The sequence below is a fragment of the Plectrocnemia conspersa genome, unplaced genomic scaffold (genome assembly GCF_051122295.1).
Source record: "Plectrocnemia conspersa isolate PC_06_02 unplaced genomic scaffold, ASM5112229v1 ptg000008l, whole genome shotgun sequence".
NCBI lineage: Eukaryota > Metazoa > Arthropoda > Insecta > Trichoptera > Polycentropodidae > Plectrocnemia > Plectrocnemia conspersa.
The window spans coordinates 7,975,582-8,248,856 of NW_028277172.1; the positions used below are offsets into that span (position 1 = coordinate 7,975,582).

General features: G+C 28.9%; 2 protein-coding genes and 1 long non-coding RNA gene across 3 annotated transcripts; 1 reads left to right on the forward strand and 2 right to left on the reverse strand.

Moving 5' to 3' along the window:
• The first annotated feature begins 19,704 nt into the window (after window positions 1–19,704).
• LOC148232886 (neural cell adhesion molecule 2-like) lies at window positions 19,705–198,163 on the forward strand. Its single transcript, XM_088190640.1, has 17 exons — window positions 19,705–19,988; window positions 30,902–31,181; window positions 69,266–69,392; window positions 131,160–131,368; window positions 131,821–131,931; window positions 132,000–132,206; window positions 141,336–141,490; window positions 141,575–141,719; window positions 144,075–144,205; window positions 173,967–174,126; window positions 181,068–181,219; window positions 181,297–181,447; window positions 188,894–189,087; window positions 189,646–189,826; window positions 194,774–194,987; window positions 196,010–196,596; window positions 197,450–198,163. Exons 2-17 carry the CDS (start codon window positions 31,097–31,099, stop codon window positions 197,497–197,499), a joined length of 2,859 nt encoding a protein of 952 aa, XP_088046766.1. The 5' UTR covers window positions 19,705–19,988; window positions 30,902–31,096; the 3' UTR covers window positions 197,500–198,163.
• Window positions 54,225–57,541, reverse strand: LOC148232887 (uncharacterized). Its single transcript, XR_015810346.1, has 3 exons — window positions 57,505–57,541; window positions 54,414–54,566; window positions 54,225–54,344 (listed from the first exon to the last, which is right to left on the reverse strand). It is a non-coding gene; the product is annotated as an uncharacterized LOC148232887 (long non-coding RNA).
• On the reverse strand, window positions 90,501–92,009 carry LOC148232888 (uncharacterized). Its single transcript, XM_088190643.1, has 4 exons — window positions 91,959–92,009; window positions 90,976–91,125; window positions 90,744–90,902; window positions 90,501–90,670 (listed from the first exon to the last, which is right to left on the reverse strand). The coding sequence occupies exons 1-4, from the start codon at window positions 92,007–92,009 to the stop codon at window positions 90,509–90,511; spliced, it is 522 nt and encodes a 173-aa protein (XP_088046769.1). The 3' UTR covers window positions 90,501–90,508.
• Window positions 198,164–273,275: the final 75,112 nt, after the last annotated feature.

A 273,275-nucleotide genomic window follows, 5' to 3' on the forward strand; every position in this document is an offset into this window, starting at 1 on the left:
GATCGAATATCTTCTCTAATAATCGACGCAGCAGCTTCCACTACGCGCAAGTGTTCTTCTTCCGAAGTGCCTTTTTTATTTTCATGCCAAGCTATGGATAAAATTTAAGCTTGAGCATCGCGAAAAGAAAAAATAGGGAATGATCCAATCTTCGTTGTTATTATAATGTCAGTTAAATATTTTTCTCTTAATTTGGAAATGATCTTCTTATCATCTGGTACATACTCCGTAAGGACATCTCTCAACTCTTTCAATTTTTTCGCACAAATTTCTAGTCGATTAATATTTCATTGATTTTCTCTAAGTATTTTTGCGCTCTTATGACGTGCTCTATTTTGTCAAACGCTCATATGGCTGTCTGCGCATTTGACGCACGCTATTTTGTTACAGCGCTACTTTGGTAAACGCTCTTATGACGCAGCGCTTATAATGCAGCGCTCTTTTGACGCACGCTCATTTGTCCGCGCTCATTTGTGCGTTGCCGTAAAAGAAACATCAAATGTTTGGGTGGACTCTTACCAAAATTACTTATAATTAATCGTACTACAATACTCATTTAATAACAAGTAATGAAAAGCATATTCATAGTTGCTCATCTTCTAATTATAATATGAAATAATCTATATTGTATGAAATACAAGTAGAAGAAGCACAATTATTTTACCATTTTAATTTGTTGTATCATCTTTTTTCTTGATAATCCTATATTCAACCAGTTTTTTTTTCTCGCCTAATTTCACAGATTATTTTGAATGTGTAATATGTATTTAAGTAAGATTTATGTGGCTCTAGTAAATTATCAACTAAACTATTATTAATACAAAAATTGTAAAAGCGTCCCAAACCACTAATTTCATCGGCGTCCGTGACGTTTCAGGCAAAATTTTGAAATATGCAACGTGTGGCCGTCGCCGTCGGTTATGGCCATTAAGGCCGGTCGTTATGGCCAACAGTTGTTGTCCACCTGCTAGCAAATCACACCTTGAATAATAAAGCGTTCATCTAGAACTGGACCTAATTACGCACTTACAATAAAATAGCCCGCGGCAAAATGTTTTAATCAAAACACAAATTGGGTCAATTAAACATTTACACAGAAGTTATCGTGGTGTAAAAAGAACATTCGCAAACGATTGGTAACTTAGTATCAACGAAGAATGGTTTCCTGTTGCTTTTTTACTCATTACTATTTTATAAACTACATTAAAAATAAGTAATTTTACACTTCATAATTTGAATAAACTATAAATTTTGTATGGGTGACATTACTAATTAAATAATTTATAGCTGCTGCTTTGTCCATGGTCTTGATCATAAGGTAAGACATTCTCTTTTAAATTAGTAAATCGATTGTATCTGCTTTTACTTTTTAAATTGGTAGGGGGTAAATTATTTAAGCTACTAATTCTGAGAATCATAACATAGAATTTAGCTCTACTCCAATTTATTATCCCATCAATAATTATGCACATTCGCACCGGCGTTAATGCACACAGTAGATCGTATCTCCTACTTAACAGTGTCGTGTCCCAAAATTATTCGTCGTACTTTATGGGCAGCAGTATACAATACAATGGTACACTACCAGCATTTGATATGTGGGCTTTTAATTATGATCGTTGCGCGCGTTTGTCGATCCACATCCGCAAACATTAATTTCGCTAATGCGCATTTCACTAAACGCATTACTACCACTATTTCGCGCGAGCTTCCGCCGCTGGGGCATTTCCAAAATGGATTGTTAGCCTTCAATATGGAAAATGGGGTTGCACTGGGGCTAAATAACCGACACATTCGCGTCATTCCTAATTTTAATTAAACTATCCGTCTGTTTAAAGAATGTGCTGCATTACACAAAATAACCATTCGATTGAGAATAAATTGCTGCAAATATGAGTATAATCGAAATTTTATTATCAATCAAAATAGATTGCTTTACATTTGAGGAGAACAAAATTTTTATTAGATAGTTGATGTGGTATTTTTTTTATTAAAATATTAAAATATAAAAATTAAATTATTATTTGATGTATATTTTAAATCTGTAAGCTTTTCAATTTTTATAAGATATCTCAATCGCACTAATTTGACCACATTAAACCGTCTGGCCTGGCAAAGGGTTAATTATTTCCAAGTATTTTCTCACCCCAAACAAATTGCTCGGGAAACTCAGTTACATCATCTCCCGACGTGCCAGTTCATGTTTAATGTGTACCGTTTAACGCCCATAAACCAGTGGGGTCCGTCTGCACCCATGGGCCGTAAATATTTAAACATTTCATCAGGAGCAGAAATCTATCGGCCGCTCCCGGGCATTCGGTACATTTTTAATGCCCTGATGAATTGGTTCTTGGGCCAAGATGGAATGAGGCTCCGGTGTCGGGCCTAATATAATTAAGTGCTCTGCTAGTTGCTCGAAAGGTCAAACAACTAGGGAGGCAGACGATCGAGCTTTTTTCTAAAGAAAAAGCTGACCTGCTTGTTTTTACTTTTCAGAGGGTCAAGTGACCTTTGTAAATGCATTACCGGCCCGAATACAGTTCGTTATGTACAATATAATATAGAGGTTACCCTGATTTGAACTCAAGTCGAAAAGTGAACGAGGTCAAACAGAAGCTTATCGAAGATTAATCGCAAGTTTGCTCAAGAAAGTTTTCAATTGTTATGTGTTTAAACTAATGTCTTATCTCCTCCAATTAAAAGAAAAATTTTGTCTGTTAGTCTTTGATGAAGTTTTCTGTATCGTATCGAAAATTATATATTCATATGGTAATAGTTAAAAAATAGATGTCAGTCAAGAAAATCATAAAATGTAGTTCAACAAACTATAACTATTTATATTATACAAAGAGATTGAAGAGGATATTCTAATGTACCACTTGAAAGTACAATAATCATCTCTTGATTAATGTAAAAAGTTGATCTTATTTTTATTTAATTTAACATGTGGTTTTTAGGCCTATAGCACATAAAAGGCACAAGAATCAGTAATTAAAAATATAGAAAATTAATTATTTTACTTATAAGTTAAACGTTGATTTTTAGCATTTAAAGTATCATAAGACTTTCATAGCTTATTTAAATGTTTTTTCGTAGTCCTAAAATACTAATAAGATACCTAAAAACCATACTTGTATCAACATATATTTATCTTTTAGCTTATTTTATAAAACACAATTAAACGGTAAAAAATGAGATGTTCAGGTAAGTAGATAAGTAGTATTTAAAATATTATAAAACAGCTAAACAATCATAACTAAAGTAAATATTTTAGATTAAAATCTGGGGTTCGTATTTGGTTTGTGTTAAACTAAATTTAAAAAATACATTTTTATATATTGTAGTAAATAAATAGAATAAATAACTTTTACTTTGGCAGAAAAATAATATTTGTTATTATAGTAAATTTATTTATAGGCAGTATTCAAAATTATAAATATTATCTTAAGTTATATAGAACAGTAAAACACAATTAAAATAAGTGGATACTAATTTTTATCTATTTTATTATTAAATTTATTAAAATCTCTGGTTCATATTTGGTTTGTGTTGTTTTATATTAAACATATATTTAATTTCATATATATATATATTTAACTGTATATGTTTTATATTTAACTAATTATTTATAAAAAATATATTAGTAGTTTCAGTAAAAAATCGATTATCTATTTAAAAAAAAAAAAAATACTTGCTTATTTAAAACAACATTGTAAGTAATAATTTATGAAAAAAAACTAACAATATAAAGTGATCAATATTTTAAAGAGTAAAATAAAGAATATACTGTAGATTATAAGATTAAGGGGAAAATATGGTATAGTACTGTCAAGTTATAAATCTCGTTTAGTAGTTCATTTAATTTTTTTGATTATTTTGATTTTTAGTTTTTTTTTAAATTTAATTTTGGGCTCAAAATACTCTTAGATTAAGAAAATATTATTTTGTAGTCTCCTTTTCCAAAAAGCAATTAGTTTTTGACTCAAATTTTTAAGCGTGTTTCGTGGGATATTGTAAATATAGGATATTAAAAACCTGTACTTCAAAAGAAAAATATTATTTTTTCTTTTGAAGTACAGGTTTTTAATATCCTATAATTACATCCTTTTCTTTCTATGAGATTTTAAGCTCAAATCCCTTGTAAAAGACTAAAAATTGGTAGAATTCAAAATATTTTTAATTTTTAATAAATGTAGATTATTCTAAGGAAAAAATCAAGAAAGTAAGAAAATAAAGATCTTTATAAATTTTTAACATTTCTTATGAGATTTTACTCTTTAATCACATGTAAAAGACTATAAATTTGTTTATTTAGACTTTTACAAATGTATAGCCTGTTTAGAAGTAAAATGAGATAAATCATAAATTTTAGGATTTTAAACTCAAATTACTTTTAAAAGGCTAAAAAAATTAGACTAAAAAATTAAAACCCAGATAAAAATAAAAATAAAATAAATGCTAAAAATTTGCATATTTGGAAAGATTACTGATTTTTCACATATGAATAACCTTTTATGATGAAAAACTTGAATAGTATTTTTATATGATTTTAAGCTTAATTTACTTATAAAAGGTTCAAAATTTAAATACTGAAAGATTTCTGATTTTTAACAAATGTTTAACCTATTTTTAAGAAATAATAAAAAATTGCAAAAAATATAATATTTCTGCCTTTTTATGATATTTCAAGCTAAAATTACATGTAAAGGCTGAAATTTCCTTATTTTTCATAAATTCACAACTTGTTTTGTATGAAAAATCTAATTTATTATTATTTTTCTATTTTTTTGACAGTTTTTTAAATAAGTTTTTTAGACTAAGAACTTGGAAAAAGACCATAATTAACGTGGGCTTTTTAATTAAAATTTTGCTTAGACACTTGTTAAGTGCTTCCAAAAAAATTTTTTTTCGATAAGAGACAAAGCTTTAAGTAGTTTTACGCCCTGCCCTGCTTTACAGTTAAATTTGCGTTTTTAATCAGAGTACAGAGGACGCTACACTTTTATTTTGTTTGTTCTAAGCCAAACATTTTTTGGTTCAAATCTTTGCTTTGTAGGACTGTCATTGAAGTCTTCAAAGCAGGCATACAATAGTCCTATTCGCCAAGCTTTCGTTCTTGGCTGGCCTCCTTTTGATTTGATGTCTTATTTTAAAGAGCACTTCTTAACAAAGCCTCACTAAGATTTTAGCCCCAACGCTGCACCCACAGAGCGAGATTTTTCTATAGATTCCTCCCGAGAGGGACTCCAAAACAGGTGGACTAAAAATAGGTGTAACTACTAAAGTTTCTACGCGTCAGTTTAAACACTTTTAGCACTTATTTGTATACCTTTTTATAACAATTGATTTTTATTTGAAGTTCACAATATACATTTTTTTAGCCAAGGAACTCATTTTTGTTATGTAAACTATTAATAAATTACTCCGCATAACTAAAAATTAATATCATGTTTTTTAAAATCAATAGACGTTCATTAAGCACATTGTTTAAACGCATTTTATCATTTCTTTTATTATCAGCGACAACTTAATCACAAAGACCTCGACAGGTTGACACGAATCAAATTAAATTTTTTAATTGTTTCATTTTCGAGCGGCTTAATAATCGGATTCGGGATGCAGCGCGTGTCTCGCTGTAATTTTTTTTAAATTGTGCAAATTTAATATTGCAGGCAGCAGATGTTTTAACGTGTACATTATTGCACACGGTAATAAAGCAAGGTTCTTTTAAGTGGCCGGAAAGAATTATGGCATATTCATAAAGACTGAAGACTGTGTCTAAGAGCGAAATTGGCTAATATATTACGAAAGTCTCGTTTATTGAGGTTTTTGTGGTTAAACGAGCAACGCTCCAAGATTTATTCGTACTTAGAGGCTAAAAAAATAGGCACTTTGATAAACGAATCGAGTATTAAAATGACAATATAATTGCTTTGAACGACGTTAGTTAAACGTAGAATAATAATATCAACGCAGAAATTTGCTGACGACATTTATCTATTCTTTGTATAGGAGAAGTAATAAATGCATAGGGGATCATATCAAATGATACGTACATTCTTACAGTATGTAATATTACAAAATATAAATATGTAGATAACAATGTAAATAAGTATGATTTATAAACTCTTCTTTTAAGATAAGAAATTTTATTAAATCTGTGAATTTTAAATAATTTTCTAACTATTTAATTAAATTCGTCGTTTTGCAATTTTCGTGAAAATCTAAAAAAATATGATCTATAGTAATATTTCGGTTAAATCTTCATTATCAAATAACTTTATTTTATGATGAAAGTTATTTATGAACTTTTGTAACTTTACATGCCTATATAAAAATTATAATACCCTCAAATAAACCGGCGCCGACATTGTTAAAAATTGTGCCAGCTACAACAATAAATAATATTTTTATAAAAATACTTACATAACTTTACATATAATATTCGTACACTTGCCGAATTTCGTTTTTAACAAATACGTTTTATAAATGTCATAGACATAATCTGATGTAGCGTTCAAAATGAAAGGCAGATTCTCAGTTTGATGTTTATTTAAACTTCACACAAATGGTTCATTGAGTGAAATATTCATTTTAAGTGAGGCATGTTTGTTTTGAATACTATTTTCAGAAGTATTTGCGTTAACTACTCACTACTAAAAATCTCAATATATTTAAATATTACAATGCTCACGTCATTTGGTATAGTATTGTAATAAAAATATATTGAGATTTATTTTAATTATTTATTGCATGTATTGCTTATTATGAATAAAATTATAAATGTTTCAATATTATAACGGTGTTGTCAATGCTTTTAATAAAAATAAACGATAAGAGTAAAATATCGTAAAAAAATTAGAGAAAAGTTTGCCTATATAAATTAACTTATGTATAATGCATTGAAATATAGCATGATAACCGTGCGTTCTTTGTTCCAATTTGTGACAATTCGAATCGTAATTTGTATTCGATTTCTTTACATTTTAATAATTAGGTATATGCATATATAAAAATAAATTAACCACTAACTAAATAAAATAAAGTGTTACAATTTTTCATTTCGCCTATGTCGTTTTTTCGAAGTGAAACCAAATTACATAAAAATAATTGTGTAACAGGAGTTATTAAGGTCGTGAAGTTTTCCAGACTCCCGGAAATATTCCACCCTTGGTGTTCTCCTAATATAATTAAAAACGGAACAATTTGGACGAAAGCAAACCTGAGCTGCAATTACTCGATTGTTTTTATTTTCCTTTTGTCTACGTTCTTCGAAACTGTTTCGTATTAATCTGGAATAATCTTGAGTTATTGGTTACAATCCGCATGTGCTACGTAATCCCAGTTTGAGAAACGTAAGTACATGATATTCTGAATCAAAGCTGCAGTTATTGTAAATCACTATTAAGCTCCGTGTTTAATTGAAATGGTGAATTATACAATATGTTGTATGTAAAATTTCGCAAACGTAAGGCTTTTAGATTTATAGGTATAATGGAAATTATTGTAATATGAAATTTTACTATTTATATAATAGGAACTGACGTATAAATGAGTATTAATATGATTTCTCAGATTTTATGATGATGGAATATATATACTAACCATATTATATTTTACACAAAGTCTTGCAAACTATGCTGGTATACTTGAGATGGCACTTATTTAAGATGATTGTAGGGATTTAACGTTGAAAAACGTTTTTGGTTGCGAAGTCAATAATTGAAATCAATGCGAATAGTTGTTCTATAGATATATATATATATAATATTTTTTCTGTTTTAAAAAAAATAAGAAAATACTTAACAGGTAATTTAATATAAAATAAATCAGTAAATAACTATTGAATGTCTTAATCATGATTTGATTATGCCCTATAATATTATAAAGTTGAAGCTATAAAATAATATATTATTAAAATTTTTAGTGCCTTATCACGCGTGTCGTGTTATTAAAGAATAAGAAAATTCCTCTAGATGACCCCTGTGGGAAAAGGGGTCCAAAAATCTAAAGAAAAATTACACAGGCCTACCACTATAAAGAACAAGGGCTCTTCGTCCTCCACCGATGTTAATTACAGGCTCAAAAAAATTACCCTCGTCTTTTCCCCGTTCTTTCCGCGGCTAATCTCATTATTAGAATGTTTTTCAAATTACATTACAGGACCGAAGAGAAGGTGGGAGGAAGGGGGGAGGGGTTAAGGGTGAGTTTAATGTCGAGACCTTAGGGCTGATTTCGGTGGTGGTTCCGTCTCGAAAAACGTTGTCTTGTCATGGTTAACGTCAAGGCATTTTGTTATTTTGCGAAAAAAGTGTTTAAATAAAATTGAGAAAAACAATATTGTTTCGAGGTAAGAAAAACTGTTACTTTTTTTAAGCTCAAAAGCAATTAACTTAATTTAATATAACGTCTTATGAAGTTTATGTATGTTTGAAATTAAATAATGATGAGATTAAATAATCTGTACAAATATTCAATCATTATTTATTTTATATAAATATAGCATAATACATATAAAATCATTATATATAATATTATTATTCAATAAACGTATTGTTTTTAAACAAAGACTATTCTTTGTTATTTTAAATATATTGATTTTAAAAATTTTATTCAACTTTAAATAAATTTACAAAATATAACACAACATATAAAATAATGATTTTCAATAAGGTGACAGACTCAGTTGCCTTTTAACTAAATTAACCCAGAAGCGACTGCTGGATGCATTGTAATGTCGTTAGTATGGAGAAGCTTTGAGGGAGACAAAATTACATGGTGTTCCATGATACAATTTATTTTTAATTAGCTTGCTAAACTTGTATGTTGAATCTTATAAATCGAATAACCGTTTGCAATTGTCATATGTCTGAACAATAAGTTTTTGTATTTGGAATGTTAGATCAAGAGGTGTTTATAAATTATTTAAAATATGATATTTTTAAGCAATTAGTCTGTGCAATTATTTTAATTTTATGCCGATCGTACATAGATAAAATAGTCAAAAACTTACTCTGTATATGTAAAAATTTTAATTTGACATTAAAATAATTTACTTAAATTAAATTTGCACGTTGTATCCAGATTGAAGAAAAAAGCTTAACTACGTAAGTCAAGGAACTTGTCCGGAATTGTTTACAATAATAAGATCAAAAAAAAAATATATACCAAGCGACTCTTGCGCAGATTTAAACAAAATGTAAAAGACTCACAGTTATCACATAAGTAATTACATTAAATTTCTTTAGAAAAAGAGCAAAAATAAAATCTCCTTTAATTATTATGTTCTTACATGAGTTCAAGGTCTATTTATAGCAAAACTTCTTTATGATTTACAAACCACCCCTTCTTTACGTGGATGTGGTCAAAATTATTAATGTTCCAAGGGCGAGAATGTATATTATTTCTCTAGCACGTTTATGAATTACGGCTATTTTGCTAAAGTAACTTCTTAATATGTTTAATCATAGAGAAGCTTTATATGTCAGTAGTAGTTGAATTAGATATAATAAATATAACAAACGGTCATTTCGAATGTTAGAGAATTTTTTTGGCTACTATTAGTATTTTCTGATTTAAATGAAAATCTCAATTAAGAACGAGATATTTAATTAATGATTTTGTTAAGTGGATTACTTCATCGTTAAGTTTAATAAATGTAATATAGATTTGTTATATATTTTAGAAATTCTGAATTTTAATTTTGTCTGAAATAGTGATATGACCTGTTTATCTATTGGCTCAAGTAATTGAGTGGTGTTGAGAGAAAAAAACTTGATTTAAATTAAATCGAATTTCTATATTCAGTCGTCTTTTAGGTCAAGAGAATATGCAGAAACATTATCTATAAGTAACAAGACTCCAACAGGTGTATTTTCATTGCAAGAAAAATTATTAACAGTCAAAAAAATCATCGACTTATCTGAGAAGAAAGTGATGCTATTCGTCATTATTGTATTGCAAGACATTTCTTGTTTAGTCGCATAAAAAACTTAAAAATTTTTGGAATTTGACGAAAGAAATATATTTTATATAAATAAAAATTACTAGAATGTTCCTGAATTATACAACAAACAATGGCTTTTAGATTTATGTTTCTATACAGACAGCACAATGAAATTAAACAAACTTAAGGAGCAGCTACAAGGTGAAAACAAATTGATCACAGGTTGTTATCAAAATATAAAAGCATTGATAGCAAAACTTAAACCTTATGAAACTTTGTTGAAATAAAAAATACAGTTAAAAGCATTAAAAAACAAATATGCAGATGAAGTTATTAGACCTTCAGTCAGCTTCTGAATTAAATAATAATTTATGGCCAATGACAAAGTGCAATTTTAATACTTCAAGAAATATGTCTGTAATTAAAATAATAATAAAAAAACTGGCGATGAGAACAATTTTTATTAATGCATATTTTTTCGCAAAATTAAATGTAATTAAATCTTAGAGACAGATGATAATTTAGGAAATCAATTACGGTATACAATGTCGAAAATACATGCGAATTTAAAACAATTAAATAAAAAAAATAAAAAACAAATTTTACAGTTAAAAAAATTTTCGATTATAAATCTTATATTTTGCTCCAAACTTGACCCTCAAACTTTTATTATAAAAAACATTTTTTACACAAATTTTATTGTGTTTCATACAGTATCCTTAAAAATGGACAAAAAACGATCTGTCAACCTTATAAGAGGTTTTTTTTGATGCTGTAGTAATATGGCAATAAAAATAAAATAAAATAAAAATATATCATCTTGCTTACATTTAATATAACGAATTTTCAGTATACCGAAATTTATTCATTGGTTTATTGGTTGAACTTTACTATACTGTGATTTCACTGTACAATGCTTAATTTATTATTATCTAGCTAAGTTTTAAACCTATTCATAAATGATATACAATATTTAGATTTATCATTAAATAGCTAAGTTTAAAATCTAACGTTAAATAATATAAAATGTTTTCTTCTGAAAGTATTTAGTTAAGTTGTAAACCAATTTGCAAATGAATTGAAAAGGTTAAGTAGTTTTTTATAGATTAAACCATTTTGACTATCATTGAAAATCCTAAATAATATTGTCTAATTTGAACCATTAAATTTTAAAATATATTTAAAAAAAATCAGAAAGAAGCAAAAATAATATTTAAAACCCAAAAAGTTGAGGGTCCGGTATTCGCATACTCGCTAGCTTCGGTACCTCACTATCGTGAGGTACCGACAGCTAGTACATTAATAAATATTAGAAGGTCACCGAAAACAATAACCACATTTAACCAGCTTTCACTAGAGCGAATGATTGATTTTAAAATTGTATTTAGACTCTAATGCGATTGACATTAAATTACCTGTCTCCTTTTCGTTCAAGCAAATGTGCGATACTCGATCATATCACCAATTGGGCAGACAATGACGACTACGGTACCTACTCTCCGACACTTGACGGACGACAATCACTCGATTCACTTACCAATAGAATGACTATTAATTAAAGGACCCGAATTCTTCATCACGATTCAAATCATCGACGACTATATATACAGTTACACATACATACATACTCCAGATTAGAATTAACCTCTAAATCACCTCTTTGGCATCAACGATAAAAAAATACATACACAGGGAATAAATATTGACCATTACTTCAAAAACACGATTTATTCATCACGAATCAAATCATTGACGACCATGACGAAGACTGGAACCGGCGACAACTCAACTACAAAATATTTTTTTAATATGGGATTTGGAGTTTCCTGCATTAAAATCCTTAGTTAAAGACATTGATTCTGTTTCATACTATATTAAATCTTATCATCCTATACAGCAAAAAATTATGAATGAATAAGCACTCACCAAATGCTTTCTTATCTTGGCTAGTCGCAAACATCAACGGCCTATTATATGTTCCCAATTAGGCGGCACTCGGGTCCCAATTTTAGCGACTTAATTATTTCAGGAGAGCGTCCTAGGCATGCGGCCGTAATCCTCACGCGATAGGTGCGGAAACATTTGCGTGCTCGAAATGCTTCGACACACATACACACACATATACATGTACAGAAGGCCTACCTCCAGATTATCCACCTCTCTGCTCGTCGGCGATAAGAAAACTTACACCCAGAGAATAAATATTCATCAAGTCGACGTCTTCCGTGCAGCATGCGACCCAGCAAATCGTCGGCTCAGCCAGAATCCGAATTAAGGGTCGTTCCGAAACGGGTCTGTGTATGTATGTATGTGTGCGCGCCCCACACTAGTGACCCCGCACTTGAAATTTGGCATTAATCCGTTATTAGATCAAGTCGAGTCGGTGTGCGATTAGCGCGGGCCGATTTGGCAAGAGCTCTTCTTTTCTAGGGTATTATGTCGGAGTGGGTTATTTAGATGTATGGAATCGGAGCACGTGATGTGTGGATTATTAGGTTTGTGCTTGTTTTGCTTACCTAATTATTTTTAATTACAATGCTAGTATATTTTAGGTAGTTTTTAAAACCATTTTGGTAAGTCTATACTGTATGATTATCCAATGAGGTTGTTCGTAGAATGCTAATTATAAAGAATCGTCACTTAAACATACAATAAACTCTTTAACTTAAAATAAAACTATCCTATTTTTTTATATAAATTTCAATAACACACATTTCATATTAGAAATAGAGTTTTCGAAGTAATTAGATTTAATAAGTATCAATAGATATTTAACTCAATTTGATTATTATTAAATTAAAATGGTTTGGTCTGTTGATAATTTTGTCTGCTCTTGTGGTGGTTCTCTGTACTTCTTTAATAACCCTAGATGTTTTAACTACTTATTTTTATTGTAAGCTTGCTAGGGGTAATTCAATTATATAGTTACATTATATTTATAATACATAGTTTTAGTGTCAAAAACCAACATCGCCCTGTAGTGCACTAATCGAATGCCAGTATGACCGCCGAACGACCCGACCCGCATCCGAGATGAAAGTGTGGTCATATGCATTGATTAGAGGTCCAAGCGTGGCGTGGGCCTTTTATTGAAACCGAGCGTGCTCATTGTTTTTAGGCAGACGTGAAATTTAACACTTTTTGTCGAGAAAGACATTCATCAAGAAGAAAATTTAAAACTCTTTGTTAGACCAATTAACACGCCTCGTTTTAGTTCCGATGGGAATTCGAACTTCAATTCAATTATCAGGTTCTTGAATGGAACAAAATTTAACATTCATAACAAAAAAAAGACAGACAGTATTGCACTTTTCTACCACAAATATTAAACGACGTGTCTTTTAATATGTTGAATTATAAGTATCTGTTTTTAGTTTAATTGATTTTATTTCCTAATTAATAAAAAAAAAAACTTAAAAATCAGTATCAGTTTATTGCTGTCATTTATTTATTTATTATTTATTTATTAATTTATTTAGCTTAATAGCTAATCTTTACATCAAACAACTCTAAGTATATAAACATATATAAAAAATATACAATAGAAAATAAAAATATACACTAATAAGACTTAATATTATAATTTATTTCTATATGTACGAAGGTGTTTTTTAATTCCATTTATGAAACCCGTTATATTTTTGCTTTTTCGGATTATTCTTGGAACACTATTATATAAATCAAAACCTCCGTACATAGCTCCCCTAGCCGTACTCGTTTTCTTATACTTATCTATCTTTAAATTTTCTTTATTTCTAGTATTATATTTATGTACATCTCTATTTCTTATTAAATACTTATTAAAATATTCTGGTAACATATTATTTTCTAACTTATATATACATATTAAAACATTCATACTCAATATTTCTTGAACATTCAACCAATCTAATCTATCAATCATACTTTTACAACTAGTTAAACTATTTTTATTCAAGATTACTCTCATTGCCCTATTTTGTAATTTTTGCAACATTTGTTTGTCTAATTTATTTAACATATTTAATATTGTTGCACAATAATTAAAATGGGGCAATATTATACTATTGTAATTTTTTTTTTGTATTTATATATTTTTTGTATATATTTCTTAATCTAGATAATCAACCTATTTTTTACTATTTTTTTTAATATGTAATTACAATGTTCTTTAAAATTTAATTTTGTATCAACAATTACTCCTAAATATTTTATATTATCCACTATTTCTATACTAGAGTTATTTATTACTATTTTGGTACTATTATCTAACACATTTTTATAATTAATAAACATACATTTAGTTTTATTCTCATTTAATTTAAGTACATTATTCTTTAACCATATTTCTAATATACTTAATTTATTATTTAAATTATTTACAATTTCTTTAATGTTATCACCTATGCAATACATTAATGTGTCATCCGCAAATAGATGAATTTTACATTTTTTCACGTTATTAACTATATCATTAATATATAAAACAAATAACAATGGTCCTAATTTAGACCCTTGTGGTACTCCATAAGACACTAATTTTTCTTCAGAATATACATTATTTATCTTAACTTTTTGTTTTCTTTTATGTAAGTAATTATTAAACCATCTTAAAACTATCACTTATACCTATACTCTCCAATTATTTAGTAAAATATTAAAAAAATATTACTTATACGTTTAAAATAATCTCTAGGGACTAAAATTATTAACAGTTTGGTTTCTGCAAAAATCATTCAACACATTAAATTAATAGTATAGCTGAGCATTCACAGTGACATATACTAATTATAAGCTGTAATAATAGTATAAATAAAATCTAATCAGTAAGATGTCTTATTATTTATTTAGTTATATTTTATTATAATCATTTATTTAAGAAAACAATGGTTTTGGAAATTTCTTATAAAGTTCATTGTAGTTAAACGTTTGTCACTTTTATAAGGAATTTAAAATTATTTATCGATTATTAGCAACACTTGCTATCGAGTAGCTTCTCTCTTTACTCAAAATAAAGGGATTAATAAAGAAACGATACATTTCAAGAACTTTTACGGTAAATTAAATCACACTGCTACCATTGTTATAACTGAGTAAAAATAATTTCATACCTTACCACATATAATTTTTTATATATGTTGCATCACGTGTATTTTTTTATGTCTATTTATATATTAATCAGTAAAAATTTCAATAATAAATTCATAGTCATTATTAAAGAGAAAACTATCTGCATAAGAAATTATAATTTAAGTCTTGAAGCACATGTTTCTAAGCAAAAACTCGCGGGTGGTCTAGACTTACCTAATTAGTAAAGGGTGCCATCTTCGCTAGCCCCAAGGGACACTGTACCTAATTTGTACACATACGCTTTTTCAATACAAACCAAAAATGGACAACGAAATATCTACTTCGTAGGACTAAATGAATAACCGCAACTAATTGTCATTAATTTTAATAAGCCCGTTGTCAGGGTGCATGACACATGGGGTCTTGATTCGACTAATTGCGTGATGGAGTATGGGAATGTTTATGGTGGCAGATACATCCTTTTTGGGAATCGTAAAATTCGCATTAAAATTTGTGTCCGTTTTCTATCAGTCTATCACACGCGTTTGTAAATTGTTAATTTGCCGAAATTCCATACGCAGCCGAAACAACTGCACACTACATGGTAATTATTCAAATTGGACAACGACGGTACATAGTTTGACACGACTTCGTTTCGTTTACACGTTCTCAAAATTTATTAAAAAGTATCCGTCTGGTTATTTTTAAGTTTGATTTTAATGAATCACACGTGAAATTAAGCAGAGTCATTAAAAACTAACTTGTTTTACGACCATCCGGCTAATCTATTTTAGAACTCCTGAATTTCAGATGATCTAATGCAGAGATCTTTAGCATTTGTTTGGTAAAAAAATATTGTATTAAAAAAATACAACGAAAAATTTATTTAACATAGTACATAATATGTTTTTATGTAGCATTTAATTTACTATTAAAAAAGTTAACAAAAACAGATTATTTCGTGATGTGTTGGACTATTCATTTGAATAGGGTAGTACGTAATATGTTGGACTATTTATTTGAAGCGTGTAAGTTCCAGTCTCACAGCATACTCAAATTTATTTCTATAAAAATGTGTGAAAAGATATATATTGGCTGTAAATAATTACTAAAATATATGTCATTGCTTCCCAAGCTTTGATTTCTGTTTTATGTCTTATATACTTATTTGTTGGTTTTAATTGTATACCTATTGATTTACCCCGTTGTAACGCATTATGCTTATGATTTTTATTTTAAAATAAAAGAATAAGAAAAATAGCATAACATTTTAAATAAAAATTATGAGTATTTTTTTGTATTCAGTATAGAAATTATTTAAAAAATATGTATTTGTATAAAAAAATCATTGAAGCAGAAGATAAAGAAAATTTTTTTTTTTTGTGGACTTACATTTTTTATATTATATTTAGGAGAAAAAACATCATTACAAAGACTAATATAGAAGTTTTATAAAAAAATCAAAGTATACAATCTTTATATACGACATCTGGCAGCCAACGAATAATTAGTTAAAGAATAAATCGCATTCTTATATATATGCAAATTATGGAACGATAATAAAAAACTAAGCTAAATATATTACAGGTTAATGAATCGATAATAAGGATGCATATATGAATTGTGATCATAAACTTATTTATCGTATACATATAAAAGAGAATATTTATTTTTTACTCTTTTCCGGTAAATAGCATATATATTTGTTAAAAAACTGGCTTTTAACACAGCCATCCGACGCAATATAACTGAAAAACTATACAAAAACATATTTTTATATGCCAAAAAAATAATTTGGCATCTTAAGAGGAACTAGTGCCAAGCATATTCGAAAATTAGGTCAGAAACCTCTCTTAAGCGTTGCTGTTTGTCAAGCAAATTTATATAGTCAACTATTAAAATTACAAATTAATCCTACAATGGAATAACAAGGATTATGGCCCAAAGCATATGCAATTGGTCCTTTAAAATGAGGAAGAGAAATATCAGTGCCACTCTAACCCAAATACTGCATCATCGATAATATAATAAAAATATTAAGCAGCCTCCTAGAATTGATCCCCATTATTTTTAAAAAATAGCAATCATTTTTCAGATGGCTTGAATTGTGTGTGATTAATTTTTATAATATATATATAACCCTCGAAACATATAATACATATGTATTATGACTGTTTTTTTTATTAGTATTTAAAAAAAATAGAAGCGTATAAGTAAAAGATACACTTATACATATTTAAATATGTTTCGCAATTCTTACAATAATACTCTGGAAATTATTCTTGCAGGTTTTTTTGTTAGTTTGTCAATGTGTTGTTATCGATATATAATAAAATACAGTTAAGATGCTGCAGAAAATTGATGTGTTGGTAAAAATATATGGTTAAGATCGGAGGGTAACGTTTTGCCGTCACGTTGCCAAGAAAGTTTCGCTGCTGCGTGTTTTCGAAATCAAAATCGGACCCTTACTGTAAATTTTATACAGTAGAACTTCGACTTTAGGGTGACTGGACTTGAAATATAAGCAAATTTTTTTAAAATCTACTCGACATACGAGCAAAAAAAGCGTATTTTGTAACTTTATAATTAATTTAGGTAATATGTATTTACCATTTTAATTTTAATCATTAAAATGGATTAATGACATTTAAATTTATTTCAAGAAGAAAATTGATTTGACATACGAGTAATTTGAGTTACGAGCTCCGTCATGGAACGAATTAAACTCGTAAGTCAAAGCATCACTGTGTAATAATATTATCCATGTAAAGGATTTAGTTGGTTGGAATATTAATGACTAATATAAGCATATGAAGAAAAGAATGGGCTAAAATAATAGTTTTTTTTTCACGTAATACGGTTTCAAGAGCAACAAATTAAATTAACGCACTGCAAAAGTCTGTTTTATTTATATTTAATATATAAAAAGAAGAAATACATGGATTGAAAATATATTTATTTAATTGATTAGTATCATTATAATTTTCAAAATAAACATATATTCTTAGCATATTAATTTTGGAGGTCGTGAAGAAGTAGAAGTATGTGCGTTTGGCTACCGTTGAATTTAAATAATTACACACTAAAATAGAAGCTGTAGAATGTAATACGATGTGACGCGGTCCATGCGTCAATTAGGAATTCGTTCCTGAGGACTCGAGAAAAGCAAAGATTTTCCTCGGAGAACAAAGGTTACCATGGTGTTCCATTTGCTATTTGCATGCGCAATGTGAGCGACATTCCACGCAACGTTGATCGACAACAACTACAAAAAATAACGTTCTGTTAAACTCTTTTGTAAAAGTTTGTCACAAAACATAACAAGACAAATAAATGAGTTCGAGGTTTATGCATATTCATGAAATCGGCGGAGACAATCGGATCTGTTGGAAATATTGTGTTTTGTTTCGAGTGATTGATGATTTTTTTACACATGTCGTTTAGTATATGCATATGTACGTTACTGTACATGGAAGTTAATTGCAGTAAGAATCTTGTTAAATATTACAACAAAAAAATAATTTACAAAGGTAAAATAATATACATAAATAATACATTGTATTTAAAACCAATTTATAAACATTTATTTTTGTAATATTTTAATAAAAAAAATATACGAAAGTTCAAAGAGATATGGCCAGCTTGATACATGTCTGACCTTATGTAAATAACATCAAATATATCGCTGATTTTGCGATATTGAGAATGTGAAATTTATTATCTCAAATAAAAGATTGGGAAATATAAATAAATGTAAAAATAACAGTATTGTATTTTATACTATGAGTTACCTTTAAAAATAAATGGTAAAAATCATTTTGTATTTCTTTGAACGATTAAAGAATCACTAGTACCCATATTAGAATTAATAATACACAGATAATTAAGCTTTAAAAAATAACCTAAGTCTATCAAATATAATTAACAATCATCGCTTCGATTAGTATTTCATTCATTTTGGATTACCACAGGGATTCAAACTGTGTCCTCTGTTCTTTTTGTTTTCTGTTAATGACATACATGTGACAATGAATATCTTTTATATACTGATAACCTAAAGAGTATTCGCAAAAATTCGGATGTTCTTTCTTTACTGAAAGACCTGGAGTCGCTCAAGACACAATTTTTATATTTGAAAAAACATTGTAATAAAATTAAAAAATTGATTTACCACAGGTGCAGTTTTGATTTTTATATATATTGTATTTACAATTTTATTAATATTAATATAATATTAAAAACTAGATTTATTATTAAATTTTTCATTTACATTTACAATTACAGTTTTAAATACGAAAGAATTCATTCAAAAGTAAGGAAAAAGCTCACATTAAATCTATAACTGTTTTTCAAAGATAAAGATACATATGTTTATTTACACATAATATTGCGGAGGCAGATTGTTTGAAACGCTGTTTAACATCGCAGGTAAATGATAAATTTTACAGGAACTCACAGAGAGTATTTCTAAGATATTAATATACTTCTTAGTCAAATTTCCGTTTTTAGTAATTACCTCAAAATTCTTTGAAATGCCATCACAAAACTTATAACCACCCAACATAGTAAATATCATACCTATTTTCATAAAACGTCCACGATATATTCGTCGACATCCGTTTTAATAATAGACGCAGAGGGTCACACAGCGAGTAGCGGTAGTAGGAGAAAAGAGGCGTCTTCTCGACGAATTCTCGATCGCCAGCAGTGTTACTTAGTTCTTAGCGCGCGCGCGCGACGTGCCCGCGCGTGCTCGATGCGCGTCGCGCGAATTTACAATTTAGCACGCGGCTCGATCTAAAATGTAAATAAGACATGTGCCGATCGTTATAAATCAACAAGTATAACGTTAACCGGATCTGATCAGTGTTTGTTGTGCTTCTTTCGAATTGGAGTTTTGTGTGTTGTGCTGAAATCTGAAAATTTGTGACTTTTTTTGTATTATTTGTATGAAAACTATTATTTATTTTAGGAAAGGATTACTTTTAATAAGGTACGTTTTAAGTTATTTTACAATATTATATTATACAAACATATTTTATACATATAATGTAGAAGAATAGTAATTATATAAACGGTTTTGCTAAAATATATTTGATCTAAATTCAACTATTATTTTTTTACTGTTATTGCAATACAATATTTAGACTAAGATATTAGTTATTTAGCAAGTATTATTAGTATTTAAATTGTACTAAATAAAACAACATAACAGTTTTCAGTTGATATGCTGCTTGCTACCGTTTTTATTTATAGTATATTAAACTTATACATAAATTACAATGTTGTTGAGTGGATAGTGCCAAGGACTTTCAACTATCAGTTCAGAACCTTAAATACACGTCATTTTTTTATTTTTATTATAAAAAATATACATTTAAAATGATGCGAATATAGCAAATCGTAATTTGTTGATAAATTGTTTAATGTATTCTACTGCGTAGCAAAAAAAGCTCAAAACAAATATTATAAATTTACCTAAAGGGTATATTAAGGCACAAAACATTTTTTTGACAGTCTTGGACTTTTCATTTATAAAATCTTGACGTAAATTCAAAGCTTATAATTGGTAATTTAAGCTTCCTTATTTGATCGCCTTTTCCGCGTATTATTTGAGCGGGCTTTGATGATATACAAATTAATTAATAAATGTCAAATTACGATTCTTATTAAATTGTGTATTAACTTAAAATACAAATATATAATATTGTTTAAATTTAAAATTTAATTTATTACTTATTTTTATATTAAATATTTTATAACGCAAATCAAAATTCTTTAAGTCACACCCTAAAACCTTGAAAAATTAAATTAAACCTCTCCCCGCCACCACTGAAGAAATATGTATTACTCTCAAAATTTCCATGCATCAAGATAAAAAATAATTTAGAGGAAATATTTATTAGATTAAAAAAAATTATTCTACAATTTATGTTTTAATTTGTAGAATACACTGTTAAATGAGATTGAGATTTATTTATTCTTTCTGGAAAAGTTTTGATCAAATTTTTTATTTACAACAAAAATTGCTGGCTGTAATTAATCAAAAGTTTTTTGGTTCTAATTTTAGACCATTATAATCAAATTTTGATTAAGATATAACTTATTATTTATTTGTTATGTTTTGTTAGTAATATCTTGTATTTTAATATTTTTAAAGGCAATTTAAATACATTTTATAAATATAAAAACAGGCAAAGCACAACTCAATTAAACATCATAGATCTTTATATCTTCTGATCTTAGTGTTAAGTGCTATAATATTTTTACTGCCGTTTCAGTGAAGTCATAGCCAAATACTTTTTTTATCAATAGATATATATTTTCTCTTGAAAAAAAAATAGTGTAATTAATTGCCACAAGTAGAAATATATGCTGCTTTTAAGTATCTATAAAACTTAATTCGACAGTTGCGAAACGTCTATTTGCTATTCGAACGCTAAACTAACCTAAACGAATAAACCAAAACACAAATTGATAAAATTTTAAGAAGCTCATTTTGACAGTTGCAAAACGTCCATTTGCTGTTCGAACGCAAACATAATCTAAACGAATTATCTTGAGATAACTTTCACTGAAAAATTTATTTACACTGTAACACATATTACGTACATATAGTCCTCGTAACCTTATCTGCGTCTTGATAATCCAGTCTTTTCTGAAGATCGTGGTAAATTCTAGATTCTGGACATCGTAGCTAGAACAAAGTTACCGTGAAGAGGGAAGCAGCTGTCGATAGTCGGCGTACTTTGGTGCGAGCTTAGATATTTCTTGTTGACATTGAAAACGTTGCAAAATAATTAAGCTGTAGTTTTATTTAAGTTATCAAGCAAATATACATGTGTAAATTAAAAAAATCATCAATATATTTATATTTCATTATCGATATATTGAAATTCAAATTATTTCTTAAACTAATATTAATATTTTAAGGATTATTCATCATTATCCGGCCAACGTTCGATTAGCTACGAACATGACGGCAACACGCCCACCGAAGCGTCCGTTCGTTCGCTCATCAAGGATGCTGTGACCGCGTTAAATTGCACGAGTGTCACTTCAGTGTCCAGAAGTGTGCGAGTTGTAAATTTAGTTCGACCACAAGTGCCGTCGGTAATTGTCGGTTTCCCGTGCACATAAACACACACAAAAACATCGAACGGAAGTTGGTCGAGTCTTCCTTTTTTCCCTTCCGTTCAGGTTTTGGCGAAATACAGTTTTAAATTAACGTGCCTCAGGGAATGTAATGAGAGATGTTCCTGATTGACCTTTTCTGTAAGAAACTTTTCATTATATTTTGAAGAATAAATTTAAAGATAATATATAGTACATAGCGCAATTTAAAAAGCTTCATATTATATATTTTTTTTTGGTTCAAGCTACCTCAAACATACATACTTTTTGTATTGATAAAGATTTGTTGTAAATTATTCTGACGATATATATAAATTATTAAAAAAATATTATTAAAGAGAGACTATAAATCCCAGAGCAACAATGATCCTAAGATCCTAAGATCCTCATCCCTTTTCCTTAAAAATACAATACATGATACAAGTGAAAATGTCAGTAAGGTAACCTAATATCGCACCCCTAAGTAATATCTTGCATCCCTTGTAGGATACCTTTGTTCTAGGAGAAAACGAAAGAATTTGTTGGGACGGTGAAATTCCTAGAATAGACGCTGTATAACGATTGAGGCAACTATGTATCTAGTGGTTGGATAAAGTCGAGCCAGTAAAGTTGAACAAGTGGAGGGGTAGAGTGAAAGGGAATGTGACGGAAGTTGTTAAACAAATCTTTTTTTGATTTTTGAAAAAGCATCGATCGTTTTTTTTTTTTAAAAGACCTAGGATACTGGAGATGCTGTATGATGTTTGTGTATCTGACACCTATGTATAAACACCGTAAACACTCGCAGCTACGTTTTAATTTGAAATTCAATACGTGAGCTTTCGGATGGTTCATTACGAATTTCGCAAATGTACGTTTTTCCTTAACTCTAAGCCGCTACGAGTGCGAGAAGTTAAATTATTTCGGCAACACTTCTTTACGGTTAATATGCAAAGTTTGCTCCGAAAAATGTTTGCAGCCTTTTTTAGCTCTCTCTGCCGTGAAAAAATACGCCATATCTTGAATATTGTTTCTTTTTTGTTAGTTAATTTATGACATTGTAAAATAATTTGCTACACAAAAACGTACGCATAACTAAAACAAAGTCCCGCGAGTCCGTTTCTATTTTTTTCTTACCGTTATTCGCATTGTACCGTATTATACGAAACGCGTATTTATTTTTCATAATCTGAAATGTTTTTTCTTACCTCTTATAATTTATAATATAATTATTTGATTAATTTAATAAATTTAAAATTACATTTTAAATATAAATAATGTCCTAATTATAAACTATTTTTTATATACAGCAGTTTATATTTGGTTATTTAAAAAATCATTAAAAAATGTGAAAATATATTAAATCACTAATCGTAAAATTGACATCATAATTTATTCTCGGACAAGTAACGTAACAATCAAAAGTGTTTATTTATACGTCTTATCCACAATGCTAAGCAATATATAGTAAACACTATTAAATTTGCATCCGGATTTAAACACGTCTGCCAGATGCCGACTCGGATCTGTTGAATTCCTGTGTTCCAGAGCATAGGAAACTTTGGTCCACACATTGATCCTCCAGCGAAAACCAAAATAGCTATGGGCGACGACGAAAAAAGAATACATTAAAAGCACAGAATGTTTCACGAAAACTCGCCTGATTCGACAAATAATGGCAACACGACGCTGCCGTCAGGAAAAAAAACGTACGTACATATACTAGTCTGGTGAAAGATATACGAGCCTTCGGTGGTCGGATTCCTAAATAAATTTGTCGATAGAATGGGAGATTTAATTGACAAATAATGAGACGCGTTTGACATTGAGTCGGTTAAAATTGTTGTCGGTTAATAAACGAGTAGTCGAGGTATAAGTTATGTGTTAATTATATAAGGGTGATTGTTTTTATTCTCGTTTCTATCATAAATATTAGTTAAGCGCTTGATGGAGGCGGCTAATTGAATAATGATGAGTACTTTGGTTAAAGTTTATGCTGCGCTAGGGAATTATGTTAAAAATGTATTTTAAAAATAACCATAATTTTAATAAGATTAAATTTAATTTTATGCATGAGATATATTCAAAAAGAAAAGTTATTTATTTGAGAAAATATTTATGAGTTAACTTACAATACGCAATTGATCTCAATGCATTTGGAAGTTCTTAAGTATAGCATCATTCTAATTTCGCGACTGCTTTGTTTTTTGAATTCTTTCAGTAATCATTCCATAAAATATATATTAACATTGATTAATAGTAGACGTCTATAATTCATGCTTTTTGTGTCACCTATTCTTGCTTAAAATTTACGAGTGTTTAACCGAGTGTAAAATCACTTTCATATTTACTAGCCTTGTAGATATATTTACATAGATATATGAGTAGTAACTATTTATATCGATTAATTTACAGCAATAATTATAAATAAAATACTTTAATAGACAAACAAATATGCTAACGTTAAAATATGTATTTTATTCCATACTACTCCACCTTATTATATTAACAAAACATTGTGGCTCACATAAAAGTAGCCCAATGATATTACTCGAATGTAGGTCAGCAGTGCTTTTATCCAAAAATTTTACATCTGGAACGAATGTAAATATATACTACATGTTTGTATATATTGTTCATATGGTAAAAAATACATTGTTCATCATTCAGTCCGTTTAAAGCCAAATTTTCGGTAATGCTCGTTGTGAATTATGTCGACTTGTGGTCTTTACTAACGTTTTTTCCATTAACTTTGGCAGCTCTTCTATAATCTATGGCCAGATCTTGTCTCGGCGTCTCCTGCGACTTTTTTCACAAGAGTCTGAATTTGCACTAGCGAAAACCACATAAATTTTCCGCGAACGCTGTCTATAGAATTTTTTTGCGTGTTTACGTACAGATTGTTTTATAAAAAATATAAACAATATCGCAGAGGCTTATTAAGTAGTTTGAATATATTGGCGAGATAATGAGTAATATATAAAAATCGCCTCTATATTAAATTATTTAATTTATAGATTACAGTAAAAGTCTCATGCATTTTTATAATTAGATTACTATTAGGTAAATACATGTATTATCTAATTTTAGTATGATACGATACCCTTTATTATTATAAACCATACACAGAAAATTCCTTTATGCTTGTATCTCAAGTAACATGAATATGTCTGAATGTCCATGTATTTCAAAAGCATTTGGATATAATTCACTGAATTCCCATATAAACGTACTATTAAACTCGCCTTTAGCGAGAGTAATCTGACTCTTTAACAACATATCTTTAGATATATGTATGTATGTATAATACATACATATAATATTTATTTTTTCCTATAGATTGCTAGAGAACTTAAATTAATTGCTTTGTTGAATTATTATTATTTTAATATTCCATAAATTAATAATTATATTATGAAATTAACGTAAAGTTATTAACAATTGTTTTATATTTATGTACAGGTACACATATACAGATAGGTGCAAAAATATTTATATTAAAAAAAAATTATACTTACTAAAATTTTTTAATATTGTATTAAAAGTTCGGTTTGTTATAGTCTTATAGTAAAATTATTTAATATAACCATTGTTATTAAATTGTTTATCTTATAAATCTAAAAACAACTGTGTTAGAAACGTTCTTTAGCATAAAAAAGGCGAATACTACTTCATATTTCTAAGAATCTTGTGACTTATTTACAATCAAATGCATTTTTAATATTTAATTTTAGCACACTACTAAATTAATAAAAAATGTAAGCATATTTTTAATAGATTGTGCAAGCAGCATTAATCGATTTTTTTAACATAGAATATTAAAATGTTGGTTTTAATGTACGTAAAAGTCAGCATTTTAATTAAATTTTATTGATAGTGAAGTCCAATTTCCCACAATTTTTTTTTATATTTAAAGAACTTAAGTTTTTGATAAATCGAATAATTCTAATATTTCTTCAATTTTCAAATATCTAGTAACGAAATAATTTTAATAATAAAAGCGATTGTATATGTAATCACAATATTAATTAAAATATTTTATAGCTAGTATTATACCTGTAGAAAATTACCGGAGAAATTATTAAAAAATAATATATTTTTTTAAGTAAGTTAAGTTGGAAGTTGAGATTGGAATAGTGTAGTCCGAACAGTTTTGTCTAATAATCTGAAGGCCGCGGGTTCTTGCCACAGCAGCGGACTAAAAGCGTTCTTAATATTAACAATTTTGCTGCAAAGTTAGATTAATTAATTATATTAAATTGTGTATAAAAATTATATGTAATGATATATAGTCACCATATACCATACTTTCAGCATGGTGTTTTAAATATATACTTAGTAGTAGGCAGAGCTTTTTTTAAACAAAAAAGGTGCTGAAACTCATTTCTTGTCAAGCGTTTTACTAAAAAAAATATATTAAATTTAAAGCAGCTTTTAAAGCAGTAATGGACATAAGACGGTGAAGGTACAGTAAATATTACCAGATTAGTATTTCAACGATAAAAATCGATTTAGTAAGACTTAGACTTTTGAAAAAAATATATATTATACAAGAAGCTATAAAGCTAATTTTATATTTTTACAAGAAGCTATGAAGCTAATTTTATAATTAAAAAAACAATTCAGTATAATTATATACTGCACATTAGTTGCACTAATATAATAATTTAACTTTCTTAATTTAATGCGTTTTATGCGAATTAAAATACTTGTAATCTTTATTTGCCATACGTGAAAAGAGTTTACCAAAATACTGATAACATTTAGGTAGCCGACTGATACTGAGAATATTTTTTTTTTTATGTAATTACTGGTAAACTTTTGAAACTACCGGTATATATGTATATATGAAGAATTGACATATACATACATTGTATATGCATATATGTATGTATGTGCCGAAATGGAAATTCTGGCAAAATTGCTTAAAACGTAGTAAGAAGAAGCCAAAAATGAGTAAAAAAAACAAAACGAGACGCGAAGACGTCTGCTTATTGATGTCTCCGCATAAGAAATAGGCATTTTTTCGCGATGAACGTAAATATTTGCTTGAAAAGTTGGCAAAAAGAAATTGCACATGGCCGTTGAGTTGTATTCGCGTTTATTGGGCGTTAGGATTTTCCCTTTTTGTGTTTTCGAAAAATCTGCTCATACTTCTTTGAGTCTGTATTTGAGATCATAACACCTGTTACATATAAAACATCATAATATTTTAAAAAATGCGTCAAAATTTGCGTATTTATAAATAGATAAAAGTCTGTTATTGTTATCAATGTAGTTTTTAAACAATGTTACTAAAAATAGCAATTATAGAAATAAAATAATATATGAACTAATGCAGGAATCATAATTCAAATGACTCATCATAGCGCCGTTTTAAGTGCTTTAGATATTATATTACCAATCTTGAAATATAAATAAATTAAATATAAATCACCATACGACTGAATCTAAAAAAATAAGCCTACTTCTTACAATCTATTATTTTAGATGCATTAAAAATTTTATTTGTACAATTAATGTGAAAACCATTTTTAACTGATTTTGTTAATCAATAGTGCATAATGGTTAAAAAAAAACATTTAAATCTTATATTTGTATCTAGCTAAAAAAAATATTTTTTTTTACCTTAGCTCATGGTTTTAATTTTTTTTGCTCATATATGTTTAATTAGTACATCTGCTACGACATCTTTCAGATTAGCTCAGTATTTGTAGATTTTAATAGTAGATATTAGCACAGAAATTTTACATTATATTTTCTGTCATCAAAAAATTAAATACTTTTATATCAGATATAAATTGGTAAAATAAACACGTGACAAAAAATCACGTTTTCGTATCTATCAAGATCACGTTGAATCACTAAACGCCTACATTTTCAGGATATGATCCTGGCCTTCCACAATTATCGTGTTCAATTGCTTAAACGGTTGTGCAGTACCACGCTCAATAAAAAGAGAGATAAGCCAATTCGTTTCGTAACGCATTCTTTTCTACAAAAAAATCACTATTTAAAACGATGCAATTCAATCGGTTTTCTATGTAAATATTTGTAAAGAAAGTTCTAAAGCGAACCATCCAAAATAATCGTTGCTCGATTCCGATTGTTAAGGTTAACCGAAACCGTAAATATTATTACTGGAGCCGCTATTTATATTCACGTTCGTACGTGTGGATATAAATATGAAATATTCAGAGAAAATATGCTCGATTTAGACGAAAAGTTAAATTTAAATAATTTAACATGCAATATTTCAGCTAGTTTAAGATAAGGAAAATCTCGATATTTAGTTTGCCTCCATTCAGCGGTACGGCTGATAGAAACGCTCGTATGGTTGGTTTAAATTTTAGATTTTCTCTTTGTATTCCTTCCAGAGCGGCGTATGTGAAATTAAATCAGATCCCAAAAGTAAAATCTAAGAATTGTGCAGTGCTGTTATATATAATACTTATATATTATTGTATAGTATGTTCTGTGAATCATAGGAGATTTAAATTTATTGATCATCATATAGAAAAAAAGGCAATTAAATACCGCATGAATTTGTGTCTTATATTCTATTTTTTTTAAGAATCTAAATGTATTATTTTTAATAAATATTAGTCATGATTTGCAAAATATTTTTAAATATGCAATATAAAATACAATACTTTCTTTAAAGTTAATTTTACATTCAAGCAGTGACTATTTTATTTCTAGTATTTACACAACAATGCTGATATTATTTTTTTATAATAAAATACGTCATTCTTAAGCCTCGAATTTACTTTGCGATTAAGATTATAAACACACTACTGTTTATCTACTTGAACGACGGAGTATTTCAAGCTTTTAATCTTTATTTTTGGATTCTTGTCGCCGATGCCAAATCCAGTTAAGTCTCAGTGAATGTTAGGAACGGAGAAATCTCAATGTTTGATCTGAAGCAGCATTCAAAGAGCATCCTTAAAATAAATCAGTTTTTTCAAGATATAAATTAAGATTATATTTTTAATGATCAATTTCTATTAAACGCATTTTTTATTAATTATTTTCATAATATGGTAATAAAAATATTTATTAATAATAATTTGTGTAAAACATATACATTTAGGCAAAATTTTATTTTTTTAGGATATTTCAATGTAATATATCTTCACAGAAATGAGTATATGCATATTTTATGATATGTACACGTGATACTTCATTCACGCATCCATCCTGTTTACTTGAGAGGCTCATTTTACTATGTAAATGTTTTCATGCCATTGACCTTAATATTAATACACATTGATATACATGTATATGTATTTATATTTAGTAATTCGTCTTAGCATTTATTTCATCAAAACATAAAATTGATTAATAAATATTTTTTATTATTGTCAGTACCAATGATGGACTTAATCTCACACAAATCTTTTAATAGTAAATAAATTGTTGAGGAAAACAAACATGGTATTGAAATGATGCCGACACATCCACGTGTTGTAAACATGTGTGAAACACGCATTTTGATGTTTCATATGTTTTCGGTACTGTCTTTGTGGACGATGGTGTATTTCATTTTTTTTATTTTGAGTGCGCAATGTCTTTGTGAGGCAATCGCCCGTTACTATATTTTATTTTTAGATAAGACATTAGGGTAAGTTTAGAAGTGAAGAATAATAAATTGTCAAGGATCATTAATGAAAATGTATATTTAAGAATATTTTGTATGGTGTAGAAAGTTAAACACATTGTAAAAAAATAAATGTTTGCTCGATACTATTTTTATGGTGTTTGTTTTATAATGATTTTTATTTAAGGATGGTACATTGTTATTATGAAAATAAAAAATAATATTAATGAAAACGTTTTGAGGCCAAATGGTATGACTTATTGAGCCAATTAGGCAACGGAAGAGCTGTTTGATATATGGTGTTATAGTTGCAATATAAATTATACCAAAATACAGTTAAAATTCGTGTATTAGTATCTGGAGGCGGTGTCAAATAAGAAAGATATAAGTTCTCGCAGTGGGATGTGGTGGAAGTATCTGATTTTTTTCTGGTGTGTCCATTCGTTCTCTTCAAATGTCGAATGTCGAATATTTTATACATGTCCATGGACAAGGCTTAAATAAATTAAATAGAATACTTATTTGTACTAATCACTGAATATTAGGCAATTAAGGACCAATTGCATTAGCAACTCACAACATCCCCTGGTATAAAAAAAATAAATTAAACCGTAAGTGACCGCTAATAATTACCAAAAGGGTCCGTGTACTAATCTTGTATTGTATTGAGATATGTGTCTCAAAACTTATGTATAGGGGGTGAGTTTTATATGCTGCGGTAATTGATAATTGATGTGTAGTTTTATTGGCTATTGTGCAATAATAGGTGATCTGCACGTTTTTTAATATTCATTAGTAAAAACCACACCATTGTTATTTTTGAATTTTCTAATGTTTTGTTAAAATTTTTACGGTTCTATTTAGTATTTGTCGGCCATTATGTATTATTTTTACTACAAAATATTAAATTCATCACGTCTAAAAATACAACATATATGTAGATGTTAGCACAAAACTTTCGAAACATAAAGTCAGAATATCCATATATTTTCGCATAACATTTTTAATGGACGTAATTAATCATCCCTATCGCGACACGGCGACTAAATTTTTTTCGCAATTCATACGCCTCAGAGACACCTAGGTACCATTTTTCCTCCACAGATACACATTCTATAAATTATGCGATACACACGATACCCACTATCACTTTTCGCCATAAAATTAACTCATACCTATTTTGATTCCAGGAGCTACACGCATTATGATTCACCACCCTATCGTCGCGGACATGTTTCATTCGCATCGGGAGTGTCCTTGTGGTACAATGTGCTTGTGAACGTGGTTTGTGTAAGTGAGTGTTGTTATGGAAGTGCCTACGACCAATCCCGGTGACCTGGTGCCGACTAATGGCCTGAGAGGTATCTAAAGAGCACTCGTCAAACATGAGACTGGTATTCCTTGTTGGGATGCTTGTCGGCGTCCTGCGGGCGTCCGGGATGGACGATTCAAGAGAAATCGATAAAAATCGTAAGATTATAGTTATATATTTTATTTATCTTACCTATTACTGTATAAAGATGTTATTTAATGAAGCTTCAATAGAGGCAACTACTGTATAAATGGCAACAACTAGCTAGACATTGGAAAAAATCTATATACTAATTTAATTTGTTAAGTGATATCATTGCTACCAATTTAAATTTGACATTTTCTTCAATAAAAATAAGAGTTTCTAGGTAAATCATTCTGATTTAACATGCTAAACTTAATTTTAATTAAAGAAAATAATAGCTTATTATTACAACATTAAATTACTATATAATACATAAACAATTTTTACTTCAGATTTTGAGTTTATTTTATAATTAAGTATGCCTTTAAATTATTTACACGTTTGTTCACTAGGGGTGTATTAAACATTTTAAAATACTTGTCACGATAACTATTCGTCTTGCATATGTAAAACAAAAACCGACCATTTATAGCAGTGCAACGTTTAGTGTGGAGCAATAACGAGAAAAGTCACAAGCATGGAATGTGTATCATCTTATTAGATATACTTCTACAATTTCATCAGTTTTGTTGGGTTAAATTTTCATTATCTTGTCTTTACATTGTTTAAATATATTATAATTCTTACAATTCTGATTTAAGGCGTAGAATATATTAATATAAGTTTCTTTCGTTAAATGGGATACCACTGTGAGAAACCTTTTAGCAACCTTAAGTCACAAGATACGCATTATAAATAAAAAAGTATTAAAATATCAGTCGCTTTGAGAAAAGATAATAAATGCATTGGTGTTTTCCCTCAAAACGGCCGTTTGTAATCGGTTAATCGGCCAAAAAAACTTCTGTAATTGGTCTTTCTATCGAAAAAGGGGCGGATAACAAAATTTACTATGGAGGAGGAAAGAGCCATGAATACGAGAAGATGAGCAATAAATAATTACGCCCTCTTAGTTGTCGAAGGGCTTTTTACCAAAACTTGCTCTCAGACACTTAATCTGAAAACTTGAGATTCTGAGACTTTCTCAAAGATATTTTTACTAGCTTTTACACTTGAAAAATCCACGTTAAAGTCCTGATCTTCAAGGCATTAAATCTTTGGCAAAAGCTGCCGTTAATCTATTCGACGTCCGGAATTCATTCCTAGAGAAATTAAATTCATGGAGACTCTATACGTACTATAATATTTATATTTAAAAACCATGACAATGAACATTTAAATGCCATTTAGATTACGAGTAATTATCTGCATTAAATTAAAGTAGATTTAAGGTATGAATTTTGGATTAGTTGTTAATTTTTATTTAATTAAAATACAAAAAATCAGTAATATTTATAATTAATTAGCGAATAAAGGTTAAAAGCAATTATAAAAGTTATTTTTTTTAAAAAGTGTGGTATAAAAAGCTACTTGAGTTTTACAAAATATAAACGATTTATTTGCGTGAATATTATTTAAAATCTTCTTAGTTAATATTGAATAGAAAAATAAGCATCACTTTTAAAATAATATTCGGTTCAGGATATTTTTATAAACATCCACTATTATCTCTTGACATTGCTCCCTTTTCCGTATACTAGCTTAGTCTAATAAAAATATTTATAAATAACAAAAAATAAATAAAATCGCTTTTCTCATTATTGCATAATATTTTATACTGGAAGGAATAAAACAATATTTAAATATAGTATTCAATAAAACTATTAATATATTTTTCTAAAAAAATCTTAGCATTTGCATTAGGTAGCTTTTATAGATATAAGCATAATATTTTTTTTATTATAATAGTTACCGCTAATAACATTACTTTACAAATGCATTATTACTGACACATTTGCTTTTTTATTCTAAAATTATATAATTTTATAATAATAATTGAACTTGAGTTATTTATTTAGCTCTCATTATAGTTCAGCATAACAGTCAAGTCATATAGTTGTCTGTCCTTATAGTTTTTTTATACACTTTTATATGAACGCTCATGGTGATAAGAATAATCTTTCAGAGAAAAACATTTTTCTAGACATATCGCAATATATATTTTTCCAAATTTCTAAGAAGTTATAGATGACCTGTTGCGGCTTGTAGTTTACTCTTTATCATATTCTTGGAACTATTCCAAAAAAATTGAAAGGCGATGAAAAAATAACTTCTCCTCGCATTAGATATTTTTTGGACGCTCACACTCATAAGTCACTCACTATCGTGTCAAATTATCGATTTTTAACCCTAACTGTTCTCTTAAATTAAAATAAATTGTTAACGATGATACTTAAGACCTGTAAAATAAACCAACAGTGAAATGAAATAACAAGGATACAGTAGTTTACTGAGAATTTTCATTTAACCATGTCGTTAATGGCGGATCTTTTGCAAACGTTTGATTCGAATACCCCGTCGGTAATTTGTCTCTCCTCTTCATGGTATTCCTTTTTATTCTCTCCGTGGCTTTTATACGTATTTCAAAAGAGCCAGGACCACCGACGTTGACTTTGGTATATTTTTGTATTGCTCTAGTGTTTTTAGCTTATTTTTTGATACTTGATCAACAACTGATTAAATCTTGCGGACAGCTTTTTTGAAAATTACGTATTGAAAGTTATATATGGAGACGAAATCTCATTAAATGATGAAGATCTTTAAACTTAAGTTAAATATAAAAGAACATATTCTTAATAAGACATAACTTATTGAGTTTAATTGCGCTATGTATTATTTGGATATTTAAAATATTTAAGTATATCTCGATAACTATTTTCTTATATTAATTAATTATTGAATATATATGTTTATAACGAATCATATTTGTGTATGGTAGATAGTACGATCATTTCTTTATTTGAAGTTCACATAGCTCCGTGTTCACAAGCACTTTGTCGACACGTGTAGACTAAAAAAGCAGGAAAATCATAAGCAATAGTGAGAAGGGAATGGGCCAGCGCGTGATTGATATACGTACGAGAAAAAAATCCTTTGCTCTCCTTTCCTTCTTCTGATCTCGTTCCGTTCCCATAGGGAGATTGGTTGTGATGTTTTCGGAACCATGTGAGCGTGATGCATCATGTGTGACTAATAAAATTGTGGATATGATGATGAGAAAAAATAACACAACAACCGAAAAGACAACCTATAAATATTTAGATTCACGCTTATGAAATGCTTCTGGTATTACGCATATGAGAAGATTTTTTTATTCGGTTTGACGCATACGGAATTTAATCTTATGAATAAAGGATTATTATATAAAACTCTGTACAGTAATGTTTTTGTAATAAATATAAAATAATATAATAATACACAGTAATTCAATTTTCGAAAAATAATAATATTCTATTTGATTTTAGTTACCCAAATTTTCTGCGAATATTCAAGAAGGAGTTCACCATAAGGGAGATTTAATACATGTAAGGACATTGCTCGTCCGCCATAGGGCATTAAAGCATGTGATGATTGACACAAAAGGGCCGGTCGTTGCAATTTTCCGAGAAAAATGGGCGTTTATGAGTAATAACGCGGTCATAAACGAGCTCGTTGGGTGTGTTATAGAAAAGTCTGCGTTAATTGAGACCATGTGTTGGATATTCGAGAATGAATCACGGCACGTGTTATCGGTTTTAGTAGATTTTAAAAGTGCCAATAACATCACTGAGCTGAAAATAAAAACGTGTCGTTAAAGAATCAGTTAAAATTAAGGGCGTTCGCATGGTGTGATGAAAGAGAAAATAATAACAGTCATGTAAGTGTATACAAGTCTTAAAGTAAATGCAAAAAAATAAAAAAAAATCTTTTCACAGGTACGCAGGAGAGGATAAATTTATTTATTTCAAAACATATTTATTGTAGAAATTTGTTAAAATTAATTTTGAAACATTTGCTTTGTCATTAAAATATTTCTAATTAAATTTGTCTCGTTGTTTAAATATAAAATGATACAAAACGCACATAGAATTTATTCTAAACTATGTGTTTCACTTGAGGTAATAATTATGAAATTTAGTTATCAGTGAAATTTAAATTATAGCCTAGTTCAATATTCAAAAGTAAGATCAGAATGTGTCACAAGTACTCGCTAAAAGTGTTAAAAAAAATATTTGAGACTTTCAGAATAAGTTAATTCGTTACGGCGACGCACATGACGATCGGAGATCGAACTGATTTCTTGAACAAAGGACGATTGATGTATATATAAATACACAGCGACCAACACAATTGCAAATATAGTTATAGAAGTGTGCTTTAGCTTAGTTCTATACGAATATTAAATAATGAACAATAAAATATTAAAATATATTCAAAGTTATTAAAAAATACAATATATAATAGACTGTAATAAATATATGAGGTGTTGATCGCGCCGATCAATATCTAGTTACAATATTTCGAAAAACAATTGAATAAACAAAAAAGATTTTCATTTATTTTAATGCGCATTGTTTTATTCGTTTAGTGTCTATCAAAATTGGAATCGTAACAATAAAATCATATTAAAAGATATTATTTTCGATAAGGCTAAAAAAAGAATTCAGTGGAATCTATCGATTCTAAGGACATTTCATCATTGTCTACATCTTGCCGTGCCCGTGCTGTCGATCCACCAGAAAGGCTTTCGGATAAGCTGAAAAACCATCAGTCAATAAAAATAAAAAGTGGTGAGAAATATGTGGGAAGAAAATGTCGTATTTGTTCTGTACTTGGAATAATTAAAGATGCAGTATACATGTGTAGAAGTTGTGAAATTCAACCTCATATTGATGAATGTTTTTATACGTATCAAAAAATGTAAAAAGTGCAAATAAAAAAAGTGCTAACAATAAAAATAAATATAAATAGGGATATAGTGTGGTTTATAAGTGTAATGATAAAAATAAATGTGTCCGTGATAGTTGTAAGCAGAAAAATGACGCCGAAAAATTTGGTGAGTGCAAATTATATTATATTATAAACGGATATTTTTTATAAAGCGTTTATACAAAATTTTTTAGAAGCATTACATTAAACATACATATTATTAAATTATAAATAACTGGTTTGTAACAATTCTAACCATTTTCAATTTCATTAGGAATGAAATATGTATTTATTCATTCATGATTTTATTCCTCAGAGATTCCTTTAAGTGCAGTATTATTTTTAAAAATTATTTTACAATAAACTACTACGGCTATAATTTATCTTAATTGTAGCTCTTTTTTTCTGATTTATTAATCTGTAAATTATTGCGGTTTTCAAAATGGTGAGGAAAATTTAAAAGAACAAAACATTTAAAGTAAAGACGACTCTTTTTAAAAAAATTTGCGACAGTGTGGTTGCTTACTCGAAGTCGTAGTTCTCGGCCGACTTCAGTTGTAACTTAGGTTCGGACAACATCCAGAGAGTGTAGTGCAGGCATAAGGATTAACTCAAAAACTATTATTTTATTCAAAATGTATAATACGTTTGCATTGCTGAAAATCTGAAATGGAGTTATTATTTAATATATTCATATGAATTTGCTATCCATAATCCACCTGGTTGTTCATTATTTATTTGAACTTTTTTTTACTATACATAAATAGTACAGAAATATCAATTTGTCACCATTTTATATTGTTACATAGCGTGTTAATACAGATTTTACCAATCATTGTAATCAATATTTTCACTACATGCAATTAGCACACAATGATTGAGTCTTCGATCGGATCGGATTGTGGTTAATTACCAATGCGCCGCGTCATACATCACGTTTGTGCGATGATAATTCAAATTTATGACTGTTTTGTTTGATTAATGCACACACATACGTGTCATGTCAACTGATTAATCAAACACTAACGACTACCATTCAAAGTTGACCTCGTTCCCTTGCATGCACTGGTGTAGTCAACTTCTCCTTGCAAAATATTTACACGTCCAAGATTTTGGTCAAAGTCGATTTTATATTTTTTAAGTTGATGAAAAGCTGTCTTTGGTGACAAAATATGCATTTCCTATACCACTCGTCGGCGATAAACTAAATTAGAACACGTCCTTTGATGTGTATTCTTAGAAGAGTCGCAATTAAACACGAATTTTAAGGAGCCGTAATTTTTGGCTCGTTAAAACGCCTCGAATGCGTTAGACGATGGGAATGCCAAAAAAGCCGCTAAAAATTAAATGATATCGTAAATTTTGTAATTAGCTAGACAGTTTATGCAGTTTATGAATAAAGATGTGTTAAAGTGTGTCTAATAAAATTAAGTAAAATGGAGTAAGATAAGGCTTCGTTTTATTATCTCTATATATAAGTATAAACTCTTCTTCAATGAGTCTTAATTTTGTCAAGAATCAACCTACTTTTAATTACCTTTATATTATATAAAAAATATGTGTAAAGAATTTTTTTAAGGGTGAAAAAATCGATTATATTGATCTGAAAAACTGTTCTTTTATTATAATAACTTTTTATTAATTTCTGTCTTTTTTTTTAAATTTCACTGGAAAGTGAATTTAAAACATATTATGAATTATTTTTTATAATTACGGAAAATAAACAAACTGAGCCAAATGCTTTTTGTGTAAGGGATTTATTGCTTTATTTTAATACATCTGAAATATCGTATTACCAAACAAAAACATATGTAAAAGTTTTTTGCAGACTGTCTTGACTTTGTATTTATTGTTGGTTTTTAAAATGCATTTTTGGTTTTTAATTGATGTGCAATAATTGTGATCGTCACGTGCAGTTTGTATATGTTAGTTATACGTTTTACGTAAAGTTTTTCGTTGGTGCGTTTGTAGGCTTCAGACGTCACCGAACTCCAGATTCTGGAAGTCGAACGTCGGTGGATTTTATGATCTTTGATGATCTGAAATTTTGTCGGTCTCCTTTTGAATACAGTTTGTATGAACTTAGTTAGTCGTAGTTGGAGAGCTCTCGAAGTTCTGATGCCTTGAACTCTAAAATGGATGTTCAAGTGTGAATGTCAGTATAAGCGTCAGAAAAAGTCTCTAAGGGAGGGTCTGAAAAAGTGAATTTATTTATTTTTACTTATTGACCCTTTTATAAGAGAGCTAATTTTTCATCCCTTTTTGTAGAACAACTAGTTACAAAAATGTGGCGAGTTTTGGAACAAATTCTCGTGGGACACTAGAGTAAATTACAAACGACAATACTAAATACATGCGTTATTTTTTTCAAGACGACAAATATTTTTAATCCTTACTGTGTTATGGCAAGTACTTTGCAACTCAATCTAGTGAAAGGCTTCTCACTTTAATGTTTCATTTTAATGTAGATATTCATAGATATTTTTATGAGACACGGGAAATTGGCATTTTTTATTATTAAATTGCTGAAATCACCAATTGTAAATAAAAGAGTAGTTGAAAGTTTAAATTATGAAGGGTCTAACCAGATGCAATGTTAACTTTGAGGGCATGAAAACGTATTATATTTTAACTATTTTAAATAGCATAAAAGTTATACCAGACAAAATAACAATTGAAGAAATATTAGAACTTTCATAGACCACCTACCTGCATATTTACCACTCGTAAGCACAAAAAACTATCTTTTCGTGCGTAAACTATGCGTTATAGACAGTGCGTCTACCTGCGTAAAAACCACTATTGTCATATATCCCTTGCGTTAACAATATTCGAAAGTTTCACTTTAGAATATAGTTATTTATTCAACATAAGTACTTTTTGTAATACTTTTTTGCTGATTTTACACAATATTTTGATTAAAATTAAAATTTTAGTATCAAAAATTCTGAAACATATCAGTCTATATTTATATATATTATTATAATAATAAAAATGAATTTCTAAGTAGTACATATAAAATATATAGGCCAGTTTTTATTTAAAATAAAATATAAAATATATTTAAACAATAATACAAATGCTATTAAAAGAAAAATTCATGTAACCTAACATATAGTATCAATCTCGCTTAATATTTTGGATACTATATTATATACATGTCCATGTTTCTATATTTTTCAATGTCTATTTTTAATAATATTTCAAGAGAATCATTGATATATTATATTATATATTAACAACTGTTTTTGATTGCGAATATTATAGAACATTTTATTAATATCTCTACTTATTTTTTCATAGTATAAAGTCGTATTTAAAAAAACATAATTACTTACTTTGAATACACATATTTGCTCCTTTGTATCGCCGCTAAAAGCAAAAATAAAAAATAAATACAAGCCATTAGTATTAAATTAAGTGAAGCCATTACATACATCAGACTTTTCTTTCAACGAACATGCTGTTGTACGTAAAACTTTAAATACTTAACATATTTTATAAATATCGTTGAAATGACTCTTCACATATGTGCACAATTGGTAAAATGTTACACTCCAAATATATTTATAATATGAATTATTATTAATACAAGCATAAGATATCGCTTCGCAGTGTTATTAAATCATAAATAAGGCTTCCGAAATATTCTATTTTAAATTATAATACGCATAAATTTCAATTTAATTCCACATCAGGTACATCAAAAGCATATTTAGCGGATAATCCGTCACGCGAGAATTTCTAGGATTTTTTATGTACCCGTCTCGTATGGTTTATGGTTCAAATTTTCTATTCGAAAAGCGGATGAGTGATTCCCACATTCTAAAAATTGAGTTTAAAAATAAATGCGTGTAGCTGAATTGGCTTACCATGTCAATAGCGTAGGAATTTTTGACTCATGCGGATGATTAGCAAGTCGTCGACTCGCGAATTAATTACGAGTAATAAAAATTAATTTGCCCTTATGTAAAAATATTGTGTGTGTACATATGCATGGCGCCGATGAATGCTACGAAATTTCATAATGTCACATCAAAAGAACAGATCCGATTGAATGATATTAAAGATTCTAATCTGATAAACAGAAAACATTTCGCTGGAAGTCTTTATTTAAATTAGGTTAATATCTATGTTGGATTAGTCAACTATTTGTAATGTTTAAAAAATATAAAACTAATTTATTAAAAGAAGTCTTGTTACTGATTTTAATAAAAATAAATGATGGTTTTAACCACATTAAGATTAATTGGGAAAATTGAAGCGGCATTTAATTTAATATTCATTACAAAAATTGTTTTAATAACAGTCGGTGAATTCGCATCATTTAGATTAGATAATTAAAAAATATAATCTAATTATTTAGGAGCTTACTAATAAAGTAATAAAATGCTTATAATTCTACTATACTTAAAAACAATTTAAGTTGCTATTATATGTAGGTGTAACTCTTATTAAATCGATATCAGCATATAGACGCGAAACATAAATAAAAGCGTTTATTTAGTAACAAAAATATTCTAAAAGAGCAACATTAACTTATCAATAATATTTTAAAATATACGATAAGCAACGATTAACTTTGTTTTAGGATCGCATGCCACGCAAAGAGTGATCTGATCCTGCTTGCCAGGTGAAAGCGGTAAACGTTTTCTTTATCTTTTAAACTTTTTATGTGAATGGCTTTACCAAACTTGTACTGCTGATCGAACTTAGAAAAGTGTATATGTTGCTGCAGTTCCGCAGCCCTTTGAATGAGTTTCCACTGATTACACCTACACTAAATTCATGATTCACAATTAGCTCATACATCACAATAGTATGCCTCGAGTTTTAGCACGGCTTGAACGTATTAAACCCCAAACGAGCTCTCGTGGGGGAGTGCTTAGCTTTAAAATCGCAAATGCACGAAGCATTTTATAAGCGACTGCAGCTGGTAATTGCGCCTCGTGTGCCACATACAACAACGATCCGTCTTCGTAAATGGTGGCGGTCCCTCGTGTACATTATGCTAATTAATATCAAACCTGGCTGTATATCAAGTTGAACACGTTTCGCTACTCGGATATCAATCTCTAAAGGGATATTTCAAACACTTATTGCGCGATAAAGCTGATTTGTCGATTTGAAGCACACCATCGAGTGTATGTAACTTTTAATATATGTATATGCTTAAAATTATTACTTCTTGCTGTACAAGGTATTCATAAACATTAAGCAAAGATTTTACATGTTTCAGTTTTACTTTAAAACATCTAGAATTGCAATATTTTATATATAGTTTTTACCTATATTTTTGTGGAAAATAATAACGCGGTATTAATTCAAAACCACGTAGATTTTCTTGGTTGTTTTAGATAGTGTCATAAATTGCTAAGATATAGTTGGTTAAAAATTGAAGATAAAATAGTCGTCTCAAGGGGCTAGGGTGGACTTGAGGTAAGCTCTGAGCTGGCTTGTCTCTAGATGAATGCTGGCACAGTATCAAGTTTTGACTGTATTCTGAGCAATTAAAACTCGGTAGAGATCTCTCAAAGATTATTGACTAAAACATTTTTTTTATTTACCAATTTATTTACTTTTCTGTGAATTTATCATTGGCGCAATTGTAAATTGATTGTGTGTTTTTTCTCAAATCTTTAATAACTGTGTTCTGCCCTTTGAGACAGGAATTTATTTTTGTTAAGTCATAAGATGCAACAATTGAGCAAAGTTTTCACTGGGTGCGTTAGTAGGCTGCGAGGGTTTTCAAAATAGGTTAGCTCTGGATTAGTAGATGTGAAGAGAGAAGCGGCGGATCTTCACTGATCTGAATTTGAGCTTCTCTTGGTTGCTGTCCAAGTTAGAGGGCATTTGAATTTTGGGTGTTTTGAACTTCGAAGTGGATGTTCAAGTGTGAGTGTCAATAAAATAAGTGTCTGAGAAAGTCTCAGAGGAATTCTAAGATGAAGTGTCTGAGGGATAGTAATAGATCTCTGGCCCCTCTATTAGATATTTTGTTGTCCGCCATTTTGGATGAGAATACCAATTACTTAAGGATAACAAGATTTTTTGAAGTAAATTACACGCGTTATTTTTTCTTAACGCGACGAATACTTTAATCCATTCTGATTTATAGTATGTACTTTGTAAATTAAGCTGTTAATAGGTCTCCTACGGTAGTGTCTTATTTTAACGAATAAATCTGTTTTTTTGGAACGTCGCGTCTTGTTGAATTAGATTCTTTATGATATAATCCCTCCAATTGTAAATATAAAAGTAGTGAAATTAATGAATCCAACAACTGCTATAAATTTATAGAGCTTTGGCGGTAATTGTAGCTTTCTATATGTAATTTCTTTCTTTTACAAGACAGAAGCATTATCACATATTCACGCGATTAAAGCGTTTATTTAGCTTTATGCGTATCTACTATTTTATTTAAAAAAATCATTTTAACGTATTGTACGTAATTATAATATTATGTTGCTACCGAAATTTTAAAAATATCAAATAAAATTAAAAAGACTGTCTCGGAAATTTCTGTTAGTAAAGAATAAAGAAGTTGCTATGGGACCTAAAAAAATGTCATCACGAAAAATTTTGTTCAAAATCTGAGATTGCCGCGGGAACTAAAAAAATAAAAAAGGACAAATTGAAAATTTTCGTTCAAAGGGCATCACCGTAATTTTTTTAAAGAGTAGAAATTCTTACGAGAGTTAAAAAAATCGTTTTAATGGATTTTTTCTTCTAGAAAATAAAAACAAAAGATGGACAAGGATAGACGTAATTTTTGAGGAGAACGTTTGGTCACCTTACAATGGTTAATTATTTGAAAAAATCTTGAATGCGTAGCCCTAGGGGTAGTTGACCTCGCGGCCATTGAAACTCTTTGGTGAATCGTATAAGATTGTTTATTAGTTATAATTACAATGTTGACTATGGACGATTACGGCGTGACGTGTCTTGCGATGAAGGTGTGCAGGTGATGATGTCTCAGGGCTCTGTGGCTGCGTGCGGCGAGTGTCAGGAGTGATCTGCAGGTCTGTCGATGAGGGCGCGTGGCTGGTTTCTCTGGATGGCGGCTGGTAGATCTTGGCTCTCTGGTAGTGACGTCTCTTGTCTCGTGCCTCAGTCGTCTCGTATCTCGGATCGTCTGCCTTGAGCCGTCTCTTGACCGTCTGCCTTGGGTCAACTCCTGACCGTCTTGTCACAAAAGGGATTCTCTTAACGACCCGTGTTGTGTGGTCAAAAGAAATCCCTCTTGTGCCATGATGTTTGTCTCATTGTTAATGAATAAACGTTTTTGGTCACGGTCATTAACAATGAGACAATCGCCCTTCAATTGTGCCTAAATAGGTGGTCGCCACAAATGCAATATTTTGAGCAACCAATAAGTTTTATACAATTTATTTGGTTTAGTTAATCTATTAAAAGGTTTATATAATATTAACTATTTATTAGTTGGCTTTTTAAAAGACAAGTTGTCCACCAGGATGGGTCAAAAAAAGCAATTTTTATAGTATAGAATTTCTATAAGGCTCAAAAGTTGCGTATTTGCATGATAATCTGGGGAAAAATATAAAAAATCTTAAATTAAAAAGGACAGTTTGGAAATAATGGTAAAAATACCAAAATGTAACCTTTACGTTCATAATATATAAGTAACGTTTTTTGTATTTTAAAGCATCTAAAAACCTTTTTTTAGTTGCTTGATAACAAAAAAATATATTTAAAAACCATGCGCTACATTTTGAGTTTGCGAAAAAACTTTAAATTTTTAGAATTTAGGTGAAAAATTAGGGTTTTTACGGTTTTTAAACAGTCGCACTGTGATATTTTAAAGTATAAAAGACAATCTGTCTAAATAATTCGTTAATGTGAGTGTTTTCATACCTTTTTTTCGATACGAGTACATTATTCTTTAGCTTTTTGCCTATTGCAAATTTTAGAAAATCATCACGAGGAGTTGGCTGCAATTTAAGTTTCACCAACCATCCAACCAATTAGGGTGTATTAATTCATGTTGATTAAGTCAAAAACGTTGTTTTAAATTCAGATTGCTAATCAAATTTTGTCATTGTGGATCTCAAAAGTTTTGTGTGTCATAAGCTGCTCTAATGTAGCATCTCTGTTTTTTATCTGAAACTTTTTCTGTAGACTCTGAAAAGTCTGAGGCTTGGATAAGGCATACAAAAATATTAATCAAACTCAGGCAGTGTCTTAACTTGCAAAAATAAAGAAATAGTCTTTGTTGTCAAGCTTATCATCATTAGTGGTGGCGAGCTTAGATTATGCCCAATCTCATTGTAGTCCATGGCGCTAAAATTTATTAAAGGAGTCATAAAATTGTAACAAGCTTTCCTTTCGGATTTTAAGTTTTTGCCTTTAGTAAACTCCTGTAACACAATTTTTGTATGTGTTGTCTCTCATCCACTATCATAGCCAACAACATGATGTGATGAAAGACAACATAAAGACTATTTCAACAGCTATATTTATCTTGAAAAGCAGTCTTCATTTGGTTTTAATTAACGCTGTTGTCTTACTTGTTATAGTATCGCTTGCCATTAAAATAAGGTATATTTCTTTTACTCTTAAAAATATTTTGGAAAATCAGAATTAGATTGCGTTTGTGATCAACTGTTAATGATTCTGGCATCCACTTTATCAATGACTTTTCTAGTCAAAAGATTCTTGTTGGAAATGCCTACAGCTTTTTAAATTTCATATACTTTAAATCAGTGTTTTCCGAAACAATTTGATGAAATTGTCAAGTTAGGATATTTTTGGGGCAAAAACGATGGTGCTATTTTCTGTGATCATTTAATTATGTTTACATGCCACAACTTATTTTTAATAAGTCGTATATTAAGATACAATAAAACCTATGTATGTAATATCAAAAAATCAGAGCAGATGCTAAATTAATCTTTTTTTAAACTTAATCAAGATAGCTATTTTTTGAACAACCTTTTACAAAATAAACTACTTGTTTAATTGACTTAACATTTTATGCGACAGAAAATTTCAATTTATTTTTACATGTTCTTTTTTGCTTTTGTAGTAAAGGCTAGTTTTCAGCGTTATGTAGAATATAAATACAATATTTTATTAAACGTTATTTTTCAGTGAATTTATACATATGTTTAAACTCTCTTTAAAATTCTAAGCGTTTAATAGTTAATACGCTTAAAAACATAATTCAATGAAACGTATTTTTAAATTAAAAATATATGTAGTCATAATACATATTTATGAGTCACAAAAACCTGCATTTAAGGGTTAACACGTTCAAAAAACACACACGGCCAGTACGTCAACCCCTTTGTCGCCGTTTATCTGATAACATTCGAACGTGCGCGCTCATCTCGTACATCTAAACGACAACAAAAATTCTGATCTCGTTTAGGTAAATCGGATACGCGACGTACTCTCCCCTTATCCACTTTCAGCACAATTCAATTTTTGCGCCAGACAAAATTGCAGACTGTCTTTATTTTTGTACGGAGAATCAGACAAAGGATCTGTGCCGGCTCCTGTCTGCTGCCGCCGTCAAAGAGCAAAACACAATGGAGTTTTGTTTTTATCCGTCGATGCTGATGAAAAAATAATAATGATCTTTAGGAATTATTAATAATACACAGAAAGGGCCACAAAGAAAAAACAACATTTTAATTAACATGTCTCTTTATCAGATAATAATAAATATATAAAATAAAAGCATTTTATAAAAACCCATTTTAGCAATAGTTTTTGATCATTGATTTATTTTAACATTTTAAGATAACTGTTTTGAATTAAATTTTTTTGGCTGATAAAGTAACGTAAAAATAAAATAGATACGCATATAATTAATTATTGGTTTACAAATAAATTATCAATTATAATGCCATATAATAAACATCTAAAAACATAAGCAGAAGCTGTGTTTTTATTATTGATTGACTTTAATAAGCAGTATTTATTATGAATAAATAATACAAAGTAAATTTACATATTTATGTTATATGTATATAAAATAAAAAAATCAACATGAAATATTTACATATTGTGGCAAAATGTGGAGTGAAATTGATTTGGTAGTCCCCCGAGTATTTTTTATGTAAAAATTGAAATGTTTTTTCCTAATGAAATTTGACAGATTAGTACTTACGAGCGTATATTAAAAACCTTGTAATCGAGCACAGTTGGAATTTAAAAACATCTTACATTATTTTTCAACATCGATGATGTAATATAATATAGATCTGATAAAATAATTTGTCATGGTCTGAAAAATGCTTCGTTTCGGCGGCTATAACTTCTTTGGTATACAAAAATCTTTGCGTCTTTTCGTATTTTTGAGGTTCGACTGGTACTTTAATTCAGACTGATAGTGTTGAACATATGCCCCATAAGTAGTAACAATTATTTTCATAAAATATTGAAATTAGTTTCATAAAAGAGTAAGTCGGACGACGCCTAAAAACGAACACGTTTCAGATCAACTGTCAGTAGTAAGCTTCGATTATTACTTTCATTTAGACTGATAGTAATGAATCTATTTCTTATTTTCAATAACATTTTGATAAAAGTAGCAAAATTAGTTTCATAACAGAGCAGCATGTTGTATAACGTCAGATAATGTATACGTTACTGATCAACTGTCAGTAGATATATTTGCCAGACCTGACTCATTGTTCACAAGGTTTTGATCCTGATCAATCATGAAATATTTCTACAGCTACTTCTCTAACCTTGATTCGCTGATCTGTTATGACTATATTATTAATTAAACCGAAATTTTCTACAGTCGCAGCATTTTTAACTCTTCCATTGCGATGATCATTTTCGATACTTAGTTTACCATTTTTTGTTTATTGTGTACGATGAACAAAATGTTTCCAAAGTATTTTCCATATCTTTATGAAATTATTTCGATGTTTCACTTTTTTTTGTGCAATGTTTATTCATTGACATTTTTATACAAGTTGATAAAGTTTTTATCTAAGAAAATGAACTTATTTAATTAACTTAAACTTTGCAGAGACACTAATGATAATTAACATAACCTTATAAAAAAAAAATTGTGCATAGAATATTACCCTTTCTATGTTCGTCCGCATATTTTTAATCTACTTTCGTAGGTTATAATTGAAATAAGTTGCTACTGTAGTTCTAAGTATAAAGAAAGTCTATTGGACATATAAAATAAGAGTCACTGCTTCATTTTATTATATTATGTAGATGATTAGGATTATTCGACGGGTGTATAGTTAAAAATTAAATATGGAAGCTGTCATCTGAATTTAAGTCACCTCCGTTTTTTGAATCCTATATAATTGTACCAGTTTTTAAAAAATAGTTTATTTTGTAATTAGACAATAGTGATTTAGAAAAGTATAAAACTCAAAAAATTGTATATATATATACTATATATTATTGTATTTCGAGTTTTTTGATTTACTGAATAAATTAATTAGTCAAAAGTAATTTACAAAAAAGCAATTAGAACTATATTATATATTGTTTCAAAACTTTAATAAAAAACATATTGCTGAAGCTCAATAGTCACTCATTACTATTTAATGAAAAAAAAATACATATATATTTTTAGTAGTACTTCTAAACCCAAATAAACCTAGACATATTTTATTATTGTGATACGCTATTTTTTTGATTATTTTACTTTTTTAGACCAATAAGTAATTGAAAAAGCTCCAAAGTTTTTTTAATATCCACTTTTTATATATTTTTTTAAAAAGTTTGTTATGTTTTTCTTACAATAAATTATTATATACAGTATAAATAATGCAAGCATTTATTTTTAATAATTTAAGGTATATATATTGTGACTTTATCTCCAATTATTAATACATAGTACAAAGTTTTTAATATTGTCAATAGATGGCATAAATTTATCATATCACACAAAGTTTAATATTATACATATTGGTCCTCAGTTCATAACTATTTTTTTTAACAAATTATTAGGTTTTTTTATATTTAAATTATAATGATTTTTTTTATAAATAATTTTCACGTTAAGATTATTTATTTAAAATTTATTGTAAAATAATTTAATTTTGGAAGTAAAAGTTAAAAAAACCAACTACTTAAACCAATTTAATATTATTTGTCTAGTATATTTGTAAAATTAGTAAACTAGAAACATAATACATGTATTTGTTTATAGGCTGGGATTTCGGATTTATGGATAAGCCTTTCGGATAATCGGCTTTTCAGATAATATTATACACATTATTTTAAAACATATTTTGCGACTATGTGATTAACCTTTTGACTTAACTTTTACAATTTTATATTATTTTGATTATTTATTAACATTATTAACTGCTAAATTTTACTTATAAAAGTCTGTTCTGTAGTAAAGAAAAACAGTAAAGCAAATCGCTTTGATTCTGAACATTTTTCATTGCAAAATTCAATTTACTTACTAACAACTAAATTAACAATCGTACCTTCTAATGCAAATTTGGACTGCCTGATATATTAGTTAATAAACTAATATTTATTACATTTAATTAATGTAAAAATCGAGGTCAAAGTAGCAACTTTTATTAATAATAAAAATAACTACAATTTATATGGTGTGTTTCAAATCCAGTGATGGCTTTGCTATTTAAAATAATGTTAAAATAAAAAAGCTAGAATTGATTTTTGTATGTTTTTTTAATTATTCATATATCAGACAAATATTTTAATAATAACCAGTTTTCTTAGGATCACACTTAATGTAAATTCGTACACACGAAAATGTTTGTCCTTTTTTTATTAATAAAACATCAGTTCTAAAATATCCATACATTACAGGAACATTGAACTGCTTATCAAAAATATACTTTTCAATTATATATTTACCCTTAAAATGAACAAAATTATTAAAGACCAATTGTCAATAACAACTCAATAAATCAATACTTACAGCTTTTATTGGACATACGTTAGGATGTCCTGCCATTTTAAAGATGTTAGCTGAGTCCTTAAAATACTTTTTAAAAGCTTCACAAGTATCGTTTTCAGAAACATCAGCTGCGTTTGGTTTCCAGCCACCGTCACCCCATTTTGCAAATGTAATATTCACCTAAAAACATAGACAATTGTACATACTATATATGATTTTTGAATTAATTTTATGAAATCATACAGAAACTGTTTCATCTATATTAAAAGGTAATTCTCCATAAATATTAATGCAGTTGTGCGATCTGTTTAATTTTTCCATGTTGACATCTATTTTAACACCCATAAGGTCATCTCCGCATTTTTCTATCCTTTCAATAGTTATATCTGCTGGACCCTAAGTAATAAAAATAAGTTGTTTTATATTGTAACATAACACTGCTAAACAATATATTTGCAACAAATATAAGGTAATTCAATTTTAATCTAAAAATTAAATATATCTTCACGTTTTTTTTTAATAAGTAATTATGTATTTTTATCTAATTTTAATATTTTAATATAAAAATATGTAGGTATATTAATTAATACAAAAGTTTTAGCAATGTATTTTTTTAGTACCTACCCTAATTTTAAACAATAATTTATTATAAACATTACTCTTTAAAAGGTAAAACAATGTATGAGTAAGTAAATTTTATATAAATATACTTACAAGAAAATCACAATTCACAAAATTTACAATAAAAATTAATACAATGGTATATAGAATCATTTTGAACGTTTTGTGTAAGCTTTGGTGCTATAACTGATACGCCGTTGGATTGTTTGAGTTTATTTATAAAAATTATATGTGTACAAAATAAAACAATAGGTTCTCTGCTATTACATATTTGTTTAGATTAACAATGAATAATGCCGGTATATTGTGTTATTTAGTATAATTATTGCTCATGTTCATTTTCAATGCATTTTTAGTGACAGTAATTATATGTAATAGCTTTTATTAGTTAAATATTAATACATGCCATTTATAACTAAAATTTCATTGTTCTCTTGCATGATTATTTTTGCTATTGCTACTTTTTTGTAACAATTTCAATAGTAAAATGTTAAATTCATTAAAAGGTTTTTTTATCTGATAATATCTGATTGATTTAACAGTATTTTTATTTATAAAATCTCATTTCAAATTCCCTGTTTAAACAGCCCTGCTTTTTAACGAGTCCTTGATCGAGATTTTTGATTTCTTGAGTTATTAAAATAAATCTATGCTAATATATTTAAGGACTATAATTATAGTTTTAAAGTTTTAGGGAGCGTAACCTTAGGGGTGGTTGACCTCGCGGCCAATGAGACTCCTGGTCGAATCCTATTAGACTGTTTATTATTTTATATTTACAAGTTTGTTAATGGACGAATATGGCGTGACGTTTCTCGTGATGTCGGAGTTCGTGCAGTTGATGATGCTCAGGATGACTCAAGCTGCATGCGACAGGTGTCAGGAGTGTCAGGTGGGGGCGCGTAGCTGGTTCCTCAGGAAGGCTGCTGGTCGTCGTTTGCCGCTGATTCCGCTCTCTGGCGTCTCGTGCCTCTCGTCTCTCGTGGATTGTCCTTGGGCTTTCTGTCAAGGTCTTGTGTCCACTGCGGATCAACTCGGATCAACTGCCGTCTCCTCGTCGGAGTCCGGGCTTATATTCTTTTAGGGGATGCACCCTTGCTGGCCAATCACGCTTGTGCGTCGATCTCCTAGCCAATCGCTGGAGTCGCTTCGTAGAATTCGAGAAATCGGATGTTGCATATTTGGAAGCGAGTTTTTGCTTGCTCCGACTTTCGAATTCTACGGAAAGGGTTTGCTGTTGTGATGATTAATTGCATCCGCACCGTTTAGTCACAAAAGGGATACTCTTAACGACCCGTGTGGTGTGGTCAAAAGAAATCCCTCTTGTGCCATGATGTTTGTCTCATTATTAACAGTGAACATTCTTGGTTACGGGCATTAACAATGAGACAATTGCCCTTTTTTTGTCCGTTACTATTCATGGTGGTCGACAGTCGCCACAAAGTCAAGAAATTGCCTATTAATATAATTTTTTTTTCGATTTATTTTCTAATAATTTTGCCGCAGTTTGTCCTTCAATAAATTTATTGAAACTGACAAAAGCATCTCCTCTTAAATAGAATCCCTAAACAAACCTCGCACTAGACTAGATTAATGTCTGATATGGTCATTTTAAACACGCATTTCAAGCCTAACGTTGCAGCAACTATTTAATCCTGAACATATCTGTCACGTTACGTGGATCCTAGTGGAAACAGTAATGTATAAAAATATTACTTATCTCTTTAATAGTATCTTTACTTTATGAATATTGACAATTAAATTAATAATACATTCACAAAAACAGAATAAGTTAACTTTCCAGTCATATGATCTTCAAAGATTGTTTAACTTTTAAAAAGCCATATTTCTACTTGTATTGTTTTATTATTTTACAAACTGACTTTTAACAGTAAGGTAATGCTTGCTTATTTTAATGAAACTTTGCCAAAAATCCAGAGGTGTATTAGATCGCTATTTTTATTTTTATATTATACTTAAAATTTGTATTAAAAAAAAATGTAATATTCAATTGATTATGTTATACAAATATTTGTGAATTTCACTTATAAAATATAATTAAATGCTAGAAATAAAATGGTTATTTCCACTTACCAAAATAACCATGTGGTTGTTGAAGCTTATATAATAGCAATATTTTCAGATGCTAAGATGTATGTTTAAATTATTTACACATATTTTGGAAATATTCATTCATTATAGTGAAATCGTTAATCAGTGATATATATTTTATTATTATAACTTATTTTCAGTCAATGTCATAATGAACTACTCTACTCGATTGTATTTCAATTATTCAACACAATATCTGTAATGACCGATCAGAATTATAATTATATAATAATAATTCATTCCGATCGTCCAAACACAAAAAAAATAAAAAAAATACTTACCTGCTTATCTATTTTCAGTGAAAGTTTGTATCGACAAAAATTAACTCTTTTATAATGTTTAATTTTTTTATAGATTTTTTATTATAAAATATATAATCTGTTTATATTTTTATTTTTTGTATTAGAAAAACAATTATTATTTTTCATAGTTGTATTTTTTTTATTGTTGCGTTTTTATCAGATTTAATTCGCTTGCAGTGTTTAGTTAGGTTACCTATTTATGAAGTATAGTGTATCATTGAGTTAGGAATAAATTTGACGCGATTCTTAACTAACGGGATATTTTGTTGTGACCAAGGTCTTATTAGTTATTTACTAGAATTAATTATGTATCTTCAAACCGGGAAAGCGGACGAAATTGCAAGTATTATTATAGATTAAAAACAATTTTATTAATTTTTTATATTTAATTTTATTTTGTGACAAAGGAGATGGTATAAATTTGTTCTGATTATTTAAGTTCTTAAACCTAGTTTATCTATATAGGATTTACGCAAAAGTTTAGAATCAAAGGGGAAACCTAGGTACTTTGAGAATTTTGCCAGTCTAAAAAATAGTTTACTTTTTAAATTTTATTAATTTATCGACAGTAAAGGTTTTTAATTTTTACGATAAATCATTACTGCGATGCTTTTTATTGAATTTGCGCGAACTATTTCAAAATATATTTTCTGTTTTAAAGTCTATACTGCTCGATGGAGATTTTTGTACGAACCTAAAATACCCGTGTTGTCAGCAAATAGTGAATAATATGGTTCCTAAAATTAAAATTCGGGTGGCTCTAGCAGATAAGGGTCTGAAAGTTGACAAATAATTTTCAATTTTAATTCAAAAGCTTCTACCACTTAAAAACGAGTTTATTAATTTAACTAAAGTTATTATTAATTTAAATGTAATTAATTTATATATAATGCCTGCGTGTCAAATGCGATCGAAAGCTTTAGTAATGTACAAAAGCACTGCTTCTGTAGTCATTTTTCTGTCAAAGCTTTTTGTATATATTACATTACTCGATGTAGTTGATCCGTGGTGGAATGATAGCATCCGAAGCCAAATTTCTTATCAGGCAAAATAATATGTTCTAAAACTATATTTTTCGTGAATTTTACTCACGACGGCTGGTAATTTAAAAAAAAATAGTTTGAAGGAACTTGGTTTAGTACTTAGAACTTAGATTCGTACTTGGTTTTTTAATATCGTCAACCTGCTTCCACAAGAATTGAAAGTTTAGACAAGTAAGTGACGAATCTGTAAAATTTGTAAAGTAATCGATAGAAATCAGTAGAAGTATTTAAAAGGCTCGGTTTGGTTTGGATTTGCGATTAGGAAGTCCTTAAATATTTTTTAAATATTTTTTTCTTATGATATTAATATTCAAACATTTAAATTTTTCTAGAATCAACTATGCAATGGTTTTGTAGACCATCTACAATAGTGTGAGTTTTTTCTTCAAATAGTGAATATTATGGTTCATTAAATTTATGCAGGTTTGCGACGTAACATTTTTGAGATCTTCCACAAATAATTGTAGTCTGGATAAAGGTCGTTAAGTTTATTTTCCAAGGTTGATTTTTATGCTTGGCAATGGCTATTTTAATATCGTTCTGTAATTTTTTAAGCAGTTTTTTATTTATAATATTGTTTGATCGAATCGATCAGTGACTTATATAAGTTGTTTATAGTTTTAATATTTAATTTATACGTCATCCTTATTATTTAAATATTTGCTAAAATATATTTTTTATTGCTTGATATTTTAGAGACAATGACATATAAGAGAAAGATTAAAAATTGATACTTTTTATGTTAATTAGTTTTCTCCCACTATTCTGATATATTTATTATTATTTAACACATCAATAAATCACGTTTTTAAAATCTGCTTCAAGAAAATTTAGTGAAAGCAACAGAAAAGTATTGTAAATGACATACATTTTTTTCGGACCTATCACAAAATCATTTATGTATAAATAATAAAATAAATTTTTATTTGGAAATCATATTTTGTTCCCATGTTCTCAGTCCTTGCTTTTATCTAAATATTTTTTCACTTTTATTTGAGGAATTAGTAAAATAAATAAATTTGAACAAAATCATTACAACCAATCTTTTAACCCATATTTATTCTCTTAGGATCAGACTTAGCGTAAACTCGTATACACGTTAATATCACACCATCTTTAATTAAAATCAAATCACCTCTAAAATATCCATACATTACAGGGTAATCTAGATGCTTGTCAAATATATACTTTTTAATGACATATTCGCCCTAAAATAAAACATATAAATAAAAAAAATAATCAATAATATATAAACTAATAAATACCTACAGCTTTAATAGGGCATGACTTAATATGGTCCATATGAGTAAAAATTGTTTCCGAGTCCTTAAAATACATAATAAATGCCTTACAAAAATCTTTTTCCGAGAAATCAGCTGCATTTGGTTTCCAACCACCATCGCCCCATTTTGCAAATGTGACATTTGCCTAATAATTTATTATATGTTATATAATACTTTTTATATCATATATATATATTTTTTTTTTATAACTTACCGAAACTTTTTCATCCAAGTCGAAAGGTGACGATATATGTAAATTAATGCAGTTATGAGTTCTATTTATAATCTCGATATTTGCATCTACTTTAACACCCATTTGATCATCTCCACATTTCTCAAACCTTTCAATAGTGATGTCTGCTGGACCCTTAAAATAAAATATATAATATATGTTTAATTATATTTAAATCATTCATATTACTAGCCTTTAATACAAAGTTATATTATTACTGTTATAGACAGAATAATAATATTAAGCCTAAAACTTAATTCTTATATAATTTAATATACAATATGTATGATACTTTAGTGTCATAAATAATTAAATTATATGAAAATCAATAGTTAACTAATTACAAATTAAAATTACAAATTTGTGTACTATGGATTATACTAGATTTATATTTGTGAAAATTTAAATTTTAGAAATTAATATAATTTAAAAGTTTATGACAAAGATTATAATACATAATTATTATACTTACAAGAAAGTCACAATTCACAATATTTATAATAAAAAATATTACAACGCTGTGTAAAATCATTGCAACGATATATGTATAACAATTTTATTTTTATCACTGGTTAAAAAATTGAATGTTCGTGTTTATTTATAATACTACAATAGTATGTGAACAGGAAAAACTATAGATTACCTCATAAAAACACATAGATTTACAATGAAAATTATGTTTTGTATTGAGTTAATTATTTAATTAAATAAGCGATTAAATATTTTTGTTATACATAAAATGTAAAATAAATATGTCTAATAGACACATACAATAGAACGATGGTATAGTCGATGACTTTAAAGAGCTGGGTTTATATCCCATATTAACCCATTGTTTTTAAATATCTATAGTGTTTGATTTTTATTTTTATTTATGATTTTGATAGATCATCTCTTTCTCATTTTAGAAAACTAAGAAAATCTGAAGCTAGGTAGTGCATAGTTATACTTATTGATCAAAAGCCATAGTAATAGTTTATAAAAAATAAAATATATGTTTAAGAAAGTGACATAAAATCGACTGATTTTGGACTAATTCCAGATAAAAGTCTCACTGCTTATTTAGAGTCATTGATTGTGTTTATCCAGTTGTAACTTTTGGGTTAACGCATGTCATGTTACAATGAAATATCTATAATTAATGAATGAATAAATTAGGATGGAACACTTTTATAATAATTATTTTTCTGTTTCCTGAAAGACCGCCCCCTTAAGACAATGCGAAAGAGTCGCAATATTTGTAATAAAGTAAATAAAATAGGCGCGCACAAATGTCGCAATGCTAACTAACTATAAAAAACAAAGTAATATTAATTGTTAACCCGTTGCGATTTTGACGCAGCGTTTGGACTTGGAAGTTCAGTGATGTTAACTAAAAATCCCAATGTTAGAAAAATGCATTGGGTATTTTTGGCTCAAATAAATCCACGATAATGCTTTTTAACTATTTACATGAAACATAAATGATTTTAAACTATTTTATAAATTGCGTTCGCTACGTATGATGCTCAGATTTCACACATGCAATGAATCCAAGGTCTGTCCTTAGATCAACTTTCTGTATTTTTATACTGGAGGTGTAAGTTATCTTTAAGATTGTCTTTGCCTGTAACAATCCTGGTTGGATGGATTTCAAGAATACTGTCAATAATTATTTTAAGAATATCAATCCCGCCTAGTTCAGTAATAGAATTGTACACTATCTGGAATTAAAATAATTTACTATAATATTATTTTTTTAACAAACTATAATATTTCAGTCATGCGTAAGAATATACATTTTATATTTTACTTCGATATCCATTGATTAAAAAATAAAATAAAATTAAAAATCCACCACTAAAACACTAATAATAATCGCGATATAACAGGGATAATTAGAAATAAAACGTATTTGTGTAAACTAAAAACTAAAACCAACAGATAATTTATTGTGAAAAATAACTAAATCACTAAAAAACTGCTTACATAGATATCTTTACTATATCGTATGAACTCACTAAAATTACAATATAAAACTGGAATCAAAGTAAATAGATTGATAAAAAAAAACAGAAACACCCATGGTATTTAATAATTCGATTTGCAAGTTAATTTGGGTGTGATTCAGTGTGAATAATTTTTTTTTTAATAAAAAAAAGTTTTAGAATTGCCTATTGCCTGAAATTTGCATTCATTATTTAATAACATCTTTAATGGTTGCCTTGATTTAGGATATTTCCCTACCATTTGGAAATATTCATCAAATAAAAAGCACGATAAGAATCCTAAAACTCTTCCCCAATTAATCAATACGATATATAAAAAAAAATTTTAAGTAAATATTATTAAATATTTTTATAAATATCGATGAAATATTATTTTTACAAGCCCACATCTTCACAACGCTGTAGTTCATGAAACAATGACGCAACTAATGCCCATGTGAAATAATAATGGATTTTTAAAACTATAGTTATTTTAAATAATTATTATCATTAGTAAAGTATTATTAAATTTTGTATACATATATTATAAAGAATTATAATACACTATTTTAAAACGTTCTTTTATTGTTGTTTGTTAGTAAGCATTAAAAATATTAAATTTATTTTAAGTGCATTTTCATATAATATGAATTAAAAATTTTGCACGTTATTAAAGCAATATATGTTCTTGATAACAATATTTTCTTTAGAGAAAATACATTTACACGACACGTTTGCAAAAGATCTTGCAATAGCAATATACTTTAGACAGATTATGTCTCTTTATTTAGGGTTTCTGAAGATTGAGTAATAAAAATTGTGTATAATTAACATACAAAAAAATGGCACTCGCTTTACAAAATTATCGTTGTTGATTTAAACAATGTTAGTACAATAATAGTTTGAGGGATATATTTTCACTCCTAGATTTCTCATTAATCAATTATCGAAACATCTATTTTAAACATTTATTATAGCGATATATATTGAGTAAATAAAAATTAGCCAGAACAGATTTTCTGTTTTGGATTACTTGAAAAAATACAGCCATTAAACAGTGCCGCATGCGACGATCAAAAATTCGTTAATGAAAGCACATGCTTCACCTGTCAGCTGCACAAAAAAGCGTCTTGCTTGACAGAGAACTTGAGACACAGAGAGGGTGGAGAGTCATTCATACTGATCTGATCTGATGCATATCTATTTTTGCTTCGTACGAGTCGCATCCGAATATCACACATTCATTCGAACAAGTGACAACGGTGACGCCGAGAGCAGGAATAGATCAAGCTTTGAGTTGTAAGTTGTTGTTTTTTTGTCTTTTTATGCAGCATCCGGACGATCTGCATCTCGGAAACGAATTAGTGACTTCCTGACATTGTACCGGCGCGGAAGACGTATGCATGCAAATATAAACGTGTTTGTCTACTCGATGATATACGACCGGCTTGTATTATGATATAACCGGAAATTTACCGTCAACGTTTCGAAACATTCTTGGAAATATATGCAACACAAAGGCTTAAAACTGTCCCAAAAGAGTTTTATTTGATCATACAGAGAAACAACTTTAATAAAACAATGAATTATATTGTAAAACAATATTAAAAGTAGTATAAATTAACTCACAGATTTATTATCGATGTAAAATACAGTTCGTTTATAATATAATGGTTATTCAAAAGCAGAGTTACAAAGCAAAAAAATAAAGACCAAATGTATTTTATATGGTTGGTACACCGTGTTAGGGTTTATATGGCATGGTAGTCGCAATATTATTGTGATTGTAATATTTATAATTAGTGTCACAAATTTATAATTTATTTGCAACAAGTCAATAAAATTACTATTTGTAAATTTGAATCCGAAAGCATGCAACGTGAAGTGGGTTGAGATTTTTTAATCATCCCCTGGATAGGTCTTTGTTCTTCCGGAGTCTTCCTCTCGTTTAATTTCCGCTTCCGCAGCATTGTCAATATCTCTTGCCGGATCAACCGTTATCTAAGCTAGACGCTATTATATATATAATAAAAATAAAAATAACAGCGTACAAAATAGTATTGACTTATAAAAATAACCATACCTGATTTATTAATAAAAAATTTAATTAAAACCATACATGCATAAATTCCAAGTCGAGAATGTTTGGTTCTATGTAATATAATACAAAAAATGTCTCTGGGGAAATTAGTTAGTTTTCAGTTTCGATGCGAAAAAATATTGTTTATCAATATTCGGTTGAGCGTCTGAATAAATTCAATAATATATTTGCACCATTGTTTATTAAATTGGATTTGCTTAGTAATGCGTTTTGAAATAATTTGTGTTTTAATAGCGTAAATAGTACTAATGATCTGTATAGTTAATGTCTGTTGTTTCTTTCGTAAGTTGCTTGTAAAACGTTGAACGTTTGCCAAAACCGCCGACTTTTTTATGTTAAAATATTATCTCATCTAAATAATGTTTGTATAATAAATGAATATTGTGATTATGAAAATTATGATTCATGGAACGGAAACTATTAAACGAAATGATCAAATAAATATAACTATTCTCTGTTGAAGGTTGATAATTAAATAAAAATACATTTTAACTCAAAATTTTATTTATATTATGCAGTCGATTCAATTTAGTCTATTTTGGCAAAAACATTATTTGTGGCATACTTTAGAGCAATACTTCTTAAACTTTTTTTATTCACGACCCTTTTTTATTCACATTTATGATTGTGAGTTTCTTCGCGACCCCAGATAAATATAAAATATTTTGTGCTGATTTATTCATTATGTAATAATATACATATTACATACATATGAAAAAATATAGTTTTAGAATTTGCTCAGAAGCATACAAAAATATAAAATTAAAAACTGCACAAAGAGTTGTAAAATTATATTTATTATAGTTAAAAAAAATTATATGCCCTATTTTTCATCAAAACTGCATTTTTTTCAATAACATAAATTTAAGAGAATATTGAGCAAAATATATCGTCGCTGGTATATATTATAAGTACATAAAAATTAATGGTAAAAATCGTTTTTTAATGTGCTTGTTTTTTACTGCATAACAAATAAAATTTTGGTGCAATATTTGACACTGCTGGACGTAAAATCTCTTTAACATTTTTTATTGATGAACAATACTGGGATTTAATATGTGTTAAAGCTTAAAAAATAATTTCACATAAATATGTGGTGTTGAATCGCAGAAGAACACTTAATGCCATATCAGAGATTGTGGGAAATTCAGTTCTAGTTCCGATCCAGAATTCAGTCACAAGCTTTTTTGGAAAATCTTGTTTTAAGTTTAAGTCACTCGAAAGCTTAGCAAACTTCTCTTGAGCTTTATATGCCAGGTGATCAATCTCACTCAAGCTAATCAAAAATGTTTTTTTGAATCCAAGATAACTTTTTGAAATCAATATTTGATATAAAATATTTACGAAACTGTGTTTCTAGCGCTTTTAAGTGACCTATACTAATTTTTGCGGTGAAAATTTTACAATGATTTTTCTCAATTATAAAATTGTCGATACTGAAAAATATTTCAAACGAATCCTTTTCTACCCTATTTTTCCAAATGTTAATCTTTCTTAATAAAACTTTCAATTTTATGATTCGAAGTAAATACATTGCAATTGCTTCCTTGAAGAGACAAGTTGAGATCGTTTGATTTCTCAAAAATATCTGACAGATTACGCAGCTTGGATAGCCATAGGTCATTTTGAAAAAAAACAGCAAGATCACATTTTTGTTCGGGTAAAAATATTTAGATTTCATCCTTTAATAATAATAATCTTTAAATTTTGACCTTTTGATATCCACCTTACTTCTGCATGTAATAATAAATTTGTATAGTGGCAATCCGTATTCTTACAGAGATTTGAAAATAAGCGGCTGTTAAGGGCATAGATCTTAATACAATTTATATTCTTAACAGCATCCTGAAGTACATCGTTCAATTCTGGTATTATTTTTTTTGCTGCAAGGGCCTCCCGATAAATAAGGCAGTGAGTAAAAATTATATGATCATAATGAGCAGCTTGAAAAAAACATTTAATTTAAATTCATGTATTTAAATATTTTACATTAAAATCTCGCGACCCCCTTCGGGGTCGCGACCCATAGTTTAAGAAGCCTTGCTTTAGAGTAATACTAGAAAATACTCATGATATTATACTCAGTATATTATCATATTATTTGAAAAAAAAGTGGCGTACAAATTGTAAATAAATTTATTAAAATAAGGACTATCCAATGACACATTTAATTATACAATAAATCACTGATTTTTTCATTTTCAATTTTAAACAGTAATACGGTAACAAAATCTCTTGATGTGGGATTTCAATAAGACGTCGTATATATAGATTTTGAGAAGGCATTTGACAAGGTTTATCATGGGATATTGCTAAAAAAAATTGTCGGAATTCGGATCCTCGGATTTTTTTTTTTTATAAAAGTTTATTTCTTAAATAGACATAGGTAAAATAGCATACAGATATATTAAATGCAAATACTGGTTTATAACCATTTACATTGTTTACAAATTGTTAAGTTATACAATAACATAAAAAAAAATAATAAATTATACGAGAGTATACTAAATTAAAGGAAAAAATACATAAAACCTTTTACAAATTTAAAAAATCCAAAAAAAAAAAAAAAATTTTGGAAAAGAATGAAGCAGATGAAAAAACAAATTATACATAATATACAAAATAAAACACATACAAAGGTAAATAAACCTAGCCCTGTAGACCTGAAACTGATGACACTGCGATGAGCTTAACTGCATCAAAGCAATATGTGCTTAGGCATTTTATGTTTGTATTTAAATTTAAGTTTTGCTTTGTCGTAATCACCGATTCTTGAAATTAGTGGGTTTGCGTGGTCTCGCGAGATTTTTTTATAGTATTTTTCGGTTTGATAATAACAGTATTCTTTAATGGTAGGAATTAAATGTTTGGTGTGGAGTTTTTTAAGGTTAGTATAAAACGGTGTATTATAAATTATTTTTATGGCTTTATTTTGGATAACTTGAAGTTTATTAAAATTACTATTACTCGCGTTACTCCACACTGAACAAGCGTAAGTTAAAACAGGTCTGATTAATTGTCTATAGACTAGAATTTTATTTTTTATTGTAAGCGCACTTTTTCTATTAAATATTGATTTTAGAGCCGCAATGGCGGCGAGCCCTTTCGACCGGAGTTCAGTTATATGTTTATTGAATTTTAGTCTGGAGTCTAGGTGTATACCCAGGTATTTAACGCTCGCTCTCCATTCAATGTTAAAATACTCGGATGATTTAATTCGGTTATTCTTGAGTCGGTGACTAATTGTCGAAAGAGTATTTCAACCCTTCAGGGGTACTCCAAGGATCCAACCTGATCTCTCTTACTTTACGTTATTTACTTAAGTTACAAATTCAAGTCTATTCTGTATGTAGAAAAAAAATTAAAATTGTTAAAATGCATCTGATCTGTTTAGTGTCAGATTCCTCCAGGAGCTGGTCCGGTTTGTATAATTAAATTTTATTATTACATATTATTTTTTCTTTCTTACAATGCATTTTTTTATTCCACTTGTATTTTTTTTACCGTTATGACTCATTGGAGTAACATCTCACAATGTCACAATGGTCATAATTTGATTTTAATATATAAATAATTGGTTTAGCTCAGTATGTCAGGCCAGATCTTGTTTTTATCAATGTTTATGAAATGTTTACTAATGTGTAAACCCAAATTTTAAACTTTGCAGTGAAATGGTAATATATACTAACCATACTATTTTTTCTCAAACCAGAACAATTCTGGAAATTTGCTTAAAACAGAAATTAACGTCACCTAGATACTTTTACCGGGACTAATGACAAACTGGCTGGGTCTAGAACAGTCTCCCCCACACTGGAACGTATGATAAGTCTAGTAATGTATATACATGTTTACAATTTAAAAACCATGTTTCCACAACTTCCATTTGCTCATCCTTAATATAATACATGCTTTTGGCGAGCTGACTGCACCAGGGCGTGTTTTCAAAGTACAAATTTGTAGAAGCGCACCGATCATAGAGAGCATTGTCTTCATTGAAACGCAGTTATACTCCGGCTTTTGTTTATTGATATATCCATTATTTGATCAGATAGATACCGGTGTTTGCCTTCGGCATAACAAGTGCGCACACCAGGTACCGAAATGCTGCTGGCGAAATTGCATTTTCGTAATACAACACTAGGAAAATTTCGGATTCGGAACACTCGATTCAGGACTGTGCTACACATTATTTCCACATACTTAGGTATGCATATATTATTTGGATGAATAATAATTCAATCCGTGTATATCAAGTTCTTAACTCAACTGTAAAAAAAAGAATAAAATATATATTACAATGCATCTAAATTTAGTATTATTCAAGTGCTATCAATAAATAGTATATCAATGAAAAACTTGACTTTTTTTATGGAAATATATATACTTTATATCAAGAAAAAATAAAACTTTTATTGTAAAAGGTCTGATCGAAAATATTATAGGCTCAGCGGGCCAGACAACAAAACTTAAGTTAGCGAAACAAATCGTATTTTTCCTAAGATTTACGATTTTTAAATATATTTGCATAGTTTATCTATTTAGGTCTAATAGAATTTTGCCATCTATCAAAAACTGCTCAAAATAAGTATCTCTAGTAATAAGTTTTACTTATAAAATGATGTAATTGCCTTTTTGAGATTTCATCAATCTGAAGTTAAAAGCTCGTCACTTTCAATAAATTCCAATTTATTGAAAATAGTTATTTGTTAATTCTGATCTGAAATTGCGATCTTCTCATTTAACATAGATGCTGCCAAATACAAATATAAATCTCTAAGAATATAATTGTAATTGATCATATTAGTTACCTAAAAGATACATTTAGAAAATTTTGATAGTCTATCACTTTGTATAAAACTTACTTCTAATTAAAGTTATAGTAAAAATTTCACAATTATACAGTCAAATAGATTTTTAAAAATCGAAATTTATTCTGCACTTACATCAAAATTCGAATATTTCTGTTGGAACTGTAGTTTGAGTTCAGACAATGTATCTGCCACAATTTTGTGTTAAGTAGAGATTTAATTTATTTTAAAATTCTTAGTACGATTGAAAATATGTAAAGCAAATTTGCATTATTATCAAGCAACGACTGTTGTCGTAGAAATTACTTTATCACAGTGTAAGTTTTATATATGAGAACTATTTTTCCTTGTATTTCCAAATTCCGCATAATATTTGCAGCAAAAAGCATTTAGTATTTCACGGTTTTTTTAGTAGAGAAACATTTCAATCGCTCCTCTCAACAAAACATTACTACGACTGAGCCTTTAAACTACTGTACGGTAAAGTCAGGATATTTGGCTTTCATTTCTGATTTCCTAAAAAAAGTTAAAGAACTTACAACGTTTACGTTGACACACGATGGGTTAAGATTATTTTTCAACTAAATCTTTACCTGTTCAGCATATACTTTAACCATCTTCATATGTGGCATATTTTTGTCGATTTCAATTTTATTTTGTCAAAAAAGTACGTCCCTCACAGAGGCGCTGCAATAACAAATTTTTATTTTACATAAGTTGATAATGTTTATTTTAAATTAAATATAATGCAAACCAGTAACTAACTTCATAAATATATAAAAATGGTGATTTACTATTACTTTTACTTAGCCATTTTATTATACAAAATATTTGCTATTTTGCACAGTGTACTTGTTATACTTTGACATAGCGCACCTTGAAAAACCTAGCATCAACAAAGGCATAGTTAAAAAAGTTTAAAAAAAAGCCGGAATTTTTTACAAAATAAATTGGCTATTGATGTCACTCACAATGTGCTCAAAACTTCTAGCAACTGTTTTCACCAAAATCCTGATACAACAATCATACACGTTTTTAATAATTTACTATCAGTAAATGACTTAATTTTATTAGTTTATAAACTGACTTTAGATACGGACTCATTTTTTTATTATATTTTATCGCAAAACACGCGTTTTGATAAAAAACATCGTTTTTCTGCAAGTTGTGAATATCGTGTCGAGTTCTAAATCTAGTAATGACGAAGTATATTGTATTCTTTCAGTACATATCTAATTTGATAACAAAATAATTAACACTCTACTCTCGTTTAAAAGCACGACATTTGAAATCCACTAGTTTATTTTTTTCTGAATTTGAATGTACAAATATCTAAAAGTAATAGAATTAGTTCAAATATCGCAATAAGCATTACACGAGGCATTGAAGACTGCGTTACACAGCAGAGTGCGAAGCAATAGGAGCACCACATACGGTCATATCTCGTAACTTTTTATAGCGTTACTTTGAAATCTTAAAAAGTTTGAAAATCTAAAATATATTTTTAGCTCGTGGGCCAGATTTAACTTGCGGTTTGTAGTTTAGCGATAGTGTTTTGCGTATATCTGCTATTCACTTATCATACTATGCTAGTTTCTAGAAGTTTTTTTGTAAAGCTTCTCAGGCTATAAAAACTATAGAAAAAAGGTCAAATGAAGGATAATCTCACTAAAACGAATAAAGTGAAAGTCACGAAGGTGATATTGATGTTTGACTGTTATCAGTTAAAAGTGGGTGCTCAACATCTAGATTATAAATTACAATTGTGATGGCAATAGTTTATTTTTAAAATGGTTTTCATCCTCAATTTTACATTTATTTTTACAAATCTGAATCTTTGTAATGCGGAACCGTGCAAGATTGGCATGCCACACTCGTTTGCGTGCCAGTACAATTTTGTGTCGAACTTTTAAATGCTGATAGAGCGTGCAAAAACAAAAAAACAAAAGGAATACTCATTGTTCTCTAATTCAAGGTCGTCACAAGACTTGTATTGTTATATCATTGTCACAGTGTTCACGATTGTGTCGTTTGTATAGAGATAGAGGTAATATATTAAATACATGTGTACATACATATTTTTAATAGTCATTCGACTTATATATCTAAATATTGCGTTCTTCTGTTGTATTTAGATCAAGCACAATATGTACATACATACATATCTAACAACCATGTTTTTAAATCATATTATACAATAATATTGAAACAAGCAGAATAGACCGTGAATAAGAAGCGTTGTCAACTATAAATACTTGTTTAAGAAGCAAAATTCTAAGAAAAAGGACGAGATGAAAGTTTACTGCATAATGTTTCGGACTTCCCGTACAAAATAATCGAATCTAAGGCGCGTGAGAACTGTGAGATTTACTTAATTTTTAATTCATGGACTACAAACTATACAAAGATCTACAGCTCGGTCGGTCGACGAGAAAATAAACTTTTCGTCGACCCACCTTAAGAATCAGCTGATCCAGTTCTGTTATATACCACAACACAGCTGATATTATTAGACAAAATATCTTCATTTAACTTTATAAAGTCCTTTAAAGTATTGCTGCTGTATAATTGTAGAAATTGGGCAATGGTTTGATTTTTTATTTGTAATATATTACTTTTATTATAGTTCGCCACTTGTACTATATGAAGGATAAGAGCCAAATTATTGCAGTGTCATCTCTGAATCATATGTTTATTATCAATCACATATTTTTATACATCCGTTGATTCCCTCATTATAAAGTACATATCTATATATGTACGTAGAATTGATATAGAGATAACATAAAACCCACTCTGCAACCTTTATCAACTTGGAAGGATTCGATATCACGCATACAATAAAAGATACATTATATCATCATATTTCAACCTATGGATGAAAATATTGATATTTCAAATTGTTGCTTTTTAACGGAAGTAAATGGAAACTTACGTCCACATCAGTGGGTGGTTTAACATTAGGGTGGGATTTCTGATACTGGATACTATTACGGGAGGAACGAGACCGCTAAAGACATTTTGATGACATGGTAATATTTTTACCTAATCAAATGGCAACGGTTTTAAATGAAAATATATTTTGAGAATCAATACAAAATGTCGTATTATATGAATATGTAGCATACATGTTGAAATATTAGAATTACGTCAATATAACACGAGTTGCTATATTGAGAGCATAGTCACAATTCCTAGAACAATCTAAGAATTTTCTTATATTAAACATATTACGTTGACATAATAAAAATATATTTATACATAATACTAGTTTAAATACAATGTAATATCGAATGTATATATTTATTCAGAGACGCTTTATGGTTTAAGCTTGTTTTGTATGAAATTATTATATATTCAATTATGTTTAACATTTTGACAGGGGCTTACAGATTTTTGCATAATGTAACCTATCTGTATAATCTGTTACATTAATAAAACAAGGTTACACTAATTTAGTTTATATGTTAATAGAATAAAATAAAATAGAAGCTTTAATATTTTTTATAAATATATCTAATATATACAATTATAAAAACGTATATTTTATACTCAAGTATTGAGGATAATTTATTTTAAATAATAAGATACTTATTGTTACATCGTGTGAAGAAAAACTTTTGGATATATTTTGATTAATTTTAGAAAAATGTTGATGTGTATTTCATATTTTTTTCATGAACTTAAAATTCAATAATTTGTTTTGATTCAGGAGTATGCAATTTTTTTGTTGGCCGCTTGTTGTCAACCAACGTCTTATCTCATCGCTCTGAGCTAAAATATATTACTCATTTGCTCACAAATAAATTAAAAACACGAGAAAATTATACAATTACATTCTTCTTGCTAATCCGTCAGCGTGTGTGTGGACAATGTAACTTTCCTAACGTGTGGGGGTGTCTTTGGCGAAGAGCCAATTACTAGGGGCGGTTCACGCGTAAAATACGTTTATCATGCCCCCCTAATCATCTTAATTAGAATTGTTGTCACATTTAGGGCAGAGTGTAGAACGTGGGAGCCGCCCAGGGGAGTAAGTGAAATTCAAAGCTCTTTGTGACTAAATGTGATTAAAGTGGAATATTCCTCTTGTGTACGTATGGTGCGCTGCTCGTGTGACGACGACACACGCGTGTGTCTGCACATTGCTCTTTGCATTCATTCACACACGTACGAGTGAGCGGCTTGTGTCGTATTATAATCTCATCTGGAAATAAAACTTGCAGGGAAAATGTATGCCGGCGCTTAATATCGACGTCAGAGCTCCAGTGGGATTTAGTAGAAATAAGTATCAAAAATAAGAATGATATTTATTTTACACTACTTACTAGGGGGGCGGATTCCTCGACGTATCTCTGCGGCATATCTATAAATCATCGAAGTAGAGCACTGTTACGTATTTAGCTCGTAGTTGATTGTAAAGTCCTATTACTTAAGCGTGTTAAACGATTTTACTAATAAAGAATCGTGTTCGCTTCCTTTATTCCTGACTGTCAAGACTAGGACGTCACCGCTTAAGAACGCTCCTCTTGCACGAGCCGTCAAGCAGTAATAGTTATAAGGAGCTGTAAAAACATGTGTGATATTTCTCATATATTTTGAGTGTGCATCATATTTTTATTTTTATTAAATATTTCGATGTTCAATTATTATTTGTATAATGATCATTATGACGCATTGGAAAAGCCTGTTACAATGGTCAGATTTGTAATATAAAATATATAATAATATGTTATAATATACCAGAGCTCTTACGTATAAATGATTTATATAGCAAACGTATTTTTGCTACTTAGATCATTTCTGGAGCTATAGTTAAAACTACTCCGTTTTTTTTGGTTAGATGGATTCCATTGTATTATTTTTTAATTCTCAAAAAAATGAGAGTAAAGTAAAGACTAAGGTATTTGAGTTCTCCTAGAAGATCGCCTCACTATGTATCTTAATACGTAATAGAGATTTGCTCTATGAGTATACATAATAATCTTTGCCTATTTTAAATTTTATATAGGAAATACGCAGATGATCACGCAAATTTTGCAGAATCGAAGCGTATTGATGACTAAAGATAAAAAATTGAGGGTTGAGGATGCTGCCTTGCGGGATAACTTTCCTCTAAATAAAGTTTAAGTCAGATTACGACCATACGCGTTCTTCTTTCGCATCGCTCCTTCACTGCTGTAGATCATGACTGTAAAATAATTGGCAATTATGCAAAGAAATATTAGTGGGGTAGCATTTAAGAGACAGTATAAAAAGCTTTCTTAATGTCTGTATCTTTACGAATGTTATTCTTTTTTAAAATAAATCATTAATTGGAATGAGAAACTGTTTTATCAAGTATGGGTTATTTATTTAATAACGATATGAATGACTTTCCTGTTGTTGTGTATATTTTTGTATATCGATTTAAGAAGTTGATTCAATTCGTATAAATAAATATATAGTCAGAATAGGGTTGACGGTATGGTCTGCAAACTGTCTTTTCAATGGTAAGATAATGTCATAGTATAAGATTACTACCCTTTTTATAATTATTAGTATAACTAACTTTTAAAAATGCGTTACGAAAAAATCCGTATATATTTTCTGAAAAACAACACACTTCTGCTGCATTATTCATATTGCAACGTGGCTCCACCTGAACGTGTTTTGTTCTAATTAAAGCACCGAGTGGCGCAATTAAAATGCAATTATTCCTGATGCAGTTGTCGAGATGCTGCCACCGGACCACTGGAAGACACTTGTGGCACCGAGAGCGACTGATGACTGTTACCTACCCCCGTCGCTAACTACTCCTAACTCCAACCCTCGACCCCCATCCGCCTCTCCTCAGCCGAGCTGTTGTTTTAATTGCGGCTCGTTGACGTTTCGGTTTTAAAACGCGATTTATACGCCATTTGGACGGGGGTTAAATGTCGCTGGGACTTCAATTAGTAATTGTGTATTTTTTTGCAGTTCAAGTGGTTTGGGCTACAGCTGGTGGTGAAGCAGCTTTACCATGCGACGTGAGCGTGCCGAAGCAAAACGATGGTGTCAGCACAGTGTTGTGGTTCAAAGACTCGACGGGAATGCCACTTTACAGGTTAGTACAAAACAATCAATTGCTATAATTAAAATATTTTATAAGTTAAAACTACACAGCTTAATAAGATACACGAGGGTTAAAAATATGAGATTTTAACAAAGGATGATTGATGAAATGATTTTTTTTAAAATTTTATTTGGGCCCATTGGGCCCTATTAAAAACATGTTTTATGTTTAAATACCACGAATATAATTATTGCATATGACATTTTGATGAAAGAAGACCGTAAATATTATAAAATAAATCTATTATTGCTTACTAATATTTTAAAATCAGTTCAAACGCAAAGCATTAATTATCCAACAATAACATAATATGGACTTGCCCCAGTTTCAAAATCATCGGCTCATATGTTTAAAAAAATAATTATGTATATAATACTACCATATATATAGTTAATTTTTTGATGAAATTTTATTCGTTTTATTAATAAATTACGCTTGCAATTTATAAGCAATTTCAGACTGTTTCTCCTTATACAATATTTTTTAGTCTTTATACAATTGTGGTTATATATTATTATTAAATCTATATACATATATGTACTTCTATTAAATCTCATGATAACAAACCACAAATTAATTTGTATTTATTTATCTACATCTTTCAGATGATCAAAGTCTAGCAAACCTTTTGATGGATAATCTAACAGCTTTTATATACGTTAAGGTGGATTTTATGCCAAGTAGCATTATGTGTGTAATGTTTTGGTCCATTACACATATTTGGTGGGGAAGATATAAATAATATTATTTCAACTTATGTGTACTTATTTAAAAAACACTTATCTTTATAAAAATAAATAATATGATACCTAAAAATATTATCTGTATTTTTTTGATAAAATAATATTCCAATACAAGGCGTAAGTTTTTTTTTGATATATACGTTTTTACATAAGCTGTATATTGAACATATTATTATAAACCAAATAAATGTAATTAGGTTTAGTATCTGTCTATATCAAAAAGGTTTTTAAGCACATTTAAACTGGAAAGATAATTCGGTAGTTTATATATAGATGACTAGCACCTCAAAAACCCGGAATCGAAACCATACTGAACCCTATTTTTTCATGTCATGGAGATCATAATTAATGCTAATTATAATTTTAATTTTTAATCACATATTAGTTTTTTACAAGCTTTTTCTTATGATAATTAAATAAAGTTAAATAATATAGGTCATGCATATATGCTATAAAAATAACGTGAACATATGTCGCATTCGTTTAATGACCGGTAGTACTGCAATCTTGACGTTTTTTGTGATTGAACAGCGAAAAGAGATGTATTATTCACATACAGACTCGTAAGAGCAGCTCGTGTTATTCAGTGTTTTAAATTATTAAGCAAAGAAATCTTCTTTAATACGTAGAAAAATTGCTTAAATTAGATTCGAGCTTATCTGGGCTTAATTAAGTAGGTCATGATAGTGTTGAAGTTTTTTTTCAAAAATATCTTTTCTCAATTAAGTCCTAATGAATCTGACTCATACTAGTTATATGATCTCACTATTATTTTAAATATGTATGTATATTAAAATCTGATTTGATTGTACTAAAAAACTATAACTACTGATTTTAATTTAGAATAAACAAGTATTAAATTTATCGTACAGTTTAGTATTTAATATGACGCATAATACTTATTATAATAATGAAAAATATATAAAATCAATTCTAATATTAAAAAATGTTTTATATTAATGGTTGTTTCTCGTTTAAAACAATATGAATACAATTTTTTTTTTAATATGGTTTTAATGAAAATAATTAAATATGTTTTATAGTATTGTTTCTTGAAATAAATATACGTGGTTCTTATTCAATTATCTTGGTTTTGACCGATGGTTTTGGAATTAATTTTGCCACATCTTTTAGATCCTAGACTAAACAAAATGTTAAATTCCTTAAACTTTTTTCTTTCTTGCCTTTAATAAATAAGAAAATTCCAGTTTCTATTTAAGACACATAGCACCCTTTGCGTGATGAAACAGAACTTCTTAGTGGAATATTTTAAAGAATTTGTGATGCAATTTCCAAAACTGTATAAAGTTCATGTCTTGGATAATGATAATCATAGCTGATTAGTTTTTAAAAAAGTGTGTACCAGTGTAAAATCACTACTTTTGTGACCGGATTTTTTTTTTGTATTTCACAAAGAACAATATTTGGCAGTATTTATCCGTACATGCATCTTATTGAAGGTTAGTGTGAGTTTCTTCATCAATTGATTAAAAACATTTTTGACATAGCGCTAATTCTAGAATGCATTACGTCATTTGACAGATGTATTTTAGCAATGTATTTTCTATGTTAGTACCTGAGAATAACTTAAACAATTTTTAAGGCATTGTTTAACCAAATATGTGTGAATTTTTGTTCTTTATGACTATATAATATTACAATTAGTGGTCTGACAGATTTTTTACTAATTACATGTTGTCATGTTGTAAATATTATTTAAAATATTGACAATTAAATAAAATATACTCAAATCTTAACCTTACATATACACATTATTTTTTAATCTATTTATGTTTATTAAATGTATCTTAGAACAAATCCCTAAAGCAGAACAGCAATGTTGCAAAGTATTCAGATTATTTTAATATTTATTTTGAGACCTCTAAACATAAAATAAATTCAGTTTATAGAGAGCTTTTTATAAACAAAAATATTAGTTTTTATATTTATGTAATGCTTATGTTTATTTTGCGTTTAATACATATCACATTATTTATTTTTTAGGATCAATGTCAATAAAGTACCTAATACACGTCAGTGTTTGATCTCCCTTCATATGCATGCTCTCCATTTTGTACTTTCCATACACCATATGCATTTGCGCATTGCCGTCGAACGGATAGTTTTTCACCTCATAAACACCCTGAAAACCACAAAAAAGTTAAACTATAGCCATAGCACTTCCGAGATTATACGACACACATTTTCTATTTTTACACCGATGGAACCGAGCCAATGACCGATGTGACAAACAACTCTTAGGCAAACGGTCGTTAGAAACTGTGATTAATTACGCGATATAATGCTATTTTGAGAAAACCTTTTTCACTGGACAGGTGCCAGGTTGTCCTAAATCTTTGAGAACCTTCCTGAATCCATCCCCTAAGTTTCTCATGAAGAACATACAGGCGTAAGGATCGCGAATTTCAAAGACTCTAGGCTTCCATTCATCGTCTATCCATTTTGAAACAGTGACAAATAACTAAAAATATATACAATTAATTTAAAATAAATAGTAATCATTAACAAATTTATATAAATAAAACCTGAATTTTTTCATCGTAGTCTTCAGCCAAATCTAGCATAACATCAAATCCCATGTGAGTTTCATTGATTTCTTTATAGTTGACTTCCACTTTATAACCAGGTGCTTCTTCAGCGCATTTTTCAATACTTGTTATTGATATTTTAGCTGGGCCCTTTCAATATTAAATATTTATTGTATTATTTATTAAGATCTTAACTTATTTAAATAAACCTTACCATAATCTGTCCCAAAACGATGGGAAGAAATAAAATCGTAAAAGTCAAACCGTTTCCACTCATGATTCTTGATTAAATGTTACAATTGCATAAACTGGTTGTTCTTTTATTAAAAACTTTAATATACTATAATGATCATAACGCTTGTATATTGTTTTATATTGCGTGTTTATGTCTTTGTTATAATAAAGCATAACATTGATAATACAATGAGTTAATAATTATCATATCGCACGGTATGTTAATTAAAATAATTATTGTCATAGTAATGTTATCTTTATAATAATATAATTTAATAATGGTAGAATTATTTTAATAGCATATTGTTATTAAATTTGATTTGTATTAAAATTTATAATAATATTTGGCATTTATTTTTTATTAATTCCTGTTAAATATTATACATATATTAAAATCACAGATTATATTATTAAGTATTTTTTTTTGGTTATTTAATGTGATTCTTTATATAAGTGTATTTCTCTATAAAATATACTTAATGGTAATGTCATAGTCACTCTAATATTAACGAGTCGAAGCACAGTGTGACATCATTAATGCTTAAAATGAGGCCACTAAGCGTGCGGACGTAAACCTAAGCAATGTTTATCAATCTTTCATGCCTAAATTTGTAACATAAAAATGTAATTTGAAGCCTATCAATTTATCTGTTATACAGTTTATAACTGATTTATTGTTTAGATAAAGTTAAGTAATTTATAGTTATAGTGTTTTTGTCATTTATTCAACGTAATGATAAAATTTTGTTTTATTATTTCAACCATAAGCAAGCTTACGATTTTTTATACCAGTTTTGACTCTTAGGTTGCACAATAAAATATTTTTAACGTTTAAACATTATATTTATTAACACAAAAGTTGTACATATTTTTAAGTAATTTATCCCTTTATTATACCTTTCGGTTCAACTTTAATAAATAAAAGTATACATGTAAATGCTATATCATCTTTCAATAGCTCAGCTTCCAGTTTCCAATTTCCAGGCATTATAGGAAGATTGAGCCCTCTATTGAAAAGATAGTTTGTTAATTTATAAGTACCCTAAAAAAATAAAACATATTAGAATTGTGCAAACGCCGTTTTTTCTATTGAATGGTGTAACACAATATTATTTTTTGGTTCAACAAAAAAAAAAACAATTTAATATTTTTACTATAATTAGAGATAAAAATATAAAATTAAAAGAGAATCTTGAAATAGAATGACGGGAGTGTTTTTTATATAGTTATGTACCAGCTGCAAAGTAACAAAGTCACTTGCTATATTTGGAAAATGGGCAAGGAATAAAAATATTAATTAGGTTTGGCACTATCTGATTTGGTTGTTGAGCTTATGGACATTAAGAGGTATAGTTAGTAAAAAAAAGGGTTAAAATATTTTTTATAAAAATTTCACGAGCAAGAGTAGTTTCTTTGAGAGCGAAATAATAAAAGATAATTTGTATATGAAACAAACTTTTTTAATTAAATAAGTAGCAAGTTTTCTCACATAAGAGATAAAAAGTTACTTGATCATAGCAATTATCATGTAGATGTTTTATAAATACATTCTCTTACAAATCTACAGTGTTTTTTAAATCAATAATATAGGGACATGATTAAGATTTTCAAATTTATAATAAAGGTTAATTTTTTTTAAAGACGGTTAAGATTGATATAGATCATATCACTAAAAAAACAAGGATCCTCAGGGTTATATAATCTCCTCTCATATCTGATCAAATATGTAAAGTCACAGGCCAGCAGAGAGAGGGTAAGATATAGGGATAATAATAACAATTACCTCTTTTATCGGACATGAAGCAGGTTGACCTAAAGAAGTAAGAATATTTCCAAATTTTTCTGGTGAACTTCTTTGTAATAAGTTACAAGCATTGTCGTCGGTTATTACCATTGGGTTACCTTTCGATCCACCTTCACCCCATTTTGTGGTTGTAAATTTACCCTATATATTTTTATATAATTTGTTTAAATAAAATAATGATAAACATATTATGAATAATACAAAGTAAAATAAATACCGCTACAGTGTCGTCAAGTGGAAACGGCATCTCAGCGAGCAAATCAAACGCATAATGGGTTCTATTCATCTTATGCATATTTAAATCCATAGAAAACCCCATCAGGTCAGTACTATCACATTTAGTGATTCTTTCGATTGTGATGTCTGATTGAGGCTATAGATAAATATATGATTTATTTACATTTTGATTATATTTGCCTTAATTGACTTACTATAATTTGGCAGTAAAATAGTGGTAAGCATAAAATGAGCAAAGGAACGATCATTGTGCCTAGAGTCTATATTAGTAATGTGCATTTACAATATAAAACCTGTTTTATTTGTTTTATATAATTGTTCGTTTGATGCTTTATAGATATACTTTTATATTGTCTTTGTATAATTACACTGACATTGAAAAAGTTACAATGCAATATCAAAACAAAAAAAAAGGTTTCTAATTGTTTATCTAATTATTTTATTTATTAAGTTATTTAGATAATTTGGTATTTTGTTAACATTTAGATTTTATGAATTAAGTAATCATTACGAAATGCAAAGAGAAAATATTACATTATTAAAAATACCTTGATACAAAATACACAAATAAAAATGTAGATAATTTTTTACTTACGTGCTTATTTCTTGTTAACTGATTTTTAGCCTAGGATAAAAATATTTAATTTTTCACGCATTGGTGCATATATTTTAATCTAATGTGTCATATTTTGTCCATTATGTTGTGACCTGTATAATATTATTTTTTCAAACAAATTAAATCCTTAATTTATATAGCATTTATAGGTTATTTTCAACTTCTGTTATGCCTATTACAATTAAGATTTTGCCATGAAATCCTACATTGATAAATTAAGCATAAACGTTTGATTTGTGTTTCTATTTTAGTTTTACAATTATTATTAATTTAATTAGTAGATTTATTTATTTTTAATTATTTTATTACTGCATAATTTATTTTATAATCTTTTTATGTTTAGTCATTGCTTTAATATATTAAAGAAATATTTTTAAAATAATGTAGAAACCTATTTAATAAATATTTAGCGATGAAAAAATACTTATGCGAAATATTTACTATTTACCTTTATTTTTATATACTTAAAAAAATAGTTTAATAGTTTCTAAAAAAAAACTTTGACTTTTATATAAAATTTTAAATATACGTAATTTAATAGATAGCTTTAAACAGTATCAAATATATTTTTAGCTGTCATGAAAAATTAAAATAAAATTAAGATTGTAAAATTTCATACAAATATAAAAATACAATTTTTATTTAACAGTGCTTCGAATAATCTGATTCTGTACATCTTTACGAAAATTGGGTTACTGTATTTGGTTAGGTATTGGACTACTAAAATGTTGTAGTAAAAATATGTATTTTAGGATCAAATCTAACAGATTTATTACTCATATTATAAACAATAGGACAGAAATCGTTGTCCAACTCAAAAAAAAATCAGCCACAATCTCAATCTCGTTTTTTTGAACATCTGGTACCATTGCTATTATTATAATTTAATCAAATAGTGCGATAATCATTAATGCGATAGTGATTGGGCTTATTTTTTATTTATATAATAATTGGTTTGAAAAAATAGTTTTTAATAGTTTGGACAAAAACTAGTTTAGAGCGAAGTCCAAAATAGTTTTTATTTATGCATATATAGTCAAGGTATTTTTGCAAGTAGTTTATGTACGGTAGATATACACAATAAAATGTGTTGTGTATTAACAGCAGATTTAAAAATAGCCAGGAGACTTACATCTCTTTAATGGCGAATTTTTAAATTCCGATTAGACAAAAAATAACCAGACTTGATTTTTATATTAAAAGCGAAGCAGGTTTTTGCAAAGATTGCGAAATTTATTGTACGAGAACATTAATTTTCTTGTAGCAAAAGAAAAATATCACTAGTGCTGAAACTGAAAGACAGCGTCCTTAACTAATTTCACAGTAAAACTAAGTAATGTAATTGGTGGTATGATTATAACCTCAAAGATAAATGTTATTGATAGATTCCAAAACGTCAGGGAGCATTTACAACAAAAAAATGTAATGTGCAATACCTTCAATTTTTAAAAATGTATATTGCAAACTGCTTGTTTTGTTAAATAAAATTATTAATTATTATATTATAAAAATGCTGATAATAAAAAATATACTCTTTTGTACTATTTTAATCAACAAATGGAAAAAGCGACATTACCAAATAAATAATAAATGACATGTATGTTGTTTTCATTGGTTTTATTCAAAGCACATATTTAACATATTTCAACTATTAAATTTTCAATATCTATTTTATAAAGAGTTTTTTTAGTCAATTCACACTAAATACTTGAACAAATTCAACGAATGGCTAGAAAAATTTTTTAATTACCATCACCATTTGCATAATAAGATTAAATAATAGCTAAAGTAATTGCAAACAAAACCTTATAAACTATCATCATATTTACTTATTCTTAATTTTTTTATTACGCATTATCGTTACTTTTATATTTGTTGTGATTTATAATATTGAAAATGGTTCTTACTTTACATTATATTTTTGATTACATTTTGTATTGATTACAATGTTTTTATTTTTTTATTCATAATAATAGTAAAGTACCTATAAAATATTAAGTTCAAAATACATACAAATAATATTTGATTAGCTATTAAAATCAATTTATTGTGAAAAATAGTTATTTATTAACCAACTAGATTCTTCTTTTTTTCAATCTTCATATATACACGTATACATGAAACTACGACGCCGTCTTTGATTATTGTCATATCCATTCTATAATATCCGTGAACCACTGGATATTGAAAATCTTTATCGTAAATATAGTTATTAATCACCCACCTCCCCTAAAAAATGACAGTAAAATAAAATATAAATTCATTACAATACCCTTAATAAATATAAAATACTTACTTTTTTTATTGGACAAGACGTCGGATGTCCTGCTGATTCGAGTATACCATCAATATTGTCTTTCAAATATTTCTTAAGAGCTCCACAAAAATAGGGTTCTGCAAGATTGGCTGAATTCGGTTTCCAACCACCATCGCCCCATATCGCAAACGTAATGTTGGACTTGAAATTCATATTTTAGATATTAGTAAACGTGAATACTATTATAGCTAAATTAATTGAACTAACAGAAACAGTTTCGTCCAAATCAAATGATAGATCTAATATTAAATTCATGCAGTTATGAGTTCTATTTAATTTTTGCATAGTTATATCTATTTTGGTGTCCATCAAGTTGTCTCCGCATTTTTCTATTCTTTCTAATGTAACATCGGCTGGTCCCTAAAAAAATACAAAATAAAATATGTTTATTAAAAGAATTTTCAAAAAATAACATTGCTACAAGTTTCAACTAATAATTTAATTAAAAAATATTTTTTATCACCATGTTTATGTGTTTACTTACAGAAATAATATACAATAGATTCTATCTTCGAGTCTTTTGGATATTATAATTACGTTTTTTGTCCAAGCATAGTACAGTTTATGGGTTTGGCAGTATTTTACAATAATAAATAAACATTTACATTATTATTATGTTATTTGCGATTTGGTTTTTGATTGGAAGTCACCAAAAATGTATTTAATTTGTAAATTTTAGATTACAATGCTACTGGAAAAAGCCACGATAGTTTGTTAACATTACAGAACAAAATAAATAAGTTTAATTTCATTGTTTTAATAGAAAGTTTTCCTTTAATAATGAAACTATTTGCTATATTTTATGTATACATACATATCAAATGATGTATGTTATTAGCAAGATATAAATATATACTACAAAGTATTATCAGTAACCTATTTCATTCGCAACTAATCGATTTTTTACAGCAATAGGAAATTTAAACTGATTTATTAACCAAAATCTATTGTTATAAATTCTGCTACAATAAAATATCTGATAGCAAAGCATTTAATAGTATTTACAACATGAAAAAAAGTTATTATTGACAAAAGTTATAATATTTTTTGCAAGATAGCAAAAACAAATTAGAAATTGTTATTAAGATCTTAAGCATTAAAATATACTTACAATAAAATCGCATTTACTACGAATAGCAAAAGTTAACATTAAAAATGTAAATATCAACATTATTTTTTGTATAGCAAGCACCGAAGTATAATGCCTATAAAACCTTAATCGTGTTTATTTATACTGTTATTTCTAAATAAAAAATAATTATATGCTTCTTTGATTATATTAATTGTTATAAATTTATAATAGAAATAATAGTATCACGTTTTACATTATGTATTTGTTCTAAATTATTGTATAGATATTCTGTATAAGCAAATAATGCAATTGATGCAAGTTTTAAATGAAATATAAAATACGAAATAAACTCTTACCGATAAATTAAATTAAATGTTTTTAAAAAAACCAAAATACTGAATGTAGTATTAAAACATTGTATTTTTTAAAACAAAATGTTTTAACACTACTATTTGTACTATTTTTTTAAATAATAAGAAGTTACCCAAAAAATACTCCTAGTTTTCCTTTTGCAGGAATAGCCTTCTTTAAATTGATATATTTTTTTTCTATGTCATATTTAATTAAAAGCTCTTTATTGACATGTGAAGGTATTTAAAAAATCGTTCTTCGTCTTTAAGTAATTCAGAAAAAAAAATTTTTTGCTTGTTCTTCTCGCTTCGTGTTAGGATACATCTAGTACTTTCGTTTTACACAAAAGTAAAGCTTTATCTTCTCTTAATCTTCTTATTTTGTATAATTTTTGTTTTATATTGTATTATTTTTTTATATTAAATTTTTTGTTTGTTTTATATTGTATTCTTTGTTTTTTTTTTATATTATTTCATGAATTCATTTTTAATTAAATTCGAAGACATTTTTTCATACATCTAAATTTTAGTTGTATAATAAAATCATGTATTACCAATACGTATATATTTTTAATTAAATAAATCGAGCGTATAATATTTATATATTTAATTTAGTAAACAAAAATAAAATACATATTTTATTATGAGTTACATTTTAAAGTAGTTATTACCCTACAATATTCTTTTTTTTTTCAACCTTCACAAATACACGTAAACACGAAAATATAATGCCGTCTTTGATTGATGTAAGATCCATTCTAAAATATCCGTAAGTCACTGGATATTGCATATCTTTATCAAATATATAATTTTTAATCTCCCATCTTCCCTAAGAAATGATAATAATATAAAATAAGGATCATAAATAAACATAAAAACACACTTACTTTTTGTATCGGACATTCATCTCGATGTCCCGCTGCTTCAAATATCTTAGCAGTGTTTTCTTTTAAATATTTCTTAAGAGCTCCACAAAAAGTAGGTTCTGCAAGATTAGCTGCATTCGGTTTCCAACCACCATCGCCCCATACCGCAAACGTAATATTAGCCTTAAATATGTAAATATGATAATAACGAACATAAATGATATTAACATTATAAATCAACTTACAGAAACAGTATCATCCAAATCGAAAGGTACATCGATTAAAAAATTCATGCAGTTATGAGTTCTATTTAATTTTTGCATAGTTATATCTATTTCAGTGCCCATCAAGTCCTCTCCGCATTTTTCTACTCTTTCTATTGTAACATCAGCTGGTCCCTTGAAATATCACAAAATAAATTATACTATGCTATACAATTTCTATAATAGGCTTGTACACTTGATTTAGTAAAAATCTGTATAACTATCAATGTATCTTTCTAATCGTTATTTTTTATATTACATTTAAGAAAAACAATACAGTTCTGAAAGTGAGTATACAATATAAAAAATAACAATATTTTTTTGCAGTACATTACTAAATTTTAAATTAATTAAAACACAAAAATAAAGTGTTATTTATATATATTTAATTAGAATTACAATTTATTATTCTTTAAAAAATGCACAACAATATTTTCGATAATGAACTGCTATATTTAATAATATTTATTCTATTATATTTATGTGTTTTATTTGCTATATATAAAAATAATTAAATTTTAACCTTATCATATTTGAAATTGAAAGTTTTGCCTAAATATCATGCATTTTAAACGGATGTATATATAGCAATCTATTGTTACAAGTTACAAAAAAACATTGGTTTTAAAATGAGATACAAGAAATTTACTTACAATAAAATCGCAATTACATTTTGTTGCTAAAGTTAGTATTACAGATAATAATATAAACACTATTATTTTCATCGTGAGTAGTAACTGTACAACAAGTAGCATATGAACTATTTTTCAATTAATCATTCTTATATACAGTATATATTAATTGCTCTTAATGGCTGCGATTAAAAAAGATAATAATTGATTAGTAACAAATAATAGATATCGTGTTTATACAAATAGGTTGCATAGTTTTATTCAAATTAGTTATACAAGTTGTCGGTCTCTCGCTGTTGTGAGGTACCGCAGCTAATAGCGTCCGGGTACTGGACGCTCTACTGTTTTTTATCAATTCAGTAGATATTGAAACTAGAGCGTCTTAATTGAAATATAATTTTTACAATTTATACGAGTAACATGTTTAACATTATGTAAATTTTATTTCAGAAATCCCTTTTGAATTTATTACATAAATTTCTATATATAGTATTTTTTGAATAATATATAGTCGAAATTTTAGAAAAAATCGTTAAATTTATTGTTACACAGTTTATAACGCTTTCATGATAATAATGTCAAAAAAACTTGTTCATTAGATAATAACACATATTTTATTAAGTATGTCATATTTACAACCAAATTTTATTTTATTAAAAAATCTAGGATTCATTTTAAATACTGAGCATAATTAAATTGTTATTCAAAAAACGTATGAATTATTACATAATTATGACTACACAGCAAAAAATATGTACAAAAACCTAGACGATTATAAATTAAACAATATTTTTTCCATAAGCGTTACAATTAAAACCTAAGTATTGAGATTAAAACTGAATTCAGGGAATAGCTGACATATACAAATATAAAATTTTACAAATGTACAAATGTTGCTAATTTTTCTTAAAAGCGTATTTTCATAAATAAAAAAAAAAACATTTACCTACGAAGAATCTGAGCTACGGTCCTTTATTATTTACGTTATTTTAGATTTAATTTTCATATACATATTTTCATTAATTAAGTTTTGTTAGAATGTTGTCTATAAATAGCTTACCATAATAAACTTATAACATTGATTTACAATTTACAGGATTAAAAATTGACGGTTGTTTTAAATATATCAATACATTAATCCTTTTTAGGTTCGAAATTTAAATATGCCCTGATACACAAAAATGTAACTCCATTTTTTATAATTTTCACGTCGACTCTGTAATAACCCATTATCATCGGTATTTGTGCATATTTGCCAAATACGTAGTTGGTCATGTTATAAGTTCCCTATTAACAATTACAAAAAATAAATATTAGAAATATGATTAAAACCAATCTATACATACTACAGCTCTTTAATAAATCATGTATCTTAAGGTAAATGTAAAAGTGTTTTAATAAAGATTGTTGAAATGGCCCTTTATTAATAAACAATAAAAAAATAGAATATCATGCCTTACCTCCATATACATTATATTTGTAAATTCTAATGTCTACAATAATATTTTACCATTCTTAAAGGACAGGAAGGGGGAGCTCCCAAAGATATAAGAATTGCGTGAAATCTCTTTTGAATAACTTGCTCAATGAAGGAGCAAGCTTTTTTCTTATTTAATTTAATAGCATTTGGTTTCCAGCCACCGTCTCCCCATTTTTCGGCTACTAAATTAAGCTAGAAAATATTAAATTTATTATATATTATACTTGGACTGTAAAAATAATTTTAATTTCATTAATCTAGTAGCGAAGAAATACGAATCAGTATAATTAAAGTTTTATTAAATTAGTGACTTTTCTAAAAACATATATTATTTGTAGAAATCAATTACTAAATAAAATATTAATATCAATTATAATTACTTCTAATGCATCATCAAGATCAAAAGGCAATAAAAAATACGCATCAATTGCCAGATCAGTCCTGTTTATCCTTCTCATAAATAATTCTAATTGAACACCCAACTGATCTTCGGAGCATTTTTCGATCCTTTTTAAGTCTATAGAAACTGCACCCTTAAAATAAGTTAATATTTTAAACAATAATAATACAATTTAAAATAAAAAAAATATAATAGTAACTATAAATCCATTGCTAGCCGAAGCGCTTGCAACTAACGTTATTATCAACAGTAACATTTTAAAAAATGTAAAAAAACTTCTAGAGTTGATTTATATATATAGTAATTATAGTATATGTCTATCGTATTATTATATCTAAGATTTAATCCTTTAACTAGATTTTCATTATTGTAAACTATATACAATAGTAAGATGTTATGATAAAATTAAAAATGCAATACAATTTATTAATATGATATATCTGATGTAAACGTTATATGAAATCATTGTTTTATATTTTTTTCTTATCGAACTTGATAATTTAATTTTATATAAAATAAAATTACAGTACAGTGGCAATTCAATTATGTTTTTATTGCTTCTGTTTTTCTTTCGTATATTTATTTTTATCGTTGTAGATAATATGTTAAAAAATATTTTTTGTAAATCTCAACGAATATATTTAAAATAATATACATTTGACGTTTAGAAAAAGAATACTATATATTTTTCTGCAAATATATAGGCTTAAAGTTTATTATATCTTTAAAGTTTAAATCTAGTAAATACAATTTTAAAAGATTTACAATTTTAATCCAGTAAATATAATTTCAGAATATTTCATATAAATAAATAAATAAATGTAAAATAAATTAAAAAGTCAAAATATGAATAATACTCTTTATTTGCATGATTTCTAATTAAACTAAGATAAAATGTTTGGTCCACAAATAAGAAAAAAAATCGATTACACAACGCAACGAGCAAACACAAACTTTTAAAAAACTTTTAGCAAAAAAAAGAAGCGATCTATAACGAACTCGTAGAGTCGTTGATTAATTCCATGTTTTTTTTTGTGCTTATTCGGTAGTAAAGATTAATAATTTCTATTTTACTTAATTATTATTTATTAGTAGTAATACAATATTTTTAAATAATTTTTACAACTTGGTGTTTAATACGTATAAAATAAAGACTTTTATTCTCAATAATAAACATACAATTAAAACTACTTTATTTAAAATCTGATTTTAATATGATAATAAAAAAACATATCTTTAGTTATATACGAAATATTCTTAAACATTTAAATTAATTAAGCAAACTTTTAAAAGAATTAATCCTTTATTAACGTACTTATTGAATACTGCTTTTATAAATTCTGCGTTTTTGGAAAAAGTGTATTACATACTTCATGAAAAATGAAAAAAACACAATACAAAGTCCAATAAAAGACATTAAAAAAATGTTTTAGTAAGTCAATCATCACGTTTCTACGTAAATAAGTAAAAACACTAGGTGGGTGTATGAAAATCATGTCATTTTTCATCAACCTCTGTATAGTTTCAAAAGTAAATAATATCCTAATGCTTATATTCAGTTGTACAAGTATATATGTCCCAAATAATTTTAATGATTCTGCTCTTATTTTAATTTAATATGGTTGAACTAATATATAAATAAATTATAAAACACCACTGTTTCACAAATACTTTATTAGGTTTGTGCATATTTTTTATGTATTTTTCAACCAAAAACTGATTTTTTTGGTTCAGAATGCGAGAACACTCTCATACAAGTAAATTGTTTTCCATCTTTAATCAAGGACATGTCTATCTTAAATTTTCCATACAAAACAGGCATATTTAGGTTTGTGTCCAAGACGAAATTTTTTATTTCATATTCACCCTGCAATAAACGTAAATTCGTAATGTACATTATTTTATATAATACTAAAATTAAATATTAAATTATTTTATTACCTTTTTGATAGGACATTTTTCTGGATGATTTAAAAGCCTTGCCAATTCTATTAATCTATCTCTGGTATTCTGCATTAAAAATGAGCAAACATCTTTTTGGTACATATCAAGAGCGTTGGGTTTCCAACCACCATCGCCCCATTTCATATGAGTCATGTTTACCTAAATATATAAAATATATTTAGATTTATAAAAAATAATAATTAAAATAAATAATTACCGCAACATCTTCGTCAATATCAAAGGGTAGTTTTAGATATACGTCAAAACCATAATGACTCCTATTGACTTTATGAAACTCTAGATTGATCATAAATCCCATTTCATCACTTCCGCATTTTTCAAATCGCTCCAAGGTTATATCAGCTATGCCCTAAATTATAAACATGTTTTGGAATTGTATTAAAAGGTATTGATTAATATTATACATACAATAAAATCTCCTTTGACTGTGCTTAGTGTTCCAATAAAAATAATTATTAAATACATCGTGTGTTATTATGATGAGTAACTAAAGCGTAATGTAATATTTAAATTATTTATCAAGCAATGCTATTGACCATACTTATCTTCAGCAATTAAATTATGACAATGTACGTACACGTACTAGTATATAAACAATCACGTAGTATTTTACACGCAAAGTACAATCAAAGGTCATAACAATGTCATAAAAATTGTATTTTCTATTTTTTTATTATTATACGTATTTTTAATGATTATTACGCGAAAAATATTTGTAGGATTTGTAAAATGCAAAAGACACAAAATCTTTGTCTTATTTTAACATCTTTTAACATATACAGTCAGTTTTTGAGTTACGACGGGGTTCCGTTCCACCACCTTGATCGTAACTCGAAAAGGTCGTAAGTCGAAAATCATACAAAAAATAATTAAAAAACAATGCATACATGCGAAATACAAAACCCCTTTTATTCCTGACTTCAAGTTGTTAACTAAATACTTTTTAGCAAATATCTGCATCAATAATTTATTTACAAGAATTGATCTAGAGTATTTTTATCATCCGTGCTACTGATATCCATTGTTAATTCTTGAGATTTTTCAGCGAGTGCAGTGATAGTGCTTGTTTTTCTTAAAAAACGTCCATGTTTGTTTGTACAGTTTGTTGTTTCTTTTCTCTATAAATTTCATAATAGCACGCAAGTGCTTGCTGAATAAGGCCGTGTACCCTCAAAGATCTATCGATGTCTTTGTCCATATTTTCAAATTTTTTAATAGCTTCATTGATTTGGCTAAAAGCTGCAGCCATGTCTTTTAACACAAATGTTTTTGGTGGTTCTTCGATTTTATCTAATTCTTTTAGCTCTATTACATTTTTTTCTGCAACTCCTTGTTCCTCAATCTCAATCAAATCTTGGTTTGTGAGTTCGTCAACATCATTTTACAAAAGATTAATTATATCTTCATTATCAACTTCCAGATTAAGTTGTTGAGCACATTTTACAATAATATTTGCTATCTCATCTATTTCCCCTTCTTTATTTAAATACATATTGTCATTATATATTTTTAAGAGTTTGTTCCATATGCCGTTCATACAATTCGTCGTTACTTTGGACCATCCTTTTGAGATATTGTTTATTGCATGAAAGATGTTGTAATTTTTCCAAAATTCTCTCAATGTCTGATGTTTGTCTGTTCCTGCGATTGCTTAAGCAAAAGTGATTCTTAAATAATGGGCTTTGAAGTTAGCAATACCCCCTTGATCCATCGGCTGTAGAATACTGGTGGTGTTTGGAGGTAAATAAACCACTTTTATATTTGGATGTGATTCCCCTAAGTGTGGAGGATGGCCTGGAGCATTATCAAGAATCAATAAAATGTTAAAGGCTATGTCGTTTTCATCACAGTTCTTCCTTACTTCTGGAATGAAACAGTTATCAAACCAGTCTTGAAATTATGTATATGACATAAAAAAAATTTTTTTTACAACTTTTTTTGTACAATGGGTTTTTGCGATATGCAGCACTTACACAGAATCTTTAGCATATGTGTTAGATATTATATTTTTAGTTAATATCAACCAGAGTAGTCAAATAATTCACCTTTGACATACTTCTATTTTATAATCTAAAATTACGAGTGAATTTAAATATAGGTGTTACAGTAGTCGACACATAAATTAAATACTCTAAATTTTTAAATCAGTTTTATATTATTGACTACATACAATTATAGTATGTTTTAAAATATATTAAATTTATTATTAAATAACATCAAGTCTTACTTGTTTGGAACACACCGTAAATGGAAATACTTCATCCTTGGTAGATCCTTCTATACAGATATTACTCTTTGGAAGGTATATATTTTCTAATGCTCATATTAATGAAATTCAAACAAAAAATTTGTATTTATTTTTTTACTGTACCTTTTTCTTTAAAATATATTTAATCAATTTTAAACATACATTTATATAATTAAAATATATTTATCACAAAACAGAAAAAGCGTATTTTAAAAAAAGTTTTTTATATTACACCATGTTTAATTTATCAAGTAAAACAAGTATAATTTTAAACGTAAAGTGTATATTTTATACAGTTATAATAATTTACACAATATATATAAATTTATTGTAAACAAGTCATTAAATCACCTTTTTAGGATCTTGAATCGTATACAATCTGACACACATGAATTCTACGCCATCTCTAAGTAGGTATAATTCGTATTTAAATTTTCCATATAATATTGGTATACCAAAATTTGTGTCATACGGATAATCCTTAACTTCATAAGTACCCTAAAATAAATATTTTTGGGTTTTAAATTATACACACATTAAAAACTAAGCATACCGTGGAAATTGGACAGGAATCTTTATGTTTAAATAATTTTGTGATAGTCTTGAATTTTTCCATGAATTTTTTTTCAAAAAACCCGCACACGTCCTCATTGTAGTGGTTGATAGCGTTTGGTTTCCAACCGCCATCTCCCCATTTAGAACCGGTAATGTTAATCTATTGTTTATTATTAAAAATGATTAATTTATATGAAAGCATATAGACTTATTTAATTAAAATTAATTACTTACTGCAACTTTTTCGTCTACTTCAAACGGTAACATCAGTTTTACATCGATTGCCATGTTAGTCCTGTTTATTTTTTTCAAGATGAAATCAGAAGAAAATCCCATTGCGTCTTCTCCGCATTTTTCCGCTCGTTCCAAAGTTATTTCACCTAGGCCCTGTTAATTTGAGTAATTGATTATATATTTAGATTTTCTTAAATATTTCTTCCTATAGAAACTTACGGCAACATTGCCTAAAACTTCAGGCAAATAAATATAAAATACTGGCAACAATAAAACAAAGAGCATTGGAGCCATTTTTAAGAAGAATAAGCTAGACTTGTTTATAATCGAGATTATATTAAAAATCATGATCGATTGTATTTGTACAAACAATAGCTTTGTTCGAACTTAAATTATATATTATTGCCATGATGATAATAAAAATTACTAGTAAATGATATATTGCATGTGATATTTACATGTAAAAATGTTTTATCTTCTTATGAAAAGAATAATTGCAGTAGCAAGCTGTTATTTTGAATTCAACAAACGGGTTATTTTAGTTACAATTTTAATGCAGGTTAACTGTAAAAAGAACTTACAAATTGTAAAAAAAATTTTAAGTACTTTTTTTAATTTTGGCAAGCAAAATTTGTGCCAAAATGATTGAATTGATTAGTACAGTGTTTCCGTGCTGAATGTGTAATCTTGTAATTTATATATCCACTGAAATATAAAGTATTATTTTATTAAAAATATTTTAATTTTAATTATTACAATATGCGATATAAAAATCACAAGCCATACATTTTTAATTGGGCAACTTTCGTCCACTCCAACCATTCTCCAAACTTCATAAACTTGAATTTAGCATACTTGACTGTCATAACACAAGCGTTATTATCGTAGACGTAAACTATATTTGACTATTAACCAGAATCTTTGTAAATAGTATTATATAATGTTGTACAAATTAAACATTGTGATAATCATGTATTTAAAATTTTATTCAATCATATCAGATTTAAATTTGTTAGATTTTTTAATATAATGGATAAATATTGCAATAAATAAATTAAATTAAATAGAGCTAGGGTTCGCATATAGACTTATATTTTATTATAACATGTATTTAGACAATATTTTATATTGCCGTTTCTCTTTTATACACTAATAATACAGCATAGTTTTCTATATTATGAAAAAAACATTATTATTTTGGTTAAAACGTCAATTTTTTTTAAGTAATCAAAAAGTGATTTTCATGTTTCATTTTTTTTAATAGACACGCTTAAGAATGTACAATATCGCAGTTTTCTACAGAATTTTAGTTAGTTATGAATTTTGGATTAGGAGATATTTAAAAACTCTGGATTTGAAATATTATTTTTAGAAAATATTTGTACTAAAACATTATGATTTTGATTATTACGATAATTTACTTATTATTTAAAAGTTCTCAAAAAGTATTTTCAATGTTGAATTTCTTTAATCACAAGTCATAGTAATACATAATATATACTTCAATGGTTATGTATATTAGTAAAACATCATACGAGTAGTGATGGAGTATTAGATAATTGATTAATATGATTGATTATTAACAAAATATTAAAAATAAAAGTTAAATAAAAGCAAATATAAAAACATATAGACGATATAAGAAAGTTTTGAAATGTAATAATGAATAAATATGAAATATATGTAATTTATAGACACCTAAAAATTATTTTTTAAGCAAAAAATCTGTAATAAAAGTTTTGCAGAACAAAAAAAAAATTATAATGAGAATGAAAAAATCTTATAATAAAAAAATGTGTAAATTTGGTGAACTGAATAATAATTTTCTTGTAAATAGTAACTATATTTTTACAAAGTATAAAGATACATATATGTAATACAAGAAAACCAAACTTTAACTAAACAGAATGAAATATTATCGAAACAACCATATTTTAAATATGAGCTAAAGATTTAAACAATATTTTTATATATTTTTAATCGATATTTAACTATTAAATTTACCACCACATATTCTTTCAAATCATCTGGTGTAACGTTATCTTCGACTGCAATTTGTAATTTATTCACTTTTTCTACCTTTTTGGAACATGACCTGTTTTCATCGCATTTCTCAGATCTTTCTTTCGTTGAATATGAATATTTTTTTATGTATATATAAATTAACTATACTATATATTAAGGCACAATGAACTTTTCAGTAATATACTCTATGACTATATGAATTTACATTTTAGATTTTATTTAATATATATTAGCATAATCTAAATCGTGTGTTTAATCATAAGACAATAGAGTTAATATATGTCAACTGATATTAGGAAATAAAAATCATAAGTTTAATTGTATAAGCATACTAAAAATCATTATTTGTCATTCGTACCATAGATAAGTATTGTTATTATTTTATTTTGAGTTGGATTGAAACATAAAATAGTATTTAAAGCATGAAAATAATTGTTTTATTTATTAAAAAAATTTTATAATATGAAGATTTTTGTAATGGAAGAAGAGGTATCAAATATTGCAAATGCCTTGTTAATCATCCAAGCAACGTAGATTTTGGATCTGAAGATCCATATATTGTATGACAAGTAATCGTTTCGCCATTCCTCAATAAAGTCATATCGATTTTAAATTTTCCATACAACATAGGAAACGAAAGTTCTCCGTCGTACACATAATTTTTCAGTTTGTAATTACCCTTTTGAAAAATATTTAATTTTAATAAAATAATACGTGATATAAAGTATTATATTCAGAAATAAAACACTTACCTCTTCTATGGGACATATGGGAGGTTTATTCATTTTTATTAAAATCTCCTCTACTTTTTTTTTGGCATATTTATTGAAGAACGAACACATCTCCTCATAAACGTCAAACATGTGAGGCTTCCATCCACCATCTCCCCATTTAGAAACTGTTGCATTGAGCTATATACATTTAGCATACATGTATGTAATAAAAAAATATTGATCTATTCACAACAAATTAAAAAAAACTTACTATAATTCCCTTTAAACTGAACGGTACATTAAATTCAGAATTGACAGCTTGGTGTGTCCTATTCACCTTATTAATTGTAAAGTTTAACGAGTATCCAGATATTTCACTTCCACATTTTTCTATTCTTTGTAAAGTCAAGATAGCGGGTCCCTGAACATAAAATATATATGAATAAAAATATATTTTAAAACGAAAATATTTCTAAACTCACAATAAATTTTTCTGCATTTAGAGATTTTAAATAAACGCAACTCAGTATTATGAATATTTTATACATATTTTCCTTATATTCACACTACACAATAAGATATCAATGTGCTGAAATATAAAGTGCAGATTCTATTTATACACATGTCTATTAAATAGAAAAATATTGGGTAAAACATAATTATATAATATTAAGTGTAATATATCTGTTATTAAACTATATTATATATTGTAGAACCAGCAATAAATTTTGCAATAGTGTTATTGTATTCAACTTTTCATCAATGACACTGTATTGTTTAACAATTGATAATAAATGTATAATATATCTAAGTATGTCACAAAATTATATTTTATATAAGAGAAACCTAAATCTATTCAATCTTCTGAAACTATGAATTTTTCAAATTTTGATTTTCAGTGCATTATTGCATACTAGTGATTAATAATAAAGTAGGCTTATTTTACGCCATTTTATTTGCTGTATCACATTTATATAAAATAAAAAAATTGTGATAAAACTACATTTAATAATAAAACAAGTAAAATAGATTTCAATGAATAAAAATCCGTTATCATGCTTGGAATCATTGGAAAGCATTAGCTTTAAACTATTTTTTATTAAATTATATTATATAGCCTTTCTAGTTATACTAAACATTAGTTCAGTTTTATGCGATCCTCTTGTCACGTATAGGTCGAGACGTAAAACCGGTTCCTGTTTAGCGCTAATAAAAATCCACGTTCGGACTGTTTAACTGTCAGTGGACATTAACTGTTTGCGCTGAACTTTTAGACGATATGCGTTCGTTAAACTTTATCCCCATCTCGTGACTTACAGGGGCGTACTGAGGGTAATAAAGGGTTGTTCGGACCCGAAAATAAATTTAACCTAAAAAACGCATTTTAAATGCATGCCGCGTAATTACGGCTAACCTATAACTGTCATGCAAGATAAGCCTGCAGGTACTTACTTATAAGAAATCGGAAAAATTGCAACAAGGTATCTTGGTTATAATACCGTACATAAAACAATTAAAAATCTCTGAAGAGTTTAAAAATTCGCATAAGAAACAAACTTTATTTTATATTTATGTTGTGTGGCATATAAAGGGTTAAATGACCGAAATATTTTTTTAAGTTAAAATTAAATTGTGTTGTTAAGTTAATGGCGGTGGGCTTGTGTTCCATTGGGTGTTCAGTGTGTTTTCTGTGAATTGCTGTCATATTTCTACCCTAGTCTCGTTACGCCACTGCGGGAATGCTACGAGGCTTTAGGGTGAGGTAATTGATATACTAACCGGACTTTATTGGGGTTTATTACAGTTTTGATGACAAAATGATTACAGTCGCTGGTTTTCTTAATTGCAATAACATTTTGTTTGTCGATCTTTAATGTGGTACATATACAACAAAAATAAATCTATTTCTAATTCAGAATGTATACTATAAATAATAAATTAATATTAATATTCGTAACATTTATTAATTTGGGAAACTCCACGAATAAAATATAATCACATCTAATAAAACAATAAAATGCATTATTTTATATACATTGCTAGGATAGCAAAATAAGTATTACACCAAAGAGAAAAAAAAACATAAAACTCAGTTTGCATTTAATACACTTTGTGTAAAAATATTCAAAATACAAGTTTGAGTAAAAAAATCATTATTTCAAAAAATAATATTGTGAAATTCACGAAAAATGATAAAAAAATATAACTGTCACAAAAAAATCATTCCGGAAAAGCGCAAGAATCAGGTTTATTTATGTATATTAACTATATTGCAAGTCTTATGAGCGTATGTATAGTGGGTCGATCGACTCATAGCACTAAACGTGTTTTGGAAAAAAAAACTTTTTTTTTTAATTTTTTTTTTTTTACAGTATCGTAAGTATATTTAAAAGCTCTAATTCGTATCAAAAAATTTAAGTCTATATCTTTAAAATAAACCAAATACGAGCGTTAACTATATGCCAAGTCGCATAAAAGCTCGTTCGGGGGCCCGGTCAATTTACAGTAAGACTCTTTTTTTATTAAAAAAAATAATTAAAAATTGTTTTTAAAAGAAAATATTAAGCTTCTAAACATTTTTACATACCACATTTTTCAGTAGGATTTTATTTTGCAAAGTTATGACACTTTTAATTTTTACATTGGCCGCCATTTTGTAAAAAAATTTAATATATTTTATTCATACAAAACGTATAGGGGGTGCTCGGTAGTTCTATAGGATACTAAAATTTAATTTTTAATCTTTAAAACCAAGCAGTTAAGAGCGTTAACTTTTCTGAAAGTCTCAAAATGGCTCGTATGGGGGTCCGATCGAACTGATACATCGCTTGTTTTGAAGCAAAAAACTATTTTTCTTATATTTTATTTGGATGTAGTTCAGGCTTCTAAACGTTTTATGTACAGCAATCTTTTAGTTAAAATTTTAACCTACTGAGTTACGAGTGTTTAAATTTTTATACTAGTCGCCATTTTGCAAAAAATTAACACATTGGATTTTGCTAACAAGTATACACATATTGTCACAAAAATTCAACTTTAAATATGTATAAATAAGCTCACACTGACCTTAAAATGTGTAAAATACTTTTTATTATTAATTTTTATATTATATAATTTTATTATTAATTCAACAATATTTTTGACTCTTTTTGCTGTTTTTGGTTAGGATTATCTTATTTACAATTATTCAATTTTTTAATTTACAATTTAGCTACCGCACCATTAGTTACAAATTAGAGGTCACCATAACGGCTACTTTAACAACGACAAAAAAATCCATACTACATAATTATCAAACCCGTTACGAGTTGATATAACAGAAAAGAGATCTCCATACCACAGACTAGCGTCAAGAATAGGAAATATTTCAGACACCAAAAAGCACAACAAAAACTGTATTTATTGTAACGTTACAAAAGTCGCTCGTAGTATCAGCGCTATCTAAGTGTGTATACCTAATTTTTTTAATAAGGTCTTAACATATGATTTTCAGTGGTAGTTCTAAATTTGAACGTCCAGTGAATTTTATTAGCGATTAGTATTGAACATTTTTTAAAGGAGAACAGCTTGATCGTCTAAATTATATTGAAAAATAGCAAAAAGTTGGTGTATAGATCTCTCAATGGCTCAGCTAAAAAAATAAAAATAGCACTTCGTTGCACTGCTTGATCAACATGGACAATTTTTTTTAATTTTCACCGAAATTTTTTATTGGAAATGCCTTTTTGTAAACATAAAACATCAATGATAATGATTAAGGGAATATTAGCACGAATATCCGGGTGACAAACAGAATTTTCAGCCTCGCAAGACATTGCTAAATGTTCACTGGGGAAGAAAAAATATCTATACAAAAAACTTCTTGATAAGAACCACACAACAGCAACACGCTGTCAGAAGTAATAAGACGATCAAATCATTACACATCGTTTATCTCACAAGAAGTTCAGACGTGTTTCAGCATTCACTGTATTGCTCCTTAAAATTTTAACTTTTGCGTTCGCTTCAAAACAATGTAGTAGATGATAATGATATGCAAAACTGGCCAACAATGAATTTAAAAACTATCGGAACTTTGCCAGAAAGTCATTAAAAATAAAGTAGATTATATAATTCACCATTTTATTTGTCATATAAATAAATAAAAAAATGTAAAATTCACAAAAAGTAGTATAGTTTGTGTGAATCTTATTATTACATTTTACACATGTTTATTCTCGCCTTTCCTTGCATTACATCTATGCCACTTTAAGAATATAAATTTAAACATCGAGTTCACCGTACTACTTAGGGTAGAAAATTTATGCAAAATCATGAACATGCTTTTTTAACAGTCATAAAAGCGAAATTATTCTCCAAGAAACATTACCGGCATTCACTCATTACACGTTTACATCGTCTACGTGGATAATCCGGTGTGCTTCACGTGCCCGATGCATTCAGATACGTCACGGACTGCACAAAGAATCATAGTACGTGACGGCGTTTCGCACGTCCCGCTCATCTGCGCGTCAAAAAGCTTAATCGGCGCACGAGCTTCCGTTACCTACCTGATAAAATTTGCAATTAATCACGCCGAATGCAGCAAAACTTTCGTTTAGTTCTCCCAAAGGCGGTAATCCGAAACTTTGCGACAATGCGCTGCTCTCTGCGGTCCGTTTGTGTGTGGCGAACGTTATTCGGGCACTAAGCTCGTCACTGCCTTTGGAAAATTTGCTTGCGGTCAAGTAGTACGGATTTTGTATTACGTAGGGATACAGAAATTTTGCATTTATGTGAAATACGAAATGTATGCAATAATCTAATATTTTGCATATATTATAGACATTCAGGGGTACTTAGCTAGTGATATTAAAAAAAAAAACATTTCAATTTTCAAACAGCGCTCCGTCACTATTTAATTTAACACTATAACAATGATTAAGATAACCTATTGGTATATGGGGTCTTGATAGTCTTATTCCAAATTAATAAATATATGTTTCATTAAATTTATACACATTTTGGTGGCTTAGTGTAGCAACAAAATTAATTTCCATTATACTTACATTTTATTAAAGCATAAATAGTATATGTGAATATAATCCAATTGGATATTTGAAGATGTTTCCCATCAAAACAATATTTTTGGTCACAATCGCCATAATGTGGCATTTATAACGTTGTAACAGACAACGCCAGGTGCACAATTCGAAAACGTCGGGTTTTAAGAGTGGGTTTAAAAATAAAACCACCCTTGCCACACCCCTTATTAATGGTTAACGGAGACTCGTCCGTAAATTACCAACGGCACTTATCGCCGTTAATGCTGTTTGCTATGTCTCCACACTTTTTGTTTACGATTGTTTGCTTTCGTGCTTTATGGTGATTTTAATTCCGTTCAACGATAAAATTTAACGCGCGCGGGCCGTAACACATTTTAATAATGCGGCCCGCAGACCCCAGGTGTATTTTTTATTATTATCGGAAGCCAACGGAAAATTCCTCACTATCAGGGGTGATCTAAATTATTTTTCACATGATTAAATTTATAGGCAATTTTGGAAACATTGATTAATGTCAGCGATGGAATGTTGAGATTAAAGTATAATATAATGCATTATATTTAATTTTGTAACTAAGACGTTAACTATTATTCATGTAAGACTAATCTGATACACGAGGGTGAACATGGATATTGTTAAAATAAGAATTTCTTCACAATGGAATTGTGTTTGGTATTTAGTTCAAACTTAAGCTAATTGTGGTTTGTGTTCGTGTTATTTGTCGAAGTATGTGGCTGTTTCTGGAATTCAATGCTTAAAATAGGTAATATAACATAGAAAAATCGATAATTAGTGACCAGGGCTTTCAAAGCTCAAGTATTACAAAATGTCTGAAAATTAATATAAGTAATAAATAATATTAGTTGATTTATGTACTATTAATATTTATTTAAACTCTAAAAAATTGTGAAAACATAATCGTAAATTTTTTTAGTTAATAACAATCTTATTTTGATGTTACTATTTTTTGCAAAATAAGCGTTTATAAATAAGTTTAAGGATTAAAATATTGTTTTTTAATTTTAAAACATATTTATGGCTGTGTAATTTTTATTTGAAGAAAAGTTTTTAACCTTGTAGTATTGTGTCATAGTTCCTTTAATTTCGATTGATGTTAAGAAAGGTAATAAAAAAGCTTTGTTGTGCTTTTACTATTTTGATAAAAACACGAGACACATATGTATCTATCTATATAAGGATGAGTTATCTTAGATATAAATTTACCAATACAAACTATTTTTAAAATACACCATATAATGTAAAAATTGGAAATAGCCATATATCTGTTCTTAAAATAATATTACACTCGCGGTTAACGAGATTTTTAATATTTAAAATGATAAAATTACAAATACAAATATACTGGTGTTTTTTCTAGTATTTTTTCCAAACCATTAGATTTTTATTATTATAACAGAAAGCTTTATACAGAAACATGTTATATTGATTTATTAAAAACAATTAATGTTATTTTTAAAACAAAAATATTGATATTAAGATTAGATATCTCATATTAAAAATAAAATATAACATTGATTTTCAATCTGTTTTGTCTTTGCTTTTAATTTATATTATTAAAATTCAAAGATTGAATTTTTTATTTCATTGAAGTTTCGGCATAGCATCTATTCAATTAAGCATAGAATTTTATGATGGATGGTATCGACAATCCGTCAACGCTCCGCGACTTTTAGCTGCGAGCTTTAGAGTTGCGATCGCGTCCATTATTCTTGAACTTCGCGGCCAGGACGTCTGTGCTTGAGAATACTTCTCTTGCACGAGTCATCCAGCATTTTAACGAGCTTACCAAGCACAATGTCTTTGGCGAAAACTACGAGGAACTGGAAAAAATATGCTTAAGAGTGCACTGTAATGTTTTTTTTATTATTAATTAATGGTATACATATTGGCCATTATGATAAACTGAGAAAATAGTTTTCGAATATACTTACGATACTGTTTAAAAAAATTTAAAATAAAAAAAAAAGTTTTTTTTTTCCAAAACACGTTTAGTGTTATGAGTCGATCGACCCACCATACATACGCTCATAAGTCTTGCAATATAGTTAAGGTCAGTGTGAGCTTATTTATACATATTTAAAGTGCAATTTTTGTGAAGGTATAAAATTCTTAAGCACTCTGTGTATGTTTGTTAGCAAAATCCAATATGTCAATTTTTTGCAAAATTGCGACAAGTATAAAATTTTAAACACTCGTAACTTAGTAGGTTTGAATTTAAACAAAAAGATCGCTATACATAAAACGCTTAGAAGCCTAAACTACAACCAAATGAAATATAAAAAAAATAGTTTTTTGCTTCAAAACAAGCGATGTATCAGTTCGATCGGACCCCCATACTAGTCATTTTGAAACTTTCAGAAGAGTTAACGCTCTTAACTGCTTGGTTTTAAAGAATAAAAATTATTTTTTAGTATTGTATAGAACTACCGAGCACCCCCCTATACATTTTGTATGAAAAAAATATATAATTTTTTTTTACAAAATGGCGGCTAATGTAAAAATTAAAAGTGTCATAACTTTGCAAAATATAATTCTACTGAAAAATGTCGTATACAAAAAGTGTTTAGAAACTTAATTTTCATTTAAAAACAATTTTTAATTGTTTTTTTTTAAAAATAAAAAACGAGTCTTACGGTATATTGACCGGGCCCCCAAACGAGCTTTTATGCGACTTGGCATATGGTTAACGCTCGTATTTGGTTCCTTTTAAAGATATAGACTGGAATTTTTGATGCAAAATAAAGCTTTATAATATACTTACGATACTGTTTAAAAAAATTAAAAAAAAAAAATTTGTCTTAAAGTAATTTTCTATAAGATTTGGCTGCCAATAATATATTAATATTGCAGATATATATTTAAATTTTTTTTGCATAGTGATTATATTGAATTTTTTTAATATTACATATAATTAATTTCAAAAGTGCCACAAAGTATCGGTTTGTAACATTTGTAACGATTTGCACGTGCGATCTTTGTAAAGCACGATCTGGTGCTCAGCAGTTACCCAATAACACTTGCTATATAAATCTTTTAAACTACTCTTTACGCTACATTAACCATAAAGCGAAAAATATGTAATCATATTAATTTGTAATATAATAGTTATGACGGTTGGGGGTAATGAATTATCTTTATTAGGATTATATTTATTAAGATATAATAATATTTACTGAATATTATAGCAAAGTATGTATATACGTTAAAAAATAATACAAAGGAATGACTGAATTTATGTACCTTTTAATTTCAATAAGCTATAAATTAATGTTTATTATTTTATATTTTGCTTAAGAAGTCACAGTTAAATAAAATACAAGTGAATTAAAAAACACAAGTTTTCTAATGAATGTAGCTTTTTAAAGTTATGTATAATATAATCAAAAAAATACATTGATTTTTTTCTAAGTTTTATGAATTTTATATTTTTATTCGGACCGTATTTTTTTTATTCTTTTAAGATTTATATATAAAAATATCGCCATTGTTGCAGCTTGAGCGTTGAAATGGTATCAACTTTGGCAAGCTTTGGAGTCGAGTTTGAAAGAACAAAATCCGAGCGTGTCCTTTTTCGGTCCAAACACCACGTGCTCATAAGTCTTTCACGAGAAATACGTGTATTAAATTTACCCCGGCGCCTACTGAAAAATTCTTGAACGGCTGCCAACGAAAATACAACCGAAACATAACGAATTGACACGCGCTCTGACTGGTAAACCTTGCGGCAAACGCGCACCGGAACACCCTGTGTTGACCGGAATTGCGACGATTCTCAAATGTTTTATGCGCAAAAAATATTTATTTGGCAATAAAAAGAAGTGTACTTTCTTTAAAAATACCTCATTTGTAACTTACCTATTTTAATTAAGCTTAAAAAATAATGCTTATTTAATTTTAAGTTATTCATAATGATATATTCTAATATTTCTGGTAAAAGTTACAAATGAGTAGAAATTAAAACATCAAAGCCAACACCCACTGCTTTACCATGCTAATGCACCGGTAAACACAGTAATTTTATAGATTTACTACTAAATATATCAAACAGCATCTACCGATTAAAAAAAATATAATGAGCTCGAAGACTCTTTCTACTTTTATTTTAACCATGTTTGAAGTGACTACTTTACATTTAAATGACAATGAAAATTATACATTGCAATAATAAGTTTCACCAGCTAAGATCTATTTAATTAGCACACCTATTGACATGAGAAAAGAGTATACACATATATATACACACTCAGTTTTAAAAGTAAACATGTCAGTTTTGATTTCGACGATTCGAATCGGGCAACAGATATTTAAAAGACGTCCTTAAATCAGGACGACGCTTAAAATTTCACTATGATATGTTAAAATCTCTGTTGAAATCAGATCCTTGCTAAACTATCGAAGGATTATCACAGAGACTTGCATTTCCATGGTTCACAGTACAGGAATATTTAAAATTAATTGGCGGAAAAATCCGATCGTGTGTGGTGAGAAAAGACATAGATTTGTCTGTCTGCCGTCTGTCCGTTTTCTGTGCTCAAAACGAACGGATTGTGTACAATAATATGACACGAAAAAAACTATGGATTTTAAAAAACCACGTATCTTTTCCAACCCTTAAACTATGAATGACACTGTAAATTTATTTTGTGGTTCCGGTAAACCGGGCTCAACAATTACTACAGAAGTTTATTATCAATAATTGACAAGATTGAACGAGAAATTTCAAAATAAAGGTCTGATTTTTCTGCACGACAATGCACGCCCTCACAATGCAAAAATGATACGTGATAAAATGATGAGATGGTTTGAGAGGTTTTGAAACATCCTGCAAAAGATAAATTAGCTTGGTTTAAACCGGCAACGAAGTATATATACATAAAAGTGTTTTCCCGTCATCTCATTTAATAGGTGCTATTCAAAAAAAATATATTATAATTGCTTTTATGTAACTATATGAAACCATACACCTGATACGAAACCAATTATTACAACGTATTGCATATATAATGAAATTTATATGTAGGACTTGTACGCGGCATATCTTCATCATAGTAATTTTTAATGAAATTCCGAAAAGGTGATTCATTATTAAACTTATTTTAGATATTTTTATACGCTGTGCGTTGCTTTGAAATATTGATAGCGCTTTTGACACAGCGCTGATGTAATTGAATCAACCTTTTCTGCAAGATCTTACGCGCCGCCCCTGCTTCGTCTTCCAATAAAAACGTCATTCTTTGGATTTAGGGTCCGGAACGAGTATCAGATGGCCAACTCTTTGGCGACTTTGATGTCGGAGCCATCATTTCGAGTCGGCTATCTCGATCTCCGCATCTTTACGGCGGCACACGTAACTCTCGAACGCCGAGCCAGATAAACGGATAAGGCCCCACTTAAAACTGATTTAAACTCTCTCGCCCCACACCCACTTTAGAGTCTTGTTTTAATTACCCGAATAAAAGGAGTCCCGGAGTCCGATTTATGGCGGCGTCGTAGATTTGTCCGTTTCCCGGGGCACGTGCCCGATCGGAAGCGGACGTTACGGCTCTTTGGCGAATTATGGCCCGATTTTATATTGGTTGGAAAACGGGCAAAAATCCGATGCTAATGTTCGCGATAACGCCGCTCAAGCTTCGCCCGAAATGTTTATTAATAATATCGGATTGTTATTGGGGTTCGTGCTGGGGCGCAAAACGATTGGGCACGTAAGAATTTAATGACAGAGTTCAGGAATTTATTACGAAGATATCGAGTCGATTCTGTGATTTTTGGGCGGTGGTTTTTTTAAATGAAATGCATAAATTTAACAAATCGATTGCTTAAAGTATAAACTACAATGTTAGATGAAAATTACTTAATATTGTTTCCTACTATAATATATTTTTTAATACATACACTATAAAATTCTCACAATAAGAATATTTTAAAACTAATATTATTATATTTTATCGTATTTATATAAAAGTAATTTAAAAATGCTTTTGAAATACTTAAAAAAAATCTGTTCACGTGTATTTTAACCATATTTCACTCGTTAACTACAAAATGCGTTTTGAGATTAAAACAAAATATTGTGCTCACACCAAAATCGACACACGCAGTGAGCACGAAATGAAAGCTAGCATAATAATTATTACGCGCGAGCTTTTGCTAAGTTTTCATATCGTTTCACCGGCCAAAGTTCGCTGGCGACTGGCCAACTTGGCTCACGTGGACTTTAGATACTATTACGTTACGATTTTTCTCTGAACTCCAGTCGAAATTGCTGCGTTCGCAAAATACCTGACAAGAGAAAGGCATGAAATATTATTCGTGTTCATTTAATATATTTACCTGTTTATTTATATTTAAGATGGGAAAAAAGTGATGATACACGTTTAAGTTTATTAAGAGTTAACTCTTCCCCTAGATCTAGAAATAAAGTAAGCAGTAGAAAATAAACTCGCATCACTCTTCTAAGTTTAGACGTTTTAATTACTCAAACATAAAACTGATTATATTTTTTATAAATATTGTGAAACTAAATGGGTGTTAAAACTTTGACGTCTTTCTAACATTCATTTAAAATTTTAAATAACATAAATGTGTTACAAATATAATAAAATATGAACCTAAATCAGTTTAATTTAAAGTAGATAATAGTATCATAAAATGTCAATATAATTCATCAAAATCTCTTCTATTGATTTGAGAGATGTGTAAGCGTCAAAGAACTCTAACATTAAATATTTTATTTTAATAAATTGTAATCTACCAAAAAAGATTATCGAAATAAATAAAAATATAGGATTTATATTGTTTCGCCAAATCAACCCCTCTTAACTAACATTATATAAATCAATGTACATAGTATATTAAGGAGCTGAATTGTGACAGTCATAGATAAGTAATGCTGATGTTCTGACTCTAACGGGCATCAGAAAAGGGCGCGGTTGGTACTCTCGAAAAAAATCCGGAATCAAATACAGGAATTATTAAAAAATAGTTAGATTATCAACACCATAGTTTAGTAAATTAAATAAATGCTTTGTACGTAAATCGTGTTAAAACGATCTTAAAATTAAGGCGCTAGAATACGAAAACGGATAACAATAAAATAGTCTTATATAAAAGTATCTCAAAAACCTTTTCTATTTTTTTTAGTAAAAAGAGATTAAAAAGTAGCTCAGGAACTTCAAAATATAAATCTTGATTCAAGAATGCTGCAAATTAAGGTGTCATTGACTCTATGATTAAATTCATTAGATTTGTTGCAGACTCTTTTACTTTACAATGAAAATGGGCCTTAATCAACCGCCTGCATTATAGTGTCGAATACTGCCATATTGTGTCATTTTTTGTTCTTATTTGCTATTAGATTATTTCTACGGTCTCAGTTGAAACGTCCTGGCTAAAATAAATTTCACTAAAGATCTCGAAATGTAGGCTCTACAGATACTAAATGTCTGCGAATTTTTTCTAAGATGTTCAATATTGTTACAAGGAACGCGTTTTACTCTGACAGTTATTCATATCCTTTATGACATATAAAACACACATATTCATAGATATTTAGTACAAGTTTTTCTAGCCTGAGCGTTTCTAACAAGATCATAAAAATATTCCGGTGGTTAATGCTATCGGAAAAATGACACTTAAAGGCAGACGCTTGATGAAAGTTCATCTCCACAGGGAATTTCCACACTTTCTATACAAAATTTTCCGTGTTTATGTAATAGATGAATAGCAAGAAGATTAAATGGCAGAGGTTTGATCCTTGAGAAACTCCCAAAGGGATAAAATATTATTTCAATATTCGGCCGCCATTGGTTGCAGACTGTCTACGATTGTTCGAAATGGATCATCCAAGAAATCGACCATTTTATTATTTTGTAAAATATTGTGGAACATATTTGTATCAAGAGATTTTGTTACTGTTTTAATGGACTGTTAGTGACCTGAAACAGGCAGAATGAAAATCATGCTGTGAAAATAAAGACCTAACTAAAGATTTTTATTTAAAGTCTAGTCAACAGTTATTGATGATCAGTTTGTCACCCTTTTTATAAAAAGGTATTTTTTATAAATATTTTAGTGTATTTCTAAAGAACAGGCAAGCAAGACTGATTTCGCAACCTTTCGAAATGAAATCAGGTTTTGTTGATCACAGATTTTCCTAATAACACTGATAAATAGGTAAAATACCATTAAACTTGATTGTGCATAAGTGACATTAATTGATTGTTATTAGAAAAATAATAGGTTTTAATAAAAAAAAATGGATAAATATTCACTGATTTATATACCGCTATAACACAACAGACTACAGGTGTATAATAATGTAAAATTTACAATAAATAAATATGTGGGACCTGAACACATATTTTTCAACGATAGTGGTTTTTGTAAAAAAATATAAATTTATATATTAAGTTTAATAATTTAAAATGAAATTTTCTAACTATTTTTTTAATTTTATGTTGCAGGTAAACACATCTTTGGTTGCGATTGTAAAATGCAAGTATAATTATATTTTATTTCAAATTGCACCTAAGGCAATTTTGCATAATTTTAGTAAACATATATTTTTTTGGTCGCCCTTTATTTTTATAAATTAATTTGATTAACAAATTTATTTATTTTATTTGTTAGAATCTGAATCAAATTTAAAAGTATCAAATCTAAAATTATATATAAAACATTTATCCTTAAAGCTCCCAAAAAAAAACATTGTTTTTTTTTAAAAAAAAACATACGCCTACGCACAGTAAGGCTAATTAATGTAATCGCTTTTTCAGGCGCCTGCTCTGAAATATTCGAACGTCACAGTTTGTGACGTATTTACAAATGGGACAATGGGATCAAAACACGGGGTACTGGGAAACACGATAATACAAATTATTCGGCCGTTTCGGCTCTGCTCCCTGAGCCATCGTTTATTGATGTTCTCCACCCCGGGCACCATCGCACAATGGGATATTTGAAATAAAATCTGGTCATATTAATTGTAATTACACTTTCTAAATAAATAGTAAAATTAGAAAATTCAAAAATCAGAAATTATTCACACACAGAAAAAAATAATACTTTTTTTAATCACGCTATAATTTAATTTAATTTAATTACTTCACTATTATTAAACTGTTTAATAAAAGCAGATACAATATTTCAATAACGTTGAAATCAAGAACTATTAAAATACTCATTTTAAATATTTAATGCCATAATTAGAGTAAAAATGTATTTTTATCATATTGATATATTTCTTACTCTTTTTTTTGTAAGTAAACTATATGTTTAATTTAAACTCTTTTAATATAATTGTTAAGAAAATGCACAACCGTGCGTTGGATAGATCGAATAGGGGATTGTAAAAAGTCGGTCAGGGGATGGTTATTAGGGTTGTTTTAAATGTAAAACAATGGTGGGCCGTCTCAATTTTCCGAGTTTTCCCAGCGTTGTTTTTCCAGGGAACACACACAATAGGCACGGGACTTGTTGATGGCGCGATACAAATGAATTGTCTGGTTTCGCAGCAGCAAATTACTTCGAAATGACAAATGGCACTTGAGGTCGCATACAATGGCCGGTAATACAATATGGCGACATCGGTCGAAGGACGGCGAGGTTTCACAATGCCATGTGACTCTCAGAGGGGGTTTGGGTGGTAGCAAAAAATAAATAATAATACTGCTATAATATTATATTATAAAACATGATACAGCTCTACTGTGATGTTATCGATAGCAGCTATGTGATACTTTTCTTATAAATATATAGAAATACACTTCAATTATTTTGATAATAAAAATATTGCTTCTATTATTATCATTTTTATTAATTTAATATATTATAACTTCTTAACTCTACTTTTTAACCCTTAAATAATGTAATGCGTTTCGATCTATTTTAAAATCAAACTGAATGTTTATTTTCAATTTATAATTTGTTACTTCTTTACCATACTTTTTAACCCTATGTTGAATCATTAATCTTAAAAAAATAAATTAATACTGAAATATATGTTTCACTTGAGGTTTCTATTCATATATTTAAATTTTGTTTACGCATGGATATTTACGAACCACTGATCAAAAACATCGCAATATATTATTTGGCACAACACCGATCTGCATAAGAGAGTTTGAACGCCAAGCTTTGGGGGCAGAGTTTCCGGTCGAAATATGATTTTCGGCAAGGGGGTAGTTCAGAGTATACTTCCTTTTTTTAATCGGAAGTTTTGCGCATTTATTTTTTTTCTTGATCTTTTCGACATCATTCGAATTGTGCTTAATCTAAACATCCCGGCTTTGGCTGCTAAGGAACGCCAACGTTTCCCTTATTGAATTAGTCAAGTTTTCCTCGTTCTCTTATTATATTAGACGGTCGAGTTTGAACCTCCCGAGAGAGGTCCCACAAGACACGGCATAGACGGCAACTTCTTCAGTGGTGCCCATATAATATATCATCCCCGGTGCATGTACGTAGCTTATCCCAACGAATGCCATTAATGGATTACCAAACGAAAAGTTCGACTCGTGATTTATGGTATGGGAATTGGGTGCAAAATTTGTAACCGACATTAAAAAGTAACGCAGTCTCGTTACATAATACCAGGTGATGTGCATACTTAATATAAGTAATATAATAATATAGAAATTATAGTAAAACAGTGTTGATTTAAAACCTAAGATACAGAATTATGAACAAAATTCAAAATCAGTTTTTAAAACAATGATAAGCATATAAACATGTTTTTATAGTAAAAGATGTATGTTTCAAATGTATTTTATATGTGCGTATACTTTATGTATTGAATTTAATTATAAGTAGAATTTGGCCGTTGCGACATTTAAAGTCAAGAAAAGGTCAACAGATTTTAGTAAAAAAAATAAATACTAATTGCATATGATCAATTTAATTTATTTAATTGAAAGATGATTTTTTTTCAATTTAAATTAAAGAAGTAGAAATCTGAGTATTTTCTACTTTGAAATATTCGTTATGTTATTATAACGATATATATATATATATATATATATATATATATATATATATATATATATATATATATATATATATATATATATATATATATATATATATATATATATATATATATATATATATATATATATATATATATATATATATATATATATATATATATATATATATATATATATATATATATATATATATATATATATATATATATATATATATATATATATATATATATATATATATATATATATATATATATATATATATATATATATATATATATATATATATATATATATATATATATATATGTTACATAAATGTGTTTTATTCAGTAAAATTATAGGTTTATGTGAAATTACATTTTTAATAGTAAAATAAAAAAAATATAGAAACATAATTTCGGTAAATATGCTAGTAAAAATGTTAAAAAAACAATTTATAGTTTCGCTGGTCAAATCAGTAAAATTTTTTGCCTTAACAGGTGTTGTCCAACTGTCATTATGATTTGAGAAAGTTGCGAAACGTTTATTTGCTGTTCAAACCCAAACCTAACCTAAGGAAATCAACGAAACCCAACTTATGACCTAATGGAAGTTCAAAAATTTAAGTTAGTCGTATAACTTTAATTAGGTCAAGTTTGTTTGATTTGTTGTAAAAGGAAATAAGCATTTGAAGTGAATGTGTATTTTTTTAGTAAAGGTATATATTCTCGCTAGTTTAGAAATTTAAGAAATAGATTTATTTAAAATGTCCAATTTTTAAATTTTATGTATATATATATTTGTTACAGTGAATATGTATTTTTTAGTAAAATAATATTTTTACTATTAGAAATATAACTTTACTTATAAAGCTAGTTAAAATACATCTAACAATTGTTCTATACATTTACTGAGAAATATCAGTGAAACTGTATTTATTTATTGCGCGATCCGGTACACGTACGTTCTGAACATTTTAGCTTTAACACACTACATCTATTTCTTGAAACAAAATTCACTAGTGTCGTACTGGATTTAAATGATAAATAGAAAAAACATTTATATTGGAAAAAATATTTCGATAACTCGAATTAAGTACTTTTATACACAGGGTACTTTTATTGCCAGGGTATTTTAAAGTTTCATAATTTTCAAAAGGGCGACAAACTCTTATCTGGCTCTTTATTTATATAAAGCCTTACTATGTGAAGACAACTTAAAAATTGACTCAGTGAATGGCACGGTTATGGTCTTGAAAGATGCGGAGTCTTAAATAAGGTCAGCCCTCTGCAGTGATAACCTGTTAGAGTGCCTGCAATGGCAGCCCAACTAATCAAGAAACTCAAACATGATGGCAAGAAAAATGATAATGCTCTGTTATCCTCAGTCGACGATCCAAGATCAATTGTATAGCGTAGCTCAAAAACTTTGCTATCCCTGGCACCTTACAAGAAGAGGAAGATTTTTAAAATCACTCAGAAATGTTTTTATTGTTCTTAAAAAGTCGTATTACGCTTAGTTATTTATTTTAAAAAATAGTTAAAAAATAGTTTTTGAAAGATCGTACAAAATTTAATTCCAAAAAAAATAAATATTAAGCGAACGGTAGCCACTCAGACTATAATATATTTTACTCGCACAATACATCATACATCTATAAAATTCCTAAATTAGCATTTTGTTATAGTGTTTGAAGAAATAAACTAATGATACGTATGTATGCAATGTTCAGTCTATTTTATTTTTAGGATAAAAATCTTTCCTTTACGACAATTCATACGAAAACAGTACGATTCGGCGCTATCTCAAAACACGTCTCCGTCTAACCATGCTTGATATCGAAAACGACTCCGTTGTCCACGATTTATACAAGGGGTCGTCGTAGACTTACGTCCCCATCCCTTGCGGTCCGTGCAGCATCCCTGCGTCTCGGCCACCGACCACTAAATCTGCTTGATGTATTTAAATTGCATCGCGATTTGTGTTGCGGGCGCACGTACTCGAAAAAGACCCTGTTTCGCATTGCCACTCGCGCCAACAATGAAAAGAAGATAAAGAGCGTCGATAGATAGACGACTGCCGCTGGCTGAAAAGGACTTCCACGAAGAAAGGGAGAAAATAAGAGAGAGAAAATATCGTGTCCAATTTGTGACGGGAAATGTAAACGTGTTGTTTTTTTTTTGAGAACATTCTAAAGGAGAGAATTATGCGCAACGAGTTCGAATAATGAAATGCGTTTTTCATTTATGTAATCGAAAACCAACTAAGTGCTTCTGAGACAGAGAAAATATTAGTTTTAGAACATCAGCATTAAAGCACTTACTGGGTTTCAAACTTTAAATGTTTTTATTTAAATAAAAATGATGAGGCAATAATAAATATTTTTATTTTAAGAAATACTTTCCATTACTAAGTAAATGCTAGGCATATCATTTATTTAAGCATGTTAATATTTTACGGTATATTATTTTATACAAGTTTTCATAAAAGCAAAAGCTAAGCTCACCAAAATTGTATATTGTTTTTTAAACCATTTCTCATCATGATCATTGTAATAAACTAATTTATTGTCAAATATTAAATAGGTAATTAAATATAATAATAATTAGAGAGCTCAATTCTGGTTAATCAACGTCAGTATATCCCCCTTAAATTTAAAAATCTGTTTTGCCCTTGCAATGAATGCTAGTGACTTGACTGTAAACTTTTTCTGCATTGCTTATATTTTGTATTAAAAAATCTATTCTTGTTTCAAAGTAAAATATAACGATCTAAATTTTAACTTTATATTTAATCTTGTACCTTATAAATATTTTTAGATCTTCTGGAGAATATGTTTTTAAATATTTAAATGACCTAAATACTTTTCTAAATAAAACATATCTGTTATTATTGTATTTTGTTCTAGTATAAACGTACCACTCGATTTCCGATTCGTGCAGTATCGCCAATTTAGCGCGGTCCATTGTCGTCTCTCTTCTCATTTATAAACCTCACCTTGCGTCCTCGTCCTCTTCGTACTCTACGACGGCATCTTCCTGCTCCCGGCTGGCAAGAAGACAGGAAGTTGGAATTTTTTTGGCCCGAGTCCAAAACCGAAAACAGCGTCTTTCGGTGTATAAGGCGAGGCATAAATAGTGCAGTGTTCCCCGAATGCGGACAACTTAAATCACGTGTGCCCTGCCGTGTTTCAACGCTGCTTAAATTACCGACGGAAATGTGTAACGTGGATTATAACGCGAATATTACATTTTATTTATGACTTTAAACGAGGAAATTCTGCGGTTAAATAGCAAAGTAAACGCTACGAGGCCAATACGTTTGATGCACGAGAAATGAAATGTCAAGAATGAATTAAATTAGAATTATGGCAATATTCTTTTAATGATGGAATAGTATAATTTAAGTAATATTTTGTGATGTGTTATGTGTAATCGAATGCATTACATTCTAATAAGAAAATTTCCTTAACACACACCAATCGTAGTAACTGAATTTAGTGCAAATGTGAAACAATATTTAGAAAAGGAAATGTTTATAAAAAATAGTTTCTTAAATATATCTTTTTATTTATAAATATATATGTATTTAAACATTAAATTTTTTTATAGCAATCTTTAGATTTTTAGAGGAAAAAAAATTGTAACACCAGAAAAAAACGCCCATCGCCCACAATAAAAGCTTGAATCATCTACTAATGGATGGTACAGACCAGGTTGATGACCATTGATTGTATATTCAGGCATAATTTTAGAATGTGTATTTTTGTTCATTATCATTTTTATATTAAAGCATTTATCTCAATATGTAGAGTTCGTCCTTAATAATATAAACGCCTAATTTTATTTAACTTGTGAAAAATGTAATTTTAACTAATTATATTTAAAGATTACCGTAATTTCTTATTATTAAATTCAACAACTTTACTCTACGACTTGTTTCGAGCAAATTTGTCCGTGTCTAAATATCAAAATTTGCAAGTCAGCGTTTGAGTTTGAGCCGGTCGGGGGTCGATTAATAAAATAATTATGTTACGAGCGATAACTTCAGGGTCCACCCTCTTATCCTTGTATTAATTAAAAACAAACAATGTCGAGCGGTTATTGTCGTCAGAATAAACACGCGTAAAAGCTGCGGAATTTGAATGGTTCAATTTTTCGTTAAAGGGCGCAAAAGAAAAGTTTTTGATAAATTTGGAGCGAGGGTTGTTTTGATGTAGGTTAGGGTATGTCGAGGTCGATTTGGCTTCCTTCCGAATGATCACGCGCCGGGGATCGATCACTCATTAAAAACTTCCAAAAGTCCGTTAAAATCGGTCAGACGCAGTTTGGAAATTGTTGGCATGTCTTTTGGTCGGCAAATCGTTAAAAATACGTTCAGCTGAATTTTAATCAACGAAAGTTTTAGACTCCGAAAAAGTGCTTCAAAGCAGAAATAAAATAAAACCTTGTTGAAAAAAATACAATCTTTATTTTACACAAGTTCACATATATTTTAAGCAACTTGTCTAATTATTGAGTAATCAACATAACTTATTTTTCACATAAATTTAATTTGCCATTTTTAATGTTTGTTTAAAGAAAAAAATAAAACTGTAAATAAATATATTATTACTAATTTATTTTAATACTATATACATATATTATATATAGCATTAAATACAAAAAATATTTATTTTATTCTTAAGCAAGTATTTAGTAATCCTACAATTAATTGAGAGTTGCTTAAATAATTAAAAAAAATATATTGCCGAAGTGGCGACAATTCCTGTGCTATAATCATTGAACTTATCGGTCGTTTTTTTAGCTAAGTTTACACTGGGCTTAATTAAATCTCACTGTAATACATATCAATACTAATTTACAAAATAATGCCGGATGGCTTTAGCTAACAGCGGATGTGCCTACATAAAGCTAAAAATCCCCAACGGGTCAGGTTGTTTCTTGCACCTACTCCAACAATATTTTAGGAAAATTTATGTTTATTTTAAGAATTTAGTTTAATTATTGCTAATAAATAAAGTTTTTTATATAACCATTAAAATTTTTAAATTTTATGGATACGATAATTGGTTAAAAAATGTGTCTTGTAAAGATTTGATTATTTAAATTAGTATTATATTTTTATTACCATGTACCATGGAATATTTATATATATATATTTTTGTAATTCTAGCTTCTAAAAACGTTTATAAAATTATTCTAAAGGGTTTTCAACATTATTCACTAATTTCAAATAAAGTTTTTCTGGCTGAAAGATAACATTACAAATTAATTAGCCGAGATATTTTCACGAGCTATTCCTAACTCTTTGAACTTCTAAGTAAAGGTATACTTGATATCGGTTTTTAACCAGAAAATACATTTTTAAGTACTGTATATTTTTTTTATATAATTAATGGGTAAAAAAGAGAAAAATTTAGCATAATAGGAAAAAACCGGTATTCATAAAAGGGTCTATTTAGGTTTGCTCGGATGATAAAGCGGGTGATTGATACTATTTTGTGTTTCGGTAAAAATTTATTCTTAATGGACTGTATGTTTGAATGGTTTTATATATTTTTATTGAATTATATAATATATTTAGAGTCCAGAAAAATATTGTAAACTATTAAAAATGAATTTTAATATTTTAAGCAAAGCTTTAGAGCAATTTAAAATATTTTGATATGTTACTGATGTAACTGATCTTACTTTACCATTATCTACAGCATGGTTTCCCAAACTATGTTCTGCGAAACACTAGTGTTCCACGGATCCAAAATAGATATTTCACAAAAATTTGAAGTACATTAAAAAAATTTAACATAATCTACTTTATAATAAAAGGCGAGCGACGGTTAAATTTCATTGAGGCTTATGACGTCAAGAGAAGGCGAAGAATCTTAGTACCCAGAAGTTTGAAAAGAGCTAATATTTTTATGCGAATTTTATTTATGTGATTTCATTTTTACGCAATTTTTTTGGTGCCACGAATGCCACTTTTTACACTTTTCTTTCAAAAATTCAAAATCAGTCAAATTTACAAAAGGTTATTGCGGATAATTTTTCACGCGTTTTTATTCTACGTCTTAATTCCTGAAACTAATTTATTGCGTTAAAACAGGATTGGGAGTATACTTTTGGAAATATAAACGAATTAAATAAAATTTTTATAAAAATAATTTCGTTTTCTACTACATTAATTTAGTCTGATTGCTTACAATACAGATTTTTTTTGCATTTTGCCAAAAAAATATATTACAGAATTTACATATTATTTAAAAACTACCCATGGATCTTTGGTTGAAAACAGGAAATTTGACGCAAGAAAGGCCAAATACTTCTACTGATACATCTATCATCGAAGAAGAAAATAATCCAAAAACTGTGATTTCTTCAAAATCAAATATTAAAGAACAAGTGTCATCTATGAACAGACCAAAACGGAAGTACGATGAAAGTTATTTAAATTTTGGATTTACGTTTATTGGCAATTCAGGTGCTCCTGATGCAATGTGTTTTTTGTGTCAAAAAATACTCGCAAACAGTTCTTTGGCTCCAGCTAAATTTCGCAGCCTCTTCGAAACGACGCACTCTGATTACATAGGAAAAGATATGTAATTTTTTAAGAGACAACGTGACTCTCTAGAAAAGTCCAAATTTCAAATGATTACAATGGCTAATACTGAAAATGAATATGCAACAGAAGCTTCTTTTCGCGTGAGTTGTCGTATTGCACTTGGAGAGACACTCATTAAGCCATGTGAGAAAGACATGGTGTCATGTGTTCTTAATGAGCAGGCTAATAAAAAATATGGAATAATACTGTTTCACGACGCATTAAAGACATTTCTACTAGCATAGAGAAAGAGTTAATTTGTCGACTTTGACTTTGCAGTGAATATCCATTGCAAATGGATGAATCTACAGATGTCGCAGGACTAGCTGTGCTATTGGTATTTGTTCGTTACACATATGATAAAAGTATTGAAGAAGATTTACTCATGTGTGCATATCTACATGGGAAAACTACAGGAGAAGATATATTCAACTGTATTAATGATTACATTACAAAACAAGAAATAGGCTGGGAAAAGTGTATTGATATTTGTACAGATGGTGCTCGTGCAATGGTAGTAAAAATGAAAGGTGTTGTATCACGTATCCTGAAAGTAGCTAGAAGAGCTACTAACAGTCACTGTATTTTGCATAGGCACGCACTGTTGACTAAAAAAATTTCCACAAATTTTAAAAATGTTATGGATGAAGCCGTGAAAATGATAAACTATGTAAAATCTAGACCACTTCAATCCAGATTATTTAAAATTTTGTGCGATGAAATGGGTGGTAAACATAAAGCACTTTTATTACATACTGAAGTGAGATGACTAACTAGAGGAAAAACACTATTAACACTTTATGAACTTCGAAATGAATTATTAGTCTTCTTGAAGCCACAAAATAATTTGCAGCATCATTTTAACAAATTTTTACAAATCCTTCCTGGTTGATACATCTTGCATATCTGGCGGATATTTTTACAAAGTGCAATGATGTTAACTTATCATTACAAGGAAAAAGTACTACAATTTTTAATATAAGAGATAAAATTGAATCTTTTGATAAAAAAATACAATTTCAGATTTTATCGGTTGAAACTAATAATTTTGATTGTTTTCCTGTCTTAGATAAATGTTTAAATGAATTGAATTTTCAAGTTGATAAAGAAGTTTTACAAGTGTTTTTAGAACACCTTTTTAACTTGAAAACAACTCTTTCGGAATATTTTTTGTAAACTAGTAAGGACGATTCCTGGGTTCGGAATCCATTTTCCGTGACAGTTAAACCAGTGGGCTTAAACGCAAAGGATTATGAAAATTTAATTGATTTAATTAATGACTCTGATTTGAAACAAAAATATAAAGATCAGCCATTAAATAATTTCTGGGCGAGTCTGACTGAAGAGTTCCCCAATGTGTCAAAACAAGCTCTGGTTTGTTTACTTCCGTTTTCCACGACGTATTTATGCGAAGTGGGATTTTATAAATATATTGCAACAAAAACTAAATACAGAAATAGACTTGACACCACGGCAGATATGAGAATACAACTGACCAATATTGTGCCTGATATAAAAAAAAATTGTAATTTAAGAACCCAAAATCATCAGATTTATTAAGAGTTTTATTTATTTGTATTTTTATGTTTATTAAATACATGATATTTCTTTAATACCATTTTTTATTTTTTATTTTACATTTAAATTTGTTAGAAATGTAACAAAATTTGAGTACACGATTACTGTCGTAGTTTAATTAATTTCGACATGAAACTTGTTCTAAATAGATCTGAAATATTGTAAATATATCAGTTTAGTTCAGTAATAAATCTAGTTTGATAATTTTTGCTAACTACATTAAAAAAATCTTAGAGGAAAATCTCATAATAAAAATATTTTTTTATAAACGTATATAGCAAAAAAATGTATCGCAGCTCTTTAAAAATAATAGGCAATAAAATAATATTAAAAATAAAGCAAAAACTTTCTATTTACACACTTTATATGCATAAATATTGCAGCCGTTGCAGAATAAACATTTTTATGGTTTTATTCTGGTGAAAGAGATAATTGTCTAGTTAATTTAAGATATTTATAATTTATCCTAGGTAATCAAAATATTCCAGAAAAACATCTTTAACTTAAAAAGTTTCAAATTTGAGGTCAATTTTTTCAGCTCAATGGCTTCTCAGCTTCGAAAGCTTCGTCCATCGCAGCTGCATACCGCAACACCGCGTAGCAAGATCCTCACTATCTGGATGCACCCTTAGTACTAAGCAGATTTATATATGAGGTTTTTAGGGTCCGTCGCCGCTCTGGGCTGATAACGAGTTATGGGCTTTGCGGTTTATCGAGCACGACACGAAACCCATTACAAACTTGGGCCATTGTACGGCGCTCGCTTCTTATTTCTCGGCGACGACTTATGAAAGTGATTCTCGGCTGAACTTTCCCGCGGGACAACTTCGTCTATCATATATGCGTATCGTCTAGTTCCGATACGGCACATGTGCACGTGTGCAAAATGTGACGCGAGAGCTGAATCGCCAAAACATCGCTGGGGAACACTTTGGTTTTTGTTCAAATCAGATATAACCTAGTTAAGTTTTAAGAATAGTAAAAACGTAGTATTTTAGCTTATATAGTTTTTTTATATGTGGGTCAATAATATACAGCTGACTCAAAAAGTATGGCTATCATGATGGTATGATTAAAAAAAAAATACTTGGTGTTCTACTATATTGTTTTTACATTTGCACATATTTTTGATGATTGTTTTAGAATATCAAAAATATGAGTTTAAAACATAATTATTTTCTTTACTTTTTCAGTCATGGTGCAGAATTACCTACTTCTTTATAGACCGTACATCAGATGTGTTTGTATATATTAACAACTATAAAATTTCCATATACGAGTACCAACGCCATCTCTGTCCGAACTCTTAAAAAAATAGAATTTTCTATATATTATATTATATTGCTATAACACTTATTAGCGTTATTTTTTATTTATTGTAAACAAATCATTTAGTCTATAGTTTTCTATACAAATAAAAAAGCGAATGATCCTTAAACAAAACACAGTTCAATATCTAAGTGAAAAATAATACTTGTGTAAAAATATTTATTTACAAAGATGTCATTTTATAAGATCTCCAGGATAATTTTTTGGGAACAAAATAAAAATTGTGGGTTAATTTTGAGGTTTAAAAAACAAAGTTTGTAGAATTTTTAATATATTAAAAAATACAATTAGGATTGCTCATGAAATAAGTTGCTGAAGAATTATCTGGATATTTAAATACGAGAAATTGACGAGGCAGTTTAATGTTGTGAAAAGTATTTTTTCACAAAGTTAATAATTATTAAATGTAGATATTTTACATATTGCTTTTAAGTACAATATATTTTTATATTAATTCATTGAAAAAATATTTTTCACAATATTTAAATTTATTTTTCAATATCATTTAAGAACACAAAAAACAATTTTACAAAATTTTAATAAAGAACAATATTTCAAGAAAAAAATAGTATTTTTATCATCTATAAATTTTATTTTTTCATGACTATTATTATTCAGAATAATATTTGCTTGTAATTAAGTTCTTATGTGTAAAATTTCAATGAATCACAATTTTGATAGTTTTATATCGTATAATGTGAATCGATCACATCTCTTATGCTACCTAAGTTTTTTAAATTCTCATGAATGAACATATTAATGACTGATTAAAAATAACGAAGTTATAATAATTTATTATTTGCAAATCTGCAAAAGCAGTAAATAAACATGGCTACTACTAAATATGCAGTGAAAAATCGGACTAATATCAAAGTTTATAAATATTTATTTGACACTAAGCTACACTATAAAATATTTTTATTCAGTTAAAATGAAAGCATGTCGCAATAAAAAGAAAATGTAATTAAGGTTTCATATAATGTAATAAGAAATTTCATGAATAATAAACTAAAAGAGCAAATTTTATGAAAAAAAAAAAAATAAACATTATAAAAACTAATTCACAATTAATATGTATATATGGGAATCATATAAAATATGTAAGTGTTTTTGAGACATACAATTTAATAATGTATTTATTGCAACATGACACGTGCTACATGCGTAACAACGGTGTTAACATAATCATCAACTGAGATGAACTGTCTGCATATTTGCGGCCTTTTAAATATTCATCATTTAAAAACCTGATAAATGAAAATCGATTAGAAATTAAATTATATATTATTTACTAATTCCAATCTCTCAGACATTATAAAAAATTACAAAAAACATACGTAAGTCTATGTGAGATTTGATATCACCGACTTAGTTTATAATTATACTTAACACGCTAGTGACCCATCACGAGATTAAAAAATAATATCCTGTATTTTAATCATAAATCTAAAAGTGTCGCATGCACTTTGTTTATATAATAAACAAAGGTTATTGTGATGCAACCAAATGGCCCTTTTCAGCACTCTTGTATTCTTTAGAGATAATTATAAACGGTGCATCTTGGAATACTTTTTCGTCTTACAACAATGGCACGGTCTTTCTCTAACGCTTTCGTTAAAAATGGTTTGTTTAACTCTTATTTTTGCACTTAAGTTTTTCTTAAAGTAACTCGTAATGGTATATATACATATAAAAACACATTAAATTATTTTTGTATCAACTTAAAAAAATGCAAATAATGAAATAAATGACTAGAAAATATTTATATAAACAACCATACACAATTATTGATTCAAGAAGCTCTTTATATTTATATTACATGCTATTGAATTGTATTATCATTGTTAATTTGTAAAAGCTCTCATGTTGTACTAAAAACAATAGATAAAATACTACTATTCAAGTAAATGTGTATAAAAACTCTCAATACATTAACAAGATTTGCGTATATTGCATATTCTTTAAAAATACATATATTAAAATTTATATTTAAATGTATACGGAAACTCTATTAAAACTATTTTTTTTTTTGATATTAGAGTTTTTTAATAAACATTTAATATTCAACTGTGAATTCAGATGCTAATTTGATTTAACGAAACTATACGCAAAAAGATGTATGATATTTTTCTAACAATATGTTTTAATTATTGCAATATTAAAGCTAATTTTAGTAATTAATTTTGCACATATTTAAAAAATATGGATTTTTCCCACATAATTAAATATTGCTTGTGATTATTCCTAGTTTATAACTAAACTTAAAATATATCTAAAATAAACATTTTATACGCATATAGGTATTGTTTCATTGGGATTTAAAATTCAGGAATATAATTTTTGTGTTCGTTCAACAAAAAAAAGGAATAAAGAGGAAGGAGTAGCGAACCACTGAAAGACAAGATTTTGAACGTAAAATTAATTTTGAATAATGTAACATGGATATTTTATCAGAGATGTTATTATAAATACTAAAAATAAAAATTCTATTTTCATATAAAAAACTCAAGAGCAAAATTCAATCATTAAATTGATATTATCATTGAATATCTTTCTGCGAAATATACGATCAAAGAAATGTTCTATAAACATTGCGAATATATTGACCTGAAATACATTAGCTGTTTTATTACACACATGTTGCTTTCACTTATGTTTTATAATGTATCGATACATAAATATGTATTTAACTACCCAATCTACGCTCGATAGAAACCGTTTAATATTTACACAAAATAAAAATTACTGGATATATTTAATATAATTTATAAAGCAAATTTAAAGTGAAATAATATAGTATCTTATGAATTAGTATGGCACATTTAAGCTAAGATTCGTGTAGTTGCAAATGGCTTTGCGCTATCAATTTTATTTTTTATTAAAAATAAAAATAGCTATGCCTTTTTAAATCTTAATTTAACTATTTAAATGCAAGTGCGTGAGTTTCAAGCTATTTTTTAATTAAGTCAAAGTAGAGTAACTTAATCAGACTGGCATAGTAAAGGGCACGCCGTGTTGGCTGCTTGATATGCCCCGAACCAAAGTACCTCAGGTGTAAAGTGGAAACTCAATTTTGTCAGGGAATTAACGTCTACCAAGAGTTAGCGTCTGTGGTACTCTAAGCCTTAATGAGAATAAATGCGGTAACTTCAAGGAGTTTCTATATATATTTTTTTACGCTTGTCGTTCTACGTTTATGTTTCAATGGATGACGTCAATTTTTAACATGTTACACTTGACTTTATTTAAAAGTGCGCTGATAATTTCAACTTAAACGAAAAATACCTTAGGTTAAATTTGATTCTATGTATAGTATACATTCATTTAATATCTTTTACTATTTACAAAAATGCTTTTATTATTTTTATGTAAATAGTAAAAATTCTAAGCCCCAAAATCAATTGCTTTATGTAATTTATTTGCAATTATCTTATTCATTATGATTATTCAATAGGAGTCATATATAAAAATCTACATATGATGTATAAATATATTATGTCTAAAAATGTCTACGTGTTATTAATACACCTGCCTTAAAAAAACTGACGAATGTCACATTGATTGATCGAGTAGTTTACTGTAAAAAGTTGTTCATTTAAAGTCGATTTAGTTCGGATTGAAAGTTTGAAAATTGTAACACCTAGCTATGATCAAAAAAAATTTAACGCAAACGTATATTTACAACTGATATCATAAAATCTAAAACTTTGGTCTTTCAAGTAATAATTATTAACTTATACTACTGGTCTATCGAGCTAATAAATTATTATTAAAAATTAAAATTTCAATGCTTTTTGCAAAAACATTGCCTAGTAGATTTCTAGATAATATTTATTATATTGAGTTACAAAGAATGTCACCTTAAATTAATCATGTTTGAATATTAATAAATATATGTTCATTTTCGTGGCAAGATCGTGAGCCAAAAAATATCATGTAACACCATATTTATTTTTTACAGAAAAACTCTTTTGCAATTTTTCCAATTATATACGCTATATGTCAAAACAGAGCTTTGTTCGCCGCTGGAATTGGTAAGGCACAACATTGCGAGTCATAAAACTGCTGTAGAACGAGACAGGAACAAGTCTACCTTAATAATGTGCGGGATTGTTAAGAGTCCTTTATATATTCAAAATACAGAGTGATTCAGCGTGATATATTTAACAAAATGTAATATAAATTATTTTATAAACTAATATATATATGTATATATATTATAAATAAGCTAGTAATCAACGATACTTTATTTACAAAGTTTTTACCCTTGACTTTTACTAATTAACAAGACGGCCCCAAGCACAGTTCAGTCTATACACGCCATGCTTACTATAGATTTTATAAATATTTTAAGAGCTAAACAAACTTTTATAAAAATCGTTAAAATTAACTGTGTTGATGAAATAATAATAACACTTTCTGAGCCATTACAAAAACAAGTAAAACCGGCTTATATAATATTCTAATACTTTAAAGAATAATTAGATACGAAGAAAAATATGACATTATTAAATTTATATGAAAATCTGCTATGTAAATTATAAGTTAGGACATTTATTTTTTAACTATTGAGTCTACGCAATAACTGTCAAACTGATTAAAATAAATTTTGACTAATTATTATTTAAATATTTTTAAGAAACATTTTCGTATAAATACAACCGGTGCTTCATAGAACTTTTCAAGTTAACGCTAAGTACAGCGTTAACTTCAAAAGTATTAAAAAAAAATATTCATAATAAAATTAAAATATTACTTATTAATGACTATGTGTATACACATAGATACATTTTTAATAATACTACCACTGAATAAATATTTTACATATGTATAATATAATACATACATATAATTAGAAACACATTTTTTTTACATTTATTCATTGATAAATCAATGTTGTCAAGTTATTTAATTAAATTTATTAATTTAATATTAATTTAAACTATAGTTGTATTATAAATAATTAAAATTTGTATGTTTGTTGGTTTTTCGTTGCAGGTTCGTTTATGTTACACATTGTTTTGCTTTAGGCTATTACCTAATATATTACAGCAGTAAATTTACATCAATAATTAATTAAGTTGAACATACGAATATATTGTAGGTACTTTTATTAAGTGGGTTGATAATTTAATTACACTTTGGAAACTAAGCATATAAGAAATATTTGATTAAATTGTAATAAATTAAATAGAGTGTTTTAACTGTAAAATGTTTTACTATAGTATACGTAATTAATTGTCGACTTACATGATAAAGTCAAAAAGTGAAATTTTATATTTAATATTGATAGTTTTAAAATATTAGTACAAACTAAATACGCCTTGAATATAATTTATAAGTACAACAAAAAAAAAACATAGCATACTAATATTGCAATTTCTTCGAATACCAATTTACACGAATGTACTGCTCAAGTCAAATTCCTCGGCTTGGTATTTTACCGTGATTTTATTTTATATTTTTATTTTTTATAATTAATTAATTGTGTTTTAAAATATGTATTTTTTCTGTATATGTATTTATTAAATATATGTAATTAGTATCACTATATAAAAAAAATATTTTTTTAATTTTTGAAATGTTTTTAATTTCATTTTTTAAATAATATATCTATCATACGTGTAAAATTGTTATCGACCTCAGCATAAACTTGCCGAAGTATTGCCGAAGTATACGCTGCAGTTTCCTGATAATAACCGTTATTGCAGCACAGGTAGAAACAAAAACAACACACAAACGTATTTTTGTGCGCTCTATACGACTCTAGCACGCGCGAATGTATGTTTGTAAAAATTGAAAGCCTTGGCGCTCACTAATCTAGTGCATTATCAACCCACAATAAAAATTATTAATGATATGTCACTATCGTTGCAATATTTGCACAAAAAAATGATAAAATCTGTATTTAAAAATATCTTCTGTTATCCATGCTCTTTGATTAGATTTCCATAATACATATAGTAATATTTAAAAAATATTTTCTACATATTTCCACAGGTCCCTTCTCTGTTTTTCGTCGTTTAAACAAAATTAAATTTAAATTTTTTGTAAGTCAAAGCAATGTGTAATCATTTTATACCACAGCGTTTTATAAATTAAATAAATTTAAAAATAAAAAATAAATTCTTCAGTGACAAGAGTTTTTCATGAACATGTTTATTCAGATTTAAATTCAACACTTGAATATTTGTATGGTCATTATGCTTAGGAACGAGACTGTTTTAAAGAGGTACAACATTATTTTGACTGAAGCCTAATAAATTTTGCTGCCATGGCATAGTAGTGTTACAAACCGAGTAAAAAATTCGCTTCTATTGGTATTATACTAGACTTGTATATTTACATGACGAATATTTTTTTGCAATTTATTAAGATCTACACTTTTGTGTTACAATTTTGTCTGCAAACTTCCGCTCTGATTCCGAATTTGAAAATACTTTACATTATAAATGCATTTTTAACAACAGCCAAATAACACCGAGGGGTGCGATTTCCATTTAAATATGCAAAACGTCGGCGCGTCACCATTGTCGCGCGCGATTTTCGTAGTGCCTGAAAACGAGCCGGTTTTCGTGTTGCCTGTAAATTATTCCGAACACACACACACAGCCCGCGGGGCAAGTTCTAATTTTTCGTTTGCAAACATGCCTTTCGTCGCGCACAGTTTGCAACAACACGTCGTACGACGCGTTGCATGTTCCAGAAAAGCAGAAAATCGTAACGTCATCCGCCCGGAAGGGCACGGAGCCCTCTCTCTCGCTTCTGTTCTCTTTCCCTAACCCATGGGTTGGCAAACTTTTGCGACAGAAGAGCCAAACATGAAGATCACAGCAATTGGGTATTTTTTGAAAGACATGAATATACTTTTAATAGTTAAATATAATTAAAGCACAATGAGAATATGTTTTCAAGATACTTTTAAGCAATAAAAATAAGTGTGGACTACTATTATTTTTTAGTGATTATCCGAAATCTGCGCGCGTTTGATGCGGAAAAACCCGAATCAAAAACTCGTTTTCAGGTTCAATATATTGAAACACATGTTGTCTATCTTGAAAAGTAAATAAAAATATGTTTATTTCTGTCAAAAAAATAAAATATTTAAAAATAGTTTCGTGCGTTCCTAAAGAGCCGCTTGCGGCTCGCGAGCCGCGATTTGCCAGCCCCTGCTGTAGCTGTAAGTGGCACCCGGGTTTGAGTTTTTGGGGAATGGGTGTGTGGGTCGAGAAGTCGCGAGTTGGCAAGTCGTACTTTTATTGGTACACTGCTCTCGGGAGTGTCGTCATCTGCGAGTTTAAAATGTGCTCCCCGTTATGGCACGCGCTCTAACTTTTGCTAAGTCAGCATAATATTATGTTCATGACAATTGTGTGAATTATATATGAGCGGCGGCGGCGAAATAAACTTGCCGCTAGGTAAATATTGAATGGATTGCGACTAAGCCTTAGTCGCCGAGCGGTCGTTCCGATTAATTTTTCATCATTTTATGCGAGCCCGATTGCTTCGGCGCGTTGCGTGTTTATCTCTCGTTATGTAAGCGATCCTTATGTAAAGAGAAGCTGGCTTGGAAATATGAAGGACGGCCTACCGCATCAAATTTTAACTTTATAAAGAGAGCAGCAGTGCTAAAAAGACAATGTTAATACATAATAAGAACATGATATTGTATCACATGTTAGGTTAAAATACGCGTTTTTAACAATTATCAGATAGTCACAAAATAAATGTCGTTTTTTTAAATTTATTTTTAACAGGCAATCGCGTTTTGTTATATATGTGTTGATGCATATATAGACTCCAAAAACCGATATTGAAAAAATGCTCCTAAAATTTGCGATGAATGTATGAATTTCTTCAAAAAAATTGACAACTACGGCCACTTAAAACATTTTTTAAATAGCAGGTTAATCATTAGATATCTATAAATATCAAAGATGGTTTAAAAATATTTTTAACGGAAAATTACGATTGCAAGAATAGTCCTGGATATGAAAGATCAGCAAAAATAGAAAAATAAGTCATAACTACATAAATAGATACAAATTCTACTCAAAATATTCATTGGCTGACCAAGCAACTAAACCAGACCGATTCAATAGTGCATAGATACATCAAGAAAATTGGGAAGACTTATGTATAAGTTTCACACAAAATGAGCTAAGCAAACAAGAAGAGGCGTATTTGCTTATTAGAAAAGCTTCAGGAAATTGAAGCTAAATAGCCTTTTTAATTGATTACTTGATAAACGTACTGTATGATGACAATCAGACAGTGGTTATTAAACGATCAGTTAGCAAAACCTATAGCGAAGCCCGGGAGCAATAAAAAAAGTTTTTTTTTAGCTTTCAGTGGTATACATCTTTGATTCAAATATAAACAATAATTAAAATGCAATTATTAGCAAATATGCAATTATGCAAAATATACATTAAATTCAATAATATAAATTATTGAATTTATATATATATATATTTATAATTTAAGAACAAATCAAGTAAAGTTTTAAATGTTTTTTTTTTTGAGTAATTTGCTTTGACATATGAGCACGTTTCAGATCAAATTATTCTCGTGAACTAGGTAACATTAAACTGATTTTTAATCGCGAAATGCTATTATATTGGTTTGACTCTTATTTATAAGGAAAGAACTATTAAAAAGGGTTAAGGAATATTGATCTATATGATTAAATAATTTTCACAGCTATAAAAGTTATTTTTCTACGATTAAACTTGAGTATATATTTTTCTTATGGTTTTTGGAATAAATAGTTTTTTTTTCTATAATATTTGCTACAAATTTTTAAGACTCTTAATTTAATAAAAACGTTATTTAGCTTAATTATATTTTGGCAATCCATACATATAAAATAAAAATGTTCACATTATACCAAAAAACTTTTTTCATAAAAATCTATACAATATATTATACAATTATAACTCTATTGTTTTTTTTTATATTAAAGTTTAATTTCAGATAATAGATATAGCGAAAATTTAAAAATTTAACTATAATTACAGTATGTATTATAATATAAAATACAAATTTAGGCTAAATTTAATTTTAAATATTTAAACAATGTAAAATTAAAGCAATTTTAACAAATATAAATCAACGATAACTAAAAATTTATTATTTTTAGAATCTATGATTAAAATTGAAATCTTTGTGGCCAAATATTGTTGTTTATATAATATTTATTGTTTATATCTGCGGAATTTCAGTCTAATTTATTAAGTGTTTCCATTGATAATGTTTAAGAGCACTTGGAGCATAATACCTTCAATAATCAATGTTATTGAATAGCAATCACGAATACATTTAAATGGTCTTTAATTATAATAATTACCATTATAAGCTAGCTTTTTATTGTTTAAAATAATAAAAAAATTTACTTGTAATATGTAAGTGCTATTTTAAATTGTGCTCATATCATAAATGTTATTATTTAAAATTACCAATAAGTAATCATCTGATAAGCAAAGCTCATGTATAGAAATGCCTTTTAAATAGTTGAAGAATCAGAGTATGATTTACATTTATTACAATAAAAAAGCCTTTCGCTTAAAACTGATATTTTCTTTACAATCATTTCTAGTAATAAACATGTAGCTTCTTATGCATTTAGACAATAAAGTCAGATTCAAGGACGCTTCGAACTAATAAAAGTATGAATTGGATGGCGCAAAATTTTAGAACACTAATTTATAAATCATATTTTATAGAACGGTTAAATTATTATTTTTAGTCTTAAATTAACTTTCTTCGGGTAAATGTCAACCTTGTAACCCGACATCTACATTTTATCAACGTCGTACGTGCGAATGTTACGTCGGAGCCTTTGAAAATCCGCCTGGGTAATCTTACTAGGAAAAATGAATTAAAAAAGCTATGATGAATTAAAAGTGCTTTGAGCTTTACTCGCAGCTTCCGCTATCTGACGTGCACGTAAAAAGTTTCATTTGCTACTAACCGTTAACGAAGACTTTTCGTTTATTTCATTTAAAATTCTCTTAAACTACCGTTAGTCATCCATTTGATACATTCCGAAATAGGATGCTGTCAAATTTTCGATAAATGCATTACGTGAGCTATGCGTAAATATCATTATATGTCATTAACGTACAAGCTATGAAGGGGTATTATTTATTTAAATTAAATTAGAACCATTGTGACCTAACACGTCACCTAGCACAAAATGCGTCACGATAGTCAAAGAAAATACTATACATTGTATTATTTCAATACACGTAAAATACACAGAAATCATAATTCATAGTAAGAAAGAAAAAAAATCATATAAAAATATACTTAAAGCAGCGCTGCAAGCAACTCTGGTACTTAGTGATCATACATACAAGGAAAAACGGTATACAGTTGTGAGAAAATGCCAGCATCTCAAGTATTATTATTATAAAGATATTCCAGAACAAATATCTAAGAATGATTATAGACGTAGTATGGTATGTGCCTAATGATATCATAGCATTGGCTCAGTGAAAGTTGAAATTCGTAGATGTCACTTTAAATTATTGTTTTCAAAATTCTAAGGGAGCACTTCTGATAAGAAGAGTTTCCATCTCATTTATTTTAAACAAATTAGCTTGATTCAACAAGAACAAAAACTTGAACACGCGCACAAGACGTGCAGCCACACTTACACATCTCTCACAGAGAATTAAAAGACAGCGGAGCGCGACCTGCCTACTGGCTTACCTACCCCACATATTTTCTTCCTCCGTCTCTAACAAAAGATAGTGATGCCGGGAGACCATCAGCAGCTTCGGACCGGGATACCAACTGTAGCCGTCCACCGTGGACGGCTCAGGTTGAGATTTGGCAGTGGACCATCGTCACTGATGGGAAGCAATTGTGCTCAAGTAAGGGTCGCTAGTGAGCCGATAGGTAAGGGCTTACACACGACCTGCGGAAGTGGGCGGAAGCACCAAGCCCCGCGTCAAAAAAAATAAAAAAAATATGTCACGTTAAATATATAAATAGGCTGGAGAATAAGCTGTAAGATTTGCTAAACCTAAGAATTTAAGCCTGCTTATTGTCCTTGCTGGAGACAGATTGCAGATAAAGAGAGAAAAAATAAATAATATATGTTAATTTCTTAATTGATCACCCTGTGATAAAATCTAGATAAGTGCCTGTCTATAGATCTAACCATTGATCTTCAACCTTAAACAAATGTTAGCTATACATTTGAAATATGATTTCCATTTCCTCTTGACCCGATACAGAGAATCTCGAATCGAGGATTTGTTTATCAATTCTTCGTTCATTATTGACGAGCAGCAGCAGCAGCAGCAGCAGCGAAAAAATGATACAAAAGGCCCTAGAGTCTCCTTGGTTTGAGAAGCACTCGTTTCGAATTGCTCCCGCGTACAGTAAATTCAGCCGAAAGTGGCACGTGAAAATTGGAACGCTGTACGTGTTCGGATACAATAAGCCCCCGGCCAGGATATTTGCCTTTCGGAAAATGTGCGGAATGTGTTATGAAGTGGGTAACAGCGTGTGTCCTCCTAATAAAGTCGAGATGAAATATCACACACACAGACACACACCGAGGTTATAACTATACAAAAGCGATATCACTTTGCGCTTTCTTCTTCTGGTAGGGCTTCTTCGTCGGGGGTAAGAAGCGAGTTTTATTAGCCGCACGCCTCGTTCAAATGCGGCCACTTGCTTGTTCGAACACGTTCGGGCCGCACTACGCCTACTCTCGACTGAGATTTTATAAATAAAATAAAGTGTTATACGCTCTGTGTTACAATTTCATTAATAAATCTCGCTGATTTCTCGCTACAGCGAGAGAAAGAGAGAATTGGAAAGAAAACCTTACGAGAATGGAGAGTAAAAAGTTGATTGTTTGAACTGTTAACTTTTGAATGGGATTATTGGAATCGCTGAAGTTATACATTTTTGTATTAATCTGGACTATGCGTGTTCGATATAATTAGTAGTTCACAGTGTGATAGAATCGATTATTAAAAAGATCTAAATTAAACATATTATAGTACAAAATATGTATAAATTAAACATATTTAAGTACCTAGCCCAATTAAATAATTTAAGGTATATAATTGAATTAATATTATAAATTAGTAGATGTATTTTTTTAAATTTATGCTTTTGATTCTTAATATTAGAAAAGAAATCTCTAAATATAACTAGAGATAAATGCAAAATTACGCAAAATTAAAGCAAAATGGCGACAAGTATAAAAACTCGTAACTCAGTAGATTTAAATTATAACAAAAATATCGCTATATATGAAACGTTTAAAAGCCTAAACTTCATCTAAATAAAATATAAAAAAAAAGTTTTTTGCTTCAAAACAAGCTATGTATCAGTTCGATCGGACCCCCATACGAGCTATTTTGAGACTTTTAGAAGAGTTATCGCTCTTAACTATTTCGTTTTTAAGATTAAAAATAAAAATTTTAGTATCGCATAGAACTGAGCTACCCCTATACGTTCTGTATGAAAAAAAATTTTTTTTTTCATAAAATGTAAAAATTAAAAGTGTCATAACTTTGCAAAATAAAATCTTACTGAAAAATGTCGTAAGCAAAAAGTGCTTAGAAGCTTAATTTGCATTTGGTGAGTAAAATTACGTTGGTGAGTTATCAAAAGAAACTAAAACCAGATTACAACATTTTTTGTAATAAATAAAATCTAATATTTGACATTTCTATTCTATTCCGGTATTCTATCACCGCAGTAATCACATGGATGCAGATTATCATACTTATTGAACGCTTCGTCTCTTAGGATATGCTTAGATAACATATGTTAACACTCAAACATGTGATAGCATTCAAACATACCATTGCACAAGTAAACCTTTTAAAGGTTTGTTCTAAGCTCAAATTTTAAAGCTATTCTTAAATATTTATTTTACTGCTTACTATTTTTACATTAGGAACTGTATAATATGTTGCAAAGGTCGTAGAGAGCAAGGACTTATATTGTAAAAGTTTTTTTACTAAGGAATATTCGAGCTACATATAAAATTTAAATTTTTATCTAATAGTTTCCGTTTTCTCCTTAAGATTTAATAGAGCCTAAGAAAACTTCAAGTTATTTTATCCAACTTGCATAAAAACCTATTTTTCATTTTGTTTGATCTTTTTTTAAATTTAATAAAAGTTGCTAATGCTGCGTAGCTAGAATCTTGTGTATTATTTAAAATATGATTCCGAAGATGCTACCTTGCGGGACTCTTATTGTGACTTGTGACTGTGAAGGTCCTGCCACTTTTAAATTATTTTTAGATTTAATTTTTATTTTTAGCTCATTATTCAAGAATTTTACTGACACAATATGTATAGCCTAACTCGTATTAAATTAATTATTACGATATTTATCCGTGAGATTAGAAAAAGATAATCTATTAACATCGATTAAAATTATAATTATATGTACAATATTGACTAATTCCAATCTCCCAGACACCATATCTTTCGGGTTTAGTCACGGACTATACTATTAGTTTATCGTATTGGTCGTTAAATTAGTCGTTAATTATGCGATCGAGTAAAGGTAAGGTTTGATAGATTAAGTCATTCTACTAAACAGTATCAAAAGCCCTTTTAGTAATCAAATGAGATAATTTTATGTCTTTACAAATTCTGAGCTACTAGTTTGGCTGAATTTGAAGCTCAATAAAAATAAGGAATCGTTGTTTTATTTTTAGGAAGCATGCAAGGCTGATGGTAATTTAAAGACAGAATCAGATTTTATTTGAATTAGGAAATCAGAAAACTGTGGTAGATATCCCTGTTTCAAGATATTTGCTTTTTGAGGCAAATGGTTTATAAAGAAAATCAGATTGCTCGAAATTTATATTTAAATACATTTTTTATAGTTAATAAATAATTTTATCAATCAAAGTAAGCTTAAAAAGAATCGATAAATTTATTCTACTAAATTTAATTATTATGATATTAAATCAATTTGATAAAATTTCAGCCGCTGTATAATTCTGGTTTAAGGTGATAATTTAAATTTAAACATTATTCAGACCCTAATATGTTTTTTTAAATGAGTTTTTTTCAGTCACACCTCACAATGCCATTGACAAATGGATCGTTTATGTTGCATAAAAAAGTGCGGAATATACAATTTTATTTTATGCGTGCGGTACCCATTTGCCAAGCTATTATGATTGGCACATCAAGGTTATGCAAGCTCTCGTCTACATTACGATTTTTTAAAACACCATTTCACTATAGGGTTTTCTTAAATTATAGCGCTTTCAATGAAAACATAGGTACATATTGATATTTAAAATTAAAATGCTTGATCAAAAAATATATTTGTTAAAAAAATGAGATTATATTTATTATAATATGATTAAAATTATTTAAAAAAAATGTTATTGTAATATATGTATAAGTATTATATGGGTTCTTATATTTAATGAAAACCCACGTTTATACTTGCGAAGAAGCTCATGAATTCCAAAGAAATTACAATGTCCATCGATTGGCGCGCGCTATACAAAACACAAACCGTGCGGAAAATTTTCGGGAAATTTCTCTCGCCATAATGGAAAAACTCCACAATCGACCAATAAAACACAACCGTTTGATAAGATCAAACGCCATTTTATTCATGGTCCCTGCGGAGCTACCGGGCACAATAAATTTTCACATCATAAAACGCCGTTATTTATGGCTTTGCGAATCCCCATAAAGTTCCATTGATACACGCGGATATGGAATTTTATTTTTGAAATTTGTTTTATGAAATTTACGACATGTTTTTTTTCTTCTTTATTGTGTATTATTATTATACATATATTCGTACACACAATAATCATGTTATATTTTTATCATATGAGGGAAAACGTATTGTGTTATTGAGAGACTGCTAACAAAGGTTCTTTTGTGTTTTATTTTCAGTTTGGACTTTCGAGGAGGACCTTTGGTACATTTGGCAACCACCGATGATATAGGCACCAGGACACACTTTGTCCTAGAAGAATCTAAGCCACAAGCTGCTTACTTGAACATCAAATCGATAATGAGATCCGACGAGGGTATATTTAGATGCAGAGTCGACTTTTTCGATTCCCCCACGAGAAATCAAAAAGTGAACCTTTCAATAATAGGTAAATTAGTCTATAAATTTATTTGTATTTTTATATTCAATAGAATAACGCTTGTCTGTTTATAATTGAATATATAAATCACCGTTTTAAAATAATAGGCAATTGATATTTATGTCAAGTAAATTGTAACTATATAAAGGCAGATGACGGCACTCTAAGAAGAGGAAATAAAAATACCAAATCCTTACTGATGCTTTTTATACAATATTTTACTAAGAAATAATGTTTAACAAAGCGATTGAGACTTGAAAATGTGGAATATAGTACATCGCAAAGCGTAGTGGTCCAGCCAGTATAATATTATATAAGACAGTATCCAAGCATTTTATTTTTTAAAAGTGTATGCGTATTTCATACACTAACACTAATGGTTTTATATTGTTTCTTAATATGGATTGATAAAAAAATGGTGAAGTTTATAGATTAAAAATACATATTAATATTTCATACAGTTCCTTCAAACGAACCAAAGATATTCGACGGAGAAGGCAGGGAGATTACAGGTATCGCAGGTCCTTTTCGAGAGGAATATGATCTTTTCCTATCATGTCAAGTCACAGGAGGTATTTATTACCATACTTTATAATATACTGTAACACGTTATTAGCATTGTTTTATTATCTATTTGCAGGTAAACCAATACCAGAAGTTACATGGTGGCATAATTCAATATTGTTGGACAGCATTGAAGATCCCACTAGTCGTCAAGGCACCATAGTTAAGCAGCTCTTTATCAACACTGTGACTAGGTCTTTGTTGAGTGCAAAATTTCAATGCAAAGCTCAAGTGTCGCAGTCGCTGCCGCCCGTTGTGAAAGAGATACAGATACAAGTCTATCGTGAGTGGTTCATATTAATTAGATGGTTTCAAAGGCATGGTAGTATAATGAAGTCAACTGTATTTAGTTTGTGTTATACTGAAAACCTTCTTATATAAAGTTTTATAACCACAACTTATTTTCATTTCTAATGAATTATATTTAAATTATACATAAAAACATTTATGTTTGAAAAAAATATTTTAATACTGTTTACTAGTATTTTTTTGTAAGTCGCTGAATTATAATAATAATAATGCTTCGTGTACGTGATTTAAAATTATCTATGTAAAAAGAATTTATAATGTATGCCTCAAATTATGTTTTTTAACAGCTTAACGCATGAGGACTCGTATGTAAGTCTTGCAAGAGCAATGAGTCTTGCGTCATGCGTTTGCTTTTATTAAAAATACAGGGGTTACCATCAATTTTGCATCTATATGCTAATCAAAGGTGATAGTATACTATCTCTACGTATTTTATTCTACTACAAATTTTTGTAAAAATCGTCGTCTTATCTCATTACAACGCAATGCAATGAGATGAAGTTTTTTTGGGGCACACGATTTTTTTACTATGAAATATATGAACCACAATTATTTATTTTATATAAATAATAATATTTTATGTTACACTTCTTGAACAGAAATAAATTTCAGTGGCAAGCTATATGGCTAGGTAAACAGAAAACTAATCCAATCAAAAGAAATCGAAACATCCCAGTTGATAGTACATCAATTAACAAAGTTTTTCAACCTGAAATTCAGTATGTTATTGCAAAATTGAATAGTAAAATCGTTACACTATATGTAGATAAATTAGATAACGCAGTAATCAAAGAACCTCCATAAAATATCATTAATTAGCTTACGAGCATTTTTCCCGGTGTATGTTATTTTGAAATTTCCTCACCATTTGAAAGACCGCAATGATTCACAGATTAAAAAACCAGGGGGAAAAAAAGCTATAATTCGGATAAATTATGGCCGTATTATTTTGTTGTAAAATAATAAAAAAAAATAGATTATTGCACATAAAAGAATATTTGAGGAATAAAATCATGAACGAATAAATATGTTTTTTTCATTCCTAATATTTTATGAAATGATTAAAAAATAATTAAAAAAATGATTAAAAAATATCCGTTTATAATATAATATAATTTTCACTCACCAAATTTTTTGGCGTCCTTTTTCTGCTTACAACTGTCACAGACACATTTATTTTTATCATTACACTTATAAACCACATTATATCTCTATTGATATTTATTTTTATAATTTACACTTTTTTTATTTGCACTATTCACACTTTTTGATACGTATAAAAACATTCGTCAATATGAAGAGGAATTTCACAACTTCTGCACGTGTATGCTGTATCTTTTCTTATTCGATGTGCAGAACAAACTCGACATTTTGGCTGATGATTTTTCAGCTTATCCAAAAGCCATCCTGGTGGATCGACAGCACAGGCACGGCAAGATGTGGTAGAAACTGATGAAATGTCTTCAGAATCGATATATTCCACTGAATTATGCATCCATCCTTTAGCCTTACTCAAAAGAAAATCTTTGAGTTAAATTTCGCCGTTACGATTCAAATTTTGATAGACACTGAACGAATAAAACAATGCGCATTGAAATAAAAACCATAACAACCTCTTTTGTTTATTCCATTGTTTTTTGAAATATTAGTATTGATCGTCGCGATTCACACCTCATATATTGATTACAGTCCATTATACATAGAGGCTTATATAATATATAGTGTAAGGCCGGTCGTTCTGTTTTTTTCTTGTGTCTATAATTTGGCTGTTATGAAAGGTATGTAGATATTATTCTAAAATCTCTTTTCTTATTTGTTTTCCAAATTTCGATAAGCGTTTTACCTTTTATGCCGTGTTTCTTCTGAAGGGGTCTTAATTTTATATTTTTGCAATTCTGTCAGACACCTATTTTTACGGATGTTCCACAAAGTCTTGTTTTTCGTAAAAATAAATATTTTGCGAATAAAATGCAATTTTTAAAATTGTCAGCATAAACATGGTGTCACTTGTCCAGATATGGGTTTACTAATCTTCCTGCATTTCCGATGTATAATTTAAAACTACAAAAATAACTGGTATCTGATTCGCAAACCATTCAATTCTACATTCCATATTTGGTTGAGGAATAAATACCTGAAAAATAAGTCTACCTAACCATTCAATCATTCCCTCATCAAGGGAAAGGTTTTGCTTTGACTAGTAAACATTATTGAATTTGCCTAAAAAGTAATTTGAAATTGTTGCATTTTTAACAAAATTCGAAAAAGTTAAAATTTGCCTAAGTATATTTCTTGTCATAGTTTTTCGAAATATTTGCGTCTCGATTATGGTTTTTTTTAACGTATGAACTATACTCATTATAAAAAAAATAATTAAACCACTTTTTCAGTTCACTTACTGCCACATGGTTCCATTTGCGTTTTTTTAATATATCTTTGTATTTGTGCGATGATTGCCGATGATTTAAATTTATTTCCGAAACTATTATTTCAATAAATAAATTAGCCATTTATTCGATGCTTTCACTGTTATTAAGAAAAACTTGTTCCACTGGAATACCCTCGAAATCTTGATAATCGCTTGTTGGATTAAATTCACTTCAGTATTATATGATAAAATCACTATCACACTCATCATCACTGAATGAAAGTAAATTCATCACACGCGGTTTATGTTCACAAACACTTAAATTAGAATCACTTTCCCACATATCGCTATATTCACAATTACTGGGGGTGTTGGACAACGCGTCTTGAAATTTTTCCAAAAAGGCTTCATCTCTTTCGTCTGTTTTGGTGTGATTTAGAATATTTTTTAAAATTAAAAACACAAATTTTCGCGATCAGTTTTGGTGAATAGTTCAGAAGAGACTAAATTACTTCGATTATAAAATGCATTTTGTGTGGAATTCTCGAATTTGGGGGCCATCATATAATCTAATAGATGATTTAATGTACTAAAAATGCACTCATGTTAAGTGGCATAAATGTACAGATAGTATTTATTATTATCTAAAAATGTTTCGTTACATCTTAGAGTAAATTCCCAAACTAAAAATAGCTTTAGATACGGCAAGCAAGCAAACCCATTATGACTAAAGTTAGAATATAACACGTTTAATCATCATTATTCCGTAATGTATTCCTGTTTTCTTATTACAGCGTTATTGTTTGTTTTGCGAAACTTTTTCGCAAAACCATTAAACAGCACCGCTTGCCGAACAAAATTATTCAGCGTCATGTTTCGCGAACTTATCCTCCGCACGGCAAGCAGCGTCGAGGTATTATTACATACCTAGGTATCATAGTATAGCCGGGGCTAGTTCGGCGGTCCAATCTCAGCTCATTACCCAACCGACCGGCCCAGTGTACAAACAAATCATGTAAACACACGCCCTCGTAATAATTTCTGCGGAAAGTCCAAAACTTGTTCTAGACTAAACTAGATACTACCTAAACTAGAGGCTTTGTGGGCAACGCGCTCTCGCCTCTCTGCCATTCAGCAGTTTAAGAAGGCTAGGCAACTTCCAGGGACACCGAGAGTGCAATTCCATTCGACCGGAACTGTGGCGGTGTGGGGATTGGTCTCATTGTTTGACCGAAATTAACCTAGTATGTGAGGGGCAATTGGATATATATTTTAGTTATTCATACAGATGCATCAGATTCGAATCGCTGATGCTTTTTCTCGAAAAGCATATACTTGTGATGCTGTTATGTCAATTGCGAGTTATAGTACTATATTTTAACGTATATGTGTCTCGATTTCTCCACTTGATTTAGGAACATCGCATTTTCAATAATTAAAAAAATTGTGGTTCTTTAATTATAAAATCCATGTAGAATTTTTTTAAAAGCATTTGATTAGGTTTGTCATGAGCACTTTTTCGAACAATCGTGTTGGCTTTTTTTTGAGTTATTTGAGTGGCCACCATCAATATGTGAGCAATGACTCTGGTTAGTATATTGCTCATTCTGAAGTACGACAAAAATCTAATCTAAGTCCTTTAATATTTTCGCTCTTTATTAAAAACATACATGCCGAAATTAAAAACTAACAATAGTACACTAAAATACAGCCACGTCACGTGTACCCTAACGAAAACAAAATGAAGTCAACTAAACTGAATACAGTACTAGCTTTTTATCTTTTCTTTAAGAATATATCTCGTAAACTTTATTAATTCGAAGGAAACTATATAATTATAGCAGACGCAGATTAACAAACTATTGCGCAATCATTTAACACCATTAGCATAAAAAAAATAAGTATAATGAAATCTATAATTATAAATTTACGATTGTTGCACATATATCCGCTTCAAACGCACGAAGTAAGTAACGAGTAAAATATGTATTTTATATATGGTTTTAAGCTTAGCTAAATAAATTTACTATTTTTTGCTGAAAGATGTCGATATATGTTTAAAAATATTGTTTAAAATTAATCTCAAGTTTTTTAGATAGTTTATAGTAATGACTTTACAATATTTGTTTTTATGCATCTGATATTAATTTGAACTAAATTAGAAAATTTTTACATTTGGAAAATTTTCGGTTATCGTATATTATTTTTATGTACTTTAAGTGAGCTTAAATATTCTATTTATTATTATTATTTTATATTATTAAATACATTTATATGCGTGTAATACTATTATTGCACGTCAGTTAGTTAAATATTATGAAGATCAATAGGTTTATTTTATTATTAGTTGTTTCATACAATAATAGAATCAATCATGAATTATAAATATTAGGTTTTGCCTTATACTTATTTAGTTGAAAATACAGCTTGAATTTATTTTATAAATAATAACATTTATGTTGAATTTTGATTTATGGCAATTCGTTTTAAGTAACATAATACTATCGATAACATCGTCAATGATTTTATATAAGCAATAATTTAAGAGAAACCATAACATTGTATTGTTAAAATAACATATAAATAAATATAGTAATATAATGTTTCACTCAATAAGAGCTGTATAAATATTTTGATTTAATATTGTATTACACATGAATATGAAAGTTGTTTATAAATATAAAATTACACAATTATTGAGCATGATGAAAATATCAAATTGACTTTAATGTTTTGGCTTGATATTAGTAGTTAAATATTTCTTTGTAATAAAATACATTATTATGTGTAATAACAGTACAAGTAATATTACATATTTTTTAATTATGCATTGATTGTATTAAAGTAGTATTAAAATACATTTATAATTGTTACTCATAGTGACAATAAAATATCATAAAATCATTACGATAATAAAATAATTTATTAAAAAATATTAAAGTATACATTGTAGTGAGTAATTTTTATATAATTAATTTATCAATACAGCAAGTTTATTGTATATTTTTATATAAATTATTTAATAAAACAGTAGGCCAAATTAATTTTTTTTGAGAGCGACATAAATGTTACTCGCTTATTTTTTGCTCTCTAAGGGGAATAAAATGGTTTCAAACAATTGTTCTCTTTGTTTTTCCGAAATTTGATTTTTTGCAAAACTTCGATATCAGTTTTACAACTTAATTTCGACAATATACTTTTTTCTCTCTCACTCTCGATATAATATTTGTTGCCGGCCGTGGGCGGGTGCCTTTTTTCCATCTCCCCCGCCGTTCGTTTTCTTTCTTATTCGCATTATGATACCAACTTTCAACTCAATTAAACATAGTCCGAGTCAGGAATGAAGTTAATAAAGAAATCCTAATGGAAGCTCTCCGCTATCTTTGTCTAATCAAGAAAACTCCCCGCCAAGCGATGAATGTACTCAAAGTTTTCTCTTGCTCGCGCGCCAACGCTTGGGACTCTTTTTTCCAGTTCCTTGACTATAATTAATGTTTTTTGTCTCCTGAAAGTTGCCTTTTTTGTTTGATTAAGCAAAATTCGCGACGAAAAGAAAGATAGGGGGCGGTTATGTGCTCCTTCGGACTGAGTAATTGCCGACGGAGCGATTTTCGCGACGCTTCTGTAATCTTGCAAATTGGACTCTTTATTTATTGAATTTAGTGATAAACGTTTAAATACTTAAATATTTTATTTTATTTTACTGCATCTGCAATACAAAATTTTTTAACAAGTACTGCATCAATTTAATAGTTCAATACAATCATGAAAATACTACTGAACGATATCTGAAAACGAGCCTTTATAGTTAACATAAAATAGTATTTTTATATGAAACATGTTATTTTATCTCGGCTTTTTTATAAATTCGTAGTGAATCTATAATAAATGATTGTATTGTATTTGTGCAGTATTATTTATATAAAATAAAAATATTTGCGTCACGCTTTGTGTGACGCAGTTAAACGGTTAAACGCGTACGTTATCATATATTACAGTAAACACAAAATTCTAAATAGATCGAAAGCCAAAGCCGCAAATCCCAATCGCATTACGGTGCGTCGTACAATTCCTGGGTGTATCGTAAAATTTATGCGTATGAAAAGAAAAAATTCGCGAGCACAAATTTCACGCGTGCTCTCCCTCTCACTCTTGATCTTTACGACACTCTTGAGACTTTTGAAAATTCATACAAGACATTCCTTTTATGTATAATTGTTCTTGCGAGAAGTTAGTCTACTGTGTTACTGGTAGAGTGTAATCGTTGACATTTATAAATAGCTTTTTAAATATTTGCAATAAACATTAGTTACTTTGGAACAATGTTGAATGCAGCTAAGAAGTAATTTTTTTTGATCTAGACTAGTGGTGTCCAACCTCTTGGATCTTCTGGGCTGCACTTCTCAACAAAAATAATTGAAGAGCCGCATATAAAACTTAGTATTTATTTTTGATTACACTGTAACTCATATTACCAATCAAATTACAACTCTAATTTTCACACAAAAAACAATATTATATTATTCGTAATGTTTGAAACACTGAGCTTGTGTTTCAGTATCAGTGCATTAATATCTGGTTTTTTAATGAAAGTAACGATGTAAATAGTGTTTTAAAGATGCTCGTCTTAATTTTATATTTTAGATAAATTTTATATGATTCATAAAGAAAGCATACACATAAACATACAAAAAATAAAAAAAACGCACTCTTCAAATGCAAAGTCATAAACAGGGCATATTCTTAGAGTGTATGATATTTTTTACTATACAGTTTAAGGCTCATGAAAGTCTAATAAAATATAATTTGTTTACGTGGCTTTATTTAGAAAGTGTTTCGAAGTGTATTTTTTATTGTTGCTATTCTGAAATATTTACAATTTCGGTTAAATTTCAAATGTTAACACTGTTAGAAACATTCAATTTATTAACTGATTTTCATTCTACTATTTCTAAAATTAAATCTAAGTCTTCCTTTAGAGTTTATGAATTATTCACTTTAATGCAGTAAAATGCACAGTATCTCTGTAGTTAGTTTTTAGCGGACTTGGAAACTTGAAATTGATGGTGACTTTTGATTTTTATTGCATTTATTTTGTTGTGGACGACGTTTATAATGTTTTACATTTTTACAATTGAATGCAGTGATATTTAGTGATATAGAGATTATCGTTTTTTTGCATTGTCATTTACTAGTTTGGCCAATCTTTCCATCAGTCTTTATATTAAACATATGATGGTTTAGTGGAATCTTGCTAATGTTGTCTTTTCTGCTTTTTATAAAAATGTAAAAAAACCTGCTCCTTTAGTGAAACTGTAAAGGCCAGTTAAAATAAAATTCGTTGTTAATTCCTCGAAAGAAGTTTAAACTATATCTGTACCATTAGTGCTATGGAAATAAACTTAAGTTCTTAGGACAGATTATTTTTACTACGCTTTCAAAACATACTTTAAAAAATTTATTGTCAGTCAACGAATTTTTATTTGTGTAAAAATTAAATTTGCTACCACATACTTATAAATGAAAAGTTATTTTCCGAAATAATTGTTGTTCAGACGTAAGATTTTTTCCAGATCTTTAATTTTATGTATATGATACATTCTTTGCAGTTTATTGAATTTAAAAAATAAAATATAATGCATTTTAAATGAAATTTTGTTTCGTTAAAAAAAATGCTTAATTTTTTAAAAAAAAAAATAGTCAGTCTTTTTTTTATGAAATAAATTTTTATTTCAATAGTTTTATTAAGAGTTAATGTAAAAATCATAATAAAAAATATTATATTTTCTTAAATCATATAAACAATTTATTTTTAATAATATTAATATATGTAAGTGTTGTGAGCCGCATGCGGCTCTCGAGCTACGGAAGAGACACCCAAATCTATTCGGTCGCGTTGTTTAAAGCAGCAATATTCAAATTAGGGGCGCAAGCTAGTTCAAAATGGCGTGCAAAAAGTTTAAGCTATATAAATTTATTCCTAACTTTTTTAAATAAATGTTTATTTATTTGACTAGTTACAAAAAAAAAATCCACTTATATTAAACATATTGATGCTGATATAAGACAGTGAGAATAAAACGAGAAAATAGAAACCCTAAAGCATGAAAATACGATTTATCCTATTTATCTTTAGGAAATAATAACTCAGTTTTATGGTAGTACTTGAGTAGTACTTTCTCACAATACAATTTGTGTTGATAGACAGGTTATTTATCACATATACGAGTACATATACGTCAACCTTATTGACATTATACTGTGATTTACGTTTTATTTGATTTTTAAAATAAAAAAATATTTTACTATTTAAAAATGCCTGGATTATTTAATCAAATCAGGGGAAGGCGACAATATTTTTTTTAATATGAGAAGTAGTAACGTATTTAGACACTACTGCTTTAGAGGTTAATTTTTCTTATATTTTACTGATTGAGTATAAAGTATTTTTCACTACAAGCTTTTTATTAGTGTCCAATAAACTTCTTATAACAAGTTTTTATTCTGTTTTCACAACGTAAAGTATCATAGAAGTATCACGTTATCACCGCTAGAGATTTATAAAAGAGGGAAAGCTATTACAAATATACTTACAGAAATCACACTAATTCGAATTGAATGCAAAGAAAAAAATTATTATTTTTTTCCCTGATATATTTAACATAAATTACAGTTAAGGGTATATATTTTAATTTAATGTATTATTTATTTATAATTACTATTTTATATTTTCAGTAAAACCTTTATTCGTCCACATCGTGACCCCTAACGAGCTCCTATCAGCCGGAAAACCTCAAGCGTTGAGATGTGAAACCCAAGGTTCTTATCCCGCGGCGAGGCTATCATGGTTACTCGACGGTGAAACCATCAGATCTCACCACACAGTCACAGTAAGTGAATCTCATAATCAAGTCTCTTTCAACGATCGTGCAAGAACATCTCGGTTCTAATTTTTTTGCTTATTTAATTCCCAGGCAACCAACACAGGAAACTCCACTTCGAGCATAGCCACTCTAATATTGTCGGCTTCCGACGACGGAAAAGACTTGACATGCAGAGCGTCCAATCCTTGGTTCCCAGGAGGGATGATAGAAGAAACAAGGACAATTCATGTCGCATGTAAGTATTTTTTATAATAATATTAGGTGTTGGCCTTTCTAATTAAAAAAATAAAATTATATTTATGACAAATAAACGAATATTTAAAATTTATTCCTTTAATACTTATCATAATTTAATTTTATTGTATTGTATTTACATTTAAATATATTTTATGTATTTTTCTTTGCAAATTCTATAAATTTTTGCTTAAAATATATTTTTTCACACGCTTATTATTTGTTACTAATATTTTATAAAATTAATATAATATTATATAATTTATAAAAAAAATATTTTTAAATTTAAACATTTATCTATCTTTTGTGTTTATTAAAAAATATTATTATACTTATTTTGGGAAAAATTTATTATATTAATAATACGCATACAAATTTATTTAATAAAATTATTTTTTTAGGTTCTGATTGTTCTTTAAGTAAAATATATGTTTCTTGAAATATTATTTTCATTATTTATATTCAATTTGATATTAAATTCAAATGCGAAATATAGAATGCGCAGCCCTTTTATTTAATTTTATTATTTTTACATTAATATACCGCCGACTGCGCATACGCGCGCACAAAAAAGAATAGCTTATTAGATTTTGCTTTGCACGATTTTTTAGTACGCGTCGCCGCCTCTATTAATTTCATTACTCTACGGTGTAACCTAACTTGTGGGCAGGTTTCTCTTTTCACTGTGATGGTTATTAATATAAATTTTGTTTCATTTACTTTAATTCTTCATGTTTAAGGCCAATTTTGGTCTTTGTTTTTATGAAAACATTTGAAAGCTGCGTAGTTTCGTGTAAATAAATTATCGCTGTGTCATTCGCATCTCATAGAAAAACAAAGAGACATTAAGAAATGTAGCAGAGCCATATTTTGTTACTTTAAAATTTTAATTGATTATCTGAACGATTCTACAAAATAAGATCTCCTTCTAATTAAAATTAACAACGCTTCATATAGTCTTGCTCCGCTCTCAATATTTGCACTTTAACTATATTATTATTATTGTGGTGTAATGCAGTGCCATACATTGTACAGTGAAAGGAAATTGTCGTTACGGGGGCACAGAGTTCCCCCGGATCCGCCGTCAAACTCTCGTGCAAGCCCTCAAGCCGGGCGTGTAATTCTCAATTATCCGCTTGCATTCTCGCACATGCTAAAAGGGAAATTGCAACCCAAACACTCGTTACAAGGCCTTCCCCAGGCGCATGGTAAACTCTGAGGACCTGAAAGGTTCCGAAGCGATATAGACATCATAACGATTCACCAGCAACTTGATAAAGCTCGTGCAAAGTCGCAGCATGCGAGGCTATAGGTATCACAACTTGTACTGGGTCAGTCCATAAATTTAATTTAAATGAATTCTGTATTAAAAATTAATTAAGTTTAAAAAAACCCTTTGACCATAAGTTAGACCTGTATTTTATACGCTTACTAAATAAATACATTATTTTAATGGCAGTAATTTCAGTATTGTGAAAAAATGCTATAATTACTTAAAAAGCTTAACTTTAAATAAATTTAATGTATATATTATTAGCATAATAAATTATAAAATTATTATTAAAATTATTAGAAGTTCACATATATATGTATATATATCGTTTGCTAATAAACATATGATTGAAATATTATAATTTTAACAATATTCAGATACACGAAGACTTACGGACTGACTTACAATAACACTTCACAATGTATACTATACAAAAACCAACTGAAATATTCACACGCCAATTATCCATAGAAGCTTTTGCGTTACAGTGGCTTCGAGAAAGTATACAGAAACGGCGTTATTCCCTATGGAAATGAATTGCCATGTGAAATATCGTTCTTATAGTATTTCTGTTTTGAATTAGAAATATAAAAAATATAAAAAAACATTTTACATTTATGGAATTGTATTATAGTAATTGATAAGTTGAAGTTTTGCAATTAAATGTAGCTAGGTAAGTTCGGGCATTTTTTTCCTACTATCACTGAAATGAAATGTTTTAATAAATTTTTCTTACACAAGCAATGTGAACGGTTGAACTGAAAATTTAATTTATATCCTAGTTTACTGCGTGTTTTTTTAATTTAAAACGTTACGTTGGAATAGTAACAGAAAAATAACTTGTGTGAAACATTTTTGAAAGCAGCTAACATTTAATTTAACGGTATCGTCTTATATCGAGTTAATAATTTAATTGCTATGTTAAATATGCGATAATTTATAATTAGTCATATATTTTGCTAAAATTTCTGAGTTTGTTGAAAAAATCTGATAATACTTCGCCGAGAAAAAATTCCAAGCTTATTAAATTATTGATAAATATTTGTTATTAAAAAATATTTATAAATATTATTATTTTATTAGATCCACCACGAGTCACAATAAGCATCGGCTCCAGCGAAGATCCATCGTCTCTTAAAGAAGGCGAAGAAGTCCAGCTGATCTGCAATACAGAATCAAGACCACCAGCTGACAAATACGCCTGGTTCAAAGAGGTACACCAATTAATATTTTCTAGTAATAATTATGAAACTGAAGGAATACCACAAAGTTTAAGCGATTTTTTCTCATTCTCTTATACCATTTCACCAGTATTAACGTCCTACGATTCTCAATGACTAATCGCCGATTCTCAATTGGTGCCGGTTGAATTTATGGCGAATAGTTGCCGCTCGGGCAAGCGTTCTCCTCGGTCCATTGTTCGAAGTTGGAAATAATTCGAATATAATCGCAGTTATCCGTGGTAGTGGTGGTTATATAGCGTCGAGATTTATTTCGCGGGGTCGAAGTTTGTGCGTAAGTTGGAGGACTCCCAAGAATGGGCATAAATTAATAAGTTTCCGCAGGGTTAGAGTGTGCCAACTTATTATGAATGCAGTCGCTTAATGGGTATACGACTAGACGCTCAAGTGTGATTGAATAAAAATTAACTCGGATTCAGTTAATCCGGAGCAGTTATTTTAGGAAATATTGATATATAATCCAATCAATTGAAGGTAAACCAATACTAGAGCTTTTAATGCCAGATCTTAAATTATTTAAAAAAAAATTATATTTATTTAATACTACTAGTATTTATAAATACGTGTATTGTATTTATTTTAATTATGATACAATTAAAAAATAAAAAAATATATTTTATTGAATATTATTTTACAACAAAGGCTGGATTGCTTGTGCAAGAGGTGCGTTCTCTAGAATTAAAATCATGGCGGCGGCATGTATGAATAAGGGACGCGATCGTGACTCTCTATCACACTATAATGCTTGCAGTTAAAAGTCGCCAAGCATTGAAAGGTTGTTGACACCACCCTTTTAGCAATTTTGAAAGGTGCTTTATTTAATGGACGCTACGTCAATAATGCAATAAAATTGTATTCCAACGCTTCTAGCTTCTTGTAGATATATTATTTTATTTGAATTTTCTCAAACAACAAAGAGTACTTTGCTTCACTTGGATTCCAGATAATGAAGGCATATTCGAGAACGGTACAAACTAGCTAAAAACTAGTCTAAGTGACAGGCGCTCCGCATAACGAAGCCGAGCATCTTTAACGCCTTAGGCAAAACTGGCAATATACATACAAAATCCATATCTCTACTTGAATGTCACTTCAAAGTTATCTCTTAAAACACCTTTGCCTAAACTATTAAAGAATTTTGTTGTGCAAAGGGATCTGGAAAATGTGATAACGTGACATTGACGATTCTGAATAGCAGTCCATTGTCAATCGACTACATCCAAAGCGACTCCAGATCTCTATGTAAAAAGAGCGACTTTGAATTTGTGAAAATACTCTGAACCATTTTAGGGGATCAGCATATAATAAATATTTCGAGTTCCTACTTACAGTATCTATATAGTTGATTAAGAGGATCCTTGTGGTACTCTATAATGAGCGAAATACTTTTCGGATTGACATTTATATACATATATTATTAATTATTTTATTAAATGTTAAATTTATGTGTGAAGGTGTTCGTTCGCCCTTGGTTAACCCCCATACACCTTTAAATGGGCGTTCGGTTACAACGAGACATATACCTTGTAATTCTAAGGTGGATAGCTAACTAAACCTCGGAAGAGACCGCAATCAATTGGTTTCGGGGTGGTTCAACGGAGCCGGTCTTGATAAATCGTTTACCATAAGGGTGGCAAGGGTGAATTATAAGGCGACAAAGGTCACCGATAACGTTCCGTCTTGGTCACTTTCACAACCCACAAAATGACGTCAAAGTTTACTACAAATGTATAATAGCAAACCTTATTAGCTTATCTACAAGTTTGTATTTATATTTGGTTCATAAAATTTAAATTTACAAATAAATAAATATAAATGAACTAAGCTCAGAAGCGAAAACGCTAACCGTCCGGTGGCTCGGGCCTTATCTACCCCATGGGCATGAGGCACGCGCGGCACATTCATCTTTTCCGCGCCATAGAAGTCCGCTTGATTTTGGTTTCTGGTATATAAGACTAATGTATATTTATACGTGGGTATACAATATCTATAGGGAGACTCAAAGCTGTCTTATATTATACAAATTCACATGCAATATATTTTTGAAAGTAAGACTAAAAGATATTAAGATGATTCAAATTTGGAAATTTGTTGATAGTAGAAAACTTCAGAAAAGTGTTGAAAATACTTTATTATCAATTTTAATTTATATTTTTTAGAAAAAACAAAAATAAATATATTTAAGGGTAATTTGATGACTTTTTTCATTAATGCTTAAAACATAATATTGAAAAAATATTTTAAGCTTTGACTTTAAGCATAAAGTAAAAAAAATTATGCAAGCAGTGATTCATTATTATATGATATAAATCTGAATGAGTAAAATATTACAAACAAGTCTTAAATGTAATTTTTTTGTAAAGTTAAACTTTACTATTATATTTGTAATTAATGTGACATTTTTAAAAATCATTATATGCTTATTTAAAATCATAAGTTAAGCATTATTAAGTCATTTATTAAAATTTTTATTATAATTCACTAAGTAATGTATATAATATAATTTATTCTGCGTTTGGTAAAATTCTAATTCTGTGTTGCGATTCTTGGGAAAATTGGGAAAAATACTTAAAAATAATCTTACATTAAAGAATAAGTATATATTTTTAAACTATCACGATTGTAATTTAATAGTTGTGAGCCATATTAAACGTATATACAAATATGCTCCTACTAAAGTTGTAGATTATATACTAAATATTGAAAAAAGATATTACATTTGAAATAAATATGTATAATACTTATTAATAGATGTATGATCCTATTAATGTGATATTTTTAATTAAAAAACATAAAGTTAAACAAAATTTATTAAAGTATTGCAGACCTTAAAAACCTTAACTTATAATTTATATAAATATAATTAAAAAAAATATGTTTAATATTATTTGTTATATTAATATTTTACAGTTATCTAAATAGCATAACTAAACATTCAAAGCTTAAATATTCTTTTTAAAAAACGTTTTGCGGGTTGATTGATTAAAGAAGTAATCATTGAAAATATTAAATGTAATGTTACATATTTATCTATCAATAATTTATTTTTAATGCTTATTAGAGCTTAATGAATTAAACAACAATATTTTCCGTAAAATTTCAATAGGCTTAAACGTATTTATGTTCAATAGGAACTTTTTAATAAGCTTATATAATAAAAGTCAGTAATTCTTTGTTCTTCTATTGCTAAAATGATTGCTCTGTTTGTAATTATTTTTAATCTATAATTTAAATATAGTTAATATTAACTGATGTTATTTTTTTTTTTTTATTATTATTAATTTTAACGATCATTTTTAATCATAATAGGAACAATGGAAAATCATAAACCAGTAAAATAAGTTGATAATTAATGTAAGGCAGATTGAAATAAATTAAAAAGATTTATTAAATTTTTTAAGGTTTGAGGACCCTAAGGGGTTACTTCGTAGCTAGTGAGACGCTTAGTGGAATCTAGTAAGAGTTTTATTACATTATAGTTACATATGTTGCAACAGACGGTAAATGGCTAGGTGTTTTTCCAGAGCAGTGGTAGAGAAGCTAGCGGAAGGATAGTGTCATGTGTGGCAGCAGCCGTATATTCTCCGAGCGGTGCGGTGATGGTGATGCTGGCGGCGGGATGTGTGGATCCATGATCGTAAATTGGTCGCGGGCATCTGGCGTCTGCTGGTGGTCTTTGAGTGTCTGCTGGTGTCCTTCTCATCAGAGTCCATGCTTAAGTATTTAGGGCTGCAACGCTTGCTGACTATCGCAATTATGCAGCGAGCATCTAGCCAACCGCTGCAGTCGCTTCTTAGAAAGGCGAAATAGGTATACGCCTTTAAAAAGCGACGTTCGCTTGATGGGAATTCTCCAAGCTCGTATTGCATTGCAACGGAAATCTTGTGGATCTGGTGATTTATATTATTCGTGACCGTTTCGCAACATTCTCTAAATGTCGGAGAATATTTATAGTAAGAACAACACTCGTGTTATTTATGGGATTTTTTCTTGTCGTAACGAGGGCTTTTGTATGTGTTACAGTCTTTACTTTTGTCTTGTTTCCTTGTTGATGGATGAGCATTTATAATCACAGTAAATTAACGCAAGTTTTGAGACAAAGACCCTGTCAAATGTGGTCATCTGTGTGAAATCGCTACACGTTGAAATACTTTTTTTCCCATAAATACATTTAGGACATTTATTTTTTAATTCTGGCCAACATTCTTTAAGTTTGAATTGTGGCAGACTTTGCAGAATTGTGTCACCATTTATCCACTAAGAGCTTTGTGACGACCGTGAAATTAATATGTATATATACGTATGAATTTAACCCAAAAAACAATTTTACAGCCAGAATAACATAATAATAATTCGTAATTTATATTTAGCACGCATCGATATAATATAAAGTAAGAAATATCAATGTGTATTGAATTAAAATAAAAAAATCCTTTAAATTTTCACTATAAGTCGATTCCTAAGAATGTATACAATATAATAAATTACCAATAATCAAAAGCTCTAATACTGATGATTTAAATAATATTTACTTTTAACTCACTACGCCATTGTCCATTAAATGTATTTGCACCACAAATCACATTTTGGAATTAAATGCGGCATTTCTCTAATGTGTGTATGTCTGTATGTACATGTGTGAACGAACACCGTCGTGTGCAAAAGCTCAACGCTTCACAGAAGCTCTCGATTCGCGAGCAAAAGTTGAGAAGTTAGTCCCGTAAGCTGGCTAGCAACTTCTGGACAGAAGTGGAAACAATCGCTTTGGCATGCACAAAAGCGTCGGACAAAAGGTTTTGTGTATTGGGACTTTGTCTTTGGCTCTGTCTTTCTTTAACGTATGAAGGTCAATTCACGGTGCTTACCTTGCCATCAATATACCTTTAAGTGACAGCGACGACTGGCAAAAATTCAAGCTCGTACATCCGCATATGTACACGTGTATATATGTTGCATTTTCCTTGAAAATACTACGTATATTTTCATTCCTATTTTTATTTTAAAATACCTTTAACCAAAGCGCTCTTTTCTTATACACTTTTCAGTAACTTTCAAATTTAATTTGTTGACCGCGCAAGGAGTAGTTAATTATACTAGTAAACAGAATAACTGTTTTAATGAATAAAATAATAATTTAAATATGCTTGGAAATGTTAATCTTAAAATAAATATTTAAATTTTATAATTGCTAGTACTATTGCTATGAAATTTACAAATTTAATATTATATGTATATATTATAAAAATGTTTCGGACCTGTCGCTCAAAATAATTATGCTTTAATTTTTATTAAAGCTATGTATACATAGAAGTTTAGGCTTAAAAATATATTATGCACTTTAGTTTACACTTACATTATGCAATTTATAGATTTAATTCGAAAGACTATTTAATTAATTTTATTAGCCAATAAAAAAATGATTTCTACGTATCTTTTAAAAGATAAATTCATCGTACAAAATAAAGAACTTTTTAAACCATAGTACATATAATTAGGTTAATAATTAATTTAACACTATATGTCTAAGTTTACATATGAATCTACACATTTAGCACATGATGTATAATACCCATGTATTTGTAGATACAAAGGCTCCTTTGAAAACAGGCCCTTGACCCCCGGAGCGAGCCGCAAGCGGCGACCATCTTCCCTTGACTAATATTTGTTTTCAATCCCAATTTCATTACGATTCCGCATTCGAACCACCCACCCACAATTGACTAATTACCACCGAGCACACAGATTTGCCCCCGTCTCCGTCATTCGTGAGTAATGTCGGTTCCTGACCCTTCATTATTAAAGAAGAAAACCGTCCTCTAGTTACCGTATTAATAATATATTGCCATTAATTACCAAAAGGCGTCGACGTGTCAGGGGTTCTGAACTATCGGAGAGCATTGAGCAACTGTAGGTTGTAATAATGCTAGATTTTCAATTAAACTTTTGCAGTGTTTCACTGCGCGACCTTACGAAAATTTAACATTTAGTTCAAATTCAATTGAAAGTTTATGTTTTTCAATTGAGTTTTGTTATAGGATCGGTAATGAATGAAGCACATAGTTGTAAAAATAAATTATTGACACTACTAACATAAATATAGTACACTATTTTTTAATATAAATGTACAGTTAAGCCATTTGAACATTTTTAGCTTTCGAAATCATATTTTAATGGATTTCACGGAACTTTTGATTCTTAATTTAGGGTTATGCTACTATAGTTTTTATGTCACGTAGCTAATTTACTGTTAGCTTACGTAGTTCAAATATTATTATAAAAATATGCCTTATCATTCACGATTAATTTAAAGTAAAAATGCGATATTATTTTTGTGTATTCGTCAATGGGGTTTAATGAAAATGAATTATAATCTTTCGGTAATCATCAAAAAGTTTTAAAGTATTTTTTTTAAAAATGTCTGTGTAAAAATAAAATAATATGAATAAAAAAATTAGAAATAAATATACGATTAGACAAACAATCTTAAATTAAATAGATAAAAAAAATTAAAAAATCATTATTTTATAACATATTTGACAAAATAAAAGGCATCGCATTTGCCATGTTTTTTGACTCACTATATGTATGAGTCGCTACAGAACTTAATCTACAAGATCTCATTGCCAGTTTCTTTCTCTACTCTTAAATGGTTTTTCTCTTGTATGCTAAGTGTTTTAAAGCTTACTCTCTTTATGTCACTTTACATAGCCACAAAAATACTCCTTCAACAACCTTCTTACACTTAAAACGATCACCGCAATGTGCGAAAAAGTTTACATATTTTTTTAATTAAAATCCAAATTGCAAATTTGTCCCGGGCGAAAGTTTGCATAATGCGACCGGGCGGCGCTTTTCTTCGCCATTTTTTTTTACTTTTCTCTCTCTCTCTCTCTATTTTTTTGGCGTAGTGTATTAGGGGCGTATAAACTAGATTTTAATGATCGCCCCCAGGCTGAAATTTCCAAAGTATTTAAAAGCGAACTGCGGCCCTGTTGCGCGGTTACGGCCCGATCCGAATATTTGAGGTCGGCCGAGGAAAAAAATTACATTATGCAAAACTTGGAGTTAATACACGCCCCCGGCAATCGGGGGCGCTGGCTCCTCGGGCCCCAACTGGGCCCGTGGGACCCCTAAACCAGCGGCTGAGGCGAAAGCGAATTTAACTCGCGGCCGGTTATCGCCGCGCGTACGTGGGCCGCAACCGGAACGATTGCTAAAACATGCCGAGTCGGAAACAATTATATCTGTCAGATAACACACACACATGTATCCACATTTAAGAGTAGAAGATAATTCTGTATGTTTATTTTTTACATATAGTGTATTGAAAAGCAGTGTCTAGATTATTATTAATAACTAAAACTAGGACTATGTGATTTAATGCGTAGGGAATATTTCGATTTTAATACTGAAAGCGTCTTAAAAACGTATGGTTCCTCTGCCCCACTTTTAACGGTATAAAAAAATCCCCATTATTATTTATTTTATTTTATTAATTTATTTAGCTTAATAGATAATCTTTACATCTAACAAATTTAGTAAACATATATAAAAAATATATAAAAAATACATAACAGAAAGAAAAAATAAAAATATACAATAATAAAGACTTAATATTATAATTTATTTCTATATGTACGAAAGTGTTTTTTTATTCCATTTAAGAAACCCGTTATATTTTTGCTGATTCGGATTTCTCTTGGAAGACTATTATATAAATCAAAACCTCCGTACATAACTCCCCTAGCCGTACTCGTTTTCTTATACTTAATTATCTTTAAATTTTCTCTATTTCTAGTATTATATTTATGTACATCTTTATTTCCTATTAAATACTTATTAAAATATTCTGGTAACATATTATTTTCTAACTTATATATAAATACTAAAACATTCATACTCAATATTTCTTGAACATTCAACCATTCTAATCTATCAATCATACTTCTACAATTAGTTAATCTATTTTTATTTAAGAAAACTCTCATTGCCCTATTTTGTAATTTTTGCAACATTTGTTTGTCTAATTTATTTAACATATTTAATAGTGTTGCACAATAATTAAAATGGGGCAATATTATACTATTGTAAATTATTTTTTTTGTATTTATACTTAATATATTTCTTAATCTAGATAATAAACCTATTTTTCTACTAATTTTTTTTAATATGTAATTACAATGTTCTTTAAATTTAATTTTGTATCAACAATTACTCCTAAATATTTTATATTATCCATTATTTCTATACTAGAGTTATTTATTACTATTTTGGTACTATTATCTAACACATTTTTATAATTAATAAACATTCATTTAGTTTTATTCTCATTTAATTTAAGTACATTATTCTGTAACCATATTTCTAATATACTTAATTCATTATTTAAATTATTTACAATTTCTTTAATGTTATCACCTATGCAATACATTAATGTGTCATCCGCAAATAGATGAATTTTACATTTTTTCACGTTATTAACTATATCATTAATATACAAAACAAATAACAATGGTCCCAATTTAGACCATTGTGGTACTCCATAAGACACTAATTTCTCTTCAGAATATACATTATTTATTTTAACTTTTTGTTTTCTTTTATATAAGTAATTATTAAACCATCTTAAAACTATATCACTTATACCTATACTCTCCAATTTCTTTAACATTATTTTTCTGTCTATTGTTTCGAAGGCTCTCTTGAAATCCAAGAAAACTGCTCCAATGATTTTGTTTGTATCCTTAGCCAACAGCCAATCATTTATCACTACTTGTAATGCAGTTTCAGTGGAATGCTTTTCTCTGAATCCCGAGTGTTGTTCACATATTATGTTTTGAGAAGTAATAAATTCCTTTAATTGTTTGATTACTACTGCTTCTATTATTTTTTTCTATACACGGTAGCATGTTGATTGGTCTCATTTCTTCAACTTTTTTTACTATTTTTTATTTTAGGTATAGGTACAATAGTAGCAATCTTTAAATTTTCAGGCATTTCTCCTAAGGAGAGTGCTTTATTTATTAAATAATTTAAATTAGTTCCTATTATTTCCCATGTTTCCTTAATTATATTTATATCTAGTTCATCAGTACTAGTTCCTTTTTTAAATTTACATATTATGTTATGAATTTCATCTAATGATACTGATTTAAATTTACTTAATTTTACAATTATTGCTTTATTATTATATTGTACTAAATTACTAATCCTTGGTATTGAATTCACAATTTCTTCTATGCTCTCAATGTAATATGTATTCATTTTTTCTGCTATTATATAAGGATCTTGATATATATTTCCATTAATTTCCATTTTTATTATGTCGTTTTTCTGAGTTGGATTAATTAATTGTTTTATTGATTTCCACATCTTATTTGGATCATTTTGTATTTCATCTATCAATTTTTCATACCATTTCTTTTTAGCCATTCTTAATACTTTGACTGCCATATTTCTACATTGCGTGTATGTTTTCCATTTTTCATTAAAGACTTTATATTCTATTTGTTCTGTTTTTAATATTTGAAAAATTTTGTATGACTCATCTCTTTTCTTTATAACATTTTTAACATCATCATTAAACCACGGTTTTGGTTTGTAACGATATTCCTTTTTAAAATTATATTGACTTTTTGTTTTACAATCTACTATATTCTTATACATTTTGTTCCATATCATAATAACATCCATATTATCTACATTCCAGTCACATTTTTGTAATTCTAATCTTAATTTATTAATTTTTTTTTTTTTAATTATATCATTTTTTTTGTTTTTTTAACCTTAAGTTTATTATTGCTGCATACTCGCCAATAAAACACCCGAAATCTCATGAAAACATTTTTTCTAACACGACCAAAGCATCCGTAAACAAGATGCGTTCAAACACCTCCTCTCGCTCTCCATCCATCATCGCGCATTTTGGCTGTAAACGAGGGGGCGTTATCAAAACGATGTTCCGGTCGAGTAGGTGATGGTAAGCCGGCGCCGTAAGCCGGTAAAGTGAAATATTGACTAACTTTTAGGTAAAACTCGACCGCAGAACAAAAGGGGATTAACGAATATTTATACTTGGAGCATGCTCCGCTTGCATTTTCCACTACGGCCACCGGCGAACGCTCTCCGAACGAACGGTTAAGCCGCGGATTATTGCTGAATAATTAATTAATCTTTCCCGATTACGCCAGCAATCCGATTCGACGCTAATCTTCCCGACGATGTACTTAAATCTGTGTTTGTGTATCAAATGTGTTTGTATGTATAAAGGCAGGTTCAAGAGTAACCAGACTAAGTATGATACAGATGCAAAGTAATTAAGGATTCTGATTCTCAGCATTTTTTGAAATCCCGGAAATCGACTTTTGAGATTTTTATATAAAAATCCCAGACTTAGAGATGTTTTGTATTTAAATGTATCCCTTAAAGCATGGCTTCTTAAACGTTGAGTCGCGACCCCAAATGGGGTCGCTTAGCGAAATCTTGGGGTCGCGAGATTTTAATGTAAAATATTTAAATACATGAATTGAAATTAAATGTTTTTTTCAAGCTGCTCATTATGATCATATAATTTTTACTCACTGCCTTATTCATCGGGAGGCCCTTCAGTAAAATAATTAGCACCAGAATTGAACGATGTGCTTCAGGATGCTGTTAAGATTATACATTTTATTAAGAGCCATGCCCTTAACAGCCGCTTATTTTCAAATCTCTGTGAGGATACAGATTGCCACTATACAAATTTATTATTACATGCAGAAGTAAGATGGATATCAAAAGGTCAAAGTTTAAAGAGATTATTATTATTAAAGGTTGAAATCGAAATATTTTTAACCAAACAAAAATGTGACCTTGCTGTTTTTTTTCAAAATGACCTATGGATATCCAAGCTGCGTTATTTGTCAGATATTTTTGAGAAATTTAACGATCTCAACTTGTCTCTTCAAGGAAACAATTGCGATATCGAATGATAAAATTGAAAGTTTAATTAAAAAGTTCAACATTTGGGAAAGCAGGGTAAAAAAGGATTCGTTCGAAATGTTTTCCAGTATCGACAATTTTATAATCATGAAAAATCATTGTAAAAATTTTATCGCAAAAATTATTATAGGTCACTTAAAAGCTCTAGAAACACAGTTTCGTAAACATTTTATATTAAATATTGATTTCAAAAAGTTATCTTGGATTCAAAAAACTATTTTTGATTGTCTTGAGTGAGATTGATCACCTGCCATATAAAGCTCAAAAGGAATTTGCTGAGCAAGTGACTCAAACTTAAAACTAGATTTTCCAAAAAAGCCCTTGAATGAATTCTGGATTGGAACTAGAACTGAATTTCCCACAATCTCTGATATGCTATGTGTTCTGCGATTCAACACTACATATTTATGTGAAATTGCTTTTTTAGCTTTAACACATATTAAATCCCAATATCGTTCATCGCTAAAAAATGTTAAAGAGATTTTACATCCAGCAGTGTCAAATATTGCACCAAAATTTAATTTGTTATGCAGTAAAAAACAAGCACATTAAAAAACGATTTTTACTACTAATTTTTGTGTATTTATAATATATACCAGCGACGATATATTTTGCTCAATATTGTCTTTTATTTATATTATTGCAAAAAATGCAGTTTTGATGAAAAATAGGACATATAATTTTTGTAGCTATATTAAATACAATTTTACAATTTTTCATGCAATTTTTAATTTTATATTTTTGTATGTTTCTAAGCAAATTCTAAGACTATATTTTTCATATTTATGTATTATGTATATTATTACATAATCAATAAATCAGCTTAAAATATTTATATATCTTTATTTTATATTTATCTGGGGTCGCGAAGAAACTCACAATCATAAATCGGGTCGTGAATGAAAAATGTTTAAGAAGTCCTGCCTTAAAGTATTCATTTGTATGTGTATTTATTTCTTAAGTTTAGGATGGTACGTATGGTACGTTGTGTAATTTTTATTTAAAAAAAACATTTAGGATTATTTAATTCTACTCATTTTAATGTAAATAAAATAAACTTTTATCGAACCCTGAAAATTAACATAAATAGCATACACATTTACATTTGGCGTTGCGTTGGCGGTAAATAAATTTTTAATACTGCAGTAAAAATAGGAATTATTTTTATTTTTATTCCAAGAAATTGCGTGTTATATAATATTATTGGAAATATTTCACACAATACTGTTTTAAGACAAAATATATAAATACAGGTCTATAGATATATATTTTTTTCTTTAATATAAAGCGAATTGAAAATGCTATAACTAATATTAAATGAAAAATTTAGAAGTCTAATAAATTTATAGCAAATACCTCTTATTTTTAGTCTAGATTTAGAGTTCTATTGCCAGTATTTTTATTAGCAACTTCTACAAATACACTTAATCCCATTTTCAGTAATTAAAGGTTCGATAAAATACATTAAAACATGAACTTAATAAAAAACTATTTGATTTTTTATACATATCAGAACTCTTCTGACATGTTTTGATTCAAAGGTTATAATAATTATATGCAGAGTCTGCTTTTATTTCATATAAATAATTTTAGCGTCCCTGTTTAAGCATATATAAAAAGGGTGACAAAATTTTCAGACAACACAATAACTTTCTTCAGAAATTAGTGTTGGCGATCTATCTTAATTTTTGACATCCAATCCAAAAACTATAAAAAGAAATAGAATAGTTTTATTTTACCACCATTTAAAAAACGCTGTATTAACCCTATGTTTTTGGCTCCATTTTCTAAACAAATAATAAATAAACTAAATAAATGAGAAAATCCAAAATTAACCGTTTGATAAAAACTCTCAAACGCTCCAAAACAATTCCTCTAATCTTTATTGCTCGCGTCCGGTAGTATGAAGTAGCAAAAAACATCATGTAGCGCCCGAATCCATATCCAGCAATTGCAGTGCTGGTTTTAATATCGCCACCCTGGGTGCTTGTACGTAGGGGTGCATAATCCTGAGAATAAATTAGCAAAAAAATCCGCGCGTCTGACAAACGCGCCGCGGTACATTTTATATGTATATATTGAATTCGAGTGCTCTTTTTTACGAGTGCTTTAGCCCAGCATCCACCTCTTTATTTGCCGCGGAACAGCTATCCGTTATGGCGGATTCACTTTTTTTTATTCACTTTATGTTTACTTTTATGCCGATATTTCCATTTCACCCCATATTGGAGGGCGGCTCTCGCGGAAAAAATATACCCCCGATACACATGCGAGGCCTTATTTATACAACTATGTATGCACAAACATACCTATAGAAATAGAAGTATAACACTTCAACTGACGTTTCTATTATTTGTGGGTGTGTCGTATGTATATGTCTGCAAAAAAATGTAAATTCAATAGTGAAGATGCTGACTGGCTCAAAATAGAATAAAACATATAGTCGCATAAACTCATAGTGGCGCTTGTTACTGCTATTTTTCAATGCTCAATATGATAAAGATATAGTAATTTTACGTTTAAAAAACAATACAAAATAAGTGCTAAACGTTTTATAAATTTCTGTGAAATAAAATTTGTCGTTGAAATGTCTACATTTCAGCTGTAAAATATAATCCATTGCAGTCATAATACGTGACTAACCCAAAAAGAGAGATTTTGTACCTTTTTTATTTTGTATGTTTTTTTGATTAAATGAAATAGAATGTCTATTTTATGATATTCAGAAATTTCATAAGTTTAGTTATAATTTTTGAAAGTTCCCATCAATATTTGTAATTAATTGGTTACTACAAAGTAAAAGGTGATACGGTTCGATAAAAGTTTCTTATAAGGTTAATATTAAACTGTAAGAATTCCTTTTGAAGCTCAAACATTTTAAAATACCTTAATCTTTCAAAGCTGTTGTTAAAATATTAGTATTAACATTCACAAATATTTGTTTAAAATATTTAACCCTTTTAATCCTTTTCAACCCAAAAAACATGTAACTTTAAATTGCTTTTGTTTCTATTGTTTATATGCCTGTATGATTTCACACCTTTAATTTATTTTATTTAGATTGCAATAAATCCAAGTAATCACAAGTAAAAAAATGGTTTTATATATAAAATTCTATAGTTTTACAAATAATTCAATAAATTCGATTATTATTAAAAATTAATCTTTGATTCATATGCGAAATATTATTTTAAACTCTATATCTAAACTCGGACATTTTATTATTAAAAATAAGTTCAAAGACTTGTTTAGAATTTTATAAATATTTTTTCAGTTAAAAATTTGTAAATCGTCTAAAATCATTTAGCGAAAAAATATTATAACAGAAATATTAATACAATATTTTTCATTTATATACATCATGCCTAACCATTTTGTGTTATAAAGACTTTTGCCAAATTTTATTTACGTGAAAATACTAGATTAGTTTTTCATTTTATCCAAATAATTCGATCTTTCGCAAACAATTTTTTTAAATATTTTAATATATAAAAATTTATTTATAAAATATAAACATCAAACACACAACCATTGATTCTCAAATATAATACGCATTGAAGTCGCTCTCTTAATCATTGATTCACAGATTCTGTGCAAAGAGCAGTCGTTTTGGGAACTTTCGCATGGTAGACACAAACAAAAGGATGCGTCATAATGGGACAGGATGGGGGAGGATAAGAAAAAGGTAAGAATAAGAAAGGAAAACCAAGGGAGCATAGAGGAAAAGCGGAAAAACGCGCGAGTTTTTCGCGGATGGAAGCTCGCACTCTATTGGCCGTGAAGATAACTAATGCTCCGGCATTCTCAGACACTTGTAGGTGCTGTTTTTTATATACTACGTATATCTATCCATCTCTTTGCGCTTTCTTGTTCTATTCTGTGTATGAAGGGCGGCTTTTCCGCGTATGTAAAGTTTGAAGCCGGCAGGGAAAATTGAGACTTTTGACAAATTGGCACAGGCATTAGCGTCGCTCAAGGCCACGGTGTGATAAAATGCGGTAATTTATTTTTAATTTTTAAATAAGTTAAATTTTAAAGATATGTAAGATTAGTCAACTTAAAACAAAATGTGAATATGTATTTATGTACATACATACACGATAATATCATTTTTTAAACATATACATTTTTATGTAAAGCAACTATGGCTGTTTTTATCGCACTTTTGTCATTGAGATAATAAAAGTTTAAAAGTTTCTAAAAAAGACAATTTCAAAGATAAGCCATTTTTTCACCTAAAGTTGAACGTAATTGCAAAGGAAAAAAAGTTTTATCAGCAGCACAGATGTACACATACTGTATAAGTGTATACTTTATTAACGTAAATTATTAAAATACATTTATTTAATCCATATTTAAAATAAATATATGAAAAAAACACCAGGTCATAATGGTTAAACGTAATATTGAATAAAATGCGTATTTATTTGCGCGAAGATGCATAAATCGAAGTCTGAAATTCACATATATTTCCCGTGAAATATTCTCGTTTGCCCCTTGGAAGTATTAGCTTATTCCCTTATGCAAATACATTCCGTTTGGTCCGATCAGAGTTTCCCAAACACGAGGTCGGGTGGCTCCTCGTATTCGTACCAAAAACTTTACTACGTATGATATATTCAAACCATTTATATCGGAACGATATTCAATTTATCAACAGGCATTTGAGAGAAACGGACAAGGTAGGAAAAACATGGAAAATCTTACGTACGCGTCTTGTATGACATAGGTTCTCTCAAAATAAAAATAATAGTGTATACAGAAAACATAGACACTTTTCATAATTTTATTCGATTTAAGCATTTCGTATTTCCAAAATTAATGTCAATTTTTTACCGAAGTCAAAAAAAATTTTTTTTTAAATTATTTTTACTCTAGTATATATATTATTTACCTCTGGGTCATTTTTTTAATTCTATTAAAATAACATGTTAAAAAATATGTTTGCAAAATATGCTTTATATACGTAAAAATATACGTCTGAAAAATAAAGTAGATAAAATAACACCTTCTAGCCAAGTACAATGAATTTTTCGAGAGTAAATTTCACCACATGGGGACGCGCATTGTCGTGTTGTAGAACTATTCGATTTCTGTTTACAAGTTCAAGCCTATTTTTTAAAAATTTTTAAGTTTGGCTGGGTTTAAAAAACATCATAATGCACAATCCTTTTGCAATCCCACCATACAAAAAAAATATATTTTTTATAGTGAGCACGGGCTTTGCTACATTACCTTTGGATAACCACCGTCTTTTACGAAGGTTGTTGTCGTATGACATGCATTTCTTATCTCTAGTTATCAAATGATGAAGAAAAAGCGACCAGCTTCAAGATACAAAAGTTGTTGCAATATGCGGATTATTTTCTTCCCTCAATTTGTGTGGAATCCATACACCTTTTCTCCATAGCTTTTCAATCTTCTTAATGTATAGCTTTTCGGCTTGCTGATAGATAGTTTAAGTAGGAATTTTATTTATTTTTACAGTCTTTTCTGGTCTTCCACATCAATATTTATTCTTGATGTCGTAATTTTGCAATTCGATTTTTTTTAAACCATCTTTGACATTAACGGATATTTAAGAAAGCATCAACATTTAATTTCATATATCATGTTTACATAGTGAAAATTTTACCATTTTAAGCTTTGGAGGTGATTTTTTTTAATATCAATATATGGAATCTAGTTTTGCAGCAATACAGATATAATAAATTATGTGCTCAGATTTCAACAGGCAAAACATGACTAACTGTTAAAATTTTAAACAATATTTATTTTGGGAATACCTGATATATCAGTATTCGAGATTAAGCGATACGATGCATATTGTCACTGTTTAGGTTCATTTTATTTTGTGATAAGAAGCTTTATATTTTTGCTGCAAATGATCTGAAGAAACAGATGGGTTTAGTGTTATTCCGATTTAATTGTTATAATGTATTTTAAGAAATTCATTAGTAGTGAATAAACAGTGCTAATTATTGGTTTCAATTTTGCTACTAACGAAAATTTAATTCAAGGACCTGTTGTTCAAAAACATGAGCATATATCTGCGTTATTGCCGACCCATTAAGTAAAACAGACAAACAGTAAGACTAACTTTGAGAATTATGGTATAAAATGGATTATATTATTATCTTTCATTAATTTAAACTTTTTTGGTTTTTTCTGTTTCATGGACTACTTTGTGCACACGATTTAAAGAAAAATGGATATGCTAATAAAACTTAGGTCGCAAAAAATCGTAAAAATACAAAGAGAGATTCTGGGCGTGATAAAGCATTATCCAAGTCATTTCAAAGCGTATATGCCGCTAGTTTTTCCCGTTGTTCGGCATTGTTTTGCAAACGGAAGATAAATACGGGACATTTGTCCGTCTGTCCGGACAGACGCCCGCGGGGGCGTTCTGGACCCCAGGCGAAAGACGGCAAAACGTTCACATTTGCACACTCGGCGCTTCGATGTGCCCGTTATTTATGGAGATTCGTGGAAAATCGTATTATTATGGTAATGTGAGAGTCATAAGCATACGGCCATTTTTAACAATGGCGCCGGCCGTGGGGGCCCGAAAGGAAATCTTCATTAGGGAAATAGGAAAGCATTTTTCTTGTACACACATATACAACATGTGGTATATCTATACAAAATACACTATAAACGACGACTAGAAATAAAAATTGTTTGTAAAGTGACGAACGTAAATTCTTTAGTTACACGTGGATGACGATTTTTTATAACTAAACAGAAATAAAAAAATAAATACATTATGGTGACAGTGACAGTCATGTAGTGATATTTTCGATCTATTATTATTACTCTTAGCGGACAAAAGATAGAAACGCGTTGTCCTAACAGGGGTTCTTTCTGGACCCCAATGCTATATGCCAAATTAACATACTTTTTGCAGAAAATTTTATAAAAAACATTGGGTGTTTATGCATTTTTATGAATTTATTTCAATTAAATATATATATATTTTTGGGTATATTATTGTAATTTTTTTCCCGTAATATAAATATAAGACAGACAGACATCAGCATTAAAGTATTGGCATTCCCGTACTATTGCAGGGAAATTTTCATTGTAGTGATGCCAGCATATCTTCACTATAACATTGTTTTTAAAAGTATTGCAGTTTCAAAAACTTTTTTATAAAAATATCAATATTTCATAATAAAGTAAAAAACTATACGTATAATCTTATGTTCTAATAAAAATACAGGTCAAGAAATAAAAAAGCTTTAATTAATAATTATTAAACCTAAGTAGTGTAAAATAAAAAAAATTGTAGATATTCTTAAAATTATTTATAATATTATAAAGTCTTGAAAAACCCTTCTCCTAAACATTTAGTGACCATTTAGCTATGAAACAGCTGCAAAGTAGGCCATATGAATTTTTTCTTGTATATCATTTGATACAGGTCTGTATGAGACAAAAGTGCTTTTTCTGGACCTTTGTCTCATGTATATGTATTTATAAAAGTGCAAAAATTTATTTTTAGGTAAATATCTGTTGGATATGTTTTCATCAATAGTTCAAGGCCTTGCTGAATTTTTTACTTCGATAATGTCAGATTGGCAAGAAGAGATCAAATTATTATATATAGCAAGTCTTCTTCTTAAATTTGTTTCAAGTGATTCTAGTATAGGAGTAAATGATTTTATCCTGAATCTTTTGAAGAGAGTTCATCGATGCTATGGTATCAGGACCAGATACATTTTCGTCACTTCTTTGCTATTTTCTTATTATTTTAATTCTTCTAACAATTTAGTAATCAACATTTATCAAGCTTCTTTTAGCTTGTTCCTTAAGCTCTTTAAAATCTTCTCTGATTTTTTGTAAAAAGTGATTGGTACAAACTTGCACAAGTACTCAATAAAAAATATCTGATTTTTGAATAAAGTTCCAAATATACAGCATTAACACAAATTTTAATTTTTTATTTTTTGCACAAGATTTTTACCTTTAAATCAAGTATCAACTTTCACATTACCATCTGAGTACAAGTGTCTGATCGTATCTGTGATGAGATAATAACTTCTCAAAATAGCTTTTGTGGCTTTTATACCTCTTATCTAGTGTCATTCGACTAGGGTTCCAGTGCATAAAATAGATCTTGCAAAGCTCAGTAGTGAGATGGTTAGACAATAAATCAGCCATAATTTCCCCGAGTGATCCTTTAAGTCAAGGAAAGTTAAAAATCTCTTATTAAGGGATCCGTTTTCAGGTGCTACATATCTAATAATCAGTATGTAATATGCCAATAGTGAAATCTATTAATAAACTCGAATATTTAGAATTTTTATAGTCAGCTACAATTACGTTTACAGATTTATTTGCCATATACCAAAATACAAAGGATTAATGTTGCATATAAAATTCTGAAATACAGTAAGACTAATCGCAATCTGTATAACAAATTGGTCTTTTGAAATTACCTAATTAATATGTTTTAAACACGTTCGTTGAAGTTTAACTTGTCGCCAAACAAAATACTAAGATTCATAGCCGTCATTTCCTTCTTGAACGTGTTCTCACGACGATTGTAGTATACTCTCATACGTTCCAGTTTTCATGCCATTTGTAAACGTTAAATGACAGTCGATTTACCAAAGTCTCCTTAAAGAAAAGTCGTATAAATATAAGTTATTTTATAGTGACTTAATCTTATTAATTATCATTATATATTATTCAATCAAAACAATCATTAATTTCGTTCCTCGTAATACATATTCTAGTCCATTTATTTACTCTCAACCATTGCAATATGAATCACGCCCCTATTGTTTAGCCAGACACCACCTACTACATGCCTTCACGCGAATTACGAAAATATTGTGGATTTCAATCATCCCTTAATGCTTTGGCCAGCAATATAGTGATAAAGACTTGAGGCATGGCTCTTTATAGGGAGCGTCTATTATTTATCGTACCTACACTAGGATACTTTACGATCGACTTTTGACTTTCCTTAGATGCAGACGTTTGTTCATAGCTTTCGTTCGTTTCTACACCCTTTTTATTCCGTCTCAGAATAGACAATCTATTAAATATTCAACTGCTCCTATGCCACTTTCATCCCCGGAAAAAAACTTCTCCGTCAATCGTAATAAAATGATAGGATTTGGATCCGTCCGGGCCATAAAGGAGGCTTTCATTTTTTATAAGGCTTTCCACGAAAGTTGTGCAATAAATTATTGAAGAGACCAAATTGAAAAAAAATGACCGCAAGGTTTTCTTTTTTTTTTGAATAGTAGTACATACGTTATGGTGAACGGTGAATGACAGGGGACAAGAGTGGAGTTATGTCGTTTTTGCAAGTTGCCCGGGCGGGTTTCGACAATGAATCTTGAATGAATGGCCCCCGAGAAAGAAACCCTCGAAATAATTGATGGGGTGATAAGGGGGCGAGGGGGTCGGATCCTTTATGCTGCATTAATGAAAGCAAAACAATGGCCGGTTGAAGGTAACAAATTAAGGTCAGTTCTGACTTATGGCGAAGACGGACTCGTGCAGGGGAGTTTTGACCTAGGATACTTTTAGATATGGTATATGATATACGTATTTTAGCAAATAAATAATGTAGTGGAAGATCTTGCTGGACACAAAAGGATATACTTGAGCCGTAAGCCACAATTTATAACTATGGGGCGTAGTTTTATTACCAGGAATTTTATAAAAACACCTTGAATAAAAAATATTAGGATTTATTTTAAAATTATTATTTTATTACACGTTTTTTAATAAATGGCATTGGATTACTTAATCTATCCTAAATTTCTAATAATGGGTTTTATAATTTAGAGTTTCAATACAGAATCATATTTTTAATAGAATACTTTGCTGATTTCAAAATGCAACAGCAATATACTAGTATTATATTTTCCTAATTATGTTAAATAAAAAATACGCGTTAAATATTACCAAACTTATTATTACATAGAGATTTGTTTCCAGATAGTTATTTTGTAGTAGTGTGCCCTAATCATTAATGATTCATTCGATACGACTTTTCAACGACGTTCTCTGATCTTCAGATAAAAGATTATCTCATGGTTGCAGAAAGTCGCTATTTTTCAGAACTTCTTTAAGTTAGACGTTCTAGCTAATATATTGTATTTTGTGACAAATCCATTATTTGCTGTCGAAGCACCAAATTAAATTTGCATCTTCGTTCTTGAAATATGTTTATGTGGAAACGGTTCACGATTTAACAAAAAACAAACAATTTATCAAGCATCATACTTCATCAAACAATAATAATTTCAATCAGTCAAATATCGACATTTGGCCGATGGGAACAAAAGGGTTAAAGCTACGTATATGATAAATAATAAAATATACGATAGCTATACTAAACTTTAATATTATTTAATGCGGCCAATATTTTACTATCTGTCATTTAATTCTATAGATTTTTTTGAAAAAATAAAACACAACACAGCATATTACATAAGTATTCAATACCATAGATTTGTAGAAAACGTAGAACAAAACACAACAATATGTAACAATAAAGATTCACCCTTTATATTAAAAATGTTCTCGCGGATGGAAAAGAGCATTGACTATCCTGAACACTAGATACCAATTTATAAAAAGTCTTATGCCTAGGAAAACATATATAAATCACTATACAAATTTATAAGACATATAGGTTCAAGTTAGTTTATGATCTTCATAGCCCGTGAGAGCTGCCGTTCCTGAGAATATTTTTAATGGTAAACATTTATGTTTCATTGAATATTTTCTATGCGTGATAAAATGTTTTTGTAAAGGACATTACATACATTTTATTTTTAAGAATCTCTTTTTTTAAATTTATGATGAATTCAACAATTAAAAATTTTATTCGGTAAAATGTCCGCTCAGCAAAATATCCGGCCACTGATAATTAGGCTAATTACATATTCAACCCACTAGAAATTTTGAGTTATGTAAGAAAATAATGCATAAAAAACTCTCCTATTATTGGCTTTCACTACTGATCAATATGTTTAAAGTATATATCAATTGTCTGAAAATTAGACAAAATTCACACTATTCAAAAACCCGAAATGTAAGATTGCATTCTAATAAAAAAACATATCTTTGCTTAGTGAGGTATTTGAAAAAATATCTTATCGTGCTCAAAATAATCTCTCGGTGGTAAAATTATAAACGAACAATTTGGCATTTGCGAAATATATTCTATGATTTCCCAGAATATATACTATGATTTAAAAAAATTTAAAAAAAGTTAGCATTAAAAAAGTACGAGATTTTAATTGCTAGACATTTTGTACGATGGCTCAACCTATACATTATTTAAATATGTATCTTCTGATTGTTTTATATATATAATACGCTTACACCTGAATGTTTCACTTTTCTGTTTCGCTAAAGAACTCTCCATACTGCATAAAATTCCAGCTGGAGACCCACAGGGTGGTTTGCTTGAGCCGTTACCCCTTATTCTATATACATATAACATTTATTTTCTGAAAAATAGTAATTTATGCATGTGCGCTGATGACATAACCATCATTACTAATTTGTATGATCTTAAACATTAAATAATTATTTTATTATATACAAAAAGCATATGAATCGTGAGATTAACAGACAACCATTGCCTCTACCTTTAAAAATTAAACAAGGAAACTGCATTAAATAAAGCGCAATAGTTAAACATCTAAACTAAAAATTAAAATTCACCAAACATATTGCGGAGCTTAGGTACAAAGGGCTTGCTGCCATTGTGATTCTAAACCGATATTTAGGAAAAAATTGCAATAACTTAATAACTTAATTACAAGTCATTTAAAATATTTTATAACACGTCTTTTTAAATTTACCTTATAATTTTTATAGTGGATTTCTTATAGTAACAATTGATAATATTATAACGAAAAATAACATTAATATATCACGCCAAATCATTTTAATCCTCAAATTATGTTTCTGTCTTTGTTACGCAATGGACCAACTCTTGTCTTATTGCAACAAAATATTTACAATAAATAAATAAATATAAATTTAATTTATAAATTCGTACTAAAAAGAGTTAAATTTATTTATTTAAATCGATTACTAATATACAGTAATCATCAGAAACTTAGCATAAACAATGAAGAGAAATGCCTTAAGAAAACTTTTGTGAAGTACTAATGTTGGATAATTACGCGGTAATGAGTGTTTATTATCTAGGTGAATCCCATAATAGCTTCTATCTCTAAGGAGCTAGTTCAAAAGGGGACGAGAAAATTTCGAACTTAATTATAAATTAATTCCTAAAATTCAAAAAATATATAATTTTTTTACTAGGTACAAGATAGTAAAAATATAATAAGAAAATAAATAAATCTTATTTTTCATAGAATTCACAAGTGTTTGGTGTGTACAAAAGTTTTGGGTAGAGTTAGTATGAAACCATGAAACACTATACATTCTTATTCAATTAGTATCTTAATATTCCTAATAATTTATTTTATAACTTTAACAATTGTAAGCAATGGAAATAATGCATTTATTATGTTTATATGTTTTCGTATACATGTATGTTTTTAAAATAAACTTTTAAAAAGAAAATGCTTTACAGAGAAGCTCTTTTGTCAAAATTGTGAGCAATGATCTTATCAATATTTTTACCAAAGTTATAAATTATATTAAAACATAACTTTATGGGCTAGGTCCTTTGAAAAGTTTTGTAAAGATATGAGAGCTAAATACCCCACTTATATATTATTGTAGTGTGTTGGCTGTCTCGGACAGAAGTGATTCTAAAGGCTTGCAAAGTTAAACGGGAAATTACGATTTTTCTTAATAAAAATCACAAGAATCATACATGCATTCATTGATTCATAAAGACAAAGTGAAATTGAAAAAAAAATATGTTCCTCTTCTACTGCACCATGCATGATATTAAAGTATATTTTTAATTTTTACTGAGCCTTTGTATTGGTTTGAAAATACACTATTTACATTATTTCAATGAACTAGATTTCACAAAGCATTGTGCACAAAATCTATTTGTCGATGAACAACATGATTCATTTCGATTGACAACTTATGAAAACTAATAACTGATATAATCATTATGTGATTATAACAGAATAAATCGAAAATGAAACTCTAATTTGATTTTGCATCATAAATATTTTTCGAGTGCCATTCGTGACATATTATTTATGCAAAACTGCAATTTCCGTAATATCTGCTAATAAATCGAAATAAACAATTATTCAAAAGCAGTACTTTTATCAATAACATCTAAATTTGATGAAGTAATGTAATAAAAAATATGCGATGATTAATACAAATAATATTATGTAACACATGTATAATTTTTAACATTGTCCCATTAATGTCATTATAGCACACATTCTACATTTTCTCCAAGTAAAACGTGAAAACATTCCACTTGTTAGACATTCTAATTAGGCAAATTTGAAGCACAAAATCGAATTTGCAACTATCGAATCGCGACTTTACCGTGCAAGTTTCGCCAGCTTTGCTCGGAGGCATCAGGTGTGTGGGTTTGCGTCTCTTGTATCTTGTACAATGCAACAAATTGCATCAAACTATGCACAAGACGAGCTTCCATTATTCCGATATGCACTTCGACACATAGCACGACGCAAAAGAGAATATAAAAGGAAGAAAAAAATTCAATCATAAAATATCTGGCGCACATAACGCGAGAGTGGCGATAACTCGTTTACGGTTCTCGCTATACAAATTACGACTAGCCAATGTAACAACCCTGCCTTGTTGCATAGCTTGTAGCAATTTGGATCGAGTTAAGACATGCAAATTAAGGAATATTGAGATCTGAGATGATTGGGTTTTAACATTAAAAATTATTGTAGTTGTATGAGTGGAAAATATGTATATACAAAAACACCTACAATATATAACAATTTATTAAAAGATCTTTTCACGAATTATATTAATAAATCTTTTTGTTTTATGTTTTCATGTTCTATTTTTATATTTGGCTTTTATATATAGGAGCAAAATATAATTTCTTTATGCTCATATTACAATACGTATTAAGATAAATGAATTTTTTTTATCAGTATCATTTTACCCATTGTGCTATAAGATGTATATGGAATAACTACAAGTAATAAAAATATTTTTGTTTAATATGTATATATAATATGTAGTTTAAACTTTCAGTTAAAAATATTTTTCAATTTGTATCCCTTCACTGCTAAAAAAATATTTATTACTAAATACACTAAGACCTGATAATTATTATATGTTCACAATCTCCAATATCAATATATTCGGCGTAATTCGATATAGGCACCGATTATCACAGGCAAATGGAAGCAATTGAATTATTCTGCGAAATTGGCGAAGTTTGTAACGGGCGCCAGTTAAATGTTGACGGTGACGTTTCCACACAATCTGGAGCTAATTAGATCTTATGAATATCAGAAATTCCCTTCACAATATATATATACATATATACAAACAGTTGATTAGTAGAAGCAGAATTTGATGCAGAATATTTGCAAAATGCACTAAAATAGTAATATTAATCCCTTATTTTAAGAATATTATAATTAATACGAAAATAAATTTGCTTATAATTTACAATTGAACTACATAATATTTTTTTGCGGTAAATTTTAGTGAATTTTTATATTCTTACTTATAATTCAAATCAAAAACTCCCTTCATCCATTACATTTTTGATACATCTGTCTATTGAAATAAAACTTTTCTCAAAATTTATTAATACTGGTTAGCATTCTTGGCAACCAAATAGTCAATTATTATTTGTCACTACTTTTAGTTTAGTATAACTATAATGCTTCCCTGTATAACCAGGTCATTGCTATTGCTTAAATACGATACTATATATTCTTTGTAGAGAAACGCACATAATATAAGTATATATGTATAAATGTAAGATGGATGTTTTAATTCCCACTGATCTATCCGACTCTCATCTCTGAACTGAAACAGTTAAGAAACGAAAAAGAGAAAAGATTTATATCTTATCCGAGAGAAAACAGAATGGAGCGGCAAAATTAACCGATCCCCAAAGAATTGTCGGGTGTGATTTAGTATTGGGAAGTGTTTATTTAAAGAGCCGCAGAGCCTTGTTTTTCAACTTGTGTGCCGAAAATTAATTTGACCAATTACCTCCTTCATTGAACTGGATCGTTTGGGCTATCTTGTTCTAAATTCACTCTAAAATAAAATTAATCAACTCGCTGGTTCATCTGAGTTTAATTAAAATTTTCTATAGTGTGAACTACTAATATTTTCGTGACAGCGCGTGGCAATTAGGCAAATGTACGAGATTAGACCCTTTTCTGCCTTTGTAAAATTACATACTTTGGTTCATCAATTATTGCATTAGTTAATGTTGAACGTTAATCCATACAAATTATGGTCGTGGATTTTCGTGTCATTTAAATCCGGGGTCGCGAAAGGACAGAGGTCCGGCTGGACCCCCTTTCGTTGAGGGTTAACAGCCCGACAGGGTCGCACGATGATGATACTATAAAATACAATAATCCCGAGTTGTAAACTTACTATTTTTTATGTATATAATATATAAAAATATATATTTGATCAGATTGTAAATTTGTGCGAATGTTAAAATGCAAAAATGTATACTGATTTTGTACAACATATATTTATTTGTTAGTAAAACATCGCTTTTTCTTAGTGTTTTTCAATTAAGCTGTCATTTTAATTAAACAGGTTGTGATCAAATAGTTTCAACGTTTTCTATAAAATTTTAAACCTTTGAGAAAAATAATGATGTTTTTCTAATAATATGTTTTTTACTACTGAGAAGATAAAAACGCCTCGCAAAAAAAATGCTAAAAATAATTTATTGTATAGCGTACGTATATTTAACTAAAATTTATAAAGTCATTTTTACTATCAGTTTTAACTCAATTGCTACGCTCTATTTTTACATTTGATTTTTTTATCTCATATTATGCAACTTTAAAAAGGTTGTGTTTCCATGTATGCTTGAAAGCTCAACGTCTTCATTGTTTATTGAATTCGTTCGCCTTGTCGCTTTTTCACAGTACTGAAAATGTTTTAAAACAACGTCTGTAAATTTTTCTTGTCTTGTCAATTTATTTTCAAGCGCAAATTAGTTCTAGATTTACTCCCCAAAATATTAAACAGTCACGATTACGTGACAAACTCGAGCGAAAAGCGGGTGATATTTTTTTTATACGTCCTCACTTTGTCATTTTGGGGTCATTTTTCCCCGGTTGTGTACTTTGACGAAATAAATACGGCGATATTGTAAACACGTCCGGCTGTAAACATCCCATCCGTTGTAAGCAACAAAGGAGAGCGAAGTATTCCCGCGACGGGCCACCCCGAAAAGAATTCGCCGAGGGTGGTTTTGGAAATATTCAAAATGTACCCTGAAACCGCCCTCTCTTTATATATATTTTATACGCGCGTCAGGTGGTGCGGTTATAAACTATCTGTCTACAAAATTACAGAGAAAGCAGTTTCATTGAACTAGGTATGTAAACCCTAATCGGAGCAAACTATTATAATAAAACTGTTAAGGTCAATTAGGATGCAAGCAACGAAATCTTTATGTGTGTGGTTTTAGTAATATAAAATAAGTACAATATTAAATTTTGATGTGCAAGAAATGTTACCGTTTTACTTATTATTTTTGTTAATGTATTATATATGTATGTATGTAATAATATTTTTTTAAAAAGCATTGAACCTTAACCAAGATCCTAAATTAAAAACTGATGAAAAATGTTATTCACAAGTTTTGTTTTTATATATGATATAAAAAGCTGATGATATTAAAAATAAAATAGATTGCTTGGTGTGGAGTAGCAAAATAATTTAAATTATTATATTATATATTCAGGTTTAAAATATATATTATAAGCACTAATGTGTTAAGGTGCTTTACATTTCGAATTATTTTTAGCGTTAAATTTAAAAAAATATTTTTTTTAAATATGCTTTTACATTTTATTTACCATTAAAGAACTTTTTAACACAAAATTGAAGCACGCTCATGAGCTTAATTTTTAAACTGAATGTATATAACGGTAAGTTTAGCGTTTACAACTCATTCTGTATTTACTCAGGTATTTCGCGTTAAATTATTTAGGGTCGTTGTTTAAATAAGAAATTTTTCAAAGAGCTTGTTTATCAAATACATCAAGCTACGCCGAGGGAGTTCAGTTTTTTGGTTCGGCACAGTAGTTGTGGCGGCGTCCCCTCAGGAGTGGAAATGTGTCAATTCTCATGGCCCGTTAAGGATTATGTGGGTACACGTCTGGGGGTGGTTTAGAAATCTGGCCCAAACCGGACACTATCTTTTTATCTCGATCCAAAGGGTGCTCCATGTACTCTATGCGTCGGTCAAACGGGAAAGATCTCCGTTAAATTATTACAGCCGGGGTTTGCTCGAGCTTTATTGAATCAACCGTCCGAGAAGGGATGTTGTCGATCTTAGAATGATAGTATACATTTTTTCTTCCTTCTAATGCCATATTCAAAAGTTCTGTTTCGACTTTAGATTTTGCCACTTAGACACAGATTACTTACTTTATATTTGATTATTTATTAAAATTAAATGTCACGATGGTCAAAAAAATATATAAAAGCAAGACACAAAAAATAATAAAAAATGACAGATACGTCCCGCTAGCAATTTTACCATTATAGCTATAAAGATATATGCCCACGGTTTTCTGATCCTTACCAATATACATAGTAGGGATACGGCAGTCCCGCACGATTGCGTATATAATAAAGTAAAGTAGTAGTCTGAGACTACTACTTCACTTAAATGAATTCGGCCTTGCTTGCTGTTGAGCACGACTTTCAGGATACTTCAAGAAGTATACCTATATTCGAAGGCCTATTATAGAAACAAATACGACATGTACGCTCAAAAAATAAATATAAATAATTAGGATTGACTTTTAGCGTTTTTCAATGTTAATTAGTAAATAAATTACATATTAGAAAAAAATCAGGTGTGATGATATTAGGATCAATAAATTATCAGGCTCATTGAATGCATTGAAATATATGGTGCTTTGATACAACAAAGATTTTCCTCGCTTTCTACTGGAAATGCATTAAAAATGTATCTTTGCTATCTTAAAATATTATATTCAAGCAAAGTTCTCAAATAAAACCTATCTTCATACTGTTAGATAGTGGTTTTAAAATTGAGCCAAAACCGAAAACTTTATTTTTACCGTAATTTAAAGGAATTCACTGTGCTGCGTGTATTAGTCAAACGAGAAAGATCTCCGTTGAATTATTACAGCTTGGGTTTGCTCCAGCTTTATTGAATCAACCGTCCAAAAAGGGATGTTGGCTATTTTTTGCTTTAATTATGCGCGGGTGCTAACGTGTTGAATTATTGCGCGTGTATGTCTTTTATGTGGTATGTATGTGTACTCATCCGATGGTAAAAAAGGATTCGTAGTATTCGGATGTTATTCCAAAAATGCTGGGTATTTCATTTCGGGTTTGATGTGAAATGTATTCCATAAGTTGGAATATGTTAAAGGTAATTTATTATTATTTTAAAATAAACTTCAGTGTTTTGTGAATTGTAAGGACCAGTAAACCAAGTACACATTAAGCCTATAAAATAAAACTTTAATTATATGTAAGATACAGAAAAAATATTTATATAAATAAGATACGGTTATGACATTTAATATCTGTACCATTTTATTGAATACATTACATTAATAACTTATGTTATTGTTTGTTTCAGAGTGACCAACTCAACCATAATCCTGGCGAAGGGCTAGTAGTTCTTGGGAGAACCATGAGGATCAGAAACTTGACGAGAGATGACTCTGGAAATTATTCATGTAAAGCCGCAAACTCCGAGGGTCACACGAGAAGTCAAACCCTGCCGCTCAAAGTTCTCTGTGAGTAACTTCTCCTATCTTAGCGTTTTTTTATATTTCCTTTTTTTATTTTTATCGTCAACACCCACCTCCTCGTTGCTCCCACTATCTGTGATTAGAACAAAATTTATAAGGGGACATCGCGAAAAAGTTCTGAAACTCGGAGGGTCGCGCGAAGGGTTCGTTTTCTCTTTCTCTCATTCCGAATGACTTCACAATCGCGCGACTTTGTTATCGCTAAACAATACGGCAACAATTTTAAAACTTATCCAAAAAGAAGTAATATTTTCTCAACTGTCCGGACCAATCTAGGGGCTCGTGCTAGGGGTGGGTGTGAAACGCTCCGGGGGATGGCGAGTAACGAGAGGGGTCCAAAATTAAGCAACGAGAAAAATATATTTTCTAAATAATGAAATTATTATGTAGTTGATTGCGTTGAATAAATATAAGCGTTAAAATATAGCACAGAGAGGTCTATATAGTATATTTATTTGTATTATACAGGTTTGAGCAAAAAGCAAAATAATTTACGCAGTAATCAGAAATAATATTCGCTTGGGTTAACCTTATTACATTTTTAGCTACAAATAATAAAAAGTAAAAACGTTTGATTTATTATGTTGCGTTTAATTATTATTTTACAGTGATAATATTATATATTCATACATATATCAAAAAGTATGTATGTATACAAATATAAAAAAATACTTAAAAAATGAAAATAAAATTGATTTGTGCCTCTAGAGTTAAACTTTTAGAATTTATTGTTTGATCTGAGTTTAAAATTTGAAAGCTCCATTGGGACTAAAACTTGGAACACACATTGATAAGATTTTGTTCTTAACAAAATATTTCTTACAATACTTACATAAATATGAAAATGTAACACTAATAAAAACATAAATGAAACATAGGTTGTTACACTCGAAATTTATCTTCAGTAAAACACTACATATATGTATTAGTTCATCATTCCTATGGGTTTATTTATTATTTTTTACGTTGCTTTATTATTGCAAAGATTTTATAGAGCTTTGTATACTACAATATTTATATGTTTATAATATTTATAGACTTTTTGCTCGATGGTCTCTCATAATAAAAGAAAATAAGTATCACATATTATACTTATAAACGAAAATAAATTTCGCATAATGCTTGTTTTATATTTATATTATTTATATATTAGGATATTTCTCAGACATAATTCACAACAATTGCCGACCTTGAACATTTCATACATGTAAATGTATATTATAATATAATTTAGGTATCATATGTATTTAAGTCGAAATCTACCCTCATTAAAATTGAAATATGTTTAAATGATATTTATTTATTTATTTTATGTTAAAGATATTTAAAGTAAAGAATTGTTTTAAAGTGTGACAAATAATATATTTAATCTTAAAAAAAATAGTAATCCCTTGTGCCTTTTTTCTCTTATAAAATTAAAAAAAAATGTGAACTGTGAAAAATTGTTGTGTATTTAATTTGTACATATGTTTGTTACCGTATTTATTTCAATAGATTAAATGTTAAATAATATAATTTACCATGAGTAAACTATATACATATGTATATATATATATTTATTAAAAAATACTTTCTAGTGCTAGTATTTCACTTTTTTTTTTTTTAATGCTACATATTTTAAATTAAAATAGAAACTTTTTTTTTTATCAACTGTTAAACTTATATTGATTAAAACGTCATGTGTTTTATCAATTATTTTATACAAGTATGAAACCTTTAAAATTTGTAAAGAAAAAATCATTTGCAAAATTTTCGGTACGATGTTTACTAATCCTGCAATTCATATACATCGTAAATCATCCAAGATTGATTTTTATCTTGTTCTTACATTTACGGAGCACAATGAATAAAGTTTTTACCCACTTCAAAGTAGTATATTTCAATCTGAAAAGTTTTTCGAGCCTATGTTTCCATAACATTAATATTTTATTTATTCATTGCAGTTTAAGGTAGACCATTGAATTCATTGTCTTAAAACAGCAGCTTTCAAACTAATGTGCACAATTTTTTTTACCTTTATTCCTTTACTACAAAAATTTAAAAAAATTAAGTATTAATTAAAAAGATTTTTCGAATCAATATAATCACCAAAAGTAGCCTTTTTGAATCAATTTGCAGAAATAACTTTAGAAAACGACATTACAAACCAAATGATCAATATCTTTAATTAATACTAAGGATGTTACAACTCGTCCCGCTAATCTGAGCATGCCAATTAAAATCCAGAACAATTTTTCGATCTTAGAATTACTTACTTATTCTACTATTAATTATATTTTGATATGATTTATATGAATTGTTTAATATTTATAATTCTTGGCATTAAAATAAAACGGAAAAAACCCGTCGCCCAAAAAACCACTTCTCCCTCACATACATAGGTAATTAGCGTGTTGTAAGCAAAAAAGCAGGTGTCGCAAACGGCAGCTTCCGGGCGTTTGCCAGATAAGGCTAATATGAGACACGGCCGCGGGCCGCGACCCCCCGCGGCTGTCGTACTAAATTGCGGCTCCCGCTTGAGGTGCCCTGGCCGTACATCTCACACCCCGGACCTCTGGTCGCCTCGCGTTTATTGACTCCCAGACACCAGACATGCTTCTTATCTGAAGATGAGGTTACTCTTGTGCACCACTTAGGGATATCCGATTTCCACGGAGACATAAGGAAAATTATTACAATAATCGCGTTTGTTACGTGACATCGGCAAACGTAGTTACGTATTCTTAGCGTAGAACAACAAGCGGCGCCTTCTAACGTTACTAATTTTATCAATTTGATGCCTCTGTGTACGTACTTTGTGACATATTTTCGAAGCGGGTAATACGATGCGTTTGCCTCTTTGAGCTTGTGTGAGTTTTGCATCGGGCTCTAGTTAATATTAACGAGAAAATACACATAAACAGCAATATAAATATTTATAGGTTGTCCAATAAACTTGTTTGGACTTTTTACTAACTCTTCACAATTTTTTATTTATATACTATTTGAGGCCATTCTGACATTTACTCCATAATAACGTTGCTAAAGTAGCTCATATCCATTAATTATTATTTTAGGAATTCAGTCAATAATTTAATACTGCCTAGAAATTGTTTAATCGCCTTTGAGAAGACAATTTTAGCCTAAATGAGTCCTAGGTATGGATGTAAGACTTAGACTGTTATCATCTGAATTCAGTGAAAAGTCCAAAAGTTTAATATATTAACTGATTTGATAATCTTATTTTAAATTGCCTCTTAGCAATAGTGCAAAAAAATTAAATAAGTCAGTTACGTTTATAAGTAAAATAATATTTTTTTTTTTACTTTTATCGATCGTAATTATAGAAAAACTTTTTTTTACATGTATATTGATAATAAATTAATATAATTTTTTTCACTATATATATGAATATATATTAATTTAAAATATCAAATTGCAAATAAAACTGACGAAATATATTGTGTGACAAACGGTCCAACGTTATTTTTGACAGTCGATTAATAACTTATAATTACAAATTTAAACGTTAAAAATATCAAGAGATCAATCACGGAAATTTCAAAAGCTTCATAAAGTATGACAATACATTTTTTGTGTAACCGTCTATATAAAATATGTTAATTAAATAAATGATCTATATTTACTTTAATACGCTCATTTCACTACACCAGTTAATTTTTATTTAAAAAATAAAAATATAAGGGAAAAGTTGACCAGACCTGCGCATGAGGATAATAAAGAGTTTTTTCCCTGCAAACCGACAGATTAGGACGGCTACAAGTTTGAAACGCAATTTTGAAGGACAAACTCAGTTTGAAAAAGTTTAAAGTGTAATTTCGCCAAACCACTACGCGATAAGACGTTTTTTCGTGCATATAACTTTCAAAGTTTGTTTTTTTTTCGATTGTCTATCAGATTTTATGCTAATTTAACCGCTTAAAAGCACTTCTCATTTAAAAATAATTTATAAACACTAATATTTATAAACATTTTTTATTTTGCTTTTAAATAATAAAAATAAAACACCTCAAAACAATTTCGCAGTTCGTCAAAAATCTGATAGAAATTATCTTCCAAATTCTTTTTAAATTTCTGTATTAATTTTATATATTATAAACATGTATATACAGTTTAGGATCTTAATATTATAGATATAAATTTTTACAAATGTAATTAATAATAGGTATTTACATTTTTTTAAATTAAATATCATATTTTTGTAATGAAAAGCAAAAAAAAAATATATTAATTTTAGCGTATATATTTATAATAAAAATAAAAATAGTAAATAATTAACACATAAATTTTTATTTGCCAATTAGCTCTTGCATTTCTTACATTTAAATTTTTATTCTTAATAACAGGATGCGTATCAGAAAATGTGTATTTTTTAGTGAAGTTATATTTTCACTAATAGAAATATAATTTCAATAAAAAATACACATTCTCATTAGTGAAATCATACCGAAGTTCGTTTTCAATTGCATGTATATATTTCCTAGTAAAATTATATGCTGCTCTAAAATGACTATGAAACTAAATTTGCTACTTTAAAGTAACAATTAGCTAAATTTTAAATGTGTGTTATGTAATATGTTACAGTAAATTGTATTATTGAAAAGATAAGATAAGTTATATTTTTAGTGTTAAGTGAAATATATATAATATTATTTATCTACCGGTAGAAATTTATTTCGATATTATTTCACTGAAATGCCAGTGAAAATATATTCTCACTGGTAATGCACATACAATGTATAATATTTAAAATTTTATAATAAATTTATAATTTATTAATAAAATAAAATTAAAAATTATTATAAAAAATTAAAAAATATAATTATTAAAAAAATAATATTGTTATAATTATTTTAATAATAAATTTAATATGTTTAAATTAAATAGTATAGTTAAATAATATTGTTGTAGATTTTCTAAAAAAAAATTAATTAAAATTGCTACATTTTCTTCTTATCGTTTTAATTAATTATTTCGTTAGTATTTTTCGTTTTATTTAAGTTAAGCATAACTTAAGTCACGGTTATTGATATTTCGTAAAATCAATTTTTAACATTTTTTCAATACATAATGCCTTATTAAAATGAATTGTTTTGCATTATTTAATTTATTAATTAATAATATAATATTATATAACAAAAAAATCTAGCACTAATTTGTTGTTAAGAACAATTTATATTACTGCAATAAGCTTGTTAATATTATAAAATTGATAGTAAAATTTATGCAATACAAATAACCATTTTCAAATTGACACATCATTTTAGAAGTTAATTATTAAATGGCAAAAAATATAATCTTAAAAATTGCGCTGTCAAAATGTATTAAAATATATAATAAAGAATATTATTTATACTTGCAAAAAGTGTTTACACTAGTAGATCTAATTGTATAAGATTGCTGTATTATTTTGTCAGAAAAACAAAGTATTTTTGTGAAATGTAGCAATTTTTATACTTAAATGCAAATCTTATATTTGAGGATTGTTATCTATATTTATTGGTTTAGAATCTTAAAATTTATTATTTTGCAAGAAAGAAACAAAGATTTATTTTATAGATTAAAAATCGTTGATGTAAGAAAATGCCAATTTAGTTTTATTGAAATATTAAAAAAAATTTAAACTATTTTACTTTCGCTATTACCGCATAGTTATATGTAATTTCTGGTCTTTGTGATCAATTTTTCTCATAATTAAAAATATTTCTTACGATTATTTTGGACAACACAAGCTTCAAAGTTATTTTTTATGAACTTTGTTTTATCCTTTTAAAGTAAATATATATTAAAAAATCAATTTGTCACCTTTTATAGTATGTGAAAATACTATATTATTTGATTGAATAAAATATTAATAATTCAATAATACTTTCTAAGTAAAAGCCATATTTTAAATTTCTAAGAACATAATTTCTAATTTGTGGATTAGAATGTTTTAGATTAAATAAAAGTTTAATATCGTACAATTTCGTTGATTAAAATTATTACACATACATACGTATACGCGTTATGTGAGATACGGTTAGCATTGTGTAATTAGAAAGCTCCGTTTCTTCAAAAGCTCCCGCTTTCCAATTAAACAAATTAACAATTATTATTTAATTCACGATAAACGTACGCGTGAGGCGAAATAATTACATTTGGCTCAAGTCGTCGTTGAGTTTAAACATTTCCAAGATATTAAATTATTGTCCCCGCGTTAGACCGCAGGCGATATAAATCTAATGCGATTTCTCAAATGTAATGAATTCGAAACAGGCGGGATTTAGCGGTCGACAGGGCCGGATTTGAACTTTTTTTCTGTCTCGCCCCTTCTCTGTCGCGAGCGGGTATTAAAAAATGAGAAAGCCGCAGTAAACCGCAATGAATCACCCTAATAAATAATTAACGCTGATAATTTTATTTACGCCGCTATTTGCAATCATAACAATAGAACGATTCCCTTTGAATATATAAATAAACTTTATTTAAAAAAGCGCAAAATGTAAGTCAGTGTATTCAAATAATGATATGAGCTTTGTGTATGGTGTTTAAGTAGTCTATTGAATCTTTTAGCTTCGTCTTAAAACCATATAAATCAGCTTTTATTAATAAATGTTAAGCCTTAACAAAGATTAGTGATATTGAATTATAAAAATGAAATTTCATAGCCACCTAAATATTATATTATTTCACTATTTTATCCAAATCATGTTTTTTTCTTCCATGTTTAAAATTTTCATAGAACTTCTGACAACCAAATGCAAATTTAAACAAACGTATCTCTAATACGATTTACTAGCAGAGAAGTCTCCAATGCCTTATCACATTACTCCCGTCCCTTTTTTCCGTCTACGCGACATTTTTATTTGATTCAACTTTCCGAATACACATATTTTTTAACCACTGAATGCACAGTATGAAATAGCTGAAATAATACTTTCTAGACGTACCTGTGTGCAAGGATGGCACCGAGCCAAAAGAAGTGGCCGCTCTGCGGCATTCATCGCTGAACCTGCGATGCGAAGTCGATTCACCCCCCGAGGCGGGTCAAATAAAATTTTCATGGACTTATAATAAAACAAGGGACGTATTACCGGTGAGTTTGTCACAACATTGCCCCGCAAAAGACCTTAGTCAGTTTTATAACAAGTGCTCGTTTATTCTTTCTTTCAGGTTCCCGCCTCCAGAACCACTAGTCATGGATTGGCGAGCGAGTTGGCTTATACCCCTTTGGCGCCAGCAGATTTTGGTACTCTGGCTTGCTGGGCGACTAATGGAGTTGGACATCAAAAATACCCGTGTCTGTTTAATATCATACCTGCTAGTAAGTATTTGAATAGGTAAAAAAAATATTTTTCACAATCCACGTGAGACCAAATAAATAATCAAACTGACTTCAATTTAGATTTAATTACAAACATAACCCGAAGTTAATCTACAAATATTTTCTAATAAAAGTATCTCAAGAGTTTTTGGTTATTTTAGAATATTAAATTATAGAACATAATTTAAAACTTCTTTGAACTAACTGATTTATCGCAGAGGTCGTTCACTTGTAAAAAGAAGCTACATTTGCACTTAAAAGTAATTCCAAGTTCTTTAGCAAAATTTATCTAACCTGAACTTTCTCAGCAAGATCATGGAAATATTCTGACCTTGAATGAGATTAATAAAATGCCTGGTTATGTAATTTTCCGACATTAAAATATACATAGAAAATCTAAATTACTATTTATAAAGAAGCAGTTTGTAATAGATCGAATGCATCTAATCAATTTTAATTTATCTGAATCTAACAGAAAACTGAATCTTATAACTGGCATATTCATGTCGTTCAATAATGAAGATCTCTAAGGAACTCCCAATGTAATAGAATAAGGCTCCATTTGCGATTAAAAGTGATTGCAAGATCTTTAATAAAATTTTACTTTACCAGAACGTTCCCAGCAAGGTCATGGAAATATTCTGACCGTGAATGAGATTAGTAAAATGCCAGGTAATGTAATTTTCTGACACTAAAATAGGCGAACGGAAGCCAACATCCATAGAGAATCTAAATCAGTATATATAAGGAAGGAGTTTGAAATAAATTTAATGAATCTAATAAATTTTAAATAATCAACATTTAGCAGAAAAATATTTTTTTTAATTGCTATATTTAAGTCATTAAATAACGCGAAGAGTAGAGGGCCCTAGTTAGATCCCTTAGAAACCCCTAAAGGAGTGAAATATATTTTCAACAATCGGTCATTATGAATTACTCAAATAATGACGTGAAAAGGGCAAGATGAAAACAATGTTACTGGTCCAAGAAAACTTCTCGAAAGGTATTTAAGATGTAACTATGTACGTCAAATAATTTATAAAAAGTTTTTACTGAAACTGGACTATATTTCTTAATTAGTGTTTCTTGTCGAAAACTATTTTTAGAGTTTGAAAAAAAAAATGCTAAATCGAGAATTTTCATTTAAAATTACCAATATTCTCAAAAATATTTTTAAAGATATTTTTTTTAATAAATGTTTAGGAGTATTTTAAAATGTTTTACAATCACTGCATATTTTTACTGCTGCGTTTATTAAAAAATATATATACTTTTTTGAAAGCTTTTGATTGAAGTCGGAAGTATTTTAATGCATTAACCCGTATGTCCATACTGGTTTATTAATTGGCTTGTACATTTGTAGGTATCTTGTTTTCTGGTATCATCTGGGATCTTCTTTCCATCATCCAGTGCATTTTCGAAGTTGAATTCCAAGTTGTTCTCTTTTAGTAAAGATACGTTTTGGCCATATAAGCATACAGTCCAGATTATTTGATCAATTAGCAAAGCATTTGGGGAGATCTTTTTTATTTGATGTGAATGTTACATGCATTAATTTAATCCCTATTTCTAATGCATAATTTGTCATCCATTTACTAAAAATATGTGACTTTTGTATATTTATTAAGACAGTAGAAGGATAATAAAATCAAATAAATAATACACATAAGAGGAGCGACGAAAATGATTATAACATTTAAAAATGAAATTGGAAACCAAAATAGGCCTAGAAGAAATTATGACATGACCTGATATTATATCAAATGATGATTTCAACTTCGCAAAAATTTATTACCCAACGGCACTCCGCCTTGACATCTTGCAGATTGATCTGTGTAGCGTACTTTAATAACTATAAAATAATAGGAATTAAAAGATCCTAATTCGATCTCACCTGTTGGCATTACACACAGCAACACACTGCATCGCGACGCGATAACGATGCGGGCCGCAATCAATGCGGCCCGCAGTTAATAACGCGGAACATGGATAATTTGCATCGCATTACCCCGGTATAAATTACAAAGAACATCCAACCCCTGTCGGTGTATATAGTTGCGGGACAAAAGGACCGAGCGTTGCGTTGCATGAATATTAATCACTGTTCGGGCATTGTCGATTTTGCCGTCGGCGGCTGATATTGCGGAAAAACTAGCACTGCGGGCCAAAAGCGGGATTCAAGCGATTAGAATCCAATTACCCTTTTTCGAGATAGGTATTAGCGCCAGGATTACCTGCTGTGCGATTCTGAATCGGTGGCACGTGACGGAAACGTTGATTTTTCTCGGTTGATGTCATAATATAAACGCTTAAAGGCTTGACATTATTAAATGAATTTAAAGTAAGTTTATCGTACTCCTTCTCCTTTGTATACTATGCTAGTGTTTGAGAGCCAGCAGTTTATGATTCAGCAACTCTCACGACACTCATCTTAGATCGATTTAAGCGCTTATGTAAATGGTAAGCCTGTTAAATTTACCTCTATACTTGTTCCGTCTCTTAGGGAAGATATTTCTCTTCTCCGTGTTTATTCGACTCGCAGCAAGTCTTTACGTCGTTGCTTCACTCCGCAATAAGTTTCTAAGAATCTGAAAATTAATCATGTTTTTATATTTTTTATTATTAGGTTTTTATTAAATATTAATTTATTTTATTAGTAAATAATTACATTTATTAATCGAAATTAGCTTTATAAGTATCGACACATTTTGTCATCAATTTTCTACAGCAGCATCATTGTTGAAAACTTTATCATATAATTAGTGACATGATAGTGAGATTAAAATAACCCAAATGTAAATAAGAAAAGTGCATTAACCCTTTGAGTAGTGAGTTAATTTAAACACACTTGTTAATTTGTTAGAATACACATAGAGTGAGCTAATTTTACATATTATTTATTTATTTATTATTATTTATATTGTATTTATTATAAATTGTAGTAAAAATCGGTGTTTCTTACCGTTTAATTGCTTTGATTAATTTTACTACTGTGTGTTTAAATAATTTATTTAGACATTTATCTGATATTAAATTTTTTAAATTTATTTTAAACGTTTTTATATATTTTTCGGCTTATTCAAATATTTTATAAAATTATTATAACATATTTTTTGTTATGCCATTTATGTACTCTTTAATTTACAAAAAAATATTATATAAATATAATGTTTTTTATTTATTATTTCTTCAGATATATATGTAAATATATAACTATGTAGGGTACACCAAAACGGTGAAATATTGACCGCCGTACATGTACGGCGAAAAAAGGGTTAAAAAGCGGGCGAGCGCCAAATACACTGGTTAACATCAAAACTTCAAGCTTAAATTCAATTGAGGTGGCCCTTAAACCGTTATTTAATAATAAAAGGAAACTAGCAATATTTTTTTTACTATTTAAACCATTATGTATTTTCCAATATTTTTTTAAAAATACATTTATATAAAAAAATAACTCTTTAAGTCATCGCCACTCATTGCATTATAAATAAATAGGGGCATTGCATTATAAATAGATAGGGGCTGAAAACAAAGCTTTTAAAACAAACTGGAGGACAGAAAAATTTACTTTTTTATCTTAAGTTGTATTATTAGCTAAATATTTTTTCACAATCTTTCTTTTTATGTTAATGAATTTAATATTATGAATGCAATTTAAAAAAAACAAGATTTCTTAGCTACTTACCAATCTAGAAAAAACAGATTAGAGGTTTCATCTTGGTCAAGCACTTTCTCTTAAATTTCGCAATTTAAGTAAAAGTGCTTGATCAAGATAATGCTGGATTACAAAATTCACTTGAACGCATTACATAATTAATTTTTAAGTCAATTTAGATCATATGAGAACTAAGGTATATATTCGCGATTCCTTTAATTTTAATATAAGTCTATCAAATATTCTGACCAAACAAAAAATAACCAACTTAATTTTTTTTAATAAATTTTAATAGAACAAGCACACATTTTTTATTATACATAAGTTAGTTAAATTTATATTGCAATAAATTGCATAACCAGCAAGTTAAATTATACTGTAATAAAGTATAAAAATTAATATGTGCTACATCTCGATGTAAAAACTGATTAAAGCAACCAATACAAAAAATGCTTATGCCTTCAAAAACAACCTGAGTAAACTCCAGCGTAATTAATTTAAAAAAAAAATCAAAATTGTCTATGACAAAACATAAAAAATTTTTTAGTTTTTATATAAGTTTTAAAAGTTATAAAATTAAAACTTAAGACAAAACCTAATTTTAATATAGACATAAGAAAAAGTGTTTTATTTGTTAGTTTATAAATCCACAGTTTATTTTCTTAGTTATAATTTTTAAGGTACTGCAATTTTTAATAAAACATTTTATAAAAATTATTTAAACTTTTATTGTAATATGCCATTTATGTAAAACTAGAAAGTTTATATTACATATTCATCGCCCGCCGTTCAACAACCGTTCACATATGTTGTTCACAAGCCTTACAACTCATTCGACATTATATCTAAACATATTAATGTCTCAATTTCACTACATAAACTTTGAGACAGACGTATATACATATACTTATATTATGCATAAAACGGAGAGCTTTCACCTATTCAAACCTCAAGACACTAAGATTGTTTGAGAAGCCACAAATAATTTCCAAACCACTTGCCGGCACGAAACTGTTATCTCCGACTTTAAACCGTTAAAAGACCGTCTAGCTTTTTATACCCGCAAAACGGTAATTATGAAAAGAGGGTAATTAGATGCGCTCAAGTATACGTTAATTTTTAACCGATCCAGTGCCGAAAGCAGGCTAGCGTACTGTTAAGATTAAAATACTTAATGTCATAAAAAAAGCAAAAATAAATGGATTTAATTACACAGATAATGGTTCTCAATTTCACTGACTATCGAACTGTAATAATATCGTACGATTATCTCTGATTATTACAATATAACATATATAATTTATTCCTAAACTCAGGCTAAAAAAAAAATTTTGAGTATCACATTCGGAAATCTCTTCTTTATTTTTAAAAATAATCACCATGGTTATTAATGCATTTTATAAGACTTTTACCGAATTATTTTATACTAACTATTTACAAAGTATTTTTGCTAGACTTATATTTTAGTAACCGTTATTGCCATTGGTAATGAAGTTAATCGATTAATAAACGATTATGAAAATATTTTTTAAATTATTTTATCAGTAAAAACCCTTTGTCTTTTATTTCTCTCTTTAAAACAAATGTCATCTACTCTAACTTATATAGTCATAAGTAGGAGCAAGCTAACGATAAATTACAGTATCAGTTTTGCAACGCTCAGATTAATATATTATGCAATAACTGTAATAACAACGTCACGCCGTTCCTAGCAAAAATGGTAATACTGCGAGTATTGAGTAGAAATAGCTTTCATTTTAACTAATCTAGCAAAAAGCTGTAGTCTAACCAATGCATTTTTTAAAAAATAATATTCTATTTGGCTATATGGTTTAAATGTATCCAAATATGTATACAAACAAATTGTTCTGTATAAATGAAGCATATCCAAAATATTTTAACATGACCTATATAATATGAATACGTAATACGTCATATTTTACTGGCTTGCATTTAAATTTTCAATCATCGGCGTTTTATAATATTAACACGCTTTTGATGTGATTTATATAGCTTTATTTTATTACTGAAAAATTTATTACCGCGTTATGCTCTTTAAATTTATGCAACCAGTTTAATTTTTGTATAAAACTACCATTTTGCACAAGCCGTGCTATGTCGATAGGAAGAAATTAAAATTATGATTGAGAATAATTAAAATTCTATTTTTTTACAATTAAATAAATGTATTTTTACACACAATAAAACACAACAAATTAGTATCTAAATAATGTTACTAAAAAACATACATTAAATATAAGTAACAGGCCCTCGAAAGCCAATTTGATATCTAAGGTGCCTGGGGGAGATAGGGGGTTTCTCGTAACCGCTGATAAACGTGTGACTAGTCAAAATTTCAATAAATAAGCGTTTAATTTATATATTAAAAAAAAATTATATTTTTATGATTTATAATATATTAAAGTTGCACCTTTGAATTGTAATTTAAAAGACAAACGGTCGCCACATAATGTTCATGAAAGTACATTGAAGTTATTACATTAGACTCAACAATAATTACATTGAAAATAAACTTAAAAATGTAAAATTTCACTTACGTTTTTATAAAAACAAATTTAGAAAATAATTTTATATATTCTAATGATCCAACATCTTATGTCATAAAATGATAATATTTATTAAAATACACACGCAATATGTAAAATATGTATTATTAATATCAATTATTTGTTATGCATGTAAACAATATTATTTTATATAAAAAGCTCATAAATGTACTGACTTCATTTTGTTTTAATATAAATTTAAACAATCCAATAATAGGATATGTACGATTTGTACGATAGTGAAGAAAAAAATAAATTATTTTAATAAAAAAGCAATCAAAACATTTTATTTATTCTTTACTTTTAATTTTTACGTGCACAATTTATTTGCATTTTATTTTAAGAATCTAGTTTTATGCTTTTTAAAGGCAAAGTTATCAGTGTGCTTGAACATTCTAATAATGATACATTATTAAGGTATTATTTTATTAAAAATGTTTATTAGTGTATTATATAAAAAAAAACTTAAAGCGACATAGTAAATAGCATATAATATAGCAAAACTTCAGAATAATATAAACTGGTTATGCAAAATATGTTGTTTTAATAATTGCTATTTACAAAAAAAAAACCAACAATAAAATATTTACTTACATATTTATATTTTTTATTAAAATATATGTTTGCACATTTATTTATCGTCATTGATCTGACTATCAGGGAGCATTAAAAAAGGTAAAAAAGCAATCAGAATTCATTCAATATTGCAAATTAGCAACTATAACAATTTCACTGGTAAATATTTAAAAAATATTCAATTATTTCTAAATGAGTCACAGCAAAAATACTGTATACATAAAAACAACATTAAATGCATTTTAAATAAAAATAACTGATTAAGTGAAAGCAACTAATATATTTTTATTACCTAAACAAATTATAATTACATATGTTTTTTTTGTTTTTCTTTGGATTTTCAGTCTCTATATTTCGCCAAAAATATTTTTGGCATCATCAGGAGATTTCAATTTTTTGATATACACTTTTTATTATTATTAATAGATTGTTTTGCTCATTGAAACAAGCTCTTATCCGTATTAGTAGCACGTATGATTCAAAGTCTCGCAATAATAAATGTGTACTTAATATAAAATCTGAGTTAATAAACCTTCTGGATTCCGATATCTAGGGTCAGATATCCGACAAAAGTAGACGACTTGAGTTAAGGGCTGAGTAATTATTCTCCGTATGACATTATTGATATTATTTTTCATTTTGCAGAAGTTCCGGAGTCTCCGCGAGAATGCAATTTAATAAACGGAAGTCGAAGTCTGGAAGTAGTATGCAAGGAGGGTGGCAACGGAGGGATTCCTCAGCACTTCCTCTTGGAAGTTTTGGACGGAGTTCACGCACCGATGCCTCCACTTCCGCCGGTTAACAATGAAGAAAACGAAATTTCGACAATGAACGATCAGGTATAGTGCCTCCATGACTACCGTCGCGCGGAAAACAATATTCAAAGTTGGACTGCGAAATTACAACTATTAAAGAACACGCTTCAATTACTTCCAACGGAGCGGCGCAGCACGACAGCGGTAGGTACGGGAGGCAAACACGAAATGAAGTGTCCTAATTGAAATTCATTACTTTTTATGTAAGATTAAAAAAGTTAAATTATTTTTTCTAATTTTTTATTGGAAAACTTATTTCTGTAACTTTAGTAAATTCATTATGCATTTTATTAATTTAAGTTTGTAAAAGTTTAGTACAATTGTAGTGTGATGACGGCTGCGAATTTGAATTGATATTGAAAATTCTTAAGCATTCTTTATTATTAGAATATACATAATATAAAGGCATTTCTAGTAAGAAAATATATCAATAATAACTTAATTAGGTATATTAATAAAATACACATTGACTTTAAAAAAATAAAAGTATATTATTTGCCTTCAAGAAGTAAATGTCAGAGTTACATATGAGCTGTATATATATTACTTTAAAATACGATTACAAATTTTATTATTTTTTAGGGTTCCTGGTCAGCGCCCCTTCCAATTCCAGTGCACAGAGAGTCTGGAGAAAGTCCGAGGTTCATCCTGCGTGGCCTAAGACCAGGCCGCAAATATGGCCTCCTAGTCTACGCGGTCAACGCCAAGGGTAGATCCTCTCCGGCTTCAATTTTGGATGTGACAATTCCAGAATCACTAGCAGGTAAGACGACCCATCTGTCAATCTTATAATGACAATATGGCGACGCCGCAAGATGGCGGTTCGAAGCCATACTGGCATGAAATGGCGGCACATGTCGCTGCGGCTTTACATTGTGGACCACAATGCACACAATACGATGTACTATGTATGTTCCATATGTTCAAATGTTCGCCTACAGTAGTGATTGCATATAAAGCGAGGATGCGTTTTACCGCTGGTTTCATATGCGCTTTCTACAAATCGGCGTAAAACCTGAAAACGATAGTAGCGAGTTAAAACTCCAGTCAAATATGAATTGGATTAAAATATTTAGTTATTAAATTGAACCAATCTAAACTGGTGCAATTTAAAAAACAAATATTTCAGATGATTTTAAGTTAAATGTATCATTTGGTACTATAATATTTAGAAGACAATTTAAGATGAATTTTAGTAGTATTCAACTTTATTTGGAAATATAAACGCAACATATCTGAATTATGGATAACAGTATTTTTAAATATAAATATTTATTCCTCATTATATTTGTATAAAAATTGTTGAATTGTAGTTTAACTGCTATATATCAAAAAATAATTATCATTTGCCATTTTTTAGGGTTTCACTATCTAGATATATCGGTCTAATAATATGTTTTAGCCTATTTTGCAAAATACTTCGTTGCAGCTGCTACAATTTATTCTGTGTATGTAAGTCGTTGCTTTTTTTAAATTTAATAGAAGTCTGTTGGAGCTAAATCTAGTGAATAAGTCGGATGATGTATCAATTCAAAACTGCACCTGCTATAGCATTATTCTCTCGTTATTATTTGAGTTCGTGATATCCTTATTAAGCTAATGAAAAATATATAGTTTAGTATTGTAGTGTCAAAGTTTGACTTCCTTAACCCTTTCAACGCAATGCACACCATATGACGAGGAACCGAGCCGAGTCACCAGCGCAAAATCATATGATGAGCTCGAAAAAGCGCTTGTTTTTTACCATTGACCATTCGAGCTTTGAAAATTCTTAGATTTATTGGTAAAGGATTATATTTTAATTATTATAATTTGAGGTAGGATGATAGACAATATAAATGTAAGGTAAAGCAGGATTTTTGTGTGAGATAAGTTTGCGTCACTGTATTGCAACTGTATAGGGCTGCCACTATCAAATTGTAAAAAATATTTTTTTTAAACAATTTAATGGTGATTATTAAGTAATAATTTATTCACGTTACATTTTTTTATATTAAATAATTTTTCATTTGCCGGTAGATATTTTGCCAACTCTAATTTTTTTTTATATTTTGAAGAAGTTGATTGAAATCGCAGAATCGCTCATATAACGTTATTCAATCAAAATCGCAATTCAGACAACCTTATTCGTGTCGCATATTAAATTATAAACAAGTTGCCGATACATATTTTATTTTTATTGTGACAACCCTGATTTGAAAGAGAAAAAAATATTGTATTTTTCTTGGTAAGGGACGGTAAAAATTACACATTGTATATTATATTTATTTTATATGTCATCATATTATACCATCAATACATTTTCGAAAAAAAAGTTTCAATACATTTTGTTTTTACTGAAAAGTTCCCGACTTTTAGTGTATGGCCGTACTAATTGTTTGTGGCATTTAATGGGTTAGACAAGATATTAGTTTGTTCCAGCATTAAGCATTTTCGTCATGTGTGAGTTCATGTTTATATGTGTATGGCGCTACAACAGACATTGATTTACTTGCGTTATATTATTTATAATATACGATCAAAAAAGTTTGCTTGGGATTCGCGCGAAGATATTTTTGACATTATTAACAAGTCGTTCAAAACTCATTATTATGAAATGCCCAAAACGCTTTTATTGGGGAAAGCTCCTGTCATTACCATATAGTAAATAAAATCGATATTTTTTTAGTGATAGCCGTCGCGTGATTTACTGTGAATAATTTTCCTTTTATATTTAAATTCAGCCACAAGATATTTAAAAAAATTATGTCTTTAGGTATTTGATTTAATATTGAGCCTATTTTATGCTAATATAAAAGCTTGGTGTTTTATATATTCCTTTTTTAAAATAGTTGACTTCACGAAGCGTAAATTTTTGTAGGCATACCTATGATAGTACTGCTTTCCTTTAAATTTTGGTAATAAATTAGGTTTATTTTATTATTTTTTCTGCGTTTACCGGTATTTTTGTTTATATGTAACTATATAATACGATGACTTATAGTAAATTTTGCATTTAAATTCCACATTTATATTTTCCTTGGTTATCTTATTTAAACACGTAAGATGGCGGTTGCTGCCACGTTGAGGTCTCATAACTTTTGAGTAACATAGCTTTCCGTCCTGAGACACACACATAGAACTTATGTACACGATTTACAACAGTCTTTTGCCTAATTTTAGAAATTATAAATACATTAGCTTATTAAGCATTTTATAAAAAAATGTACAATTAGTATATTATTCTAATAATTTTAATAAATAAATTAAAAATATACAGAAATAATTTAACAATATTTAAAAATATCGCTGCTTTGGAAAATGTTGAATAAAAAATTTTAAGTAAAAAATCATACCAAAATTTCAAGACAAGCAAAGAAAAAATAAATTCGTCAACTAGATAGGTGGTAGGTAATATTCAATATTAGTTTTAATCATTCTGATAATAAATTAGGCATATAAATAACTAACTCTATTTAAATAGAAGCTGTGTCTACTAACATTATTATTATAAATTGTAAATAAACCTTTGGGCTTATTGCTCAACTTACTAGATAGTAAAAAAGAACGTTACAAAGCAAATCTCACAGAAAAATCTTGAATTTCAAGTGTGAGAAACGCTTACAAATGTCTCAAAGTAAAAAAGTATTCATACAATTAAAAGGGTGTTAACATTTGGTTTTGCCACCAATTTTATGTTAATGTATCGGTTTGGAACTCTAGCTATTCAAGGATTGAAAACATTTGCCGGTAAAGAGTCTATTATATTATAATATAAAAAAACATAAATTAAATATATAGCTTAAGGTTATACATAATTTATAAATATGATAATACCGTTTGAGAAGGGTCGTAGGTAAATGAGCTCAAGATAGCTTAGGAGAACTACCTGTCTGCAAATTCTCTTACCCAACCATAAGAGATCGCTTAGCTAAACATTCCATTGGTCATACCCCTAAGTCTTCGAGAATCGAAACAATACTAACTTTTAGCGTTCAGATCAACTGTCTTTTATGCGGTTTCTTACGGAATTAAAATATGGATATCTGTGACATATATATAAATAGTTATTAATTATTATTTACATTTTTATTTAAATCAATACATGGTACTTTGCAATTAGAGCCGGTTTTTATTATTAGCGCATTTTTTTATAAATAAAAATGTAACGGGATCCGAACCCGTGTCCATGGGCTATCAGTCTATGCCACCGTTATTCCAATATATAACACATCAGTAAAAGCTTAATAAAAATTAATACAAACGTCTATTATAAAGATTTTACTCAGTCATATTTGATCCACCACATCTTTATCACATTCACAGCCATTTAAACAATATCGTATTCCCCCAAAACATTCCACTCGATCAAACCCTAACGTCCGCGAAACACTCATCTGAAATGCCCCAGAGCGCAGAAAAACTCAATTGCCCGAAAGGAGCAATATTGAAAGTGTCATTTTCAGGTACTTTTCTACATCCGCTCCATCATCCCTCTTATGCCTGCGTAAAGCTCACCAAAGCAATACGTCAATGCAAAGTGAGCTCGTTTCCATAGTCGCGGCTGAGCTTTTTCGGATCTTTGTTCGGCGACTAACTTTTCATTCACGCCGGCTTTTTTTCTTGCTCCTCTCTTGCTGCTATATAACGTATTATATGAACGAGCTACTTCTTCTTTTTCTCCTGAGGCTTTTGTGGGCCTTTTCAAGTTTATTTTGTTTGCGGGCGACCCGATTTTTCGCCCTCTCTCGCGAGACGATTTTTTCACGTTGTTATATGTATAATATATATAGCTGACGTAATAATGAGTGACACCTCAAAAGATTTTTGTTGTGGTTGTAAGGCTCCGTTCGATTAATATTTACGACATAAATGTGTATTTCTCTCTTGAAAACAAGAAATAAAAATAATCCTATTTAGAATTGCTTGACATGTTGAAGACATCATATAATAAATAATAACATTTAATTATATTTTTTTACAAGTCCTGTTTTAATACACGTTAATTTTGTATTCATTTTTTGTGACACAACGTAATCGTCACATTCCAAATAATAAGTAAATAACTAAATAAAAATTATAAAAAAATTTAAGTACAAAGTTAGTAATAGTGAATTTTTTCGGTAACACTGCTATTTTCGTTGGTGTTTGCGTGACGTTTCAGCGCAATTTTTAAATACATATATTAGAGATTGAGTTATTGAACTTTTTGGAAAAAATGTTCAATAACTCAATTTAATTTAAAAAAACATACCTTTTAGTTTTTTCTCATTTTCACATTTTTTAACCATATTTCTATTATACTTAATTTATTATTTAAATTATCTACAACTTCTTAAATATTATCAGCTATTTAATACACTAATGTGTCGTCCGCAAATCGTACTGTACTTTTATTATAAAAAAAATATATTATTGTTATAAATTATTATTTATAATTTATTATTGTAATACATATATCTTTTCTTTTATATTATTTTCTTTAATTATATTATTTTTTTATTATATCTTCTGCCCTTAAAACTACTGTCCCAAAAAAGTTCTGCTGTGCTTTTAATAATTTTTTTAACAAGTTTTTCTTGCGATCCATTGCATGTCTTTTTTTTTAATAAAAGCTGAAGGCCTACAACATATAAATGTGCCTCTACCTATCTTATTTTATCTGATATTTGCCCCCTGTTTCACATTAATGTAGTTTATATAATTTAATTCAAATTCCATTTAATTTCAGACCAATACCCTCAGAGTGGTGAAATTGCTGAAACGGACGAATTTACTTTATCAAACAGCCACTCAATGGCAATGATCTTCGGTGCTCTAATAGCCGCCGCATTCCTGATTATATTGGCAATTATCAGCGCCAGTGCCGTTGTCCTTTGCAAAAGGAATGCAAACAACAATTCTACATCTTGCTGCGGTTCAGACAGGAACAAGAGAGAATCGGGGTGAGTTTTCCTTTCGACACTACAAAACGACCATCGTAATATATTAGTACATCGAGCTTTCAAGAAGCTTTCAATCTTAATTATAACTTGTATTGACAATTTTTAAATATCATATCTATGGAAAACATATCTAATGGATTCTTGTAGTTTTTACAAATTAAATTTTTATCTTAAAATAATTTTTACCTTAAATTTTTGGCCATTGAGCAAATATTTTTTTATTTCTCGATAATTATACATGAACTAGTGTTTCTAGTCAGTCAAATAATTTATTGTAATACGGTTAATAATATAAACAAATCTGAAGAAGCAATATCTGGAGAATACGGTTGATGCTAAAAAACTTCTAAATAACAATTTTTGTGTAAGCAAACCTTGTTGTTCTCTATAATTTATGTTTTGATTGTATATCAATGCATTACAACTGAATAAACACAATCAGAATCTACAAGTAAGTAGTGAGAAACTAGACTAAAGGTAATCTGAAAATTAGTGACATATCTTTTTATAAGTATAAACTATAATTACATTTTACAATCAATGAATTTATGCACGACCGAACTTGATTTTTTCTTATATTATTTATTACGATATTAATTTGCGAGTTTATGGAAATTTAGGATATCTTAATCTGTAATGAATAATCGGAATTATAATTATATAATCATCATTATTTCTGATAACAATTAAAAAATTATAACTCTGTTATGAAAAGATTAGTCATTGTTCGTCTTATATCAACAGGTTGCTCCTTTATGACTGATTCCGCTACCTGTTATTTTGTGATTTTTTAAAGTAGTTTCTATTATAATATTTATTTATTTTTTACCTCATCAAATACAAAGCATTGTCTTGCAAGGATAAACATATTTTTTGATCATTTTCGTTGTTTCCAAAGGTTTTAATTTGGAACTACATGAGATATTACTATCTACTATATTTACAAATTTTATTTATTTCAACAATAACTTAACTACTTGGTCCGGTATTAAATAAATGTATATTTTAAAATATAATTTCAGGGGGCCTTCTATGTACGCTGCTCCTGACGATGAAAGCGGATTCGGTCTGCACTTCGCATCCCCAAACGTGATGATCAGACCCTGTGCCGATATTAGAAGAGATAGCAGAAGAGCTTCCAGGACCCTTTCCGCTTTAATAGCGTCCCAGGAAGACCCTTTGGTCTCCCAAATACCCACCATTCACGAGGGTCTATCCGAGATTGGCCACCTCGCGGAAATCGACATCCCCGGGTCGAGACTCTCTCAAGAAATAGGTACTTATGTGGACCACCAGGGCTTCCAATACGTACCTTATTCGGAAACAAACCAGAACTACAACACGTACACCAGGACTGAGTACAATCCGCAGAGGATTTTCATAGACGGCATGCCAAGAATTGGAAGCGAACAAGTCATTAATCCGAGATATTCGATTGTCGGAAGCACAGATCAAGTATATCAGAGGATAAAGACTGCTTCTCCGACAAGTACTGTGAGTTTTGGAGAACAGGGTGATCAGGTTTTGAGATTTCCAGAGAATAACATAGCTCGAGTGGAAATCTCAAACAAGAGCGATGTTGGAACTGTAGTTCGGTTTGAATTAAGTAGTGAGTATATTATTTAAATATTTACATTATTAACTTATTTGTTGTTAAATTGATTGAAAATCACCGATGAAAAGAAATACTTATATCTTAAGAACATGTGATTCAATAAACAAATCTTCATATTTATAAATAAATTAAAAACCATAGAAAAATTATTTAAGCCCTGAAGAAGATTCCAATGCAATAATTTATTTGTTGAATATTTAATGTCGACTATAAAACTTCAGATAATTAAAGTAATTGTAAATAAAGAAATAAAAAATAAACATTCGATTTACTAAAATAAAAAAATATTAAAATATATACCCGAACAAATTTTAAGCTTTAAACATTAAAATAATTAAAAAATTAAAAACAAATTATCTTTTGCTGCTCTTTTAAATTAAAATTAATACCATTTCTTGATTTAGAACAGGGTGTATATAAAGCCTTTAATTTTATAATATAAAACAGAAACATTTTCATTAAATAAAGTATTATTAAATTGGCACATAATTATTTTGTACAAGCCTGTATTAATTAAATTAAGTCCAAATCATTTAAACAGAATTTATACACACATTTGAATGAAATAGTTTTTTGTACAATATTTTATTATTCAATCAATATACAAAAAATATTATTATTGAAGTTTTATATCAACGATCTTGTATGTAAATATATTCGAAATTTTTTGTGTGTATTTTTATGGTGCATGGTTATCATGATGTATTGATTATCCTTTATTATTTTATTCAATACCATTATTATATAAAAGAAAAAGTACTTTCAATATAATATATAGTAATTTTATTCAATGTAGTTTTATCCTTTAAATTTATTTTTCTTGCTAACGAGTAATAATTTTTTTCAGAACCAGATCTTATATCGCAACAGACAGAATTTACAATACAGCAATCTTGAGTGTTCCAAATATAATAATACAATTATTGGAGTCTGATATAATATAAATTTATTATAAAACATCATATTCTTAAAATCTTTTATGAAAAACAATGTATGATTAATGTCAATATGTATAAAATGGCATATTAAGCAATTATATATTATATAAAAAAATAACAATATCTAAGTTCCTTTGTGCGAGTCGAAGAAAAGTATATAATTTTAAGTAAGCGTACATTTATAAAATAACAACAGGTACAAAAGTAGTATGCCAGTGTTTTGTTACGTAAGAAAGAGGTCATTTTTTATTTATAAAACACAGAATCACGTAATGGTATGAACATAATATAGATTAAGTGAACTACAAAAATGTTTATATATCTATATTTAGGTAAAAAGTAATTAATTTACCAGCAATAAGTATCTTATTAGTTCTCTATAATATTTAATAAGCATTCTGACAATACCTCATTTGATTATTAAGTGTACTTTAACTACTGATATGATCGATATTATTTAGATATTAATTCAATAATTAAATTAATAATAGACGTAGTGCATCTATAGTAGTTTGTGAGTAATTTTTTTATAGATTATACTTATTTATTGATATTGTAGAGGCGAAAAATATTTTTGTAAAATGTATTCGTGTGCAAATTAAATAATAAATTTTTATAAAATTTTAATGACTTTTAATATTACATCGTGAAGAATTCTGCGTAGTATCGATAAGCAGTAAAACATAATTAAGAAGAATATCAAATGGAAGTGCATTTTCAGGCAAATTATTTTTTTTTATTTAAAATTAATAATGTGAATCTCTTCTTTATTGTAGCAGTTATTATATTATATGCGTAAGTATACAAGATTAAAATCTATGTCTGAGACAATGACATTTTTTAATTTTTTCTATGTTTCTTTCTTCTACTTAAAAACTTTCTTAAAGTTCATAATTATAAATATTTAATAGTGTAAATATACATATGTAGGTATTAAATTTATTAAAGATTCTTAATATTATTTTATTTTATTAAAAAAAATCGTAATGAAATATTTGTGTATTTTAATTATTGCATATTTATTTTTTATTTTAGAATATCTCAATAATATTTATTTATATAAAAAATATTTGTTGTATATTTTAATATTTATTTAAACAAAATGTCAAGGGTGACTGGCAAAAATTTAAGCCTTTCTAACTTTGAACTTGTTTTTGAAAAAAAACAGAAATTTTACTTAAAATTAATTTTGTTATCATTAGCAAAAATATTAAATTTAATGCTTACGTTTATAGCGAAAGGTGATACCATTTTTTATGACTGTGTTTTTATCCAATATCCCAAACGTAACATACTTCATAACGAATTTCACGTTCGTAACGAATATCGCGAATTCAGCCGTTCGTTATGGGCTTTTTTATTTTATTTTTTACTTGTTTTATTTTCGCATGGAATCAAAGCGACGCACATGACAATAAATAAGCTCAGAATAAATTATGCATCGAAACGCTCAATAATTTAATACCCCACCGTAGGAGTAGGAAAGTGCGTCAACTATACGGATAAAAGAATTATATGCATTATCCCATCAGGCCGTCGAAAACAAACAAAGGGGTAGATAGAAAAAAACGAAAAACACAGCGATTTGTCCGACAAGGCCGGAACGTTTTTTAGGGGCTTCCAGATAAGATACGAGAGCGAATCTGGGGCCTGGATCCCAAATTGGTGTATTCAGTCGCCTTATCTCGGCCATTTACAACCGCCGTTCGAGCACATCAATCGGTTTCATAAAATTAGAAATCGCAGCGATTTCCGCCGCCGTCTTTCCGGTGTAATGGGGCGAAAGTAACGGGAAGACATCGAGAGGGATCTCGGGGGCAAAGCAGCGGAATCTTTGGGGCAGCTTGTTTGTTCTCCATAGCTCAGTGAGGAAAACATATGTGATCTGTTGCAGTAAAGTGTGATTAAAAAAAATAGTTTTATTCAACGTCTAGGAATCGTTGTATATATTAACACAAATATCAATTTGGTATTCGAAATTTACTTCCGACAGCACATAAATTTTTTAGTAAGCAAAAATATCCTATGAAATAATACCGGCTACTTCATATGAAAATACAGCGGCTAACATTACAGATTTTTCACTCTTCCTGACGTTTCGACTTCGATGTTATGGTCATTATACGGGAGTCTAGAACTAATCTCGATCCTTGGCTGTATTAGTTTGTATGTAATTATATATTCATTATCATTATTACTGTAATTTTATTAAGCATCCTAATTACGTACATATAATTCTTTTTACATTACTTGTATGTATGTATATAAATTAGATTAAATATAATTATTATTATTAACATACATACAAACACATGATTGTATATTTATATATATATATACATAATATAGATATACCAAATAAACAAGACGTTAATTACCAGTCCTTTACTGAAAAAGGAAATCGTATTAGTATTACCGGTAAAAAGGAAGCATATCCATGTCCGAGCGTGCGAAGCGACTATAGAGATAATTCAGCTAGGGGAATTAATATTCACGAGAGAAGATTTCCCGGAAAGGATTTCTCTGATTAATAATAAGATTCTCCGTAAGTATTGGAAAAGTCGGCCAGACGATCAAATGTGCCGGAACAAATTAACTGCGAAACTACGTTCCGTCTTATTGCTAAAGGAAATTCGCCTAACAGGTTTATGGCGGCGAAAAATTATGGTTATACCGGTGGATAAAACTTTTGTATTAAAAAATAATGTTAAATATGAAAGAAATAAAAATTTAGTTTCATGTGAAATATAAAAATCGTTTTACAGTGCAGTTTATCATTTATATAATAATATAAAACTAAAGTTGAAAAAAAAATATTGTTTAATAATATAATTGTTTATCTTATATACGTTGTTGAGTTTTTGTGACTATCTAATATTATTCATGGTGTTTAACAACCTGATTGACTTAAACTTTGAATAATTTGTTAACTACAGCATAGATATATTTTTGTAATTTTCAGGGGTGTGTTTAAGGAGCGAAGCAATTGCCTTACATACATCATCATCTACGATTTACTAGTTGAAAGAGTAGACAGGGAAAGACGCTCCAGAGACTCATATGCACCAGGAGAAACGCCTCGGATTCACATCACGAGACACATCTGCGGATTATTCAACATCATTAAAAGAGCAACCGACAATAATTTAGCTCGACACTCCAGCAAAAACCCTCCGACTTCCAAGACCTGACATTTCAACTTCACCACTTGATAGCAGCATATGAGGTAATTTATATATGCTAAACTAAAGTATGACTCAATGACTACAATAATATTTTTAATAACAACTGTCGTATTTTTTATTATATCTTCTTTGATAGTATCTGTAATGTATTATTTAGTAATTTATTTGCTATACATTAAAATATTGTAAAGCAAATAATATTTTTCATTGTTTTTATCGAATTTTTCAGTAGCAGTTCCTATTTTTAATTTACGAATTACGATTCTTAAAATTTCAAAAATGCTAACATAAAACTTACATACTTCACCATGTTGTATATAATATTATATATGTCACTTATTTCAAGCATATAAATACTGGTTTGTCATTTGTATATGTGTTTAGACTGACTATAATTTACACAAAAAAAATAAAGCAATTTGCGTTAGTAGTACAAGTTTTAAAACAAACACAAAATAGTACTCAGCCGCAAATCGATGGTTCTGGGTCCGCCATTAATCGAATCGCCTATGACATTTCCCCTCGGCGAATTGAATAATCGAATTTCGACAAAGTTCTGTCCCCCTCACAGTGACTCGGTCGGACCGATGTGATATTTTCGGCCAACTTATATAAGAGTTTGTCAAAAGTTTTCTGTGTGAGTTACCTACCGCGGTCCTGCGAGTGATGCCAGCAAAATTTATGACCGCTTACCAATTTTCGATGGCAATAATATATAGAACTTATTTAACGACTTTTGTACTTTGCGGATGGCTTTTCAAAATATTATATGAACGAGGAAGAGAAAAAACGATATGATTTTTTACCGCACACGATGCGAAAGAATTAAACTGGGCAATAAAACCATAAAAAAGATAGAACTGATACGAAGTTATATTGCCGGAAATATATCATCGGCGCAAAGAAGTAGAAAATATTGTATGAATTATATGATTAATAAAAAAATAATTAAAATTCATAGATTTATGTTTTGATTTATTATTGAACTATCTACATTTATATAACAATATTTTTTTAGATTGAATCTAAGCATTTAATAATATTAAGATTTAATACAATTTAATCAGATTTTATCTTTTCGATTTATATTTATACTGACGTTCTTAACTTACATCCCTTATAGCTTACTAAATATATTTTATGGTTCTTATAATATTATTTTATTTATTAAAAAAATATATTTATTATGATACAAGATAACTTAAATTATAAATATAGTACATTGAGTTGTGTTAGTTAGAAAACGCCTGTTTATTATAGAATTTATAATAATATCAACTTTCTAAAAAGCTACCATAAGTATGTAACTACTATTTTTAATTTAAACTTAGTCTTTCATTTCTAAAACGGTTCTTTAAAATTATTTAAGTTTTTAAGATGATGTCGGTTGCACGATCATTTCATTTAGTTAGCAAAAATATTGGCGACAAATATTTTTTTTAAGCAGTTTAATACTAGCATGATACCAAATGGTTGGTTGCATTACATAACAGCTTTTAGTTATTAGCTTAAATATTCGATTTATCAAGGCGTGGAACACATGTGATCTGAACAATGATTCTGAATGTAATATTAAAAATAAAAAAAATGTTTTCTCTGATAATACCAAGCGACTTTTAATTTCTCGTTCTCCTCGCCTTCATCATAACAAAAAAATAAGTCAAAGAAATAGTCGCGTTTTGTCACATAAAATGCCATGAGATGTAGACGCTTCTCTTCTTATATTATTATAATCATTTCTTACAAACAGTATTGTTGGTAGATAAAAATAATTAAACAAATAGCATGGGCAATTGTTCAAGGAGGCGATATAACTAGGAATAATTGCGTATAAAACCAGCTTATTAAAACAATAATATAAAAATTCGCTTTAAAATGAAATTACCTGATTGTAGTGTGGAACGATGGATAAATAGAATAATTGCCAGTGCCACATTTGCCATTAGTAGAGAGCAAGAGGCCATGCTCAGTTTGCTGGAGACACTTGGTGAAATAACAAAGCGGCGCACGACGCTTAACTGTAACAACTGCGTCGCGTTAATCTCCGCTTCAGATGATTGCGATGCTCATACAGATGGGAGAACTGCGTCGAATATATAATAACATTTTCCTAATCATTTTATTTCATAATTATATACTAAATGTAAAAAAATAAGGTATGGTTCTTTGAAAACCGCAACGACGTACATTCAAATGTGTAGAACGTTTGCATAGTTAGTTATTTATTGAAAAATAATAATAAAAATTATGGTAGTCAAGTAAATGTCTTTAAACAGTTCACCATAGACTATATTTATATTTAATTATCTAAAAAGCTCAAATTGGCTTTACAATTGCGAAACTTTTAATTTAACTTCAATTGAAAGTGATTAATCTGCAAATTGATGACATGCTTAAAGGCAAATTTCAAGAAAATAAACTACTAGAATTTTCTAAGTGTGTCTTTTAAGTGACGAATGTGGTCAATTAACCTTCTCAAAGTTGAATTTTTATTTTTCGCAGAAAAATTATTTTTGAAAGATTAAAGAAACTTTAAAAATATTTTTTTTTTGTAGATTTTTTTTTGATTTAGTACATTAAAGGTGCATGAAATTTTTTTATATTTTTAAATAATATAAAAATAAATTTAATATGGCTCCAAGAACAAGCAATAAATTATTGTACATTTGCAATGAATACTGGGTCTGAAGAGGTTAAGACCATATGCTTGAGTATTTTTATTTGTATTTAGCAGCATCTATGTGAAAAGAAAAATAGTAGTAAATTCCGAGTATTACAAATGGTCGACAATACACATTAACAACTTAAAAAATGCTGCATTGAGTAAATGCAGTTAATTGTATCCCAGTGCTTTTAGCAAAAAGGCACTATAATTAAGATATTATATTTATCTGTGATAATACCGCAATATTTATCCGTGAGATTAGAAAAAGCTAAAATAAATAAATATGTAATAATCGGTATAATATTTACTTCCCAGAATACTACAATGTGAAACAATCAATTACTGAAAGTAAATATAAGATGGAAAACGCATTTGATTTTTAAAATAATTACCGCTGATGGGCTATAATTACCTGTGTAATATTTTATATCATTAATGAAATTTTTTTTATAAATATTATTTAAAATAAATTTTATTAAAATATATAAATCGGCGCAGTAGTATATATTTCGCGACATTTTCGCCGTGCTTCAAGTATGCAAAGCACTAGGCGCACTTCCATCCAAGAGTCAGTCTACATTTTCAGAATACCCTTTCTCTTATGCATATTACTTCTCCTCTAAATGGAAAATTCGTGATCGAGCTATGAATGATTTTAATAACAATTAAGACTCCCTTTTCATTTACTTCCACCGGGACCACGACTCAACCGGAGATATATTCCCGAATTGGGGTTTCATCCTAAAAATACTACTAATTTAGTCCCGCAAATGCAGCTTTTGACGCGACTCTTATTCAAGAGAATCTTAAACGAGAGGTAATATTTTATTTGAGTTTTTAAGTTTATTAAAAGTTAATTAAAAACACATATCTACAGAGAAAAGCTTGTTTGATGTAGAGATTATATCGGATTATATAATGATGGAACATAATATTTATTTAAAAATAACTTTATTAGCGAAACACGTGCTTCTGTTATAATTGACGTTTTTCACAAAAAGTTAATATATCTTCATTGTAGTTTGTCATCCCCTAAGTGACAAGCGCTCGACAATTCAAATATTTTGATTCCAATCAATCACCTGAACACCTCACGGAACTTTTCGTACGTTTTTTTCAGTCACCCATTATTTTCGATGACAGCGACAGTAATCAATCAATTTGCTCCCAACGGAGGCTGGTAAGGGCAGCCGTCAGCCGAATTTATAACAAATTTCAATTTGGATAGAAGCTAACGTCGCAAAATATAAGTGTATATGTATAACCAATTAGATGTGCAAAAATAACATTGGTATATTATGATACACTTATACAGGGAAAGCAAAATAAACATATTTTCCATTGAATCATGAATAGGAGAATAAAATTAATCAAGCATATTATTATTAGCAAGCATTTTAATAATATATAAAGCTTTTAATGCCGCTATTTGAAAAAATACAGCAACGAAATATTGGTATTATTTTTTTCAGTTCTTAAATAAAACAGTTCTTATAAGTTGATATATTATTATGTTTTTATTTAGCAAGACTATTTTTTTTTTACACACTTAAATATATTAATAACCGATTCTGTCTAATAATTTTACGATGCAACTATCTACTACTTGCCCCTGAATAATTTATGTGCATTTTTAATTATTTGTATAATGATTTCAGCATCTGATCATATTCTGCAAAATTAAAAATCATGCCTTGAAAATAGTATATGCTTGCAATATATACATAAGCATGTCATGTGAATTTTGCATAATTTAAATTTTCCAATAAATCACTTTGCAAAATTAATCGCTCGGGGTGCGGCGAACGGATTTTAAGGTCGGATTATTATTTTGGAAATTCATTTGAATATTAAACAGCGTTGTGTGTGGTTCAAATGTTAAGCTTTTTTGCTCTTTTGACTCGTAGGGCTTTACGGCCTGTGGTACCGTGATAAGAAGAATCTGTGAAAGCAATTGTATTTATTCAGAGAAAATATTTTCTTTCCCGAATCCCGACATCGGCAATTGATTTCAAATAATTTTTGTTCGGTACAGAATTGATAGGGAAATTTCGCGCTACACAATATACATTTTATTGCGCGCGTCGGTATTTTTATCTGAGTGTATATTTTATGTATTGTAAGCGTATATGTTTTTTTACACAGTTCGCTTTGACCTGGAAAAAGTTCAAAGTTCTGCGAAAAAGAACGATGAATTTACACCCCAAAATTTATTATGATTACTTTTATATATAATATATATTTCTCGTGTGTTGTATGAAGAATCAATATTTGTATTTTTCCTAATAGTACTAAATTAATACCGACCAAATAATTCTGGTCTGTAAAAAACAATATGTAAAATTTGTCCCCATACAAAAAATCTGTCAATTAATATTTGTTATTTGTTTATAGTCAGTTAAAATCAATATTAAATTCTTATCAGCACACAATTACAAATATAGATATTATGCACTGATTTCATAAATTAGACTTTTGAATTGAAATTTTACAAGGCAATAAAATATACTACTATATGTATAGTAGAACTGATTAATAGGTGTTTGAAACAGTCCGTGTGAGTTGCCAACCCGGGATCCTTTTCAAAAGGAATATAATTGCATTGAATCCCAATAAGTAAAGGTATTCAGAGCATAGAGAAGGTCCGAGATAACTACCGGAGTTTACCATCAAATGGCAACCGGTTTAATTTGAATGGTCTCAGAGGAGACAGGAAATTTACTTCTAAACTAATTCTCAATGTGACCTAGGAGGGTATCCGTTCGATTGGAGTTTCATTGAGAGCTTTTAATGTACCGAATTGCTGTTTACTCGAACGTATTCAATATTACGTACAAACAAATATAGTTATACATATGAACGTAGGTGAAAACAAATATTGAACTCAAATGCTATTTAGGCATTTAGAATTTAGTTTTAACATTAAATATAAATCATTTTTTAAGGCTCGAATTGTTTATCTAACGATTTGGCAGACGATAATTTCTTTTGATTTTAATTTAATGAAATAGCGCCTGACAGACAGCTTATAGTAGTTACATTACAACAGATAGTGGTGATAATTAAAATTTTATTTCAAGGTAAAGCAGCTTGTAAGTTGAAGGTTAAAGTAAAGATTAACTTTGAAAACATGTTTATTATATGCTAATTATTTTTTTATTATATTTTAATGAACAATTCAATATTTTATTATTATTATAAATTCGATATTATTCGATATTAGTAGCGGTACAATTGGCTTGCAAACATCCTCTATTGCAATTTGACAAAGTTGTTATAAAAAATAAAAAAGCCAGCATTATAAAAAATTGACGACAGGTATAAAAAAAACCACCACTCAATAACCTTACATTAAAGGATTTAATTAGAACAATTAGTTTACTTGACCATTACTATTCTTAAACATACCTCAAAATACCTCAAAACATGAATTTTGTAACTTTGCACCTTCTCTTTTTAAATGTTTAAAAAATAAATAAAAATAAAATGCTATTGTACTTAAAAATAGAATAAATATTTTTGTAGCAATGTTTGTATCTTGCTCCTTATTGTTTGTCTTTCCGTTGTAAGTTTTCCAAGAAACAATGTATTTTTGGGACTATAAGTAATTTTCTTTATAAAATAAAAAATATTATTTTTACGATAAAATATTTTATTTCAATTATATTAGGTAAAATCCAGATCAATTCGATATATGTAAATATAAATTTATGATACAAGCAAAAAATAAAAGATTTAGAACATGGAATAATAGTGTGTACGTAAAGTATCTTTATGCTTTTCCGTGTATTTCGTAATGGCATAACATTGGGGGAGTTTAGATTTGCGACGATTGCCAAACACCGAAAAGACTCTCTTTCAAAGTGAAAGTAAAGCTTTCAATCCGCGCGGTCAACACCGTGCAAATGGCGTTTCCTAACCGGTAGGGTCCGTCCCGGACACGATGGGGGATGGGAGAGGTTCGGTTAGGGTATTTTTTAGACCGGTCAACATAATCCTGTCAAAACGGCCATAACCGAACATAAAGGGCGACCGTTGGGCGAGAGCCTAGGAAAAATCACGCGACATGTGTTTTTCATTGGACGTCGCACAGCAGCAGCGACAACTGTAAAAAATCCAATTTTAACAGTCTGAAAATATAGAATAATAAAAAATGGGGGCCACGTAATGGTGCAACAACCCTTTTCTGAGCAGAGGGTACTTTATTATTGTTTTTATTTTGGTAGGGTTTTTCATTTGACACTTAATCAACAATACTCAATAAGGAATTACAGTAAATATGTCACTTTTTTAAAGTCACGTTTATAACCGTAATAAACTAAGCATATTAAACAGCCTACTAAAATCATACACTGCATAAATTAAGAAGTCGCTCTATTTAAAGCTGATATGTATACATTTTGTTTGTTCCTTTCGAATATAATACTTTAAAATCAGCACATTAGTTTATTTTTGTAATACCAGAGTCATTAAAAACGAAATTTTCTTTTGGCTAGGCCTGTAAAAAATTGTCAAAATGCCAAAATGACAATTTTTCCTTTCAGTTAAAATATAAAATAAAGAGATTGGGAATTACCAAAAAAATAACACACCCTTCACTTAAAGTATGTAAAAAAATATATCAAGTTTAATGAAATATGGCGATGGTTATTGCATTTCATTATTTTAGCAAGTGCTCGACTCGAACAAACAATGAGACAAATCTGCAGTAACTTACCAATTTTAACCAATTTTATGGAATTGACCAAATTTTCGGGCCGAGCAAAAATATTTTTTAACTATTGAAGCGACATTTTATGATCGGCAGGTTTGTGTCAGCTTTTGTTAAACTGTAGTATATTGTTTTTACCTATTCAACCTATCTTTTAGCTATTCGTGAATATATTTTTAGCGTATAAAGTTTAGGAACCACACTATATGAACGGTCTTTCCATCGCAAAAATACCGCCCCCAAGCAACTGCCGTCCGGGGCGGTTCGACTTCGCACCTAAAACCTATTAACCTCTGTTACGTTATATTGACGCGTTGGAATTTGAGTGAAAAATTTGCTTCGAATTTAATCTTTACTTTCCAATCTCTCTCTTACATAGATTAATATTAAATGCAAAGGTAAACTTCAACAAAAAATAATTATATGTTCAAGTATATATAACTATTTTTATATTTTTTGTATTTTCACAATAATTTTTCTTTTTGTGTGTTTTACAATATTTAATAAAATATTTTTGTACTAAAAATATTGAGTTACAAAAAATATGATAATTAAAAGTAAATACAAGATAATTGAAAAAAATCTTCTAATGTGTAACTTAATAAATGGCAAATTGAATGCTTTGTTTGCTTGTTGTTTTTGCATTTAATAAAAATTTGTTCTCGGGCAACCCACGTTGCCTGGACAACGTCCTTTATTCTGATATCCGATATTCACGCTCTCTCTCAAGGTCGTCTCGTGACAACTGTGTAAAGTTACACTCTTAACGAATAATAATATTGAAATCTTTACAATTTTTGCCACCCCCTCACACATCAGAAACCATCGCGATGGGTCAAAGGGAGAGCTATCTCATTCGCTTGGGATAACTCGATTACTGGAAGTGTTTGTACAGATGTGTGCGGTCGGCGGTCAGTCGAAAGATTTGACACGTCCATTAGTGATATTAGTAATGTGATATTCGAAAAACACCACTCGGCGAGTTTCGAGACCGTCGGGCATATCCAGCGTGTCATATCACTTTAATGACATGTGATAACGTATGAGCCAGTTACGGAGATGTCGCTAACAACTTGTGAATTCGTTTGATTTCATAATACGTGGGTAGTTTTTCAAGCAGCCGCAAAATATAAACAGCATAATATAAAAATTGTTTCACATTTTTTATATTTAAGTGTAAAATAATCAAGTTTTAAGCAAATAAATTTATATGTAATTTTTCAGCCAAAAAGCTTATACTAGGAATTGAGTCTGTTACTCGTCTGATGACTACTAGTTTGACTCTCTTCCGAATAAATGTATTTGTTATCTCATAATTTTTCATTTGACGTTCAAGATTCTTGCGATGGCGTCCCTTATTCATGACCAATAAAATTCACGTGAAATGGTACACGTAACCTTTATTTTTATTTTACATAAAATATTTGTATACATTCGTAATAATATTAAAAATAAAAATGACTCACAAACTATTTAGTCATCGTACACTCTAAATTAATTATTATTTTCTAAATTAAAAATGTCAGTTTAGCGTAAGATTAACAGATTTTAAAACAGTAAACAATGAGCACTTCAATCAAAACATATTGCTCTTATAAAAACTAGATATAAATGATATTTCATATATAAAATAGATTTATTAGAGTGAGCATCAGTTGCGGAGTGGTTTATGAGATTTTTAATTAAAGTGCCGTGACTGTTAGCTATTAGAACATTTTTAGAATAAACTTAATTAGAAGCAATTGATTAACTTGGGTATCCTACTTTAATCTCAGAACTATAAAATATTTAAATAAATATTAGCGCCCATTATAAAGCCCGTTGTAAAACTTCTTATGCCTTCTTTTGTGAAAGAGATATTTTAGCATTATGAACGAATACTTTATTTGGATATTTTTTCTCAACAAGAATACGTAAAACCTTTAATACTAGTAAGATATGCTAAGTGGATTACTAAAACATAATTTGATCACAAGGAAAACTGCTCGTTCAAGCATTAGAGTAGCATGATAATAAAATTCTGCATATTGATCTCTATGAAAAATATTAGTTCTGTCATAAAAATTACTACAAAACTGTTCTTATTATTATAATTTAATTTTTCGTTATTATTAGCTACCTAAATTTATATTAAAGCAAGTAGTGTTTGTACAGGAAAAATAATTGTAGTATCGTACCAAAATAAAAAGAGCTATAAATAAGTGAATAAGCAGTACTTTGCAAAAGTTTTTAGAAGAGTGATTATGATATCTAATTTTATATGAGTGATCTCAATATGTATTAGATACGATTGATTGTGCACGTCACTAATGAATAAATTACCCACAAAAGATTATTAGAATTGTAGCATATAAAGAATATATCAGCAAAAGCTAATTATATATAAGAATCTGACACCAATGAAACAGCTAGTACATCTAAAATATTTCTCATTAAGAAATGTTCATATCTTTTAATTTAGATCACGTTCAAAATGTGAATTTACTTTTTAATAAATATTATTAAATACTACAAGCAAATACCTAGAACTTTGTAAATATACCTTTATATATAATATAAAATAATGGTAGAAATAAAATTAAAGAAACGAAAAAAATGTTGAATTACATAATTCTACGATTTTATACGATTCTACATTAAAAATTCTCTACGAGTCGTTTTGCTTTTATTAAAATAACTTTAGGAGTTGGTTAAATTTTATATAGTTGGATCACAATTGTGTAGTTACCTGCTTAAATTATTACAAAATAATTGGAATAGATAAAAAATAAAATTACAGAGAATGTATAAATTACTTTGAATACATTATTTTATTCTAAGATAGTAAATTTTTATTTTAATAATACCCTAATATTATTGAAATTTTTTAGTAAATTAACACAATAAATACATCGTTAATCAAATAAAAGACTGTTTTTTTTATTATTATCATTTATATATATATGGCAATAATTATGCATTAAACTCAAATACTACAGTAAATATTATGAAAAAATTGCGTTTAACAGGATTTTTAAAATGTAGTTTTTGCCCCCTGATTAGTAATAAAATATTTTGAATAAGTATATATTTCGTCAGATTCTATACTTTTTTCTCAAATATATCTCTCGCACTTAACAGCTTAGCGACCGGTATTTATTTGCCGAACTTTGCTTGGTGGCCGGGCGATCTCACGGAAAAATGGCAAACAATTATGTTTTTCAGTAAATTCCCTATAGCTTGTAAACTAATTAAGATATTGTATTCAAATTTAATATGTAGCTTCCTTATGATTTTTCGCATGAATACCTGTCAAGTACGTCATTTAACCAGTGTTTCTAAACCTGTGGGTCCGATTTGTTTGAAATAATAGTTTCAAAAACAAATTTATATCATTGGCAAACATCTTACAAATACAAAGTAAGTGAGACTCTTCAATAGATTAGTATTAATTACCTGATTTTTTATCACTTTTTAAATTTAAAAATAAAAATTTTGATTTGTTATTTCTGGGCCACCATGTCTGACCATTTGTATGCCCATACTCACGAAAAGAATTTACGGTACACTTCACTAAAAATATTTTGCTTATTGCACTTAAATAAATTAAAAGTAACATGTATGCTTTCAATATATTTTATATTCATCATTTTCATTCTTTCCATAATAATAATTTGGTATTATATAGGTGATATAAACAAAAAACCAAACATAAATTCTCAGAACAGTTTTTTTCTAATTATATTGTATGCTTTGAGCGAAGGCCAACGCCCATTTCTAAAAGGTTCATTGTTGACAATTTACTACCTGCACTTGCGATAGATAGATTGGCTCTAATCTTAGGAAAGATATTTTCTACTTAATTTTGTATTGGTTATTTACATGAAACACAAGTTAGATCAGCCCACAATATTCGCATACACTACAAGGTGTCTATCAATTCACAAAAATATTATGATAATATTTTATTTAAGAAATTATTATTAAAAAAAATAGTTTACGATTTTATCTAATGTTATTGTTAATTTATTATTCTTAATCTTATAACACATCTAAGCACTATATTTTTTACCAGCTTAACGCCCGGTGTTTTTTGCCGAACTTTCCTTGGTGGCCGGGAGATTTCGCGGAATAATAGCAAAAAATTACATTTTTTAGTAAATTCCCTATAACTTGTAAACCAAATAATATATTTGTCGAAATTTAATTTGTAGCTTCCTTATGATTTTTTGCATAAATATATTGTAATTATGTCACTTAACGAGTGTTTCTAAATATGTGGGCCGCATAATTAAGTGATATAACGAAAAAAAAATTGTTTACAAATATAATATTAAATATTTACTATAAATTACAATCAATGTTATTCTAAAAGGGTAAATCGCCACTACCAGTCCCGTCTTATCAGCTTACCTTGTGCATACCTTTTAAGTATTCATCTATTGGGGTATATGACACTTTTTTTATTGTGGAATTCCCAAATTCGGGAATTCTACACAGATAAAAAAATGCATTTTATAACCGAAGTAATGCAGTATATTTAGTGTCTTCTAAACTATCGGTCGAAACGTATCGCGAAAATTGCTCTTCTCTCTGTGATCTTTTGTGATTGTGATTTTGATTTAAAAATTTTATTTTCAATCACGGCAAAATGGACGAAAGAAATTAAACCTTTTTGGAAAATTTTGAAGTCCCGTTGTCCAACGCCCCCCAGTGATTGTGAACATAGTGATGTGTGCGAAAGTAATTCTAATTCAAGTGTACGTGAACATAGACCGCGTGTGACAAATTTGCACTCATCCAGTTCATTTTCTTCATAATGACAAATGTTTTTACGACGCCAAAAAATTTAGTGAGTGCAAATTATTATATATTATAAATGGATATTTTTTATAAATCGTTTATACAAAAATTTTTAGAAGCATTTAAACATACATGTTATTAATTTAATTATCACATTTTTAAGCTAATGTGGTGTTCAAAAAAAATCGTGCACTAATCAACGTTGTCAAATTTCAAAAATTTCTTTAATGATTATTTAACTATTTTTGTAAATACGCAATTCACTGTTTTTAATATTATTAACTAACTTTTACTACAAATTATCACTTATTAATAACAACAACAATAAATAAAAATATAATATTCCACAATGCAAAAAATATGGTCACTGTAAGTGGGAGCGGCTTGGAGAACCGTTAACAAACAACACACTAGCCCAAAAATATTAGAATATAACAAACTAAAATAGGCGACGACTCGTTGCATTGCGACGCAGTGGGATAAAACGACTCTTTACGAAAAATTAAAGTAAAATATAATTTATTTTATATTATCTATAAATAGTATACTACCATCTCGCATTATAATATAGGGGTAAACTGTATTGTATCATAGTGTATTTTTAATAAAAGAAGACGCGTGACGCAGGACGCACGGGCGAGTCCTCGGCCGCTGCAAAAGGTTCTCTCAGGACTCGTGGGTGAGTCCTCGGTCGTTAAGCTGTTAATATAGATATTTAGATTATTATCTGGAATATGGCATACTATTATTTTTTTACTATTTATTTTAAAACAATATTGTTTCCTAATCAAAACATATCTTAAAAATCCTGTATCAAAGATTTCGTTTATAAAATCTTGTTATCTTATCTTAAAGTAATCTTACTTCGATATTCTGATGGAAAATTTTCGTGTTGCTGCAAAAATAAATATTTTAAGAATTTTCTTTGTATCCATTCTAATAATAGAACATATTTTATCATTCTTGTATTTCAAACTATCAATCCATATTTTACGTAGATTAAGATTAGCATCTAAATCACAGCATTTTAAAGCTACAGTAAAAACATTGCTTATATAATTATTATTTAATTTTATATAGTATTTATATTTAGATAAAAAAAATCAACTATCAAAGTGACAATAAATTTTTAAATATATATCTAGAATTTATAAATAAATATTTTATAAACACACTGTCAGATGATTATTACAGCAAGTATATCATATTTCTTTAGATATCGTATATGATCTAATTTTAACATTTAATTGAATAGAGTTTAAAGAAAATCTTTCATGTTAATTGATCGTACATATATTCAGGTCTCTTCACAGAATTACCAATGCAATAATCAATACAGAATTCCCTACGCTTGGTGCATGATTTCAATGCATATCTTATAACAGGTGTGGCTTTACAAGTTATTGATCAATGTGGAAGGACATGTACTATTCCAGAATTTCAACTGAATCTCCGTCATCTGGCGTGAAACCGACAAGGACGTAGAACCCACCCTCAGGATATTACATGGGATGCTGATTACTTAGGCGCGAACAATCGATGAATGCAATCTCGTCGTGTGGTACATGTGGGATGCACAAAGTTCATACATTTATGACACATACATGTCATTATGCGATATATGTATGTATGTCAATTTTTTTTATTAAATTTAGATGGACAGTCGATTTAAAATGATATAATACATGTATAAGGTAGCTCGCACTACCATTTTATTAATACCGTGTTTTTAACAATACCTTACGTGTTATTCTATTGCAGCCACAAATTCATAATTTATTTACATTATTCTAAAAATTAGTAGCAATTATATAAACACACGCTTAAATTCACAAATATGACGTCGGCTATAACACGATTTAAATATTTTCATGACGTTGCATCGAAGCCGCGGTACACGGCATAATAACATGCAAATTCCATGGATAGTACCATCGAAATTTATGGAGCTTCGCATGCTTCAAACTTTATTACTTCAATTTCGGCCAAAGCGAAACGACGGCGTCCGAGCAGCTTTAATGAAAAACCATAATTTTTGAGAATTTTACAAAAATTTTAAGCTCGGTTATATGCTATTTTTGAGTACTTAGTTTATGTTTGCATTGTCGAGGTTATCGATGGATATAAATTTTAAATCCTAACGTCTGGTTTCAATATAAAACTAAATTTTACAAGATATCATACATAAAAAGACGTGTCTTTAAGTCTAAAAAATACTATTTATTTAAAAGCAATGTCATTTAATTACACAGTGCGTTTTAAAAATATATAACATTTACTGTGATTTTTCAGGGCAAATTATAAAAAAAAATAGTACGACAAGGGGATGTCTTGTCGCTACTTTTGTTCAATATTGCTGAGAAACGACAAATATTAATCTTTGAAATGTCTGATTCTTGCATTAAAAAATAATTTAGTCATAATAAGATGATTTTTCTTAGTACAATTAATATATTTTCTATGAACTGAAGTAGCTCATTATAAGATATTTTAAATACATATTAAATATGACATAGCTCGATTTTTATTATTTATTACGATATTTATCAGTAAGGTTGAAATAATATAAATAAAATAACTGTGATGATCGATCAAAATATTAAATATGTAATAATCATTAATCATATTGATTGAAATTAAAAATACGCTAAGGTCAGTTAAGAATTAAAACCCAGATCTTTCAGGTTAATAGTCAGCCACTTATACCATTCGTCTATCGTCCCCTTTTGTATCTTTCGGTTAGACAAGTAAAATACCATTAAACATAGTCAAATTATAAATATTGTATATTTTCCTTGCAACTAGATGGGCTAATGCGTTAAAAAATTTAACTCAATAAAAATGACACTATGCACAAACCATTTCGATTTTATTTTTAATTATTTATGACCACATTTCATCGTGCAATTTAAAAATCACGAAAATTTATTTTGTGATATTTGATCGAAATTAAAATAATATAATAATTTATTTATTTAGATTTTCTAGACACGATAAAAATAATCAAACACTATTATATTATATAATTTTGAACCCAGGTCTTTCAAGTATTAGTGTTAGAATGTTTTTTTTAACGTCTTATTATTTTTAATTGGTTGCTGATACGTTTAGATTAGTTGGCTAACAGAATTGTCTTATTCTAAGTAACGAAAATAGTGCATAAGTTAGATCTTAGCTTCAGACCAAAAGTGAACCTAATAAGTAGCGACTTGATATTGAGGTTGTTTAGACACTAAGTTACAAAATAGTACCAAAATAAATAAATATATAATTAATAAACATATATAATTTTTTCTTTATCAACAAGAATACAGACCTAATAGCTATATTATATAAGTAATATTTCAGAAAACCGTATGTTTGTTTCTATGTTACTTTGACTTAGATAGTTGATAGGAAAAATAATAATTTTATTTATTTAATCTATAAACCTAAATGTGTCAGACATAATGTATTCATGGTATAAGTATCGTAAATTTGGTAAAGCTATCAAATGTGTGTTAGCGCATAAGCACAAACACACATCGACATTTTGACACATTCTTTCCCCTAATGTGGCAATTTTTCACAGAGGTGCTTTGTAGACGTTTCTCTTTATTTCTCTACCGCCAGTCACCACTTTTTTCCGCGGCAATTTTGGCGATGTTTTATGTCAAAGCTTGCTTTGCAGAAAAAATATATAATGTCACCATGGCAAACACATTTCACCGTCTCGTTTACGGCTTTCAACAAAAGAGCATCTAACGATGCATAATTCATTGGACACAAAAAGGTGTCAACCTATTTGTCTGCTAAATTAATTAACAAACTTTATAAAATTAATTACCTCCTTATCATGTCCAACTTTATTGCGCCTATGTTAAATTTTTTATATAATATTATTATATATAGGACAGTTTATGTATTTTAAATTGATAAAAATATTCTGCACAACAATTAAAAAAACGAAAAGCATTTATACAATTTCAATTAAAATCAAAATGTTTAACTTATAATATTTGTGTGGTGAGATGTTTCGTCTGTTGTTTTGTCTCACGCCTTACATTATCCTGGTACTTCATTACTATTATCCGTTCGACCAGGAATTGTGTGTAAGAGGGAGCGTTGTCACCACCAGTAGACAAATTGATATGTCACCGCTTATATTGCGCCCCCGAGGGCAAAGGAGGGTCTCTGGTTGCCCCCATTCATTGTTAACATTCCATCAAATACGCGTTGACGTCTGATGGATTTTCTTTATTATGTAATATTGAAAGAGGCGATATTTTCCTTTAAAGGATATAAAGTTACGCTATATTAACTTATATTTTAAATTAACTAAAATTATATATTCATACAAATATTTAAAGTTACTTATACGCTTTCATATTCACCTACTCTGGTGACACAGTAATATAGAAGAGTTATAAACAAGAAATAAAAACAAATTCTGTCATATCTGTCAGGTTACAAAAGAAGATTAGAAAAATACATTTCTGAAATAGATTTGATGTTGAGAAGAGTCTACTACAAATCTCATTCCGATTCAAAAAAATTATAGTACATTTTTAAAATTAAGATTACAAATTTAAAGATAGTGCTTATCTCAGTTTATTTTTTAGAAGTTATTTGAGAATTTAACTTCTGCTTAGGAGGTTTTAACTGGATCGATAAAATTTGCAATTTGTATAAAATGGCAAATTTTTTAATGCAAAGTTGTGTATTAAATTGAGTTCTATAAAAAGTTTAAAAAAAGTGTTTTGCTTAGTTTAATTTTTTGGAAGTTATTTGAGACGCTAAAAATTGCATAGGAGGTTATAACTGCATCGATAAAATTTGCAATTTTGACCGAAATCCATGAAAGCAGATCTTTTGGGAGTTTTGCTTCTGAATCTACCAAAATTCTTTCATAATTTATGACAGGGATGTTTATATTTGAAACTATAAAATGTTCTCTAATAATGCACGGGAAACATAATTCTAATGGTGACCATATTATAGTGAGCTCTAATTATACTATTGATAGTGTATATTCTGAGATATTTGTATATTTGTAACAAAAATAATAAAAAAAATGTTTTATGGTTTAATTTAGCCTAATGAAAAAAATTGCAAAAATCTATCTTAGAACCTTAAAAACAAGAAATCGACTAGGAATAATAGTTTACTTAAGTAAATATTTAATAAGTACAAACAAGTAAGCAACGTATTTTTTTAAATAGATTAATTTTAACATTTTTAATATTATATATAAAATACATATGTTATTTTAACTCAATAAATAAAACATCTCACGTGATTGCTGACGATTGATCAAGTATTCCAACCATGTATCAAGCTATTATAAATTCAATATGTGTAAAATATGAGAAAGAAGTTACCGAGCGAGTGAAAACACAACCGGCAAAAATAGTACATGAATATTGCAATTTTGTTTCTCGTATCGACACACGCATCTAAAATGCGACGCCTTCTTCTTGATTTTCTCCCCCACCATCCACAAACCCTTTTCATCAAATCCTCCCGCACTTATCTCGACGGACCCCTCTTCTTATATGTGTATAGTAAATAAAAGACGCTTAATCCGATGGCTTATGGAATTTCATTATTTATATTGAACGCGAACGTAAATAAATATGTGTAGCATTAGCCGAAATAAAAACAACGACACAATACTGAGAAGAGAATACCGCGAAAACCTTTTATCTCCCATAAGGGAATAAGGACAATTGGGCAAAAGGAATGCGAAAGGACCAAGTGAAAAATTTGATCGATTTCAATACCGGAAACGCTAGCTTATTGGTTGTAAATCTGTCAAAACGATATCGATTATGAGGGTGGCACCGTAAACTTTTTGCAAAAGCGGGCATTAACTTATAAATGTTACAAAAAAATTATTATATTATATATAATATTATTATTATAAATATTAAACTTTTAAATTGCCCCAACTGTTATTTTTGACCAGTGTAACCCGGAAAACACTGCGTGAAACTGCAACCTGCAGACAAATAAATCTGCAACGAGTGCCATTATGGGAGGGAATATTGCGCATCGTCAACCATTTTTTTTGGTCACCAGTCGCCATATGCCCGCTTCCACTTGTCTAGTTTTGACCTGGCGAATTGATTCTCTCTCTCCCCAGGGCAAAAGCGACACCGTTCACGTCAAACCCAGAGAAATCCAAAATTAAACCGGTGACGAATGAATTCGCGAAATTGAGCTTTATTCGCTTTGGCATTTGAAAGAGATTTGTTGCGGGTTTAATAAAATTAATTGTTTTTATTTTATCACAATATTTTAACCTAGTTATTATTAGAATACTTTTAATAAATATAACTCTTGATAAATCAATATTTGACTGTGTTAGAAATAATATATTGCAATTCAATGAATCAAGTACTTCCTATACTCATAAATCATTATTTAAAGCAATTATATTCAGGATAAAATAATCTGAGTTGTATATCATACCAATATGTTTTTGGTTTGGCATCCGAGCGATTGCAATAGTTGATTGGGTTCGTGACAAGATAGCTAATTTGCATGACTGAGTCCAACGTAACTTTGTATCTAAATTTCACATATTTGTTTTCCTTCTAATACAATATAAATGTCATTAAAACTCAGTGATTCGGATTTACAATCTACGAGGAGCGAATATTAACTTTATTAATCGATTTATATACATATTACACATTATATTATATAGTGTTACTCAAAGAGAAGCCCATATAGCCTTTGCCAGGTTTATTTTTACTTAAATTGTATAGTTAAAATATTGTACAAATAATTATGTATTGATTATATCGCTTGTGTGCGTAGTTTATCTGTAGAAAATATAGAATTTTTTGTGTTTTTGTATTATATTCCTGTCTTTTCAAAAACAATTTCTTCAATAACATTAGTATATAAATAAAGATATAAACATGGACGTTGTGTAGGGTATATATATATACAGAAATGTAAATGTATGTATACATGGAAAGCTTTAAAAATCATTTAGTGAAAAGGTAATTTTTTTCGCTTTATGTTTAATAAGTAAATTGATCTCTTTTAGTAAACAATAAATATATACATATTGTTTCTTATTCGCCAATGTGGATAAAATTAGTAACATCACAATACAAAAAACATTCTTTCAATGGACTTCACCGCCTAAAGTATTTATTGCGTGCTAATCAAGAGTTAATTAGATTAAAAAGATTTTTTGTGGTTACAATATATAAATTCAGTTATGTTTTCATGCTCAAATGATTTTCTCACACTATATTTTAATTAAAACATTCTCAACGCATATTTTAATATTTTTAATAAAATATATCTATACAAAGCCGCTTATTATAGATCTATATTTTATTTAATTAAATATAATAAACTTTTTAAATATGTCGCAACAATATTATGTTGCAACTATTACACTTGACTGTTGTAATTAAAAATTTTGAATTAGAGTTAAAAATATATAATAACCTTGGAAGACTTAAATTAAATATAAATTATTCCAAATGATTATAAATACGCGAAAAAAGTTTTCATCATAATATGAAGTTTATTCAGAATAAAAAAAAAATTAAATAAAAACTTTAATTTAAATATTTAATAAATAAATTTGTATGCGATTTACGATTAAGGCAAAAATAAAATGTACTTGCATAGATTGTTACCAGAAAAACACACATGTTGAGCCATAATGCTAATATTTTCTGAGAACTATCGACATGAATAAATAAATTGGCTATTGTTCTTTTAAAATAACGTATTTTTAAGCACACGTACTTCTAAGAACGTATGCTTATGACCGAACATGGTGGCCTACATGTGAGTCGCTCTAGTCGTTAAGTTATAACTTTTATATTCATTTTAAAACACAGAAACATATATTTGTATTTTTAATAATTATAATATTATGTTATGTAACATAATTATTTTAGCAATTTATTTTTGGTTATCATGATAATTAAATACTATATGAAACAGATACTATTACTGCGCTCAGACAGTAGTTTTTTTTACTAACAACTGTGAATTGCAAATAAGTCAGAACTCATATCAAACATCTTTGTGTATTTTCTATTGTCATAAAATTTATTCTTTTACTAATAAAATACCATTTTTTTTAGAGAATTGGTTTCAATAACATATTTTTTTTAAACGAAATGACGTCCTTTTTATAAATTCACTTTAATTTTACTTTTTGGCCCATTGAGCTTAAAATATTTACGATCTATCCCTTCTAAAAACTAGTTTACTGACCCCTGTTCTAAGGTATTCTACAGTTTAAAGCTGAAAATTGTTGAGTATCAAATGATTGTATACAACAAAAACTCGAACTTTAAAAAGTACTGTATTCAATAAATGTTTAGGGGGTGTAGCCCTAGGGATGGTTGACCTCGTAGCCAATGAGACTCATCGGTGAATCCTATTAGATTGTTTATTAAGTTATAATTACAATTTTGACTATGGACGATTACGGCGTGACGTTTCTTGTGATGAAGGTATGCAGGTGATGATGTCTCAGGGCTCTGTGGCTGCGTGCGGCGAGTGTCAGGTCTGTCGGTGAGGGCGCGTGAGGGCGCTCTAGTTGTCTGCGTCGCTGGCTCTGCTGTCTGGTGACGTCTCTTGTCTCGTGCCTCAGCTGTCTCGTATATCGGACCGTCTATTGACCATCTGTTCTCTCCTCGTCGGAGTCCGGGCTTATATTCTTTAAGGGGAAGCACGCTAGCTGACCAATCGCGACTTTGCATCGATCTCCTAACCAATCGCTGCAGTGGCTTCTTAGAATTCGAGAAATCGGATGTTGCATTTCGAAAGCGAGTTTTTTGCTTGGCTCGATTTTTGAATTCTTCGGAAAGGGCTTGCATTGTGGTGATTGATTGCATCCGTACCGTTTTGTCACAAAAGAGATTCTCTTAATGACTTGTGTTATCTGGTCAAAAGAAATTCCTCTTGTGCCATAATATTTGTCATTAACAATGAGACAATCGCCCTTTTAAATGCGCCTATATGTGTGGTCGCCACAGATGCTTAGCCAAAAATGCATTTAGTCCCAACAGTTTTATAAAAATATACTAGGATACAAATACGGATATTATTTGCGCTTCTCTCTTATATAGATATCTAAGATTTTTTTTGAATCCCTTTTCAAAATTGCTGTGATGCCAGACAATGGTGCCACATTCAATAATGCTACAAACGTTAACGCCAATAAATACAATAGATGAGTTGTTTAAAAGACCTGGGTTTGAATCACATATAAACTGTAATGTTTTTTAAGTGTTATTTTATCGATCTATCTTCACATATGAGGAGATGTTAAATTATTGTGTTATTTTACAATGAAATTATGCAATCTCTTGAAGTACGATTCATCGAACTCTATCGCTTGTAAGTTTTCGGACGATTTTACACAACGACCATCACCATACACTCTTCTTTCTAGTGGCGGAAACCACGTGGAAGCAAGCGCGGTGTAATTTTCGTATATGGCCACACCAGGGGTCGCGGTCGTATTATCTTACAAGAATTTATAGTTATGTCCGCGACGGTGTGTAGCCCACCACCAGTAAACAGGGCCGTTTTTCATGCGGTGCACTCGCGTGTATGCATTATGAATATGCGATATGCGACTTGTTTGAGAATCATAGGGAGGATGCGCCCCTATAGACGAAATACGACAAACACTCGGTTGATATATTTTATGCTCCATTTGCACCCCGTTCGCACGGAATTGCGCCATAAATATATGAGTGTATAATACACAATACCTACGTATCCCATGAATACACACATGTGCCTTATGCGACGGCGACGAGTCGTTTTTAACCGTTAGCCAAGAGTATTCCGCAATATGTCTGGGGATATCTGATGGGATTGACTTTAATCTGCGCTATATGAAAATGTTTTCGATGCCGATCGCTAGGAGAGAAAAGTTGCGAATTGTTCTCAAGCGTTAGAAAAGTGTTTTATAAAGCAATTTATGATTTTATTATAATAATATTTTATGGCATTCAGCATGAATTTAAAGTGTCCTTATTATTTTTAATATATGTACGTACATATATGTAAACATATAAAAACGATGCAATATAAAATACTGTACTTACACGTGTTCTTTTTTAATTAAAATACTTTACCAGCACCATAACCCAGTGGTATATTGATGACAAAAGCGAGAAACCCAAGTTAGAATCCTGGATATAAAAAGCTTAGTGTTTTTTTTAAATATCTATAGTGTCTAAGGGATCGTAGCTAGTTATTACACAATTATCTGTCTTCCGTTCTATCATAAAATATTAGATCTTTCTGATTTTTTCAGTTTCGTAATAAAAATAAAATTTAACATTATCAATCGTAATGTTTACTCAATGAATCACTGTTAAGGAGAGTCAATGCTCGACAACTTTCAGTTACAATCTTTATAGTGCCCTAGAGTCACGATCACGTCCCTTATTCTTACCCGTCGTGGCTAGAATGTCAGTGTTTCAAAAGGCTCCTCTTTCACGAGCCATCCAGATTTTCAACCTCGCCAAAAACGATGATGTTTTTGGTGATAGCAATGAGGAGCCGAAAAAAGCTATGTGTGATGGTGCTTATATAATTTAGGTATGCACCATAATTGCTTTGCTATTTAATGCTATTTAACTTAAAAAAAGCCAACTTAGCTTGCGATTAAGCGTTTTAACTGTTTAAGTAAAAAAATCATTTTCGTTAAAATGCGAATGTTTGCCAGTATATAAAAATTAAAAATAGCTGCTTTTAATAAATAATAACAAAAATAAATTATATTGTTTAATGAGTATTAATTGTTAACTCTAGTAATATAAATATTAATAATAATAATAATAAATTTAATTTAATTAAAATAAATACTATGTATCATATATAAGATAGATTACTGAATTCTAAAACTAATAATTTAAATATATCTGTTAAGTTTATAGAATATATTTTACGATTGATATTGATCTAAATCTATCAATATAAATTAATAAATAATAATGAATAATCTATGTAAAGCAATACAGATTGGAGCTTTTGTCCCAATAAAAAACTGCTAGGTTTTTATACTTTATGTAAATTCTTGACTAGACAGCTTTTTTATAAAATTCATGAGTCGATAATAATGGATAGTTAAATTCAATATCCTAACATACATAATATATATACACTCCTGTTATATTTATTAAGATTGAGTATATATCTATTAGTGATTGTACTTTTTTATTTGAAAATCTTTAGCTTTTAATATTATGTTGTTTAATTTTCGAATAATTCTTACAAAATAATTAAAAATTATATAGTCGCCCTAAATATTTTTTGTATTAAAATTAAGAAGATTGTTTAAAATATGTATTTTATTTGTGGAGAATTGTAAGGATTAAGTTGAATTGTAAAAAGTATAGACTTATTTTTTTATAATTAAATTAAATTTAAATATAAATTGGATCAAGGTGTTTGCCCTAATAAGTCAATAATAAAATCAAATAGCTCTATTAAAAGTCGCATATATGTATTTTATATTTAAAAAATACCAGCTTACAATATATGTACATTAAATTTATTACGTCTCAATTCTGAGATTATTATTCAATATTCTTTGACAGAAATAATAGTTAGTTTGTATTTGTTATGTCTATTTATTTCACATAATATAGAGAATAGAAAATCACTTATAATAAATACATTTGTTTCAATGATCCATTAGTATAATTACAATGAAACTCTTCGTTAATAGAAAAGTGTCTACCGTAAAAATAAAATGTTTATTTAATCATAAAATAAATAATTCACAATTCCAGCCAAATATACATGCCAGATAAAGTTTATTCGTAAAATATTAAATCCAGCGTTTATCCCCTATGAAGTTTGAAGAAGCTAAGCGGCAAAGTATTGTGTACCTCGACCGATGTATTATTGGATGTTGGCCAAATAGTTTAGGTGCGCTTTGCGAAATTGCCGAGGGATAGTAGGAACGCTTCGGCTATGACGACACAAACTTCCACCTCATACATATTTATTGCGCTCATCGGGGGTTATGAATCGTACTTTCACTATTGCCCCCGACGAAATCAATATACGTATTAATATTGATATGCCATGGAGGAAATTTTCATAAATTCCACCGCAACCACCCGACCCCACCACCCTTGATACTAGCTTATGTACATATCTTATTATTCTTGGCATTACATATGATGTTGATTTGAATTATGTTTTCAAGGCTATTCGTTACCATCATCATTGACTATTCAGATTGTTTTTCCCTGGAGAACTTTGCTTCAAATCTTTTTCATACTGTAATTTAATAATTTGTATATGTTGGTTATTATTTTGAGAAGTTTAAAATATTTTAAAAATAACTTGATTTTATTTATACTTTTGTGAGTAAATGTTATATATAATACAAGTAGATTGAACTACTTAATAACCCAATAAAAACAAGTATTGATATTTCTTCCTACAGATCCATAAGCATCTTACCAGTTATGTCTAAAATATTAGCAAAAATATTATTCAAAAGAATTAAACCAGAATTTAATTTGTTACTAAATTATTAATTTGGTAACAAAATTTATCAATGAAGACTTATGTTTATTACTAAAAGGTAGCCTCCAGTGAAAGACTTTATATGTTATTTTTATTTTTTCTATAGTTGCTTGATTAAAGTAGGAACAAGGAAATATATATTTTAAGAATCACTCATTAATCAAATAGACATAAAAAATAACAAGTTCAAGTTTCTATATGGAATAGCTATTCGATATTATTCAAAATACATGCTTATTATTTGCTTTAAATGCCAATCATATGACTAATTGCAACCAACAAGGGTCAAGTTATACTTGAATTTAATTTATTACAACCTTCTGACATTCTAAACTTTTCAGTGATACAATTTTCTGTTAGTCAAACCAATTAAAAAAATATAATATTTGCACGTCCATTTGCCCCAGGTTTTGCCATAAATATAAACAAAAATTAGGTTTAACCCATAAAATTTAACAATTTGAAGTTAAAAATAATGCATTAACAACATTAGTTATTGCTTAATTTTTTTGCTCATTTATCGTATTAAATCGTACAGCAAATCTCCAGGCAGCGGCCGTAACGTTGTTTTTGAAGGTTTCGCGCGGGCACTTAAGCCGCGGTTTAAATGCACCTAAGTGGCATTAAGCGATTAGACAAATGTACGAGAAATTCCAATAAAAGTAACGTTTATTTGCCTCTTGCGGAAAACTCTCGGCTGGCGTCCTCGCAAATAGCCTCCGGGAAAAATTAACGAAACAGGGCGTAAAGATATATCGCTACGACTTGGACCGGCCGTTTTCTACCAATTTATATAGGTGTAATATATCTACTAATGTATGTATAATTAATTAAAATATAACGAATAATAATGATAAGTACAACATTTAATTTTTACAGCATCAATATTTGTATTTGATTAACTGACATATTTTACAGACAGAATTTATTATTTTCATATATAAATAATTTTAGTTTACGGTATCGCAGCTCGTGTGAAATATAAAATATACTTAATATAATATTATAATAAATTATAAATTTAACATAATATTGAGTGGTATACGGTGCTTACAATTGACCTGAAAGACCTGAGTTCAAATCCCATATTAATGTATAAAAAAATCCTATTGTGCCTACATCAACTTTTAACGCAAGAATAAGACTTTTTAAAGATTGGAATTTTCTATTTCTAAGCGACATTACATAATATAATATTAGCGACAAGGCATCCCATTTTTGAAACTTTTTGAAGTAGCTCATTTATCAAGGAACTACTTAAGATTACGGAGAATATCTTATATAGATCAACATATCATAATTTTCTTTAACTAAATATGCAATTTTATGACTGATTTTATTATATTTACCATATAACATATAACCAAATTTAAAACATTACATTTATATAATTTTATATTTAAATAGTAGTAAATTTTTTTTTTTAATTTTTGCTTTAATAGTGTTGTAGTTAAAGTTTTTTATCTTTAGCAATTTATTTTAATTGTTTTAATAATTTAACATTTATTTTTATGCATACAGAACAAAAAGTATTTTTAATTACAAATAATAAGTAGTTTATTTGTAAAAGTATTCGCTCATTTAAAACTATCATTAATTTTTTTATGTTTTTTAATTTAACACTCTATTTTCCCCTTATGACTTTAAATGTATTTTTTGATTGTATAAGTTATCGTAAATTTTTTTTAATGAATCTGTAATTTTTTAATCATAAACAAGCACAACAAAAGCTATACTTTTTAATACATATATTTTATTTAAAAATAAATAATTGATTTATATTTATATAAGTTTTAAAATTAATGACTAGTGAAACTTTTCCAAAAATAATTGAGATGTTTTGTTGTGTTATTTTCACGCTAAATCATTTATCTTACTCATGTTTTCGCCATTCGCGATAAAGTGTAGTGTTTAAAGTAAATGAAAAAAAGGTCTGACGAACCATATACCTGCCCTATAACTAAAGTCTCCAATTACTCGAACCATCAACTACTCGAGTATCGAATATTAAAATTTTAAAATACTCGAGTACTCGAGTACTTTCGAGTATTTACCAAATGTACCAAAATAGCTATTATTCAAATTCGTGCACATATAAATAAATAAATAAAATACTTAGTATGTTAATTTTACAATTATTTTAACTTCACGAACATACTTTTTAAAAACAATAATGCAAAAAGTGTCTCGAATTTAATATTACTGCTAACCTTTGGTTTTATTATTCCCGTTATAGAAAAAAACCCTTTCCGTTGCTGTTGATGTTGGTCTTATTGTCATTAACGCGTTGGATAAGGCTTCTAATTTATATCTGTTCGCTTTTTATAGATATAAAATTTTTTGAACTCTCTTTTTATGTTCTCTTTTTTCATTCCCTTCTCTGCTTTTCTCTTATTTCCTTCGACTATTGACAAAATATCATTTTGTAATTCTTCTTGAATAGATTTTTTTTCTTAACAATATACAATATTCTACTCCTTCTGATTAATGCGAAGAATTTAAATCTATATCCTTCGAAGATGTATTTGGGTGAATCCCTTTCACTCTAAAGCTAAAAACGGTTCGCAAAGAACTGACTTTACTTTAAATGCCTTTAAAACACACAATTGTCTTGATTTATATTTTAAGCTGAGGGATCAGTATAAACAATTTACAACACTTTACGCTACAACTGCATAGTCATAAAACCTAAATTTTTTTTTGTGGATATTTCATATTGTTCATTGCCATAATTTAGATAAGTCGGGACTGTCGAACAGAAAACACAAAAGAAATTTCTCCGTCGTACCCACTAACATAGCCGACGACCGGAACTATGCAACTATGGAACTATGAAAAAATTATACCTGTTAGTAACCGCTCTAGCTCGGGACTTCGGGCATAAACGCCAAATAAAAGCAAGACGTTAACCTTTACCGGACCGAGTTAAAGTTATTTTTGTTTCTGAAATATTTCAAATTTTTTTAATTTCGAGTATTAATCGAATAATTTTCAAAATACTCGATTATTAAGTACTTGAAAAATAGACAAAAATACTCGAGTATCGAGTACTCGATTACTCGAATTGGAGACTCTACCTATAACTGTACGCATTTATTGCAAGTTGAGTCGATAATTATTTGTCAATTTAATGAAAAATTACAGAATAAATCTAATGATAAATACAAAATCAGCGTATGGGGATGGAGAGCCATACTTTCGTATATACGGAATAATTAATAAATAATAATGTTTTCATCGACTAATAATTTTAATAGTCGTTACGCTATGGCACATAAAATTCTAATTTTACCGCCTATATTGCATTTTTATTCTTTGTAAATTTCTCACAATTTACTTATATAATATTTTTTATACCTAATTCCGAAAATATTCATTACTTGATTTTCTCCAAGTATTTTTGCGCTCTTTTGCCAAGCGCTCATATGAATGTCTGCGCATTTGACGTACGCTTGTAATGCAGCGCTCATATGACGGCGCTCATTTGACGCACGCTCTTTTGACCGGCCGCCCATAAAATGTCAATATGTTTAATATGTGATACACAAGTTGACTGAATACATTGCCACATCAGGAATTATACAGGGTTATGATTCTATACACTCAGACCAACACACGAAACAAGTTATCTATGAACTTAAATTGTAGTTATTTTTAAACCGTCAAGAGTTAGCTTAAGCTATGAGACGATCTGGAAATTGAACGACGCAGAGCTACTACGAGAACGGTTAATTAATGTTATTTATTATATTTATAATTGCATTACACAACATTTGTAAAACTGTTGTATGTTATTATTTCATAATTTATATTTTTATTATGCAATCAAATTACCGTATTCATTGGTATCGCACACATTTTTTTATTAGTCGCTATATTTGTTTTTTATTTGCACTATTTATTTTTGACGGTTACCCATTGTTACTGACAGTTATTACGGGCATTACGTTGATATTATCAACTCACTGGAGTGGATAGCTACAATGTTATTGCCATAAAGACTGCTGAACCAAAAAATCATCAAAAAACTCAAATCACCAATCCGCAACGGTTCGTTTCGCATTCGCGGTCCGCCTACAATCGCGAGATTGATTGACTGCAGTCGTCGCCAGCGTTGTAATCGCGAGTAGTCTTTTAGACTGACTTTTTTATTATCTATTTTTGGCGAAAGGCGACCTTTTTGTCGTTGGCTCTTTTATTTGGCCTCCTTGTCTGGTCTGGAGGAACCCCTCGACGGCAGTCATTAGGCGAAGCTCTTTTGAGTTCTTTCTCCGAGTCTTGAGTTTTTTCCTCGACGTCGCTCTTTGTGTACACATTTGTTGCCGTCCTTTTGTGTACGCGAGAAGCGTCGAACAATTTGCGGCCAATTTGTGTGTGTATATATCACACGCGAAAATATTTTCCACGACAAATTCGTATAACGGCGGAACATTTTACTGGGATACTATATCGTTCGCGAAAGAAGAATGAAACGATTGCCGTTCGACGCAAGATTCTTTTTCCATACAATGTTGACAAAGATTTTGATGAAATTGTTCATTGAGTAGTAGAAAACGATACGCTTATAGAAAATATGAAATAATGTCTACATAATAAACATAATTTATTTTATATAACTATACTTCTATTTGATATTCATAGATTCGTGTAGCATTTCATACACAAAATAAATATAATATATTTTATCCTTATAAATTATTAATATTTATTATAAACTATTATATATAGTAAACTATATAAACCTTATAGTTATTTAAATGACGCGCTTCACGCTCATATTTTCGTTCTTGTAATAAAAATTTTCAGTTAACACATTACTTAAGGGATAGGCGACAAGTCATTGACATCGATTCTCATGGTAGCATTAACAAAATGAGGAAGCGTGATACTATAAAATATTATTTAGTGATTGTTCTTAGGTACCCAGTGATCGAAAAACGTATGGACGTCGCCATATGACAGGAATATTTTTATTAGATTAAAAATCTGCACACATGCTTATCGGCTATTTAAAAATATTTACAATAGCAGTAAGATTTTATTATACAAAATACACGTATATGTTGTAAAAGAACAAGAACAGATGGTTGAAAAATCGGATAGCTGTACTTATTATGGAATTTTCCAATATTCAGAAATGCAAGTGCTGCCAATTTGGTGGCACACACAAACGATGTTCTTATAGAATTTTTTGATTGTGTTTATTATCTATCAGCAGCTTAAAGAAATGCTTTTTCTAGTACACTTGCCGACGTAACTTAAGTAATTCATATTCTATCATACCTTGTAGTAATTTTTGAGAAATAAAGTGTACAAAATGTATATTCTCACATATACAGACAATCTGAGTACATATAAGAAACTTTTATTCGAACCTCTTTTTATTAAAATTAACTCAGTTGTATTACTTGGAAATTAAACTAAAAAGTTCTTTAAAATCTTTTAGATAAATATATGTCGCAAAACAAATTCCGACATAGTCCTATTGCCTACGATAAAGTTCATTGTTATTTAATTTGTAATTAAAATAAGTGGTTTTCTTGCTTTAGAATAGGTCATAAAATGCCATTTTTTGATGTTAAATAGTAATCTATTATCGGACTACCACACACATGAAATTTACGTCACTAACACAAATAAAGAATTTTTAATTATAAACAACTGTATTAAAATTATTATTAATCAGAAAAAAGCCAAGATTAGAACCTTCAAGAATTGCTGATGTCGCAATATATTTGACGACTTGCGTAGCCCATATTTGACATATTGCCGACGATCTAAAAAGTTTGTTCGTGTATGAAAACTCAAAGCTATCAGTTTTGTTAAAGACAAGATGTGACAAACTTTAACATTAGTCTGTTAAAAATAAAACTGTTCGCCTTTATTAAGATTTTTCGTCACAGAACAGATTCGTTGCTACTGATCTTGATTTACGACGACCAAGCTGTTGATTGAATAATAAGTATCCTTCGATATAAAAACATACTAATGTTGATAAAATCTATATTGACCTAATTTTTTTAACATTGGTATGTTTATTTTTATAAATATAGGAGTCCAGAAGAAAATACCAGAAATATGCATTTTCACATAAACAAAGGCTACAATGCCATTTTAATATTATGCAATACAATATTACAGAAAACTAGAAAGAACCAAATTACACGAATTAATTAGATCAAATGACAAAGTAAACATGTCATGAAATCTCCATGTATCTAAACAATTTATTTAAAATCTTAGAGCAATGTAAGCTAGATTGTTATTTTTTTCAACAAACGCCCTTTAATAGATTTTTTATTATAAAAAAAAGTTGTAAAAACTTCACTCGATTGATCAACACTGTTTTCACATTTATCAGTTTATGCTACGGCTTTTCCGCTTGTATAAATATGGACGCTATGGATTCCGATATTAAAATACATTTTCACTGAAGTGTAAGCATCCTTTGTTGATCTCTGTGCGCAATACGGTTGAATTACAAATGATTTATAGGGCAGCCTAATCAAATAATAAATTACATCATGTCAACGTTAATTAAAGCCCTTATTCCTGACCGGTAACGAAACGTGTATCATAATCACAGAACAATCATGAATGTAACTGTGGACGCACAAGCTTTCGCAATAAATAAAAGGGCTTGTTGTATCGGATGGTAAACATTACGAAAACCTTCCCCTTTATGTTCACTATACGAATATCCTCAGGCATTGAGCCTTCTTATCCCAGTTTAATGTTACACACATAAAATTATATGATGGAAAACCTTATTAAATTTTACTTTAAGTAGCGAAGTGTGATCGATAAGACTCATCTTATGGTGTAATAGGATATGTATAAGAAAGATTTGGGAACGTTAATTAGTAGTAAAACTAGGAAACAACAACAAAACCTAATTATAATTATTATCACATATTGTAAGGGTTTGTGAAATGCTTAGAGAGCTATAGTGTTTCAAAAAGGTATAAATAAAGGCAACGGAAGCAAACACAACATTTTATATAAATAAAAATATTGAATAATATGTTTATTTAGGTAAAAAATATTGTTTGTTAAAAAAGACAAATACAGCCAGAAAAAATGATTAAAACAAGGGTTTCAAAACTTTTTTGCTATTTTTACTTTTATGTTTATTATCGTCACAAAAAATTATCAAATCTTTAAAACTTTTTTATATACTAAATTTAAAAATAAAATCGCTTCAGAATATTAAAATATATTACAACTCCATCTGTCTGTACAGTCTATGGAATTAATGGCCAAAATTAAATGCCAAAAAAGTTAAGTAAATGATGAATTCATTTTTAGTTATCTCAATTCTCCCTTAATTTATAGTATATATATTTTAGTTATTAATAATAATGTTAGTTACACGCTCCTCAGTATTTAAAACGCTAGATAGAAACCCAACTTAATATTTTGCCATTTCACCGTTATTTTCAGTAAGGGTCTAAATTTTTTAATTTTATGATAAATTGTAATATAATAATAATTATAATTAATTTAATTACTTATAAGCATTTTCTGCAAGAATAAATGCTTTGTCTGAAGATCAGATGTTATATATTATGTTATTAAGTAATTATTTAAGACATATATATAGACACATATAGTTTTGTATTTTTAATTAATATATTATTTAAAATTATTTAATCAACTAAGCAAAAACAGAAAATTACAAGTTTCAACAAGGGAAACGAAAACGGCAAACGGTTAAACACACACCCAGAGATAGTAGAGCACATATACATAAAACATGAGTTTTTCGCGAAAATTACCCGCACTCGACCAAAGCTCACTCATATCTGAGCCGTTCCTTAGTCATTACGGTCCGTTACACTTATATTATTATCTTTAGCGAGTATTCCGGTGGACCATTTGCTTTTTATTATCCCAGGTGAGGTGGCTTTATCGACCGGACTCTGGAGGCTGGGCCTCTCATGCGGAAAAGACGTTCCGCACACCGGGAGAGATGCGCATATTTTTCTACATGCTGCTTTTTTCAAATTTTACACACTGTATGTAATGTAGTAGATCATTTACCTTATATTGAAACTACCAACGTAAAGATATCTATCCGAAAACTTGGTACTTTAAAAGTGTAAATATTGCTATATAATTAATTATGTATTTATTGTAAAACACACAATAAATTTAATAATAATTAGTGAGACTTAATAAATAAGTAGTGTGAACGTACTGAAATCAAAGTCTGTAAATCAATGGCTTATATTTTTATTAATTATATATCACTATTATAGCTTGGAATCCATATATCTCAATACCAATAATCTAGCTTAATTTTATTTTGATTATTTATCATGATATAAGCAGTGAGATTAGCAAAATCTAGGAAAACTTTATCTGAAAATACTAATCACTAATTTTCTCACACACAAAAATAAAAGAAATACACTAGCGTCTTTATAATATTTGAACCAAGGTCTTTAAGGTATACTAATTTTTTTTGCCATTTAATATATGGTTCTGGTATTATATTGACCGATTAAAATATTTTTCTTGGGCAGTGATCGAGTTTTAATTAACAGCGCAAATCGTTTATCTCGATTTAGCATTTTACCTACCAAATTATTATGAGATAAAAAGAGCATTTATTTACTATGATATATATTTTTGACCAAATATGCATATAATAAATAATATTAATTTATGCTTAAAATTATATTATTATTCGTATAATATATTCTCATAACGCGTCAAAAATCTGATTTATCGCTTCGCCGTTAATTTGTGTATCGAAATAAATACAAATAGAAAAGTCCATTAATTCTAAATAAGCTTCTAATGACCCACGGGTGAAGAAGTCCCCGGTTTTTAGGGACCGAGTCCTCCTTTTTGTTCGAAAGATGATATATAGGCGATGGTGTCCGCGCCACTGCCGGATAATACGAAAACTTTTTTCATCACGGTGTTTGCTTATTAAAGAGATAAAGTACCCATCCAAATATTACTGTTTGCTCCAAGGCACAGCCATCCGGCTTAATGAACCGTTTATATCAAAATTTATTTTTAATTACTTCCACATTGCGTCGAAGTAATTTTCTTGGCGCTTTTATTTAGGAAGAATTTTGATGGATTTGCTGAAAATTGATTATTACTACTTTTATAATGGTGCATTATACCCCTTGCTTATTTATTAAAAATATTCAAGGATTTGCAAGGTTTCGAATGCATCTGAGCTTACTTTATACAAATAGCTAAGTAATTTCATTTCATTTTAGGTTAATTCTGTGACGATTTGTATATGCAAAATAATAAACTACTGTTGAAATTAGTTGCAAACTTGTTTGTATTTATCGTGCTATTAATTTTAAGTAATAACAGATGTTGTTGATAGTAAATAAAAGGCTTTAACTGTAATACCCAATTAATATATCAAAGAAAAATCGTATTGATATGTGTTTAATAATCAGCAAATTATGAGCCCTGTCAAGTGTATAAAACGGTTATCAAATATCTGAAATTTCGCGATGGGTGCAAAGAATTAGAGCAAAGCTTTATGAAACATCTATGACGTTGACGTAAAGAAACTGGTTTTTAAGTTTACGAAATGGATTTAAGTCACAATAATTTTTAGCCCTGTTAAAATTTTTGTTTGTTAGCTTTTCCACTATATACTGATTATTAAATCTAACACCTGAAAATTGATTTTTTCGCGTACAATACCGCGAGCGATCGAGCTTGCTCCAACGGCTGGGAGCGTAAGTATGTAAAGTTTATGTTCATAATTGCGCGAGAAACATATTTTTGTGTATTTAACTTCACGCACAAAAATATAGAGAAAGACATACATTCTACTTAAAAGCATTCTATCTTTTTTACATATTTTACTCTCTGATATCATGTTTTGCTTTGACTAAGGCAATGTTGGTCGGAAAACATTTTTCAGCTATTACCCTACAAAAATTTGCTTAGAACAATATTATCCCTACGAGTTAAAAAGAAAAAAATTAAAAAACCTTTAAAATCAAAATAGTTTATTACTCAGTTAAAAAAATTATTCTTTCTTCAAGCTTTTAAATAATAATACAGGTTTATTTATGACAGCTTTTAAGATAATTAAATGCTCAGCGCTTTCAGTTTAATTTGCTATGTATCTTTATTATACAACGAAGTATAAGTCTATTTATAAGACGATGCACCTGGTTTGTTAAATTTGCCTTTTATAAATTTTAAAGCCTCTTCGACTGTTAATAGTGTTACCATTTCTCTACTGAGCAATACTAATTGGCTATAAAATTTTCAATTACTCTTTAAAAAGAATAAATATTCATTTCACAAACACTGAAATTAAAGTCACTCAGAATTTGGTTCTAGATCTGCAATGAAATGTACTGAAATTATCATTTGATATATTTTCTATTTCTAAAAACTACAAATTACTTGAACTAAAAACCTGATACCTCTCAATTATTTTATGCTTGGCTCTAATTTGGTCAGAAATAGTCTTAAATCACCCCGATTAGCTATTTGCAGTTGTTTTTTTAGATAGATAATTTCTCACTGCACTGAATGTACGTTTTTCTTAATAGTACAAAAGATATGTAATAGGAAATTTTTAAATTATAGCCTACAATCCAGGACATAATGCTGAAGGCTAGGAAAATTTATCGCCTGCAACTTACCGCTAATTGCTCGCATAACCAATTAATAGCCTTTAAATGATTGCTAGCATATTTTACCGTCTAGAAGCAATGAGATGTGTTTGGTCAAACCATCAAAAAATAATTTTAATTTAAGTTTCTGCCTTAAGCTATAATTATCATATTTTTGGAATTTTTTGGACCATAAGGGAATAGTTTAAAAATAAAAATAGTTGTATGGAAATGTGCTATTTAATAGGTAGATTATGTATTTTACTAGTTACATGTATCACAAAAATAGTAAAAAAATTGATTAATTAATAAGTAAGTATTAATATACATTGACTTTAAGAATATCTATAATTCGTTTTTTATTGCCACAACTAGAGTCTCCAATTCGAGTAATCGAGTACTCGATACTCGAGTATTTTTGTCTATTTTTCAAGTACTTGATAATCGAGTATTTTGAAAATTACTCGATTAATACTCGAAATTAATTTTTTTTAAATATTTCAGAAACAAAAATAACTTTAACTCGGTCCGGTAAAGGTTACCGTCTTGCTTTTATTTGGCGTTTATGCTCAAAATCCCGAGTTAGAGCGGTTACTATCAGGTATAATTTTTTCATAGTTCCATAGTTGCATAGTTCCGGTCGTCGGCTATGTTAGTGGGTACGACGGAGAAATTTCTTTTGTGTTTTCTGTTCGACAGTCCCGACTTATCTAATTTATGGCAATAAACAATATTAAATATCAACAAAAAAAAATTTTAGGTTTTATGACTATGCAGTTGTAGCGTAAAGTGTTGTCAATTGTTTATACTGATCCCTCAGCTTAAAATATAAATCAAAACAATTGTGTGTTTTAAAGGCATTTAAAGTAAAGTCAGTTCTTTGCGAAACGTTTAGCTCTAGAGTGAAAGGGATTCACCCAAATACATCTTCGAAGGATATGGATTTAAATTCTTCGCATTAATCAGAAGGAGTAGAATATTGTATATTGTTAAGAAAAAAAATCTATTCAAGAAGAATTATAAAATACTATTTTGTCAATAGTCGAAGGAAATAAGAGAAAAGCAGAGAAGGGAATGAAAGAAGAGAACATAAAAAGAGAGTTCAAAAAATTTTATATCTATAAAAAGCGAAAATATATAAATTAGAAGCCTTATCCAACGCGTTAATGACAATAATACCAACATCAACAGCAACGGAAAGGGTTTTTTCCATAACGGGAATAATAAAACCAAAGGTTAGCAGTAATATTAAATTCGAGACACTTTTTGCATTATTGTTTTTAAAAAGTATGTTCGTGAAGTTAAAATAATTGTAAAAATTAACATACTAAGTATTTTATTTATTTATTTATATGTGCACGAATTTGAATAATAGCTATTTTGGTACATTTGGTAAATACTCGAAAGTACTCGAGTACTCGAGTATTTTTAAATTTTAATATTCGATACTCGAGTAGTTGATGGTTCGAGTAATTGGAGACTCTAGCCACAACTAAGAGCCTTCATGTGCTGTCTATAGGTAATCAAACCTTAATTTTTTTCTACTATTGATAAATTAGAACATTGACTAAATTCAAAGTTTTGTTTGTATAAAAAAGTTTTGCCATGAACGCAGAAATAAAAGTTTTGTTTTAATTAAATCCAAATAATCATCCTAGAGTTATAGGTTCCTTTTATTATATTTCTTATGTACTTAAGGTAACTCGTAATGTATTATTTTGTTTTTTAATAACTTTAGCACTGACTCAAATATTATATTTTATAAAACCGATCAAAACAGACATCTTTTGAAAGCAAACGAACTTCTGTACGAAGCAACAATTGTCAATTTAAAATAATCCAAATAATATATTATTTATTGAATTGCTCTTGATTTTGTTGATTTCTTGAATTTTCCATCTAAATGTTGAGAATAAATGATACAGTGTACAGCTAGTAAATGTGCCAGAAACCCCCTGTAGCACCCTATCATCGCTAGTATCAGTAAAAACTGACAAAATACCACTCAAGCTTATTTTTTTCCTTAAAAAAGTTTTTCGATTCATTAAATATCAATTCTCCGCCAGTGTAAGTTTTCACATTTTTAGCAAATATTAACCCTTGTATTTTTTTTTAAATTCACACACGCTAAAAGTGTGCTTTATTTCCTTCACTGTTTATTTAGTAAACTATATAAAAAACTTGAATGTTTTTTAATACACACACACATATGCATATATTTCTGTTTTACAAAATCTGGAAGTTAAAATCTTTTGATAAATTTAACCGCCGATCACTAATAACTCACATATTTAGCTTTATTTGGCGGAAAAACAAATCACTACATTTTCAATTTTATGATACACAACAGATTAAATGATGAAATAAGAAAGGTTTCATTGATTTCTTCTCTTCTTTTAATATGCCATCCACCTGTTCCAAAGCCTGCAATTGCGCCCAAACCAGTTACCGCCCCCCTAGATTGCTCCAGCGCTCACACTGGAAATCATTGGTGTAGAATCCACACCAATAATTGATGCACTGTAATTGTGTAAACCACAACTTCACCAAAGTCACCTCTGTTACATACATACATGAATTTGATACAGTTCTTGTAACAAAATTTCTTTATATGTAACAAAATTATAAAATGTGCATTTAAAACAGTTTCTTGAGAAAATATTTTAGAATACACAAAATATTTAATGCAAATGTATATTATTGTGTATATTTACATACGCCATACGCCGCTCGAGATGATATACGCCCGAATATTGAAGTTAATGCGAACGCGAAATTTATGTTTGCTCCTCGGATAATGACATTTTCCATTTCTCCACTTTAAAGCACCCCCGCCCCACAATCCACGGCCTCTCAGCCAGAGCTTCCGAATTATGTCCCCTTTATGAGCTACAGGATGATCATTATTCAACAAAAATGTATACCGCTCCAAAACTTCTTCGTCTATGGAGGAAAAGCTAAAGCGAGCCAGAAACTTTGGCATCGGGTGCATCTTCGGACGCGATGAAAAAAATGGACTGTTTGCATAAGAATTTCATTATGGTATATAACGAAGTTATAACTCTTTCAAAGAGAGGTAGAGATTTGAATTTCGAACGAGGGATGCTTCAAGAATATTATCTTTTCTGTTTAATAGATGAATATGAAGTGAGAATACGATATTGACAGTCGTTAAGAGCTTTTAAAATAAAACACTTTTGCTTATATTACAAAAATAAGCTATAAAACTATTTAAACTAGTCAACTAAAACCTGCTATTAAAAACAGTAAAATATAAATTAACCCACCCGATTCGCGTTAAATTAAAAAAAAACTTAAAAATGGAGCATAAACCTTAACCTAAAAAAATTATTCCTTTTGATTATATTTAGAAAATAACGAAATCTATTAAAAATAAACATTGATAAATTTCTCCGTTAAAATCAGAAAAAGCACACATACGGCAAAAAAAATTTAAAGTGCAAATAAAAAATCAGTTTAAAATGTAAATTTAATTAACAAGAAATCAGAAATTTTAAATATCGGCTAGCAGCTCAAAAACCAAAAATGTCCTTGACTAGATAGACTAGATATTCACTTCTTAGCAAACATGTTTTATGCGTACCTATTGGGTACTTCTTTGCGATTTAGAAAACAGCAAAAAATATATTTTTCAAAACACCAGTCAAACCGACTTTTCCAATTATTTGTCGCCCAATAAGTTTACTTTCATAAATTATTAAAAATTCAGAAAAAATAATACTAATAAGAACTGCTGGTTAGAAAACTAATATATGAACAGTTCGGTTTCCTCAAGAAGCACTCAACTTCTCACCAACTAAATATACTGACTGAGGACGTATCTGCCAACTATAATATGAAAAAAAGTACAGATCTAATAATGGTAGATGTGGAAAATGCGTTAGATACTAGCCATAATCTTTATATATATATATTTGTATATTGTATAATACAATATATTGTTTTTTTAACATGTTAGGGTCCTTATTTCAATAAAACTAATATCGCCTCTATGGAATTTTATATAAGGTTTTGTAGGAACTCTCATTCCTAAATTTGTATTTAATTCAAAGGTTTGCAAACGTCGTGACCAATTATAATTGTGAAACTTTACTACGTGTAAGGGTTAAATTTGTCGACTGTTCCTGTGGTTCAATCAGATAGCATCTCAATAAATCATACAGTACGATTGTAGTCGTAACCACGAATATAATCGGCGCGACCAGGATTAGGATTCTGACTGTCAGGACGAGGGCTCGTGCCGTGTCGGGGGTATAAGTGAAGACCGCAAGCCACGCCAGCGTAAACGTTAGGGGTTTGAATAAAGGGATGTGCGGCTGGATGGCTTTGGCCCGACATTGGCACCAACTTGGCAGGGATAGAAAGTAAACCCAAAGGTGCATGCCCCGGATTATAGCTAAGCCCGTCGTTTGATTTACGCCTTTTCCGCTTGATTAATTTTAGACAATATTTTCTAAGCTAAATCCTCTTACTTTAGATGATACAATAATAATTAATGTCTTTTGAGGTATATAATTTTTCCAAAGATCTATAGATGGCTTCTTACTTAAGATTATAAATCAATAATATATACAAAGAATGTTTTAAATTGTCATATAAAGTAAGATTCCCACCATCCCCTAACAGAAAATAAATGATTGTAGATTTGCCATTTTTAGAAATAATTTTAAAATGGAATTGCTGATTTTTGGTTTGGGAATTTTGTACAAAATAATTATTTGGGTACATATAAGAACAAATTTGAAACAAAACTGCCATATTTTAATCTGAGGTAGTATGCTATAGAAATGTTAAAAAACAATAGATCAACCGGATCTCATTTGATGCCAGCAGAGTCTTTTTGGCTATGACATTAATAAATCTGTCTTGCAGCATACTAGAAGCGATGGCTGGGTTGTCATGTGATGCTAATATCGCCAAATCATTAGCAGGGGTAGCCACTATATTATTTTTCGTCTTTGTAAGATGTACAACAGGTATAGCACAAGCTCAAGCACGCTTCCTTGAGAGATGCCTAAAGTTATAGGAAAAATTGTCTTTGGTTAAAAAAAATCTTTTTGTTTTTAGTCTGGGAAGCCAGAGAGTGGTTCAAAAACAGTTTTCAAATGTGTAGCAAATGTTAAAAAAATACTGTATCATTTATTGCTCAAGTGTGTTTAGCATTATAATCACGTCCTGTTATAAATCGGTTTCCAAGGATGTTATCGTTGTATCTACTGGTCCTTTGTATTTTATGTTTTCGTGAACTATCAACAGCTGTGATAGTTATGGGTCCAGCCCAATCTTCAATTTTTTCACTAGTGGCACTATCATATTTATATAGTTCGTAATGTTTTATTGTATTTTCAACTATGATAGATGAACTTCCATGAGCAGTACCATCTGGAATCCAGATGGTACTGCTCTTCCATGAGCAGTACCTAGATGATAAGTATGATATATAGTACAATTTGATATTCTTAAATAGCTTTTGTCGGTAAAGTAAGTTCGGAGATCAGTATAATATATACCTGTTCAGTTTTATCAATATTTAAATTTTTTAATTATTAAAATATACTTCTCTGATAAAAATACATATAATAATTATTTCCACAATTCTTACAGAAAAAAAATAATTAAAATTTCAGTTGTAAACAGCTCAAAAGTATATTTGCTATTATATTTTTGTGTGCGTGAATATGTTTGTGTATTTTTAATAAAATATAATACTTTCAAAGATAATTAACGAGCAACAATAAAAAATAATAACATTTATGCTAACTATTTCAAACCTAACTCCTAAATCTACAAATTATCCGCTACTGGCATCTAAAATTTCAGTAATCAATTTAAATACTAATTTTCTTGTTGTGCATACATTAAACTTTATTACCGCACTCCACCCTACCAAAAATATCTAAATGGTCGATTCTCTGTTTATAAATTGTTCGAAATTATTGTACAGCTTTACAGTAGTACCATACACCAGTTTTACACCCAAAATGCGTATGTGTCAGAAAGGCTTGCGTTTGAAATATGACAAGCAATCAGCGCGAGGGAACCTCGTTTGGTACTACCAAACCAGGACCCGCATCCCCTGGACCGGACCGCTGATCTCTGATTTGTGGTGTTGTGTTTTGTGGTTTTCCAAACCATAGACGGCGGAATTTAGTTATTGATGACGTGTGTACGGCGCGGGTGTGTTTCAAAATATAAATATTGGGGGCACAATCGCGAACCGCCCCCGGGCCATAGTCAATATCGTTTATTTGGCGCGTTGCGTAATGACACGTTGATTGCTTTTTCGAATCCATAGACAAACAATATACATACACGTTATTGTATATATACTAGGTCCGTCGATTAAAACAAACATCAAAATTCAAATATGTCTAAGTGGTTTTCCGGTATTTTCGGTGCGATGGGCCGTGCTCTATTTTGGCGATATTTGATTGGATTTGTGAAAGGATTAGAATTTACCGTGTGTTTGTGGAATCGATGTTTGACCTACTGCATATAATTTAGTAGTGGTTGTCTACAGGTATAATAAATTATTATTAGGAGGTAAAAAATTAAAATTAACCGAATTAAAACAGAAGCAATTATTTTTACAAAACCTAGATCAACTCTGCCACCACCTTACAAAATAAACAGGGCAGTTACGTAAAATGGTAAACAAGCATTGAATATTCTAAACTTATACCTGGACTCTTAAGCTAAGATTTATTAAACATATTTGAAACTACACTTCATAGGGCTTTCCGCCATTGCGGCCCTTAGACCAATATATTTTTTTGCTAAGAAAAAAAGACACTTTGCAATGTCAATCCATGTTATAAAAACGAGTCGAATATTATTTATTTACAAATATATATTTTTATTTTATTTTTGTAGATAATGAATATCTGGATAAAAAAGTAAAATATGAAGCTTAAACCCAATTTTAATTTATATGATATTTATCGAAATATTCTTGAATTCAGTGCTTTTTGTTTATGTTGAAGGAACTTTTGTTAAAATGGCACACCACAGTGAGAAATCTTTTATGCAAATTAAGTCAAGGTACTCGCCATAAATCAGGTAGATTAAAATTAAAATTAAAAGCCTTGGCAATTTTTTATATTTTTAATCTATCTTGAAAAACGTGATGACATTTTGGTTATTTTTTTTACATCCTTAAACTCTTTTTATGCATACAAATATTTTATGCATGTATTTTTAATTCCATACATTTAATTAGTTTAACATAAAAAAGTTTTGTGCAAATATTTCATAATTGAATCTATTTCGTATCCCATCAAATTAAAAATTATAAAAATTAACATAACACATTTTCCTAATCTGACGCTGTATTTTATATACTAAATTTGATTTAAAAACTGTTAACTTTTATATTTTATTGCCAATATAACAATAGTTAACTGAGCATAACTATTTTACTAGTGAAATCGATCGTGGTAAAACCAATGCTAAAATATTGAATCTCACAGTTGTGATTATTTGATTTTTTAAATATGTATGGGGGCTTTTAGTGAATATAAATAATTAATTATATGATAATTCCATTAGTTTTCAATAAAAAGTTGGCCATCTATAATATTTTTAGAGTCAAAGATATGGGAACTTTAAGATAAATGACTAAATTCAAAGAAAAATATGAATGAGAAAATTCGCGTAAACAGCAATAAAACTTATTACAGGCACAGCATGGCTTTGAACCATATAATAAATTTACAAATAATATTACTTCTTAAATGATCAGCCAATCAGTGACTCAAGAAGTGCCCTAGAAACGAGGGTAAGAAATCAAGAATTCCCTACAATGACAGCAATAAATTAATTTGTGTAATGCATAGCCGGCAATGAATTGTCCTGCTTGTAATTAGAAGACTTGGATGACGATTTTCGTATTTATAAATAATTATTTGTGCTATTTTAATCTTAGTTTTATTTTATATATTCTAATAAACATATTTTTTTAGGTATAGAGAAAAAAAGTAGATTAGAAAAATATTTATAATAAGTAGCTATTATTGTGGTATTTATAATATTTTTTTTAAGTAAAAAAAAAATTTTCTATTTTTCAATAAAATATTGTTATTTATATACGAAAGATGAAAAACTGCAATACTTTCATAAACAATGTTGAAGTGTATACGGGAAACACTATAATGCACCCTCTCAATTTGCCCCGCCTCATTTAGTACGAGAACGGCAATGCTCTAATGATGATGTCCGTCTGTCTTTAATTTTCATTACGTAAAAAACACCAATTTATTTTTGTATTAATGTAAGTGTATTATAATCATAAAAATGCATATATAAGAGTTTGTTTTGACAAATTATGTGGATAATACATTGGGGTCCAGAAAGTACCCCTGTTAGGATATCGCGATATTTTTTTACCTTTCGTTTTCTAAGGGCTAAAATAAAAATATCAATCTCTGAATAAATGTGATACATTTTAATAAAAATAAATATAATTGTGAAAAAAAAACATTATTTTTATTATTATGTAGTACTTTTTAACAACCAAATTATAATTAATTATTATTATTATTATGTGTTTTTTAAAATTTTTTTTTTAATTAGTAATCGATGTACAAATGCAAATTTTTCATGGTGTCAAGAAGCATCTGTTATCCCGCCGCTCTCCCTCCGAAGCTTCGGTGCACATTTCCGCTCATTTAAATTACACTTCCGGAAAATAAACGCCCCCTTTTAGCGGTTGTTTTGCAAGCGTTTCCTTTCCTCTCGTTTTATGTTTACGCAGCATTTTTACCCAGCGCGCTTAACCCTTTCGCGATTCTGATTCGTGAATTTATTTAGTTGGAGCCGTTTCAATAAAAACATCGCATTTACCGTTTTTCAACAGCGTTAAGTCAATACGAATTTTCCGTGTTTTATAACGTAATTAACGGACCTTTTATACGTATTTTTTTGGGTTGGTTATTGTGTTATTTTAACCGAATTACGCTGAATAATATAATATATTAAACGTATAAAGAATTTGCTAAGAAAATAACTTGAATTTATTTAGGCAAGTCACTCTTAAACCACAATAATAATTTTAAAAATATTATGAAAATATTATAAAATAAAAAGGACTGAAAATTATATCACATATTTTAAATGTACAGCTTTAACTGCCTTAAAAAAGCCAGACAAACATCAACATCTGTTTTTAATAATTTTATTTAATTTTAATTATAGTTTTAATTTATAAATGTATTTTACACCTCAAACTAATAAATGATGAAGTTTAATTCTGCTGCGGTAATCAAAACTAGTGTTACTCTATTATATATATAAAAATAACAGCATTGTTGCCAATTTTAACTGCAAATATTATGAGCAAAGAAATAATCCGACTCTCGTTCTCACTTCTAACGTCACTGCCAATCATATTTCCAATAACACTTTTATTCTCACAACCATTTTAACTTATAATAAACTATGTTGACGGTTTATGTTTTTTTTTATCTAATAATAATATTCACCGTCGTCGAACGACAACCAGAGGTGGTATCACATTGAACGCTTATCGATCATAAGTATACAGGAGATCATCGATTGATACTTTTTTTGAACGTTCAAGAAAATATTTTTATTTCTTATATTGAAGACAAAATGGTTTTGCAGCGATACCATAAATACAAGGCGCGATATTATAAGCATAAATTATCAAAAAAATATTGTAGTATATTGATTAATATTTTCTTAATTGTGATTTTTTAAAATAGTAGTATGAGTTAAATAATATAGAAATATAATTCGAAAAAAAAAATTAAATCGTTATACACTAAAATAAAAGTGCAACCCATTGTTTCCTATTTACTAGGGTTTATTTAATTTTATACTATTTAAAAAAGGCTAATTAATTAATTTTAATTCTTCAAAACGGTATGCGTCTATCCACGCTTGTCACACGTAAAATATAAATGGTTTAATATAAAATATTATTTCCAACCATTGATAATATCTCACTATATTAAACAATAATAATAGCTGTTTCTATGGCAGTCATATTTTGGTGGTTTATTATGCATTTTATTACCGTTTAATGGATCTTTCGCATATGAGACATAATTATTAATTATATACTACAATATTTGCGCTAAATATAATATATATTATTCTAATATCAGCGGACAACAGAGTGACTCTTTAACGGCGCAATAAAATCTCATTTTTGTGATTAACGCCTAGATAAAATCTTTATTAAGTTAATATATCATATTCCGGGGACTGTTTATATTCGGTATTTATCGTGCGATAACTCTCACGCAATCGGCGTATATATGACGCACACAGGGATATCAACAGATGGGCAATATTATTTTCGCAGTCGATAATCGAGCTCGCAAGTCATTTCGGTAGTAACGTTATGAATATGGCAAAAAATGTTAGGTCAAACAGAAGAAGGACCTATAAAAAAAATCATGAATAAAGATTAGATTAAATGAGTGGCAAAAAATCAAGACCTAATTTTTTAAACTGAACTTTGAGAACTGTATGACTGTTGAAGTTCGATTGTTCGATTGATTACAGAACATCCGAGTTACGAAAGATTTCGGGCTCCGGAATCGAACATAGCTGTTGCTACTTTACATTTTCCATCAAATAAAAATAAAAAACCTCTTTGGAATAGTGAAATAATGAGATTTAAGGCGTTAATTTTATGGCGTTACTCTATGGAAAGTTCAATACATTTTTTCAATCCATCGATTCCTAAGCGGAATAGTCATTTTTATCTGATTAATAATATAGTTCTTAGATTACAAAAGCAAAGATAAAGCCAATTAGAGTAATTGAGAAAATCAAATGCTTTCTAGAAAGCATACATATTTTCAAGCATCTGACACGGACTCATCCTTTTTTATGCAGCGATTGTAAAATATTTAAAAATATCTAAGCAAATTTATTAAAAAAAAAATATGCTTCGACAAATAGGAATTCTCTAATATTTTTCGATCAAGGTCTTACTGCAAAGAGAGTGAATCCGTATTTGTGCGATTACTCTTAAACATTTAAGTCATCAGCATGCAATGAATATTATGAGTTCTTATTTGCCGCATACATGTACTTCAGAATGAGAGAAATATTTATAATTTTTGTTTTGTGTAATATATTATAATATAAGGCTAAATTGCAGCTCTTTTTATGGACCAAAATAAGAACATTAAAAATGACAAAAAAATTAATTAGTCTAATATGGATAAAAATATTATTTAAAAAGATCTTCTTGGTTATGAATACAACAAACAAGATGTATATAACGATCATGTTATTAAGGAGAGTCTCTACGCTACATTTGCGATGGATGAAAACGCATTTGCTTCGGGTATCAATAACCGTCTGGCAGCACTCGGGAAACCATCACGGTTTCCCCAATCCTCTAATGATGATCCACCAACACGACCAGCTCATCATGACGAGCGTGGTTTATGACGCGTGCCAGAAGTGGTACGTACAGCAAATGTACGAAGCGTATTTCGCCGCTGATGGATAGCAGTCAAAGTTATCGCGAACTCCTAAAAACGGATATAGGCGAGGCTGTTTCGACGCACTTTCAAGCTGGAAAGCTTATTGGATTTGTGACGTCAAATTCCAAGATGGTTAGTTTTTTTAGCTTTACTGAATCACATTTATAGGCAAAGATTTCATCAGAATCTAATCCATTACTGTGCTTAAATATGATCCACTGATTCACGAGTAAAATGTGGGCAATAAAACCCTCACTGTGAATTATTATAATTTTATTTCAATAAAATAGCATTGTAAAAATTCTATTCTAGAATACATTCCTAAGGGCTTAGAAAATATTAAATATTTTTTCATTGCGGTTACACTATATATTAAAAATAATAAAACCCCAGACCACATATATAACTTTATATTAATACTACATATATTTTAAATATAAAATTATTTTTTTTGTCCCATTTTAAACCTAAAGTGCCTTCAATTTTACCCTTGTTTTAAAAACTCATCACCGATGCAAACAGATCGTCTGCCCATCCGACAAAAACGACACAATAAAATTTCGTACACATCGCCGAACAATCTTATCTTTAAAGGCTCCTACTTTTTTTACTGCTTAATCCATAAAAAAACACGTCTCTCAACTTGATTCCCCGGCGAAAAATTTCCAAATATATAATATAATATGTTGATTTTTTCCTTTAAATATTAAAAACGACGGACGAGATTTTGATAGCGAAGCCACGCCATACTTCAACGTCAAAAATGATAAAAACCAAACAAAAAACGTAACATCTTTGGACGTTGTTGTTTTTTTTTTATTTTCCATTTCCAAATTTCGTTCATTACGCCATTATGTTATTATATTGCGAGTGTCGTTATCTTAACGCCGAGCGTTATTTACCGTATTCGCCAGTGGCGTCGTTATGTGGCGTAAAATTTCAAAAATAAAAAAAATATTATATAATCGCTGACGCCGTCCCCATTTTTGTGCTTTTTTGTATAAGAATGTATAATTAATTGGAGGGTTTTTCCTCTCGTGTTTTTTTTTTTCGTTTTGATTAATTTTTGACTAATTTTCGAATAAATATTATACGCTTTTGTCGTAAAGTGTCGCGGAATACACTTTCCGGGCGAAAATAAAAATATGATTGTCGTAAAACTCATTCAAGATTTGTAACTTAATGCCAGTTTCAATTTCCGGCAATTTAACTTTTCTCGTAATCGCTTTAATCTTATATTTTTTGTGAAATTGATTGTTCTTTTTACACTTGTGACATTCGCTGTAATTGAAAGATCGTAATGTAATAAAACAATTTAATTCATTATTCATGGTGATTAAAACGAAAAGAAACGCTAGAAACATAATTAAATCTTAAAACAAAAAAGGACAGTAGTATCAAGTTAAATTGTTTGTTTTAAAGCTGGCTTTTATTTATAGAAAGCAAAAGCAACTTACCGTCCGGTTAAAATTATATTTTGATTTATTTATTTTTCTTTCCATTAATAAAATAGATTTTTCGAAGATTGATAATTTTAAACCTTTAAAATTGTACAACACAAAAATTTGCCACTAAAATAAATTGTAAAATATACGCGAATTATTTTTTCCATCAAAAATAGTTTACATTACTACATGTATTAATTGATAAGAGTTAATTAAAGTCTTTAATTAAATGTGTATTTCTATTTAAACGTTTATTACATTAATATTATATTCCTGATTATCATATATTGATGAAGGTAATTAATTTCTCATCTTTATTTTTTAAGCGAATAATAGTTTTTATTACTGTAAATATAATTTGCACTAAAATACATTTATAAAAACGTGTTTTATAATGTCCTTATAAACGTGTGAAGATAAAATTTATTATTTAATTGAAACATTAGCAGAATTAAAGAGTTTTTTTAATTAACTATAACAGGAATAAAAATGCAACTGAATTATGCATTTCTGTTAAAAATTAAAAAGTATCTGCAAATAAATATACGTTTTACATATAAACATTTGGATATCTTATGTTAATAAATAATTATGGATCTATTTGACTAATAAAATAATTATAAAATTAATAAGTGGCTCCGGCAATAGATGGCGTTAGTACAACTTTAAACCAACAGTTAAATTTAACCGTTTACTCATGGATCGCGTCAATGAAATATTAAAAACATAAAAATAAAAACAATTGATTCAGTGCTTATTTAAGTATATTTAACTGAAGATCTGGAACCATTGAAATGTGTTTTATAGCCTCTAAAACAAGGGTGTCCATAGTTTAAGTTTTTTTTTATATTGTTAATGGTTGCATATAGAACTTAATTCTATTTTTTTACTCTGTAACCACATTACCAATGGGTTAATTACAATTTTTACGCAAAAGATAATAACATATTATTTTTAATATGAGCACTGAGTTTGCTTTTCCGATATTAGAGCATCAAGTTTTGGTTAAAAAATGGAAATAGCGATGCAAAGTTTATTTTAAAGATGCTCGTCTAAAATTTTTGGTATAAATTTACTGTTTATATGCTTTATACGAAATAAAATAAGCAAAGAGATAATTAAAGACTTAAAATTGGACTTATAAATTCACTAAAACATATTTGTGTAAGCTAGTAATAAATAACTTGAAGTAACTGTTGCATCTTCGAGAATGTGACAATTATTAATAAGAAAATAAAAAAGCTATTAATAGTGAAAATTTTATTGAACGATTGTTTTTGATGAAAAATATAAAAAAAATAATTATAAATAAAATTAAAGACTTACAACTTTTAAGAAGTACAGTCACAAGACGAATTAAACAAATATATTATGATAAAATATGTAAACTAATAGAGACGTAGATTTTTTCTTACAATTTAATGAATCAACTGATTTCCAAGAAACGGGGAATTATACAATGCTTAGGCAGGTATTAAAAAGTTTTGTTAGTATAATTTGCGTCTTTTGAGGTAAATGTCTTGATCACGATATTTTTATTTTATCTGCCCCTGGGAATCTATTTCTTAAAACGATCTTAAGCTTAGACCTAAGATTTTAAACATATAGTTCCTCATTCACATTTACGTGTATAGCGTATCTTTATCTTAAATTTTGGAGTTCCATGTAAATGATTCAGATATCATAACACTTGCACACACACATGCCTGTAACAGACTACCTATATTTTCTCAAATTCCGAGGTGAATTTATGTATCAATCTTACAAGCTTTCCTTGAAAATAAATTCAATTATAGACTTCTTGAATCGGAATAGTTAGAAATAGATTCAAACCTTTTTTTTATTGAAACTAGTCGAAACCGAGTGTTTGCTCTCTAAAGCTCTCATTCGAAGCGTCAATAGTGTGTAAAAGTTCCCATACACTCACATAAATTTAGTGTGGCTATTTATTATATTTCAATTATGGTTTTATGTCTTCGCTACGGGTGGCGCCGGCGTCGCCCACCGCGAGCGAAATAAACGAGCGCCCTGTTATAACTCACGCGCCGGGCACGTGCCCCATACACATTTGTACGCCCGTTACTATTAAAAAATAACATCGATACAATATCGAGCGTGCGGCAAAAAAAATACAATTCAATTTTTTTTTTCTATGTACCTACAGGATGACAAATAAAACAATTATTTAAATTTGGGTATCACGTGAATTCTCAATATAATAAATAAGATAAAATTAATTTGGATCAAATTTACTTTTGATTTATCCGCTTTTATTATTATGTAATTATAAGCATATTAGATTTTTTTTTCATGGTGGTAAAACAATGCGGTTAAATTAAAAAAACAGCTTTTTTTCATATGAATCACAATAGATTTTTTCTATTAAGACATTTACTGTTTGATATTTCGGTTGTAGTGCAACTGTCATGATCACGAATTTGAATTAACAGTTTTTCGAATTTATGATCATACCAGGTGAATAACTGCAAAAATATTTAACAATAACTCTCAATCATGATGAAGTTCAGCATTTAACAAATATATGTAATATATATATACTCGTAAACCTCCGCACGAATACATACTATATCCATATAAATATTTTGTATTTTTTTTACGTTATATATGAGTATTTTTTAGTGTATCTAGCAGTTTTAATACAACCTTCAGTTATATAATCTTAGGTTTTTAGCTAATAAATATGCTGTTGATTTGTTGGTATTATTTTTTTATTAAAGTGTACCAGGAAACATGACATTAGTAATCACATAAACAAAACTCGAGAGTTAATTCGTTTTTGAGCTTATCGCCGAGTATTTGTATAATGATATAATATCCGTACATAATATTATGTGCTTGTGTCCAAAAACGGGCATTAGGCATGAGGTCTGACGGGCAGCGCAAATTTTGAGGCCGCGTAATGAAAATTCGCCCGTACAAAAGCCTCATTATGTGAGGCCGTTTGCGGTCCATGTTAATCTATCACTATTGTTTTAATTGTTTTTGCCACGCTTGTTGGCCGGGTGATTAATAGGGAAAATTAACGGAACAATAGGACCGGCCGGAGGGGTGAGGAGGGGGTGGGTCCGAGGGCCGCATCGCTGATGCCACGAAAAAAGCCCGGGGCCGTAAAAAAGCGCGGCGTGTTAATGCGGTTTTATGTGCTGGGCCGGATAAATGGGCGGTAATGTAAATTCAGCAAGTGTTAATGTTGTACTTTAATGATTGTTGGACGAAATTCACCGCTCCGTCTCTGGAAACCTTTCTTTTCAGACCCCGCTGCCGAACGAACCCTTCATTGTTTGGAATCCGGGATGGTAAATATTTGGAAGAAGGAAAAAATACCAAAGGGCTACCAGTGTTCCCAAATAAATATATTCAATACTTGCCTCTTTTAACATATATTTTTTTATAAAATGCAATGGTTAACATTATCGTGTCTTATCACAATAACATTTCATGCATTTTTTGGAACTAGAAATACAGTTCTTAATGTAATATTTTATACAATTATAAACACGTTATTATCATATTTTATTAATTGCTTAAAAATATAAATATTAAATAAGTAAAGTAATCATGATCAATGTTACAGAACAAATATTTTTAATTTAATTTACAATAATGATGCAATTTAATACTTATATATAAAATAAATAAAAATCATCGTGACCTAACATGTAACTTATGTAACAAATCATTGTATGATTACATTACACAAAAAAATATTATATTGTAAGGACTAAAAAAATTTTTAATTGATTGCTACAAGCTGGACCAGTTTCTCGTAGCTCAAATTAAATAGATTAATGTGCAACGCTAGTATTTTAAGGATTTAATCGGTTACAGCTATAAGCCAGTCGGTTAGTGCGGACGTCCTGGTTTTAATGACCAGCAAAAGAGGACGCGATCGTGATTCTCGAAGTCATTCCGGAACTCAAAACTAAAATTCTATAAGAATTTTTTTATTGTAAATAGAACTCTTAAGTAGCTACCTAGCGATGTACAACTTTCTGCAAGAACTCAGTAGGTACAGCATATCCTAACGCTCTTAAAAAAAGGCGCTAGGGAACAATAATGGATAATAACCAAATATTCTCTTATGTAGGTATCTCAAGACCTTTTATGAAGTAAAAATAGTGTTTATTTATTTAGAAATTATAAATTACAGATTTCGATTCAAGAATGTTGTCATAGAAAACACAAATAACTGACGGATCGTCAAATATATAAAAATACGGAGCATCTTGGAGTGTTTTTCGTATATGTCAGTTATTAGTATTTAGGGATAGATGAGAGAGACACATTGAGAGATTTTCTGTATGAAACCGTTAACACACACAAAATGCAAAAAAATTCATTTTGTTTAATATGGGTCATATTAAACAATGCAATCAGGTATCGTGACTTTGCATATTTATACGATTATTAGGTTCAATAAATAAATTTTAATAAAAACTGTCAATGGTTAGCTTAAAATATTTTATGCAAATTTATGATTTAATATTAATATAATAAATATGTAAAAAAGGTTTAACAACCCATTTTAAAACAACAAATTAAATGTATAGTTAAACAATGGTTAAGATTGAATATACATGATCCATTATTGAATGTTTTTTAATATATTTTAATTAGATATAATGGTATCATTTTATTAACGTTTAGCTAATTAATAGCGGTGTGTAAAGAACTGTTCATATGTAAAACAATGCGAATCTCTTTATCTTTTTTTTTAAAATTATACTAAAATTTATAAACCAATACGAATAATAATATAATTAGGAATCTCAATATATAATACATTTATTATTTGATTAAAAAAACTTAAGCCCCTTGTTTTTAATTTAACGTTAACAGTACAAATATATTTTATAAGGCGTTTAATACGAAAATATTTTCGTCTGCCTGTAGGCGACTTATTTTTTAATAGCAGCCCTTTTGTCCCTTTTTATAAGTAAAAAATGTTCAATATTTAAAGACAAAGCGCCTACTTGATACAACTTTTAATATTATATATAATCCTTAATATTATTCTAGTACATATTTGATGGATGGATGTGGTTATAAATATGGATAGGCTATATAATGACAAACTATGATAGAAATCGCCAAGTATAATCAATGGCAGTGTTATGGTTCAAGTCAAACTGAGAAGAAGGTCTGTGCAAGGGAGATAACACGCTGTCGCTCTTTTCTATGCCATTTGGTGATGCCCATTGCCGTTGTTTTGGTAGTTACTCCAAAGTGGACCAATTCTTGGGGAAATCTCTCGCATAAGACTGGCGTTCTTGGGTTAAGTGGTTTACGCAAAGGTCGCAATTGGTATTATTATACCTTATAATACGAACAGCGAATGCGAATAAGCGTATCTTCGCGTATGTGAGAATACATGATGTGGAAAACATACTTATATATAGTGAGGCTATATATAAACACATTTGTACAGCCATATATAATATTTATATAAATTAAATAATATTTTAGTATTTATTAAGATAAACGATAATATATATTTTTAATATTATATCAATGATTTCACTATGCGTTAATAATTATTAACATATTTTAAGTAAATAGCCAATAAAAAATCACGATGTATTTAAGGTTGAGGAACGTACATTCTACATTAGAGGAATTTTTTAGGTTAAAAAAAAAAATGTAAGTAAATACTTGAAAATTGCTCAGCCGTATTCTTAGGTTTAACACAAGCTTTTAAAAAAGTGTGGAACCCTTCTATAAAATTAAGAGACTACTTCCACATAACATCTTCCTAATAATCTAATAGTACCTGAAAGATACATACTTTAAAATTTAAATTAAAGAAATAAATACAAAGCTGTACCAAATATCATCGGGTGCGCCGCAGAGTAGCCTTCTTATACCAATTTTGTATTTTTCATAAACGATAGATCTTTCTCAGACAATCACAAACAAAATTGATACATTTGCCGACTCTAATGCTTTGTACACTCTCTGGAAGTTGTCCGAACCAAAGTTCAACTAAAGTCACTGCCACAAATTTCATATGCCATCTGGAAGGCGGGCGTGAATGACGTCCGCACGGCAGCTGCTGTCATGTACAGCTGGCATATTTGCGCGAGATCGAAAAATGTGCCAAATAATCACAATCTTTAAATTGTCATATTATTAAAATTACGCTACTGATAAATATTAAAGTTTGTGTGGGCACTCACAAACTTTTAATAAATGTAATATTCAATTTACGCAAAATCTTTGTCGGCTTTTGCAAAATGCCACGAGACATAAAAATGATACTTTGGAATACAAACGCCACATCTGTGACTATCCTAGAATTTGTTGCCATCGATTCTAAATTAGTATTCGTTATGGTGTGACATTTATATAAACTGAACTAGGAAAATACATAAGGATATTCGAAACGATTTTTTACCCCCAATTATTTTTAATTATTTAATTTTATATGAAAAAAATATAATAACGATATCTGTTAGAAGAATATACTATCAAAAATATAATTTATCCCTTTTGGTGCCCTAAAATATTCAAATATGTCAGTATGAGTCTGTTGAAGTCCCCGATAAGCATGTGGTATTATAAATTGACCACGTGACCACGATGCAGCGCTCGACGTGCGTATTGACCATAGGACGCCTACGCGCATACTGAAATTGAACCGAGTTACTCGTTCTATTTCAGTTTGCGAAAAATCATATCATTATCTCTCTCACTCTCGTCCCTTAACACGCGAGAGAGGAAGTATCGCATCGCTCGCGCTCCAAAGTTTCTTTGACTTCGGTCCGTTTGCCGACAATGTTCGGAAGCGCTCGAAGCTGGCCAAGTCGACTGAATTACCCCCACTTTACCTCGCGTTCTCGGTAATCTTGGACAACTTCCGAGAGATTTTAAAGCGGGCAGAACCGAACTCGACCGAAGTAACCCACTATATTCTCCGTCCTTGGCCAGCCTTGGCCAACTTCCAGAGAGTGTAAGGCAGGCATAAAACCCTATTTATTGGGGTATGTTAAGACCTTATTATTAGCCACTAGCACATTAGATCAAAGTATTATATTTTCACTAGCTTATTTAAATATAAAAGAGAAATTGTTCAGGATTGTTAACAAACTTACAGTAAAAACGTTTTAAGTTAAGTGTATTAATTCTTGTAGTTCTTAAAATAATTTGTAATAATAAAAAATATATTTCAAGTTCGATTGATTTTATACTCAAATTTTATTTATTTAACTTTACAAGGTGATTCAATAATAATTTGTAAAAAATTAAAACATATATATTGTATTTACTTGTTATTGTTTAATTTGGGTCAAAAATGATCCGTGTAAGAAACATGTATACATTTCCTTCTGACACTAAGGCGTTAGTCATAACGGCTTTTCTGTCTCAAGTTTAGGGATTGCTCCGGAAATTTAGGAAAAGTTGTTTCTGCTGCTTTAAGCGCGACCGACAGCTCTTATTTCCTTAAATGTTAATTAATCAGATGGGAACGTGTTTTCTTCGAGACTCTTTTCCAAGTGTAGCAGGTGAATTTATAAGTTTTATATTGTTACTCAAAATACTGCATACGGAAATTTGCACATTTGGTAAATTGTTTTTCTTCAGCTGATGTTGTTCGTCACGGATCAACAATTTAGCGGATTAAATTCTAATTTAATTACATACAAATGTTTATTTTAGGTGCGGCTTTAAGCAAACCGATGTTTGCCATACATAGTTTAACTGTGGCTCTCCTAAAATCTCAACTCAAACATTCATTTAAAAATAGTCTATAATTATAAATATTTTATATAAAAAGATTTATTAATAAAATGCAAAGTGCATTCGAGAGAGTACTTTGGTCATAAAAAACAATTTATTCTAGTAAAAGTTACATCAACATATATAAAAAAATACATTAAATCGATTTTTGATGTAAACTATTAAGTGGAACATCGTGACCTATAATTGAATCATAAATGAAATATGTTAATTTACACTTTGTGTAATCAAATGACCGTTTATAAATAATTGCATGAGTAATAAAAAGGGAAAACAAAGCTCGTAAACGTAAAGTTATATCGGCCACTCAAATACGGTTCAGTCGCAAAAGAAAATATTATATAATATAAAAATAATAATAAAATAAACATTTTACATTGTGAATAATACGAAAAGAAATAAACATAGTAATAAAAAAGATTCATAATGGGGTCGTTATGAGGCGCGAAGTGTAAAAATAAATAAAAGTGGCTAAAACGCGAACAATTAACATAAAAATCCATCAGCGCGAAAGCTTTCGCCAAATTTTCGCGAGCTTTTGATGGTTTTAATAATTAAAGTGCGCCCCGACGTAAGGGTCCCCTCAGTAGGCCTTTAATAGACGATTAAAAATTGGCCAGGTGCCAGCTCTCTTGTAATTATACTTTTTTTTGTAAAGATTTAGGCATGTATTATATTAGAATGTATTTAAAATTAATACATTAAATACATATTTTTTTAATATTAAAAAATCATAGAAACCTTTTTATTAAAGCCAATATTATTTAATAATCTAAAAGCATTATTTATATTAAAATTATATATTAATTTAACATAAATTAATTACCATAACAAAATAACTGCCTGCGTAAATATGAATTTAGAAAAGTATTATTACACATATATTACAGACTTCTTTGAAAACAACAATCTATTATATTAAAGATATAACTCTAGACTCTTAGAGCTAATGAGACCAAATTACTAATAATTAATTAATTTTTAGTTGAAAGTTCAGGTTTAGGCTAGGTATTTAGTTTGGTTCGATTAATTTTTTCAAATAACTCTTCAGTGGTGAGACGGTTAGTATATTAAATGATTTAATTGAATAATAATTTAAGGGAGTGTTTTATTTAGGATATATAGTATTCTAAAAGTAATTATTTACTAATATTTTAATAAAATATTTTTTTTTCCAAAGAACAAAATATTAAATGTTAGAATAAATAAAATGGATAAGGCCATAATAAATAAAATTAATAATATTAGTTTGGTGAAAATCGAGTATAAAATCTTTTGCCATATATTTTTTAAATACTTTTAATGAAAGTAAGTATTGAATGGTAAAATAATATTGGTTGGACCAAGTGTTGCCAAAACCTAAATGACTTCTTATAAAATTTCTGGAATAATTTAGAATGATGTAAAATAATATTTAATTTAGTTTATTAAAATAAAATGGAGTACAATTTAAATACTTAATATAAAAAATAAAATGCGCATGGATTATAATTTTTTTATAAAATATATATAATAAGAATTAAAAAGATATAGTGAGTTTTCTATCGTTACTCCCTGAATTTACGTCTGTGGTACGCAATATATTATGTGCTTCAGTCGAGTTTATTGTATTTAGTAAAATTACATGGCGAAATTTGTCGAGAGCGTTTATTTGGAACACAATAATAATTGTAAACTATTGTATAAAAAACGCATTTTCAATAGCTTAAAAGTTTTTTGTGGAAAAGTGGAAGTAAAATATTAATGAAGTATTTTCAAGAAGTATGGTACAATAAAAACAAGTATACGCGTTCTTCTCCAGGAACTCCGTTTGTTCTTGAGATTGTACTTGGAGACTTCAAATTTATTTAAAAGGTCGTTGATTTTGCAAGCATCCTGGAACTTAATCAGTGGTGTTATGTATTCACTACTTGTATACACATTACATTTTTAAGGTTTGTTAACAAAGTTGATCCACTGAAACTTCAACATTTTTAAAATTTTCATTGAAAGCTTTGTACCACATACAAAACATATTTATCAATATAGTGGCAAATGCCACTATTTTTTTTTGCCATCGTACTAAAGTAGCAAAACGTGTCCTTACTTAAACAGAGGTAACCTCTCTTACCAATCGACTTAAAATAAGTAAAGACATACAGCTAAATTATGTATCTATATATTACAGAAATTGACAGAAATTTTGTTGTCCAAAGAGACTCGTATTTATTTTCTTAACATCTCTCTAATTTGAAATGTATAGCTGATTAATGTTATGTCTAGGTTAATAGTTCAGTAAACTGTTGTTAGAAAAATCTAAGCCATATATATGTGTGTCACGTTTTAAATTTGGTACTGACACAAAACAATCGACTATAATATTTATAACTTAACAACCGTTATCGAACAAGCAAAAATGTTATCAGTACTTACGCGTAAAAATATACAAAATTATATTAAACTAACTTCATATATATATTTATTATTAAAAATAAAAATATCCATATTTGTTCCTAAAAAATGCACGATAAACCATTAGTCTATCTTGCATAAAAACCGCTATTGTCATCTACCTTTCGCATTAACGATCCACGAAAATTCACCTTGCAGTTTTACTCATTTAAAGCGTGAACATATTTCGTTGCTTGAATAATCAAGTGATGCAATTGGCGCACCAGCATCCGCACCTGTTTTAAATCAAGAGTATAAAATATGTCACGCTTGTAGATTAGAGAGTCAGAAACAATTCCAGGCAAGACGGTCAAAGACAGTTCAAGACGACAGATTATCAGAGGTGAGCAGGAGGCATCCAACGCAAACCAAGAGAGATCCGCATCCATACGAGTGATCCGCGAATCATTTCTCTACCAGAACTTAATCTACGAAATACAACTCTACACAATTAATCATAGTAAATTGTAGTGAATAAAAATACGCTCCTACCAGCTTTTTCAGTGTTTATTTTGGCTGCAAAGTTACATTTCTATGGGCTTAAAACCCTAAAGATCAAACACCTATTTAGTATTTGCATTCATTACTTTAAAAAAATATTTAACGTTTGCTTATCTTTTAAGTATTTCTCCCACATTGCGGGTAATATCAGCGACTCTTTTTTTGTACATTATAAGTCATTGAAAATAAAGCTATAAAGTCCTAATCTCATGTTTTAAAAATTACGATAATATAATCTTAAATTTAAATATAAACACAATAAATTCTATAGCTCATATTGCTTTAGAGGCTAAAAAAAAACACAATAATGATTTTAGAATACAACTTTTATTCTTTGTTAATTTTTATTTCTTTTCGTCATGTTGTGAAATATTTTTTAGTTTTTTCCCTTAAACTCTAAATACCTACATTTTATTTTATATTTTTATTTTTAATATATTGTTGCTAAAAACATAGTTTTAAAATAGTTGCATGTATAGTATTTTAATATTATTTATTATTTATTTATTAAAATTATAACCATCGTGACCTGACAGGCAAACCCAATGCGTCACGATAGTCAAAAGTACTAATACATCATAATACATACAAATATAAACAAGACAGAACAACAGACACAAATCACCTCAACAGGTGTGCATTGTCCCATACGAACTGAACCAAAACTCCATATGTGCAAGAGAAAATGTCAATATTACTATAACATCCTTCAGGAGCCCACATTTGAAGCTGCTCGAGCACTGAAGGATTGTCTACGATGCCCTTGAGCAATTTCCAGAAGTGTTTAATTACATAAACACTTCTGCGAGTCGACAAAGAAACGTATCCCAGGGCTCCCAAAATAAAAGCACTGGGAAACAAGAACGGATAATACCCGTATTCCTTCAAGTATAAATATCGAAGAAATTTACGTTGTACTTTTTCCAGCTTCAATTCATTACATTGATTCATTACGCCTGGGATCCAAATGATGGAGCTAGTTTCTAGTATGCTGCGGACTAGAGTATCATAAAGAGTGCGCAATACTAAAGTATTTAAAACCGAGCATTTTTAAGGATTTGCTATGAGTCTCTGCAATGTGCTGACTGAATTTCCAACGTTCTTCGAAAGTCACTCCTAAATCCTTAGTTGAAGAAAACCTTTCCATAAAATATCCGCCTAGATGGTATGAATATTTTGCCGGTGTTAATGACCTTGAAAATGAAATTGTGTGACATTTCTTTACACTGAAAGGCAATTGGTTATAGCAAGCCCATTTCCATATAGAGTTGAGATCCTCCTGTAGGTCGAGGGAATCAGAAATCGAATGCATTTTCTTGTAAATTTTCAAGTCATCTGCATATAATAAAAAATCTGAATGCTCTATTGCTGTTTCTATGTCATTAATGAACAATAAAAACAACAATGGACCCAAATTGGATCCTTGAGGTACTCCAGTAGGGGTCTTATATCGTTCTGAAAAAGAGTTATTATACTTGACGAATTGATATCTATTGGTCAAGTAATTTGAGAATAGATTTATGAGATCTTCAGAAAACCCGAAATTAGATAACTTTTTTACAAGTAAAGCATGGTTAACTTTAGCAAATGCTTTTTCAAAATCTGTGTATACGACGTCCACTTGTACACCAGAGTCCAATGATTTTGAAACATAGTTAGACAAAACCATTAGATTAGTGACAGTGGATCGAGATATTATGTAATTAAAATTAATTATCACATTGAAATTAACTTTTTTACATATTAAGACGCAGACACACTAGTGCAGTGCGACCGGTGGCGCATTAGTGTATCCAGGACCTCAATAATCAGTTTCATGTACATTTTTCTCCATGTCTAAGATTAAACAAAAATATAACATTAATTTAGCCAAACGAACCCACTTGTCCACCATTACGTAAAGCACTCGCACGAGGTTTGCCTGGATTTGGGGAAATTTTAGCCGAATCGCCCACCCGCCGGGACAACTTTAGGTCGCATTTGGAGTCCCGGTTCATGGGTATGGCATGGCATGTACAAATTGTGTTTGGCAATAAACAGGGTAGCGTCCAGTTAATATTGCCCAGGCGGTAATGAATGCCTGAGCGGATATTTGTTCCGCGACGTGTAATTGTGCGATGCATAATGATCCCGTTAAACCGAAGCGCGTTTGTCGTACCATTCGCATACGACGAACGGACTGGACAAATTGCTAATTAAATTATTAATCTAGCGACTATAATTGCGCTATAATATGCCGAAAGGCTCAGGCTAGTTATAGCTGTCATGAGATAACATAGCGCGCAGGAGCAGATTTATGACTTGTGTATATTGAATTCTTTGTAAATGAAAAAAAATATGATTCGACAAAAAATGATGTGTATATTATTTAGTACTAGTGTTTCTGTTCATTTTACATTTTTTTTTATTTGTTGCATTTTTTATATTAAATATAAAATATTAGTATGCTTCACAATCAAAATATGTCACATAGAGCTTGGGCAAGTTTGAAACAAAGTATATATACTTTTAAACATTTTTTTATTATTTTAAAAATTGTATCACATAAACAAGCGTGATGATCCATTCGATTATCTTCAGGCTTGGAATGGAGCCATTATACAAATCAATGCTCGGCGATAAAACACCGCGAGGGCAATCTTGATATTTGTGTAACGTCGTTCGTCATACGAGGGTTGACTATAAATCGATACTTGAATCGGAGGCCGATTTATGTATCGATATGCATACGATATTCTCGCACTGAAATATAGACATACGAACGTATATAAGGGGGATGATGTAGAGTTAGTGCTAACAAAAAATATACGTAATATTCGAAACATATCTACATACATCACAGGTTCGACAAGAAGACAGCAAACAACAATATCAGAAAATTGAAAACACTACTAATCAAATGGAAAAAGAGAGACAAACAACTGTTGACCTATTACTTAAGATAACCAAAAGTAGTTTCAACTTATTTTTCTGATTATATATGCTCATCTCAATTTCAATAAAAATGATTTGAATTGATCAAATAAACGCTACATTTTTTAATTTGCAATAGTGTTTATATATTACGTAAGATTTTTCAAAAGTCTATAAATATCTTATAACCAAAATTACTGCCAAAATAAAATCTCTCATTTATAGATACGTATATTATGTAGATATGTATATACATATGCAGCCATTTAGCAAAATTCATTGTCTCATAGCTTTTGCTTAGAAAAAACACAAAAAAAATAATTTTCATTATTTTGCTTTATATTGCATTATAGTATATATAATTACATTTGGCTCTCTTCGTTGAGTAAATGATTTTTTTAAGTGAAGAATGTTAATATTAAAAAGACTACAAAAATGTTTCAATATTTTATTTTGCAAAACTATATTTTTTTATTGCCTCATAATTTTTGCTTGGAAAAAACGCTAAAACTATTTTTGAAGCGAAGAACGTAAAATTAAATAAGACTACAAAAATGTCTCAGTATTTTATTTTGCAAAACAATATTTTTATTGACAACTGGCATTTTTTCTAATATTTTTGTGTGAAACGTAGCTATTATGATTTAAACGTAAGCTTAAGCCATAATCTGTCATTATATTAGTACTAAATGACATATAAAAGCGTATCGTTTTTTTATTTATTTTATACAATAATGCTCAAAATGACAAATTTAAAATAACTACAAATAGTAAATAACTCGAATTTAAAGAACTATATATGATAACAATAATTAATATTTTTTTTCATACAGATTAATTATTTATTTATTTAAATTTAGTAAGGACCATCTTATTTTTTTTTAATATGTTTATTTCAATACTATGAATAATTTTACAGACATACTAATTATATATAATATACATAAAGTATTGGAAAAATTAAAATACAGAAAAAAAATTCATTATAGAACCGAAATTATTAATATGTTGTCCTTAGCCCTTATTGGTATTTTGTGCTTGTTATTAAATTAAATGTTGTTTATATCGTAGTCATACTGATAGTTGTTTATATCGTAGTCATAAATAAATTATAAATCCCGATTTCAGAATACTGCGAACAAAGGTGTAATAGAGGTCAAAATAAAACGCGTTCTTCATAATAAAGCCTAACATCATGGAAGATTTTTTCGCAGTTTTTTTTTATAAAAGGATATTTGGTTATTATCGATTCTTGTATTATAGCGCCTTTTTTAAGATAATTATAAAAATGTGTATTATATATTATTTTTTTAGCTTTGTTTTGAATGACTTGTAATTCAGAAAAAAATAGTATTACTGGTGTTAATCCACACTAAACAGGCTTGTGCTAGGTTTGGGTTTGTGGGGTTTAATTAATTGTTTAAAGATTAAAATTTTATTTTTTATAATAGCGCACTTTTTTATTATTAAATATTGGTCTAAGTGCAAAAATAGCGACAAGCCCATTACAATAAAGTTCCAGAATATGTTTATTAAATTTAAGCCCTGGTTATTCACGTTTGTTTTCCATTTGACTTTATTGCACTTTTATCTAGGAGAAGTTATAGCAAAGTCTACAAATTTCTTCGAAAATGCAGAGAATCGTATACTAACGCTCTACAAAGAAAGGCGGAAGGATACAAGAACGGACAGTAAGCAAATATTCTCTCAAAATCTTTCCTGAAAATTTTCGATCAAGTATCAGTATTTTTTTTATTTGGGAATTCCAAATTATAAATTCCGATTTCAAAACACTGCGAACGAACGTGTAATAGAGGTCAAAATAAAACGCGTTTCTCATAACAAACATTTTGAAAGATTTTATCGCAGTTTTTTTATTAAAGACTATTTGGTTATTATCGATTCTTGTATCCCAACGCCTTTCATTGAGGAGCATTGTAATACGATTTCGGGTATAGAAAGGTGTATGTCGCTAAGCATTTTTTGAACTACTGAAAGGTGCTTTAGACAATATATTCTCGAGGAATTTCAGTTTTGGGTTTCGGAACGTCTTCGAGAATTACGTTCGCGACTTCTTCTGATGTCCATTAGAGATATTATTTTATAGCAGTAAATCATTTAACTTTTATAGGGTCAATTTTGCGACGTTTGGTCAAATCAAATTCTTTCGATTATATGAGTTTTCGGCGGTATGCGTTAGAAGTGAAAAAGTTATTTTATTAGTGGCGCACTATCCCTCGTGCATCGCCCTCAAACAACAATGGAATACAAAATGCATTGCGCCGGCGGGCGGCCCGCATTGTGGGTGTGCGCGAACAAACGAACACAAGTAAAAAAAAAATAGTTGGAAAGGGAAACAAGTAGTGTATGAACGAAATCGGGGCCAGAAATAGTTTGTTTATTATCCGCGCTCGCAGGAACGTTTTGTTTACGCTCAGCTTCCAAGTCCAAACACGACATGCACGAACCAAATAAAAGTCATGTTATGTCTAAATAATGATGCATCGCCGCAACCAAAAACATCCGACAGGATACATACAGTATACATAGAAACAGAAACCAAAAGTTAAAAAGTGGATACGGTTTAAAAAATACAGTTTGGTTAAATAAACGTGAAGCGTAATTGTGTAATTCGATGGTGTGAGTATGATTTGATTTATGGGGATGTGTGGTAGTTGCCATGTAAATTTATATGTTTTTTTTCTGGACGTTTGTTTGTGGTTGTGAAGTAGTCAATTTTAAGCGATCGATCAAAAATGTTTGGGGGCTACTTGTTAAGCAATAAATCACGTGTGTTATGTGAAAATGTAGTAATATTTAAATTAAACTTTATACAATGCCTTGACGATGATATTTCACAAACGTTTTAAATGAGCAATTTCCTATCATATATCCACCTAAATTTCAATTGGCAACACAAGTATTCATATTTATCTTTATCACTTGCTTTTTCTTGTAAAGTCATTAATGCTCATATTTGACTTTAAACACGTAAAAGTTATTTAACTGCATTTTTATGATTACTTTATTTATTTATTTTTGTCGCAACTTCTGATCCAACCGATTTTTTATATTAAATGAGCTACATGCTTGTTTGGTTTATAATATTTTTGTATCTCTAAAAACTAACTATTGACACAAAAATCATCGCCTACTACTTTATTTTATTTAAATTATTTTATATTTCTAACCAAAATCTTTTTGTAAATATTAAAAATAAAATGTGTCTTAAATTATATTCTTATTCAAAATGATTGAATATGAATATTTAAGTAGTTTTACTGTTAATGTCTTTATTGCATTTAAAATTTCATTGAATTGCTCTAAATTGACTACTTTTTTAATAAAAAATTAACGTCCATAAAATCAACATTTTTTTACAATTAATAATTATAAAATTAAAAATAAAAATATTTTTCATTACTTTGGAAAAAAATACTATTAAATTTTTTTTTATAAAAATTAAAAAATATCAACCTCATGTTTAAAATTAGGATCATATAAAATAAAATATTATTTAAATTATTAATTGATAATTACCAAATTTTGGGACTAGCTACAATGAAGTCTGTTTTATTATTGCAATAATTTTGAATGTTAAAAAAATGATTTGGTTTCAATAGTCATATTTTAGTTAATACATTATAAGACTTATACAGATTTAAAACATAAAGATTATGACATAAAGTCAATAGAAAAACTGAAAGTATAAATAATCAACTGTAAATAATTTATAAATATTTTTTTACGGTAAACTATAAAATGCGTTAATTAAGATAATATATATTTTCAAAGAGCCATCTTTCGTTTATATTATAGGTTTTAAATAAATATATTTTTATCTGCTTATATTTTTATAACGTAAGCCATATATTAACATAAAACTTTTCAGTCTGTTTTTTTTGAAACACGATTTCGTTTGATCGACTTTAATTATTGGATTTCATCAATCTAAACGAATGTATAAATTATTTACTAGTCGAAAATAAATATTTACAACGAAAGCGAATTTTATTATTAAACAACCGCTTAACGATTTGTTAATTATATAACTATTTATTATATAATACAAACCAATTTAAACACAATTTAGATCGTATCTGCGATAATAATTAATCTGGTTAAGCGCATCGGTTAAACTAAACCATTCAGTCATCCGATCGGTTTAGCGTTTGGACGCATCCCACAAAACATCCGTCTACCATATGGATTGACAGTCGGACAGAAGCCAGAGGTGTACCTGTTCTTTAGATGATATCAATCATTTAGACGCGTGTTTATACTTGTGTATGAAAAGTAAAAAGGGTTCAAAATAACTATTTAATAAAAAGCGATCGTCTTATCTGTTTTATTTGATATGTTTTTTTATACGTAAATATAAAACACTGACCCTTTATAATGATATTCAAAATGACCCATTAGTTATAGGGCTTTGTTTGAATTACTCCAGCTATGTTATTCATAGCAATAAAATTCAATAGCGCCATACCTTATGTCTACTATATAGCGCCGAGTTCATGAAATTCTTCCGGTGATTAGCGAGATCGAAAAAGGGAACATGGGTGTATAATAAAATAAATGCCTGTAACAATATTCCGAAAAAGAAAAATGTGTGTAAGTATTAACAGTATCTCACATCAATGGAATATTTGATCGGCGGATGAGATACATTTATTTATTTATTATTTGTATTTATTTTCTTAGAGCGCTTTTTGAGATAGCGGGTCACAAACACAAAGAAAAGGAGCGCCTATAGTTTTGACTGGTTCAACAATTTTGATATTTTACTGCCTACGGTAAACATCAGATTATCAGAAGTTAATTTATCTCCTATAGGCTTGTAGGTGGACGCGTATCGTAAGGGTCGTTTGATAAGTTAGTTTAGTTAAAAATTATATTATTAACACTAACACAAAATATTTATCGTAAGCTCTTAAGACTACAATATAATATATTAATAATAAATAAAGCTTGACAATAAATAATAATTTTATAAGAAAAGGCAAAAAAACAGCACTTTTAATGTACAAAATTACAGCCTATAACTAAAGCTTGATAATAAAATAGTTATTAAGCAATGATTATTATGCGTTTTTTATTTAAAAATATATAGTAATAATAGAAACACAAAGTAGACGAGTACTAAACTATAAAATAAATTTACTCTGATACTATATAACCCATGTTCTAAACTTAAAGCTTAAATTTTAAAATACAACGTTCAAAGTGTGAAATTCAAGCTTCAGTGTTGAAATTGCAATGCCTAAATAATAAGCTTAATATGTAAAGCAGTAAACTTTACATATCATGATCTCTCTATATTAAATTTGCTTTGAAACTCGAGAGGCAAAAATTGGCAATCACATTTTCGATTTTTGTGCGCGACAGGTCCGAAATGACCTCTCGTCGAAATGTTTTGAAAAAGATTGGAAGGTCCGCAAGGGCGAGACTGAAATACCAATGAGCCGCCACCGGCCTTCACCAATTTCGAATCGTCTCATTTCGGTAATGGTGCAACTAAACGACGTCGATTCGAATCGCATAATGACATGTTTAGTTGTTGGATTCGTACTACGTTTTTGGTACCTTTTTGTAGTTGTTGTCGACGTTGTTAGTATTCGAGTCACGCTCCATATAACAAACGTTAGTGTAATTTGTTAAATTAACGCAATGGTTAACATGACTCGACGATATCTTTCAATCTCAGCTGGAAGATATAATTAACAACTATTAAGTTCTAATTGTGTATTAAATAATGAATATACCATAAACCATTATACATAATCATTTTTACTTATATTTTATATTAATTATAATAACTCAAATGCTTAATATGCACATAAGCTTTTTTAGAGTAATTTATAAATCATACAAATTTTGAACGAAAAATTCTAATGGGCCGTCAAATTTTAGTTGCATCTCTACCGTTCACATTCAAAAGTTTAATATTGGTATTGTTGCGTTATAACTCTCAAGAAATTTATGAAGTAAAAACTGTAATACGCAAATAAACTTAATTTATTATGTCGATTATTTCAAGTGGTGTTAAGCAATATAGCTTTTGCGTGAAATTAATTAATAGTGTTTGCGGTACTTGTGTTAGTCGTACTGATTTATTTCAAGTTTAAATAAGAAAAGCTTATAAATTAATTTATAATTTTAATCGCATATTTGTGGTTTGTTGTTTATTGTCACGGTTCTGTGTCGTAAGTTGCCTTACAGATAAAGTTACTCTTGCAGATTTAGGCTAGACTAGATTTGAAGAACAATATAGACGCGGCTGTTTTTTTCTGTACTTAGATGGTATCGTCTGTGTCGATTTGGCGTAAACTGAACTGTATACGAGTTTATTGTCTGTACTACACTCTCTGGAAGTTGGCCAAGGTTGGCCAAGGACGGAGAATATAGTGGGTTACTTCAGTCAAGTTCGGTTCTGCCCGCTCTAAAATCTCTCGGAAGTTGTCCGAGGTTACCAAGAACGGAAGGTAAAGTGGGGGTAATTCAGTCGACTTGGCCAGCTTCGAGCGCTTCCAAACATTGTCGGCATATGGTCAAAGAAACCGAAATCGGAGCTGATCTTTCGAGCGCGAGTGGTGAGATACTTCCCCTTGCGCTCTCTCGCGTGTTAAGTAACGAGAGTGAGAGAGATAATGATATGGTTTTTCGCAAATTGAGATAGAACGAGTAACTCGGTCCAATTTCAGTGTGCGCGTAAGCGTACTATGGTCAACACGCACGTCGAGCGCAGCATCTTGGTCACGTGGTCAAGTTATAATACTACATGCTTATCGGGGACTTCAACAGACTCTTACTGACATATTTGAATATTTTAGGGCACCAAAAAAGATTAATTATATTTTTGATAGTATATTCTTCTAGCAGATATCGTTATTATATTTTTTTTCATATAAAATTAAATAATTACAAAATAATTAGTGGTACTTGATTTTGTTAAAAAAATCGTTTCGAATATCCTTATGTATTTTTCTAGATCGGTTTATATAAATGTCACACCATAACGAATGCTTATTTAGAATCGATGGCGACAAATTCTAGGATAGTCACAGATGTGGTGTTCATATTTTAAAGTATTATTTTTATGCCTTATGGCATTTTTCAAAAACCGACAAAGATTTTGCGTATATTGAGTATTTACTTTATTGAAAGTTTGTGAGTGCCTAGATAAACTTTTATAATGATTAATAGCGTAATTTTAATAATATGACAATTTAAAATTTGCGATTATTTGGCACATTTTTCGATCGCGCGCAAATATGCCAGCTGTACATGACAGCAGCCACCGTGCGGACGTCGTTCACGCCCGATGTACGGACGGCATATGAAATTTGTGGCAGTGTGGCCGTTACTCGGAAGTCGGTGACCTCAGCCGACTTCAGTTGAACTTCAGTTCGGAAATCTTCCAGAGAAATCTTTCGTGATTTTTTACGACAGCATTTTGGTTATTATTTGATCCTAATAATAAAGGAGACTTACCTCTTTTTTTTTTGACGAATTGACCAATTTAGATAATTAGGAATGGATTAAAAATATGTTGCTAATTGATAAACATATTATAAGACTATCCTTACTGTTTCAATTTGTGCTTTCAATTGGATTACATTAAGCCCGTAATATTTAAAGTTTCAATACTATTGTTTAAAGACAATTTTGTGTAAAGTATCATATTCATTAATTATTATGTGCCGATATCAATTGATCCCGCATTAGAATTGATTGCGTTTGTTTAGGGGATACATCGCTGGTTATTTTGTCTTATATTGTTTGCAGGTAAGGTGGCAAACAACTGTAAAATAAAATAAAATTCTTTTTTTTTTACTTTTGACACATCTTTTACAAGCTAATTGCAGAAATGAATTCTTTTTGGTACATATTGTGGGGTTACAAAAGAAACCAATAAAAAGCTGCTTAACAATATGATTAGGCTTAACATAACATTAGAAATCAGCATTTTAGAACATCTAGAATTGCAATTGTGATGGTTTGAAAAATAGCCTTTAATGCAACAATTAATAAATTTCTTTCATTGTTTCAATTGGTTTGCCTTCAATGAAATGAAGAACACCAAATTTAATTTGATAAACCATTTCTGACATTGTCTGACATCTAATACTACTCCACAGTTTGAAGTTAACTATTTTCAAATACTGTATGTTAGGAAAACGGCAATATTTTTGGTTAGCCCTATATTTCATAGATAAGTTGCGAGTAATAACAATACACACAATTGCACTCCGAGATTTTGTCTAAAGATCTATTAAAAAAAAGGTTATGTAGATGAACGGTTGTAAACAATTTTTGCGAAAAAATCAGGAAGTAGGAAAAATTTAGATAAATCTGTGATAAATATAAATAATCAAACAGCTATTTGTTTTTTGCATTGGATTGCCACTTTTTATGTCAGACAATTTACCATCGTACAAGTTTATCGATAGATAAAAGGTAATATGTGTTTGTTTATGATCAAAAACAATTACGATATATAGTACAATAGGTGTTTAAACATAATTTTGTTTATGCAGATTATTATAAACCAATTTTAAAGACAAATCTTTTATATTTACTTGCTTAGAAAGTTTTTTTTATCTATGGTATAACTTTACCATTGTAATGTGTACTATGTTTGCATTATAATCTATTTTTATTAAATATTTTTTTAGTATATTTTTTTTTGTATGTAATACTTTCAAGTACCATAATAAAATAGATGTTACGAAAAACTAATAACATTAGTGTGTAATTTTACATTTAAATAAGTCGACCGTATCTTTGTGGAAACAATGTGTTGTCCAATATAATCAGGAAATATTATCGTCGACATCCAAAAAACACAAGATTACACGCGAAATACACACATATAAACCCCTTTTTATTTACACCTAGGTATGTATAATATAAAAATACACAGGACGCAGTAAATATCTATATAATACATATATAATAAAATGTTTGACATGAATTATTTATAATACTCGAGGGCCGACGGTGTTTCGTAAAAGTGTTTCGGCGTGTCTTGAACAATAATGAAAAATACATGACGCAAAGGTATACCGACCGACGGGATGACCCTCCGGAAGGTGTGCGTTTATACCTACGGTAGGTACCTACACACATATACCTAGGTAAATAAATTGCCGCGTATACGTATTTGGACCCGGCCGAGTGATCTTTGAATAGTTTGAAGTCAAAATTTGTCGTTTTGTTACGCACTCTGGATGCTTTCACGTCGCGTGGAATGTAATTCGATAGAATTTACCTCCCACTATCAGCTGTCATGACAGTTCGTGGTAGTTCACATTAAAATCTGTAACAATCAGAGATATATCAGTGTAGAATTAAAATTAGTTGTTATGCATTAAATGGTGTTATAAAATAAATATGGCTAGAATATTTTTGCTAATTTCTATAAAAAATATTTGAAAATTATTCTTAATAAGAATATATATTCAATAAATTTTAAAACAAACAATAAAATTATACACAGTCAAATCATTCGTCGATAACACAACTTAGGCAAACCCTTTACATTAATCTTAATTGAATTCCTAGCTTCTGCTTTAATGCAATATGGGCATCGTCGTTATTGCAGTTTTAAGTCAAAAATATATCGTTTTCAACAAATAAAATGTACGGATTTGAAAAAAAATCCTGTATTTCATTTTGTTATACTGGTAGTACCGAAGGTAGATTTTTGCAAACCCAAGTCTTAATGCGATTGACTTTCATTGTGTCTTTTCATCTATTCGTCTAAGCTTCCTTAAAATACCACTATCACCCACCAAGCACTTGATAGACGGAAATAATTCCCAATCAGTTAATGTACAGCTATAGTTCATCACCTATTGAATCATCGACGACCACAATGAAGACTCTCAAATTTCAAACCAACAACCACTTGACTGTTTTTCCCGACTCGAAAATTAAACTTCGTTGCTCAATATTGATTTATATTATATTTTCCGTACAATAAAATTTTATTAACTTTTAAAAAGAAAACATTAATTTGATAATCATGTAGGTTCCATTTTTTTTATTACCATAAAATATATAATAATTTAAGACAAAAACGTTTTACTATTCTATAAACTCAATAATTTATAATCAATGTTCATATTGAAGAAGCAAGCATGGGTGTTGCAGAATCGCCATAAATTACATTCAATTTATGCGTTACCGATATTATATATATAATAAATATTCCCAAAGCAAAAATGTCTATCAGTAACAAGTTTACCCGAACTATGACATATCACGTTTCATAATCGAAACCCGAATGTAATTTAATAATATGATAAAAGAAACAATGGCGTTTCTCCAAGTTAAAGTAGGACAATGGAGCCTCGCCGAAATGTTATTATGATAATGACAAACGTCGGAATAAAATGTAACACGCATAAAGGGGTGACGATACTTTAGCAGGAATGTGTTGTAACGTTTCACTCTACAAAAGACACGTAACGACTAGACATATATCAAACCAAGTAACAATATAACAAAATAGGTAACGTTTTCCTTAGGGCGTCGATAACGTAAACGCGCGGTTTGATGTATTAACCAAAATATAGGTTGACAGAAAAAAACTACGTGAACTCGCGGTTTGATTAAAACTTTGCGTTTGTTTATGTAATAATTGTTTTTTCATTTCACAATATTGGCTCATTATATATTATATATTATATTAATTATTTTTTTATCTG

Excerpts from the sequence above, each read along its gene's own strand:
- LOC148232886 (XM_088190640.1), top strand. The coding sequence starts at position 31,097 with ATGAGACTGGTATTCCTTGTTGGGATGCTTGTCGGCGTCCTGCGGGCG. Across the intron at positions 181,220-181,296 it reads AAACAAGGGACGTATTACCG|GTTCCCGCCTCCAGAACCAC; the intron begins GTGAGTTTGTCA and ends TCTTTCTTTCAG. Across the intron at positions 189,827-194,773 it reads AATTCCAGAATCACTAGCAG|ACCAATACCCTCAGAGTGGT; the intron begins GTAAGACGACCC and ends ATTTAATTTCAG.
- LOC148232888 (XM_088190643.1), bottom strand. The coding sequence starts at position 92,009 with ATGGGGATAAAGTTTAACGAACGCATATCGTCTAAAAGTTCAGCGCAA. Across the intron at positions 91,126-91,958 it reads CTAAAAGTTCAGCGCAAACA|GGACCCGCTATCTTGACTTT; the intron begins GTTAATGTCCAC and ends TTTTATGTTCAG. Across the intron at positions 90,671-90,743 it reads CCATATGTCCCATAGAAGAG|GGTAATTACAAACTGAAAAA; the intron begins GTAAGTGTTTTA and ends ATTTTTCAAAAG.